This window comes from Macaca fascicularis, chromosome 17 (assembly GCF_037993035.2).
Source record: "Macaca fascicularis isolate 582-1 chromosome 17, T2T-MFA8v1.1".
NCBI lineage: Eukaryota > Metazoa > Chordata > Mammalia > Primates > Cercopithecidae > Macaca > Macaca fascicularis.
The window spans coordinates 31,063,155-31,306,947 of NC_088391.1; the positions used below are offsets into that span (position 1 = coordinate 31,063,155).

The 243,793-nt window shown below is 43.2% G+C and overlaps 6 protein-coding genes and 1 non-coding gene across 40 annotated transcripts; 4 read left to right on the forward strand and 3 right to left on the reverse strand.

Moving 5' to 3' along the window:
• Window positions 1-13,902: 13,902 nt before the first annotated feature.
• On the reverse strand, window positions 13,903-16,637 carry LOC141408997 (cTAGE family member 2-like). Its single transcript, XM_074022094.1, has one exon. The coding sequence runs from the start codon at window positions 16,452-16,454 to the stop codon at window positions 14,127-14,129; it is 2,328 nt and encodes a 775-aa protein (XP_073878195.1). The 5' UTR covers window positions 16,455-16,637; the 3' UTR covers window positions 13,903-14,126.
• A 21,809-nt stretch (window positions 16,638-38,446) lies between these two features.
• Window positions 38,447-120,110, reverse strand: ATP7B (ATPase copper transporting beta). 30 transcript variants are annotated; one of them, XR_012426986.1, is made up of 22 exons: window positions 99,726-100,145; window positions 79,305-80,538; window positions 75,829-76,086; window positions 73,747-73,910; window positions 70,547-70,708; window positions 67,475-67,551; window positions 65,794-65,968; window positions 63,968-64,201; window positions 63,174-63,265; window positions 55,979-56,106; window positions 55,714-55,868; window positions 55,369-55,503; window positions 51,943-52,137; window positions 49,780-49,962; window positions 48,071-48,239; window positions 46,777-46,920; window positions 44,770-44,912; window positions 43,216-43,419; window positions 43,016-43,133; window positions 41,331-41,433; window positions 40,026-40,765; window positions 38,447-39,095 (listed from the first exon to the last, which is right to left on the reverse strand). XR_012426986.1 is itself a non-coding variant. In XM_065533279.1 (22 exons), exons 2-22 carry the CDS (start codon window positions 119,290-119,292, stop codon window positions 40,492-40,494), a joined length of 4,398 nt encoding a protein of 1,465 aa, XP_065389351.1. In that variant the 5' UTR covers window positions 119,293-119,346; window positions 119,949-120,110; the 3' UTR covers window positions 38,447-40,491. The 30 variants fall into 30 exon arrangements, 26 of the variants coding, with proteins under 26 accessions (XP_065389351.1, XP_073878183.1, XP_065389347.1 ...); XR_012426985.1 differs by having other exon boundaries at window positions 73,747-74,018; XR_010582602.1 differs by having other exon boundaries at window positions 44,770-44,939; window positions 73,747-74,018.
• Window positions 120,111-120,324: 214 nt separating this feature from the next.
• Window positions 120,325-137,807, forward strand: ALG11 (ALG11 alpha-1,2-mannosyltransferase). Of its 4 annotated transcripts, none has more exons than XM_065533283.2 (4): window positions 120,325-120,500; window positions 126,834-127,064; window positions 132,289-133,220; window positions 136,567-137,807. In XM_065533283.2, exons 1-4 carry the CDS (start codon window positions 120,475-120,477, stop codon window positions 136,836-136,838), a joined length of 1,461 nt encoding a protein of 486 aa, XP_065389355.1. In that variant the 5' UTR covers window positions 120,325-120,474; the 3' UTR covers window positions 136,839-137,807. The 4 variants fall into 4 exon arrangements, with proteins under 4 accessions (XP_065389355.1, XP_005585958.1, XP_065389357.1 ...); XM_005585901.5 differs by having other exon boundaries at window positions 120,325-120,389; XM_065533285.2 differs by lacking the exon at window positions 136,567-137,807 and adding an exon at window positions 135,115-135,337 and having other exon boundaries at window positions 120,325-120,389.
• On the forward strand, window positions 136,791-142,008 carry UTP14C (UTP14C small subunit processome component). Of its 2 annotated transcripts, XM_015438984.4 has the most exons (2): window positions 137,069-137,228; window positions 137,294-142,008. In XM_015438984.4, exons 1-2 carry the CDS (start codon window positions 137,147-137,149, stop codon window positions 139,366-139,368), a joined length of 2,157 nt encoding a protein of 718 aa, XP_015294470.3. In that variant the 5' UTR covers window positions 137,069-137,146; the 3' UTR covers window positions 139,369-142,008. The 2 variants fall into 2 exon arrangements, with proteins under 2 accessions (XP_065389354.1, XP_015294470.3); XM_065533282.2 differs by having other exon boundaries at window positions 136,791-142,008.
• A 1,548-nt stretch (window positions 142,009-143,556) lies between these two features.
• Window positions 143,557-242,674, reverse strand: NEK5 (NIMA related kinase 5). The gene is made up of 24 exons (XM_045377172.3): window positions 242,620-242,674; window positions 241,172-241,242; window positions 240,943-241,081; window positions 232,185-232,281; window positions 225,364-225,461; window positions 223,576-223,659; window positions 223,422-223,492; window positions 220,962-221,048; window positions 216,827-216,881; window positions 214,081-214,281; window positions 213,922-214,003; window positions 212,029-212,162; window positions 205,366-205,547; window positions 201,555-201,621; window positions 199,036-199,152; window positions 197,993-198,079; window positions 195,305-195,397; window positions 189,817-189,897; window positions 189,513-189,581; window positions 185,755-185,881; window positions 179,265-179,390; window positions 177,823-177,960; window positions 167,102-167,219; window positions 143,557-145,366 (listed from the first exon to the last, which is right to left on the reverse strand). The coding sequence occupies exons 3-24, from the start codon at window positions 241,057-241,059 to the stop codon at window positions 145,096-145,098; spliced, it is 2,502 nt and encodes an 833-aa protein (XP_045233107.2). The 5' UTR covers window positions 241,060-241,081; window positions 241,172-241,242; window positions 242,620-242,674; the 3' UTR covers window positions 143,557-145,095.
• LOC102115702 (cyclin-dependent kinases regulatory subunit 1) lies at window positions 155,918-156,338 on the forward strand. Its single transcript, XR_006693617.3, has one exon. It is a non-coding gene; the product is annotated as a cyclin-dependent kinases regulatory subunit 1 (transcript).
• Window positions 222,243-222,688, forward strand: LOC102146981 (peptidyl-prolyl cis-trans isomerase NIMA-interacting 4). The gene has a single exon (XM_045377179.3). It carries the CDS (start codon window positions 222,267-222,269, stop codon window positions 222,660-222,662), a length of 396 nt encoding a protein of 131 aa, XP_045233114.2. The 5' UTR covers window positions 222,243-222,266; the 3' UTR covers window positions 222,663-222,688.
• Window positions 242,675-243,793: the final 1,119 nt, after the last annotated feature.

The following is a 243,793-nucleotide window of genomic DNA, read 5'->3' on the forward strand; positions in this document are numbered from 1 at the left end:
GGGACAGATAACTGTGAAAGGACAGGGCAGAAGTGGCTGCAGGCACAACTGGATTCAGGAACTAAAGCAAAGGCATGAGTGCTCTCCAGCTCTCCACACCTCATGTGTTGGGCTTGTTGTCTCGCCCCACAGACACTCTTTCTTTGTGAGTCAGGGCACTGGGACATCAGCACAGGAAACATCAGCTTTGTGCCCTCCCAGGTAATAAAAATCCAAGAGAGAAGAGCCCTACATGTGGAAGTTCAGTAAAAGGACTCTGATTGGCTGGGTTTGGGTGACGTATTCACCCTTGGAGCCAATCACTGCAGCTGGGGATGAGGCGATGGTGGTTGGCTGGGGTTTTGCTAGGGAGCTGAGTTCCCTAAATCTGAAAATTACAGCTGCAGGGTGAGAAGAAAATGCCCACTGGATGTTCAAAGAAAAGGCGTGAAAGGACTGAGAAGTTTGCAAAAGGGCAAACCCAAAAGTGCCAATGGAGCCTGCAGTGACTTAAAGCAGCGGTCCCCAACGTTTTTGGCACCAGGGACCAGTTTCGTGGAAGACAATTTTTCCATGGACCAGGTCAGGGGATGGTTTGGGGATGATTCAAGTACATTACATTTAGTGTGCACTTTATTTCTATTATTATTATATTGTAATATATAATGAAATAATTCTACAACTCACCATAATGTAGAATCAGTGGGAGCCCTGAGCTTGTTTACCTGCAACTAGATGGTCCCATCTGGGGGTCATGGGAGACAGTGACAGATCATCAGGCGTTAGATTCTCATAAGGAGTGGGGAACCTAGATTGCTGGCATGCACAGTTCACAACAGGGTTCATGCTCCTATGAGAATCTAATGCCACTGCTGATCTGACAGGAGGTGGAGCTCAGATGGTAATTCGAGTGATGGGGAGCAGCTGTATATACAGAGGAAGCTTCACTTGCTCACCTGCCACTGACCTCCTGCTGTGTGGCCCAGTTCCTAACAGGCCACAGACCGGTACTGGTCCACGGCCCAGGGGCTGGGGACCCCTGACTTAAAGGAAAAAGAAACCTGGATTGCCCTGGTTGAGATGCATGTGGTATTGGGCTGGTTTGTGGGGAGCTGCAGAGAACCCATAACCAGCATAGGCTCTGATAGCATTGCCCTCTTCAGCTGCCATCGTCAGGTGGGAGACTGCCTCTGAAGGTGGTTTTCTAAATATTCCTTTCAGATGGGGCTCGCACTCTGTAGAAACTGCAGGGAAATCGAGCCACAAGACAGCGGCTCAAGTCAGATTCTCTGTGCTTTAGGCAGGGGATGGATTCTGGCTGTCTCTTGGACGGCCCTGAAAGAACTCTGGTGGGAAGGTGCAGAGGGGTGTTTGCTATGGGCTCCACCTGGGACATTTACACATCTACCTGTGGGACAGGGCCCGAAGCTCGGGCTACCAAGACAGCAGAACAGGCATTTCCTCATCTTCAACCTCCTCTCCCCTCACCCCTCCCAGCTAGATCCTGACACCACTGCCCACATCCCCCCACCTTCTGCCCTGGGATGGGGTGAAAATAAAACAGCTGAGCATGCAGCTAATGATGGTATTTACAGTTACCAGTAGGGAGTGTTCCCAGTGCGCCAAATGCTTAACATCCATGATCTGACAGCTCCTGTGATGGTAAATATCCTCTCCACTTTTCAGATTCCAATACACAACCCCTGAGATTCAGGATGCTCTTGCCATGGTCTTTTTTTCGCTTTTAAAATGTTAAAAAAATTTCCCACATAACACCGACGTAACCACAAGCCTCTCTTAATGGCTGCCTGACCGTCCTCCTCTTAGCCCAAACACTTTATCTCTTTTCTGTGGACAATGCCTGCTTTCAAAAGCTCTTTTCTTCAGGGAGAACAAGAGTCTGCTAAATTCTATTAGCGTTCAGCAAACCCCAGGGCCCCAGTCTCAACTTTGGCACAGGAAAGTCCAACACTCCGCATCCCCTTCCCTGGAGGAGCCCATCTATGGGAAATTTAACTCTCAGCCTACAAGAAAGCTTCAGACTGACTTGTCTTTTTCTCCAGCTCCTTCTAGCTGTGCCATCGGGGACAGCTTGGTGAATATAAAAGATTTTCAAAGCCTATTAACAAGCCATACAGCTCTAGAGGGGTGTGTGTGTGTATGAGACAGAGAAACAGTTGTGTGTAACACAAATGTATGTTTTTAGAATAATTATTGAAGTGTTCTTATCATTTCAGAGACTCAGTTTGAAGCGAAGGAACTATGTGAGCAGCAGCAGCATGTCCAGGAGAGGGCACCCTCTCACAGCCTGGCTAAAACGCTCAGGGCAGGTCCTGGTTCTACAGTCACTGCCCTCTGCGGAAGGTTGTTCTCTAAGAAGTTGTGGGTGCACATGCCCTACACACCCAGCCGGATGCCCTGAGAGGGGGGATGCTGTGGTTATGAGACAAAGCCTGTTGCAACCAACAGAGGAGGCCCATCTCTTCCCATGAGGCACCCCTGCAGCTGCCTTCTTACAGTGTCTCCAGAACCTTGCTGAGTACTTCCAGCTGCGCACTGATCCCCGCCAGAAGCTTGGCCAGTTTGGTCGGCGTGGGGGCCTGACCGTTGTGAGAACAGTGGTCTCCAATGGTCATGTGCTCAGGACAATTCAGAGAACTTAGAGAAACCCAGGTACCTGGACTCCACTCCAGACCTACTGAATCTGAATCACTGGGGTAGGGCCCGGGCAGGTATGGATTTTTGAAACCGCACAGGTGATTTAGATGAGCACCTTGACAGGAGTTAAGTCTGCCACAGTTCCATGCACACTGGCAGAAGACACAAAACTCCTGAGTCAGCAACAAAGCACAGCAAGCAGCATAAACTTCATGTTCAGGTTGGTTCCCTTTGTTCTCTGGCACCAGAGGGTGATGCAGTGGCCCAGGTGAATTCAGAGCACATGTTGGGTTCATCACAGCAGAGGAGCCCCAAGTTTCAGAAACCCAAATCTTTTGAAAGGCTGAAAGGACTGCAGGTAAACCTGCCCAACTTCTACACCATAGTAAGACATTGTCTTCTTTTTTTTTTTTTTTGGAGACGGTCTTGCTCTGTCGCCCAGGCTGGAGTGCAGTGGTGCCATCGTGACTCACTGTAGCCCTGACCTAGGCTCAAACCACCATCCTGCCTCAGCCTCCAAAGTAGCTGGGACCACACACGCACGCCACCATGCCCGGCTAACTTTTTTTCCTGTAGAGATGGAGTTTCATTATGTTGTCCAGGCTGATCTTGAACTCCTGGGCTCAAGTGACCTGCCTGCCTCAGACTTCCAAAGTGCTGGGATTACAGGCATGAGCCACTGTGCCTGGCCAACATTATCTTTATTATCATACACAGTAAGCAAATCTCTCTTCCCTGGAGGGGGGACTCTTATTTTTGTCTGCCAAGATGATTTCCTTTATAATCTTCTTGAAAAAATAGTTGAAAAGATAACTAGAACTAGTCTGGGCGCAGTGGTTCACGCCTGTAATCCCAGTACTTTGGGAGGCCGAGGTGGGTATATCACCTGAGGTCAGGAGTTGGAGACCAGCCTGGTAAAACCAGGTAAACCCAACATGGTAAAACCCTTCTCTACTAAAAACACAAAAATTAGCTGGGCATGGTGGTGCACGCCTGTAATCCCAGCTACTCAGGAGGCCGAGGCAATAAAATTGCTTGAACCCAGGAGGTGGAGGTTGCAGTGAGCTGAGATCGCACCATTGCACTCCAGCCTGAGTGACAGGGTGAGACTCCATCTTAAAAAAAAAAGGGCAGGGGCTGCTGGGAGTGGTGGCTCAAGCCTGTAATCCCAGCACTTTGGGAGGCTGAGGTGGGTGGATCACGAGATCAAGAGATTGAAACCATCCTGGCCAACATGGTGAAACCCCGTCTCTACTAAAAATACAAAAATTAGCTGGGCGTGGTGGCGTGCACCTGTAGTCCCAGTTACTGGGAAGGTTGAGACAGGAGAATCGCTTGAATCTGGGAGGCAGAGGTTGCAGTGAGCAGAGATTGTGCCACTACACTGCAGCCTGGTGACAGAGCGAGACTCCATCTCAAAAAATAAACAAATAAAATAAAATAAATAAAAAGACAACTAGAACAAAAGTGCAGTGGCCCTGCTCATATATGCAGAAATACAAGAAACTACTGGGGAGTTTTCTCCTAACACACTCCTGGTTAAGAATCACTAATGCAGGATATTGTTCTAGATCTACATGCTTTTCAGTTTTCAAATAACTAATTGAGAAATAAGCTCCTTATAATAGAGAGGACGGCTGCCTCATGGATGGAGAAATGGGCAACTGACTTACGGTGTGATGGCAGCTACCACTACATAAATATCATGCATTTTCTGAATATTACACAAAAACACCAGATTCACATTTGCAAAAGTAGGAGTACTGTAAGGGTTAAACTAAACAATATATGCAAAATGTTGGCACATACTAGATGATAAATGTTAGTTCTCTCTCTTCTGCCCTTTGCCTACTTCACAACCTATCCTGGCTGTATAAAGTCAACAAGAATGGCTTAGACTTACATCTTTTTCCTGCTACGATGGCACTGCTAGAAGGAGTCCTTTGGATCCTTTAAATGTGTTCCAGGAGAGGCACCCAGCATGCTGAAAGGGTAATACAAATGACTGAGCCACCAGCACCTGTTGTCTAGGATTTCCTGATCTACCACTCACTCGATTCTACCTTGTACCTGCCTATCATTCCTCCTCACTTTCCCTGCCTCAACCCCACTCCAGTCTCAGAGTCCTAAACCTGTTCTCATCCACTGCTGATCACTGCTGGCCTTCTCAAGGCCACCTTCTAGAGACTGTCTAGACTGCATGTCTTACTCCCACAGCTCTTACTTATTGATTCATTTAGCAAGAATAATGGTTAGTAAATGAAACGATCTCTATTCACAGATGGTATGATCTCTTATCTGGAAAATCCGTAAAAAACGCTTTCAGAACCCATAAACAAGTACAGTAAAGTCGCAGGATACAAGGTCAATATACAAAAAATCAATTGTTTTTCTATATACTAGTGACGAATAATCTGAAGATGAAATCAAGGAAACAATTTACAATAGCATCTAGAAGAAAAAATACTTGAGATAAACAACATAGGTGCAAGGCTTCATAATCACACTGTATCCCATAAATATATACAGTTATTATGTGTCAATTAAAAACAGTAATAAAAGCCAGAAAAGGGTATAGCAACTGAAAGATGTTTCCAGCGTAATTCTAATCAGTAGCATTTGGCACTTGCAAAGAAAATGCAAGTCTTACACACTAAAAATTATAAGATATCATGAAAGAAATTAAAGAAGGCCTAAATAAGTGGAAAGACATGCCATCTTCATGAATCAGAAGACTTAAGTATTAAGATGGCAACATTTCCCAAATTGATGCACAGATTCAACACTATCCTCTCAAAAATGTCATCTGGCTTCTATGTAGAAATTGACAAACTGACCCTACAATTCATATAAAAATGCAAGGGATCCAGAATAGCCGAAACAATCTTACAACAAAATTGGAGGTCTCAAGTTTCCCAATTTCAGAACTTAATGCAAAGCTATAGTAATTAAGACTGCATGGCACTAGAAAAGGCTAGACACGTAGTTTAATGGAATAGAACTAAATTTTTATTAAATTATGAACAGAAATCCTTACTTTTATGGCCAATTGATTTAGACAAACCTAGACAATCACATGGGAGATGAATAGTCTTTTCAATAAGTGGTGCTGGGACAACTGGATATTCACCTGCAAAAGAATGAAGTTGGACTCCTATTTCAAACCACATACAAAAATTAACTCAATATGGGTCATAGTCTTACATGCAAGAGTTAAAACTATGGAACTCTTAGGAGAAAACCTGGGAATAAATCTTTATACCTTAAATTAGGCAATGGTTTCTTAGATAAATACTGAAATCACAGGCAATAAAAGAAAGAAATGTAACTTGCACATCTTCAAAATAAAAATCTTTTGTGCTTTAAAGCACACAATCAAGAAAGTGAAAAGACAGCCACAAAATGGGAGAAGATATTTGCAAGTCATAGATCTGATAAGGGACTGGAGTCCAGAATAAATAACTCTTACAAGTCAACAATAAAAGGACAACCCAATTTAAAAATAAGCAAATGATTTAAATAGACATTTCTCCAAAGAGGATACACAAATGACCGATACACACATGGAAAGATACTCAACACCATTAATCATTAAGGAAATACAAATCAAAACCACAATGACATACCGCTTCATATGCACTGAAATAAAAAAGACAGACAATAACAGTGTTGGTAAGGATGTGGAGAAATTGGAACTCTCATGCATCACTGATGGGATCAGAAAAAAGATGCAGCCCACGTGTCAGTTCTTCAATATTGGTTAATGTAAAGATACAGTTACCATAATAGCCTAGCAATTCCACTCCCAGGTGTCTCTCCAAGAGAAATAAAATATATATCCACACAAAGACTTGTATGCAAATGTTCATGCCAGCATTATTCATGATAGCCAAAAAAATGGAAACAACCCAAGTATCCATCAATGAATGAATGGACAAACAAAAAGTGATATATCCATAAAATGGATTATTCAGCAATCATAATGAATGATGTATTGCTGATACATGCTACAACACAGGTGAACTTTTAAATCATTATGCTAAGTATAAGAAGCCAGACACAAAAAGCCACATGTTTTATGGTTCCATTTATAGTAAATGCTCAGAATAGACAATTCTGTAGAGACAAAAAGTAGAAACAAGGTTGCCAGGAAAGAGTAAGGCATGACTTCTAATGAGTACAGAGTTCTGTGGGAGAGAAGGGAGAGAAGGGTGGTGAAAATGTTCTAAAAATTTGAAGTGCTGATGGTTGCACAATTCTATGAATATATCAAAAACCACTGAACCATAAACTTTAGAAGGGTGAAATCTATGATGTGAATTATATCTCAATAAAAATGCTTTTGTTTTTTTTAAGTGAGACCCAGCCTTCTCAGATACGTGATGTTAATGTCCAACCTCATTTGTACTCACAAAATTGTGAAGGAAGAGAACCTGGGTCCACACACACTTTAATGAAGTATGGTTCCTGAGTGTGGTTGCATCTGGCCCATCTAGAAAATTATGCCTGGCATTTGGCCTGCTAAAAACCAAGTTCCACATGGTCTAGAGTTCAATGCAGAAATATCCCTGGTACATATAAAGAAACCACTCCTGCTGGAGGGGTGGTGCCCAGTGAAGCTGCCTGTGCCCCACCCGCCCTCCCATGCCTCACAGCCCTCTCAGTTGTCAGTTGCCCCTGGAACAGGTACTTCTGGAAATTCATGTACCCAAGAAAAGTCAAAAACGAAGAAGAACTCAGCAAAAACACAAAAATACATCAGTTGACTTGGGTCAATGGCATTACTAACTACCCCCGGAGAAGCCTGGACACATCTTCAGTGCCTCTATTTTCCTTTCTGTCCTCCCCCAGTGCCCACTCCATCCAAAGTCCCTTTACAAAGCTCTGTGACAGTGGCTCTCCTAAGTATCTAGAATCTACCTGCTCTCTCCTAAGGCTCACTGCCTCCCCTGGTTCAGGCTCTATCAGCCTCCTCCCACCAACACGTAGCCTCCTCCCTGCTTTCCCTACCTCCAGCCCAGCCTAGCTACAATCTTCTGGGCAGAAGCCCCACTGGGTGTGTTTACATCCCAAATTTGTGCAGAAAATCCACATAGCTCCATTGGGTTACCCAGTCCAGAGCAAACATGCCAGGCCTTTCTCACTCTGTCATCCAAGTTCGAAATCCAAGAGAGAAGAGTTTCAAGAAGGAGGAGATTCAAGAAGGGAAGTTATTCACTGGGTGGGGTGAAGCTCCATGGAAAGGTCACGTAATAAAAAAACTGAAAAGAATCACTTGGGATGTAGTCTCAGGAGGTTACTGCAGACCTCTGGAAAAGCCGTTTCAGGGGTGAGGTCAGAAGCCAATGTGCATTGGATGAAAGAACAAATATAGGTGGAGTCTCAGTTTTATAAGATGTAAAAATCAAGAGAAGCAAAATGAAAAAAGCACTGATGTTGAAGATAGTTTCCCAGTTGCCTTGTTACATTTTCAAGCTGGGACTGAAGGGGTAGTGGGCATTGCTTCAACAGAATCACAACACTTTTTGCCCTTCTCATGGCCCGGTGCATGGAAAAGCTTTGGGAAATATTAGCTGCTGCTATTGACGCTGAGGGCACCCACATGCCTTCAGAACCAGAATCTAAAATGTTCAGCCTCTGAACGTCTAAAACGAACTGCTGAAATATTGCAGATTTCAAAATTAGAGGAAGGTTATTTTATGAAATATCTTTTAGAATATAGGTGTTAGAGAAAGTATATTATCATAAGCTACTCTAGAAGCTGAACTTGGGAGAGTCCCATGGTTAGAGGGACTGAGCATTCTGCCAGCACCCAGCCCCACCTTGCCAGTCAGGCCAGTGAGCCACCCCAGAGGCAGGGCCACCTGCCTCAGTCAAGCCTGCAGGTCACTTGCAGCCCTGATGGACAGTCTGTGGGCAACCTCCTGAGGAACCCAAACTGGAACCACTCTGCTAAGCTGCTCCCAAATCCCTGACCCACAAGGATTGTGAAATAACAAATATTCATTGTCCGTTTAAGGCACTAAGTTTTGGAGTAATTTATTTTGAGACACAGATAACGAACACAGCCCTGATGGCAATCAGTTATTGGCTATGGGATGCCGAGGGAGTGGATAACTTCCTAGCATGGTGGCTTCTGCTCTGCCAAGGGCAGTTCTTCAGGAAGCAGGCAGCTGCTGTGAGCAATACTCAAAGTTGGGAGATGAGTGCCTCCGCCTGGTAAAGGGGCCCTGGACAAGGAACCGATAACATCCACTGGGGGTGTTGATTATAATCTAGCTAAATTTAGTTTTGGTTTTGACAGGTCAGTTTGTACACCAACACAATTGTGGAAATATTTTGCATTTCTTTCGAAGGTCTCACCTCCTTAGTGTGTGTATCCAGTGGGTACACAACTAGAACGGCATACACGAGGCAGCAGCAGTGGGAAGCAGCAAGGTGATCTAGAGACACTTTATTTATTACTCACTAAGTCCCGAAAAGTGCTTGCAAATATAGAAAGTGCAGGTAGAGATGATCAATAATAACTAACTATAGTGTCTGCCCTTCATTGCTATTCAAGTCTTGCTTTCCAATAAGACACTTCATAACTCATTCCTAAGTGCACTGTTGGAAGTGGGAGGGAGGGAGAGGCGGCACAGGAACGAGGTCAGGGAGGGAAGAGAGACTCTACATCAGATGACAATGTCTCAGTTGTCACTTCAGGTTCTGGCTGCTCTCTCCACTGTACAGGGAAAGCCACCAAATAGACAGCAAACTGGTCCCCCCTGCTTTCCCCAGAACACTCCTTTTCCCAATCTCTAGGTGTAAGTGCAGGAAGCCCTGAGCATCTAATGGAGTCAGATGCTAAGTTAAACACCCAGAAGTCCCAGTTTCCATGGGGCCAGAGGAAAAGGCAGAGTGCTATTTCCAGACTTCAATGGCAATTGAAAAAGGAAAAAGACTCGTGTGGGTGTGGGGCAAAGGCTGCCCCAGAGTGCCCAAGCTTTAGCTTCAATAAACCTATCATAGCCATAATGAGGCAGTGGTGGGGCAGAAAAAAGAACCTATAGGGTCTTTTGTCTGGCAGAATCATACCTGGTTGAGCAACCAAAGTGTCTTCTCCCACCTGCCTCCTATGACACCATTTGGGTTTCTCCAACAGTCTTCCACGTGTGTGTGTTTGTGTGTGTGTGTTTAGAAAGAAGCACCTGGTCACCAGAAACTCAGATGCCAATAACTCTTAACAAAAATACATTCACACTGGACAAGTGAACACTCAACCTAACACAGAGCACCTGTGGCCCTGGGACGCTAGGAATGAGGTGGTTTTCTGCAGCGCTGCTTCTCATTCACCATCAGCATCAGAATCAGCATGAGCTTAATGACTGCTTGTTGCCTGGTTTGCAATGATGATGACAATGATGGTGGTGGTGGTGGTGGTGGTGGTGGTGATGATGATGATGATGATGTTAATGAGCCCATGGACCAGATTTAATGCTGCTGCCTATTTTGAAATTAAGAAATACATGATGACAGAAACTGAATTCAGGTAGCACTGGGCTAAAGGCAGATGACTGACGACTGCTTGGTGACTGGCTTATATGCAATTCTTATGATGACCCTAAGGTAATTGTTGATGAGGATGATGATCATGATCATGAGGAGTTAGATCTGGGAAAACATCACCTGGCCTTCAGTAGCTAATGCATAGCAGTAATGAATACTTTTCTCTGGGCTTGAATAGGAATTCACGGTATGGACGTGGAAAAGGAGGCTCTAGATCAAAAGAGGAAAGATAAGCACGGTCCGTTTTCAAGATACTGTGAAAAGTACAGGTTGAACAATCCAAAAATCTGAAATACTCCAAATTCTGCAACTTTTTGAGTATCAACATGATGCTCAAAGGTCATGCTCAAAGGAAATGCTCATTGGAGCATTTTTGATTTCAGATTTTCAGGTTGGGAATGCTCAACCAGTAAATATAATGAAAATTTTCCAAAATCCTAAATTTAAAACACTTCTGGCTCCAAGCATTTCAGTCAAGAAACATCCATTTTGTACTGATCTGGAGGCTGAGAACCTTGAATTTTATTTACCAGGTAGGGGAACATCATCATTAGCAGGGTTTCTTAACCTAATTAGTACTACATTTTGGAATAGAGAATTGCTGTGGGGGTGTGTGGGGATCTGTCCTGCGTGTTGTGGGGTGTTTAGCAGCATCCCTGGCCTCTACTCGATGCCAGTAGCACACCTCCAGTAGTTACTGTGTAAAATATCTCTGGACATTACCAAATGCCCCCGTGGGAGGTCAAAAGCACCCTCATTGAGAAGCACTGAGCTAAGAAAAACAGCAGACACCACGAAGCAGTCCACAGAGAACGGCCCTAAGCAGGAGAAGAAATGTCAGGCTGAAAGCAGTTCGTGCAGGGAGAGAGACTGTCCTCTTCCAGAGAAAAGAGCTGTCACGACACTGGACGAGGGCCCAGAGGCAGGACTTCAGAGCAACAACCTCAGAGAGCCATGATTCCGGAGCAGTCTCAGTGCCTGCTTTCGCCACCTCGGACACAGCAGGCCCCACTCACCTTGGCTAGAGCCGCACCTGACTCACCCAGTCAGGGAGGTGCCACTGCCCTCCTGAGGCCCTCTCATTTGGAAAGCACCTTCTTCAGAGCATCCTAAGGGAAGCTGGAGTTCCTCTGTGACAGGGCTTTGAGATGTTTTCTAGCAGGCCAGGTCCCTCCCTTCACAAAGGAAACACCCAGACAGCAGGGAGGCGAGGGGCAAGCCCTCCCTCGCAGCAGCGGGGTCGACCCAAGCAGGAAGTGGAATCCTGCAGGGAAGCTGCCCCAAGCCCCTCTGCCTGCCACAGGTCCCTGTAAAAATGGTAGAATAAGTGCTAGGAAATGCAAAATGTGATCGAGGGCCACGTGGCATTTAAAAAACTACACCTTGGTTTCCAAAGAAACAGAATGCTATTTTGAGAGGTTCTGCCTCATTAGCCTGGGTTCATATTAGTGTGTGTCTGAGGACAATGCCCCGTGGTTCTATGTTGGAGAGGAACTCAGCTGTGATGCCGCCTTCTCTTCCCCAGCCGGATTGAGAATGACGGCTTCACCTGGGGCTGTGAAGCAGACAGGTAGGCGTCTCACTGAGACACCTGTAGACGCAGAACTAATGACTCACCAGGATGAAGCTCCACCACTGCAGAGCAGAGGAGCGTGCACTGCACCCAGTGGTGACTTGGGGCTCGGGCTCTGGGAGCTGTGGCTCCTCAAAGGCTGTGTGTTCTGGAGGGACTGAAATCTTCTCCCAGCAAATAGTGGACCAGGCTGGGGTCCCTGGAGCAAAAAGCAGCATGCAGGGCTGGGCTGTACCTGGGGGTGTCAGTACCCCCTGCAAAGGTTAACTTAGCCCGCTCAGGGGACTCCCTGAGGCATCTAATTCAAAGGGTGAAATAATCTAATGAGTGCAGCCACACAGAATGAGCAGGTATGGGGGAGAGAAGGGATTCACTGAAGCGATGGCATGAAATGGGGCAGGCTTTGTAGGGCTCCCATAGCTCCACCCTTGGGCCCAGGGCAACTCCTAAGGCCCCAAGCCAATTTTGAGCCCCGCTAGAGCTTCAGTGTTCTCATATGAAAAACTAGGACAATGAGGCCTAACCACAGGTGACTGCAAGAACAAGGAAGAACATATGAGAAAGTGCTTCATGGGCCCTAAAGTGTGGAGCAAATGTTGGTTGTTACTGGCCTAATTCCATATGCTTTACAAACGGTACTTTCATGATAATAAAGCATCTGCATTTCTATGGGAGAAGTTCTAGAGTTATTTTAACTCCTGATAAGAAAATAATATGCCCATGAGAGACCCTGACCCTGAGGCATTCAAACAGTTTACAAACAGGCCTGGGCTCCCTGCCAGCCCAGGCAGGCACTCCCCGGGATCCCAGACCCTGGGGCAGTTTCGGAGACAGCAACCCAAAGCCATGCCAACCCTCCTCTAAAAGTACAAACAGTCCCTGCAGGCTCCCGGGCAAACACCCAACTGACCCTTGATGCTGGGGACCAACAGTGAAAGGGAAGCTATACCCTGACTCCACACTAGCAAAGACAAACGAGCTGGAACCCAGCTTCTTTCTGCTCTTCCTGTTGGATCTGGTCTGTTCAGAAAGGCCTTCGCAGTGCTCTGAAGCCACACTTTCTGTAGCAGGTTGTTTGCAAAAACAACTGTAATGACCCTCCCCTCCCACACGGTTAATGTTCCTCTCTCCTCTCGACGTGAGCAGGGATCTGGGGTGCATCTGTGACTTGCTTTGACCCAAGGGATGCAGCAGAAGTGCTGTTGCATAACTTCCAAGCTGAGGCTTTACGTGGCCTTGTGGCTTCTGCTGTCTTGAACAGCCTTTGACATCCCTTAAGGGAGCTCACTCTAGAGCCCTTCATGAGAGGCCACGTGAAGACAGAGGCTCTGATACCATATTAACCATGTCTTTTTATGTATTCTGACGCTTCAACATCTAGGGTCTTGGTGACCTTGGCAGGTCTGTCCCTCTCAGGGTTAGCCAATTCCTACAGACAGTAAACCTGCCCATGAGCGTGCTTTTCAAACACAAACTAACCAGTCCAGAGCTCATGCCCCCAGCTACCTACTTCATCAGCCTTCCACAGGACTCACACACTCTAGGCCACTGTTCCTCTGCCCCAAGCACCCCAGGGCCAGGTATCAGACAACTAGGGACAGCCCCTATACCCAGAGCCTGCTGAAATTACTCAAACTATAATAGCTAACCTTAACCCTGTTCACTTTGCCTCACTCACTCCTTCCCGTGGAAACCACCATAAAGGCTCTGCCCATGTTTTTCCATCACTCCTGCCTTCTCGCTGACCATAGTGCCTCCCTATTTGGTGCTGCATGGCACAGCACTTTCCCTTCTCTTGGGATCTGTGAGTAACAACCAATCTTTTCAGTGGCAATCGACACTTGATCTGTTGGTCTCTCTATACCTGAAGAATAATGCAACCTATATATATTTTTAAATCAACTAAAATTTATTTAATTAAGCATAAAGTTACTTTCACATTTGTCTACAACTACAGTAAATACAGTTCTTGGAATAAGGACAAAGCCTTTAGAATTTAAAACCTCCCCACCTGCAAGATTACATATATAAAACTCCCACTATTGTTTAGATAATAGTGGATTAATCAAGTTAAAATAGTTATACTATCTAGAATAAAATAAAATGGAAATAATTTACTCATAAGATTCATATTTAAATCATCCTTATTTACAAACTACTATCCTAAGAATTATAATTCCATTAAGTTTCAATTTGAGCAAAGTGTAATCATTGAAGTAACAGCAGTTACTTCAACTGAAAATGAGAACAGTCAAAATGACTTTTGAAGAGAGCAAAAATATTGTCAGTTTTCTTGCCGTGGTTCTGGATTTTCAGTAGCAGGCTCATTTGAAGGCAGACTCAACCCTGAAGGGAACTTGCTCTATCTTCAGAATGTGGGGGTGGGGGGGCAAAATCCAGGTCTTGGGGGAAGGTAAGGAGGAAAACCCCTCGGTGGATAGACATTTCTCATTGCAAATGGAGCACATGGTGGACCTGGGACATCCCTTGGTGGAAAATAATCTGGAGAAGCTCCAAACATGGTTCCTGGAGGAGGTGGAGGGAAAGGAGGTCCTCTTCTCATGAACGGGCCCCTCATATCCACTGGCAACAATGGATCTCTGATTGGAGCGAGAGCTGGAGGAACAAAGCCCGGGCCAGTTGCTTCATTTTCAGCGGGGAGAGATGAATCAGGCACATTTAAATTACCAAGATTATCTTTGGTATCATTTCTACTGGATTCCCTTTCTGAAGGCATTGACCCATCCATTTTATCCGAAGAAGGCATATTAAAACTTCCGAGTTCTGCTGGTCCAGAGCGTCTAGCAGAATTAGAATAAAATGTGTCTTGCCTTTGTGGAGGAAGAGCTGAATCAGGATATGATTGTCCTGGTGGAGGAAACATCATCCTACGGTCCTGTTCCCATGGAGGCGACAGGGGCCCAGTGTCAGAAGGAGCCCTATGAGGACTGGTTAACCTCTCACAGCTTGATTCTCCTCTTTCATTGGTAATCTGATGGTCCAGAGGATTCCCTGGGCCTCTTGGGCCTCTTCCTCCTCCCACTGGAAGCGAAGGTGAGAGTCTCAGTGGACCCTCCGACAAAGCTGGAGGATAGAGAAAAGCTCTCATTTCAGATGAAGGCCGACCCAGTGGAGAGGGACCATATGAGGAATGCTGTCTGCCAAATGCTGTATTTGGAACATCAAGTGCATAAGGATCTTTTTCTAAAAGTTTCATTTTAAACTCTGTTTCAGCTAATTTTTGTCTGTTGTGAGCATTTTCTTTCCTTAAATCATTGAGGTTTCTTTCAGCAATCCAAGCTGCAAAACAATTACCATCTACTTTTTTCTTATAGGAAATAATCTTCCCTTGATAAAAATGAAGAACTCTCTCAAATTGTTCTTCCAGATCTTTGGCTCGCTTTCTGCAGGTCTCCAGCTCTCCACTGCTATGGCTGATCGTTTCGTCTACTTTAGAAAGTTTCTCATTCTCTGACTGGTTATTTTCCTCTACTATTAATTTCCTGTAGAGTTTCATTGCATTTTCTTGATATAATTCAGTCATTACTTTAACTTTCTCTTGAAGTTTCTGATTCTCACTTTCAAAGTGTGTGTTTTCCGACTGCAAAGATGCTTGTTCCGTCTGAAGGTTTTTAATATGCCCTCTGAGCTCCTTCTTGGTTTCATCAACTTCAGATAACTGAATATAAATTTGGTTTCTTTCTCCTTCTAAGGTTGTTAAAGAAGTATTTAACTTAGCTGCATGAATCAGTTTCTTCAAAGCTCCTTTCGGAGGATTATCTAAGTAAGCACCACCTTCTGATTCACTGTTCATTTCGAATTCCAAGTTACCATCATCTGTTATGTCTTCTTCCAGCATAGCAGCCCAATCTTTGATCTGTAGCAAGTGTTCAGTTAGAGTCTCGATGTGATTTTCTTTATCATTTAGAACTTGTTCTGCATGTACTTTGGAGTCTTCAAATGTTATTTTCTGTTTATTAAGTTCACTCACTTGTTCTTTCCATACTTCAGCTTCTTGCAAAAGCTGTTTCTGGCTTTCCTGAAGTTGACAATTTTCATTCAAAGCATCTTGTATTGCTATCTTCAGTCGTTCTTCATTCATTTGAAATCTCTTCAAGGTCATTTTGGCTTCAGCTACTTGGGATTTGAGGAATTTTGACTCATCTTCTAGAGACTGTATCCTTTTGGAAATATCCGCCATCAATTCATCTTGTTCAGAATGTTTAGATTTCTCTTCTTTTAACTCTTTTTCTAGACAGAGTATTTCATGCTCAAGTTCAGAATTGGACCTGTTCAGCTTTTCACAGGTTGCCTCCAAATTTTGTTCTTCTGTTGCCTCCTTCTCAGAGCTGGCATCCTCTAAAGACGACTCTACTTCATAGGCTTCATACTCTTTTTGAACAAGGCTAAACTTTTCAAGTAATCTACATTTTTCTTCAATTAGTCCAGAAAGCGCGTCAGCAAGGTTTTTCTCTCTTCCCGCATAAAGCCGACTCCTAACCGATCTAAAACTTCTCCACAAGAAAAAGGGAACAGCAAAAAATCCAACGACAGCTGCACATATCACCAATTCCCATGGAAAACCATAAGCAGTTGAATCTGGTCTCCTGCCTTCAGGCAGTGCTGCCACAACCCTGCGTGGCTCCTCCAGGAGCAGCCCCCAGTAAGGCTGAGGGGTAGCCCCGGGCTCCTCCATAGTGCCAAGGCTGCTCTGGCGGTGGCCAAAGTAACCATAGCCTGTCGGGACCACAATAACGGGCAGAGAATCCGCAGCCTTCCGTTTGGAACGCAAATCTGCACCAGGCAACCGGAACGGACCACTGCGGAGTCGGCTGCGGGGGGGATCTGGAGGATGCGGGCACCTACAGGCCTCACAGGTCCACGCTGCTCACCCCAGTCCCCTTGGTACGCTCTATATCCTGAGGCAGGCTAAAACCTGTATTTTAAAACAATACCACATGCAGAGAAAGACTCAGGTAACCCAGCATCCCAGCTATGCCCATCCCCAAGCTGACACCCTAGCTAAATGTAGCCTTGTGCATGAGCCCAAGTGAGGCCAGCAGAAGAAACTCCCAGCTGACAGAATGATAAGCAATAACAAATCATTGTTTTAAGTCACTAAGCTTTGGGGTCATTTGTTATGCAGCAGTAGCTAACTGAAATACCTGCCACCTTATCACTTTGGTGTTTTCAGTTATCTGTGGTCTGAAATCATTAATTTGGGTGCTTGACTAAGATTATGCCCCATGGTAAACTGTGATAGGTAATTTTATAGCTAAAATATAAATTTTCTGATTGACCACTGCTTCATTTGAAGAGATATTTATTAAGCTCCTCCCAAATGAGGCAGATTATGCTTTTTAGATTAACTCCTTCCAGGAAAGGGCTCACCTCTGCCTAGCATGATCCTCAACTGTCCCACACACGAGTGAAAAACACAAATCTCATCCCCAGAAGACCCTGGGCACTTAAAACAGTGCAGGCACACAGAGAGTGCTCCGTTTACCCGTCCATCAAATGGACCTGCTCTGCATCCATTTCTGAAACACTGGCACTCCTTCAACACGGATGACACCCTGCCCTGCAGTGAGCCGTCACCTCCCGCGCATGCACATGTTTTCAACTCATCCGGAAAGCTCGCTCCTTCAGGAGAGGAACCAACTACCCAGGAATATGTCCTTCATGTACTGGATGTTCTATAAATATTTTTGCTTAATTGGTTTCTGGAGACTGTTATTTTGTTTTTTTGTTTTTTGTTTTTGTTAGGCACCAATTCGCTGCTCTAAGCCTGGGCCCACGCCGACCTGATAGTGGGTGTTCACATTGAAACAGGGGTCACATCTGCCACTCCCCAGTACGCAGCCTCCACTAGCTTCTAAAGTTACCCGAGATAGAGCCTCCCGGCCCTCCATGCACTGGCCCCAGCTCCCTCTCCTCCTCTCTGACCTGCTCCCTCCCACTACTCTGCTTCTGCCTTCCTTTCCTTGCCTTTCCCTGAACACAACAAGCCCACTGCTGCCTCAGGGCTTTCCCGCTTGTTTGCTCTGCCTGGACCATCCTTACTTCAGGTACCCACATGGCCACTCCCTCAAGGATTTGTTTGAATGTCACCTGTCAGCGTGGCACCTCCCACCCTCACCTTAGCCTTGCAGGCTCTATCTTATTTCCTTCCTTTGTCTTTCTTCACAGCTGTCTTCCTCCATCACGGTCTGACATACCACAGATTCATCTATTTGCTGATCATTATGTAAAGGTCCAAAAGGGCCAAGACGCGGCGGTTTTCCCTGTTTTCCCAGTCCCCAGGACGGTGCGTGCAGCAGGTATTCGGTAACTATTGAGAAGCGAATGGACACATGAGAGGGAGGCAGAGCTCCTGGGATCTGTTTCCCATTCACGCTTGTTCTTTGTGCTGCTACCTGTGGCTGTTCTGCAAACAGCCTTCTCCGTGTCACGTGGGGGCAGCAGCCTCAGGAGCACCCGAGCCATGCCTGGCACATCCTCCACAGAGCTCCCAGCCCACAGTACACTCTCGGGAAACTGATCTCTTACTAAAAGCTGTGGCGGACTGGAGAGAGGGTTACATGTACACCCTTTGGCCACATTTTCCCAATTTCCCTCGAAATGTCTTTCTCTTTCTTTCACTAAACTTCCTCCCTAATCATTGCCAACTTGTTTCTCTAGGACAACTCCAAAAAGCCTCGCCAGCCCCTAGACCCAGTAGGTGAATGCTCCACAGCTCCACATGCCCCAGACATGTGGGCTACCAGCGGCACTGACCTCGGTGTCTGCCCACTGACCCCTGCTCATCCGCCCATCACGGTCTTGGAAGCTCAAGGGCAGGGACAGTGGCCCCCATGTCCAGTGCAGTCCTGGCACACAGTTCACATTTAATGAAAGCTCACTGAATGGATGATGAATACAGACATGAATGAAGCAGAAAAATACTTAGGAATCTGAAAAGTTAGACAGCTGGAAATGGCAATAGAAGGAGCTTCAGAGTTAGAAAATTAACACTTGTGAACCCAGGATTCTGCCTGCCATTCAGGACTAATACGGGTCCACTAAACAAAGCTTTCCAAGGAAAGCAATTTCACAGCTTCACCACTTCCTCTTTCTGGACAAAGCCTGTTAATTCACACACCAAATTAATAAATAGATGAGTGGGCAAACTGCATTCTCAGGGTTTGGTCTGTGCTCATGCTGTCCTAAAGCTAATGCTTCATGTGGAATGCAGCTGAGGTCCTTGGGTTGAAGGTGAAAGCTCCTCCCCCTACTCTTGGACATCCCCTTCCCCCAAAGGGCAGGGTCAGGGGCTTCAATCCCTTCCATAAAAAAATTCTACTGAGATACACTGAATTTTAAACAAACAACCAAGGAGCTCAGTGAGGCAGTTTGCTTTTACCAGTGGCATTTTGAAATTTACCAGGAAGGTTTTAAAAAAAATAGTATTGGCACCAAAGGAATGGGAAGGGTGCTCCTGAAATGGGCAATGCAGCAGAATGAACCTCTTGGAATGACTGTAATTACATTGTCTTCCTGCTCTCTAAGCCAGTGACAACGTGTGCTTACCGAGCTCTTCCCTGATGAGCAGGCCCCTCAGTCCTCTTTTTCTGGATTTGCAGCTGCATTGCAGGGGCAGCTTAAAATAACCCAAACCCAGGCCAGGCTGCAACTGATGTCGGATGCTCTAGGTTACAGAGCTTGGGGCAGCACCACCTAGAGTCTGCAGCCACCGTGGTGCATGTCCTTCTGGGGGATGCCAATGACCAGGAAGTCTCCAGAGGATTGGGACAGCCAGGAAATACAGCCTGCCCTCATCTATTAGCCTTTTCTCCTGGAAGACATGTCTGCAGGACAAACATCTGATGCCTCTGGGAAAGAAATACTGCTACACATGCTCTAAAGATGACAAATAAAATCACCACAGCCTGTTGTCATCAGGCAGGCCTGTGGTGATCAAGCAGCATGGCTGGGATTTTGGGTGCATTTGGGAGGACCCAGGCAGAAAGAGAATGCCAGAGGCTGTCAGCCTGCTGCACAGCTGCAAACACGTTAAGAGAGACAGACAGGCAAAGCTGACATCTGTCAGGGAACAGTTAGCTGCCATCAAGCCCTTAGCCTCTGTTCAGCCCTCTGCAGGGTGTGAGATGTTTGCCGATGTCCTTCTATTCTAACACAGTCTCTTCTTCACACACATTGAGAAAAAAGGAAGCTGAGAGTACATGCTGCAAGAAGCAGTCACTTGATTCCCAAGGTCAGTTTAGCCCAGGAACAACAATCACCAGTTCCATGGGTGCTGTGGGCCAATGCACGCAGAGTCGGATCGTGTAACTTGTCATATTATCCATGAATAACTCATTTAATCCATGAATAACTCGATGAGGTGGGTCATATTAAGCTCGTTTCACGCACTGGGAAACTGATGCTTAGCGGGGCTGAGCAGCACTGTCACCAAGGTGGAGAAAGCCAGAGAAGTAGAGGTCAGCCAGGTACGTCTGTCACACTGGAAACGCCGGTGCTCTCCTGCTCACCTTGCAGGCCTGGAGACTGATTGCAGCATCTCAGGCCAATCCCAGGGAACAGGGGACAGGCAGCTCCCACCTGAGGTGTAGGGGGCTGGAAGGGACATTCCTCTTGGGGACCCAGAGCTGACTCCTGGGATTCCCCACTTAGCCCACCTGCCACCATGTAAGGCGCGCGATGGAGCTGTGAGTCTCTGACTCTGCTACTCTGCGCAAGTCCCACAACCTCCCTGAATGGCAATGGTTCCTTGCACTGTCTGAGAACTGGCCACAGAGCACATTAGCTGAGAGACCCCGGCTCCTCGGAGTGTGGCCCACAGAGTAGCAGCTTCACAGCACCTGAGCACCAGCCCACATCTACTGAGTCAGAGTCTGAACTTTAACAACATCCTGACTCCAGGGGCACAGATTAGAGTCCAAGACGCCCTTTTGAGGCCCACGTTTGAATTCCGGCTTCAAATCCCGGCTTGGCCATTTAGTGGCTGTGATTTCAGCTGTTACTTAATTACTCTGTCAAGAATCGATTCAGGTTTTGTGGGCCTAAATCTTATACAATCTGGAGTATTTTTCTTAAGAAAAGAAGGATATACAATTACAAATACGAAATTAGGTATAAAACTGATGTTCAGAATGTAAAGACTTCACGGCAAATTACAAATAATGAAGAGCTGGAAAGTACCGCAAAAACAGTAAACAATACAGAAAAATCATTTCATGTTTTTATCAACCAATATACGTCCACAATACTTTTATCCTGTACTTTGGGGCTCTGATTGACTCTTCATCTGGCTACGATTTTATAAAAGATAATTCAGCCTTTCCCCTAGCAAGGTTGATAGAAATGTTTCATTATCGATAGTTGGAATGTGTAGAATATGCCACTTCATGCATAGATATACTCATTAGATACAGCAATACTATTGATTTCTGCCCTAAAGATACAACAGCTACAGTGAATTGTATTTTTTGGAACTGCCATTGAAAAAGAAACCAATGCATGATGTGCTTAAAAGTATATAGGCCACATTAAGCATGCTCCTGACAAGAAAGACGTTTGCTGATGAGAATCGACTCTGCTAACAATTTTACATGTCAGATAATTGGGAGAAGTCTCCAGAGTAGCTTTGAACTCCACATGCTACAGATCTGGGGTTCCCCTCTACTGTTCATGTTCCTCTACATACACGCAGAGACACACCCCTGTCACCATGCCCCTGGGTGAGTCAGGAAGTGGACAATGGGAGTAGTCCTGGGTCCTGGAAGTCATTCCTAAACAGGGAACATCTGATACACAGAAGTGGTAGCAAATCATCTGATTAGATCTCACTCATTCAAACTAATCGTATCCCCAACTCAATGACCTTTTCCCCTTAAAATCACTGACGATAGGCCGGGCACGGTGGCTCACGCCTGTAATCCCAACACTTTGGGAGGCTGAGGCAGGCGGGTCATGAGGTCGAGATGGAGACCATCCTGGCCAACATGGTGAAACCCTGTCTCTACCAAAAATACAAAAATTAGCTGGGCGTGGTGGTGTGCACGTGTAGTCCCAGCTACTTGGGAGGCTGAGGCAGGAGAATCGCTTGAACCCGGGAGGTGGAGGTTGCAGTGAGCCGAGATCACACCACTGCAATCCAGCCTGGGTGACAGAGCGAGACCTCATCTCAAAAAGAAGAAAAAAAATCACCGACACTTGACACAGGGAACATGTATGTGCTGGAGGGGACATCGGCATGAAGAAACTGATCTTAACCAATTACAAGTGAAATATTAATAACTAACTTTGCAAACTTGCAAAACACATTACCAAGAGAACGAATGGCTGGGCCCCTTCCAGAGCCTGACAGGAGCCTGTGCATTACAGAAGCCTTGAGGGAGAAGCTTCAGTGAACCGGCCCAGTGAATGGCCCAGTGAATAGCCTCTGTACTCTGGTCTCAGAACTCTCTCCATGAAATAGTGGGACCGATAGTATTTTACATACAGGCTGTGTGAGAGCTGGGGAGAATAGATATGTAAAGGGTTTCTATGTACTTATCATGGTGCCTGGCATATATTTAAGGTTCAGGAAGTGGTAGCTATCATCAATGCATTCTTCCCTTGTTGAAAACATCTTATTTTAGTCTGCATTTTAGTTTAGAGAAAGGAGCCACATGGAGCCAGGCGCTGGCTTGGGCTTGGCCCTTCCAGCCATCCAAGCATGGACAAGCCCAGCCCTCCTTCCTAGGTTTGCATCCCAGGCAGGGCCTGGCTCCCTGGGGCGCCATTGGCCCAGAGCCCCTCAGGGTCACCTCAGGTTAGTTACCCAAGAAATCTTTAAGTTTCATCTTTTAAATCATCCACCTAAAATTTATTTTACCTCAGTGATTTCTCTTCTGAGAATCCTAAACACACTCCTTCCCCCTTCAATTAAACCAGCAAGAATTCAGTACCCTTCTATCCCTTCAACCCTTCCTTCACTCCGAGCATTCCTGTGCATCATTCTCCGGCATTATTCTCACCGCATCCTCAGGCTCTGGGAAGCTGCGTGAGCACCTGAGGTGATCCAAACTCGGGTCTGTCTCCCTCACCAGTGTTTTCTCCATTCTCTTACGCGGAGGAGGACAAGTAAGGCCCCATTAATGCTAACCTGTGGGCTTAAGCCCTAGTTCCCTGCCTGTTGACCAGGCAGATATTCACTAAAGAGCATGAATATGACTTACGGGTGGCAGCCCACCTCCCTCCTAGTCCCACACTGCACCTGCGAACATCACCATGGAGCTCCACAGGGCAACTGTTCCTTCCTCATCTAAGTGACTTGCCAGTGGACCAGCGACATCCCAGGTCTCTCTTTCTCAACAAATGGCAGCAGGTTGGTGGGGATGTGATGCTGCCAGGTGAAGGACAAGTTTTATTAAGCCTGGGTAAAAGACGGGGCAGCTGGGGACAAAGAGGAGTTTGCCCAGAGAGGGTGCACAGGGAAGGAAAGAGGGAGAGAGCAGAAGAGGAATTTCAGAGGAAATAATATAATTCAAGAACAAAGATGGACAGGTACCCCTAGGTCCCTGAATCCTCCATGTTCTGCCACCCCTGCCCTACTCACATATCCAGGTACCCTTACACACCCAAGCCAGTCCAGTGAACTGTTTTCTGGGAGACGCTAGGGAAACGCACACGCTGCTGAGGACTGCTGGAACCAGTGAGTCCTGCGGTTTAAGGACAGTGTTCCTCAGGGCTGTGCAGAAGGGCTCTGCGCTAAAAGCAATTCTGCTATTTACCAAGTATGTGTTGGGCAAGTTACTTAACATCTCTGAGTTCACGTTCCTGAGCTGTAAAACGTGTTGATGGGGCTTAAACAAGATGACAAAAATGCCTGCAGCAGCCACCCGATAAATCCTAATATCACAATCCTGGGTTGACCCCGGTCTCTGCCCGCAGGGAGTTCTGAATTCTTATGTCCCAAACTGCAAACTCAGTGTCCTCCGAGAACATCGCCCCTCTCCTCCCACCTCTAGATGTTTCAATAACTTCTTTCCTGTTTAATGAGAGATTTCACCCCAGTGTCTTCTCATTCCCTTCTGTCCCTCTGGGAATTTCTTCCATCAATTTTGCTGCCTTTTTCATACTTGTCACCTGAGCTTCCAAATATTGATCTCCCTCCATCCTAAAAATACTTCTGTGCCTCATCCCTGCATGCTCGAATGCGATCTTCCTTCTCCTCTTTACCATCACACTTCTCAAAATAACGATCGGCATTTCTTGAATGTTTCTCTCCAAGACCCTCTGTGAACTCCGAGTGCCAATTCCAGCTACGCCTCAGGGTCAGCACTTCCTCCTGCCACCTCTGCACCTTCAGCCGCTCTCCATCCTGGAGACAGCCCCTTGGTCCTCATCTCAAGTCCTCTGTAACACTTAATGCAACTGACACTTCCCTCTTTAAAAATCTTTCTCAATGTTTGAATATTTTAGAATTATACACTGCAGTATGAAGGAGTGGAAAAACATGGCATCTGGGATTTACTTTAAATTACTTCAGCAAATAAAAAAGAGAAAAAGAAAAGGAGGAATAGAAGAAGCAAAAAGGATATGGCAAAATCTTGACAATTATTTAATTCAAGATATTCAGGGTGGGCATATGGGGATTCACTCTTAAGTCTCTGTATTTCTACATACAAAGCAGTTGACATTTTCCATGTAATTTTTTAAACTTTTTATTTAGTTAGTTTTTGGAACAAGGTCTTGCTCTGTCATCCAGACTGGAGCACAGTGGTGCAATCACAGCTCAGTGAAGCCTGAACCTCCCCAGCTCAAGCAATCCTCCCACCTCAGCCTCCCGAGTAGCTGGGACCACAGGGACACGTCACCATACCTGGCTAATTTTTGAATTTTTTTTTTTTTTTGTAGAGACAGGGTTTTGCCATGTTGCCCAGGCTGGTCTCAAACTCTTGAGCTCAAGTGATCCACTCACCTTGGCCTCCCAAGGTGCCAGGATTACAGGTATGAGCCACCATACCTGGCCCATAATTAGAAATTATTTTTCTTTCCTGGACCTCCTTATCACACATCCCTCCTGGCTCTGCTCCTTTCTGAAACCTCCTCCTATTCCCACTGTTTCTTCTCTTTCTCTAACTGCTTTGTGAAAAATAAGTGCTTCCCAAGGCCCTTGCTCACCTCTGTGTGAGGTGCCGGTGGCCAGTGCCGAGGCCCGGGTGAAACTCCCCAGTCTACTGCTTCACCTGAGCCTGCTGTGAAGGTGAGCCAATGCGATAGCTTTAGTCCTGCCCTCTCGACAAACTCCAGACCCACAAGTATTTTTAAAAATTTACACATATTTTAAATACGTATATAAATACAGAGAATAATAAGACAAAATCCCTGACCCACTACCCAGATTTAACTAGTGCTGACATTTTGGTGTATTTGCTTCAGTTTTAGAAATAACAAGTTACAAATATAGCGAAGGCCCTGACACACCTCTCCCAGACCCCATTCTCCTCCCTTGCTCCCCATAGGAAACCACCGATCTAAACTTGGTGTATAGCCCTAGACCATGTTTGTACTTTGACCACAGAGGCTGATGTCTAGAACAACACATAAAGTGATTTTTTTAAATCTTCATGACTCTTTAGGTATGTCTGTAATTTTTTTCACTCAACACTGTGTTTTCCCCATATTGATACACAAAGATCCTGTTGGTTCATTCTGAACGCTGCAGAGTAAGTACTTTCTCTTACGACACACATTGCAGGTTGTCTGTCCACTTCCCTAAGCGGACCTCTCAGCTGTGTCCCAAGCGAATGGTGCCAAGGTGACCTGCCTTTGTGGGTCTCTTGCTGGGCACCTGTGTGAGCATGTTGCTCTCCTCACCTGCCAGCGTCCCTGTAACACTTCCTTGTGCTTGTTTGCTTTTCTGACTCCCCCACTCAAATGCAAGCAGAGAAGGCATTCATTTCATCTCTATGCTGTTAGCGCATCATGCCTAGCTCATAGTGGATTAATATGAAGGAGAAAAAGAAGGAAGGAAGGAAAGGAGGGAGGGGGACTTTCTATCATCAGGCTGAGGAGCTAAGGACTAGGCAGTACGTGGAATTATTTTGTGGAAGTCCAGGTATGACATTGTAGTGAGGAATCCAAGAGGCATTTTAATAGCAATGTATATGTCTGCAACCAAAGAACATACTCTCAGCCAGTGTTTTACCTCTCAGCAGAAAGATGTGAGCTGCTGTCTGTATTTTGCACGGCTCCTAAAACAGGCATCTGATAAAAGCTAGTTATAGACTATTTGGTGTCATTTTCCAGATGAAGGGAACTACATGGTCTCAAGGCAGCTAAGACTCAACAGAGAAAAGATAAGACTGACAGTAATTCAGCCAACATCTATTTCCACTCCTGCTCTGTGCCAGGCAGCCCAGTTGAGCCCTAAGGAGGGTCTGGGTAGGGCATGGCTTCTTCACTCCCCTACAATCCGCTCATGTCACGCCCCTCCTTCAAACCCTCCAATGTCTTCCAGCAGCTTTGCAATGAAGTGTCAACTTCTTGCTCTGCTGTTCTCTTTGAGATCTGGGCCTGTCCTTCCTGCCTCCCTTCATCCTACCCATGTGCACCAGTGCTGACCCTCCCAGCCGGGTCCCCTCAGGGCTTTCATGCTCACAGGGCAGCATCTTCCCACGGCAATCCTCCTCCCCACCTCTCATCACTGCCTCCTCTACCCTGCTGTCCTGCTACAGGGTCTGCATGGCACTTTCCACCGACAGAAATGACAGGATTTGCCTATTATTGCTGTCTCTTTGTTCCACTAGAATGTAAACTCACGAAGGGCAGGAGCCTTGTCGGAATGGTTTCTTGGCTGTAGCTCCCTCACCTACAACTGCGACAGTCACCTAATGAGTATTTGTTGCAAGTGGACTACTGGTGGCCTTCAGATTCTCTGCCCCACGGTGCCTGAGGCCCAGCTGTGAACCTGCAACACTGCTGTACCCCAATTATGGATTCCCCTTTGACTCAAACTCATTTCATTTTGTTTCTGATAACTGCAATTCACAGTTCTGCGACGCCTGGTGGGAGAGGAACTGGGCAGAGAGCTCGCTGGATCAGGAGGCAGCCACTGAGTGCTGACCCTGGTCAATACGCAGACATTGATCCAAGAACTGAGAAGCGGCTGCACATCTCTCAGGCTGTCAAGTACCTGCAGTGACCATGAGCAGTAAGGTGTGTGGCAAGAGATGGGGCAAGCCTGGGTTTTCCTTCAAGACCTGGTACAGAGCAGGTGTTCGGTATCTAGCAGGTTTGCCTCTCAATCCATAAACCTGGGTCTCTAGCGAATTGCTATTCCAGCTTCTAATCCCACTCGGCTGGAAATTACAGGTTGGTTGTTACTGGACTCCAGGAGGCTCCCAAAGTCTCACAGGAATCCGGGAGACTTAAATGATCCAAGGGCAGGAAAGAAGGCTGCTCATTCCAGCCCAGCTGCAGATTTGCTCCTCAGTCTTCAGTGTGTAAGCTCAGAGCAGTTCCTGCGAGTCTACTTCCAGGCAAGCGAATCTACCTGGGGGCTGTGCCTCTCTAAGGCACACCAGGTAGCCTCTGCCTCGGAGCTCTTGCTGTCGGAAGCCCACCTGAGCACACATCCAGGCAGCACCCGTCCTCTGCTCACCCAGACCACAGGGGAAGATCTGGGCAACTCCTCTTCCAGGACATTGCTGCAGCATATGGAGATAATGGTCTGCTCTACCTTCAAGCCGTCAGAACTTAAGGGGCTCAGGCATCTTTCTCTCACAGACATGTGCCTGCTGCTCTCCCCGCTCTTCCACTCAGCTGGGGAGCGGAGGTCCAAAGCATTTTCTCAGAAACTCAACTTGATGTAATCTTTCTCACATTTTTTCTCATCAGTGTTCCTCCCCACCGTGTGCGCGCGTGTGTGCGCGTGTGTGTGTGTGTGTTGGGGATATGTGTGTTGGGGATATGTGTGTTGGTTCAGCCTGATCATGCATTTTCTCCACTCCTTCTTTATACATGTGGGTTGTGCTTTTTAAAACATAACCGTCAAGGCTTAACGTCTTTGTTTTCTTGTTCCTCCCTCACACCTCTTTGCAGGCAGCCCTGGCCTCTGACGAGGGAGTGTCACAGGGTGGAGATGGCATATCAGTTCATCCTTTACAGACCATCCAACCGCAGGAGTTATCGCTTGAAAAAAGGTTTCACAGATCGTTGGGAAATGCTGGGCACATGCCCTTTTCTTCATGACTCACGGGGCAGATAAACACATAAGGGTCACCTCCAGGGAAGAGCCCTGTTTATACACTAGTGATTCCCAAATGCGCTCAGCTTCAGAGGCTGCTTTAGAGAAGTCTTGGGTGGGCGTGGCCCAGGCTTAGGCTCCTGTTCCCAGGACTGCTGTATTTCTATATACAAAGCAGTTAACATTTTTCACGACAATTTTTACAATTATTTTTATTTATTTAGTTCTGGGGACAGGGTCTCATCCTGTCACCCTGGCTTGAGCACAGTGGTGTGACCACAGCTCACTGCAGCCTAAACCTCCTAGGTGACAGCAGTGACTCCTGTGGGACAGGGATCACACCTGCAGAAGAGCTCAGGTGGGTGGATTCACTTCCTGTTGCAGCTGTAACAAACTACTGCAAACTTCACGGCTTAAAACAATGCAAATTTGTCCTCTTACTGTCCCAGAGGTTGGAAGTTTGAAATGGGTCTTATGTGCTAAAATCAAGATGTGGGCAAGGCTGGGTCCTTCTGGATGCTCTAGGGGAGGATCTATTCCTCGCCTCTTCCAGCTTCTGAGGCCACCACAGTCCTTGGCTTGTGGCCCTGCCTCCATCTCCAATTAACATCCCTCCAACCTCTGCCTCTATCATTGCCTCTCCTCTCTGATCCTACCTCCCTCTTAGAAACACCCTTGTGATTATCTGGGGCCACCCACATGGTCCAGGGTCCTCTTGCCATGTCAAGACCCTTAATCACATGTGCAGGGCTCCTTCTGCCCTTCACAGGCTCTGAGGATTCGGATGAGGATGTCTTGGGAGTCACTGTTCTGCCTGCCACAGGGTGTGGTGCTGGAGGCATGGAGTGGGCTGTCTGAATCCTCCATCAGAGTCAGGTGATAGCCATGTAACCTCACATGGAGCTGGCTGGATGATTCTTGGACAAGTCTCTGTTGGCAAATCCCGATGAGCCCCGGGCACTCTGCACTGCAGCCTGCCAACGCCAGCAGGGATGGGAGACTACACTTTTGACAAACCAAGTCCAGTCCTAGACACTGAGATCTGGGCTGCAACTCAGTCCTCCCTGCCCCATCCCTGTGATGGGACCTCTCCAGAGACAGAATGCAAATGGGCTGGTAAGGAGCTGCTCTGTGAGCTGACAGGCTTCACTGCCACCACCACAGCCACCTGGGGCGATGGAACGGGTGGCTCGTTAAGGCCAGGAAAAACAACAGTGTCAGTTGTGCCACACCCACACTGAGGTCGGGTGCCAGCCCACGGCCAAGCACCAGACCCTCAGGCAGCACATCTCACAGTGGAAAGTGCCGGCAGCCACCACTCAGATGCTTTGGGGCTGGGGCTGGGGACTTGAGAGCCACTGGTAGGACAAACAGCTCCAAAGTTGCCTGTTCAAAGAAGAAGAAGAGAGAAAAAGAAGGGAGGAGGGAAGGAAGGGAAGGAAGAAAAGGAAGATGGAAGGAGAGAAGGGGGTCGAAGAAGAAAGAGGAGAGGAGGGGAGGGAAGGGAAGGGGAGGGGAGGAGAGGGAGACAATCCCCCAAGCCCAGTTAGCCCTCAGCCACCCCTGCAGAGATGAGCAGCTGTCCTCCAAAGCTAGGAGGCGCTCTGATTTCATAGCAGGTGAACATCAACAGAAAATCTCACCCACTGGCAGCAGTTTGGTCCTATTTTCCCCAGGTGGGTACCTACCTTTTGGCACCCCTCAGATGAAGCCCCTTTGAGGGCTCTATGAATTATCTCGAGTTAACAATAAGCTTCAGGCACCCTCAGGGCTTGGGGCTGGGTAAAGAAGAGAAGGAACGACCTACTCCTGATCAGTTTTGAAAATCACCCCTTCCTCAACCTTTCAGCTACCCTCCCGCTTTGCAGCTGCTTCTCCCCGGTGCCCTGCCCTTTAGTCACTCCTGTCTGGGACTGGCCACCTGGTGGCCTTCTGGAGGGTGGCACCATACTCAGATGTCGTTTGGACTCTCCTCCCCCACTGTTTAAAACAAAACAACCAAAAAAACACCCCCTCAGGCCGGGCATAAGTGGCTCACATCTGTAATCCCAACTCATTGCGAGGCCAAGGCAGGAGGATCACCTGAGCCCATGGGTTCCAGACAAGCCTGGGCAACATGGCCATACCCCTTCTCTAAAACAAAAACAAAAAACCAAAAACCTCTTTTCCTCTTTCCCTCAGTCCCAGGAGAGGGGGTGCTGGGTCTGTTGAGGGTCTTCACAATAATGCCAGTGGGTTTGAGTCCAGGGATAGGGTCCCCATCTGCCCTGTTATTCTTCCTAGGACCCCCACTTCTGCATTTTTGGGGCCGCAGTTCAGATAAGGGGGCAGGGAGGGGATGGTGATGTCTCCTGAGTTGGGGGAAGAGAAAGAAGAAAGCACTGCCTGGCTGTGCCTGCTTCCTTCCCTCCTGCCTGAATTCTGCCTGTCCCCAAACAGTGTGGCCCCACTCAGCCTCCTCATCCCCTTTCCTGCTCTCCCCAGCAGCCAGGCTGCACCCCCCACTGCATACAACGATCACACACCACCTGGATCATAAGCCCTCTCCTCCCGTCCTGAGCAAATCCCTCCTGTGCTTGACCTTACTCAGTTCTCACCCTCTCTGAGCAGCATTCCCAGAAGATCTCAGAATTCTCTGTATCTGATATAAACTGTATTGCGGGAAGAGAGATTCTGTGGTCCCTCCAGTATGTTTGGAAAATGTGGATTCTATGCTGCAGGACTTCTCAGAACCTTTGATATAACAACATCTGCGGGCAGGGGGCGAGCCAGTACACGTAAGGACCTCAGGCCCTTGACACCTCTTCCTCTGGGAAGCCTTCCTGGCATTACTAGAGATTATTCCTTTCTAAATTTTCTTGCACTTAGAAGGAGTGCACCACTGTTTAGCTCTTTCTTAGTCGCTCACTTGTTTTCCCAAAACTCCACTGCCTTTGTCTAGGCCCCCGCTAGCAAAGCAGCTTGAGGACAGGGGTCCTGTTTCATACCAGGCTAAGCACCTGGCAGGAACATCACATTTCATCGACTGACTTCTAAAACTGATTTAAACTAGTAGAAAATAGGGTCAGCTTTCTGGTAATTTCTCCACTTAATTGTCCTCTTACATCATCAGCAAAAGTACTGCCTGTGAACACTTTCCATAGAAACTGAAAGAAACGAGGAAGTGATTCTTAGAACAGATGCTACCAAAGGTGGAATTAACTTTTTCTTTCCTTGTACTGATCTAGATGGTTTATCAACAGCAATACACACACCCCTACACATCACAGATGCACATACACATACACACACACCCCTACACATCACACACAAATACAGCCACACAGAGCTATCCCAGACAGCCCCTCAGTTCCAGTAGTTACAGAGATGCATAGAGATGTATACCAGAGCCTTCCTTGGTAACTCATGCCTCTTCCACACTTCCTCCCACAACTTGCCAAGGAGAGATGCTCTGCCCGTTCTGCCCTGACCACGTGGCTTTCCCCGAAACACCCCTTTCCCACCCAGGCCTCCACCTTCATACTCTTCCATGAAATCACACTTCAGTGCCAGCCCAGATGCCACCCTTCCTCCCCAAAGCTGAGACCAGACATGATTTTTTCTCCTCACCAAATCCCTCTCCTAAGACACAGGAGTTCCTTCTGTCATTAGCTGTGTGTAGCAGTCTGTTTATGTGTGCAGTGGTGTGTGGTGTGGTGCATATGTGTATGTAAATGTGTGTGGGGTATGTGTGTGGTGCATATGTGTCTATGTGTATGTGGTATGTGTGGCATATGTGTATGTGAGGTGTGTGTGGTGTGTATGTGACTGCTGTGTGTGTGGTATGTGGTGTGTGTAGTGACACATATGTGTGGCGTGTGTCTGAGTGTGTGGTATGTGCTGTGTGTGGCGTGTATGTGAGGTGTGTGTGTGGCGTGTCTATGCGTGTGTGGTATGTGGTGTGTGTGGCGTGTGTGTTGTGTCTATGCATGTGTGGTATGTGGTGTGTGTGGTGTACATGTGTGTGTCTTGTCTTCCCTGCACTGGTTGCTTGAGGTAGGCTCTGTGCCTTCCCTGAATCTTCCCAGGCTCAGTGTGGGCGCAGGACTCCCCTGGGGACCTGGAGATGGGAGCCCCTCCTGCAGTGACCCCCTTGCTGTGGCTTTTCTCTTCCTCACTCACAGTGGATGAAGCCACCTCCAGTTCCACAGCTCCTGCTCCCAGTCACCGGGAGAGGCCAAGCTAACCTGGGTCCCTCCAGGAGATCCATTTCACAGGCAGTGGACACAACTCACTAGTCCTCCCCACTGCCGAGGTGAGGGCGTAGTCAGAGCAAAGCCATGGATGACACAGGGGAAAACCCTGGAGAATTAGAGCAGGCTGAATGTTTAGGCTCAGAAGGGAAGAGCCCGTGAGAGGCAAAAAGGTTAAGGCCCCTTCAGGGTTGGGGTGTGTGTGTGTGTGTGTGTGTGTGTGTGTGTGCGGTGGGTGGGGACAGGGATGTCCTGGGAGCAGAAGGGACAGAATTATCCTCTGAATGCTCTAAGGTGGGACAGGGAGCAAGGATAATTGACGGTGATAGCACAAGTAACATTAAAATATTACTAGATCATTCTATGATGCATTTATACTTCTAAGCATCATGTTGCACATCATAGATATATACAATTTTATCTATCAATTTAAAAAATAAAATAATAAAGTAAACATATATAAAACACTGTTATTCAGAAAAACAAAGAATAACTAGAAACGGGTGGAGCTTTAAGGGAAAAACAAAGCCCCCAGCCTGAGGCGTCTAGTGCTTCATACTTGATAGGAAACCCCAATAAACCCAAATAAGTGTACCCTACGTCATAAACGGGCAATATCAGCTTCTTTGAGGCTCCCAAAAGTAACAAGTGTTAACATTTTTAGCTGGATCTAAACTTATGCAGATTTTGGCATTAATTCTGAACACTAAATAGGAAGGAGAAAATGGAAGTTTATAAAACACCCATATTCCTCCAAAATAAATAAATAAATAGACGATCCCATTACCGCTCCCCACCCCACCCTGGGAACTATTAATAGCAGGTTATTCTGTGATTAAAATCACACGATGCCACGGCCCACTCGTTGCTGTGATGGAAGTACCATACCACTGTGCTGGGTTTATATTTAGCCCCCAAAGCTGGGTCATCAGAAATAGCAGAGCAAGATTGTTCTATTTTAATAAAAAAATAGTACATTATTTAGGAATTCATATCTAAAGGTGATGTCATTCTGTCCTGGAGAAAACAGAAAGATATTTTAAAAGGTTGCTGAAAATGATCGAATTACTGAATATACGGCAGGTGGGCTGAATGAGACAAGGTCCCGTCTTCTAAACCCAGACTGAAATGCCACATTAAAACTCATCACTTTCCTCATCTCCACACTCTTGTTCACTAGCACCCTTTACACTCACATCCTCAATCCCCACTGTGCACCGGCATCACTCAGGCAGTCAATAAATATTTTCCAGGAGCCTGCATCCCATTCCAGGGCCATCCCAGATACTCCCCGAGAGCTTTTACTTCTCCAGTCCCTCCTTGGGGAGGCCACATCGGTGCCATTCTAACGATAACTGCCTTTTATGAGTGTCTGCCATGTGCCACGCACTGTGCTAGGCATTTTATATACGTAATTCCACTTAACCTTCACAAGCCACTGAGGCAGCAGTGAACTCATTTTACACCAATTCAGAAGCTCAGAATGGTGAATGACTTTCTTAAGGGGTACAGTCAGGTTTTGAACTCAGGTCTGCCCAACTCCAAGGCCAGTGCTGTTAACCTCCCCTACATTCTGTGGTCTTCCACTGGACTCAGGGCACACTGAGGTGGAGTACACACGCAAAGACCACCAAGAAACCAGAGAACTGGGCATCTGGCCTGGTGTCCAGTAACTGGACAAATGCAGCTCTTTTTAAAGGCAAACTCTTGTTATCAGTCCACTAAGTCTCAGCAGCAGACCCCAAAATAGGAACTTCTTCTGCCCCAACATAGAAAGATGGCTTTTACCTGCTCCCGGAACAAAGGCTGAGGTGGGCTTTTTCGTTTTGTTTTTTTTTATTTGTTTGTTTTCTATAATACAGACATCATCACTCTTAACAGTGACGATGACAACAGCCGCTAGCATTTTTTGAGCGCTCCGGATGTGCCAGGCACTATTCTAAGTGCTTTACTCAGACGACCTTAGCATACCCTCATGGCAGTGCTGTGAGACAGGAACTATTATTATCTCCATTCGTGTAGACGAGAAGGCTGAGGCCCTGATTGCACTTAATTGTGAAGAGGTAGGATGATCTGAGGGAGACTGCACGACACATTCACTACCTGTTGAGATCACGTGTGACCACTGTGTACCTTGCACTTGTGTGCAGGTTTCCTGTGGACTGCCCCTTCCATTCTCCTAGCTCAGGGCAGTAACGAGAGCAGTTCTTATCAAACAGATGAGAAAATAGAGGTCTGGAGCAGGTAAAGTGGCCCCCGGGGCTTTGGTGAGGATCTGTTTTCTAAGCTACCAGGGTACCAGCTTTGTAATCAACTGCTGAAGACAGATTTCTGTCCAGGGGTTTGAGGTGGAGTCCTGTAGACCCAAACACAGGAGGTAGAACAGGCAGCTTTGGAGCCATCAAAAGTACTGTGAGCCCTTTAAAAACCCTTTCTTTTAAAAAAATGTTCAAGCCTTAAAAAAAGTTATCCAGGCTGGGTGTGGTGGCTCACACGTGTAATCCCAGCACTTTGGGAGGCCAAGATGAGCAGATCATGAGGTCAGGAGATCGAGACCATCCTGACTAACATGGTTAAACCCCGTCTCTACTTAAAATACAAAAATTAGCTGGGTATGGTGGTATGCACCTGTAGTCCCAGCTACTCAGGAGGCTGAGGCAGGAGAATCACTTGAACCCAGGAGGCGGAGGTTGCAGTGAGCTGAGATCGCGCCACTGCACTCCTGCCTGGGGACGGAGCAAGACTCCATCTCAAAAAAAAAAAAAAATTATATAAACTTGCAAGAATATTTAACATGAAGCTCAGATGTACATGATGACAAAAAGAAATACGGTGACTGTCGAGTCATCCCAACATGTACTCTGCACTAAATGTATGTCTGAGGCTCTAAAACCCTGGGCTGCAAGTACAGGTGTGGCATATATCGTAGCATGGAGGTATCCAGCGACAGGGCTAACCTCCAGCCTCTCGCTCTTCCCCTTCTCCCATGTTTTCCTTCTGATACTTGCATTTCTAGATGCATAAAAAATGATTAATTTGGCTCCAGCTGCAGACTAGGAGGTTGTTTTGGTCAGACACCAGGTGGCTCTTGAGATAAGCCACACTGTCCTGCCAAAGGACACCTTTCTTGTCCACGTAAGGGGACCAAGGGATGCTGAGGAAGCAGATTCTCCTCCTAAGGAAAGCACCAGCATTCACCTTTGGGAGGAAGAGGGAGCTTTCCAGAGGGAGCATAACAGATTACAGGCTTTAGTGCCAGTGCCAAATGGATTTGAACACCCCTTCTGTGTCCTGGACAGTCAGCTGCACAACCTGAGGCTTGGTTCCCTGTCTGTGGAAATGGGGCAGTTATGCAAATAGCTCTCAGTGCCACTGTGAGGAGGGCCAGACAGGCAAGATGAGTGACAGAACCTGCCCAGGCACCCAGCACTCAGCAGCCTGGAGGTATTTGAGCATTGTCTGTCCCCTGACCTGACCGGAACCTGGATCTGCTCTCAACAGGCCTCTCTGAGGCCACTGCAGCACCTCTGTCTCAGATGGCTGCCACTTGGTCAGGTGCTGGTCAACAAGGAGAAGGAAGGCTTTGCTCCCTCCATGTCCCGATGTGGTCCATCCACAAAGGACATCCCTCCATGAAGTCATGTTCATGGGCTTTCCTTTTGGGGCTGGGAAGGGAGTATTTGCCTTTCCCCTCCCCACTTCCTGTATTTCTATATGCCTAATTTTTTGCTATAAGAAGTTATTATATTTCAATTGAGAAGAGTTAATAGCCACCTCCATTTCAAAGGGCAAAAATGTTAAAATTCCATTAATTCTTTTCATTTTAGCCCTTGGATGGTTTTAAATCTCTGTTTATTCATCTTCCTGAATAAAGGATATTCTGGAATTTCACAGCATTATTTAGCATTCTCATATTCTATCCTGTAATTTCAACCCCTGTCATTGTCTTCACACAAAGAAAAACAGCAAAGTAGACATCTCCCTCTGGAATGAAAGCCTGGACAATAGTGTTTACGTGCCTGCCCAAGGTGAGTTTGAAAATAAAGAAAATATAGCAGTTTGATTCCTCCTAGCTCCACAGTACTTTCCAACACCAAATCAGCTTCCTCACACATCAAGGTAATCTGCAAAGGGAAACTGACAGTCAGCATAAGTGGCTGCTTAAAGCATTTCTTTGCACATATGTTCCTTGTTGTTTTTAAAACAAAGATGCAATTAAGAAAAATATATGCAAATAAAAATTGTCTAACTCAATTGTATACACATTAGGAAATTTACCTACTAAAACACTGTCATAATTTTTAAGAGCAAAGAAAAAAATCCTGCAATTCAATAATCTCTTTCTAATTAAACTGTTTAATTGGCTGATTTTGGTCTATACTGGATTTATAAAAAATAAAAGTCACCTTTATTAATCTTGACTGCTTGGTAATCCAGCAGAATAATTTGAGAATCTATTTGCTAACATGTCAATTTCCAGATGTCATTTTTGAAAAAAAAAAAAAATGAGAATTACTGCATTTGTTTATTAAAAAGGTAATCCCATCACAATTCTTCACTAAGGTCTTAAAGACTAAAAGTTATTTGGAATGCTGTGATTTATTCTGCCTGAGGAATATATCAGGAAAATGTGATCAAGTTTTAGAAAGTATCCAAAGGATTATAAATGATTCTACTATAAAGACACATGCACACTATGCTTATTGCAGCACTGTTCACAATAGCAAAGGCTTGGAACCAACCCAAATGCCCATCAATGATAGACTGGATAAAGAAAATGTGGCACATATACACCATGGAATACTATGCAGCCATAAAAAAGGATGAGTTCATCTCAAAAAAAAAAAAAAGGATGACTTCATGTCCTTTGCAGGGAGGGAACATGGATGAAGCTGGAAACCATCATTCTCAGCAAATTAACACAAGAACAGAAAACCAAACACCACATATTCTCACTCATAAGTGGGAGGTGAACAATGAGAACACATGGACACAGGGAGGGGAACATCACACACCGGGGCCTGTTGAGGGGTGAGGTAAGATTAGGGGAGGGATAGCATTAGGAGAAATACCTAATGTAGATGATAGGTTGATGGGTGCCGCAAACCACCATGGTACATGTATACCTATGCAACAAACCTGCACACTCTGCACATGTACCTAGAACGTAAAGTATAACAACAACAAAAAAAAGACAAAAAAGAAAGAAAGTATCTATCTTCTAAAGAAAGGGGATCCCTTCCTAAGGTGGTATCACCCTCACTTTTCACAATGGGACATGCACACAACATGAAATTTCTGTACCCAGGCATCTGGAAAAATAGTCAAGCAGGCATGGCACGAAGTCATGGTGTGCTGGAGGGCGGGGCTGGCCATCTAGCTATGCAGTCACATTGAGCCATGAGATAATCACCTCAATGATTCCACAGAGAAGTGTAGGTACCAAGATGTGGATATGGGGGGAACCTTGAAATGTGATAAAGGACTATGCCACCAGCATGTCTCTGGAACCTATGATCGGGCAAAGTTCTAAAGTAGACAGTCTGTGTCAATGGAGACTTCACAATGTCTATTTCCCTTTGAAGGAAGGTGAGCGCCATGTCCCAGTTTGCCTGGATAGTCCCGGTATAGGCCAATTCTCCTGGCATAACTATTCATAGTGTCTCCTTCCGCTCTTCAAAGTGTCCTGGTGTGGGTGAAGATTACACTGTCAACTCCCTTCAGGTGTGGCTCACTTACACCTCCCGGCCACCCCAAGATGCCCACAGAGCTTTCCCAGCAGAGCCCACTAGTCAAGATTTTTCTGCTCCTCCTCCTGACCCACTCCCTCAAGACCAAGGAACCCCAAACATAACCCTCCTGATTAAGATGTGTTTGAGAACAGCCTTTTGCAGACACTCACCCTAGAACAGAGGGGTGCAAACGATGCAGTAATTCAAGCCCGCATCCAACCCAGGAGGGCAGGGACTTTGACAGGAGCTGCCTTTCAGCGTTCTCCCCACACGCCACTGAGGCAGGCCTGCATTAGAGAAATGGACTTACACCAGTGCTGGGGATGGCAGATCAAGGGGGCTCTGCCCACCCTCATGTCCCCTGCTGTTAAAATCCCATCCTTCTCTGCCCCCTAAAAAGACATCAAGCCAAGCCAGTGCCTCACAGAAGCCCTCATGACGACAGGATGGCACTGGCCTCTGACCACGCATCTCACTCACAGGCAGATTTTGAGAGGAATGACAAGAACTTTATTCTAATATTGCATGAAATGTTTTTGAAGTAGAAATGGTTAGCTGACAAAAAAATTCCTTACACTTTGACCATCTAAAAGGTTATTTTCTATAAAATTATATAAATATTTCCATGTCCATATAGGAACACAACGTTTATGGTCCTATAAGTTTTAAAAATCAACAGAATTAGATTCTTTAGATAATGATCAGCCTAGTCAGAAAACAACATTCCCCAAGCAAGCATAAAGAGAGGACACAGTTACTGACGGACAGCGGAAATGTGCTGCGGGCTGGAGTTGGGGGGCTGAAAACAATGAAAACACAATCACTGGGGAGCTTGGATTTTATAAAATAAAACCCCGCAAAAACTATATGTAAAAAGTGAAACTAACCATCCAAGGTGAAGGTCAGATGACCTCCTGAATGAATTGCATTCTGAGTTGAAACAATGAATAGATCACCTGGTAGATTCGTTCTTCCAGGAGGCAAGGACCTTTTCCTTGTTTATTCTTATCAGGAAAACTTCTATTCAAGGTAGAAGGACAATTAGAGTGAAGCCTTCACAGCTGACAGACACGGCTTGTCCACTGGCTATGTCATCCTGGGCAAAGTCCTCAGCCTCTTGGAGCCTGTTTCCTTGCCTGTAAAATGCGGACAGTAATAGCTACCTTGTTGGTTGGTTGGGAAGATTAGAGGTAATCTATCGAAAGTGCTGCTAAAACTGCCCCTGGCAAGTAATGGACACTGAAAAAAGTCACTAAAACTATTTTGTGTGGGAGAAAAGGGTTTCACCCAGAATTTAATCCAACATCTACTAGTTTGCTCCCAAGGGGTTCTGTCAATCACAACCAACTTCAGAGTCTAAAACTGGACCCCTTCTGCTGCTCTGAGAGCCACGGCCAGGTAAACAGATGCTCCCTTCGGGATGCTGTGGCCACTCCTTTCCTGAAGCCCCTGTGCGTGCAGAAGGCAGGCTCAAGGAGGCTGTGCTTTCCTCCTATTTGGGCAGTACCTAATCTCCAAGCCACACAAGGCCAGGTGCTAGTGACATGAATTCTCTATTGAACCCCATGAGGTGACAGTCACACAGAAGACTGAAAACGAAGCTCCTGGGGCCATGCAGGGAGGCTCCTGCACACACATGTCTCCCATGGGACAAACGTTTTGAGCACCACAGGCTGGGCAGGAATATGGAAGGACGTCCTGAATTGCGAGAACCTAGACCCCACAGGAAGCCAAGTCTGGACTCTCAGGTCAGCTGGTCAGCAACAACACTCTACTGAGAAGCCCCCACTCCATGGAGAAGGGGGCTTCAAACAAAAAAAGAACTCTCCTGGACCTGAAGAATGGTGTGGCAAGCTCCCTGGCTGGGGATGTGCGAGCCAGGAAGCAGGTTCAAGCTGAAATGCACACTCCAGAGCACTGGAGAAGCGCCTGAGAGCAGCAGCAAGGACCACAAAGACATTGGTCTCGCCCTCCTAGGAGACAGGCAGGGTTCCAAGGGGTCCCCACAGACAAGCACACAGAAGAGAAAAGGAACGGACTGTGCAGGAAGAAAGCAGCAGGCACACCTGAGGTAAACTGTGGTCTCAGAAACATGATGCACACAGACAGGCGTCATCAGAAAGAGCCTGACAGTGAGGTCTGCCGTTCTCTGGAAAGGCCCAGTGAGGTTTTTTGGTCCTGATGAAACTGTTCTCCATTTTATAGCAGTCATCCTAAATACTCCAAGCAGAGGTTTGTGAGGAGGGTGACTCGCCTCTCACCTTCTACAGTACAGCCAAGGACTAGAGTCCAAGACAAAGCCCATCCTGACGGTTCAGTGACGCCAAGAGGCAGGCCAGGCCGTCCTCTCTAGGGTAAGGCCAGTTGCACTCAGACAAGACCACGTGCTGCAGGGCAGGATGACTGGACATATCCAGGGAGTGGAAGTCCCCAAAGCTGGAGGCTAGCTCAGCCCATCCTGCTGCTGGCTGTCCTGCTCAGCTTGTGGCGAGTGGAGGCAAGGCCCTGCCCTGGCACGCCTGCCTGGTGCCATCAGATGTACTGCTCCTCATCCCTGTCATTCAGGAGCAGAGACCACTTGTCCCCACCATCGTCCGCTGCAGTGCTGTGCCGAGATGGCTTGTCGGATGTCAGGGAGGACAGCGACACCTGGCTGACATAGCTGACCTGGTCCCATGGTGTGGCCCTGGGGGAGTCCCGCCGCCTGTCATCCATGCCGATGTGCACACTGACCTGGGATGCTGTCAGGGGCTTCATGTGGCCATGCGCCTGTGCCTCATACCTCTCCAGGTCAGGCTTCTTATAGCTGGAAAGCAGGAAGGCAACAGCATCTGAGCCATTCTAGAAACAAGGCTCTTTTTTTTCTCAGCCTGGTGAAGGCCTCTCATCCATCTTTTAATAACATTTAGTACCAAAACCTCAAGAGATCCCAAGGAAAAGGATATTAAACTCCCTATGGTTCCAGGAAAGCTCACCTGATTTAGAAACTTCCTAAGCAAATGCCTTGCACATTGTAGGCTGCCACTCACTTTTGTTAAATGAATGCACTCATAAATAAGTGAACATCTTTTTTAAAGAAAAAAAATGATAGATAATACACAGGGACCCATGTCTGCTTGATGTTCACAGTAACAGCCCTTGAGCAGCAGAGTAAGGGCAGCCCAGCATGTGGATGGGCAGCAGTGAATTGCCTGCTCACGGTGCTGATAAGTTACACGCATGCACACCAGGCTCCACGTGGGCTGCCACTGCAGCGTTTGTCCCAGGTGAATGACTGGGGAATGAGAGGCAAGTTCCACTGTTCCCTGAGCATGCAGAATGACAGGGCCTCCTGGGAGGCTCCAACAGATGCTCCGCCTGAGGGGACTCACCACTTGAGCTGCAGGGATGACAGCACCACAGACACAGAGGAGGCGGCCATGGCCGCTGAGCCCATCCAGGGCTGCAGCACAATGCCGATGGGCATGAAGACACCTGGGGAAGAAAGAATTCGCACTCGCACCTAGGCCTGGGGAGAGGAGCCAGGAGAGGGCCTCAGGCACCGGGCTGGCCCCACCCTCAGTGGCCCCCAGTGAGGTCTCCACCTGGCATGCTCGGAAGCCCCTGCCAATGGATCTTGTTCACAGGCCCCCCAAAGTGAGGCTTCCTAGAAAGCTGGGTGTGGGGTGCTGTCAAGCGGTCCTGGCTCTCTTCCATTTGCCCTGACATTCCCAGAACCACCCACAGGTGGCATCCCATTTCAGGGAGAGCTCCAGGGTAGCGACGAACCAGAGAGTGGGAGGAGCGGGAGGAGAAAAGTGGCAGGAGGTGAGGGAGCCAGCTGCCCATCCTGCAGCCACAGTACCACAGAGGACAAACATGGCTGATGGCCACAGCCCTTGTCTAGCAGATGACCTCGCCTCCAGGGCTTCATGACATCTTTAAAAGAGGAATGAGAGCCAGGTCCCAGGGCAGGGTCAGGAGACAGGTATGGTCAACTTTGTGTGACAGAGGCACACACACTGGGGGAATTAAGCTCCTGAGCCGGCTCTGGGGACAGGAAGTAAACCTGCCTAACTCACTGGGCTCAGGAGGCCAACAGCCTGTTACACAAGTCACCACTAACCACTCAGACACAAGGGAGACTGAGGCAGGAATGCTGTGATTACAAACTTGATCTCTCCTCAGCCCATGGAGGGGCACTGCCTTACAGAAGGGTCTGGAACTTTTCACTGCCATGTTCCCAGGGGCAGGGAGCAGGTGGCAGGGGAGAGGCGTTTCTTGGGGAGGGGGAATGAGGGGGAATTACAAAGCAGAAAAATCTATTTCTTTTCTTTTTCTTTTTTCTGAGACAGGGTTTTACTCTTGCCCAGGCTAGAGTACAGTGGTACAATCATGGGTCACTGCCACCTCCAACTCCTGGGCTCAATAAATCCTCCTGCCCCAGCCTCTGTACTCCCAGATGGGACTAAGGTGTATGCTACCACGCCCAGCTAATTTTAAAATTTTTGTAGAGATGAAGTCTCACTATGTTGCCCAGGTGAGTCTTGAACCCCTGAGCTCAAATGGCCCTCCTGCCTCAGCCTCCCAAAGTGTTGGGATTACAGGCATGAGCTACCACGCCTGGCCAAAAAGCCATTTCTTTCCATGATCATTTGTGTAACTCAGAGTGAAACTTGGGCAGGACTAAAGTTCAGGATAAGGTTCTGAAACACCAATAATTGTGCCTAACATGTAGCAGATGCCCCATAATTCTTACTAGTGATTATTTCTCAGACTATATGTCTTAACAAATGGCTCTGAAAATAAGGCCACAGTAAAATAGGGCTCAGAAAATATAGCCAAGCATCTCCACTAGCTTTTTAGAAAGGAACAGAGTGAATGAAGTTTTCAGGTCCTCTTCACAGTTTCTCATTTACCTTTAAAGACATATAAAGCAGGGGACATAAAAAAAACCAGCCTTTCTAAAACATCTCTAGCCAGCCAGTGAGTGAGGCACTCACTAACCTCAGCAGAAACCTGGGAGACAGAAGCCTTTCTGGGCACAGCTGGAGTACAGTGGGTAAAAGCTGCCTACCTGCCGCAATGGGTATCCCAACCAGGTTATAAATCAGTGCCAGGACCAGGTTGATGCGTATCCTCCGGACAATCCTCTTGGAAAGGTGAATGCTAGCCACCACATCCAGCAAATCATTCTGATGGAGAGGAGCACACAGTGAGGAAGGTGTCTGCCCACCACCCTCCCAGTACCCACAGCCTGGCTGCAGCCGTGCTCACTCTGATGAGGACGACGTCGGCTGCCTCGATGGCCACATCCGTGCCGGTGCCAATGGCGACACCCATGTCTGCCTGAGCCAAGGCTGGGGAGTCATTGACCCCATCCCCCACCATGGCGACTCTCTTCCCTTCATTCTGGAGCTCCTGGACCTTGGCCACTTTGTGCGAAGGCAGCACCTCTGCAAAGACTTTGTTGATGCCAACCTAAGACAAAAGAAGAGCAATGCCTGGTGTTGGCAAAAGGTATCAGATAGCAGCAGAAGCCTCAAATTACCCTTGCCCCTCTGCCCTCAGCCTCTGGGTCCAGTCAGTGATGTTTGTCAGCCACACCCTGCAGGTTTGCTGTCACAGGGCCAGTTCATCCCTGGCTCCCGCCCCAACACCCTGTACTGGTTTAGGCCCTGTCCTTTTCTGGATGTGCAAACAACCCCCTTGCTGGTCTCCCTGTCCACAGCTCAGTACCCCAACTTTCTTCTCCATGTGCTGCCCCCATGGTCTTCCCAAAGCATCTGTACGGCCATGGGTCCCTACTCTCCTGTCTCCTGTCCTCCAGCAGACCCCATGCACCTCCCAGAGGAGGGCAGCTCAACTCTCAGGTCTGCTTCTGAGGTCCCCAGAGTCTCAGGGTCTGGCCGCTGGTGCCACACTTGACCACACCATTCAGCTCCCCGCAGTGTCTCCAAATCGCCGTGCTATTCTGTGCCCCTGGGAAATGCTCCTGCTGCCTGCTCTGTCCTGGAAAGGTGCAGTTTTCCTTTCCTAGCCCCTCTCCCGCTTCTCAGATATACACCGTCACTGGTCCGCCTTCTTGCAAGACTGTGAGCCGAGCCCCCTTCATTCCTCACAGAGCCTGGCCCCGCACCTGCCTGTCACATTCGTGGTGCTTCGTAAGTGCCTGCTGAATGGATGAACAAGTGTTAGCCAGAAAAGGGGGGAAGGACGCTAAATAGGTCCACCATTAGCAAGGAGGACCATGGAAAACAGGGGTATTGCTGCTTCCCTCAAGGAACACAATTAAGCTTTCAGAAGCCTAGAGCTCTGCACACATTTGGAGGTGCATAATTTCTAGGAATCCAAACTGGAGCCACTGCTGTGTGAGGAGTCAGGCAGCCATCCAGTGGTACTGTCCTCACAGGCCGAACAGCCTCAGGGGCTGCTGGAGAACTGCCCAGGACTGAGTCACTTATCTGAGCACCCGAGTGAGAAGAGCTGAGCTGGCAAAATCTTCCTTTAACATAAAGGTTAGAAAATGTCTATCTTAGCCCTTAAGCCACATACTTTTTTTCCATTGCCAAGACTGGGAAAAGGTTAGAGAACAATGGAACTCCTTTTTCGAGGATGCATGCACCCAAACCCCAGGAAGAGATCTTCGCACGGCACCACAGTGCTCACGTGTGACACTACGTGGCCACAGAATGAAGCACGTGGAGAGAAAAGCATCCAGAGAGGGGGAAAGAGCAGGAGTACAGTTCAGTGCTGGGCCAACTGGTGCTTACTTTTGTCTCTAACTGCTTTTATGAGCTTTACGCAGTTTGCAATATTAAAGGGCTGTACCTGGGTGGCAATGGCTCTGGCTGTCTTCCGGTTGTCCCCGGTGATCAGAACCACGTCCACACCCATGCTTTGCAGCGTGTGCACAGCCAGGGCGGCCTCCTGCTTGACAGCGTCTGCGATAGCAATCATCCCACAGAGCACACCTGGAGTGAACCAGCCGGCATCAGCAGCTACACAGGATGGGCACCCCGCATCAAGACACCACACTTGCAATGTTCTCATCATATAATGTTACGTGCAAAAACCAAAACGCCAAATTATATAACACAATGGGGTTTTTTTGCTTTTTAAAAAGTACATGCATTTACAGACATACAGAAAAGTCTGGAAGCAATATAATTAAAATCTTCACAGTGACTCCCCGAGGAATAGGATTATGAGTGATTTCATTTTCTCCTTTATAGCTGAATTTTCCAAACTTTCTGCAAGGAGCATGTATGACATTTTGCAAAGTGCCTGGCTTGTAATAAGAATTCAATACACGTTAGCAACTAAAATTCAAGAAATATAACAGATATCACTTAAAGTGATAAATGTCCAAACTAGAAAATCAATCCTTCTTTGTCTTTTCCTATAGAAAACATTTTGGCAGAATTTCTCTTTGAGTGAATCTTTAGCTATAGAAGCAGGAGGGTTTTTAGGGCTGAGGTGTGAATGAGAACACAGTGAGGGATGACATACGAGATGGCACGACTCCTTTACTTGTGCCAATTCTGGTTTGACAGCCGAGGGGAGGGTGGATTTACAAAGACTTACAAAAAGGGAAAAAAAGGAGAGAATGTGAGAGGAAGACATATTTGGCTGGAGCATTCAAAAGGTATCATAAATTTTATTTCTTGCTTGCATATACTGTTACTTCTATTAGCAGAAACTAACATTAACAAAGTAAAGACTCTAATCTCTCTGGCATGTAAAGCCCAGGATAGAATCTGAGCACTAAAACACATGCAGTCTTTTTTTTATTTGAGATGGAGTTTCATTCTCGTTGCCCAGGCTGGAGTGCAATGGCATGATCTCGGCTCACCACAACCTCCGACTCCCAGGTTCAAGCGATTCTCCTGCCTCAGCCTCCCCAGTAGCTGGGATTACAGGCGCCTGCCACCACGCCCGGCTAATATTTTTTTAGCAGAGACAGGGTTTCACCATGTTGGTCAGGCTGGTCTCGAACTCCCAACCTCAGGTGATCCAACCACCTCAGCCTCCCAAAGTGCTGGGATTATAGATGTAAGCCACCGCACCCAGCCAACACACACAGTCTTGAGACCTGTACTCTATGCAACACCAGTCTGTATAAAGCAGACAGAAGGGCAGGCGCGGTGGCTCACGCCTGTAATCCCAGCACTTTGGGAGGCCAAGGCAGGGGGATCACCTGAGATCAGGAGTTCGAGATCAGCCTGGTGAAAACCCATCTCTACTAAAAATACAAAATTTAGCTTGGCGTGGTGGTAGGGGCCTGTAATCCCAGCTACTCAGGAGTCTGAGGCAGGAGAATTATTTGAACCCGAAGGCAGAGGTTGCAGTGAGATGAGATCGCACCACTGCACTACAGCCTGGGTGACAAGAGGGAAACTTGATCTTAAAAAAAAAAACAAAAGTAATAACAAATAAATAAAGCAGACAGAGAAGAGTGGCATGGATCTCATTGTTTAAATGCGTCCTGTAGTTAAACCTGTTGGGAAGTGAATTCCTGCTTTGTCTGCAGGGATGAATGAGAAGGATGACTCTGAACTGCCCACCCGGACAAGAGCAACGATGATGACAAAGACAGTTTAGAATTCCAAGGTCAAGAAGACTGAGGCCAGACCGGAGCTGGCTATGGGGCCAAGATGGAGACAGTGGGAAAGAATGAAGAGAAAAGACAAAAAGGCAATCTTTTGGGAAACAGGCCTGAAATTAAGAGAGGAAGGTTTTCATTTGTTTTCTTTTTTAAAGGAGGACTCTTTTGCCTGATATCTGCAGAAAACTGCATTTCTGAGAGAGGAGAAGGAAGGCAGAAGCAGAAGATACCGTCAATAGCCACCAGGATGGCTGTCTGTCCTTTCATCTCGTGGTCTGTCATAGCGTCACTGACGTCACTGGAAATGGTTAAGCCGTTGCGCCTCAGCCATTCACGGTTTCCAATCAGCACAGAGAAGGTCTGGGGGGCTGCATCTATTCAAAAGAGGCTGTGGTTATTTCTAAATGGTCCAATTTTGCTGTTAACTAAAACCATGCAATCCTTTTAACAGCAAAATATCCTTTTAACCAATCTGAAAAACTTTAACCTTCCTCTTGTGACAGCATCCTTTAGCACAAGAAAAAAAAAGTAAAATTAATGTGTAGGACATGTGGGTATGAATTAAGATGAGGCATTAATAGTACATGCTGTATGGGTGGAAATGGTATAAACGTATTAAACATAAGGCAACGTCCGTCTTTGTCTTAGAAGTATCCACTGATTCTTTTTCTGCAGGGATTAGAAGCACTTAGCTATTTGGCCGGCACACAAAGCAAGTGTTGACTACATTCATTACTGCTTGGTATCAACGACCCCAGGTGAATCAACGAATAATCAGGCAAGTCTACATGAAATGTTTAAAACTGTAACTCCCGAGGCTAATGCACCTCTCACCTGTCACTTTCAAACAGCGTGTGCTGCTAACTGAGGTGTCACTGCGCGGCCAGGCTCTGGAAGCTCTCATCGAAAGGCCATCTGGGGTTTTAAAGGCTGGAAGGTGGTACGTGGCTTCTAACCACACAATCTAAGTCACAATTTCACTACCAACACTTAGGAAAAACACTAGTCACGGGTTTTGAGTGTTTTCCACCCTTTATTCTGGTGGCTGGCAAGCTACCTTGAGAATAAGAAAGGCCATTCTTCAAAAGCAGCTGTCCCTCCAAGCAGTGTCCCTTCCTGGCTTGGGCAGACATTTCCCTCTGCTTTCCTGACTTTTTCTGCCTGCTCGGTAAATACCAGAGTTCTACCACACGGGATGGAAACAGGAAGAACAAACATGGAATTCCCATCTGCCAACTCTGTGGCTTATGAGAAGCGAAACCGATTTGGGGTAAGAAAGAGACGAATCAAAATCACGGGTCAGCTAAACAATGCTCTACAAATTTAAGGCAGCCATAAGCAACAAAATTTACATGCACCCAAGAACATGCGAGAAACTTTCCTGGGGGTGGGGAGGCAGGCTTGGCTGCCTTAGCCATGAACCGTCCGCCGCACAGCAGAGGCCATCACTACTGGACGTGGTGCTCTCTGTGGTTTGGCCCACCTCTACTTTGAACCAGCTGCAGAGACAGAGGCCAGCAATACCTTTTTCTGCGGGAAGGTTGCCAGCCTCATTCAGGTGACTGGCAGGTGCACTCAAAGGGCGCGCACTGTGGGCCAGGATGCCTTCCACGTTGCTGACTTTGCACCCAATTCCACAGCCTGGCACCGCCTGGAAGTCCGTGCAGTATCCCAAAGTCTCTGTTCCAAGTTCCTGGGAAGGTGAAAAGAGAGGGAGAGGAACCTGTAAGCCAAGAGGGGTGATGTGAGAGGGAGGGGTAGGCAGGACAGGGACACAGGGTGAAGGTGGCAAGAGAACAGTGGAAAGCAGGAACTGAGAGAAAGGAGGAAAGGGAGGTGGAATGGATGGGAAAGGTTAAGATAGTGACTAGTAATTATTTCTCCCCCTTTGGTAAAGATACTATAGCTGTAAAGTTGAATGAGACTAAACAGCCTAAAATGTTTCCCTGGGTGGGTGCCTCATGACAGTGAACAGGTTACTGAATGGAAAGGAAAAAGGCAATTCATATCAAACACCTCAAATTAAAGAGGAGTGCAGGTGCCAAAGAGAGGGAGAAGTGAATTTTATGTTGCAAATAATTTCATAAAAACAATGGAATAAGTAGTGTTAACAAAGCTCTTCGAGGCTATCAAGAGATAATTGCCTGTATTATCAGACCCTGGAGGAGGAGGGGACAAGGTGGCAGGGGAAAGGAATGCCTGGGGTTTCTAGACTGCCTGTCCTCCCCCAGGCTGTGAGCTCCTGAAGGGCAGAGTTCACATTCCACTCCTGTTGTTCTCCTGAGTCTGGTGCCTGGTGAGGTTCAGCAAATGCCTGTGACACCGACCTCCCTTTATGATAACCTAGAACTGTGGCAAGGGCTGACTGTGAGTCCCTTATCTCCACTTGCTGCAGAGGAGCCTTCGAAGCGGTTTTCCAGACCATACAACAAATGAAGGATGACTGAGGGTGAGCGAGATTCTCCCTGAAATGTCAGAAGGGAGAGGTGTTAAACAGTGGGCTGTCTGACCCTACATGAAGGAAAAACTAGAAATGAGGTTTCTGGAAGAGCCTCTGACCACAAAGAGTTGTCAACTGTTTTTCAAGGCAACGATATCACCTTTCTACATTTACTGCTAACAGTATTGCTCAGGCTGTTTAAAAATTGTCAGGGCAATATTCTGTGTGACACGTTCTGCTGCCCCTATATTCAGACTGAAATTAAGAGAAAACAAAACAGAACATTTCATGTGGAGAGACCAAAAGAGGGCAATGCTTCTCTATGAAGTGCCAAGAACCTGCCGGGCGCTCTGGCTCACCTCAGCTGGTTCCTCTCTGTCCCAGATGCTCCCAGGGGAGTAGATTTCTCCCTCCCACCCCAATACTCCCATTTCATGTTTGTGTCCCCTTGCACTAAACACTGTCAAAGCACTGAGTTTCCAGACTGCCCGTACTCCCCAAGGCTGTGAGCTTCCAAAGGGTAGACTTCACATCCCACTCCTGTTGTTCTCCTGAGCCTGGTGCCTGGTGATGTTCAGTAAATGCCTGTGACACTGAACTCCCTTTGTGATAACCTGAAACTGTGGCAAGGGCTAACTGTGAGCCCTATCCCCGCCTGCTGCAGAGGGGCCTTCTAAGTGCTTTTCCAGACCACACAGAGAAGGCCTGCTCAAGGGCAGCTAGGAGAGAAGGATATGGTGAGGAGTAAAGGAGCACTGGTGGGGAGGGCAGGGCCATGCCCAGGTCCACGTACCTCTTTACAGTATTTGGTGACTGCCACGCCCAAGGGGTGTTCGCTGCTGGCCTCCGCAGTCCCCACCACAGCCAGAACCTTCCTGAGGGGCAGGGTGGCCACATCCCCCAGTAGGAGCACTCGCATGACCCTGGGGACCCCATGGGTAATGGTGCCAGTCTTGTCAAACATCACAGTCTTTATCTGCCAAAAACAACCACAACTCAGTGACCACAATACAGATGGAGGAGCTTCCATAGTCATAGTTCTGATGCAGAACCTCACCCAACCTGCCTCAGATAGGAAACAAGACAGCTTCCTAACATGATCCTCTGTCGTTCAATCTCAGGGTTCAACAACTCCCACTGCAAAGAAACTGTTTCCCTACGTATCCAGTCAAACCAGCCACACTGAGGCTTGACCTTGACCAGGCAAAGCCAGAAACCTTGGCTGTACAGGAGATGGCACAGCACTGTCCCCCCAATAGTGACACCATCCACAGACTTCCTCACGTCAGGTCAGGAGTCAGGACCCTGAGGGACACCTGCCTCCCTGTCCACTGCCATACGCCGAGCCCAACCACAGCTTCCTCTTGCCTGCCTAAGTGCAAAAGCTACTGGGAATAGAGTCCTCACACTCTGAGTTCAAGAAAGGAAAGGACTATTCTATGGCCATAATGACAAGCAAACCCCCGGAGCCAGTTTTAAGTTGGTTACACTTGGTCAATGGCAGTCTGCAGAGTTCCCACACCTCTGGGCTCAGATATGGGCAGCAGCTACAGGTACCTGCACTTCCATGACCAGGGCCAGCCGAGCCCTAAGCCCTGCTTCTGAAAGTCCAGTAATCCCTGAAGTGTATAATTCGAACCCATTTAAGGCCAGCAGGTTGTTCTTCTCAGACCATGTCCCACAGCAGGGTTCTATGCAGGGTTCTCCCTTACAATTGTGCAAACAATAATTCAGCTTTTTGTTTCTGATGCTGAGTGGTGGCCTTCCTTCAACACACTTAACTCATCTTCCTCCAGAGATTCTTGCCAGCTTTCAGTGCATCCTTCACTATGCAGCCAGAATGATCTTCCCAACACACGATCCGGTCACATCACGTGGGTATGCCATCCCCACACGGCTTCTAGGGTAACGTTCAGAACCCTTTACTAAATCTTCAGCCTTTGGATTCTGGCCCCTCCCTCAACAGTCTCATCTCCAGTTCCTCTCTCCCAGTGATTTTCTTCCAGTTCCTCATTTGCTCATTCAACAGATAACTTCTGAATGCACTCGATGTCTCAGGCTAGATGCTGGGGATACTGCGGGGAGGGGAAGTTCTACCTCCACAGGTCCTGTCCACCTGCTGTCCCCATGTTGGAACACTCTTCCCCAGCTCCGTTGTCTAGCTCTCACTCAACAGTAAGGTCTCAGATGAACATTCGCATTCGCTTCCCTAACCACCTGCAGCACCCTCGTCCCTGAGTCCAGCACCCCAAGTCTAGGATTGGTCCCTGTTCAAGTGTCCCCAGGGCATCAAGCACCACCGGTCAATACTCAGTATCTCGTAATACTCACTCAGCTTTGCTGTTTACTTTTTCACTGTCTTTCCCCCTAACCTGGTGGGCTCCTTGGCAGCTGGAAACTACGACCATTGCCAGAACCCAGTGTGGGGCCCACATGCAGTGAGTGCCCAGCAAATGCTGATTAAATAGGTGCAAGTGTGAAAGGCCAGAGGTAAGTTAGGCAAAAGGAAGACACTTCACAAACACCGTCACTCACTCTTTACTCCCCGGGGTCACAGGACCTATCACTAATCCCACAGATGTCACGGTGGGGTTTTGTCCTGGAGCCTGGCTACCTGGGTGTGAATCCCAGCTCTGCCTCTGTTTAGCTGCAGGCCTTTGGGCGAGTAACCTAATCTCTTCCTGCTGCAGTTTCCTCATCTGTAAAATGGGAATGATAAGCACCTACCACACAGAGTTGTTAATGCAATTAAATCAAGTAATGTTGATAGTGTTGCATTATATGACTGGTGGCTATTCTGTTGCTACTGTCGTTATTCCTAGTTATACTTGACTTACTATTCTATGTAATTAACACTGCTGTCTTGAGTGGCTCTCAGGCTTTTCTCTCAATGTGAAATAGTAAACAGATACTACTTTCATCTCTCAAGATGGGGAAAGCCGTGGTACAGGCTGACCTTGTGCGCCATCTCCAGGGGCTTGCCTCCCTTGATGAGGATGCCATTCTGCGCGGCCACCCCAGTGCCCACCATGACGGCCGTGGGCGTGGCCAGCCCCAGGGAGCAGGGGCAGGCAATGCACAGCACCGTGATGGACGTCTGGAATGCAAACCGGATGATCACCTCTGTCTGGGAGATGTGCTTGTTGGGGTTCTGAAAACAGGACAGAGTCAGAGGCAGGTTGAGAGTTCAATAAGGAAGCTCCCGGAACTCTAATGACATAAGGGCATTTCAGGGGGGCACTGGGCACAGCGTGACAAACTTGGGGTTAGGAAACAGATGGTATTCTGCACTGCTCTGCCATCATAGAGAACACATTACTGCTCTCCACATCCCAGCTATCCAACTTCATCCTACAGGTTTCCCTCAAAGAGGCATTACAGGAGCAGAGTCAAATAAAAGCCCTTGACAGGGGAAAGCAGACTCTGGAGATGGACCACACAGACCCAGATCCTGGTTTCCTCATACACAAAATGGAGATGATAATGCATAGCTCATAAATTGTGGTAAGGATTGAATGAGGCAATACACATATAAACATATACATATACACAGTACATAACACCGGGCATAGGAGCAGCATCTAAGAAACAGTAACTATTACTGTTATTTTTTTCATCATTAGGAAGGCTTTAAAAATGTTATTCTAAGGTGATAATCATATAAATGAGAAAAGATGCAAGAATATTTACCACAGTGTTTTGCTTTTGTAATGACAAAAAATGGAAACAATAGGAGATTGGTTAATTAAATTGTAGGTGTGGTGTATATAATAGGATACGAGGCAACTGTTGGAATGATGATGTATATCTACATTTACTGATATGGAAAGGTACCAGCAGCATTGCAAAATTAAAAAGCAAGTACAAAATGGCATGTGCTGGATTTATTCATGCAAAAATCTCTGCCTATATCTGAATATAGCATTTCAACAATACTGGAAAGGTATCCACTAATGTGCAAAAAAATTACTTCTAGGGATATGATTTGGAGGTATCTTTACTTTCTTCTCTGCATTTTTCACTATTTTTTCTTTGTAACCCAAAACAAACAAAATATGAGTCTACTTTCCAGACACTTGGTATTATTTATATTCTGAGAGCTTGAATTATCTCGGTTTATTTTTTAAAATGGCTGGTGGCTATGGAGTATAATCAAGAGATACTATGTTCGCTTACTTATTGTAAAAAGCACAGTTGTCTAGGGTAAGGCTACGGACCACAACCTCGTTAGCTTCCATCTATATTTTATTATTTCACTCTGAAAGGCAGGATTCTAAAATAAGATATATTACTAAAGGGGTCTTTTAATTTTCATAGAAACAGTTATATTTAGGTAGAGGGATATATTGTTTAAGATTTTTAGAGATAAAGATTATATAATCTTTTTTAAAAACACACTAATTCTTGTCAAAATCACACCTGGCATTCTGACAGGACTGGGGGGACTTCTGAAAGTTACCACGAGCCCTTCCCTACAATGACTTTCGTACAGCAGAGAGATGATAGTATCTTAAAGGAACATGCAGTACCTCGTTTGCCAGCATCCTCCCTGATATTGCAGATAAAAACAAAAGAAGCCAAAGTAAGATGGAAAGGCATGGAACAGCAGAAAGCCACAGATTCCAACTTGTTTAGGACTGAGTCTTCCCATGGCCACATGCCAAGGCACTGCTCTCCCGAAAAAGCCGAAATTGTAGGCGGTCAGGTACCATGGATAGCCACTGGCACATTCTACCAATATATCTGTAAGTTACTTTTAAGAGCACTGAGTTTCCTTAGATGTCAGAAAGTGTTTAACTTGAACATTTTTCAATTTAAGATGGAAAATTTGAGGGAGAAAATGACATCCTAGTAAACGACATGTGTCCTGAGAATATTTGATATACTTTTAATTATGTGCAGAATTGTTTTTAAAAGAAAAAAATTATCCATTCCATATTTGTACTTTTTGCTGTGTTACCCAGGCTGGAGTGCAGTGGCTATTCACAGGCACCGTCACAGCACACTACAGCCTCAAACTTCTGGACTCAAAGGATCCTCTGCCTTAGCCTCCCGAGTAGCTGAGTCTACAGGTGCTTCGCCACACCCAGTTTGGTTTCTTATTCTATGGCTCTGTGGTATAACAAGCATTAGACTGGACTAGGAATAAGATAAGGTAAAAACATTGTTCCACTCATGGTGATGTTACCACTCATTGTTCTGCTCATTGTGCCGTTAACAGTACCAAATACTGTTCTAAGTGTGCCATTAGTTTTTTAAGTACATTATCAAGGTTTCAACCTCAGTGCTACTGACATTTGGGGCCAGATAATTCTTTGTCGTAGGGGCCTGTGATGTGCCTTGTAGGATGTTTAGCAGCATCTCCTCAGTCACAAAAACCAAAAATGTCATAGCTCCCAACTGAGAATCACAGATGTAATATAGATTTTATTCCTCAAGAAAATACGTTTTTTGAGGGGTGGCCTGTATTTTCCTTTCTTTTTCTGAGGTTTAATAAAACCATATTTCCTAAGATAGTGTTCTTCAACCACTTTTTTAAACTAAAAAATGTATATGCCATTGCCTAAACATACAATGTTTAGAAAACATTTACTATAAAAGGCTATTCACGTCTGGGTGCAGTGGCTCATGCCTGAAATCCCAGCACTTTAGGAGGCCGAGACAGGCAGACCACCTGAGGTCAGAAGTTCGAGACCAGCCTGACTAACATGGTGAAACCCCATCTCTACTAAAAATACAAAAATTAGCTGGGCGTGGTGGCGTGCACCTGCAGTCCCAGATACTCGGGAGGCTGAGACAGGAGAATTGCTTGAACCTGGGAGGCGGAGGTTGCAGTGAGCCAAGATTAATCCACTGCACTCCAGCCTGGGCAACAGAGGGAGACTCCATCTCAAATGAATAAATAAATAAATAAATAAATAAGAAAACATAAAAAGCTATTCACATTACTTGGGAAGCTGGGAGGTCAAAGATGGTACTGGTAAATATATACATCAAAACATATTTTTCTTAAAATGTGTTAAATAATATTATCATGCCATTGACATTTAAAGTGAGCTATTTTCTATGACGTATGCCTCATAAACTCAAAAGGGACCAATAATACATATTGTAAATGCTTCAAGCATTACAACTGAGCACCAATTGGTGTCTGTGAAAATCATCTAAGTAGAATGCAAAGGAGAACTTTAATAGAAACCTGCAGAAGGAGAGTGACTGTTTATCCCGCTCTGGCTTAAATTTTGCTGTCAATAAGAGAAGCAAGCAAATAAAATGCAATGAATAATTAAAGCCCAGTGAATCTAAGAGATGAAAGAATAGGATCAGTGTCAGTAGATTATTTAAAACACAACCACCATACAGCCCAAGGCATTCAACTTACAGGAAAGTACTTCTGAACAACACCAAAATCGATAAAACCGATTACAATCCATACCACCAACGTCAAAGTTGACATGATGATGATAAGTGGGACAAAATATCCACTAAACCGGTCAGCCAGTTGCTGAATGGGGGCCTATGAAAAGAAAACACCAAGACCGTGGGAAATTACAACCTATGAAGAAATAAACCACCACAAGCATTGATAAGGACTGGGATAATCTCCCTCATTTAACCACATTTACTAATCAATCTCTACTCAATAAAACTGTCTGATTTCCCAGAACTCTTGACATAATTTCTAAAATGAGAAAGATGAAGTTCGTTTTAAAAATGTCTTCATTACCTTTGACATCTGAGCCTCTTCCACCAGTTTCACAATCTGAGCCAAAGTGGTGTCATTGCCTACATGGGTGGCTTTAATGAGCACAGAGCCATGTGCATTTATAGACCCCGCAATTACAGTGCTTCCGGGTTTCTTAGTGACTGGCATGGCTTCTCCTAGAAGTAGGAAAGAGACAACCGTCATTTGCTCAGCCCCATCCAGCACTCATGTGACCTGAAAGCTGCTATGATACCTGCCTGAGGGAACATAAAACAAGCCGCCTCACCTGTGATGAGGGACTCATCAGCCATGGTATTGCCTTCCAGGACTTTCCCGTCCACTGGGAACTTTCCCCCAGGGACCACCTTGACGATATCGCCCCGCTGCACCAGCTCCATGGGGACTTGCTCCTCCCTGCAACAGACGCCACTCATCACTCATATGGCCACTCATTCGGTCACCAGGTCAGGTTCTAGGCCAGTTGTCACACTAGTTATACTACGCTTGCTTATACTGAGCAACAGTATTCATTTGATCTGTTCATTTACAGATATTTATCGTGCAGCTGCTGAATGCCAGGCATTGTTCTAGGCACTGGTGACACAGCTGTGAATGGCACAGCAAAGGCCCTACCATCTCATGAAGACAAGTTCTGTGGTGGAAATGGACAACAAGCAAGATAGAATCAGGTATTAAATATTAATAAGTGCTGTGATGAAAATAAACCAGGATAACGTGACTGGAGGGCTTCTTAGAGTGGCAGAGGGAGGAGGAGACTGGAAGGGCTTCTCTGGGAAGGTAACGTTTAAGCTGAGACCTGCATGCCAAGAAGGTCCAACACACAGGGAAAGGAAGTTCATGGAGAGAAAACAACTGACACAAAGGTTTAAGGCAGGCAGGAAGGGTACGTCTGAGAAACAGCAAGAAAGCAAGCATGGCTGGCAGGAAGTAAGTGACGTGCAAGTTGAGGTCAGAGAAGCAGGCAGAGTCCAGATCATGCCGGGTCTCCTGAAGCAGAGCATGGGTTTTCAATGTAAGGCTTTAGCAGGAAAGTGACACGATCTGATTCACATTTAAGTGATCTCTTTGGCTGGTGCATGAGAATGGGCTGTAGGGGTGATCACAGGAGTAAGGGGGACAGTCAGGCTGTTGCAGTAGCCCAAGCAGAAGATGGAAGTAACCTGGACGACAGAGCAAGGGAGAAGAAATACACAGCATATTCTTAGATCATGTGTCAACAAGATGTGAAAAAGCACTAAATGTGAGGGTAAAGAAAGGAATCAAAGATGAGCTCCAAATTTTCATTTTTGAGCAACTGGGTGGATACAGAAACCATTTAATGAGATGGAGATGATTATGGAGAAGCAGCTAAGGGAAGGTGAGGGAAGAGAAGGGGAAGAGATGGAGAGAAATGGTTCATTTTGACATGTCGGGTTTGAGATGCCTATTTGACTTCCACGTAGAAATATCAACTAGGGAGCTGAAAATAAGAGTCTGAAGTGGAAAGAAGAGGTCAGAGGTAGAGAACAAACCTGAGAGCTGTCACATGTAGATGGCATTTAAAGCCATGAAATCACATGAGCGTCCCTAGGAGTGAACGGAGAAACAGAGAAGGGGTCCTAGAATTCATCCCTGAGACACTCCACCATTCGAAGGCTGAGCAGAAGCTGAAGGACCAGTCAGTGACACAGGAGGAAAATGAGAATGGGAATGAGGAGGAGGAGGCGGAGGAGGAGGGAGCACCCATCCAACAGCACCAAACGCTGCACAAGTAGTTCCACAGGGGCAAATATACATAAAATTCATCACACTCTACACATAGGGTTTGTGTGCTGCAGTGAATGTGAGTTACACATTGAAAAAAGAAAAAAAATCAAACAGACAAGGGGGAAATACTTGTGAGAGACTGAAATGAGGACTGAACACAAGCAATGCTGGATTAGGATATACAGAAATTATTTGATGGCTGTGGCCAAACCAAGTTCAGAAACTGGTAAGGGCAGAGGCTCAACTAGAATGGGCTAAGAGAGCATGGGGTGAGAAGGCAAAGACAACAGCAAAAGTCCCGTTTTTAAAGAAGGCTTGTTGTGAAGGAACAGAAAAACAGAGCACTAGAAGGGAGGGTGGATTAAAGTGGGGATTGTGTCTTGTACATACTGTGCGCTGGTGGGACACACCCTGCAGAGACAGAGATTCTGTGGGCGAGAGAGGAGAAGACGGCAGGAACAGAGACAAAGCCAGAGGGAGGGCACCCATGACCCAGGGCCAGCTTCAGCAGCAGCTCACTAAAAGCATGGCATGGGCCTAACAGAATTAATTGTAGAGGTAACACTGGCTCATGAGCAAATGGTGAACAAGCCAGAAGAGCGTACATGGAAAGCAAGCAGGGCCCTGAGGTTATTTTACACTTTCCTTTCATTCTATGACGACTACATTTAAACTACCACAGGGACAAAAGTCATCTCATTTACTTGAGAAGGAGAAATAGACATTTACTGTGGGCTAGGAACTGTGCTAGATTTTTACATGTTTTATCTCACTGAATCTTCCCAGAAACATACAAGGTGAGTCTTATTACCCCTATTTGAGCAAAACCTGAAGATGTCTTAGAAAGGCACAAAATTGAACATACATGCCCATTTATTAAAATGGTGCTACGTGCAAATATATAAAACTTAGTAACTACCATATGCAGGTAGGTATGTTAAATATTTGCACCAATATTTTCCTTTGTAAAAACTGTTCAGGAACAGTCTCTGTGCTATGAGGATTCAAGGCTAGTCTGGCTACTTCCCAGGATTATGTGAGATGCTTAGTATGGCACCTGTACACAGTAAGTGCCCAGTGAATGCTGGTGATTTTTATTATCTCTTAATTGACATTTTCATATTGATTGGCCTCTTGTGTACCAGGCACCAGAGTAGCCTGGGGTTACAAACAGGACACAGTACAGCCTTCCTCTCAGGAGATTTATAGCCTCACAACTAAAAGCAGACACACAGATGGACAATTAAGACACACACAGTAAGTTCAATCATGGCAATCAAAATAAATGGAGCACTGAAAAGGAGACTTTCAAAGACTGAAGTCTTTAGTGCTGGGAGTATACCTGTGTTAATCTGTTTGGTGGCTGAGTGAGCCAGGAGAAGGGAAGGATCTCGACAACCCAAGAATATTCTATGCCTATTTTTAAAGTCCTCCAGGGATGGAGAAGTCCAGGCTCAACAATGCCCTTGAGGCCTCCTCTGTACAAACTGGAGGATTTATCATCCCACAGAGGTCTCCACATGGCCTGAGAAGCCCAAGTCAGGAGGAGGAGCTCCCTGCATTCAATTCAGAAATGAAAGACCCTAAGAACTAAAGGTCAGACCCTCTTCCAGCAGAACCTAATCACTAAGTTTTAAAATGTCCACTTCTGTAAGGAGACTTAAAAGTGGCACAAATGTACAATTGGGTGTCTAAGAAATCTTTAGTAATGCTAATCTCTTAAATCTAACTTTGAATTTCTCCTTTGATCTAAATTAACCACATATTTCTAACTTAAGCAGCTTAAGAAGAATAGTCCTTTATGGGAGTTAATGTGGCTCCTTCTGGTGAATCTCAATAGCATTTATTCTTCAGAATCTACTATTCCTCTCCAAGTACTGAGGGATAGGAGCCCTCTTAATTAAAAGACAGTGGTTTGTTTCACAGCACTTCTTCATCTTTAAGAGTTTCTGACAGCAATCTGTTTACTTCACTTGTCTCCTCTCTTCTACTCCCCTTCCTCATTAAACACAAGTTAAGAAAACAAAGAAAAAACTTACAGCATTATGGTCACTGGTCTACATATGATATGTAATTTGTTTCCCCATCAATTATTAAAAACAAAAAACAAAAAACACAATTTCAACGTGGGAGATTGGGGATGGGGATGTGCAAGCCTTTTAATATCAAGCACACCCATGTGTGCAATGTTTCTTTAACATCTGACAGCAGTTACATTCCACTAGTGAGTATCTCAGCACCTGCCGTGTTTACATCCCCGGGCGGCTGAGGCACAGAGTGCTCTGAGAGAACTGAGGAGCCACAGCTGAGTCAGGCCTGGGGAATCAGGAAAGGCGTCTGGAGGATGCAACTTCCATGCTGAGCCCTGAAGGCAAGGAGCCAGGCAAAGGATGAGGAAGAAGGGAGTTCAAGGGGAAGGAAGAATGTGTGCAGAGGTCTGCAGAGAGAGGCAGCCCCTTCCTGGGACCTGCCAGTGGTGCAGGGCAGCTGGAGCACAAGGCAGGGGATGGCAAGACAGGCTTGGCTCAACAGGCATGCAGGCAGACGCCGGGCCTCACTGCCACGTTAGGAAGGTGGTGTTGATCCTAAGGACAGCAGGCAGCCGTTGAAGGATTTTCCAATACAGAGTCATACGATCAATTTGTGCTTTCAGAAAGATCACTGGTTTGAATGTGGAAAAATACTGGATGGATACCTGACTGCAAGCAGTATAAGGAGACAGCTGCGGTGCTTTAAGGGCAAGGCCACGGTGGCCTGGACCAGCATGATGCCAGTAGATGACGCCCCTAGAGACGGAGGTGCTAGAACCATGAGAATGGAGTGCAGATGTGTGAATGAGGGCAGGGAGGCATTGTAGAGGACACACTGGGAGCTGGCATGAGGGTGCCTTTCCCTGAGACAGACAGGCACCAAGGAAGGGGACTATTTTTGGGGAAAAAGTGGGGGAAGGTGAAGAAAAATACAGACAGGCCGAGTCTGAGACTTTACCAGCCACCCAAGAAAAATGTTCCCACTGGCAGGTTGTCTCTGGGATCTAGATGTAGGTTTAAGAATGAGTTTTCTACAGCTGTTAACCAAAGACATGGGAGAGTCAGACGTCCCAGTGACGGTGTGTCACACACAAAGATAGAGGCATCACCACCGGAACCGCAAGGACCATTCACAAGGGATAAGGAGAGTTGAAAGCCCATGGAGACTAAGCAACAGCAGCAGCAAGGAAAGAAACTACAGGGCGCCAGATGGATAGCACCTGGAAACGCTGCCAGCACCCAAGACTTGGAGTAAAGAGAAAGCACAAGTGTCCCCAGCAAAGGGATAGTCAGAGGAAGAGGCCCAAGCCTCAATGAAAGAAGGCAGTTATGCGAGAAACTCTGGGGGCCTTCAGATGGTGCCATGAACCAAAAGCACAGGCAGAGGCCCAGATGCGGGAGGGCCCTGTGGGAGGCAGAGTCACTGGGAGACCAGTGCCCAGTGCACCTCAAAGCACAGAATGGTTGAACTCAGGAAAGGCCTAGACTGTGGCAATCCAGGCAGCAGTGGGTGCAGCCTTGGCCTGGGAGAGAGGGGTGGGCCCGGGGTGTGCTGTCAGGAGGCAAGTAGGAATGACCACACCCAAACTGTGAGCCAAAGGCAGACTGAACTCTGGTCTTCTGGCCCCAGCTTAATAATGTCCTATCATGTTGCATGGTAGTAGTCAGGCCATGTGTCCACAGCCAAAAACATGAATCGGCATTCTTGGAAAAGAACTGAGTTATGACAGGTGCTGCACGCACTCTGTGGGCACTTCGGCCGGCAGATGCCTTCTCCTCCTGTTCAGATCCCTGAAATAGTTCCAAGCAACTGCAGTCAGTGCCATCAGAGGCGCCTCAAACTGTACCGAAGACCCTAGCAAGGCGAGTCACAGGAAACGTGAGTCAAAACCAACACAGCTGCCAGCGGCCTGGCTCCCCGTCTAAATGTTTTCACTTCTCAGAAACTTCCATGCAATTAATTTATAAGAGAGAAAAAAAGCAGCCCAGGCATGTGACTGCTGCAGACCCATGGCACACCAGAGCCCAGCATGCCAGGTGCTGTCACACAGGGTCCTGTATGGGGGCAGCACAGCAGAGTGGCTGAGGGGGCTCGGTGCCTCCAGGGGACCAATCCCAGCTCTGTTGCCTGCCTGCCATGGACTCTGGGGATATTACTCCACCTCACTGCACTTGGCTCTTCCTGAGGAAAGCTGCAATGATGACAGTGCTGCCTCATGGAACAGCTATAGAGTGGAACTAGACGATCTGTGGCAAGTGCTGGGGAGTGAGCCTGGAACACCAGAAGGACTCAAATCTCAGTTGCCATTCCTACAACTGCAATGATCATTTAAAAGCCAGCATCCAGAACAAAACCAGTGCCACCGCGCGGCAGCCAGCCTGTGCCTCATGAACACTCATGCATCCGTGTGGCCCCAGTCAGTTCCTCTACTCACCTAGGGCGCGCCCAGGGCCAGGTGCACCAGCCCTGCAGACCCCATGGGGAAGCAAGGGGTCTGTCTCAGCCTTCACACCCAGGGCTCCAGGACACAGCTAGGGCAGGCGGGCTCCAGCAACAGTGTGATACATGGACAAGGGCATGCAGGGGAGGGGCAAGGCACCATGCCTCTGACAATGGGAGTGGTTAGAGTCTGCATGACGTCGGAGGATAAGAATCAGAGACACCAAAAACCACTGAGAAAACCAACAGAGACAGATTCCCTGGTAGAGGCATAGGAGGAGACACCTCTCCCACCAACGGGGCAGGAGTGGGAGGTGCCACGGAGGACGCTAGCTGTGTAGGCTGAGGGACAGGGAACTGGAGGGTTTCCATCTGAACGCTTCTCCTTCCAGCAGTCCAAAGCGAGACCACAGGCTAACAGAAAATGTGGTGGGACCAGGGAGAGATTTTAGGAATATGAAGGAGGGCTGAAATAACCATCGCCTAGAATATAAAAAAGAAGCTAACCCCAAGAAGCCTTAATTAGCAAAAATTTCCATATTATTAAATATGCATTAAGAGTTAGTGTGTATAAAGGTTAAGAAAATGGACTCTGGATCCACCAGCCTGGGTTACATCTCAATTCCATTAATGAATACCTGTGCGACCTTGGGCCAGTTGCTTAGCCTCTCTGAACCTCATTTTCCTCATCTGTAAATTAAGAGTATTAATAGTACCTTCCTCAGAAAGTTTCCATCTTTGGTTAGATTAAATACAAACAGATTAGAATAGAGTCTAGCAAATAATAAATGCAACAAGAGTTTCCAGGAATAATAATAATTATTATTTTTAATATCAGGCAACCTTATGAGGACGATAAATTTCTCCTTCAATTTTTATTCTTTAGCAAGTTGAAGTCCTTATCCCTCCGCCTGTCTGAATCTGTATCTTACTAGGAAGGCCTAGTTCATACTCTATGTTCTCTATGAAGTTTCCCTTGACCACCACTAGCCTTCCTCTTCTTAATTCCTGGAATACTAATCATCTACACCTCCCATGTGCCATTTGACACACACACACCGCCTACAAATCTTGTTTTATAGTTCAATGCCTTGCTTTTGTAACTGGATTGAGAGGGCGGATCTTACTGTGTCTCTGCCCACACTGACAAGGTCTACTGCAATGTCAATACAACATGGGCATCTGACGCAGCTCATACAGGTTGATAGATACCAACCCCAAAGACGTTTGATAACATAACCCACCTGATGATTAAATTGTCCTCACCAAGGGTCACAACGGTGGCTTCTGTGGCTTGGAGAGACATGAGTTTGGCCAGGGCTTCTGAGGTTTTGCTCTAGGAAATAACCAGAATGTGAAATGAGAGCTATTGAAAGCAGACCTGTCCAAACCCAGCCTGAGAGTCACAAGCGTGGTGTTAGAGACAGCTGGTGTGAGAGAAACAGTCTTACAGCATGATAAAAGATTCTGCAGGTGGGCATTACTTGCCATCCACCACCCATGGCCACGCGTGTCACTTCCACACTGATGTACAGTGCCCGTGCCACCAAGGTCTGGGAATTACATTTCAGCCTGGAAACAAACAGTCTTCCCACTGACCATTTTTTTTGCGGTTCAATCTAATTTCTTTTAGGGCCTGAGTTCCATTCTCTTATAAGATACGTTTCAGTGTTGGGGACAATGGAGGGTGTTAAAAATGGCATGACCTTGAGGAGGATGTAGAGATTTCTAGACCAACTATATACTCAGTTGTGCACTAAGAGACAATGTAGGCTCTGACCTGAAGGTCAGGGTTCTTTAGTTTACACAATACACCTGAACGATGGTTTTAATAATTAACCAGATTAGCTGGGATTTCAGAAGTAGTAACCAATCTGGAGATTAGTGACTAGAGCACCTTAATTATATGGAGGTTTCTTATTTCTTTAAGTATGTCTCTATACTGTGTATAATTAGTAATTCTAAACATGGTGTTCAGAAGAAGTGAGATTTGTTTACTGAAGCGGCAGCTCTTTTCTGAACCCGAAGCTGCTGTTACCTTTGCCAAGTGTTCCAGCCACCGCCCCAGGGCAATGAACACGAAGAGCATGGGGGGCGTGTCGAAGAATGTCACAGGGCTCCTCTCCGCCTTCTCAGCCACAGCAACCACCAGGATGACCAGAGAATAGACGTAAGCAATGCTCGTGGCCAGGACGATGAGCACGTCCATGTTGGCTGACCTGTGTCTCAGAGATTTGTAGGCCTGAACGTAGAAGTACCACCCGCCGAGGACCTGAAAGACAAGGACAGTGAAGGCTGCCAGCACGTAGGGAGGAGAGTTCAAGGAGCGACACAGGGCCGAGTGCCCTTGGGATGGCAAAGCCTCTAGCTTTGTGCACAGTCTTGACATTACTTCTTCCTCTGTGATGTGCGTTTATGAAATATACTTTCCCATTCAGAGGACTACTGTCCACAGGAATGGATGACCAAGAGCATGTGAGACCCTGAAAGCCCAGTGCATACAACACAAATGTCTGCTAATAAGAGAATGGTGAAACATTGGGGGGAAAAAATCACGACTCATTTATAGTGTACACAGTACAAGGCATTCCACTCCCTAAAGAGAATGGGCTCTATCTATAAGCCACTGGCATAAAAGATGTCTAATACATGGTTAAGTGAAAAAGCCAGTTGCACATCAGTCTATCTCATATGATCCCATTTCAGTTAAAAAAGTCTGTATCTGTATTACATGAACATACACATACACACAAGTGTGCATTTTCTCAATATAAAGATTTGGAGAGATTCATGCCCAAATGCCCAACTATTAATATTACCATAGCAACACTGGGGAATAAGATTGGGCGGGAGGCAGAATGTGATTAGTGAAAGGGCATCTTCCCCTTTTCTTCTTATACTTCAGTATGGTTTGACTTGTTAATAATAGTGTACATTACACTTATAATCAAACAAAATATAGAAAACCACAAATTCAGGTGGGGGACAGTGGCTCACACCCGTCATCTCAGTGCTTTGGGAGACTGAGGCTGGAGGACTGCTGGAGGCCAGGAGTTTGAGACCAACCTGGGCACATAGCAAGATCCTGTCTAGCCAGGCATGGTGGCAGGCGCCTGTGGTCCTAGCTACTCAGGAGGCTGAGGTGGGAGGATCGCTTGAGCCCAGAAGTTCAAGACTACAGTGAGCAATGATCATATCACTGAACTCCAGCCTGGGTGACAGGGTGAGATTCTCTTGAAAAAAAAAAAATCCAGCCTACCAATGCTTGCCCCCAAATAGCCCCTGAACATTCCAATATTAGGACAGGGATTTAGTTTTATATTCCAAAATATATGCATAGAGGCACACTTCCCACCAGACACACAGCTAGTTCCTTAATATCACCACCAAAGCAGATGTTTCATGTCTTTCTCTTTAAATTATAACCTCCTCAAAGATTAAGGACCATATCTCCACCTTTTAAGATAGAACACTCAAGAGCAGCATGGGCTCAAGGGTGATCCAGTTGTTGCTTCCAACAACAAATGTAAATTAACCTAAACAATATGCAAATTGGAGACAGAGTTCACCACACCTTGCAGCAAGGAGGTTGCTATTCCAGGGACAGTTCTGATCACTTGAAAGCAACTGAAATTGACAGTGAAACCAGGCCCTTAGTAGTCCCCCACATTGGAGGGTCCCCAAGCCCCACCTACTAGTCATAAGAGAGAAAAAAAGCAGCAACTGCCTGGGTGGGGCATGAAAGCTGCAATAAAGTGCCATTTAAACCAAGCTAAAGGGCTATGTTTGTGCTTAGCAGGCAGAACATCTGAGGGCCACACACAACATGGAGGGGAGAGGTCTGCCCACCTTTCTAATACATACCTGGACAAAGGTGCACAAGATAAAGAAGATGAGATTTAGAATGGACAGTCCTGGAATGATGTTGCGGTCCAGGACCATAGACTGGTGGGGCTGGTTGCTGGGTATCAGCATATAGATCATTAAAGCCATGACAGGGATGCCAAACACCAGGCTGCACAGGAAAGACTTCTTCCACCTGGAAAACAAATGCAGCAACACAGATATATCAGACACTGCTTGTCACCTGGGTTACAAGCCACTCCCCTCCTGAGGACTCAGTTTAAGACCTGCCTTTGTCACATGCCTGGAACAGACCAAGGGTTAAAATGAAAGTAAGACCCTCTCTTTCTGACACTGGCCATCTGAGGGAGCATCTAGAGGTCTAAACATCACTACAAGGAGGTTCCAGAGATGTTGAGGCCCAGCCCCTGCCTTCATACACCGTGGTTACCTTCAATTTATGGGTGAGGCAACTGAGGCCCCAAAGCTGAGAATCTAGCCCCAAAGAAGACTACCATCCTCGGCCTTTGGTTGCCTTAGCTCTCTTTTCAAAGTGCAATCTTATACAGACCCCCAAAGAAAAAACAGATAAAAGCAGTCTTTTATTGATATAAACTTATATATTCAATTTTTAAACAATTATTTAAAATAGAGTCCATGAGAACAGTGACCACTGGCTGTCTCAATGAACACCATAGTTTGGAATCGGGGGTCATGGCCAACAGCTGTGGTCTCATGTTAGCTGCAGCATCCATGAAATTCCAACTGAGTGGTTGTGGAACCTCAAATGCACCTAAAACATGACATGAAAACCACCGGCCTGTGAGGCTGAAGTCTTAGGCTGTTGGACTGCTACTCAAGAACCAGACCACCAACTGGCTGTCCAGATGCCTCTCCTGTCAGCTCCTCCTGTGCCCCGGGCATGCCTACTGAACCAAGCCACAGCAGTCCCCGAGGGTACCCCCGACCAATTCGTCCAGTCAAGCAAACTTCCACTCATTCTTTGAGGCTCAGATCTTATGTCCCCTGCTTGGAGTTTTCCTAGACCTTCCAGAATCTGCCAGCGCCACTGATTTCATTGCTCACTCACTCTTTCTCAGCCAGACTATGGGCCCCTCCAAGACAGGGAAGATATTTATCCCCGCACCTAGCACATTGCCCTGAACACAACAGCAGCCTTTATGGTGCTGAATGAGTAAGTGGCCATCTGAAACAATGAATGATCTCAGGTCTTCCGCTCCTGGGCCATTTTCTTTCCACTCAGCCATTATGCCTGTCCTCAAATTCTAGTTCTAGAACCCATGCAAATAAAGTCTGAAAACAATACCAAAGGAAAAAAATCTACACTCTCTCCCTCCCTCCCAACTTAAGTGCTGTCCAATCTGTTAGCCAAAGGTAGCTAAATTGAAATTCCTTAAAAATTAAAAATTAATTTCCACAGTCACACTAGCTGCATTTGAAGTGCTCACTAGCTCCATGTGACTAGCGGCTATCACACCGGGCAGTGCAGACACAGAACACTGCCATCATTCCAGAACTTCTTTCGGACAGCACTGTTTTAGAGGGTTCATATTACAAGGGTAAAGGCAGCTAATCCAGGAGGAAGGCACCATGGGAAGACAGGACCAGCAGGCAGAGTTGGGCCCAGGTAGAAGATGGCACTTAGATGAGAGCTAGAGTTTATATTTTGTGTTCTACCTACTGCTTTATTTCCATCTTGTGGTCCAAGTGATGAGCGTTGGGGATTCTCTGGGCCAGGGATGCATGAAAGCCAATTTCCTTGTCATTAAAAAGAGAGGGGTGGGGGAAAAGGAGGAAGGTACTTGGTTAAAACATGCATTGGTAGAAAGCACTTTTCAGCTTTGGAAATTAGAAAGTTAATCTAAAAGTGCCTCAGAAGACTTTGGGCTTTCTGCTCACAACTTCTTTACCCAATAGCCCTACAAACCCTGTGCAGAAGTTTAGCACTTCTGGGAAGACAGTTTCCCCCAACCCCAAAGCTGAGCAGTGCTGACTTATAATTTATACTCAGCATTTCTGAGCGAAGGAATCCCAAATACCTAATGGCCAGAAACCTTCATTCCATGTATGAGGAAACAGAAGGTTGGAGAGGATAAATACCTTGCCCAAAACCCCAGCCTTCTCAGAAGAGCTGGACCCAGAGCTCCAGCCTCCAGCTTCCAGCCCAGGCTTCTTGCCACTGTGGCAGAACTTGGCTTCTTCAGCAACTGGAAGCACAGCTTCCGCTGTGCCCCAACAGAGTCTACACCGCAATCTTGTGCTTTGCTCACAGTTTAACTCAAGCGCTTTGTTACCACGTTCATCTGACCACTATATCTTTGATACTCTTTATGAATAACACACAGGAAAAAGTGCCAGGAATGCTCTTGTCTGGCAGCACAATTAAGAGAAGGGCCCCAGAACTCTGGTGCTGCGACTTTTACACAAAAATTAAAAGTTGGGGTGGGAGAAAGAGCAGCTGAGACTGTCTAAAGACAAATCCTTTTACAACTAACACCAGCCTAATCATATTAGGGAAAAAATGGCCCAGAGATGCAAGAATGGAGAACAGACATTAGCAATATTCCCCAAATAAGGTCAGCATGGATGCCGCACTACACTTACCAGGTTGGGTAGGGTAGAAGCAAGCGAGATATCAGAAATCAGAAAGGGTTGGCCAGGCGCGGTGGCTCATACCTGTAATCCCAGCATTTTGGGAGGCCAAAGCAGGTGGATCACCTGAGGTCAGGAGTTTGAGACCAGCCTGACAAACATGGCGAAACCCCGTCTCTACTAAAAATACAAAAATTAGCTGGGCGTGGTGGTGCATACCTGTAATCCCAGCTACTTGGGAGGCTGAGACAGGAGAATCACTTGAACCCGGGAGGCAGAGCTTGCAGTGAGCTGAGACCATGCCACTGCACTCCAGCCTGAGCAACAAGAGCAAAACTCTATCTCAAAAAAAAAAAAAAGAAAAGAAAAGAAAAAAATCAGAAATGGTGACAAAGACATGTTCAAAGGCACCACGTTGGACTCTCCTTGCTGTTGACTGCATCAGTCTGATGTCTGAGCCTCATCGATGCCATATCACTACTGTTCTTTAAGATTTGTGGTGTACTAGACTCACAAAGGCCACTAAGCTCGAAAGCACAAGACCTGGGTTTGAGCACCAGTTCTGTTGTCCGTGAGCTGGATACTGTGAGTAAAGTTACTTAACCTCTCTGAGCATCTTTCCTCAGCTGATAAAAAAGCTGTGTTGTCTGCCTTCAAGGGTGGAGCCCTGGACCATCAGCAGCAGGATCATTTCCACGTCAAAAAGCACTCCCGGGGCTGGGCACAGTGGCTCACACCTGTAATCCCACCACTTTGGGAGGCCAAGGCTGGTGAATTACCTGACGTCAGGAGTTCTAGACCAGCCTGGAAAACATGGTGAAACCCCGTCTCTACTAAAAATACAAAAATTAGCCGGGCATGGTGGCAGGCACCTGTAATCCCAGCTACCTGGGGGACCGAGGCAGGAGAATCACTTGAACCCGGGAGGCGAAGGTTGCAGCGAGGCAAGATCGCGCCATCGCACTCCAGCCTGGGGGACAAGAGCAAGACTTTGTCTCAAAAAAAAAAAAAAAAAAAAAAAAAAACCAAAACAAAACAAAAACTCTCCCAGGCCAGGTGCAGTGGCTCACGCCTGTAATCCCAGAACTTTGGGAGACTAAGACAGGCAGATCACCTGAGGTCAGGAGTTTGAGACCAGCCTGGCCAACATGGTGAAACCCCATCTCTAGTAAAAATACAAAAATTAGCCAGGCATGACGGCACATGCCTGTAGTCCCAGCTACTTGGGAGGCTGAGGTAGGAGAATTGCTTGAACTTGGGAGGCAGAGGTTGCAGTGAGCCGAAATCATGCCACTGCACTCCAGCCTGGACAACAGAGGGAGACTGTCTCAAAAAAAAAAAAAAAAAACCTCTCCCAGGCCATATAACAGACAGCATCTCTCTGTAAACACACACACACACACACACAGAGAAGAGAAAATTCAGGATACTACATTAATCCTGCTATAATAGGTTTCATTTCATAGGCAATTTTATAACATGTAGTTCCCACTAAACTTAATTTATCCTTACTAGCTGTTACAATTTAGTCTTGTTCAGTTTTGACGGCCTTAACCCATTCAGATCACCACTGATGCTCATTCTCTTATAGTCTAGTATTGTATAAACTGTAAAAAGGAAATGGCATGTCTATGGACAAACTGGGAAGGGAGTAAGAGGCAGGGCATGCATGAAAATTCTCACTGATTTTCCAAAGCAGAAGCGGCCAAGCTCTCCACCACAAGACTGGCCGACTGGCCGACTGGCCTGGCATAGTGGCAAAATGTGGTATCATTTTTCCCAAGGCCAACATTCCTTTGCTCTACAGATACTTGGTTTGGGCACAGATCACATTTAAAAATTACAATTAGGCACTTTAACCCTATGTACAGAGTATCTTGACAATATTGATGTTTCTTAGGGAATATTTAAAATTAAAACAATAATAATAATGTCTTTTCCTCATCTTTCTCTTACCCATTCACTGATACCCTCTCTCAGATTATTTACTATTTACTTACCTTCAGCTTATTTTAAAATGACTGAGCTTATTTCCATGGGAAAAGTCAAAGAATTTTAGGTTATTTTCATTTTTTCTCAGCTATATTTTCTCATTTCTCTTCACTGACTATATATTACTGTTTTTAAAAAGGTGAGTACAATTTTTTAATGAATGACTTACCTCAATAATTTTGATAATATCCCGTGGACCGATAATTTCCGGGTCAAACTTAACAAGGGCTTTGCTGGTGGCAAGGGCAACGGAGGCATAAGTGATGCCATTCGTCCTCGTGAGTTTGGACTCTATGTTGTGGACACAGGACGCGCAGGTCATCCCTGTGATCTGCAACAAAGGATGGCAAGAATCCCACAGACCCAGGATCAAGGTGGCCTGTGAAAGACAGTCTGGGGAGTCTGGGTAACAGGCAGCCATGAGCCTTTCCCTCCTCAGCACTGCTCTCGAGACCCTGGACTACACCTCCAAACCCCGCGTGTGAGATTCTCAACGTTCCTCCAGCGGCTTCAGGGACTAAACAGTAGCTCTTTCCCAAAACAGGTACAGAAGACAGCCAATCACGAAGCAGATGGCAACAGACCAAGGCTTGACTTCCGGCTCTGATACGGATGGGTTTTTATAAGCCCCTCTCCACTGTCTGTTACCTCACTGCAAAGCCGGGATACTAATGCCTGTATGGGGAAGTGAACTTCTGTGAAACTCGCTGCACTCCTGAAATACTCTCGGTAATCCCAAGTGTTGCTGGCATGCGGTCTGCAGCTGCTGCTAGCATCCTCCCTATTTTAGAGCTCTGCTGGCTCCAAGGGTGATGATGTTAATACCTCTTATTAATAGGAGAAAAGTGGCTGATGCAGGAGATGTAATCAAAGGTGGTCCCAAGGTACAAACAGGGTGTTGACAGGTGAAGGGAAGGATGCTACCAGAAGGAGAAGCTCGAAAAAGACAAAAGGCAGGATAGCATGAGGTGTTCAGGCAAACATCAAAAGCCAGGCTTATCTGGGCACAGGATGCACAAGGGAGAGGAAGGAAGGCTGCAGGGCTAGCTGGGTCCACAGCCTGAAGGCTTTTGAGCAGCCAGCTGAAGTGCTGCTAAGCTAGCACCTGATGTGAAGTCACTGAGGGGTAATGAGCAATGGAATGACGTGATTGGAGCTGCATGCTGAAATTCACATCGGTGATCCCAGATTAAAGAGCCAAGGGTCCCATCTGGAATTAGGGAGGAGGAAGAGGGGAGCTCATCTGTAATCAGAATGCATTCAACTTGGCCCAAGACCCAAGGTAAAAATGGGAATGCAAGGACCACCAGGCAAACTTAGGAGTTTACCTGTTGGCAGGTGACTGCCAACAGAATTTTAAAAATCAAGTCTCCAAATATTTCTGTGGTACTTCTCTGCTCTCTGCTTGTTTTTATAACAACAGTAATAATAAGTAGCATTTATTGTGCACTTGCAAAGTGACTGGTGCTGTCCTAGGCCTTGTGCTGCTCACACCAAACCTAAGAGGTAGGTCTCAAAACTGCAGTACTGAGAGGTTTAGGAACTTGTCCAAAGTCGCACAACCAGTGACGGGTAGAGCTGAAGCACGTCCCCAGATGGGCTGGCTCCAGAATCTGCTCTGAGCCACTGCCATCTGCAGCATGAGGTGAGTCTTCTCAGACCAGGTTCAGAAGTATCCCTGCAGCGACAGGGCCAAAACTCAAACCCAGTTTTTAAAGCCTACACTGCTTGTGCCATACCATGCTGTGCGTCCTGACATGGGAAACGGAAGTCTTAAGTGTGACGTGCTATTCCTGGGATATATATTAGGCAAATATGAAGTAAAGAGACAATTCACTCTTCTGAGGATCAGTGGTCAGCATTTCCTAGAAGACCAGTTAAATACAGAAGTTCACATAAAATCTGAATATGTGATGACAATGTAACTATTAATACAGCATGGTTTTTAAAAAAGAACACTGCAATAAAAAAAAAAACTGTTTAAAAGAAATGTACACCTTACGGCCGGGCGCGGTGGCTCAAGCCTGTAATCCCAGCACTTTGGGAGGCGGAGACGGGCGGATCACGAGGTCAGGAGATCGAGACCATCCTGGCGAACACAGTGAAACCCCGTCTCTACTAAAAAATACAAAAAAAAAAAAACTAGCCGGGCGAGGTGGCGGGCGCCTGTAGTCCCAACTACTCGGGAGGCTGAGGCAGGAGAATGGCGTAAACCCGGGAGGCGGAGCTTGCAGTGAGCTGAGATCTGGCCACTGCACTCCAGCCCGGGCGACAGAGCCAGACTGCATCTCAAAAAAAAAAAAAAAAAAGAAATGTACACCTTTTCCAATAATCCTCTTGCTTTAGATTTTCCACATAGAAGTCTGAGCAGGCAGAGATGTCCCCATGCAGATCCCGAGGTTTGCAGCAGAGACCCTGCCCCTCTTGTTGGGCACCTCTTGTGGGGCTGACCAAAGCTGTGACGTAGCAAGTATTAGCTGTGCCCTCCAGACACACAGAGGCCCTACCAGAGCAAAGGGTTTGCTCCACAAAGAACACGGCTGCTCAGGAGCTCACGGGCCTCTGTGTCCTCAATGCTTTCCCCTCAAACATCCAGTTACCACTAATGACTGACAAAACACACAAGGAAGTAGAAACCCTCTGATGACCTGGGTAAAGCAGCATCGTTCAATTCTCTGTGAGTTATTCTAAGTCTCCCTCTGCTTACACAAAAAGAGCTATACAAAAAGTACAGAAGTGCTTTCAAACATAGTATGTTCTACGCATCAGATACACCCATTGTTTTTGATAATGTGTTGGCATGTAGACAGATGGGAAACAATACCTCCCCACCCAAAACACTGGCAACAATCACCACCTGGAACATTCCCCTCAGACTGAGTGTTGTGGAGCACTTTGGCCCTCTAGACACCCATGCACCTATCATAAGTCCTTTTCTCTTAGAACAGCACTTGCTACCACATGGACTTCCCTCTACTGCCTTGAGATAGTTGCAGGCATGCTAGTTTCTTTTTAGGCTTGAAGGACTGTGTTCATGTTCAACTCCCCCTAACCACCCAGCTCAGGGCAGTCCACCGTCTTTAATTCCTCTTTCTTCTATACTCCTGCAGCTCATCATCTCTTCCTCCTAACACCCCTAATACTCTCAGTGGGATCCTCCCCATGACTCTTTAACGTAACTGACCTTTCTCAAAATGAACAAGTCATTGTTGTCGGCTTCAAAGGAAGGTGAAACAAACAAAATACCCAACAACAACAAACCAGACATGTCCAAGATGGGGAAATTTACTAATCACAAAGATGGATGCTGTCCAAAATGCAAATTGTCAGAAGAAGCCTGTAACCCCAAAACGCACCCACCGTACTTACTGTCAGCTCAATGTTGCCATCGGAGCCTGCGGAGTCCTCCATGACTGCTGCCTCAAAGCCCAGGTCCTGGATCAACTGAGCTATCTCGAGCGGCTGAATGACCTCCGGGTCATATTTGACCTCTGCCTTTCCTGCCATCAAGGCAACCAACACGGAGAGAACACCTGGAACCATCAGGTCACGGCTGTAACACTCTGGGTGGGCAGGACCTCCAGGGTGACACATAACCTGTAACACTCTGGGTGGGCAGGACCTCCAGGGTGACACAGGACCTCCAGGGTGACACATAACCAACAAAGTCAACATAACCGAACAAAGAAACACATCTTCCCAGAATCCTCTAGAACAGCAGTTTTCAAACACGGCTGCACATGAGGATTGCTTGGAGAGCCTTTAACAATCACGATGTCTGGTCTCTAACCCAGACCAACCTAATCAGAGTCTCTCAGGGTAGGTGGCAGGCATCTTTCTTTCTTTCTTTTTTTTTTTTTGAGATGGAGTCTCATTCTGTCACCCAGGCTGGAGTGCACTGGCATGATCTCAGTTCACTGCAACCTCTACCTCCAGGGTTCAAGCAATTCTCCTGCCTCAGCCTTCTGAGTAGTTGGGATTAGAGGCATGTGCCACCATGCCTGGCTAATTTTTGTATTTTTAGTAGAGATGGGGTTTCACCATGTTGGTCAGGCTGGTCTTGAACTCCTGACCTCGTGATCTGCCCACCTCGGCCTCCCAAGGCGTCATATTTTAAGAAAAGTTCCCCAGGTGATCCTAATGTACAGGGAAGTTTGACAGCCACTATTCTAGAAGAACAATGCTTCTCAAACTTTAATGGACATATGAATCACCCAAGGACCCTGTTAAAATAGAGCTTCTGACTAGTCGGTCTAGGAGGAGGTTTGAGTTCTGCAGGTCCATCCAGCCCCAAGGTGATGCTCATGCTGCCAGCATATGGACACATTCTCACTCAGGCTTTAGAAGACACCAATGGAGTAAGTAGTGTGGTCTGCAGTTATTGACTGCTGTTACAGAAAGGATATCTTTTTTTTTTTTTCCTCCAGACACTTTCATACAAGGAAAAAATAAAGAATTTTCAAAAGTGGTTTTCCTTACTATTTTATAGTTTCTAATGACTTTCAGGTATGAAAAAGAAATCCCACAATCTTGCTAACACTATTGTGTTAGTTTAACATGGGGAAAAAAGCCTCATGCAAATAAATGAAAGGAATGAAGTGCTTCAGAAAGGATGCCACATGGGATAAAAATGAGGATTCAAGTCAGGAACAGAAACATAGGCTACAGGAGATTATAGGCTAATTTTATGAGCAGTCAGACCATGGATAACAAATGATCTCCTATTAACACCTCTATCTGCTAACAGTCACTCTAGAGCTGCAGGAAGCTATAATGCATAGTGAACAAGAGGCTGGAAAAACATGTCATCTGAATTCAGGGTTGATTCTAAGGGCCAAGGAGTTCAAGTAAAAAGACACATCACTGGGGTAAGAAAAGAGAAAGTGATTCTGGTGGCAAGGTAGAGTCATGGTTAAATTTTCCAAACAAATGGGACAGAATTTTGTTCTACTTTCAAGTTTAAAAGTATTGGAAATGCATTCTGGAGGACAAAACTTTGACATTTCCACACATTTCTGTCCTGTTGTTTCTGCAAACACTCTCTGGTTTACAGGAACAACAAGAAAGAATATTTGAAATTGGAACTTCTATACAAAATGCAGGTTATTTATTCATTTTATAGTAAGGGGTTGATGGGATGGGAGGGAACAAAATATGGAATAATACTAGCACAATCTAATTGAGAAGTCTATCCATAGAAGGTACCATGACCTTTAAACTGGATTTTCAATGGCTAACTTACTCAGAGATATATTTTATCTCAAACTAAATACTTCCTAAAGAACAGACTACCAGTTATACGAGGACATTAGACAAACATCTATGCTATATAATGAACTTGCTACCTGGTTATCAGGGCTACTGATAAACACAGTTGCTGGATATTCTGAAGGGAGAATATGAGGTCTATAAGCAGCATTCCTAAGTTCAAGATGGGCGTTCACCTCTTACCAGCTTCCTTCTGCAGATTCCTTTCTATGTTGGACACACAGGACGCACAGGTCATGCCTTTGATCTGTAAGAAGCACTTCTGCGGTGCCACTGCTCTGGTTGATTGTGGGGACTTTGCCCAGATGTCCGGGAGATGGTTTGTAGGGAGACTCCCAGCGTGGAGAGCCACTTCCTGCACAGATGTAGGTGTACCACCTGTAGTTTGCACCATGGAATTCCCAGCACTGTGGTTTCCAAGAGGGCTAGTAGAACAGTTTTCTAGGATAAAATGTCAGAAAATATTCAAATCAGAAGAACAAATAATATGTTTTTCAGAACAAGAGGTTTCAGGGCTCTTGGTGAGGGTTCATGGTCCCGGCTCCCACCAAGCAGCCTCAGCCCCTGGGCTCCAGTAACTACCTTGTCCCTCAGCCACCATGGACGAGGGGGCTTCCTGCTGTTGTTAATCTGTGGGGTTCTTCCCATTGCGTATTTGGATTTCCAGCTCTCTAACACCTTTGTAAATAGTTCTCTGTATTAAATCCCTCCACTGAGCTACCCTGTAACTTCACCTTAACTTTCATTTCCTTCAGGAATACCTACTGCATGCGGGGTGCTATTGAGTCCAAGGAGAAACAAATCACGCTGACCGCAAGGCTGTCCTCAAGGAGCTCCCAATCAATCGAGAACGGCTCTTCAAATACAAACTGGCACACTAATGGTTTATTCTAAATTAAAGTTGCCAGGTAAAATACAAGACATCCAGTTAAATTTGATTTTCAGACAAACAATAAATAATTTTTACTATACATATGTCATGAATATTGAGCGGGACATGTTTATACTAAAACATCATTCATTGTTTATGAAAAATTAAAATTTAAGTAGATGTCCTATATTTTTATTTGCTAAGTCTGATACCCTAAATACCTCTTGGCAAGCTAAACATAATTCTCATAATCCTGCCCAATCAAAAAAAAAATCACTATTCTTTTCTTTCTAGGTTTATTTAATCAAATCCAGTTATTCTGTAATATGTAGCTTAACACTAATTTCTTTTTACCACTTCATGCTAACTTCTTTTTACCTGATTGCATGGTTGAAAGACTTTAAACATCACACAAAAACAGGCAGATGTTTACCTTATACTATATTTCTCACCTTTTGTGTACAGGATTTACTGTTCTACTGTGTTTTCCTTATTGATTTTTGTTTTAAAGAAACTCCTTCCTGAAACTTGGTACAAAAGACAAAGCACAACACAGGGCCAGGCCGCTTCACACGAATGCCCGCTCCCTTCAGCAGTGGGTGTGTGCTGTGGGCACAGAGGGGAGGCAGAAAACACTCACAGCTGAGGGAACTTTTCAAGGAACAAACTTTATCTCAGTGACCACAAGAAAAGATGTGGGAAACCAAAGTCCAGCCATCCCTGAGCACTGAGCTGCTGGTGGGCTTGCCTGTGCCGTCCAAGGCAGCTCTTTCTAGTGCTGGGCCCGCTGCTCCCTACAGTACCGAGCTCCAGGCAAAAGGCCGAGGAAGCCAGCCATGTCCTGGTCCAGTCCACAAGACACGCACGTGCAGGGCCCATGTCTGGGACCTAATCGGTTACAACACACCACCCACAAGCTGCCCCTCACAACATGTGCCCCTTCCCTCCTTACCTTCAGCATTTCTCTCAACCATCTCCACTCACCTATCACCCTCTTTATCCCTAATTTAAGCTACTAGTGGTCTCCACCCTTACCACCAGCCAGGCTGGGCTCCCACCTTCCCAGGGTCCTGAAGCAGCTGCCGAGGTCTCCAACGGCCTCCCCTAGTTAACCCGGGAAGATACGACTCAGACTTTGGCCTCTGCAGCTTGCATTATGTCCAGGGTGACTAGGAGACCCCTCCCCCTCCCTCTGCTTCTTTCCCATTCCACAGTCACTCTTCCTAGGTCTCTGTCATCTTCCCACACTCAATTCTGCATTTCCAGCCTGACACTCTCCCTCAAAATTCAAGGCCCTTCTATTCCACTGTCCTCCAGCATCTCAGCTAGGGGCTCATCCCAGTTACCCCTTTCCTCCACGGCCCTCCCCATTACACACCCCTCTTGGTGACACCAAGCCTGGTGGAGCTGCCCTCCTGAATGTCTTTCAAACCCACCTCTTTCTCACCTGTCCTCCTATGTGGTCTCACTGCCTCAACGGACACTGTACCGTGACACCACACTGGTCTTCTAAAATATAATCTGACCTCGTGCTTCCTCTGATTAAAACCCATGATGGTGGCTGAGCATAGTGGCTCATGCCTGGAATCCCAGCACTTTGGGAGGCTGAGGCAGGAGGACTGCTAGAGGCTAGGAGTTCAAGACCAGCCTGGGGAACATAGCAATACCGCGTCTCTACAAAAACATAAAAATAAAAAAATGAACCAGGTGTGGTGGTGCACACCTGTAGTCCCAGCTACTCAGGAGGCTGAGGTGCGAGGATGGCCTGAGCCCAGCGGTTCAAGGCTGTGGTGACCTATGATCATGTCACTATCCTCCATCCTGGACAACAGGGCAAGACCGTGTCTCTAAAACAATTTTTTTTAAATTTTTAATTAAAAAATAAAAAAGCCTGATGCCTCCCTCACCTTTACTTCTTCTCTTATATTCATCAAATGGGGAGAGAAACATCATTGATAAATCCTTTCCTTAACTCTCATTTTTAACAGCATAGCCTCTAGGTTATGACACTAAGGTTCTGTTGTCTAGCAATAAAATATTTTGGGAAGGTGATAATAGTTCTCTTGGTAAGAAAAGGGCCTGGATGGTCCCATAGTGTTCTATTTCAGGATATAGAATCAGAATTCTCTCTAGGAAAGAAGCCCAAATCCAAGGAGTTTAGCATTCCAGTCAGCCATAGTTTGAATGTGTCCCCCAAATTTCATATACTGGAAACATAATCCTCAACGTGGCAGTGTTAAAAGGTGAGGGCTTTAAGAGGTGACCGGATCATGAGGGTTCTACCCTCATGAATGGACTAATCCACTCATGGATTAATGGGTTATCAGAAGAATGGCATCGAGGCTTTCTAAAAAGAAGAAGAGCCACCTGAGCAACCATGTGAGCATGCTCAGCAGCCCTGCCATGTGATACCCTGTGACACCAGAGTCCCCACTGGCAGCAGGCTCTCACCAGATGTGGCCCTCAATCTTAGACTTCTCAGTAACTATAAGAAATAAATTCAGTATCTTTATAAATTACCCAAATTCAGCCATTCTGTTATAAGCAACACAAAACAGACTAATACAAAATCCCAACTATATGAAAAGCAAAATCTAGATGCTTGGAGATTGTATTTCCTCTATCTTAACAAATTTAACATGCAAGGAAAGTTTGCAGGATTTTGTTCAACTGCTGACATGCGAGGCGGGGAGCAGGGCTCACCTACGCCACCATCCAGGAGCTATTAGACACAAAGAGAAAAGGAGACAAGCTCAGGATATACCTCAAACACACATCAACTACGTACCAGAAACGACTGAAGCCTCAAATCCCATGTCTTCTATAGCAGCTCTGAGTTCTTCTGGGCTAATTACAGAGGGATTATAAAGAACTGTTCCAATCCCTTCGGCCAAAGACACCGATATTTGCTGCACCCCTTCCAGTTGGGAGATCATGCCTTCAATGGTATGGACACAGGATGCACAGGTCATGCCGGCAATGGCAATCAGAGTGGTACTGCATGTGCTCTGCACCTGGTTTCTTGGGGAGGAGCCAGGGGAATGAGAACTGGAAGACCTGTGATCTGTCCCACTCCCTTCGGCTCCATCAGGAAGAGAAACTTTAAAGTTCCCAGGTGGAAGTGCCTCGATAGCCGTCTGCAGAGCCACTGGGCTGGTACGAGAAGGGTCATACTGTACTTGGGCAGTTTTGTTCTCTAAGGACACTTGAATACTTTGAACCCCTAGGAGTTGGCCAATATTTTCTTCAATATTCAAGACACAAGACTTACAGTGCATTCCATCTATTCTCAGTTGGAGGGTGACCACATTCCTTCCTTGGTGTCCCAAGGTCTCAGAATTATTAAAATTCTGGTTAGCAGAAGATAAAGGTCTCTTTGGGTTAGTGCTTTCTAACCGCTCAATATCAATTGGTCCCAGGCTTAAGGGAGCCACTTTGTTCTTGATGGCAGCTTCAAATCCCATGTCATTTACATGGTCCCTGAGGTCTTCAGGCTGAATGAGATAAGGCTGATAAGTGATGACAGCCTCTTGGTTGCTGAGTGAGACTTTGACTCTCACTACTCCTTGCAGTTTCCGGACCTTGCCTTCAATGGAGCCGACACAGGACTGGCAGGTCATGCCCTCCACCCGGAGCTTGACCACAGCCTCCTGGGCAGGCAAGGACCTTGAGGGCCAGGAGGCTGCCTTTCCTTCTGCAATGCTGGCCTCGAAGCCCATGTCCCCAATTTGATGGCAAACCTGTTGCAGGCTCACAACTGATGGCACATATTTCACAGTGGCACTGCCTTGTTCCAGGGAAACCTTCATGCTCACGATGCCTTTCAAACTGGAAATTCTGTTCTCAATGGACTTCACACATGACTGGCAAGTCATGCCCAAGATCCTGATTGTGCTGGTGTCCACCTGAGAAGAAGGGCCCAGGCCATCCAGACCACCTTCGTAGCCAACATTGTCAAAAGCAAAACTCTTCTTCATTGCTGGTTCCCAGGCACGGGTAGGCAAAGAAAGCTTAGATAAGATCTAAAACGAAAAGAAATAACATTTTTTATCCTTTAAATATTTTCTACAACATCCCAGCTTCTCCGGCACTGAGAAAATGGAAAACAATGCCACTGGTGTCAAAACATCCCAAGGGCAGAAGAACATAAAATACACAGAAAGCAAGCTAAAGGCATCATCTATAAAATGAAGAGCTCTGACATTCTTCTCTGACAGAAGCTAACTGTCTGTCCTCCTTAGTGAAATGTCATTCTCACACAACAGACGTGGAGGATCCTGATGGAAAGAAGGAAAGCACGACACGGTTTTACACATGGAACGCAGCACGGCCGGCCTGCAGCAGAGGCAGAGGGCACAGCGGCTCACAGTGGGAAGGCACAGGTATCCCCAAAGAGGCCCCCACCTCTGGCTGATACCTCTCCATAGAACTTAGTCCCTTCAACTCAAACTTTGGGGGTCCTGAGGAAATACAAACCCCAGAAGAGGCAACACCTTACTTCTATATCTCTTTCTAGGGGTGTCTGTCTGATTATCATAGCAGAGGTTAAATGTGCTTAACACCCTTCAGGTACACGCTCCAAATGCAGACTTTCCAGGCCCACACGGTCGGAATCCAAAGGTGGGCCACAAGCCTGTGAAAAAGCTTTAGAGGTATGCTCCCTGGGCGAGGTTTAATGAGCACCTGTGGCTGAGCCGAGGGGCAGGAGGGGAAAGGCTGGAAGAACAGGAAGTTGAGTTTCACGAGGAACTTCATAGTTCTGCCTGTGACTCAGTGTCACCGTCCTCCTGGGTGTTCAGGAGAGCTGTAGCCATTACCTGAAATTTCAGGTGCGTCACTTAATTAAAGAACCTGTTTTCTTAACACAACACAGTACAAGTGTTATTTCCTGGTTTCTACACGGGATGATGTAGTCTCAGTCATTCTATTAACAAGCAAAATCTTCCTTTCACAGGCTCCCAGCCTACAGCTGTCTTAACTAGATATACTTTTTACACCAGAACTTCTATGTGCTTCAGAAATTTGGAAACAGACCTTTATATACGACACATCACAAAAAAGCAGATTTCTCCCTATTTGTACACAATCCTGCTTGTCTTCAGGTGAATCTCCTTTACATGGAATGATCTCCTTTTTCCTGTGCATAAAATGCAGACCTTGCCAACTGGCTTTTGAGCAACTTAACAACACAAATGTTTAACTTCTAAAATGCAGACTATATAAATGTTGATTTCTATATCCACAAAGGTTTGGGATTAATAATTACATGGAATTGTGAATATTCACTGTAGCATTTCCTAAGAGAAAAGAGGAATAATTAAGTAATTTGAGGGACAGCAGTTTAAAAGATATTGCTGAATTCAGTAAATACGTGAATGTTTAACAATGTTGTTTAAGGATGGTGATACACTCTGAGAAATGAGTCATCCTTGTGACTTCATCCTTGTGTGACCATCATGGAGTCACTTACACGCACCTAGATGATGTAGCCTGCTACACACACCTGAGCTGTATGGGATAGCCTGTTGCTCCTAGGCCACACATCTATACAGCATGTTACTGTACTGAATACTGCATGCAATCGTAACACAATGGTAAGTACTTGTGTATCTAAACATAGCTGAACATAGAAAAGGTACAGTAAAAACACAATATAAAAGATTTTAAAAATGGTGCACCTGTATGGGGCACTTATCATGAATGGAGGTTGCAGGACTGGAAGTTGCTCTGAGTGAGTCAGTGAATGAGTGGTGAGTAGATGTGAAGATTTAGGACACTGCACTACTGTCGATTTTATAAACACTGTATACTTAGGCTCACTAAATTTATAAAAAATATTTTTCTGGCCGGGCGCGGTGGCTCAAGCCTGTAATCCCAGCTCTTTGGGAGGCCGAGACGGGCGGATCACGAGGTCAGGAGATCGAGACCATCCTGGTGAACACGGTGAAACCCCGTCTCTACTAAAAAAATACAAAAAACTAGCCGGGCGAGGTGGCGGGCGCCTGTAGTCCCAGCTACACAGGAGGCTGAGGCAGGAGAATGGCGTAAACCCGGGAGGCGGAGCTTGCAGTGAGCTGAGATCCGGCCACTGCGCTCCAGCCCCGGCGACAGAGCGAGACTCCATCTCAAAAAAAAAAAAAAATATTTTTCTTTCTTCAGCAATAAATTAACATAGCCAGACACAGTGGCTCATCGTAATCTCAATGCTTTGGGAGGCCGAGGCAGGAGGACTGCTTGAGCCCAGGAGTTCAAGGTTACAGTGAGCTATGATTGCACCACTATACTCTAGCCTGGGAGACAAAACAAGACCCTGTCTCTGAAAAAATAATAATAATTTATTAATTAACCTCAGCTTGCTGTAACTTTACTTCATAAACGTTTAATTTTTTTTTTTTTTTTTACTTTCGACTCTTTTGTAATAACACTTAGCTTAAAGCACAAACACACTGGACAGCTGTATAAAATTTTCTTTCTTTATATACTTATCCTATAAGTGTTAAAATTTTTTATTTTTAAACTAAGCCTTTTTGTTAAAAACTAAGACACAAACACATACATTAGCCTCGGCCTACACATGGTCGGGATCATCAATATAACTGTCTTCCATCTCTACATCTTCTCCCACTGGAAGGTCTTCGGGGTGATAACAGGCATGGGGCTGTCATCTCCTATAATAACAACACCTTCTTCTGGATACCTCCTAGGACCTGCCTAAGGCTATTATACAGTTAACTTTTTCTTTTTATAAGTAGAAGGAGTACACTCTAAAATAACAATGAAGAGTATAGTAAATACATAAACCAGTAATACATTTATTATCATTATCAAGTACTATGTACGGTACAGAATTATACGTGCTCTATTTTTATATGACTGGCAGTACAGTAGATTGATTTACACCAGCCCACCAAAAATACATGAGTAATGCATTACTATGACATTATAACAGCTGTGAGATCACTAGGCAATAGGAATTTTTCAGTTTCATTGTAATATCACGGGACCAGGGTCATATGTGCAGTCCATCATTGACTAAAACATCATTATGAGGCACATGACTGTATAATAAGGATGACATGGTGTAACAATATTAACAGACAACTGACTAGCCACCTCAGACACCTATCTGGAAACCTATATGTCAAAAGACATTTCAGGCAGATCAAAGATTAAGATGTAAAAAAGAAATAACAAAAACACTAGAAGAAAACATAGGAGAATATCTACAATAATCTCAAATTGAGAAAAGCCTAAATATGACAAACAAACCAGAATAAAACCAAGAAAATATATAAAAGCTATAAAAAATTTTTTATATAAAAGCTATAAAAAATTTGACATAACTAAATACAATAAGGACAAAAAATTACTCAAATGAAGTCAAAAGATAAATAACTGGGGGACAAAAGATTTGCTTCATATAGCATAGATTAAGAGCCAATTTCTTTAATACACACAGAATTCCTCCAAAAAAGCAAAAGGCCAACAATCCAAACAAAAAAGAAGACAGTTCATCAAAAAGGAAATGCATGTGGTTTTTAAAATACATGAGAAAACATTAAAGAGAAATGTAACATTCCAACCACACTGTGGCACAGTGCTCACCATTTGCTGCAGTGCACAGTCCTCCTACATTGCTAGCGGGAGTGTAACCTCTCTGGAGGGCAATTTGCAATACCTATTAAAATTACAAATTTACGTACTCTTTTACTCAGCAACTCTACTTCTAAGAATTTACCCAATAAATATATTTGTTCATGGGCAAAAGGAAGCATGCCATGGAGATAGTAAATGCTGCGAAAGATTAGAAACATCAACATCCGTCAATAAGAGGCTAGTTAATTATTGTTCAGCCATAAATGGAATATTATTCAGCCTTAAAATGAATGATGTGGCTCTGTATGTACTGAAATAAGCTGATATCTAATATACTGCTCAGCAACAAAAGCAAGGCACAGAAAATACCATATATATAGTATGTGTTTGTTATCTGTTGCTACATGACAAACCAAATTTAGTAGCTTACTAGCAACAGCTCACAATTTTTCAATTCGTACAGGGCTTGGCAGGGAAAGCTTGTGTCTTCTCCACATAGCACCACTGGAGGTGGCCTGAATGGGGTTGGCAGTTCCACTTCCAAGAAGATGGTTCATTCATGACATGGCTGCCAAGTGGATGCTTGCTGCTGTCTAGGGGCCCAGCTAAGGTTGTTGGCAGGGACCCAGTTCTCTTCCATGTGGCTTCTCTTTATGACTAGGTGGGGACCTCACAGCTGGGGGCTTCTGGGTACTGACAGGGGGTGTCACAATAGCAAGCACTCCTCTAGAACACATTTCAAAGTGCTAGGTCTTATCAAGCCTCTGTTTGCATAACACTTGTTAACTCCCATTGGCCAAAACCAGTCACACAGCCAAGCACAGTCAATATGGGCAGGAATTACACGGAGCTTGAATAAAAGGGCGTGTAGTTCACTACAACTCTATCACGGTGCTACCTGTGTGAAACAAGAGAATATCATACAAATGGATGCTTGTATAGGCATGGATTATATCTGGGACAATGCAGAAGCTAGTAAAGAATTTGAGGAAGATTAGGCAGCTGAAGGGGACCAGGTGGCTGGGATACAGAGAAGAATTACTTTCACTGTATATCTTACTGTACAATACACACATTACCAAAACCTAAATATTAATTTAAAATTAAAATAACATGAGCACAAAGAACACTCAGAACAGTGACTTGATTGTAGTTGGTGTTAATTAAATACTTGTTTAATTAAAAAGGAACCAAGGATAAAAGAAAAACTAAGAAGATAGTCAAAGACATTCATTTTCATATACTACCTTATTAAGCAAAACCTCTTCCTCATAATAAGACATAACCCTCAACCACCTAGTTTGTAGGAAAAACAAATCCCTCATGATATACTACCCAATTTACATTTTTGGTCCTCGTTCCAACCACACAACTTAACAAACCCCAAACCACAACAGTGGCTCTTAATTTCTAGACTGTTGATTCTACGTTTCTGCCAAAATGGTTTGGAGAAGTACTGAAAGCAATTTCTTATTATCAAACACTACTCAGAGGCCCCCCTTTCTAGACAGGCAGGTTTTTAAAGCCAAGCAGTTACAGAAGACAAAGCCTTGCAAACAACATATCTCTACAAAACACTAGAGTATCTGTTGGTCTAGGAACAACCTCATTAAACAACATCAGTGTTTGGATAGTTTTAAGTGTAGACACAGGGCATATGTATGCTTTTAACTCAGTTCTTCAATTAAGATCATCTTTGGGGGAAAAAACTCTCCTGATGAGTTTTAAAAAACAAACAAAGGTTTAGATTTAAGGGTTTATCAAAGAGTCATAGAAACGGACAGCAGGCCAGGGTTCTACATGGGTATCCCAGAAAGCCTTGTGAAAGCCTGGTTTATCTAAATCCCACTAGATTCTGCACTCCTTGCAGACAGACATTCGGGACATTTTCTGCAGACCCAACACCAGGCTTCAGAATGACTTTTTCTAGCTTTTGAATTTTTGATAAACGACGGTAGACATCAGGATGAGAAAGGACTGGAAGCACAGGAGGCCACAGAAGGGAGTCCAAAAGTGAATTTCAATTCTCTCTCTAGGTACCCAAGTCACATGGAATTTGCTGAGAGTGCCAGGGCTTGTAAAATAAAATATAGGTTAAAAAAATAACTATTGATTCACCAAGACGAAGCCAGAAAGGAAAACAAAATCTCTGGAGAAGCCATTCTGATATGAAGAAATCAGAAACTGGGTGACATGTTTTGATGAAGAAACGGTTTCAAAGCCAATCTGATAGTGAAAAAGGAGAAACAACATGCCTTATTAGAAAGTGGCTGTGATCACAAATCAAAAAATACTAACCCATGCACAAGTGAAGGACCACTAGCCACTTCGGAGGTCTCCTGATCACTCTTGGATTCCCATCAACCTTAAATAGGATATCACTCAATCCCCTGCCGCCTATCCACAAGAATTGTTTCACTTTGAAAGATGTGTAACACCCATAACAACTTATGAGGCAAACATGTTATACGTGCATGCAACTTTTCCAATACATCACCTCCCCCGATACAACTTAATACATCTGAACTTTCATGGGATTCAAAATACAAAAAAGTCCGGATTCTTTCATATGCACACAGATCGAATAATAACAAATAATTAATGATTCTGAGTGTTATTTTATGAGGATGGCATTTTATATCCCTCATGCTTAGGACAATTCTAGAAGGAGGTATTATCACCATTTCACTGTTGAAACTGACTCAGAAGCTTATCCAAGAGCACAAATCAACGTAAGTAACAGCTGGGATTCAAATGCTGCTCAGAAATCCGGGAGGCTCTATATTTTTTAAAAACAACTTTTAGAGTAACCTTTTCTTTTTAGCCATGTTAATTATAGGAAGAGACTACAATGCAGAAAAGTGAAATGAAAATAAACAGCCATACCTGCAAGCAGCAAGCCAGACTAACATGCAAGAGAGCTGAGCTGCCTGAGCCCTGGCTTCACCCACCAGTACCTGTCACCTCAGAAAAACTACAGCAGAATATCTACACTTGCTCCACTTTCCTTGATATCCCTAATAAGGCAACCACACTTACAGGAGAAGGCTGGACACAAGTCAGAGGAGACAACAGCTCTGGACCACGTACATCCTGAATATCTGGAATGAGTACTGCCTTGCTCGGCCTTATCTAAGAATTCTCTGGATGCCACAAATTCACAGGGGAAGGCACAGGTCAAAAATAATGCCTGACTCAAGAAAGGATCTCACCGAAACCACCCCAGGCATCCAGGCCAGTGGGGGTTGGTCTCTAAAACCCCCACTGAGGAAGAATCAATGTCCCATATTAACCTCTATGAACATAAGTACACAGGGGATATACTTAAATATTAGCAGAGAAAATTCAGGTTACCTTTGGGTGAGTTATGAAATACTGATTTTTAAAAATATCTGTACATATTTCCTAATTTTTCAAACTTAAATTTAAAAAAAAGTATTACTTTCATAAGCAGAAAATAAATGTGATTTTTCAGGCATCTCTGAAAAAAAGGCAGCAGCCCCCAGTCAGGGGCTTATAGATAAAACCACCCTCTCCCTGGGACAGAGCACCCAGGGGAAAGAGCAGCTGTGGGTGCAGCTTCAGCAGTCTTTTTTTTTTTTTTTTTTTTTGAGACGGAGTCTCGCTCTGTCGCCCAGGCTGGAGTGCAGTGGCCGGATCTCAGCTCACTGCAAGCTCTGCCTCTCGGGTTCACGCCACTCTCCTGCCTCAGCCTCCCGAGTAGCTGGGACTACAGGTGCCCGCCGCCTCGCCCAGCTAGTTTTTTGTATTTTTTAGTAGAGACGGGGTTTCACCAGGTTAGCCAGGATGGTCTCGATCTCCTGACCTCGTGACCCGCCCGTCTCGGCCTCCCAAAGTGCTGGGATTACAGGCGTGAGCCACCGCGCCCGGCCTTCAGCAGTCTTAAAGGTCCCCGCATGCCAGTTCTGAAGAGAGCAGTGGATCTCCCAGCACAGTGCTCGAGCTCTGCTAAGAGTGCCTTCTCAAGTGGGTCCCTGACCCCTGTGTCTCCTGACTAGGAGACACCTCGTAGCAGGGGCCAAAAGATACCTCATACAAGAGAGCTCCGGCTGGCATCTGGCAGGTGCCCCTCTGGGACGATGCTTCCAGGAAGGAACAGGCAGCAATCTTTGCTGTTTTGCAGCCTCTCCTGGTGATACTCAGGCAAACAGGGTCTGGAGTGGACCTCCAGCAAACTCTAGCAGACCTGCAGCAGAGTGCCTGACTGTTAGAAGGAAAACTAACAAACAGAAAGGAATAGTATCGATATCAACAAAAAGGACGTCCACTCAGAAACCTCATCCGAAGGTCACCAACATCAAAAAGTGAAGGTAGATAAATCCATGAAGATGCAGAGAAACCAGCACAAAAAGCCTGAAAATTCCAAAAACCAGAATGCCTCTTCTCCTCCAAAGGATCACAACTTCCTCGCCAGTAAGGGAACAAAACTGGACAGAGAATGAGTTTGACAAATTGACAGAAGTAGGCTTCAGAAGGTGGGTAATAAAAAATTCTGCCAAGCTAAAGGAGCATGTTCTAACCCAATGCAAGGAAGCTAAGAACCTTGAAAAAAGGTTAGAGGAATTGCTAATGAGAATAATCAGTTCAGAGAAGAACATAAATGACCTGATGGAGCTGAAAAACACAGCACAAGAACTTCGTGAAGCATACCCGAGTATCAACAGCTGAACTGATCAAGCAGAAGAAAGAATATCAGAGACTGAAGATCAACTTAATGAAATAAAGCATGAAGACAAGATTAGAGAAAAAAGAATGAAAAGGAACAAACAAAGCCTCCAAGAAATATGGGACTATGTGAAAAGACTAAACCTACATTTGATTGGTGTGCCTAAAAGTGACGGGGATAATGGAACCAAGTTGGAAAACACTCTTCAGGATATTAGCCAGGAGAACTTCCTCAACCTAGCAAGGCAGGCCAACATTCAAATTCAGGAAATACAGAGAACGCCACAAAGATACTCCTCAAGAAGAGCAACCCCAAGACATATAGTTGTCAGATTCACCAAGGTTGAAATGAAGGAAAAAATGTTAAGGGCAGCCAGAGAGAAAGGTCGGGTTACCCACAAAGAGAAGCTCATCAGACTTAACAGCAGATCTCCCTGTAGAAACCCTACAAGCCAGAAGAGAATAGGGGCCAATACTCAACATTCTTAAAGAAAAGAATTTTCAACCCAGAATATCATATCCAGCCAAATTAAGCTTCATAAGTGAAGGAGAAATAAAATCATTTACAGACAAGCAAATGCTAAGAGATTTTGTCACCACTAGGCCTGCCTTACAAGAGTTCCTGAAGGAAGCACTAAACATGGAAAGGAACAACTGGTATCAGCCACTGCAAAAACATACCAAATTGTAAAGACCATAGACACTATGAAGAAACTGCATCAACTAACCGGCAAAATAACCAGCTAGCATCATAATGACAGGCTCAAACTCACACATAACAGTACTAACCTTCAACGTAAACAGGCTAAATGCCCCAATTAAAAGACACAGACTGGCAAATTGGATAAAGAGTAAAGACTCATCGATGTGCTGTATTCAGGAGACCCATCTAATGTGCAAACACACACATAGGCTCAAAATAAGGGGATGGACGAAGATTTACCAAGCAAATGGAAAACAAAAAAAAGTAGGGGTGGCAATCCTAGTCTCAGATAAAAGAGATCAAAAAGATCAAAAGAGACAAAGAAGGACATTACATAATGGTAAAGGGATCGATGCAACAACAAGAGCTAACTATCCTAAATATATATGCACCCAATACAGGAGCACCCAGATTCATAAAGCAAGTTCTTAGAGACCTACAAAAAGACTTAGACTCCCACACAATAACAGTGGGAGACTTTAACACCCCACTGTCAATACTATACAGATCAATGAGGCAGAAAATTAAAGAGGATATTCAGGGCTTGAACTCAGCTCTGGACCAAACAGACTTAATAGACATCTACAGAACTCTCCACCCCAAATCAACAGAATATTCATTCTTCTAAGCACCACATCGCACTTACTCTAAAATTGACCACATAACTGGAAGTGAAACACTCCTCAGCAAATGCAAAAGAACAGAAATCATAACAAAGAGTCTCTCAGATCACAGTGCAATCAAATTAGAACTCAGGATTAAGAAACTCACTCAAAACTGCAAAACTACATGGAAACTGAACAACCTGCTCCTGAATGACTACTGGGTAAATAACGAAATTAAGGCAGAATAAATAAGTTCTTTGAAGCCAATGAGAACAAAGATACAGCATGCCAGAACCTCTGGGACACAGTTAAAGCAGTGTTTAAAGGGAAATTTCTAGGACTAAATGCCCACAAAAGAAAGCAGGAAAGCTCTAAAATCAACACCCTAACATCACAATTAAAAGAACTAAAGAAGCAAGAGCAAACAAATTCAAAAGCTAGCAGAAGGCAAGAAATAACTAAGATCAGAACAGAACTGAAGGAGACAGACACACGAAAAACCCTTCAAAAAAAATCAATGAATCCAGGAGCTGGTTTTTTGAAAAGATCAACAAAATAGATAGACTGCTAGCCAGACTAATAAAGAAAAAAGAGAGAAGAATCAAATAGATGCAATAAAAAATGATAAAGGAGATACCACCACCGATCCCACAGAAGTACAAACTACCATCAGAGAATACTATAAACACCTCTATGCAAATGAACTAGAAAATCTAGAAGAAATTGACAAATTCCTGGACACATACACCCTCCAAAGTCTAAACCAGGAAGAAGTCAAATCCCTGAATAGACAAATAACAAGTTCTGAAATTGAGGGAGTAATTAATAGCCTACCAACCAAAAAAAGTCCACGATCAGGTGGATACACAGCCGAATTCTACCAGAGGTACAGAGGAGCTCACACCATTCCTTCTAAAACTATTCCAAACAATAGAAAAAGAAGGACTCTTCCCTAACTCATTTTATGATGTCAGCATCATCCTGACACCAAAACCTGGCAGAGACAGAACAAAAAAAGAAAATTTCAGGCCAATATCCCTGATGGAACATTAATGCAAAAAACCTCAATAAAATACTGGCAAACCGAATCCAGCAGCACATCAAAAAGCTTATCCACCATGATCAAGTCGGCTTCATCCCCGGGATGCAAGGCTGTTCAACATACACAAATCAATAAACGTAATCCATCACATAAACAGAACCAATGACAAAAACCACATGATTATCTCAATAGATGCAGAGAAGGCCTTCGCCAAAATTCAACACCCCTTCACGATAAAAACTCTCAATAAACTAGATACTGATGGAATGTATCTCAAAATAATAACAGCTATTTATGACAAACCCAGAGCCAATATCACAGTGAATGGGCAAAAACTGGAAGCATTCCCTTTGAAAACTGACACAAGACAAGGATGCCCTCTCTCACCACTCCTATTCAACATAGTATTGGGAGTTCTGGCCAGAGCAATCAGGCAAGAGAAATAAATAAATAAAGGGTATTCAAATAGGAAGAGAGGAAGTCAAATTGTCTCTGTTTGCATATGACATGATCGTATATTTAGAAAACCCCATTATCTCAGCCAGAAATCTCCTTAAGCTGATAAGCAACTTTAGCAAAGTCTCAGGATACAAAATCAATGTGCAAAACTCACAAGCATTCCTATATACCAATAATAGACAGCCAAATCATGAGTGAACTCCCATTCACAATTGCTACAAAGAGAATAAAATACCTAGGAATACAACTTACAAAGGATGTGAAGGACCTCTTCAAGGAGAACTACAAACCACTGCTCAAGGAAATAAGAGAGGACACAAACAAATGGAAAAACATTACATGCTCATGGATAAGAAGACTCAGTATCGTGAAAATGGCCATACTGCCCAAAGTAATTTACAGATTCAATGCTATCCCCATCAAACTACCACTGACTTTCTTCACAGAATTGGAAAAAACTACTTTAAATTTCATATGGAACCAAAAAAGAGCCCGTATAGCCAAGACAATCCTAAGCAAAAAGAACAAAGCTGGAGGCATCACACTACCTAATTTCAAACTATACTACATGGCTACAGTAACCAAAACAGCATGGTACTGGTACCAAAACGGACACATAGACCAATGGAACAGAACAGAGGCCTCAGAAATAACACCACACATCTACGACCATCTGATCTTTGACAAATCTGACAAAAACAAGCAATGGGGAAAGGATTCCCTATTTAATAAATGGTCTTGGGAAAACTGGCTAGCCATATGCAGAAAACTGAAACTAGACCCTTTCCTTACACCTTACACAAAAATTAACTCAAGATGGATTAAAACTTAAACGTAAGACCTAAAACCATAAGTACCATTCAGGACATAGACATGGGCAACGACTTCATGACTAAAACACAAAAAGCAAGGGCAACAAAAGCCAAAATTGACAAATGGGATCTAATTAAACTAAAGAGCTTCTGCAGAGCAAAAGAAACTATCATCAGAGTGAACAGGCAACTGACAGAATGCAAGAAAATTTCTGCAATCTATCCATCTGACAAAGGGCTAACATCCAGAATCTACAAAGAACTTAAACAAATTTACAAGAAAAAAAACAAACCCCCTCAAATAGTGGGCGAAGATTATGAACAGACATTTCTCAAAAGAAGACATTTATGCAGCCAGCAAACATGAAAAAGGCTCATCGTCACTGGTTATTATAGACATGCAAATCAAAACCACAATGAGATACCATCTCATGACATTTAGGATGGCAATCATTAAAAAGTCAGGAAACAACAGATGCTGAAGAGGATGTGGAGAAATAGGAACGCTTTTACACTGTTGGTGGGAGTGTAAATTAGTTCAACCATTGTGGAAGATAGTGTGGTGATTCCTCAAGGATCTAGAACCAGAAATACCATTTGACCCAGCAATCCCATTACTGGGTATATACCCAGAAGATTATAAATTATTCTATGATAAAGACACATGCACACATATGTTTACTGTGGCACTATTCACAATAGCAAAGACTTGGAACCAACTCAAATGCCCATTAACGACAGACTGGATAAAGAAAATGTGGCACATATACACCATGGAATACTATGCAGCCATAAAAAAGGATGAGTTCACATCCTTTGCAGGCACATGCATCAAGGTGGAAACCATCATTCTCAGCAAACTAACACAAGAACAGAAAACCAAACACTGCATGTTCTCACTCGTAAGTGGGAGCTGAACAATGAGAACACATGGACACAGGGAGAGGAACATCACACACTGGGGCCTGTTGCGGGTAGGGTGCTAGGGGAAGGATACCATTAGGAGAACCACCTAATGTAGATGACGGTTTGATGGGTGCAGCAAACCACCATGACACGTGTATACCTATGTAACAAACCTACACATTCTGCACATGTACCCCAGAACTTAAAGTATAATTTAAAAAAAAAAAAAAAGATGAACATCATACATGTTTGAAAACGAATGACTATGAGGACAAACATCACCTCATTTGATCTTCAAACATGACCCAGGATGGTTCTAGTACTTTACATAGTTTTCTCCATTTTACTGATAAGGCAAACTAATCATTAAAACTAGTGTACATATTCCCCCAAGCCCTTCACTCTGTCCTTGAACCCTGTTTCACAATGGTCCAGAAAGACTTTCCACTGTCAATTATTTAAATTGTATCTACTTTAAAAATGAAGGCATTCATTCAAACACATAGGAGGGCCTACTATGTGCCAGGGCTGTGTGTGCATTAGCCCCATCTCTGCCCTTCTGAGGACAGACTGTAAATTTTTGGGGTAATTCTGTGCAAATGACTATTCATTGCCTATTTGCTTCTCTCAAGCACAGCAAGGGAAAATATTAACCCTTACTGAGAAACAAAATGTAACATATCTGATACTTGCCTAAAAAAAAAAGTGAGTAAAATTAAAAACAAAATTAACAAACCTCACTACATATGTACATACAAATATGTTATTTTCAATATACAACAAAATGAAATTTAGAAATTCACAAACTATAAGACGGGGTAACTTCTCCAAGGAGCACTTCACAATATTATCTCAGAAAACCCATTCACAATCTCGTGCTACACAGGTTTATAATCAACTGTTTCAGAGAATGTGCTGCTTTCAAATTATGTCTATTGTAACAATTATTCCATCTAACTTTTATCAATTAACAGCACTTCCCTGCTCCAGAATCTTCTCTACTAACATTCCGTATTTCAAGCCTCTCCCAACAAAGAGGTTTTATTTTTTTTTTTTTTTTACTCTGTACTCCAAGGAGTATTGGTTTCTGCCTAGAATTATAGGTATGACACATAAAACAAATTTATTCCTTTAAGACATATACAAACCTAATGTTTATAAATTAGCACTACTCTATAAACGCATGATGTGAAATGCTACTTCAAGTAATCCTTAGAAAAAGAAATATTAAGTATCTAATAAATCTTTTTTATAAAATAAATGTTATTTTATTAATTTTAAAAGCCTGATGATACAGTAAACAAGAGTATAAGGAAAAACAGTTTTTAACCACTGTTTGTAGAAAGGTAAATTTTGCCTAATTGCTCTTCAAAAAGTATTACTGCTTTTGTCCTAGGAATTCCACTTCTGGGAATTTTACCATATAGATATACAATTACATATTAATGTTCGCTGCTACATTCGAATAGTGAAAAACTGGAAACCAACTCAATATTCTTCTATAGAGAACTGGCTGCATAAAATATAGTCCACCAAATAGAAATCTATGTCATGATTTTTTAAAAATAGGTGAATTTACATGTATTGACGTGGAAAGACTTCCATGATGTTAAAAAGAAAAAAAAGTTGCAGAACTGTATTAAGACGGTCCTCTTTATCTAAGAGAGGAAAAGAACTACACTTCTATACTTTGCTACTAATGCTTGTATCCAGCAGATACTACTTTTAGGAATAACTAAATTCAAGAATCCACCTGAAATGTTCTCTACAAAAGCAAATAAAATAATAGTGATGCTGACCATTCCATAATGATAGGTAACTTCTTTAAATGACTAGATCACACCACTTCATTTATTGTTTTTCCTTTATTTTAGAAAGGATATATCTGTGCCAGCCAGGTCATCCTGATTTCAACTAGGCAAAAATAAACCCGAACCCGGCCAGGCACCATGGCTCACACCTGTAATCCCAGCACTTTGGGAGGCTGAGGCAGGCGGATCACGAGGTCAAAAGATTGAGACCGTCCTGGACAACACGGTGAAACCTCATCTCTACTAAAAATACAAATATTAGTTGGGCAAGGTGACATGTGCCTGTAGTCCCAGCTACTCGGGAGCCTGAGGCAGAAGAATCGATTGAGTTGAGCACAGGAGGCAGAGCTTGCAGTGAGCCAAGATCGCACCACTGCACTCTAGCCTGGCGACAGAGCAAGACTCATCTCATATTTAAAGAAAAAAAAAAAGAACCTAACTACCACTTACCTAAGAACAAAATGCCGTATTCTGGTCTCTCAAAATGCTAAGTCCACTATATAACAACCTTATAGTCACCATTAGTTCAACGTGTCTAACATCAATCCCCCCTGCTGCAGTACAAATCTACTTCTAGTTCATTCATTTGTTCACTCAGTCAATAGCTTGATACCATGGACTGAACTCTGTCAGATACAGGATACGATGACAAATTAAAACAGCAGCCAATGTGCACCTGCAGTCCCAGCTACTCAGGAGGCTAGGGTGGGAGGATCACTGATGGGAGGATCCCTTGAGCTCAGGAGGTGGAGGTCGCAGTGCAGCAAAGCAAAGATCTGCGGCAACTGCACTCCAACCTGGGTGACACAATAAGACCCTGTCAGAAAAAAAAAAAAAAAAACAGCAGCCAAGCTTGGCCAAAGAAGTCAACAGAGTCATGAGTAAGAAGGCATAAGCAGTTATTTCTGGAAACAAAGGGGAATTCTGTATACAGCTGGAATAAGTTTTTAGTAACCTCCAACCATTTCCCACCTGCCAAGGCAGATAGAGGAGAGAGGTAAGGAGGGGCTAGAGAAGGGAGAGCCTCAGAGGCAGGCATCCACTCCTCTCCAGCTCACCATCCTGGGCCTGAAAGGTTATCTGTGGAACCTTTGATAGGAACACCCGGGCCAAAGCACTGAGCCCCTGCCTTCTACTCTGGTTAGCGTGCTCTCCTGGAGGGGATTTGTGGGGAAGGCCCTCCTCCCTATTTCCCCCTTTTCATAATTAATTCCTAGGAACCTCACCAGGCTTAGCCCTGCTCACATCAGCAAATGGAAACTTTCTAACGTGGGAGGGGAGTTGGGGGAAATGCGCCCTCCAGACTTTGAGTTTTTACCAGTTATGCCTTTTAAAAAAGATCTTTTTCCCCTCTCTGCCTGTCTGAAACATAGAAGAATCCAAGAAACAGGTTTCCCAAAGTCATGATTTCATTCTATATTGTACAGAATGTACTCTGCATTGTATAAGAAATGCAAAATACAAGCAAACAAATCCGCTGGACATAAACAGCAATTTTTAAATGTTTTATTCATAGCAGCTGCCTGTGTCCTTTCTGAACAATGTGCCACCTAAAAGCTAACTTTCCATTCACTATGAATTAGCAGTTTTCCAATACTATCGAAACTCTATTTCGCCCAGTGTATTAAATAATACTTCAGTGTTCCAATGGAAAAGCAAGGACTTGTCATCAGACCGACCTGGGATTAAATCTTTCAGGAAACCTAAGCTCTCATTTCTCATATGTTAAAGGTGGACTGATGATGCCTACTAAAGTTGTTAAAATGATTAAGTGACAAGAGCAAGATTTCTACCATATACCAAGTGCTAAATGTTAGTTCTCAAGGTGCCAAAGTTGATTTATAATAGACTTTGAGTCACAACTGAAATTCACTTTTGGGTTGGTTTTTATAATCATAAACCAGCTACTGCAAATTTCTTCTATTTAAGGATAATTAAATTCTTTCTAAAAATTAATCCTAAATTTAAAAGTGGAACTGCAATAAAAAATAATATAGGCCAGGCAGTGTGGTTCACACAAGTAATCCCAGCACTTTGGGAGGCCATGGTGAGTGGATCACTTGAGGTCAGGAGTTTGAGACCAGTCTGGGCAACATGGTAAAACCTCATCTCTACTAAAAATAGAAAAATTAGCTAGGTATGGTGGCAGGTTCCTGTAGTCCCAGCTACTCTGGAGGCTTAGGCAGGAGAATCACTTGAACCCAGGAGGTGGAGGTTGCAGTGAGCCAAGATTATGCCACTGCATTCTATAGCCTGGGTGACAGAGCAAGACTCTGTCTCAAAATAACAATAATAATAATAACAATACAGATGTACATATACATTGACATATAGAAATGTCTACAAAATATTCAGTAAGAAATGCAAAGTATAAGATAGTATGTAAAATTTGATCCCATATTTATTTTAAAAACATACATTATGTACACATAAACATACTCACATATACACATACACATTCATATTTGTTGGGAGAATGATTGCTTTGGTTTTCTTCTTTATACTTTTTTGTATTCTCCTCGTTCCATCATAAATTTGTTTTTTATAGAGAGTATATGTTACTTTTATAATCAGAGCTTTAGAAAAAATAGAGCTGCCAGGCCCGGTGGCTCACATCTATAACCCTAGTACTTTGGGAGGGCCAGGCAGGAGGATCATTTGAGCCCAGGAGTTTGAGACCAGCCTGGGCAACATAGGGAGACCACATCTTTATAAATAAAAAGAGAAATTGGACACGGTGGCTTGCACCTGTAGTGACAGCTATTCAGGGGGCTAAGGCAGAAAGATCACTTGAACCTGGGAGGTCAAGGGTGCTATGAGCCATGATCATGCCACTGCACTCCAGCCTCAGCATCAGCAAGAGACCATGTCCCAAAATAAAAAATTTAGAAAAAAAAAACAAAGGAAAAACAGAGTTGCAACTGTGATCAGATAGATTACTGGGTTATCACAGTCCTATCCTGACATTCAGACAACACATCAAACATATCTCAGAGTTGGAAATACTTCTGGAAAAGCATAATTTTGGCAGAAGTAACACTATTTTGCGTTTGTATGATAATCTACAAAGTGCTTTCACAATCGTATGAGGCAGGATTTATCATCCGCTTTGCAATGAAGAATCTAAAGAAGAGTGTCCAAGACTCACCTGCCCAGGTCCCACAACCTGAAATGGGTCTGCACTCAGATCCCCTCCACCAAGGCCTCTTCCCCAGCCCTCCTTTCTGAAGAGGCTCCCCTACTCAGCTTCAGGTTGCCCTGCTAGTCACAGATTGGTGCTGACCTTAAAAATCACTAGCATATGTCATATCTCAAAACTTCAGATATAGGCTGGAAATGGTAAAGTAACAGTTTGGACATTTTTAAAAATGCCTCAAGCATTTGCACCCCAAAATATTTAATATTTCATTATTTTAAACAACATGGGTAAAAGTATAAATGTTCACCATATATTGTATAACCTGGCAACATATGAAAAGACTGATTAAAAGATTAAATGCTCTGTCACTCTTTAAAATTCTAAGTGATGTAACACATTAGTTTAGCTACTGGCTTAGTACAGTTTAAAGAGATATGAAATGAAAATTATAAAACTACTTTAGAAAACAAAGTAATTAAAATTGTATCTATCACCTTACTTCCCCCCCCACAAAACCACTCGAACCTCTGTGGAGAAGCTACCCAAACTGGCAGCCACTGAACAATTCTACATTTCCTATATTTGAATTTGCCTGGAAAGAAACTTTGAAAGAGTCTCTTAGAAATTTCCACAAATTCAGAGCACCAAAAACCACTTTTAAATTTTAAAATAAATACATCTGAGCATAGTTACATCCTTGGTTAAAAACCTGATAGCAAAATGCAGAATCTTTAAATACTCAAAAGGAGTTTCTGTCTTTAATATCCAAGTACCCTGTGATTTCAACATATGTAAATCTCTTGCACAGTACATTCAAAAGTTATTTTCACAAAATGTCCTTTAGTCTTTGGGACTTTAACCAATGAACAACATAAAAATAAGTCTTAGAGGAAGCAAGTACTTATGAAACCTTCCTTTGTATCTAACTAGTAAATGCCTTCAAAAGTCATTTTTTATTTTCGTCTGACTAGGTCAATGAAAAAGACCCTGTACACACCACCAGTTGCTCAGAAATGCTACTAAAAGGCACATTTTTACAAAATGTTATAGTACCTTACTTTTGGACATGACCTAACCTTTGGAGTAACAAAACTTTAATTTGCTTAAGAAAAGGAACTTCATTTTGCAACATTTTCAAAATGTTTAATTAAAATGTACAGATTAACAAAATAAAGTATACACTATAAAACACATTAGTAAAAAGAAGGAAGGATTCATTTTTGTTTGACTTGCATTGTGGAAAACTTTTGTTTCATAGAGGCTTACAAAATATTCTGAAAACAAACAGCAACAAAACCCAAACTTCCAAGCCAGGTGCTACATTCACACTCTCATTCCACTCCCCAGACCTCCCCCAATACCCCACACAAGAGATATGGAGAGAAACCTTCATCTTTAAACTGGGTCCAAGCCCTTCCAGGCTTTTTAGCCCATCTGCAATTGCACTGACCTGATTGGAACTCATTTCCCAGGTTCCATTCAAAACTCTCTGTGGAAATTCTCCTTCCTCTGACAGTGAAGTGCCTTCCTCCATGGTAGACACTGGCCTGGCTGAGTGCCTAACCCCAGGGCTCTTCCTAAAGGACCACTGCTTGTGGACAGACAGCAGGGTCACATGTGGGTCACTCAGAGTTGCCAGGAAGGACTGCTCGGGGCTCTGGGGCACATCACCCCTGGCTTTCTCCATCGCTGAGTCCATGGTCACGCCTTCCCTCCTCACTAAAGCAGTTCACCTTCAGCAGACCATTTTGTTGTGTTAGAGAGAAACGCTTTAGAAGTGCCCTCCTAATTAGCAAGGGGAAGACACCCTTCTACTCCCGACCCAGCCCAGGAGAGGCTGCCGGCAGTCTTCAGTCTGGCAGCAAGCTTTGAGAACTTGGGCAGGCTGCACAGTACTGCACCTATTTGCTTTTGTTTATCTACACCCGTCCCAGCACTTGGCACCCTCTCGCTCAACACACTGCGTGCAGCACTGTAGATCTTTGCACATGGTCCGTGTACACCCTCACCCAGCGCAGACTGGACACCCGGCCAAGGTGTCCATGAGGACAGCATGTAATCACCTGCCAGAGTGCAGCACAGCTGCCTTTTGGCCATGTGCACTTCTAGAAACCCAGTCTAGAGGCAGGAGAGATATGCCACTTCCTTTTATTACCAAACTGCTAGCACTTTCTTGGAATAGCTTCAGCTGCCTCTTCCACAGTTCCAATGTTGGCAGGGTGCAGAATACTTGGTGAGAGAAGTATTTCCTAGGCAACATGACTTGCATTTTCAAGAAGGTGCAAGAAAGTTCCATGTTTCCTGTAGCTTTGTTTTCCCTTGGACCAAAGGCTTGACTTCAGTAAGAACTGACTGCACAAACTCACTGGCTAACAAGGCTCGTCTGTTTAAGCAGCACCACAGCCAGGAACTAAGGCACAATTCAGGCTTCTCAAGCTACCCGCTGTTCCACATGGGGATTAATAGGAGGAGACACACGACACTGTGGTAATTCCAGCAGCAGCCTCCTCTGTCGGGCAGCACTGCCTCCAGTCCTACCCTCCCCCCGACTCTACCCCACTCCACCCTACCCCACCACTCAAAGATCAGAAGGAGGGACCTCATCCCCCATGGCAGGAACAGGTCCACCACAGCCCCTAATCCCAGCCATACCTCCTGCCACCAAGTGTGTGTGGAATTGAGATCAGGGTAAAATGGTCTCTCTGTCTCTCCGTGGTATTCTTCACAGCAGAATGTACCAGCAAGGGGTCACTAAGGTGTGCACCCAGTGAGGGCACTCAGAACACACACCCAAGGTCACTGACGGCTGCCTCTTCATAGGTTGCCCACAATGACGCTTCCTCCCCCATTAACACTGTCATCCCTGCCCCAACAACTCCCGACTGAGAGATCTGTTCTCTTTGAGGAAAGGCAACCCCAAGGCTGGTCCATGCACCAAAGCCCCTTCGTGCCTGCTTTATCCTGCTGCTTCTTACTGCACTCCGTGGGGGTTGCTATCACTTCTAAAGCACACGCTGAGCAACCAACTCCTCCAAAATGTGTCTGGGTTTGTTTCTTATCTTCTAAGTGCTGAGCCAAAAAACAAAGAACTTACCTCAATTTCCAAGAAATATCATTCAAACCCATTTTCATCAAAGGAAAGGTATATTTGATGTTAAAGGCCTTGGGCCCCAACCCTAGCCTCCCTGCCAGACAGAGGCTAGCACCGCGGGGCTGTGCAGCTGCCTCTATGGGAGCCCATGTAAACACGTCAGGTGCATCTGCGATTGCTTTCTAGTGATTCTTCAGGTCTTGCTTATCTACGTCTCTCCCTTCCTGATAGGATCTATCAGGAGCTCCACATGCCCTGCTGACCACCTGACATTTCATTTATGGGGCATCAGAAGTAGGTTTTCCAGGTAACTGAGGCTTATCTCTTTAAGCATTAGATTTTTAAAAAATTAGTCATTCCGGGTGAAAATCTTCCCCAAAGGTAACATCTATTTTTCTGCTGCCTTTTAAAGCAAGTTATTGAACATATTTTAACTTTTCCTTGGTGACATGAGATCATTATAAATATAAATGCTTCTTCTGTGCTGTGCCTATGAATAGCTAATAAGGAAAATATATAGGGATCATATGTGCCACATGCTTTTAAATAGTCTATCCTGTTAGCTCCATGAAATTGAAATACTTCACCATTCAAACCGCTTCTAGATGGTGGCTCAGATCCAGAAGACAGCCAGAAAAAGGGGCTGGGGCCAGGTTAGAAAGAGCAGAGTCTAGACTTCGTCCTGTGGCTGGTGTAGAATCACCAGGAGTTTCTGAGCACAGAACTCACAGAATCATATTTGTGATCTGGAAACAGTTTGGGCAGAAACAAGAATGAAGACTCAGGAGAGGGGGGATTACAAGGGGCAGGAAATTTAATAGTAGAATACGATTAAACAAACGAGGAGGCCTCCCAACTCAGTGACTGCTGGATCATAGCAGGTGACAAAAAGTGTGGGCCTGAGGATGACAATGCCATTTCTAGTTTCGCAGATTGGGCACATGGTGATAAGTACACCAAGATGAGAGGGGAGGGTAGGAAGAAGGCAAGTCTGGGGTAAACACAGTGGCTTCTCCTTTGCTCCCATAGAATCTAAGGGACCTGTGGAACAGCCAAGGCATGGGCCACCTTCCCAGGCTACAGCATTAAGTCCAAACTCCTCTTTCTAGCACCTTCCCCTTTCCTTACACCTGACCCTGCCTTCCCTGCTCCTCCCCTTCCCAGCACCATCTAATCCTTCTTATCCTTCAAGTCCTGCCTCTCTGTGGAATCCAGCCAGCGGCTCTCTCCCTTATCTGAATGCCAACATCACTAATGTCAACATCAGGGTGCCAGCAGGGGGTCAGCCTGTAACACTGCTGGAGGACAAGTCTTCTCTGTCCACTGAGGCTGCAGTCAGCTCAGTCCACACTTGTTACTGATGCCTATGGGCATGTGCTCACTTTGGGAAACATGGTCAGATCCTACGAGGATCTCATATCTTAGCTGCCCACACACCTAACATGGTGATGAACAATATCAGACATTAAATAAGTATATTTAAGCAGTTATTTACATACTTACATTTTAATAAGTATATTTAACCATATTTTAAAAATGAGTTGAATTATATACTGCTCAGAATGTGCTTTCTACCTAGAATTTCATGGCACTTTTTGCCCCCCTTACCACAACGCAAGGGCAAACTCTATCAGTCCCTCATATATTCCTTCTAGAACAGGTCTTCAAGGGTTTCCTTGTACTAGATTATTCTGTCTTCCACATGTACAAATTTCACGAGCCATTTTCCAGAAGAAAATTCATCTTCTTTACCTCCTACTCACCTTCACAGTCTGTGGATCTTTCCTGTATAAAAATAAATATCTCTTTGGTGTCCTAAACAATCTTGTTGCAACCTGAGAAGCCTGGGCCCAAAGGCAGATGGACAGCTCATGTTTCCATGAACCTCCAGGACAAAGGGCTCTTTGGAGGAGGGACATCTGGTTAAAATATTTCAGCACTCACAAACATTACCTGCTCAGTCCACCTAGAGGCTCACATTGGGCAGGGCTTCCCAGATGAAATCCCCAGGCCAGCCCTCCCAAGATGGGGAGAGGAGTCCCAGATCCTATGACAGGCTAGGAGGGCAGAGCCTGACATTAAAGCTGCATGCTCGGTTCTCAACCAGAGAACGTGAGCACTGCAAACAGCACAGCCACCAACAGTCAGGGCTCCAGCAGCCCAGCCTTCAGAACAGAGGGGAGTGTTAACCAATGCAGATTATTTACAGCCTGAGAGCCAAGTATTTAAGTGTATGCACAACAGAAGACCAGAAGAGGAGCACAAGACACATACTGCTCTTGGAAGTTTACTGGCAAGTTAGGAGAGTATTCAATTCTGAATTCCTCAATCACTAGGTGCTGGGAGCGGGGGAGGGAAGGATGGTGGGCTTTAACATCGGCTTGGCTTCTCCTCCCCATACCACTGCTGATCTCCAAGACTGAAACAACTAGTTCAGCAGGACTTTCATACCAGCTTATTAACAGGAGACAGGCACAAACAAACACATACCTAAGTAAGCTCACTGAAGGAGTACTCTTAAAGAAACTGCACTTGGCTGAACAGTCTTGAGTGAAAAATGATTATGATAGTTCTAAATTATGAAGAGACGGGATGCCAAAAAGAGAAATAACGGGATTATCAAAAAGTAAAAGCCAGTGTTTCCATTTCACAGTTCATTCCACGTACCTTCGACTTCACTGGCTGCCCTCATCATCTGGCACCTACCTGCAAAACTTCAACACTGCTTTGCTCTCAGTTCCACTTGGCTTCACGCCTGTCCTCCAGCAGCTCAACAAGAGTGAGACAGAACGCACATCCAGGCTGGCTGGCCGCACTCTGGTTCAGCATCACTAACTGCGGGAGGACCCGTGCTGCCACCTGGCAGTCCAACTACCCCCTAGTCCTCTCACCCTTCGATCTCCGAGACAGTGGTCCTATCCCCTCTCCGGCTCCTCAGGTCCCCACTGCCCACCCCCATCCTTACTCTCAGTCAGTGACACTCGCACTGCCCAAGGTGACCAGTCCTTGTCTCCAAGCTCAGCCTCCAAGTTGCCCCACCCTCCTGATTTTCCTCCTGTACTTCCCACCAACAGCTCCTACTCAAGAGTCTTTCACCAGAGCCTCCAAGCCCCCAAACCTGCAAGTGCTTTCGGCCCTTGGAGCTCTTTTCCATCTCTGTTCATTCCTTGTGCACTCATCCAGGCCAGGAGAAGTATACCTTTCTTAGCTCACTCAGGCTGCTATCACAAAATACCTTAGACTGGATAATTTATAAACAACAAAAATTTATTGCTCACAGTTCAGGAGCCTGGGAAGTTCCAGATCAAGGAGCCAGCAGATTCGGTGTCTGCTGAAGGCCGTTCTGCTTCATAGATGGTGCCTTGCTGCTGCATCCTCAAATGGCAGAAGAGCAAAGTGGCTCCCTCAAGCCTCTTTTATGAAGGCACTAACCTCATTCGAGATGGCAGAGCCCTCATGGCCAAATCACCTCCTAAAGTCCTCACCTCCTAATATCATCACCTTCAGGGTTACATTCCAACATATGAATTTGACAGGGATATTAACATTCAGACTATATCACCACCTACAGCCTACAATTCCCAAACGCTACACTTACAGACCCAAATGTCTCATCACCATCTCCTCGGTGTTTCTTACACATCTCAAACTTAACTTGTCTACAACAGAGCTCCCAATATTCTGCCCTTCCCCTGCTGCTCCTACAGTCTTCCCCACCTTAGTGAATACAACTGTTTCCTTCCACTTGCCCAGGAAAAAAATCTGGATTCCTCTTTGATAAGAATCATTTCATCCAGGCACAGTAGCTCATGCCTGTAATCCCAGCACTTTGGAAGGCCAAGGCAGGAGGACCGCTTGAGCCCAGAAGTTTCAGACCAGCTTGGGCAACACAGTGAGAAACCATCTCTTCAAAAAATAAAAAACTAGCTGGGCATGGTGGTGCACACTTGTAGTCCCAGGTACTCAGAAGGCTGAGGTAGGAGGATCACTTAAGCCCAGGAGGTGGATGGAGGTTGCAGTGATCTGTGATTGGACCACTGCACTCTAGCCTGGATGACAGTGTGAGATTCTGTCTCAAAAATAATAATTAAAATTAATTTAAAATTAAAAAGTAAAAAAGAATCATCTCCTTCTTTCAAACCCACATGTAAATGTTTAGCAAATTCTGTTAGTTCCACCATCAAAATGCATCCAGCATCCAATGACTTCAACACATCCACAAGAACCCTGGTCCAAGCCACCAGCTCATCTCACCTGCACTATTGCTTAGAATCTCCTAACTGACCTCCTGGCTTCTGCTCTTAGCCCCTAAAGTCTATTCTCAACACAGAAGTCAGACGAATGCCTTTAAGAGGAAGTCACAAGATGTCATTCCCCGAAAATGCCTCCAGGGGGTTCCCATGTGCTTGATAAAACCTAAAATCCTTACAAGGACGATCTGTAAGACTATACAGTTGCAGCCCTCCCATTCATTACCTTCCAACTTATCCTCACACTCCTGGCCCCTTACTCACTCTGAAACAATCATTCTAATATTGCTGTTCCTTAGGTAAGCAAGGCGTAAACCTGCCTCCGGAACTTTCTACTAGCTTAGAAATACTTCCCTCCAACCTCCCATATCCAGAGGGCTCACCTCCTCACCTCCATGAGATTTTTGCTCAAATGTCAACTTCTCAGTGATTTCCCCAAAATGACCCTATATAAATTTCATGCACTCCCAATTCCCTATCATCCTTCCCTGTCTTATTTTTCTCGAGAATTCTCAATCACCACCAAATGCAATAATATATCTTTTACTTACTCTTTTTTAACAACCATCTCCCCAGTTAGAATCTAAGTTTCACAAGTGCAGGAATCCTTCACTTTTTTTTTTTTAAAGGACAGGGTCTCACTCTGTCACCCAAGCTGGAGTGCACTGCTGTGATCTTGGCTCACTGCAGCCTCTGCCTCCCTGGCTCAAGTGATCCTCCCACCTCAGCCTCCCAAGTACCTGGGGCTACAGGTGCGTGCCATCATGCCCAGCTTGCTTGCTTATTTATTTATTTATTTATTTACTTTTTGTTTAGTAGAGACAAGGGTTTCACTATGTTATCCAGGCTGGCCTCAAACTGCTGAGCTCAAGCAATCCGCCTACTTTGGCCTCCCAAAGTGCTGGGATAACAGGTCTGAACCACCACACACAAGCCTCTTCACATCTATTTTGTTCAGTCACTGCTGTATTCCAAGGTCTAAAACACTGCTTGACACTTACAGACTTTCTCAATAAATATTTGTTGAATGAATGACAAAGAATGCCAAGGCAAAACAACTTACAAATGTGCTTGCTGTAAAAAGACTGCTAAACTTTCAGACAATACTCAACATTCAGGGCCGGGTGTGGGGGCTCATGCCTGTAATCCTAGCACTTTGAGAGGCTCAAATGGGAGGATCACTTGAGCCCAGGAGTTTTAAACCAGCCTGGGCAAAATGGTGAAACGCTGTCTCTACAAAAAAAAAAAAATTTTTTTAATTAGCTGGGCATGGTGGCACATGCCTGCAGTCCCATCTACTCAAGAAGCCGAGGTGGTAGGATCACCTGAGCCCAAGGAGAACCAGGCTGCAGTGAGCCTGCCACTGCATTCCAGCCTGGGCAACAGAGAACCTGTTAAAGAAGAGGGGAGGGGAGGGGAGGGGAAGGGAGCAGATGGGAGGGGAGGGGGAGGGGAGGGGGAGGGGAGGGAGGGAGGGAAGGAAGAAAGGGAGGGAAGGAGGCAGCAAGTGAGCCTCATGCAAAAGCTGACTCCCTCCTCCCTCACTTACTCATTCCTTTATCCCTTCAAGCCAGGGATCTAAGCTCAAATACAGGGATCTCTCAGAGATATCATGGGTTTGGTTCTAGATCATCACAATAAAGCAAATATCCTAATAATGTGAGTGACACAAAGGTTTTGGTTTCCTTGTGCATATAAACGTTATGTTTATACTATAGTCTATTAAGTGTGCAATAGCCTTATGTCTAAAAAAATACATATACCTTAATTTTAAAATATGTTATGGCAAAAAAATGCTAACAATCATCTGAGCTGTCAGTAAGTCATGGTCTTTCTGCTAGTAGAAGGCCTTGCTTCAATGTTGAGGACCGTGCTCTGGACGAGGCTTTGGCTTAAGAGAATGTTGTGTCTGGTTTGATCTTACGTCCAAATCACTAAAACTTTTTCCATATCAGCAGTAAGGCTGTTTTGCTTTCTTATCATTCATGTGTTCACTGGAGTAGTACTTACTTTCCTTCAAGGACTTTACCTTTGCATTCACAACTTTGCTAACTGTTTGGCACCAGAGTCCTAGGTTTCAGCCTATCTCAGCTTTTGACAAGCCTTCCTCACTAAGCTTAATCATTTCTAGCTTTTGATTTAAAGGGAGTGGACTCTTTCACTTGAACACTTAGAATCCATTGTAGGGTTATTAATTGGCCTAATTTTAATACTGTTGTGTCTTAGGAAACAGGGAGACCTGAGAGGGAGGGAGAGACAGAGACAGGAACTGCTGGGAGTCAGTGCAGCAGTCAGAATGCACACATTTATAGATTAACTTTGCCATCTTATACGGGCCCCAAGATGATTATAATGGTAGCATCAAACAGCACTAATCACAGATCACCATAACAGATATAATAATAATGAAAAATCTGAAATATTGTGAGAATTACCAAAATGTGGCATGAAGTGAGTACATGCTGTTACACAAATGGCATCAGTAGACTTGCTCAGTGCAGGGTTGCCAGAAACCTTCAACTGGGTAAAAAAAAAAAAAAAAAAAAAAATACAGCATCTGCAAAAGGGCAATAAAGCAAAGGTGTGCCTGTACTGTCACAAGTAGGCAGTGACTTAAATGAGCAGAACAGGCCATGTGGGGCTTGCGGCCACAGGAGGAGCTCATGCCCCACCTGGAGGAGGCAGCTGTTCCTCAGCTCCAGCCAACTGTTGTCAAAAGGCCTGGTGTCACCAGAGCTTCCAAGAGAAGGTGGATAGCTGGAGTTTTATACAGTAAAATCTTTCCATTTTAAGATGTTGAAAACCAGCCAAAGTTCTAGCCAATGGAATATAAGGCAAAGTTGTTTGTCAGGGCTCCTAAGCAGGCTCCTTAAAAGACAGCGGGACTGGCTGGGCGTGGTGGCTCACGCCTGTAATCCCAGCACTTTGGGAGGCCGAGGCAGGCAGATTACCTGAGGTCAGGAGTTCAAGACCAGCCTGGCCAACATGGTGAAACCCCATCTCTACTAAAAAAATATATAAAAATTAGCCGGGTGTGGTGGCACATGCCTGTAAACCCAGCTACTCGGCAGGCTGAGGCAGGAGAACTGCTTGAGCCCAGGAGAGGGAGGTTGCAGTGAGCCGAGATCGTGCCACTGTACTCCAGCCTGGCTGACAGAGCAAGACTCTGTCTCAAAAAAAAAAAAAAAAAAAAAGAGAGAGCAGAATTATCCTTGTCTTTCCCTTATTTCAGTGGTGTGCAAACTTGAAATACACAGCTGCAGCCCCAACAGCTGTCTTAGGCCATGAGGTATCAGGAAGATGGAGTTGCATCCTAACTTGTGTTAAAAAATCATTAATCAGGAAACAATTAGGCTGAGAAGACTCCAGCACTTCAGGTTCCTATGTAAGCAAACCAAATCCAACTCAATACAAACAGTAAAACAAAGCTTAAGCGTAACCAGGCAGAATCCATCAACTACCTCTAACTAGAGGCTTCATCAATCAGGAACCGCCAACTAAACTCTAACTAGGGTCTTTTTTATTCCTTATTTTTTATTTTTTCTCCAATCTCACAACAGCTTATAACTAGGCCTTTCTACTTTAACCAATCAATTATTCTCTTTGTTTTGCTTCCCTGAACACTTTATAGTCTTTCCCTCATTCCCCCTAGATGGAGCCCTGAACTGTGTAGTCTGGCACTGCCCAATTCATGACTCTGATGGTGCCGCCCTAGTGGGGGCGCTCTGTGACAGCTCTTCCCCATAGACGTTTTCTGCCTGGGCCCTGGGTCCTCCAAGACATCCTCTGAAATCTAGATGAAAGTAGCCACACTCTACAGCTCTTGAACTCTGCTCAGCTGCAGTTAGCACCACATGGACACCAAGGTTTACAGCCTGCACCTTCCAGAGCAGCAGCCCAAGCCACACCTGAGCCACAGCTGGGGTGGCCAAGGAGCACTGCAGAATGCAGGAAGCAGAGATTCGAGGTGGCCCTGGGCAACTAGACCCATGGCCCCACTGGCGGGGCATGGTCCTCTCCCTCCTGCCCTCGTGGTCCAGGCACTCAGGGCCTGTGACAGGAGTAGCAGTCCCAAAGACCTCCCAAATCCCTTTAAGGTCATTCTTCCCAGCAGCCTTTTTATTCTTTATGATCTAGCCAGGCTGAACATTTTCCAAATCTTTGTAAGTTCTGCTTCCCTTTTGATTTTAATTTGTCTTTAATTTGTTTTCTTCTTGCATTTTCTTACAAGCAATTAAGAGAAGCCATGCAGCACCCCGCACTCTCTGCTTAGAGATTTCTTCCACCAAATATCCTAGTTCATCACTCTTCATCTAGTTCATCATCTATCCTCCACAAAGCATTAGGGCACAGACACAACTGACCCACGTTCTCTGCCATTTTATAAATAAAAACAGAATGGGCTTTTCTCTAGTTCCCAATAAAATATTCCTCATTTCTATCTAAGACCTCATCAAAATGACCTTTGCTGTCCATACTTCCACCAACATTCTGATCATGACCACTTAAGTAAACTCTAAGATGATTCGGGTTCTGTCTACAGCTCTGTTCTTCTGGGCCCTCACTAAAATAATCCTTAATGCTTAGTTCATACTATCTAGGCTTTTTCCAGCATGTACCTCCAAACTCTTCCAGCCCCCTACCCTTTACCCAGTTCCAAAGCCAACTCTCCGTTTTCAGGGATCTGTTATAGCAACACTCCACTTCTTGGTACCAATTTGTATCTTAGTCCTTTTGTGCCTCTGTTGGGAGCAGGCCCCCCAAAACTGGCCATAAACAAAATCTCTGCAGCACTGTGACATGTTCATGACGGCCATAACACCCACGTTGGAAGGTTGTGGGTTTACTGGAATGAGGGCAAGGAACACCTGGCCCGCCCAGGGCAGAAAACCGCTTAAAGATGTTCTTAAACCACAAATAACACCATGAGCGACCTGTGCCTAAAGGGCATGTTCCTGCTGCAGATAACTAGCCAGACCCACCCCTTTATTTCGGCCCATCCCTTACTTTTAGTTAATCGAATATCTAGAGAAACAATGCTAATGACTGGCTTGCTGTTAATAAATTTGTGGGTAAATCTCTGTTCGGAACTCTCAGCTCTGAAGGCTGTGAGACCCCTGATTTCCCACTTTACATCTCTATATTTCTGTGTGTGTGTCTTTAATTCTTCTAATGCCGCTAGGTTAGGGTCTCCCAACTGAGCTGGTCTCGGCATGCCTCTATAACAAACTACCACAGACTAGGTAGTTATAAACAATACAACTCTATTTCTCATAGTTCTGGAGGCTGGACAGTCCAAGATTAAGGCTCTGGCGAGTTAGTCAGTGTCTGGTGGGGGCTGCCCTGTTTTAAAATGGAGCCATGTTTTTGTGTCCTCCAGAGGAGAGAAACATTGTGTCCTCCCTCATGTGGCTGAAGAGGTGAAAAGGGGTAAACTCCCTCCATCCAGACCTTTCATAAGGGGACCTAGTCCCACTCATGAGGGCTTCAATCACCTCCTATAGGATTCACTTTTTAATACTGTTACTCTGGGGATTAACATTCAACATGAAATATGGGATGACAACACTCAAACCATAGCAGAGGCCATTCAAATAAGAACTGGGGAGGACCTGCCTTTGGTATTCATGGAAACCTAAACAAGAGAAGATTCAGGACAGCAGTGAAGGAAAAGCCAGAGGGCAATGGGAAAAGCAGTGGACAGACTGCCTTTGTGTATCAGGAGACACAAACAAAAATGTTCACAACAGAGCTGCTCATAAAGTGCAAAAACCCACAGACCTCCAAGCACTCTTCAAGGAAACTGGATAAACTGTGCTGTATACCCCCCGACCTCATTTAACACAGCCATGAATCTTAGAAATGCAATATCTAGTTAGAAAAGCTGGTCCTTTAAGACTAAACATACTATAATACCATATTTATGAGGCTCAGAAAGGAAGAAAACTAAATAATATATTATTCAAGCATTCATATATATGTAACAAAGCTTAATAGAAAATAGAAAGCTGGGTTACAATGAACACAATATCGAGCATGGTGGTCACCTCTGTGGTGGGCACTCCTATGGGTGATGCGAAAAGATAAGGAAGGAGCAGCTGGGAGGGTGCCATGGTGGTGATCACGCTCTTGTTCGTGAGTCAGGTGGGGTTCCTAGGCACTTTCTGTAAACAAGCAAGTGCAGACTATTCTTTCTAGGAAACTGAGGGAAAAAGGGAGAAGAGAAATAGTGTAATAGCTAGTGACAGAAACAAAGTAATGGGAGAGATTTTAGAATAAAAGCAAATTGCACAGTGTCACAGGCAGAAAGAGAGAAATCAGCAGAAAAGGGGAAAGTGGAGAGAAGACATGGTCAATAACCAGTAGGCTCCAGAACAAGCAGAGAGGAAGGCGTCAAGGACACTGGTAGAGGGGATGACCTTAAAAAGAAGACAGGCCTGTCCTCCGATTCTAGAGATGAGACAAACATAGGTTGTCGGTCTAAATAAAATTTGGAATAGAATAAACAGACAACCTACAGAAGGGGAGAAAATATTTACAAAATATGCATCAGACAAAGGTCTAAAATCCTGAATCTATAACAAACTTAAACAAATCAACAAGCAAAAAAGAACCCATTGAAAAATGGGCAAAGGACATAAATAGACACTTCTCAAAGAAAGACATACACGATACATGTGGCCAACAAGCATGTGAAAAAATGCTCAACATTACAAATCACCAGGGAAATGCAAATCAAAACCACAGTGAGATACCATCTCACACCAGTCAGGATGACTATTGCTAAAAAGTCAAAAATAGCAGATGCTGGCAAGGTGGTGGAGAAAAGAAAATGCATACACAAAACTGCTGGGAATGTAAATTAGTTCAGCTATTGTGGAAAGCAACCTGGAGATTTCTCAAAGAATTTAAAAATAGAACTATCATTTGGCCAGGCACAGTGGCTCTTGCCTGTAATCCCAGCGCTTTAGGAGGCCAAGGAGGGAAGATGGCTTGAGACCAGGAGTTTCAGACCAGCCCAACTGGGCAACATGGCAAAACCCGTCCCCTAGAGAAAAAAAAAAAATTAGCTGGACGTGATGACATGTGACTGTAGTTGCAGCTACTTGGGAGGCTGAGATGGGAGGATCACTTGACCCCAAGGAGGTTGAGGCTGCAGTGAGCCGTCATCATGCCACTGTACTCCAGAGCCTAGGGGACAGAGTGAGACCTTGTCAAAAAACAAAAAGTAGTACCATTTGACCCCACAATCCCATTATTGAGTGTATACCTAAGGGAATATAAATCTTTCTACCATAAAGACAAATGCATGCATATGCTCATTTCAACACTATCCACAAAATAGCAAAAACAGAATCAACCTGGATGAGCATCAAAGGCAGAGCAGATAAAGAAAATGTGATACATATGCACCATGGAATACTACATAGCCATAAAAAAGAATGAGATCATGTCCTTTGCAGCAACATGGATAGAGCTGGAGGTCATTATCCTAAGCAAATTAACACCAGAACCAAAAACCAAATACTGCATGTTGTCACTTAGAAGTGGGAGCTAACCACTGAGTACACATGGACACTAAGAAAGAACAACAGACACTGGGGCCTACTTGGGGGTGGAGGGTGGGAGGAGGGTGAGGATTAAAAAACTACCTATGGGGTATCTGTACACCTACCCCCCACAACACGCAATTTACCCATGTAACAAATCTACCTCTTGAAACAAAAAGAAAAGTTGGAAAGGAAAAGAAAAATTGAGGGAGAAGGTGGGTAGAGCTAGGCAGAAAGTTGAAGAAAAACATACTCAATGATGTCAATTTCCTTGAGTAAGAAGTGAAGTTACCTGTTGAAAATAAGGGACAGCAGAAATTGTGCAGAGGACTCACTCCAAATGGCAAAGGCTTGCCAAGAATCACACAAAGTTGATAAGGACAAGTAAAAGGCATCAGAAGGCATAACTGAGATTAGAAACAAGAAACTGCTAGCAGCACCATCCATGTGGTTGCCTGAATTTCTGCCTCCAACAAAGCTGCTATGTTCAGAAATGAAAGATTTCACAATTACTAGTGTTTTAAAAGTTGTATTTGTGGCCGGGCATGGTGGCTTATGTCCATAATCTCAGCACTTTGGTAGGCCAAGGAGGGCGGATCACCTGAGGTAAGGAGTTCGAGACCAGCCTGGCCAACATGGTGAAACCCAGTCTCTATTCAAAATACAAAAATTAGCCAGGCTTGGGGGCGGATCCTGTAATCCCAGCTACTCGGGAGGCTGAAGCAGGAGAATTGCTTCAACCCAGGAGGCAGAGGTTGAAGTGAGCCAAGATCAAGCCATTGCACTCCAGCCAGGCGACATAGCGAAACTCTGTCTAAAAAAAAAAAAATACACACACAAAACACAACACAAAAACAAAAACAAAAATCAAAAAAGCTGTATTTACTATGTTAGTTACATCGCAATAAAAAAGTCATTCTCTGCTTTGCCCCCTATCTCACTGACCTTTGATCTGCTCAGATTTTCTCCTTTAACTTAGCTAAAAAAAAAAAAAAGAAAAAAGAAAAATCTATATAAGAAAAAAAAAGCTATGGACATTTCAGAACAACACTCATCACTATGCAATGATTCCAATTTTCTCCTATAGATAAAAATGATACTAAAGTCACCTGAACATGGATACTTCCTTGATACCTGTGCTATGACATCAGTGAGCAGTGTTCATGTTACTGGACCATCTCCATCCCTCCCATTGAGAGGAAAATGTATGTCAGGTAAAGAAGCACTTAAAATCCATCTCTGTCACTTGCTTAGTTTATTTTACCCTGCTCTGTAGTTACCAACTGCACTCTGTTGCTGCTAAAACGACCACTGGCCTCTAATATTCAGGAAAGTTGAGTTTAGACAGCCTAGTTTCTCTACCAAGAAGACAATTCCATAGAGAGTAAGGGTAGAAGACCTAACTTACAGTTCTTTTTCAGGTTTTTCAGCCACCTTTGGTCTGGATGGGAATGATCATTTCCAACAGTCTCTAGCTGGTCTCCCGCAGTTTCCTGCCCAGTTCACCCTTGCAGGAGTGACTTAGGCTGTTATCCTGTAGGGTAAAGTCCAAACTTCTAGCCTGATAAACAGGGTCTTCCACGGACCTTCCAGCCTTCCACTCTTCCAGCCTTGCCACACCCTTCACAGTCCCCTAACTGCCTCTTTCCATTTCCAGTCCTCTGGACCTTTACACATGCTGGTCTCTGCCTCCAACGCCTTTCTCTCCGTGCTCCCATGTGCCTAGTCAACGCCCTTCTCTCCGTGCTCCCATGTGTCAACGCCTGCTCTTCCTGAAAGACCCACTGGAGCACCACTTCCTACTGAAGGAATTTTTGTACCCCTTCTGTGGGTGTTGTACTGTGTAGACAGCTCTGTTCCAGCACGCATCCAGCACAGGGGCTGACCTCTCTTCATCTCTGCCTCCCCCTGCTTGGCCCAGTACCAGGCACACAGAAAGTGCTCCACAATGTTTGTGGACTGAAGGCTGAATGACCAGGTCACTGCTGCCCCACAGAAAGGCCTCTGAAGATAAAACAATGTGGAGAAATCATGTCGAGAATTCACTCATTCAAGAACAACTGTAGTGCACCTATACGTGCTATGGGAAATAGTTTTTTAAAGGGTACAAACCCGGTTCCCATTTCAAGAAGCACAGAGTTGCAAATAAAAGCTATATTCATTAAATAATCATACCAGGTGGTATGACCAAGTGTCAAGTAAGTTTCGACAATAAAAAATAACTGAGAAAGTCAGCCAGGCCTGGCTAGGACTCAATCCTAGGTCTGCCCCAGCCACTCTGGCTTTCTTATTGTTCCCCAAACTCTAACATTATGTCTTCTGTACTGTTTCCACTCATGACACTTCTGACACCAAATGTGTGGGGTTTTTTCCCACACCAACCAATGCTCACTCTCCAGACACTAACTGGGGGCCCTACGATTCAATTCAATTCTGACACCAACCATCTGGAGTTAGCACAGACCCCACAGGTAAAGGCTCAGGCCCACAAGAGTGCCCACACTTCACATGCCAGTCGCCGGGTCTGGGCCATCTGGACTCCTGACCAATTGTGAAGTCAGGAGTTTCCTACAACTGCCTCCTCAGGTTGGGTAATTTGCTAGAGCAGCTCGCAGAACTTAGGAAAGCACTTTATTTACTATCACCAGTTTATTATAAAAAATACAGCTAAGAAACCACCACATGGAAAAGATATGGCAAAATATGGGAATGGAGGTTTCCAGGAGCTTCCATGTCCTTTCCAGGCACCACCTTCCCAACACCTTGATGCGTTCACCAGCAGGAAGCTCTCCAAAACCCATCATTTAGGATTTTTAAGAAAGCTCTATTTGTGATCCACAGCGCTGGTTAAAAAAAAAAAACGCCAGGTGCAGTGGCTCACGCCTGTAATCCCAACACTTTGGGTGGGCGGATTACGAGGTCAAGAAATAGAGATCATCCTGGCCAACATGGTGAAACCCCGTCTCTACTAAAAATACAAAAATTAGCTGGGTGTGGTGGTGGGTGCCTATAAGCCCTGCTACTCAGGAAGCTGAGGCAGGAGAATCGCTTGCGCCCAGGAGGCATAGGTTGCAGTGAGCTGAGATCCCGCCACTGCACTCCAGCCTGGCGACAAAGACTACATCTCAAAATAAATAAATAAATAAAAATAAATAAAAATTTAAAGAAAGCTCTATTCTGCAGGCATGACTGATGAGATCATTGTCCACTGGTTACTGGCACAATCTCCAGAGGCTGGAGTACCGGGCTGAACACTCGAATCCCCTAATCACATGGTTGGTTCTTCTGGCAATCAGCCTCCATCCTGAAGCTATCTAGGGGCCTATCAAGAGCCCTCTCATTAACAGAAACTCAGGTAGGGGTGAAAGAGATTTGTTATGAATAACAACAGATGCTCTTATCACCTTCCTTCAGGAAATTACAATGGTTTGAGAAGCTCTACGTCAGGATCAGGAACGTGGGACAAGACCAAGTATATATTTCTTCTTATCACACGACTGCCTTAGGACTCTCACACTAGATGGTTTCTGAACCTAGGATACTTCTCCGAAATCTGAATCATTCAAGGCTCTACTCAAATCCTACCTTCCCAGAGAAATCATTCCCTGACCACCTACTTAAAACCGCATCTTCCTCTCCACCCAAGTCATTCCCTTACTCTGCTTTTTTTTTTTTTTTTTTTTTTGTAGACAGGATCTTGCTTTGTCACTCAGGCTGAAGTGCAGTGGTAGGATCACAGCTCACTGCAGCCTCAAACTCCTGGGCTCAAGCCATCCTCCTGCCTCAGCCTTCAGAGTAGTCGGTTCAACAGGCACACATCACTATGCCCAGCCTTTTTTTTTTTTTTTTTTTTTTTTTTTTTTTTGGTAGAAACGATGTCTTGATATGCTGCCCAGGTTGGTCTTGAACTCCTGGACCCAAACTGCTTTATTTTCTTCACAGTACTAACTAGTACCTGAAATAAAGCTACTGAAGGAAACCAAAACATTTCACCTCAAAATAGACTTATTTGAAATATTTTGAGATGGCCGTTCAGAGGGCCTACAGACAAAAGTAGTCCTACTGTGAGGGAGATGAGCATCTGTAGAGACTCTCCATTGATGCAGCCAGTTTTTCTCAGAGGGCCCTTCCTTGTCTGGATCTGGGTGAGATCAGCTGAGTTTGGCACCTTCAAGGTCTGAAACATTTCTTCTCCCTGAGGGCTGCTACCTGTGAGGTTTCATCTACATAAGACCACCTTTGCTAGCCAGGTCTCCTCTTCTCTCCCTCCTATAACCTGATTTACAAACACAACCTGTTTTTGGCCAAGCTTAGAGCCCCCACTCTTTCTGTAACCTCAAGATAGTATAAAAGTGGCAACCATCTTGCCTTCCTTTGAGATTGTATTTTGTAAGACTCTCACGGCACGTTAGTAAATGTGTATGCCTTCTCTCCTATTAATCTGCCATCTGTCAGCTGATTTTTCAGTGACGCTTCACGGGACACAGAAGAAGTTTTCCCTTAACTTCTACACTATATATTTGTTTACGCCCTTTTTTTTCCTATCTCCGACTAGGAAGTAAATTCATAAGGGCAAGGTCTTGGTGCTACCTAAATCCCCAGTGTCTAAAACGCCTGGCATATAGCACTCAAAAAAATATTTGTTGAATAAATGTTGATAACAAGATATAATATCTACATCAAAGGGTTTTTGTGAGGATTAAACACAAGAGTGCACATAGAGGGATATGAGTGCCTAACGCAATGCCCAGCACACAGTAAGCTCAATAACGTTGGTCAACGCTATTATCAGAGGATTCCAGAAGACAGGTCAACATGGGCAGGAGCAGTTACAGAACGTTTCAAGGAGGTGGCAGGTCTTGATCTTGATTTGAAGGATCAGGATTTTTTTCTCTAGGTGGGGACATTGTAGGAAGTTGAAATCTCCGCTGCACAAGCCACCGCTCCCAATATTTCTTCATACCCCTATCAAATGCATAGTCATCATACCGTACAAACCACCTACCAACCAGCCTCTCTCTGTCCATCCACTAATCCATTAGTTTTCATTTCTGTATCACTGGAGCCTAGATGAATTCACTACTAAACGGCACCCAGCAATGTTGCTGAATTAGTTTCAGAAATCTGTGGAAAAGAAACAGCCTACTGTTCTGTCCAGCAATCCAGGCCTAAGTATCTATTCTAAAGAAACAGCGTCAGCATTAAAAATCATGTACAAAGACGTTCACTTCTAAGAGAGAGAGAGGGGAAAAAAGTAGCAAACAGAATGTCCACCACTAGGAAACCATGAATAAACTATGATGCGTTCAAACTGTGCAGAGGTTGCACTGAATTAGACAGCTAGTGAAACAATCTCTAAGATATATTGTTAAACTGAAAAAAGTTAGAGAATACACATACGGTGATCTCATTTAGGTAAAACAAAAATTTTAACACCTCACACAAACGAAACCTAAAGATTTCTCTGGAGTGTGTGCATATTACATATAGATACATGTATCAACTCTTCAACATTGTGCCTGAAACATAGTTCTCAATAAATATCTGCCAAATGAAGACATACGTACATGAATAGAAAAATACTGAAAAATAGATCTGCTTTTCGTGCAAAATATTTCTGTGCTATTTGCATTTCTAAAAGGTTGTTTTAATGTATTACTTGTACAATTAAAATGAACTTAAAACAGTTATAAAAGTTCCAGGGCCTCGATATACCATATCTGGTCCAAGCACCAGGCTCTGAGTAACTTCTCCAGGTAACTAACGTCATCGTTTTGAGCCATTAGGGCTCTAGCACAGCAACTCGATGCTCACTTTACCTCTCCAGCATCAGATCCCTTAAAAGCATAAAGATGCATTTTGAGGTGTGGGGTTTTCCATCGTTCCCAAACATCAGTTGACCGCACGCTTTTTCTAAAGTGTCCTTTTCTCCCACGCCACGACGCCCCTGGAGCTGGGGGTCTGGCTCGGCCTTGCCTGTGCACCCCCTGGGGTCGAGTAAGCGTAGGACACGGGGAGGGAAGTCCTCCTGGTGGGAGTGAGCTCGCTGCGCGGGAGCGGGGTAACGAAACTCACTTTCCGACTGGCCCCCTCTCTGGCAGTGATCTGTCTCTCCTGCTCAGGCATCGTCCCGCGCGGACACCGAATTCTTCTCTGATCCGGCTCAGAGCCAAAGGTCACCTGGTCGGCAGAGGACAGTGCGGTGTTAAAATCCGGGGAGGGGATGCGCGGAGCGCGAGGGCATCGGCGCGGCTCGGCTCTAATGCCAAGAGGGGTCCGGGAACCGCCCCTTAATTAGGGACCGGGGAAGCTGCAGCCCTCGCCACACGGACGATTCAAAGTTGCGCGCCGCCGTCCTCCCGACCTGGGGGCGTGCGGATGAGAGCGCGAGGGGAGAGTGGGCCTCGGACCCTCGCCCACTCCCCAGGGGGCTGGGAGTGCCCGCCCTGGAACTGCCGGCCCCGCCGGTGCCTAAGTGTCCTCTGCCGTGCCGGCGCCCCAGGGCGGAGGCCCGTCCTCCTCCGCAGTCTCAGTCACCTCGCGCTGGTGCGCTCCGACACTGTACTGGGATCTCAGGCGTGTGCGGGAAGGGGAGGGCAGGTGAGCGGCGCAGAGCCGGGCCGCAGACGCAGCTCCCAAGGCTCACCCACCGTCTGCGGGGAAGGTGCCGGGTGGCGCCACGTCGGGTCCGGTCTGCGCTGCCCGCTCCTCGGACTCTGCGACTGACTGCCGGGCGCCGCGGGTCCCAAAGGAAGCAACCGCGGCGACAGTGAACTCCGCACCTGGAAAATCGATCCGCGGTGCGCAAAGGCCAGCCAATGGCCTCCAACGGGCGACGGGCTCTGGGCAGCAGACGGGGGCGCAGGCGCCCAGGCGGGGGCTTCCAGTTGGGGAGAGGGGCAAGGGAAGGAGCGACGGCTGTCAATCACAGGCCACGCCCTCCTGAGCCCAACCCCCGCTGCTGTCCCGCCCAAGGGGGCGGTGCCGTGTGCGCCAGGCCGAACACTAGTCTACGTCTCGGCATATTCTATTGGCTGGAAGGCCGTGGGAAGCGGCTACCAGCAACCAATTGTAACGCGAAATTGGCCCGTGAGGGCGGAGCGAGCATGGCTCGCTTTCTCAGGAGCCAATAGAGAAGAGGAAAGTGAAGCGTTTCCTGAGTTCGGGGGTCGGCGGAAGATGGCGGACGGCGAAAGGAGCTGGTACCTGTGCAAGTTGTTGAGGTGAGGAGCCGGTCGTGGGGCTCACAGACGTTTTCTCTTCTGTAGTGGTACTTGCCCGTCCAGTGCGGCTAAATTTTGCGAGTAAATGGCCTTCCTTGTCATGAATCTAAGGTAATTTCTCAGGCCAATGAGCAGTCTTCCTTTTTCTTGGGGGTGTTCTATATAGACTGGAACAGACTAGGTCTTAAAAACTCAATTTACCGCGTTTTCTTCTGTTTCACTGTTGGCTGAGTGGTCGAGTTACCTTTCCTGCTTCAGCTTTTTCTTTCTCTTTCACACTCCAGTTAGTCTGTCATAAATTATTCATATTCATTCCTCATTTTTCTTTACGATTGAGCTACGAGACATTTTCCAATCTATCATGTCTCTCTTCAGTAAAGAAGAAACCGGATCTTCCTTCTCATCTCTTAGTTTCTCCTCTTAAACTCACCAAAAGTGCCATTGTTAACACGTCACTTCAATATAAAGCTTATGTTGAATCCTCTGCTTTTTGATAATCTGTTATTTTAATTTTTATGATTGATGTAAGAAGTTGCATAAAATATTATTTTAATTGTATTACGTGTATACGCTGTTTCTTCTAGAAAAAGAATCTAGCAAATAGATGAGTAAAAGGAAAACCCCCCCGGAGTGCTACCATCCGGAGATAGCCACTGTTAACATTTTGGTGAAAAAACTCCCATACTTTTTTCCACCTTTGTTGTTGTAGTACTACTGAATTTTAAATGCCTTGCCCTCCACTAATAAAACAGAAGGCCTAGTATATTCTACCTACCTAGCTTTTTTTACCACCTACATATTTTTGTTCAGGCTGAAAATTTATAATTAACACCATAGCTTTCTGAATAGCAGTATGTACCTAACTCTCTCAAAAGTTCAGGCACTTCTTCATTTTTGTCCCCTCTACTTCAAATTCTGTAATCATTACTTTAAACATTTTGAATGAGAAAGTCTATTATCAGAGCCTTTTGGTTCTTCCCTGCCATAGGGAATATTCCTCAGTGCTTTACATTATAATGGCTAAATAAACTCACTAACCAGACTTAAAGGACAGGTTTAACTTTAGTCATTATTCAGCTTTTAAGTTAAATGTTTAATAGTTCAGTTTGAAAAGCCTATCACATTAATTTTCCCACCTAAATTATTTGAAGGAATTGCCAGAAACGTCTTTTCATTATGGGGTAGCTGCATTTTAAATAAGCTTTTGAAAGCTTGTCCTGAGAAAACAAACTGTCCTCTGTAGTGTTGCTTTTATGAATTCATACATTCCAAATGTTAAATAAATGGTAAATCTTACCACTTTTGTCAGACTGTGTTCGTCCTTTAAGGCAGTGGTTCTTAATTGTGTTCCATGAACCATGCAGGTCCCGAGGCCCTTCAATGGGTCCTCAACAAATCTGTTTTTGTAATAACATTAAGGTAATATTTGCCTATTTTACTGTGTTGAGAAGTGCAAAAGTGATAGCAGATAAAACTAAGTGATAGTAGATTTTAATTAACAGTGTGAAAAGGTCATTAATAGGATTTCAGAGTCTGCATTGCAACTGACATTAAGAAATTGCATAACTTGTCAAATGTGGCCTAGCATCAAAGAACAATATCTGTAACTAGGTGAAAAATTAAAAATATTTTAAATGTAAGCTCAATATGTATTAAAATATACTCCCTTTTCCTACTACATATCTAAGTTAGCCTGAATTTTCTTCATATACTTCAACAAAAACAACTTATCACTACAGATTGAATGCAGAAACAGAAAAGAGGAGCCACTGTCTGGTTTCACATCAAGCCAGACATTAAAAAGGTTTGCAAAAAATGTAAATCATTGGCACCCTTCTTGCTAAATTTCTTTTTTTGCTTTGGAAAATATTGTTTTTTAATAAAAACATTCACTTAATGTGTTATGAAAGAATTTTTATTTTCAAATGAATTCATAAAAATTTTAAAGTTCTTTAGTTTTCATTTCTTATATGCTAAATATTGGTAGATATAAACAGTGTAAACCACTGGTTCTCAATCGGGGTGATTTTTGCCCTTCACAAGGCATATGGCATTTGGCAATATCTGGAGGGGTTTTTTGTTTATTTTTTAATTACATTGTTTTAGAGATAGAGTCTTGCTCTGTTGCCCAGGCTGGAGTGCAGTGGCACGATCATAGCTTACTACAGCCTGGAACTCCTGGGCTCGAGCAATCCTCCCATCTCATTCTCCCAAAGTATTGGGATTACAGGCATGAGCCACCATGCCCAACTGATAATTTTGATTGGGAGGGTGCTACTGGCATCTAGTGGGTCAAGACCAAAGATGCTACTAAATATAATACATAGTACAACCTCCCCAACAAAGAATTATTTAGTCCAAAATGTCAGTAGTGTCAAGGATGAGAAACTCTGATGTAAACAAAAGATTGGATCTTCAGTAAAATTTTTAAGGGTATAAAGGTGTGTAAAGACTATAAAGACCAAATTATTTTAGACCAATTATTTTAGCTTTGAAATAAAGTGCTCGTGTGGGATTTCAAATAAAGTCAAATACCTCTTCAAGTACACAATAGGAAATCCCACATGAGATTTGTTCACAATAGGAACAAATGAGGATTTGTTCACAGTAGGAAATCCCACATGAGAACTTCATTTCAAAACTAAATATCAATAAAATACTTACTTCCGGCCAGGTGCAGCAGCTCATGCCTGTAATCTCAATGCTTTGGAAGGCCAAGGCAGGAGGATTACTTGAGGCCAAGAGTTTGAGACCAGCCTGGGCAACATAGAAAAACCCCATTTCTACAAAAAAAAATTTTTAATTAGCTGGGTGTGGTAGCATGCACCTGTAGTCCCAGCTTCTCAGGAGCCTGAGGCAGGAGATCGCTTGAGCCAAGGAGTTTGGGGCTGCAGTGATTGCTATGATTGCGCCACTGCACTCCAGCCTGGGTGACAGAGTGAGACCCTGTATCTAAAAAAAGCAAAATTTACTTTTCTGATGAATTCGTATGTTTTCATGTGGGCAGTGAAAACTATGTGATATGGTTTGGCCATGACCCCACCCAAACCTCAAGTTGAATTTTATCTCCCAGAATTCCCATGTGTTGTGGGAGGGACCCAGGAGGAGGTAATTGAGTCATGGGGGCCAGTCATTTCCGTGCTATTCTCGTGATAGTGAATAAGTCTCACGAGATCTGATGGGGTTTATCAAGGGTTTCTGCTTTTGCTTCTTTCTCATTTTTCTCTTGCTGCCACCATGTAAGAAGTGCCTTACACCTCCCGCTTTGATTCTGAGGCCTCACAGCCATGTGGAACTGTAAGTCCAGTTAAACCTATTTTTATTCCCAGTTTCGAGTATGTCTTTATCAGCAGCATGAAAACGAACTAATATAGTAAATTGGTACCAGTAGAGTGGTGTACTGCTGAAGAGATATCCAAAAATGTGGAAGCGACTTTGGAACTGGGCAACAGGCAGAGGCTGGAACAGTTTGGAGGGCTCAGAAGAAGAAGGAAAATGTGGGAAAGTTTGGAACTTCCTAGAGACTTGTTGAATGGCTTTGAACAAAATGCGGATAGTAATATGAACAGTGAAATCCAGGCTGAGGTGGTCTCAGATGGAGATGAAGAACTTGTTGGGAACTGGAGAAAGGTGACTTTTCTTATGTTTTAACAAAGGGATTGGAGGCATTTTGCCCCTGCCCTAGAGATTTGTGGAACTTTGAACTTGAAAGAGATGATTTAGGGTATCTGGTGTAAGAAATTTCTAAGCAGCAAAGCATTCAAGAAGTGACTTGGATGCTGTTAAAAAGCATTCCATTTTAATAGGGGAACAGAGCATAAAAGTTCAGAAAATTTGCAGCCTGACAATGCAGTAGAAAAGAAAGACCCATTTTTTTGAGGAGAAATTCAAGTTGGCTGCGGAAATTTGCATAAGTAGCAAGGCGCCTAATGTTACTCCCCAAGACCATGGGGAAAAATGTCTCTAGGCCATGTCAGAGACCTTCACGGCAGCCTCTTCCATCGCAGGCCTGGAGGCCCAGGAGGGAAAAGTGGTTTTGTGGGCCGGGCCCAGGGTCCCTGTGCTGTGTGCAGCGTAAGGACTTGGCGCCCTGTGTCCCAGCTGCTCCAGTTATGGCTGAAAGGGGCCAACATAGAGCTAGTGCTGTGGCTTCAGAGGGTGAAAGCCCCAAGTCTTGGTAGCTTCACATGATGTTGAGCCTGCAAGTGCACAGAAGTCAAGAATTGAGGTTTGGGAACCTCTGCCTAGATTTCAGAAGATGTGTAGAAATGCCTGGATGCCCAGGCAAAAGCTTGCCACCGGGGCGGGACCCTCATGGAGAACCTCTGCCAGGGCAGTGCAGAAGGGAAATGTGGGGTTGGAGCCCCCACGCAGAGTCCCTACTGGGACACTGCCTAGTGGAGCTGTAAGAAGAGGGCCACCATCCTGTAGACCCCAGAGTGGTAGATCCACCAACAGCTTGCACCGTGTGCCTGGAAAAGCCTCAGACACTCAACACCAGCCCATGAAAGCAGCCAGGAGGTTGGCTGTACCCTGCAAATCCACAGGGGCGGAGCTGCTCAAGACCATGGGAACCCAGCTCTTTCTTCACTCTTTCATCACCGTGACCTGGATGTGAGACCTGGAGTCAAAGAAGATCATTTTGGAGCTTTAAAAATTTGACTGCCCTGCTGGATTTCGGACTTGCGTGGGCCCTGTAACCCCTGTTTTGGCCAATTTCTCCCTTTTGGAACAGCTGTACTTACCTAATATTGTATCTGGGAAGTAACTGACTTACTTTTGATTTTACAGGCTCATAGGCGGAAGGGACTTGCCTTGTCTCAGACGAGACTTTGGACTGTGAACTTTTGGGTTAATGCTGAAATCAGTTAAGACTTTGGGGGACTGTTGGGAAGGCATAATTAGTTTTGAAATGTGAGGACGTGAGATTTTGAGGGGCCGGGGCAGAATGATATGGCCATGTCCCCCGCAAATCTCAGTTTGAATTGTGTCTCCCAAAATTCCCATGTGTTGTGGAAGGGACCCAGGGGAAGGTAATTGAATCATGGGGGCTGGTCTTTCCCATGCTATTCTCATGATAATGAATAAGTCTCATGAGATCTGATGGGTTTATCAGGGGTTTCCGCTTTTGCTTATTCCTCATTTTTCTCTTGCCCACTGCCATGTAAGAAGTGCCTTACACCTCTTGCCATGATTCTGATGTCTCCCTAGTCATGTGGAACTGTAAGTCCAATTAAATCTCTTTTTGTTCCCCATTTTGGGTATGTCTTTATCAGCAGTGTGAAAACGAAATAATAAACTATGTAACTACACAAAACATCTCCCTATTTGCCTAGGCTAGTAAGCAGCCCAGAGCCCAATCTGGTGTTCACTACTATGTATGTAAATATAGCCTGCATACCTGTATCTGTCAGCAGCCACCATCCCAACATACACACCATCTTTATTCTATTTCCCTGGTCCTGACTTTTTGTTATTTAACTTTTGGCATTTTATTGTTTTTAAATCCTATAAACCCTCCTCAAATCCTTTATAAAGGATAGGCAGAGTATGAAAAATATTAAGTTAGGTTCCAACTGTATTGGCAACCCTAAAAGAAAAGCACCTTGACATTTTATTTTAACATATTTTAAGCAACATCTGAAGAGATAATAAACTTTTGCATCTGTCATATATTCATTGGATGCCTTCTCTGTGCCAGGCATAATACTTGGCATTGGGGATATGATACGAGCAAGCTTGGGCCCTTGCTTTTGTAGAGCTTCAATCAGCCTGACAGTAATAGAGAACCTTTTAACAGTCACTTTGTGAATGAGTTTACTAATGAGTATTAAGCAGAACATCAGTGGGTTTTTGGCAGCTCATTCAGAGGCACATAAGGGAAGGTAGTAGTATTAGGTCATGTAAATAGAGCAAATACAGAACTTGAAATGGAAGTGAAGAAATCTAAGTTCCATTCCTTTATCCCAAAAATTGTTCTTCCTGAGGTGAAGCGACAGAATGAAAAAGATTTACTGTCTTACCAGACTTTAATGGAATATTGATCATTCAAAAGACATATTTTTTTTGGCATCTGACCCTCAAAATGACAGTATATAACACATTCTTAATCATGTCTGGTTTAGATTAATAGTTAAATTTGTTTTAATCCCATAACATATATACTAAGTTAGGAGAAAGGGGATTCAATGTTGATTTTTACTGCTGATTAAAGTATGTTCATTTGGTAACATGCTATAGGAATTGGAATTAAAGGGGACTTATCCTTTCAATATTGGATTAGAATTAGAATTTTCATACTTGAGTATTTTGTTAGCAGACTTGTTAAAGACAATTCTCTCTTTGTTACTAATATATAAAGTAGATATGTAAAAGCAGACTTTAATTTGTAATTTTTTAAATGTATATATCACATTGATTCTCAACTTTGTCCTCTTATTTCAGGTTTTTTTATTCATTATTCTTCCCTGGGCTAATTGTATGTGGAACTTTATGTGTGTGTTTGGTCATTGTCCTTTGGGGAATCAGACTGCTGCTACAGAGAAAGAAAAAATTAGTGTCAACTAGCAAAAATGGGAAAAATCAAATGGTGATTGCATTTTTTCATCCATACTGCAATGCTGGTGGAGGAGGAGAAAGAGTTTTATGGTGTGCTTTAAGAGCCCTGCAGAAAAAGTAGGTATCCATCTTTCTTAGCTAATTTGCTATATTGTTCCATTTCTTAAAAATTATTGCCCAGAAATTCATCTTTCTTTTTTTTTTTTTGAAACAGAGTCTCACTCTGTCACCCAGGCTGGAGTGCAGTGGCACGATCTCGGCTCACTGCAAGCTCCATCTCCCAGGTTCATGCCATTCTCCTGCCTCAGCCTCCCAAGTAGCTGGGACTACAGGCACCCACCACCACGCCCGGCTAAGTTTTTGTATTTTTAGTAGAGACAGGGTTTCACCATGTTAGCCAGGATGGTCTTGATCTCTTGACCTTGTGATCCGCCTGCCTCAGCCTCCCAAAGTGCTGGGATTACAGGCGTGAGCCACCATGCCCAGCCTCATCTTTCTAAAGTACCTAAAGTAAAAAATGAATTCCTTTTTAAACTGTTCTTCAATAAGAAAATATTTCTTTCATGTGCCTGCATGCCTTATCTTATTTGATTTTAGTTACTATGATAAAGAAATAGACAAACCCGGGCATGGTGGCTCACACCTGTAATCCCGGTATTTTGTGAAGCCATGGCAGGTGAATCACTTGAGCCCAAGAGTTTGAGACCAGCCTGGGCACCATGGTGAAACCCTGTCTCTACAAAAAATTATCTGGGCACGGTGATGCGCACCAGCTACTCCAGAGGCTGAGGTGGAAAGACTGACTGAGCCTGGGAGGTCAATGCTACAGTGAGCCGTGATTGTGCACTCACTGCACTTCAGCCTGGGTGACAGAGTGAGAACCCATCTGAAGGAAAAAAATAAATAAATAAATAAATGGACAGTGGATGGGGAAAACATCTGCCCCTTTATGGCATAATTTAATGGGAATAACTGGTCTTGGGAGTGTATACAGAAGACTTAATAAATAATAAACAGAAATATACCAAGTACCTCAGAGCACTTTGAGCCTGAATACTTTCAGGCAGTTGTGGCACACAAGAGTAATCTTTATGAAAGTATCTATTTGACTCAAATTTTTGTATCATTACCAGCTGGATAGTCTCAAGTTACCATGTTAGAAGGAATATGGTGTTATACATCTTTTAAGATTTGAGGCTTCCTCATCTTCACCCCCCATGCCCCAAAAATATTTATGATTCCCTTTTAGAAAGGAAAAAGCATAGTAGGTTCCATTATTTTATCATATGAGGAAAACTGTTATTCTTCATGGTTACCCTACTTCCTGGTACGCACCCTTCATTCAGTGCCAAGGCCTTCACACAGAATTCGCTCAGCTATACTTTTCTGTAATCTTGGCCCATCCTAGCTTCCAGCCCCTACCCCTGTATTTGCTCTGCCATCTTCTGTAACTGCCTAAATACAAAGAATTCTCATAATTCCCAACTCTGTGACGCTTTTCCTACTCTCATTGATACTACTTTTTTCTTCTCTAACCAGATTATCTACCTCTTGAGGGCAGCAGTAAAGTTTCATATCTGTACACATAGTCCCCAGCAGCCTGTATTACTCCTAACCCATCTACAAGGATAAAAAAACCAAATCATTAATATGACTTGGAAGATACTTTTTCATCTTGCTCTGGCCACATCATGTTTCTCATCCCTCCCCATTCCTACACACATACTCTGGTCCAACATGCAGAACAAGGAGCAGCTTCCCAAACACATCATGCTGTCTCTAGAGTCATTCCCTTTCTATATAGTGTTCTTTTCTTCTGAAATAACCTTTTTCTCCCCAGTTAATTTCTACAAGTCTTTCCTAACTCAACACATACTACAGTCCACTTTTCTTTTTTTTTTTTTTTTGAGATGGAGTCTCTCTCTGTTGCCCAGGCTGGAGTGCAGTGGCGCGATCTCGGCTCACTGCGAGCTCCACCTCCCAGGTTCATGCCATTCTCCTGCCTCAGCCTCCAAGTAGCTGGGACTACAGGCGCGCACCACCACGCCCGGCTAATTTTTTTTTTTTTTGTATTTTTAGTAGAGATGGGGTTTCACCGTGTTAGCCAGGATGGTCTCGATCTCCTGACCTCGTGATCCGCCCGCCTCGGCTTCCCAAAGTGCTGGGATTACAGGCGTGAGCCACCGCGCCCGGCTACAGTGCACTTTTCATTCAACCTAGCAGTATTTACTGGGGACCTGGCTACATGTCAGGCACTGTTCTAGAGGTTGAGATTAAGGGAACAAGATCAATCAACTCCTTCTGTCCTGGACATTTGATTTTAGTTGAGAGAGACAAGATAATAAACAAAGAAGAAAAATATCAAATAGTGAGAAGTGCTATATAAAAAGTTAAAATAGGGTAATATAGGAGTGTCTTGATACTTTAGATTGAGTGATCAGGGAAATCTCTGATAACACTTAACCAAAATCTGAATGACAAAAACAGCTGCATTCATGGCGTGATGATTGTATGTCAGGTATTGTTTGAAGTGCTTTACATGTGTTAGCTCGCTTGATCCTCAGAACAGCCTTATGTAGTTGTTACCATTATCCTCATTTGACAAAGAAGAAAACTGGGGCACTAGAGCCTATGTTCTGAACCACATGCTAAACTGCCTGCCTTATGAAAAGACCGAGTGAAAATGACAAGAGAATTCAGAGTAGGGAGAACCACCACTGCAAGTTCCCTAAGGCTCGTTGGAGCTTGGCATGTTCAAAGAAAAGGATGCCAGTTTGGCTGCACCCTGGAGGGCAAAGGAGAGCATGGGAAGGGAGGTAACGGAGGCAGGTTCCAGATCACACAGGACTTGAGTGATCAGGGAAAGTAGTTTAGATTTTATTCTAAGGGCTATAGTAAACCAGTTTTGGGGTTACTGTTCTGTGACGTAGTTTAGGGGCTGCCGTGTTTGGTCTCTGTCATACTGTTGCAATTAGATGGCAGCTGGGGCTGGAGCCATCTGAAGCCTTTTTCACTCACATTCTGGTTCTTGGGCTGGGATAACTGGAACTGCTGGGGGCTGTCGGGCATTTCTCTCACTGAGGAGCTTCTTCATGTGACTTAGTTGGGCTTGCATACAACATAGCAGTCTCGGGCTGGTTGGACTCCGTACATGACAGCTGTCTTCTCCTAGCATGAGCATTCCAAGAGACAGGAAGTCGGAGCTGCCAGTCCCTTAGAGTCTATGTTGGGAAACTGGCACAATGTCACTTTTGCCATATTCTGTTGGTCAAAATAGTCACAGAGCCCAGTGTTATTCCAGGGGAGGGGACTTAGATGTCACCTCTCAATGGGAAAAGTATCAAAGAATTTGTGGCCTAGCCAGGCACAGTGGCTCACACCTGTAATCCCAACACCTTTGGAGGCCAAGTCTGGCAGATCACTTGAGGCCAGGAGTTTGAGACCAGCCTGGTTAACATGGCAAAACCCCATCTCTACTGAAAAAATACAAAAATTAGCTGGGCATGGTGGCACACACCTGTAATCCCAGCTACTCAGGAGGCTGAGGCATGAAAATCACTTGAACCTGAGAGGTGGAGGCTACGATATGCCAAGATCGTGCCACTGTACTCCCGCCTGGGCAACAGACAGAGCGAGACCCTGTCTTAAAAAAAAGAAGGAAAAAAGCAAATGGAATTTGTGGGCATTTTTAGGCTACCAGAGATCACAATCTTTTTTTACATTTTAAAAGGCTCATTCTTGCTGCTGGGTAAAGAGTGACTGGGAAGGGGCCAGAGAGGAGCAGTTAGATTGTCATCCTTTAGGCTTCCACAGCATCCTGTGGGTGTCTTTATCAATGCATAGCACACAGTTTTGCAGTTATTTGTTTTGCATGTCTGTTTTCTCCACTGGACTGAGCCTCTGAAATAAAGATTCTCTCTCATCTCCATACCCCCAAAACCTGGCATACTAGATGCCTAATAAATGGGTTTTTTGTTTTCTTTTTCTTTTTCTTTTTTTTTTTTTTTTTGAGATGGAGTTTCACTCTTGTTGCCCAGGTTAGAGTGCAATGGCATCATCTTGGCTCACCACAACCTCCGCCTACTGGGTTCAAGGGATTCTCCTGCCTTGGCCCCCCACGTAGCTGGGATTATAGGCATGTGCCACCACGCCCGGCTAATTTTGCATTTTTAGTAGAGACAGAGTTTCTCCATGTTGGTCAGGCTGGTCTTGAACTCCCGACCTCAGGTGATCCGCCCACCTTGGCCTCCCAAAGTGCTGGGATTACAGGCGTGAGCCATTGCACCTGGCCAATAAATGTTTTATGACTCAAAGAATAATTATAAACAGAGGGAGACCAAAGCATTACAAGTCATAAGAATATACTTTTAGATATTTTCATACTAATTATATCTAATTGTGATATAGGCACAAGATCTAGCTTTTAAAGCCTTTTTGCATTTTTCAGATAAAAACCCTGAGTATTGCTTTAGTACTGTGATCCTCTCTGAAGACAGGTTTGTTGAATCTTAACGCTTGTTTATGGTATTTTTTACTAAGAATACTGTCAAAATTTTTTAGTATTTCTTTAGAACATCTCATTCATAAATCAACACTTATTGTTGATGCCTATTCTGTGTGAAACCCTCAGTGGAGGAAATGGCAAAGAACTAGATGTCACAGTCTCATTTGAAGGACTATACTTCTAATTCAATAAAAAATGTAGAAAACATCATTTTTAGTATGACCAACATGGAGAAACCCCATCTCTACTGAAAATACCAAATTAGCCAGGCGTGGTGGTACACGTCTATAATTCCAGCTACTCGGGAGGCTAAGGCAGGAGAAGTACTTGAACCCAGGAGGCAGAGGTTGTGAGCCAAGATCGCGCCATTGCACTCCAGCCTGCACAACAAGAGTGAAACTCTGTCTCAAAAAAAAAAAAAAAAAAAAACAAATCTTCTTTATGACTGTAAAAAAATAGTTATCTACAACTTTTTGCTTGATTTTAACCTAATATATTCTTTCTTATTTATTTATTTATTTTTTTTTTTTTTGAGACGGAATTTTGCTCTTGTTGCCCAGGCAGGAGTGCAATGGCGTGATCTTCACTCTCAGTCTCTCAGGGTAGGTAGCAGGCATCTTTTTTTTTTTTTTTTTTTTTTTTTTGAGATGGAGTCTCACTCTGTCGCCCAGGATGGAGTTCAGTGGCACAGTCTTGGCTCACTGCAACCTCCGCCTCCTGGGTTCAAGCGATTCTCCTGCCTCAGCCTCCTGAGTAGCTGGGATTACAGGCATGTGCCCCCATGTCTGGCTAATTTTTGTAACTTAATACATTCTTAACCATTACATTCTATTTTAGGTATCCTGAAGCAGTTTATGTTGTTTATACCGGCGATGTTAATGTCAGCGGTCAACAGATACTAGAAGGTGCTTTCAGAAGATTTAACATCAGATTAATTCACCCAGTGCAGTTTGTTTTTTTAAGGAAACGCTATCTTGTGGAAGATTCACTGTATCCTCACTTCACACTGCTGGGCCAAAGTCTAGGATCCATTTTTCTCGGCTGGGAAGCTCTAATGCAGTGTGTTCCTGATGTTTACATCGATTCAATGGGATATGCTTTTACACTTCCTCTGTTTAAGTATATAGGGGGTTGCCAAGTTGGAAGCTATGTTCATTATCCCACTATCAGCACCGACATGCTCTCTGTAGTGAAGAATCAAAATATTGGATTTAATAATCCAGCCTTCATTACCAGGAATCCTTTTCTCAGCAAAGTAAAGCTCATCTACTACTATTTATTTGCTTTTATTTATGGACTTGTTGGTTCTTGCAGTGATGTAGTCATGGTCAATTCTTCTTGGACACTAAACCATATTCTCTCACTATGGAAAGTTGGGAATTGCACTAACATTGTTTATCCACCTTGTGATGTGCAGACATTTCTGGATATTCCCTTACATGAGAAAAAGATGACTCCAGGACATTTGCTGGTTTCTGTTGGCCAGTTTAGGCCGGAAAAGAATCATCCATTGCAGATCAGAGCCTTTGCTAAATTGCTGAATAAGAAGATGGTTGAGTCATCTCCTTCTCTTAAACTTGTCCTCATTGGAGGTTGTCGTAACAAAGATGATGAACTTAGGGTAAACCAACTGAGAAGGCTCTCTGAGGATTTAGGAGTTCAAGAATATGTGGAATTTAAAATAAACATTCCATTTGATGAATTAAAGAATTATTTGTCTGAAGCAACAATTGGTCTGCATACCATGTGGAACGAGCATTTTGGGATTGGTGAGTTTGGCCTTTAAACAACTTGTTTGGTGCCATGAGATACACATTTTAGGTTCTTTTGATAAAATGATGAAATTCTGGAAGTCTGCATCATGCCCTAATTCTCTTCCCCTCGTCCACCAAATACACTTTCCTCATTTGAGACTAAGTAGTTAACAATAGCAGCTAGTATTTATTGACCAATTCCTGTGTGCAGGCCACTGTGTTGAGATTTTTACGTGTATTATCTAATTTAAGCCCCTCTAAACCCCTATTTGATAGGTGTTATTGTTATTCCTATTTTATAAATAAGGAAACTCAGGCACAGGAAGGTTTAGAAATTGCTCAAGTTCAGTTACACAGTAAGTAAATGGTAGAGCCCGGATTCTAACCCAGATAGTCCCTGCTCTTAACAGCAACATTTTCTCTCCCCATCTAACCCCACTACGTACTTACTGGTATAGATTCCTGGGCCTACCCTAGTCCTACAGAATGGCCAAATGAGAATCTCTGGACAAAGCCCAGGTAGATGTATTTTGATAATGCTGCTTAAGTGATTCTGTTATGCATCAAAAGTTGAGAACCGCTGTTTGCATAGGGACTTCTCACAGTAACTCTTTTAGTCTTTTATTGATTCTACCCTCACCATGGACTGGCCCTCCTCTTTGTGCCAGATCGCATCATAAGTCTTCAACTTAAATCTCCTTGCCTTTTAGCCTCTCTTGTTTATTCTGGCACAAACTACTATCTCCATTCTGACCTGTTAAGCATACATTTTGCTGTAAAACCAAGTACTACTTTGTGTTTAATTTGGGTCCACGTATATTTCTCAAGCGCTTTGTGCCTCACACTGTTAGTTGTTAGAGGAAATGAGGATAACATAAAAGTGACACTTTCTAAACTAAGACTACAATTTCTCTTATACTTTTTTCACTCCTAGTTAGTAGTATAGTACTAGACCCAGGTTGACCCAACCTTTTGCCTGGGATCTGACCTACTCTGCTTCCTTGCATAGAAACTTACTAAACATTCAGTCTGCTGAGCACTTGGGTGGATGCTAGAGATGTGGTGGAGACGGGAGCTGCTTGGCCTGTCAGAGGCTTCCTGCCCTCTGGTGGAACCAACAGGCTACACAGGCAAGTGCTGTGTGCCAGGTGCTATGCTAAGGAAGTGCAGGGTGATGTGAAAGTGCCAAAGAGAAACCTAACACAGACTTGTGCGGGCAGAGAACGGTTGCCCAAGGAAGTGATGTGACACTTGAGCAGAACCCGAACAATAATTAGAGGTTAGCCAGGAGAGACGGGAGAGTCTCCAGCAGAGGGAACAGCACTATGACAGGAGTGACAACAGATGCATCAATAGGAACATTAAGCAGGAAGACAACAGAGAGGTGATATGGGCCAGGTTAAGCCAGTGGAAAAGAACAGCAGGATTTTAAGTATTGTATGCAAAAGCTTTCTGATTTCTGCAGTCCATTCTGGCCACATGGGGAGTGGATCAGTGAAGAGCCGGGAGAGCAAGATTGGAAAGGCAGTAAGATGCGAGCCGGCCTACTGTAGCAGCCCAGGTGGAGGTACTAGTGAGCTGAACTTGGTAGGTGAACATGCTTGAGAGACATTCTGCAGTGTATTGACCAGGACTTGGTGATTAACTGGATGTGTTAAATGAGGGAGGAAGAGAAGACCACCTAGGGTTTTGGGAGCTGGGCAACTCTGAGAATGGTGTTGGCTTTCTCCCAGAGGGGAAATCCAAGAGCAGATACCATTGATGAGCCAAGTTTTGAACCTGCAGAGTCTGAGTTAATCTGTGGGACATGTGAGGGCATGCGTCCAGGAGGTAGTTTTGTATATAGGAGTCTGAAGTTGAGGAGAGGAATCTGGTCTGGAAATACAAAATGCGGATTGTCCTTGTGCAGGTAGTTATCAAAGCTCCCATGGATGTGGATAAGATCGCCTGGGGAATATGTACAGAGTGAGAAGAGGCTCTCAGTACAAAATGCAGAGAACAGAAACAGCTGAGAAATGGGGAGAAGAAGGGGGAGAGCCAGCCAAGTGCAGTGTCTTAGAAACCAAGGAAGAGAGTGTTTGGAGAAGAATGAAGAGGGCACAGATTCCGATGCTGCCCTGATGCTGGGGAAGGTAAGGCAGTCACTGGTGACCTGGGCAAGAGCAATCTTAAGGGAGAAGTAGAAGCAAAAGTCAGACTATGAGCAAAAATCAAAAGTTGAGCACTCAGAAGTGAACAAGTAGAGTTGGTAAGTGCAAACCACACTTTCAGTAAGTTTGTGAAGTACGGAGCGGGAAGAAGAGACAATGGCTAGGGGTGGGTATTGCAGGACCTGAGGAGAGGCATGTGGCACCCTAGCTTCAATGCTGATAGGAAGGAGCCAGTAGAGAGGGAAAGGGTAAAACTGATTAGATGAAGGTCTCTGAGAAAGTACAGGATGCTCTCCAACCTCAAGCAGAATACGATATGAGCTACTGAATTCTATTCTGCAGGGATTTCACCACTGGTTTAGAAACATTTGGAATTATTTAATTTCTCTCCTATACATCCAGGATGATACCAGCTCTGTACCATCCTTCAGATAATTGGGAAAGCAGTCACTTAAATCATTCTCTGAAGGGCTTAATTCTCCTAGGAATACAGCTAAGAAAGGCTGGCTACATTAATTTATATTTCATGTGTATCATTTGGCAGAAACTAACCACAACTTTCATTTAGTTCAGCACTGTTGTTGGGCACGCAGTAGTCTCAAATATGCCAGAAATCCAGGCAGTAACATAAGCACTGCAATAGTATGCTTCACTTAGGTGATTCGCATTTTTTATTTTTTCTGCTAATGTAATTTGAACTATTAAAATTGTTTTTGATATCTTTTTACTCCTTTTGTTTTTCTAATACCTGTTAATATTCTACCATCTTGCTAACATTCTCTAGTCTTTTTTAATTATCTGCAATATATCTTTTTTAATAGGTTAGTCTTCCATCTACTTGTCTATTTTAACTAAGAATAAAGCAGCAGGCTGGGTGTGGTAGCTCACGCTGGTAAATCCCAGCACTTTGGGAGGCCAAGATGGGAGGACCACTTGAGGCTAGGAGTTAGAGGCCAGCCTGGGCAACATAGTGAGACCCTCTCTCTCCAAAAAAAAAAAAAATTGTATTATTATGAAGCTATGAAAACTAAAAAACTTAAAATTATTTTATTTTGTACTATAGAAGTTAAATAAGCAAATGTCTAGACATATAGACATTTAATTAAGTTTCTCATAAGTCCCTTAAAATTTTTGAAGATTTCTGTTCATCCTCATTCTTATGAACACACTCAAAAACTTAAAATACTACATGATTTTTGTTTTTTTCTCAGGAGTTGTGGAGTGTATGGCAGCTGGCACAATTATCCTTGCACACAATTCAGGGGGCCCAAAGCTTGACATTGTCGTTCCTCACGAAGGAGATATAACTGGCTTTCTGGCTGAGAGTGAAGAAGACTATGCTGAAACTATCGCTCACATTCTTTCCATGTCTGCAGAAAAGAGACTCCAAATCAGAAAAAGTGCTCGTGCATCTGTAAGCAGATTCTCTGATCAGGAATTTGAAGTGACATTCCTATCATCTGTGGAAAAGTTATTTAAGTAATGCCATATCTGGAAAATTAAAGATATTTTATATAAACTGGTTAAACACCTTCATATGTAAATATTTTTCTAAATTCAATCTCATTTGTCAAATCATTTTACTTTAGAAAACAGACAAGAAAATTTCCTTTTAGAATAAAAGGAAGTGTTGAAAAGAAAATGGATGACTAGCCTTCAGCTTCCATTCTTGGTACACATGAGAGAAGCTGGCTGCTGAGATGAATGTGAACCGGGTTGTGGAGAGCCTTCTGGCTTTGAGCCAACAGGAAGAATTAATGGATTTGCCAAAAAACTGCCCCTTGAGTGAGAATGAAGATGAGGGGGACAGTGATGGAGAGAGAAAGCATCAAAAGCTTCTGGAAGCAATCAGTTCCCTTGATGGAAAGAATAGGCGGAAATTGGCTGAGAGGTCTGAGGCTAGTCTGAAAGTGTCAGAGTTCAATGTCAGTTCTGAAGGATCAGGAGAAAAGCTGGTCCTTGCAGATCTCCTTGAGCCTGTTAAAACTACTTCTTCTTTGGCCACTGTGAAAAAGCAACTGAATAGAGTCAAATCAAAGAAGGTGGTGGAGTTACCTCTTAACAAAGAAAAGATTGAACAGATCCACAGAGAAGCAGCATTCGGTAAAACCTCACAAGTCCTCTCTAAATGGGACCCTATCGTCCTGAAGAACCAGCAGGCAGAGCAGCTGGCTTTTCCCCTGGGGAAGGAGCAGCCAGCCATTGCTCCCATTGAACATGCACTCAGTGGCTGGAAGGCAGGAACTCCCCTGGAGCAGGAAATTTTTAACCTCCTCCATAAGAACAAGCAGCCAGTAACAGACCCTTTACTGACTCCCATGGAAAAGGCCTCTCTCCAAGCCATGAGTCTGGAAGAGGCAAAGATGCACCGAGCAGAGCTTCAAAGGGCTCGGGCTCTGCAGTCCTACTATGAGGCCAAGGCTCGAAGAGAGAAGAAAATCAAAAGTAAAAAGTATCACAAAGTCGTGAAGAAAGGAAAGGCCAGGAAAGCCTCAAAAGAGTTGGAGCAGCTGCAGAAGGTTAATCCAACTGTGGCATTGGAAGAACTGGAAAAATTTGAAAATGCCAGAATGATGGAAAGAATGAGCCTTAAGCACCAAAACAGTGGGAAATGGGCCAAGTCAAAGGCAATTATGGCAAAATATGACCTGGAGGCTCGCCAAGCTATGCAGGAACAGTTGGCCAAGAACAAAGAACTGACACAGAAACTCCAGGTAGCCTCTGAGATTGAGGAAGAGGAGGGAGGCACAGAAGAAGTGGAAGAACTCCTTGTCCCCCATGTAGTGAATGAAGTCCAGATGAATGTGGACGGACCAAATCCCTGGATGCTCAGAAGCTGCACCAGTGACACCAGAGAGGCTGCAACCCAGGAGGACCCTGAGCAACTGCCAGAGCCTGCCACCCATGAGGTTTCTGAAAGTGAGGGAGAAAGACCAGTGGCAGAGGAAGAAATTTTGTTGAGAGACTTTGAGGAGAGGCGATCCCTTAGAAAAAGATCTGAGCTCAACCAGGATGCTGAGCCAGCAGGCATTCAAGAAACAAAAGATTCTAGCAGCCAGGAGGTGCTGTCTGAATTGAGGGCACTATCTCAGAAATTGAAGGAAAACCATCAGTCCAGGAAGCAAAAAGCAAGTTCAGAGGGGACTGTTCCCCAGGTCCAGAGAGAGGAACCTGCCCCAGAAGAAGAGGCGCCCCTGTTGCTACAGAGGCCAGAGAGAGTACAAACTGTGGAAGAGCTAGAAGAGCTGGGAAAAGAAGATTGTTTTCAAAATAAGGAGCTTCCCAGACCTGTGTTAGAAGGGCAGCAGTCAGAGAGGACCCCAAATAATCGGCCTGATGCCCCTAAGGAGAAGAAAGAGAAGGAGCAACTGATCGACGTACAGAACCTCCTAACTACACAGTCTCCTTCCGTGAGGTCTTTGGCAGTTCCCACAACAATAGAGGAGCTGGAAGATGAAGAGGAGAGAGACCAAAGGCAGATGATAAAGGAAGCTTTTGCTGGGGATGATGTCATCAGAAATTTCTTGAAAGAGAAGAGAGAAGCTGTGGAGGCGAGTACGCCAAAGGACGTGGACCTGACACTACCTGGCTGGGGCGAGTGGGGTGGTGTGGGCCTAAAGCCTAGTACCAAGAAAAGACGCCAGTTTCTCAAAGCCCCTGAGGGTCCTCCAAGAAAAGATAAGAATTTGCCAAATGTGATTATCAGTGAGAAGCGCAACATCCACGCAGCAGCTCATCAGGTACAAGTGCTTCCATATCCATTTACCCACCATCGGCAATTTGAAAGGACCATCCAGACCCCTGTAGGATCCACATGGAACACCCAGAGGGCTTTCCAAAAGCTGACTACTCCCAAGGTCATCACCAAGCCAGGTCATATCATTAAGCCCATAAAAGCAGAGGATGTGGGCTACCGGTCTTCCTCAAGGTCAGACCTGTCTGTCATACAGTGGAATCCAAAACAAATCACCACACGTCACAGTAAAGAGTTGAAGAAAAACTCTGTAGGTTGAGTAGCTGGAAAAGTGACAGCTAGGAGTTCTGATTCCACTTCCTTTGGTCCAGTTTTACTCTGCTACAGGGTGGATTCCAGAACTGGCTCAGCACATTGCATGTAGTTGAGCCACATTTTTAAAAAAAGAAAATGGATGACCATTAATTGACTAGCATTTTAGAATTGATCAGACATTAGAACACAGAAAAATGCTGGTACATTTACATTCTAAACAATACAGTGGATGACCCTTTTGAATATACCTAATGATTTCCTTTAAAAAGAAATTTTAAACAGACTTGTGTAATCATGTTCTCAAAGCATACAGTCAAGAGGTGGGACTGACTGATGCTTTATAGGTGTGTGTAGGGCAGTAGAGGCCAAGGTGCTGCCAACAGTCCTTTCCATACTAGGTACTGGTGAAAATTGTTTTTGTTTAGTGCTATCAGCACATTTGTGTGGGTCTCATTATCGCTTGACAGTACCGCATCTCAGCCTGGAAGTCAGGTTTAAGTCATTCAAGAGAACCTCAAGTTGTTTTTCTGACAGTGATGATGTGGTATACAGATACATCCACAGGGTATTTATTATCTATTACCAGCATAATGCATTGTCAGATGGCAAGGTGGCATTTTGAAAAGAGCACTGGGCAAGCAGTTAGCATATCTGGGCCTACCTTCAGCTTCATCATTTACAAACTTCTGACCTTTTGACACTAAAACTGCTCCTTTATCTTTCTGAGTCTCAGATTCTTCATCTGTAATCTGGAGTTGTTAATTCCAGTCCTTACTACCTTTTGGAGTTGGAATAATGAGATGGAAAGTGGATGAAAGTACTTTGAAAATTATGACAGTTAAGGGCCGGGAGCAGTGGCTCACGCCTGTAATCCCAACACCTTGGGAGGCCAAGGCAGGTAGATCATGAGGTCAGCAGTTAGAGACCAGCCTGAACAACATGGTGAAACCCTGTATGTACTAAAAATACAAAAAAAATAGCTGGATCTGGTGGCGGGTGCCTGTAATCCCAGCTACTTGAGAGGCTGAGGCAAGAGAATCACTTGAAACCAGGAGGCAGAGGTTGCAGTAAGCCAAGATTGTGCCACTGCACTCTAGCCTGGGCAATAAGCAAAACTCTGTCTCAAAAAAAAAAAAAAAAAAAAAATTATGACAGTTACTTAAAGGGAGCATTACATACTAAATGTCTTCTATAATCCAATCTTTATTAATGCATTACAACTCTATGTAGATTCTTAGTTACTCGGCCAGTAGCTAGGAATTGGTATAAATTTAATGCACCTTCTATCCTGAATAACTAGCATGGAAAATTGAATATATGTGTGAGCAGATACGGCTGTAAAAACCTATAGCTTTTGCATTTTCTGCTTATATAATCCTTTCTAGTTCAGTGAATTGACCCCATCCATAGCCTGATTCATCTTTGTGTTAAGGGGCAAATGAAAGGGTACATTATTCCTTTGCACTCTTCTCTCAGTCACTTATCAATGTGGCCAGCTTATCTACTCCCAGTTATGTTATTCATACGTCTCCAGGCCATCTGTCATCAGATCAAAAAGCAAACAGAGGACCAGTCACAGGATGTTCTGACACACCATTGTAACTTTGTGTTAGAGATGATTCCATTTAGAAAAAGACGGGTAGAAATTGGAGTGAAAGGAACCCTACGGATTAGCCCAGTTCTCTCTTATTTTCAGCTTTACAGACCAGAACAATTTAAATCTAAAGAATTTAGTAGACTCCTTCAGTGCCACAAAGCTGTTCCATGAAAGAATCAAGATTATAACCTGGATATTCTGACTCCTGGCCCAGTGCTTTTTCTTACTTTGTAGCTACACTTTGAAGTAAGATTCAAACTGTTACCCACTTAACTGCCTTATTCCTGAGGAGGTAGTGAAGGAAGAAAAAGTTTTCTGGGATTCCATAAACTATAAGCTTATTTCTTTAAAATTATTTTCATACATCACAGATATGTCATTGGAAGATATAATTTACATATGATGATTATCAGTGTTCGTAATGTGGTATATGTCTTCTATTTTTTTCTGAATGATAGCATGAAAAGTGTCAAAATGGCTTGTCTGCTAGCGTCTGTCTGCAGAACTTTCAGAATGACTGTTCCTCTCAGACATCATTTTTGAGTGGTCCAAGCCTGCTATGTTTTGAACCCACAGCAGTGGAGGTTTGTATTCTTATTTACACTTGTGTACTATAAAGTATGTGTTACATAGGTTTTGTGTAATTATTATTCGTAAATATGATTTAATTTGTATTAAGACATGATTTAGATCTAATAGATACAAAGTCTGTGTCTAAATATTATTTAAAGAAGTGATTTTTCATTCTCTTGGATTCTTTCCTTTTATATGCCTCACATAGTCTCCTTGTTCTACTAATATTCCCAAGCTCCATAGCCAATTAAAGAAGAAAGAAAAATAAAAGTTTGTCTTGCTTGTGAAACATTAAGAAGAGGCTGTCAGGTTTAATAAACTTTTTAATGAATATTTTGGACATAAACTGCAGAGCTTCGTACACTTGATTTAAATAATTCTCGAGGGATTTTATAAGGTCATCTTATACGCAAAATTGTGAGATAGAGACCAGTGTGATTATCAATAAAGAATATTTGTGTTTATGTAAATAAACCCCAGACTCTAGAACTGATATATTCATATATATTCACAATGAGAGTATGTGTGTGCCAAATCTATCAGTACATTAGAAAAGTTAATTATATAACTACAACATGTTACACAAATTTTTAGAAGCAAATTATGTCCTGTAATTTACCTCCCCTCCCCCGCTGCTCTTCTGCTAACTCATTTTCCTCTTTTCCCACTCTAAATGTAAGGCAACACTTGGCTTTGGAGCTGCATCTGTTCCAATATTCTGGTGCTGTGTGCTCACTTGGACTATATGCAAATGTTAGTAGACACGCAGGAGGTCAAAGTGTTGATACACTTATTGCTACTATTTACAGAATGATCAATTTGATAGCTATCATACATGGCTAGCAAGAGGCTGATTTTTCTAATAAAAAAATTTTTTTAATGCATACAGGTCTGATAAAAAGTTTCAGTTTAACAGATGAGGCCAAGGCTAAAGCCAGAGCAAAGCAATCAGAGCCATGCTCAGGAACATGATTTAGCTAATCGTGTGTGTAAAATGGGTAAGGTCTAGAATTAGGGACTAAAACCAGTTGAAAATATTGCAGATATGTATACTTATCACAGTGAATACTTCCAATTTACAGCAAAGAATTCAAAATTGCTGAGTAAAGCTTGGTGACTATTACCTAAAATAGACTTTAGCCAAGCATCTTGTCATGGGAGCAAACCCAGTAACCTGACATGCTTAACTTTTTTTTTTTTTGAGACAGGGTCTTACTCTGTCACTCAAGGTGGAGTGCAGTGATGCGATCACGGATTATGGCTCACTAGCCTCAACCTCTGAGGCTGAAGCTAAAGTGATTCTCCCACCTCAGCCTCCTGAATAGTTGGGACCAGAGGTGCACACCAACACATCAGCTTTTTTTTTTTTTTTTTTTTTTGATGAGGGGCGGTTAAAGATGGGTGTTTCCCTATCTTGCCCAAGCTGGTCTTGAACTCCTGGGCTCAAGCGATTCTCCTGCCTCAGCCTTTCGAAGTGTTGGGATTACAGGCATGAGCCACCACACCTGGCCTGTTCATTTACCAACCTTAAACATTTTTTTTTTTTTGCACTTAATTGACTTGTTTGGACGTTTGAGGTTTTTAGGGATCATGTTTCATTTCCCTTGCTTTCAAATACTGTTCAGAATAAGGATTACATGAAGTCACTAGCAGTTTTACTATGTCTGAACTAGTCCTGAAAGTAAATAAACATATGCACACCCTGAGCACTAAAACAGTTGGAGAATTAATGATACTCCAATCTCTCAGGCCATGTGTCAGTTGGAAACTAACACAGTGGTGAGAACATTTTAAATATTTACAGCCTCATGATGTGAACAAACAGCATTCTCCCTAAAAGAGTAGACTGTAACTCTACATCAGGTTAAAAGAACAGTCTGTCAGACATCAGGAAATAGTCACAAAAAACTGAACATATCTCAGGTGACTCCTACAATGTGCATTCTCCACATTTAATGAAAATTATATGAAATGTAAATAGTAAACAGACCTTAGAAATCATCTGACCAACCTTACCTCATCTTTGTTTTCTCAGTTTAACAGTGTATCAGTGAGACATTTTACTTTTATTGTAGAGCACATATTTCAAGCAGAATTCTACCACCCTGAAGTATAACCACCCTCTCCTTCCTAAGCCCAGACATACTCCTTAGTATTTAAATAAACATCTGTTAAGCTCCAGGCCATGTTCAACGTTGGAATTGTTATGATCAATAAAAAAAAAAGTTAGTTTTCCTACACCAAACAGCTTACAGTCCTAATGAGGAAATGTTTTAGCATTTATTAATTCAAGAAAGATTTCTGGTACTGTGCTAATAACTGTATATAAAAAGATCATTGTAAGATATAAAGCCTATACACTTGAAACTATTAGAAACTAATCCAATAAGACAAAATGGTCATGGTCATTTAGTGCATAATTAACACACCATGCCTTATTCTTCTTGCTCAATTGCCTTATTCCTGTGTCAACATCAGCTTCAAAAAAGTGTATTCAACAAATTTCAAAATCACAGTTTTATAAAATGGCAGATTGATTATGTTAAATGAATGAACCTGTATATTGTATTTGTTTTCTATTGCTGTCCTAACAAATTATCACAAACTTAGTTAACACAAATTTATTATCTTAACAGTTCTGCAGGTCAGAAGTGTGAAATTGATCTCACTAGGCTAAAATTAACTGTATTCCTTCTGGAGGCTCTAGGGAAGATCCATTTCTTTGCCTTTTCCAGATTCCAGAGGCTGTCTGAATTCTTAGTTTTCCATCTTCAAAGCCAGCAACATCAGGCTGAGTCCTTTTCATGCTGCCATATCTCTGGTTTTCTCTTTCGCCTTCCTCTTCCACTTGTAAGGACCCTTCTGATTACACTGCACCCACGTGGATAAACCAAGATAACCTCCCTATTTTAAGGTCAGCTGATGACCAAACAATTTCACTTGCAACCTTTAATTCTCCTTTGCCGTATTCACAAACTGGGGATTAGGACAGGACATGTTTTGGAGGGGGTGTTGAGCCACATTACTCTGCCTACCACATACATTAGCTGAAATATATATATATGGTTTTTGTTTTTGTTTTTGTTTTTTGGAGACAGAGTTTTGCTCTTGTTGCCCAGGCTGGAGTGCAATGGTGCAATCTCAGCTCACGTGTAACTTCCATCTCCTGGGTTCAAGTGATTCTCTTGCCTCAGCCTCCCAAGTAACTGGGATTACAGGCACGTGCCACCATGCCCGGCTAATTTTGTATTTTTAGTAGAGACGGGGTTTCACCATGTTAGTTGAGCTGGTCTCAAACTCCTGACCTCATGATCTGCCCGCCTTGGCCTCCCAAAGTGATGGGATTGCCTGGCCTAAGATTTCTTAATAGAAACTTTAAAGTAAAAATATTAATGTCTATATCCAAAAGTTAGTTCTACTTCCTAAATTGAAAGAAAAATAAATCCTTGAGATTACTAGAAAACCCTTAAAGTAAATGAACATTTATGACTTGTACCCAAATAAATACTATAGGTAATAGACACTAGACACTAACTTATTACTTAAGAAAAAGTACAATAATCACACTTGTATATTTTGACTAGTTGTTGATGTTCCTTGGTCTTCATCTGTAATACAAATGTGTTCATTAGATGTAGTAGAAATATTCTCCAAGCCTTCACTTAATTCTTCAGATTTCTGCATACTTATCCCCTCTCTTTCACTTGACTTTCCAGAGTCCTTAGAGGCACTGGAGGCCTCTGCTGTTTTATCTTCCTCTTTGAAAGTAGCAAGTTTTTTTAAGGATTCTACTACTTCATCTCTCAACTCATCTTCAGATTCCTCAAAATTTCTGAAATAATAAGCACTAAAAATCAGCGTTATGATATGAAAGCACTGAAGAATACATATAAAAACTCATTCCCCTTTTCTCCATTCCCAGTTGAGCAATATAAAAGTTGCATTTTCACCCAGGTTTTTCTAAGCATGATAAACAACTAATGTTGGGAGAATCCATCTTCTGTTGAGTTGTACATTGTGTTAAACACCCTTTATTATATTTATTAACTTCCATCATCTAGTGTTTAAGAGGAGAGGAAGAGAGAATTAAAAAAAAAAAAATTGCCATACATCGGGCCCTTACTATATGCCCATCACTATCCTAGGGCACTTATACCATATTTCACTTAATACTAACAACATTTTGAGGTAGACATTATCATCAAATTGTAAGTAAAGAAGCTGAGGCTCAGAGAGGTTAAAAAAATGTGTTGAGGCCAGGCGCGGTGGCTCAAGCCTGTAATCCCAGCACTTTGGGAGGCCGAGACGGGCGGATCACAAGGTCAGGAGATCGAGACCATCCTGGCTAATCTGGTGAAACCCCGTCTCTACTAAAAAATACAAAAAACTAGCCGGGCGAAGTGGCGGGCGCCTGTAGTCCCAGCTACTCGGGAGGCTGAGGCAGGAGAATGGCATAAACCCGGGAGGTGGAGCTTGCAGTGAGCTGAGATCTGGCCACTGCACTCCAGCCTGGGCAGCAGAGCGAGACTCCATCTCAAAAAAAAAAAAAAAAAAAATGTGTTGAGGGTCTCACCACTACTGATTCATAGAACAACGAATTAAAATTGTGTCTAAGACTACAACATTGATATTTTTAGAAAGGAAAGGGAATAGATCAATAAGACAATCTGCACCAACCTAAATTAAACCTAAAAGTAACTGCACCAACCTAATATTTAAGTAGCAAGTGTGAGGTCAGGAGTTTGAGACCAGCCTGGCCAACATGGCAAAACTGCCTCTCTACTAAAAATACAAAAAATTAGGCATGGCAGTGCACACTTGTAGTTCCAGCTACTCAGGAGGCTGAGGCAGGAGAATCACTTGAACACAGGAGGCGGAAGTTGCAGTGAGCCAAAATCGAACCACTGCACTCCAGCCTGGGAGACAGAGCGAGACTCCATCTCAAAACAAAACAAAACAAAACAAAAAAAGTGGCAAGTGGAGGCGATTGAGAAAGAGCTGGTAAGAGCCAAGAAGATGTGTATCGTGGAAGCCAAGGGAGTAGCCAAATAGATGAGGACTGAGAAATGATTATTTGACTTGCCAATTTCAAAGTAATAGATGACTGTTGAAAGAATATTTCAGAGGAGTGCCACACAGCAGGAACCAACGTACAGTGGGTCAAGAAAGCAATGGAGGTTAACAAAGTGGTGACAGGTGGGGACTACAGGCGAGCACCACCATGCCCAGGTTTTTGATTTTTAGCAGTTAGGAGGTCTCACTGTGTTGCCCAAGCTGGTCATAAACTCCTGTGTCCAAACAATCCTCCCTCCTCAGCCTCTCAAAGTGCTGGGAGAGCTACTCAGGAGGCTGATGCAGGAGGATTGCTTGAGCCCAGGAGTTTACGGTTGTAATGAGCTATGATCATGCCACTGCACTCCAGCCTGGGCATCAAGCAAGACACTCGTCTGAAGAAAAAAAAAAAAGGTGGTGACAATGAGTTTAAACTCCTCTTTCAGTGAGCCTGGCTCTGAAAGGAATGGTGTTATTTAGAGAACATGGGGGCAATGGTTTTTGGTGGTTGTTTTTAATGGGAGAGAGTTGGGCAGTTTATATGCTGAGGGAAACGAGCATATGATATTGAAAACAGGAGGCAGGTGGAATAACCAATAGGAGCCAGGTCACTGAAAAGAGGCTGGGTTTTAGAGCACCTGCAGAGCATGGGCTTTCAGCAGGAAGAGGGACAGTTTTTCCTCGGAAAAAGAAGATAGGGAGAGAAAAGGAGAGAAGCACTCGTGGATATAGAGAAGTTATGGAGCTAGGAAACTGAGATGATTCCTTCTGCAGAACGCATACTATCTCTGTGAAGGAGGAGGCACAGTCACACGATGAGTGTGTGCTGGACGGGTGTGAGCTGAGGGATGAGGGTTTGGAATCACTGATACACTGGGAAGGAAGCGGACCAGGCTTCGGATTGCCAGTCATCACGGAGGACCCCACTAAAACTGGAGACCATAAATTTGGGTGGACCAGTAAGTGCAGCTTGCACTTACTGTTACCATTCCTGAGACATGTGCTTTACACACTTTCCTTTGTCTTTGTTCCTCTACTAAACTATGCTGTGTCCAGGTATAAATTTCTTTTCATTGTTGCTGCTTGATAATTGTCTTATTTCCCAGATATGAGGATTCCTGGCTTTGTATAATTATAGAAAGTTCACAGCTGAATTGATTTGCATATTGTTTTCTCATATTCTTTTCTTCTGGAACTCCTTTTCATATACATTTGACTTCATGCCTCTTAACTTCTCCATCACATTTTCCATCATGTTTTTCCTTAGACCTATCTTCCAGTTACTAACTCCTTCATTACCTGTATCTATTCTGTTTTTTAAACCATCAGTTGAATTTTAATTTCTATTCACAGATTTTTTTTCAACTTCCAGAAGTTCTAGTTAATTATAAAAATTTTTGCTATGGTCTGAATGTTTGTGCCCCTGTTCCCAATTCAGGTATTGAAACCTAATCCTCAAAGTGATAGTATTAAGGGGTGGAGCTTTTAGGTGATTAGGTCATGAGAGCCCAGCCCTCATGAGTGGGATGAGTGCCCTTATAAAAAAGGCCCAAGGAAGCTTGTTCACTCCTTCCACCAAGTGAGGACACAGCTAGCAGGTGCTGTGTATGGAGCCGAAAGCTAGCCCTTACCAGACACCAAATCTACTGGTACTTTTTTTTCAAGAGAAGTCTCGCTTTTGTCCCCCAGGCTTGAGTGCAATGGCTGGATCTCGGCTCACTGCAACCTCCGCCTGCCAGGTTCAAACGATTCTCCTGCCTCTGCCTCCCAAGTAGCTGGGATTAAGACACCTGCCACCATGCCCAGCTAATTTTTGTATTTTTTAGTAGAGACAGGGTTTCATCATGTTGGCCAGGCTGGTCTCAAACTCCTGACCTCAGGTGATCCACCCGTCTCGGCCTCCCAAAGTGCTGGGATTACAGGCGTGAGCTACCGCACCCAACCTCTACTAGCACCTTGATCTTGGACTTCCTAGCCTCTAGAACTAGAAGAAGTGTATTTCTGACATTTTTGTTAACTCGTCTAAGGTACTGTGTTAGAGTAGCCCAAACAGGCTAAGAGAATCTTCCTGCTCTTTACTGAGGGACTATATTTTTCTTATGTTTGGATTCCTCAATTTAATTAAATTAAATAATTTTAAATATACAATATTATAGTCTTTCTAAGATAATTATATTATCTGAAATTCTTTATGGTCTAATCAGCATTTGTTCTATTTGCAATCTCTCATAGTGGTGTCTGTTTTTAAATGTTCAATTGTAAGTTCATCTTCACCAGTGCTTTAGTGAAAAAATCCAACATTTATCCCTCCAGAGTGTCTTATATTTACTTTTAAAAATCCCAGGAGTATTACCACCCCTTCTTGTTAATTTTAGTGTTAATTTCTCAACACAGATGTTTCCAGCCCATACGAGTATTGTAATTCAAGCTCCAAACACAAGTGAAGTCAAATCTCTGGTTATAAATGTCTTAGGGGGAATTTTTCTTCCAGAGATTGGGCTAAAACATACCAGCCACATTACTGGTCTTTTTTTTCGAGACTACACTTGCTCTTCGAGGGTTCCAGCTAGCAAGAATGGAGGGGACCCAAGGAAGAAGACCCTGCTAGATATTTAGGAGGTACACAGAAGAGGAAGGAAATGAAGAAAAAGCAATTTTCAACCCTCCAAAACAAAAGGAGCCCACAAACTAAAATTCTTAACACCTGAATAAATCTAATGGTAAGACAGATGGCATAAAATTAATAAAAGAAAAAAATTGGACCATGAACTAACTCCAGAGGAAATTATTTTTTAAGGAGGATTTTGATAAGTCTCCTAAAGTAAGTATGCCCAAAAAGATAAACTAAAGCAAAGCATTTAAATTTTTTAATTATGAGAAATCATTATGCATTAATGAAACAAGACTATATAAATATAAGAAAAAATAATTATCTTGGGCATGAAATGTATAATCATTTAAATTAAAAACTCAATAGATGGTACCCAGAATAGGCTTAGAAAACAGTATTCAAGGATTCATCCACGCCTGTAATCCCAGTACTTTGGGAGGCTGAGGCAGGTGGATCGCCTGAGGTCAGGAGTTCGAGACCAGCCTGGTCAACACGGTGAAACCCCGTCTCTGCTAAAAATACAAAAATTAGCTGGTTGTGGTGGCACATGCCTGTAATCCCAGTTACTCGGGAGGCTGAGGCAGGAGAATCACTTGAACCCAGGAGACAGAGGTTGCAGTGAGCCAAGATCACACCACTGCACAGCAGCCTGGGTGACAAGAGCAAAACTGTCTCAAAAAAAAAAATTCACCTGGAAAGGAACAAAGAAGAGAATAAAAAATATGAAAGTACAATTAGGTACTATTGGAGATAATTGAGAAGATAAAAAATACACCTAATATCTAATTGGAGGATCAAAATGGAGGCAATAAGAAAAGCAAATATTAACATTTTCCAGGACTAAAGAAAGTCATGTATTCTCAAAAGAAAGTGAAGCAAACAGGATAAAAGACATTTTTAGACCTAGACACACCATAGTGAAACATAAGAATGTAAGGAATTAAAAAAAATTATAAAAGTATCAGGGAGAAAGTTAGCATCCCTATAAAGGAAAAACAATGAGATGATAATTGATTTGTCATCAACAATAATAGAAGCCAGGAGAAAAAACAGTTGTCAACCTAAAATTATATGCCCAGCAAAATTACTGCTAAAGACTGAAGGCAAAACAAAAACAATCTTTGATAGGAAAATAAGAAAGTTTACTACTCACTGACATATCATAAATAATTATAGAGAATATACATCAACAAGAAAAAAACTGAAATCAGAGGGAAAGCATGGGATAGAAAAAAAATGGCAAGTTCAGAAAAATGATAAACTAAATTGGCAAAGTGAGTTACATTTGAGAATATGTATATATTAATGCATGTAATAATATAATATTTTTGTTTCAAAAAAGGTAAAATTGGATGAAATGATTTGATGTCTGAGACTTAAAAGTATTCCACATTTACAAAAAAAAGTGGGGGGGGGACATAAAGACAGAAAAGAAACAATGTTGATAATTGTTGAAGCTAGATGATGGGTACATGAGGGTTCATTATGCTGTTCTCTACTTGGACTATAAATATTTGAAATTTTTAATAATAAAAAAGCTTTTTAAGTAAAATTATATATAAAAAATATCAGAATAAAAGGGTTTTGTGGTTATTTAAATTGTGCTTTTCATATTTGGGAGGAAGGAAGGAATACTGAGCAACTTTTGAATTTGTTAGATCAATTTGTAGGTAGTGTATAAAAGCTAACCATTAAAAGATTAGAAATATAATCTGTATCTTCAAAATTATTATAGAGGGGAAAAAGTAATATAGAAAAGTTTGTCAACCAACAAAAGGCTAGGAAAGAACGGTAAAAAAGAAATGAGAAAAGATAAGGAATAGAAAACCAAAATGGTATGGTAGAGTGAAATCCAAATTTGTCAACAATTATAATAAATTTTACTAAATTAACATTAAAAGACATTTTCACATGGCAAGGAGCACATAAACCGACTACATGCACTTTATAAGAAATACAGCATAACAAAATCCACAAAGAAATGATGAAAATAAAAGAATAGTAAAATACATATTATAAAAGTACTTAAAAAAATAAGGAAGTTGGAATAATAATATCTGTATCAGGCCAAATAGAATTTAATGCAAATAGCATTAATAGGAACAAAAAGTGACAATGTAGAAAAGGGACACTTTACCAAATTGATATAACAATCATAAATTAGAACACAGCTTCTACATATTTAAAGTATAATGAAAAGGAGACCAAATGATGAGAAATCACCAAAACCACAAACACAGTTGAAGATTTCAATGTATCTCTATTAGGAGGTGATGTTTTGTTTTAAAAAGGCTACAGAACATGTTAACAAAAAATGTTTAAGTTTGATATAATAATTACATATAACATATATACTCCCCAAATAGTAAGAATATGCATTTGTAACAGGCATAAAATTGACCCTGTGCTCAATAGTAAAAGAAGTACAATAAACCTTTAAAATCACTAAAATTCAGATGATAGTCCCTGTCCGAAGTACAAATACATTAGAAATCCAGATTTTTTTTAAAAAGTGATTAAGGCCGGGTGCAGTGGCTCATGCCAATAATCCCAGCACTTTGGGAGGCTGAGGTGGGTGAATCACAAGGTCAGGAGTTCAAGCCCAGCCTGGCCAAGATAGTGAAACCCCGTCTCTACTAAAAATACAAAAAGTAGTCCGGTATGGTGGCAGGTGCCTGTAATCCCAGCTACTCGGGAGGCCGAGGCAGAGAATCGGCTTGAACCCCGGAGGCAGCGGTAGCAGTGAGCCAAGATCACACTGCTGCACTCCAGCCTGGGTGACAGAGCAAGATTCCATCTCAAAAAAAAAAGAAAGAGCCGGGCGCGGTGGCTCACGCCTGTAATCCCAGCACTTTGGGAGGCCGGGGCGGGCGGATCACAAGGTCAGGAGATCGAGACCACGGTGAAACCCCGTCTCTACTAAAAATACAAACAAAAAATTAGCCGGGCGCGGTTGTGGGCGCCTGTAGTCCCAGCTACTCGGGAGGCTGAGGCAGGAGAATGGCGTGAACCCGGGAGGCGGAGCTTGCAGTGAGCCGAGATCGCGCCACTGCACTCCAGCCTGGGCGACAGAGCGAGACTCCGTCTCAAAAAAAAAAAAAAAAAAAGAAAGAAAATGAACACAAATACCCCAACGGTGAGAAAATGTTAGCAAAGCAGATATCTGACAAAGGACTAGTAGCAAAGATATATAAACAATTTTAAAATTATAAAGACACCACTTCACACGTAGTAGATGGGTTATAAATGTTAAAACTGACCATACCAAGTGTTGGTAAGGATGTTGAACAACTGGAACTCTTACACACTGTTCGCAGGAATGTGAAATAGAATAACCACTTTGGAAAACAGTTTGGTAATTTTTTAAAAAGTTAAACATTTACCAACTGTGATGGTTAATACTGAGTGTCAACTTGATTGGATTGAAGGATTCAAAGTATTGATCCTGGGTGTGTCTGTGAGGGTGTTGCCAAAGGAGATTAACATTTGAATCAGTGGGCTGGGAAAGGCAGACCCACTCTTAATCTGTGTGGGCAAAATCTATTCAGCTGCCAGCACGGCTAGAATATAAGCAGGCAGAAAAATGTGAAAAGAGAGACTGGCCTAGCTTCCCAGCCTACAGCTTTCTCCCATGCTGGATGCTTCCTGCCCTTGAACATCGGACTCCAAGTTCTTCGGTTTTGAACTCGGACTGGCTCTCCTTTCTCCTCAGCCTGCAGATGGCCTATTGTGGGACCCTGTGACTGTGTCAGTTATACTTTAATAAACTCCCCTTAATATTACATTAATTCGGCTGGGCGCGGTGGCTCACGCCTGTAATCCCAGCACTTTGGGAGGCTGAGGCGGGCGGATCACAAGGTCAGGAGATCGAGACCACGGTGAAATCCCGTCTCTACTAAAAATACAAAAAAATTAGCCAGGCGCGGTGGTGGGCGCCTGTAGTCCCAGCTACTTGGGAGGCTGAGGCAGGAGAATGGCATGATCCCAGGAGGCGGAGCTTGCAGTGAGCCAAGATTGCGCCACTGCACTCCAGCCTGGGGGACAGAGCGAGACTCCCTCTCAAAAAAAAAAAAAAAAAAAAAAAAAAAATTACATTAATTCTGTCCCTCTAGAGAAGTATATTCCATTACTTCTGTCCCTCTAGAGAACCCTAATACACCAACCATACAACTCCGCCATTCCACTCCTAGGTATTTGCTCACAAGAAATGAAAACTTATGTTCACATAAAGACATATACACAAATATTCATAGCCAAAATCTGGAAACAACATAAATGTCCACCAACAGGTGAATCTACAAACAAGTTGTGGTATATCTACACAATGGGATACTACTTAGCAATAAAAAGGAAATGAACTATCAATATATACAACAACATGAATGAGTCTCAAAATTATTCTCAAACAGTAGGGTTTCTAGGCAATTTAAGGGTATTGTTCCTCAGTAGTCTAAGTCAAAGCCCAAAAGAGAGAAGGGCCTATATCAAAGGGTCTGGCTTTTATCTAACGAAGTGACTCCCAATAAGATTTGCAGAGATCTGTAAGATTTCTGAAAGAAATATATATAGAGAAGCATAACCAGGTTGGACAGAAAGGGCCACAGACAGTATGAAATGAAAAGAGGCCTTTGGGTTCCAAAATTCTGCTAGCAAGGAGGCTAAGAAAAACTCCTTCTTTTCCTCTTTTCTTTGCTAGACAAGGTGATTCTAATGTTCATATGGAAAAATAAGCAAAACAAGCCTGAAAATTCTGAAAAAGAGTATTTAGGGGATGTAGCCCCCCAAAATAAACTATATCATAAACAATGTGTTTATAAATCAATAATTAGACTAGAAAGAATAGGAATTGAATGCAAATACATATAAAAATATACCATAACAGCAGCATTTCAAATTAGAATCAAAAATCTTTTTTTTTTTTTTGAGATGGAGTCTCTCTGTCCCCTAGGCTGGAGTGCAGTCGTGCGATCTTGGCTCACTGCAAGCTCCACCTCCCGGGTTCAGGTCATTCTCCTGCCTCAGCCTCTCGAGTAGCAGGAACTACAGGCGCCCACCACCACACCCGGCTAATGTTTTTGTATTTTTAGTAGAGATGGGGTTTCACCGTGTTAGCCAGGATGCTCTCGATCTCCTGACCTTGTGATCCACCCTCCTTGGCTTCCCAAAGTGCTGGGATTACAGGCGTGAGCCACTGCGCCCAGCCAGAATCAAAAACCTTTTTAAGCAAATGGTGCTGGAGTAAGTGAGGAGTTATTTGGGGGAAAAAAAAGTTGGGGGGTTGGGCGCGGTGGCTCACGCCTATAATCCCAGCACTTTGGGAGGCTGAGGCGGGCGGATCACGAGGTCAGGAGATCAAGACCATCCTGGCTAACACAGTGAAACCCCGTCTCTACTAAAAATACAAAAAATTATTTTTTGTATTTCCAGGCATGGTGGCAGGCGCCTGTAGTCCCAGCTACTCAGGAGGCTGAGGCAGGAGAGTGGCGTGAACCTGGGAGGCAGAGCTTGCAGTGAGCCGAGATCGTGCCACTGCACTCCAGCCTGGGCAACAGAGCAAGACTCTGTCTCAAAAAAAAAAAAAAAAAAAAAAAGTTGGGGCCTGCATGGTGGCTCAAGCCTGTAATCCCAGCACTTTGGGAGGCTGAGGCGGGTGGATCACAAGGTCAGGGGTTCGAGACCAGCCTGACCAACATGGTGCTACTCCGTCTCTACTAAAAATACAAAAATTAGCCAGCCATGGTGGCGTGCACCTGTAATCCCAGCTCTTCAGGAGGCTAAGACAGGAGAATTGCTTGAACCCAGGAGGCGGAGGTTGCAGTGAGTCAATATCATGCCACTGCGCTCCACTCTGGGCGGCAGAGCGAGACTCCATCTCAAAAAAAAAAATTGGATCCACACTTTGTAGTGTAATATGAATAAAGTTAAAGAGGAATAACATATTTTACTATCGAGAAAAGTAAATAATAAATATACTTTTAAAATCCTGGGATTGACAAGGCACAGTGGCTCATGCCTGTAATCGCAACCCCTTGGGGGGCCAAGGCATGAAAATCACTTGAGTCTAGGAGTTCAAGACCAGCCTGGGCAACACAGCAAGACCCTGTCTCTACAAAAAAAACAAAAAAATTAGCTGGGCAGGGTGGTGCATGCTTATAGTCCCAGCCACTTAGGAGGCTGAGGTAGGAGGATCACTTGAGCCCAGGAATTCAAGGTTACAGTGAGCCATAATCGGGCCACTGCATTCCAGCCTGGGGAACAAAGTAAGATCCTGTATGTTAAAAAAGAAGAAAGAAAAGAAAGAAAAGAAAAAAAATAAAGAAAGAAAGAAAGAGAAAAAGAGAGTTCAAGACCAGTCTGGGCAATATGGTGAAACATCATCTCTACAAAAAATAAAAAATAAAATAATTAGCCAGCCATAGTGAAACATGCCTGTAGTCCCAGCTACGCAGCAGGCTGAAGTGGGAAGTTAGATTGAGTCCAGGGAGTCGAGGCTGCAGTAAGGTGCGATCACGCCACTGCACTCCAACCTGGATAATAGAGGGACACCCTGTCTCACAAAACAAACAAACAAACAAAAAACCCTAGATTCTTTGTTTTATAAAATAATTGATAAATCTAACTAAATAAAAATAACATGGCACAAGTCACCATAAACAACATAAAAGGCAAAAACTAAGCAAAATATTTTTGAATCATGGTACAGATAAAAGACTAATTTCCGGGAGGTTGGCGGCGCGGGGCTGAAGGCTAGCAAACCGAGCGATCATGTCGCACAAACAGATTTACTATTCGGACAAATACGACGACGAGGAGTTTGAGTATCGACATGTCATGCTGCCCAAGGACATAGCCAAGCTGGTCCCTAAAACTCATTTGATGTCTGAATCTGAATGGAGGAATCTTGGCGTTCAGCAGAGTCAGGGATGGGTCCATTATATGATCCAGGAACCAGAACCTCACATCTTGCTCTTCCGGCGCCCACTACCCAAGAAGCCAAAGAAATGAAGCTGGCAAGCTACTTTTCAGCCTCAAGCTTTACACAGCTGTCCTTACTTCCTAACATCTTTCTGATAATATTATTATGTTGCCTTCTTGTTTCTCACTTTGATATTTAAAAGATGTTCAATACACTGTTTGAATGTGCTGGTAACTGCTTTGCTTCTTGAGTAGAGCCACCACCACCATAGCCTAGTCAGATGAGTGCTCTGTGGACCCACAGCCTCAGCTGAGTGTGACCCCAGAAGCCACGATGTGCTCTGTATCCAGAACACACTTGGCAGATGGAGAATCTGAGTTTGAGACCATGGCTGTTAACAGAGATCATGTAAACTTGCTGTTTTTGTTTTTTTCCTGCCGGGTGTTGTATGTATGGTGACTTGTGGATTTATGTTTCAGTGTACTGGAAACTTTCCATTTTATTCAAGAAATCTGTTCATGTTAAAAGCCTTGATTAAAGAGGAAGTTTTTATAATCTTAAAAAAAAAAAAAAAAAAAAAAGACTAATTTCCCTAAAGTGCTGAAAGTTCTCAAATCAATACAGTGTTAATACCCAAATTTTTAAAATGGCCCATGAACGAATTTTCCTGAAAGAAGAAATAAAGATGGCTCTTTAGCATATGGAAAGATAACCTCACTCATAAAAGAAATGCTAATTAAAACTGTCATGAACTGACTTTTTTTAACCTATCAATTATCCAATAATCCAAAAATCTAATAACACACTGAGCAAGAGAATGGGGAAATAGGCACTTCTATACACTGATGTTAATAGGTGTAAACTCTGTGAAGGACAATTTTATGATATCCAGTTTACAAGTGTACATGCTCTTTGGCCCAATACTTTTTGTTCTGGAAATTTAAACTATACATATGCTAGTTTTTGAAACAATAATATGTATTAAACATAATACTGTTAAATGGAGAAAAAAGCAAATTACAGGACAGTGCACTATGGAACCATTTATATAAAAAGATACATTTACATTTATATTTTTGCTTATATTTGTATGGAATTCCTCTGGAGAAGTATACACAAGAAGCAGATTAGATTGGTTGACTGTAGGGAAGAGGACTATGTAGCTGATATAAAGAGGTAGGTAGTAGGAAGACTGAAAAGGGTCTACTTAAAAAATTTGGGATGTATTTTAAAAGTAAATTATGGGCCAAGTGCAGTGGCTCATGATGTAATCCCAGCATTTGGCTCACAGTTTACTTCATGGGAGGCCCAAGTGGGAGGATCACTTGAGGCCAGGAGTTCAAGATGAGCCTGGGCAACATAGCAAGACCCCATCTCTACAAAAAACAAAAAAATTAGTTGGCCATGGTGGCATGCTACACCTGTAGTCCCAGCTATTCTGGAGGCTGAGGCAAGAGGATCACTTGAGCCCAGGAGTTCAAGGCTGCAGTGAATATGATCATGCTGCCACACTCCAGCCTGGGCAACAGAGAAAGACCCTGTCTCAAAACAAATGTTAAGTAAATTATAATAAAATTTTAAAAATTCAAAGGACTCCAAAATTTAGAACTAATAAGAGAGTTTAGTGAAGTTACAGGATACATCAGTAGTGTTCTATACATTAGCAGTAGTGAATCTGAAAACACAAGAGGAAAAAAGGGAGAGATTTTTTAAAGGACAGAAAATTACAGCTAGATAAGAGGAATAAATTCTAGTGTTTTACACCACTGTAGGATGACTATAGTTAATAGTAATATGGTATATAGTTTTAAATCACTAGAAGGAGGATATTAAATGCTCCTGACACAAAGAAACAATAAATGTTTGAGATGATGGATATGCTAATTACCCTGAACTGACTACTATACTTCATATGTATTGAAACATCACTGTGTACCCTATGAATATGTAAAATCATCATTTTTCAATTAAAAAAAAAATTAGGCAGGCACAGTGGCTCACGCCTATAATCCTAGCATTCTGGGAGGCTGAGATGGGAGGATCACTGGAGCCCAGGAGTTCAAGACCAGCCAGGGCAACACTGTGAGACCCCATCTCTATAAAAAATAAATAAAATTAAAATACAAAAAAATCCCATTTAAAATACCAACAACAACAAAATTAAGTGGTACCTATGCCATAAAGAAAATTATAAAAATATTTAAAAATACAAAGAAAAGAGAGACATAAATAGAGAGCTATACTATATTTATGGATGTTAAGATTCATAATCACATCAATGCATGAATGGATAAAGAAAATGTGGTATATATACAGGATGGAATACTATTCAGCCTTTAAAAAGAAGGAAATTCTGGCATTTGTGACAACATGGATGAACCTGGAGGGCATTCTGCCAAGTGAAATAAGTCAGACACAGAAAGACAAATGCCATATGAGCTCACTAACATGTGGAATCAAAAACAATTGAACTCATAGAAGCAGAGAGTAGAATGGTGGTTTCTAGGACTGGGGGTGGGAGAAGGTGGAAGGGAAAGCCAGGAGATGTGTTGGTCAAAGAGTACGGAATTTCACTTAGACAGGTGGAATAATTTCAGAAGATCTATGGTACAGCATGGTGACCATAGTTAATAACAATTTATTGTATACTTGAAAATTGCTGAGAGTAGATTTTAAGTGCTGTCACCACAAATAAACGATAAGCATGTGAGGCAATGCATATATTTATTAGCTTGATTTAGCTATTCCACAATGTGTACATATTTCAAAACATCATGTTGTATACCATAAGTATATATTAATACAATTTTTATTTGCCAATTAAAAATAATTTTTAGGCCAAGTGCAGTGGCTCACACCTGTAATCCTAGCACTTTTGGTGGCCAAGGTGTGAGGACAACTTGAAGCTGGAGTTCGAGACCAGCCTGCACAACATAACAAGACCTCATCTCTGGCCGGGCACGGTGGCTCAAGCCTGTAATCCCAGCACTTTGGGAGGCTGAGACGGGTGGATCACGAGGTCAGGAGATCGAGACCATCCTGGCTAACACAGTGAAACCCTGTCTCTACTAAAAAAATACAAAAAAACTAGCTGGGCGAGGTGGCAGGCACCTGTAGTCCCAGCTACTCGGGAGGCTGAGGCAGGAGAATGGCGTGAACCTGAAAGGAATGAGGCACATCCTCCATATATCTCCCAACTTCCTGAGCCCAGCACAAACACATTCCTCCATATTTCTCTCAAACTTCAGAAAAACACCACCTAGGAAATCCCCGATAAGGACACAGCGGGAACCAATAAAAAATGCTAAATGTGCTGTAACTGAGAGAATTACCTTGTTCCCCTGTAACTTTACATATCCTGTTTACATCGGGCTATAAAAAGCAAGCACTCGCATTGTTCGGGGCCCTCTTGTATGCTGTGGAATGGAGGGACCAAGTTCGAACTTGCAATAAAGATCCTTGCCACTTGGCTTTGACTCTGGACTCTGGTGGTCTTCTTTGGGGAACAAACGGTCTGGGCATAACATCTGGGGGCTCGTCCGGGATTCCCCAAGCCCACCAGACCCCTGGTCAACGGATCTACCAAGATCGATCTACTGATAAGTGAGCCGGCTCGTCTCCGTTTGTCTGTCTGTGTCTGTTCTGAATCTGAATCTGTGACTGGCGAGGTCTGAAACTGGAACTGGCGCAGTCCTGGTGGACGCGCTATAGGACAGCCAGCGGAGACCGGTGGGAGACGTCCCCTGGCTCTCGTCTGATCTAGATTGTGATCCGAGCTGCCGGAGCGCAATCGCGATCCCAGCGGCTAACTCTGACCTGGGCTTCTGGTGCGCGCTTGCGATCTGAGCTGCCGGAGCGCAATCGCGATCCAGGCAGCTAACTCTGACCCAGGCTTCCGGTGCGCGCTTGCGATCTGAGCTGCCAGAGCGCAATCGCGATCCAGGCAGCTAACTCTGACCCAGGCTTCCGGTGCGCGCTTGCGATCTGAGCTGCCGGAGCGCAATCGCGATCCAGGCAGCTAACTCTGACCCGGGCTTCCGGTGCGCGCTTGCAATCTGAACTGCCCTGGTTTGGCGGGCAGCGGCTATCTCTGATCTGGGCTGCCCGGGCGGGATCGCGATCCAGGCAGCTAACTCTGACCCAGGCTTCCGGTGCGCACTTGCAATCTGAACTGCCCTGGGTTGGCGGGCAGCAGCTATCTCTGATCTGGGCTGCCCGAGCGCGATGGCGATCCAGGCAGCTAACTCTGACCCGGGCTTCCGGTGCACGCTTGCGATCTGAGCTGCCGGAGCGCGATCGCGATCCAGGCAGCTAACTCTGACCCGGGCTTCCGGTGGGCGCTTGCAATCTGAACTGCCCCGGTTTGGCAGGCAGCGGCTATCTCTGATCTGGGCTGCCCGAGCGCGATCACGATCCAGGCAGCTAACTCTGACCAGGGCTGCCAAAGTGCGCCTGCTACTAGATATCATTAATAAGTCAGATCAGATTTCCTTTACAGGGATTCTAACCCACATTCCTTTACAGGAAGAGAGTACAAATTATTACAGGATGGGTAATACCCAGAGCACTCCTCTATCTCTCCTTACAAGTAATTTCAAAGAAGTTAGAGCAAGGGGCCATGATCTTGGTATAGAAATCAGGAAAGGAAAGCTAATTACTCTGTGTCGCTCCGAATGGCCTGCCTTTGATGTGGGGTGGCCACCCGAAGGGACCTTCCGACTTGCTGTCATCACTAGGGTAAAGTCCAAGATTTTCCTACTTGGGCATGCGGGCCACTTCGATCAAATCCCATATATCCTCATATGGCAGGACCTTGTTGAGAACCCGCCTCCTTGGCTGTCCCCTTTCCAATTAGCCTCTGAACCCTGTAAGGCACTGGTTGCTCGACCACTAAAATCCAAGCAACCAACTGCCCCTCCCCATCCTGTTCTACCTGACAGCGGGGACCCACTGTTCACAGAACCCCCTCCGTACCCCTCCGGGCCCCAGGCCCCAGCCCCCCGGGCTGAGCCGGCGGAAAGAGCAGGCGGATGGGAGGCGGCCGGCACACAGGGACCTGCTGAGAGTGAAAGTAACTTTGAAGGGCCGGCGGGGCGGACGCGAGGGTGCACTTCGCAGGCTAGCCCCCCCCAGCCGCCTGACTCCACAGTGGCTCTACCCCTTCGGGAAATAGGACCCCCAGATGACACGGGAATCCCCAGGCTCCAGTACTGGCCATTCTCTACCAGTGATCTGTATAACTGGAAGACCCAGAGTGCTCGGTTTTCAGACAACCCCAAAGATTTAATGGCTTTACTGGATAGTGTCATGTTCACCCACCAGCCCATTTGGGATGATTGTTAGCAGCTCCTCCGAATCTTGTTCACAATGGAAGAGCGAGAAAGAATACAGGTAGAAGCTAGAAAGCTGGTCCTGGGGGACGACGGTCAACCGACTGCCAACCCCGACCTCATAAATGCGACTTTTCCTCTGACCAGGCTGGCATGGGACTACAACACGGCAGAAGGTAGGGGACGGCTACGCTTTTATCGCCAGACTCTAATAGCGGGTCTCTGGGCAGCTGCTCACAAGCCCACTAATTTGGCTAAAGTATACTCTGTTCTGCAGGGAAAGACAGAGAGCCCAGCTACCTACTTAGAAAGGTTAATGGAAGCTTTTAGACAGTACACCCCCATAGACCCAGAGGCTCCAGGAAGTCAGGCAGCTGTTGTAATGTCTTTCGGAAATCAGGCAGCCCCAGACATTAAAAGGAAACTCCAGAAATTAGAAGACTTAGAGGATTGTGGACATACACCCAACTGTGCCAAACCCATATACCCTCCTGAGTACCCCAAACCCTAAACATCAATGGTAACACTGTTTTAGATTTGAAAGATGCTTTCTTCAGTTTGCCTTTAGCCCCTCAGAGCCAAAAGCTCTTCGCCTTCGAGTGGAATGACCCTGGAAGGGGCATAAGTGGCCAACTGACATGGACCAGGCTGCCGCAGGGATTCAAAAACTCTCCTACCCTGATCGATGAGGCCCTCCATGAAGACCTGGGTGAGTACCGAAGCAAACACCCTGAGGTAACTTTACTACAAAATGTTGATGACCTCCTGATTGCTGCTGAGACCCAAGAAGCTTGTATTCAAGGGACCAAGAGTCTCTTACAAGCGCTGGGAAATCTAGGCTACCGAGCCTTGGCAAAGAAAGCTCAAATCTGTAAGCCAGAAGTAACATATCTGGGGTACCTGCTAAAAAGAGGGCAGCGCTGGTTAACAGACGCCCAGAAGCAGACTGTTCTGCAGATTCCCAGGCCACAATCCACCGGACAAGTGAGGAAATTCCTGGGGTCAGCGGGATTTTATAGACTATGGATACCTGGGTTCGCAGAACTGGCTAAACCCTTGTATCAGGCAACACGGGGGCAGCAGCCATTTAATTGGACAGGCGAAGCCGAGTCAGCTTTCCAACAGATCAAAACCGCTCTACTCTCTGCGCCTGCACTGAGACTACCTGATGTCACCAAGCCCTTCCACTTATACGTGGACGAGAGTAAAGGTGTCACCAAGGCGGTAATAACTCAGAATTTAGGCCCCTGGCGGAGGCCAGTTGCCTACCTGTCAAAGAAGTTAGACCCAGTGGCTGCCAGGTGGCCCCCTTGTCTCCGAATGATTACGGCCATGGCTCTGATGGTACAAGATGCTGATAAACTTGTCATGGGTCAAGAATTGCGGGTCGTTACCCCACATGCCATCGAAGGTGTACTCAAACAGCCACCTAATCGATGGATAAGTAACGCCCGGCTCACCCACTACCAAGGACTACTACTAAATCCTATCAGGATAACCTTCCTGCCCCCAGCGACCTTAAACCCTGCCTCGCTGCTGCCCAACCCGGACCTGGACACGCCGCTCCATGATTGCACCGAGATACTAGCTCAGGTGCACGGAGTTGGAGAGGACCTGCAGGACCGCCCACTCCCTGACGCTAACCTCGTCTGGTTCACTGATGGGAGCAGCTTCATGCATCAAGGCCAGAGGTACGCTGGAGCGGCAGTGACTTCAGAGACTGAGGTAATCTGGGCGGGACCCCTGCCCCCGGGGACATCGGCCCAGAAGGCTGAACTGATAGCGCTCACCCAAGCTCTTACCTTAGGGGCAGGGAAGAAGCTGACAGTATATACAGACAGCCGATATGCTTTTGCTACGGCGCACATACACGGGGCCATCTACAGGGAGCAAGGGTTACTAACGGCTGAAGGAAAAGAGATTTAAAAAAAAAAAAAAAAACAAGCAAGAGATCCTAGCCCTGTTAACAGCGCTATGGAAGCCAGAAAAGTTAGCCATTGTGCATTGCCCAGGGCATCAGAAATCAACCACTCCAACTGCTCAAGGCAACTTTCTGGCAGGCCAAACTGCAAAAAATGTGGCAAAGGCTCCCAGCCAACTCCTTGCACTCCAGCTCCCTGACCCGGGCCCCCGGAACTTGCCACATTTCCCTGATTATTCAGAACAAGATCTCCAGTGGATTGACAAGCTTCCCCTGAAACAGATCCAGAATAGGTGGTGGACTGATACTAATGACCAAACCATCCTACCAGAAAAATTAGGACAACAAGTGTTAGAACACATCCACCGAACCACCCACCTGGGTGCTCGGCGGATAATAGACCTAATCAGACGCTCTAAGCTCAAATTCAGACATACAGCCGAGATGGCCAGCAGCATCGTGGCAAGTTGCAAAGTCTGCCAGCTTAACAACGCCTACCCCCAGTCCCAGGCTGCAGCGGGAACAAGGCTTAGAGGAACCAGGCCCGGTATCTACTGGGAAGTAAATTTTACTGAAATAAAGCCAGGAAAGTACGGGTATCAGTACTTACTTGTCTTTGTAGATACTTTTTCAGGGTGGACTGAAGCATTTCCAACCAAAAGAGAAACTGCTCAGGTTATAGCAAAGAAAATTCTGGAAGATATCCTCCCCAGGTATGGCTTCCCCGTCCAGATAGGGTCAGATAATGGGCCGGCCTTCATCGCTAAGGTAAGTCAGGATTTGGCTTCCATCCTTGGGGCAAATTGGAAATTACATTGCGCTTACAGGCCCCAGAGTTCAGGACAGGTAGAGAGGATAAATCGGACCTTAAAAGAGACCTTAACTAAATTGACTATGGAGACTGGCGCTAATTGGGTGGTCCTTCTCCCCTATGCTCTGTTCCGGGCCCGTAATACCCCTTACAGACTGGGCCTTACCCCTTACGAAATCATGTATGGCAGACCCCCACCCCTGGTTCCCAGTCTAAAAGATGATCTGCTCAAATCTGAAACAGAAAATGTCTCTGAACTCTTATTTTCCCTACAAGCCTTGCAGAAAATTCATCAAGAAATCTGGCCCAAGCTAAAGGAACTATATGAGACCGGTCCCCCACCGACACCCCATCCGTACCAGCCGGGAGACTAGGTCCTGGTTAAGCGACACCAACAAGAGACCCTAGAACCCAGGTGAAAGGGACCACTCCAGGTACTCCTGACCACACCCAACGCCCTGAAGGTAAAAGGCATCACGTTATGGATCCACTACACCCACGTCAAGCCAGTGGACCCAACCCCCCACCTTCTAGGACCAATCACGGCAGCGGCTGAAGCACCGGCCACGTGGACTGTGGACAGAGCTAAGAACAACCCCTTAAAACTCACCCTGCGCTGGCAATATAGCTCACTGCAAACATGCAGTTAGGTAGTCTAGCCCTAACGTTAGCCGCCCTAGTGGCCGCTGGGGAAAACACCAAACCAGCACCTAAACCCCAGTCAGGAAAAGTTTCCCTACTGTTTCTCAGGAACCAATTCCAGCCTCTGCAGCATCACTGCAGTGCCCCCTAATATCACCCTAAGGGCTCTGCCGGGCATATTCTTCTGGTGTAATGGGACATTATCTAAGGACCTATCTAGTCCCTCTGTTACCAACCTACTGTGTCTTCCTGTCCCATTAGTTCCCCGGTTGACTCTACTAACTGCTGGCGAGTTCCTAGGGTACACCGGTAACTGGACTAGTACTGCTATTCACCCAGTCCCTAGACCGAGACCTGCACGAGCCATATTTCTCCCCCTCATTGCAGGAATCTCCCTCACCGCATCCCTCATTGCGGCCGGGATGGCGGGGGGGAAGCCCTAGGTCACACCCTCATAGAAAGCAACAAGTTGTACCAACAATTTGCCATTGCTATGAAGGAATCAGCTGAGTCCCTTGCCTCCCTTCAGCGGCAACTCACGTCCCTAGCCCAGGTAACCTTGCAGAACCGGAGGGCCCTAGACCTACTCACTGCTGAAAAAGGTGGTACATGTATGTTTCTGAAAGAGGACTGTTGTTTCTACATAAATGAATCAGGGCTTGTAGAAGACCGGGTCCAACAGTTACGCAAGTTAAGCACTGAAGTAAAAACACGGCAGTTTGCTTCAGCTGCAGACCAACGGTGGAATTCCTCTATGTTTTCTCTGTTAGCCCCTTTCCTTGGACCCCTGCTAAGTCTACTATTTCTGCTAACCATAGGACCTTGTGTTGTTAACAGAATTTTGCAGCTTGTCAGAGAAAGGTTTAACACCGTTCAGCTCATGGTCCTCAGAGCCCAATACCAACCTGTAAATGCTGAAACAGAATCAGACTTATAAGACCCAAGATTGGCTCTAGAGTTACCTGAAAAGAAGGGGGGAATGAAAGGAATGAGGCACATCCCCCATATATCTCCCAACTTCCTGAGCCCAGCACAAACACATTCCTCCATATTTCTCTCAAACTTCAGAAAAACACCACCTAGGAAATCCCCGATAAGGACACAGCGGGAACCAATAAAAAATGCTAAATGTGCTGTAACTGAGAGAATTACCTTGTTCCCCTGTAACTTTACATATCCTGTTTACATCGGGCTATAAAAAGCAAGCACTCGCATTATTCGGGGCCCTCTTGTATGCTGTGGAATGGAGGGACCAAGTTCGAACTTGCAGTAAAGATCCTTGCCGCTTGGCTTTGACTCTGGACTCTGGTGGTCTTCTTTGGGGAACAAACGGTCTGGGCATAACAAACCCAGGAGGCGGAGCTTGCAGTGAGCTGAGATCCAGCCACTGCACTCCAGCCTGGGCGACAGAGCAAGACTCCATCTCAAAAAAAAAAAAAAAAAAAGACCTCATCTCTACAAAAAATAAAAAAGATTAGCTGGGCATGGTGGCATGTGCCTGTGGTCCCAGCTACTCAGGAAGCTGAGGTGGGAGGATTGCTTTGAGCCCAGGAGTTTGAGGCTGCAGTAAGCTGTGATTGTGCCACCACACTCCAGCCTGGGCAACAGAGTGAGACTGTCTCAAATAATAATAATTTTAAAAGATTCATAATCCCAAATATGCCAATTCCTATAATTTAATCAATAAATAAAATGTCATTCCCACTAAAATCCCAACAAAGTTTCTCATACTTTGTAAGAGAATGCAAAGCTGTACAGCAGGGGTGTCCAATCTTTTGGCTTCTCTGGCACATTGGAAGAACTGTCTTGGGCCACACATAAAATACACTAACACTAATGATAGCTGATGAGCTAAAAAGAAAACATTGCAAAAAAATCTCATAATGTTTTAAGAAAGTTTACAAACTTGTGTTGGGCTGCATTCAAAGCTGTCCTGGGCTGTGGCTTGGACAACCTTGATATACGGTGTATGATGAGGAATGGGCAACAATAGTTAAGATAATTTTGAAGAAAAAGCTGTGAAGACTAGCACAAGGTGTGAGGACTAGCCCCACCAGGTATCAGGAGCTACGATGGAAGCCATGGAAGTTAAGACAGAATATCACTGATGCCAATGTAGAAAATGATGCCGTTGGAGAAGAATGGGGAGCCCAGAACTAAACCCATGCATTGTAAAACTTGATCTTTGTAGCTAGGTTTCAGTTGGCTATTTTGAATGTCTCAGCAGCAGCATTTTCACTTTGTACCAGTGCTTGACTTAGGTATCGGCAAATGATCTACTTACGTATCATCATCATCAGATCTTGGTTCTAGTTGTTCCTCATCTACTTCAATGCCAGAGACCATTTCTACCTTCCCTTCATCTTCTTCTTTGGGTAGCCATTGTTTTAATGTTCCCATTGCTAAAGAAATGACAGAGAAAGATATGAAAGCATCCCAGCCTATATACCCAATGAGGGCCATATACCAAAAACCTGATAGTGAACATCAATATAATGGTAAACCTTTTAGCCATTGCCATCAAAACAGAGAATAAGAAAGGGATGATAACACAAGCAGACAAGAAAAAGTGACAGGAATAAGGGTCAGATAGGAAGAGATAAAACACCTCCACTTTTGGGGTAGATAATTTCACTGTATTAGAAAAATTTTAAAAATCTTTGTGTTAAAAAAAAAGATTTACCACAGTTGAACCACTCTTATTATCCACTGTTTCTATAATCTGAGTATCCCACCATGGTTAGGCTTCATCATGAATGCCTGTAGGGAAAACCCAAAGCACACACACACCTTCATCTTTTTGTTTTGTTTTGTTTTGTATTGCAGGTTTTTTTTTTTTTTTTTTTTTTTTTTTTTTTACTTAAAATGTGCTTTTCTTTCTCTCTTGGGAAAAGGACTAGACTGAAGATAGTACAATATTTCTTTTTTTTTTTTTTTTTTTTTTTGAGACAGAGTCTCACTCTGTCACCCAGGCTGGAGTGCAGTGGTACGATCAGCTCACTGCAACCTCCACCTCCCTGGTTCAAGCCATTCTCCTGCCTAAGCCTCCTGAGTAGCTGGGATTACAGGCACATGCCACCACGCCCAGCTAATTTTGGTATTTTTAGTAGAGATAGGGTTTCACCATGTTGGTGAGGCTGATCAATATTTCTTTATAGCAATGCAGCACCCCCTCAACTATCCTAAGATTCTACAATTGCTTTTATTTCATATATCATATGCTTTTATTTCATATTGCTTTTATTTCATATATCAATCACAAATAAAATGTTCCCAATGAAATGACATGTTTTCTTAGCCTTTAGAATTTATATTCCCTAAATATAAATCATTGATTTATATTTTATTAATATAAATTAGTATAAGAATGCTTTTAGACTCTTCTCAGTATACATTCTTAATCCTACATCACTCTTGCACATTTATAAGAAAAATATAAGTGAAATAAACTGGATACAATATAACTAAAATTCTTCATATCCAGTCTAACTCCTCTTTTTTTGGACATATCAAACTTTTTTGGATCCTGATTCAAACAAAAACACCATAATGAATGTCAGGCCTCTGAGCCCAAGCCAAGCCATCGCATCCCCTGTGACTTGCACATATATGCCCAGATGGCCTGAAGTAACTGAAGAATCACAAAAGATGTGCAAATGCCCTGCCCCGCCTTAACTGATGACATTCCACCACAAAAGAAGTGAAAATGGCCAGTCCTTTCCTTAAGCGATGACATTATCTTGTGAAATTCCTTTTCCTGGCTCATCCTGGCTCAAAAAGCTCCCCCACTGAGCACCTTGTGACCCCCACTCCTGCCCGCCAGAGAACCCCCCTTTGACTGTAATTTTCGTTCACCTACCCAAATCCTATAAAACGGCCCCACCCTTATCTCCCTTTGCTGACTCTCTTTTCGGACTCAGCCCGCCTGCACCCACGTGAAATAAACAGCCATGTTGCTCACACAAAGCCTGTTCGGTGATCTCTTCACATGGACGCGCATGACAGTGAAACAATTCATGAGACAATCAGGGACTCTTGAATTACTTTTTGAGTCCCTGATGTCCATTTTAAATTTAAATTTTATTTTTTCTGTATCTGAACTGTTTTCACTTACAACACTTCTGACACTAAATATGTACACATTTTTTCCCCCATGATACAAGAGATAAAAAGAAATTATTTAGACTGATAGTAAGGGCAACAGAGTCCTCAGCGGAATGTCTCTTTTAACAAAAAGCAGCCCCCAAATCATTTCTTCTCTAACAAAGAGCAGCCTGAAAAATTGAGCTGCAGACATGGATAAGCAAGCTGGAAGCTTGCACAGGCGAATGCTAGCAGTTGTGCCAATGGAAAAGGGCTACCTTAAAGCCAGATATGTTCAACATGGAGGCTCCATCTTCCCTTTTCTTTGTCACCACATGTACAGTGAAAAACCAGGCAACATGGTACCCAGCCAGGCAGAGAACCCATCTGCATAATAAAAGATTAGGCTGGGGTGGCCAGCTTCTTCAAGTGCTATGCAAATGGTACACCTGGTTCAACTAATCTTTCATGCCCTACGTAAATCAGACAGACGCTGCCCCCTGAAGCTCATCTATAAAAATACATTTCACTGTGGAAGCAGCAACCCATGTTCTCCGGGACCCCTCTCTGTAGCAGAGAGCTTTTCTCTTTCTTTTGAGGGAAGAGAGAGACCCTCTCATATTGTTTTATATTGTTTTATACTCAGAAAAGGAAAAAGAAGCAAAACTAAAGGCAGGTAGCCCAGCGCCTAGGAACCAGACCCAAAACCAGGCCTGGGCCTGCCTGACCTAAGCCTGGTAGTTAAAATTCAACCCCTGACCTAGCAACTGATGTTATCTATAGATTCCAGACATTGTATGGAAAGACATTGTGAAACCTCCCGTTCTGTTCTGTTTCACTCTGACCACCGGTGCTTGCAGCCCCTGTCATGTACCCCCTGGCTTGCTCAATCGATCACGACCCTCTCACGCGGACCCCCTTAGAGTTGTGAGCCCTTAAAAGGGACAGAAGTTGAGCACCTGAAGAGCTCGGATATAAGACGTTAGCCTGCTGATGCTCCCAGCTGATTAAAGCCACTCCCTTCACTATCTCAGTGTCTGAGGGGTTTTGTCCGTGGCTCATCCTGCCACACTTTCACCTAGTAAACTTCTGCTTTTAACCTCACTGTGGGGTCTGTCCACGTCCTAGTTTTCCATGGCCGTGAGACAATGAATCTCGGGTATTTACCCTAGACAATAGTGCTGCTTCACCCACATCAACCAATTCTCTGACACCAACTGGGTGTCCTACAATTCAATTGAATTCCAGCACTAACTACCCAGAACTCCAAGGGTTAAAGGTTAAAGAAGGGATCAGTCTCAGAAGACTGCTCTCACTTCAGAGGCCAGTCTCAAGTAGCAAGTCTCCAAGTTACCCACACTTCTGTCTGCATTGGCTGCATGGTTGGGGATTTCCACAACCTCCTCAGGTTAACAGTCTACTAGGATGGTTTACAGAACCCTGGAAAATACTATCACTGGTTTATTATTAAAAATACAAATGAAAAGCCAGATGGAAAAGTACATTGGGCAAAGGGTCCAAAGCACAGGGGCTTCTGTCCCTGTGGAGTTTGTGGTACGCCACCTTCCCACCACATGATGTGCACACCAACCCAGAAGCTCTCCAAACTTTGCCATATAGGGGTTTTTATAGAGGTTTCATTACCAGGGAATGGTTGGTCAAATCATTGGCCATTGGTGATTGAACTCAGTCTCCAGCCCCTCTGTCCCCCTGGAGATAGGGGGAAGGAGGCTGAAAGTTCCAATCTTAATCCTGCCTTGGTCTTTCTCATGACCAGCCCCCATCCTGAAACCGTCAAGGGGCCCCCAACCACCAGTCATCCCATGGGCCTGCAAAAGACACTCTTACTACTTCAAGGATTCTAAGGGCTTTAGGAGCTGTATCCTAGGAAAAAGAAACAGAGACCAAATATGTATTCATCACATGATAAAAAACAGATAACATAAATTTACCCTCTACATTTTTTTTTTTTTTGAAACGGAGTCTCACTCCATTGCCCAGGCTGAAGTGCAGTGGCACAATCTTGGCTCACTGCAACCTCTGCCTCTCAGGTTCAAGCGATCCTCCCACCTCAGCCTCCCAAGTAGCTGAAAGTACAGGTGTACATCACCACGCCCAGGTAATTTTTGTCTTTTTATTACAGACAGGGTTTCGCCATGTTGGCCAGGCTGGTCTCGAAGTCCTGGTGATCGGACTGCCCTGGCCTCCCAAAGTGCTGGGATTACAGGCATGAGCCACCACGCCCAGCCTCTGCTTCCCTTTTAAATATAAATTCCAGTTTCAGATCATTTATTTGCTCACACATATGAGCATAGGCTGTTAGAAGCAGCCAGGTCACATCTTGAACACTTTGCTGCTTAGAAATTTCTTCCACCAGATACCCTAAATCATCTCTCTCAATTTAACAGTTCCACAAATCCCTAGGGAAAGGGCACTATCCAACCTCTTTGTTAAAGCATAACTAAAGTGATCTTTACTCCAGTTCCCAGTAAGTTCCTCATTTCTATCTGAGACCTCCTCAGCCTGGACCTCGTTGTCCATATCCCCATCAGTGTTTTGGCCACAATTTAACAAGTCTCTAGGAAGTTCCAAACTTTCCCTCATCTTCCTGTATTCTTCTGAGCCCTCCAAACTGTTCCAACCTCCACCTGTTACCCAGTTCCAAAGCTGCTTCCACATTTCTGTATCAGGACGAGCGGCAGACAAAACTCCTCAGACACCCAATTAAAGAAGGAAGGGATTTATTCGGCCAGGGGCATCGGCAAGACTTCTGTCTCAAGAGCTGAGCTCCACGAGTGAGCAAGTAAAACACCAGCTGGACTTATGTATAACATTTATGGGGTGTCCTCTTGTAAATATCTAGGAAACAGAACTCACCTAACCCAGGATGGTCAAAAGCAGCAGTAGCCAAAATGAGATCCTTTCAAATGTCTAAATTAATTCATTTTGTGTGCACAATTGGGAAAAAAAAGAGCTAGTTTCAGAACTAGACAAACTGAATGGGACACCTATTTTATTTTTGTCCTGGTTGAAATCCAGTAAGAGATTTGGAAAGTTTTGTTTTTTATTTGTTTGGTTGGTTGGGTTGCTTTTTTTTTTTTTTTTTTTTTGAGATGGAGTCTCGCTCTGTTGCCCAGACTGGAGTGCAGTGGCGCAATCTCGGCTCACTACAACCTCTGTCTCCCAGGTTCAAGCGATTCTCCTGCCTCAGCCTCCTGAGTAGCTGGGATTACAAGCATGTGCCACCATGCCCGGCTAATTTTTATATTTTTAGTAGAGATGGGGTTTTACCATGTTGGTCAGGCTGGTCTCGAACTCCTGACCTCCTGATCCGCCCGCCTCGGCCTCCCAAAGTGCTGGGATTACAGACGTGAGTCACCATGCCTGGCCCTAGTGTTCGTTTTTTAATCATACCACAAAGAATTATAAGACAGAGGCTTTTTTTTTTTTTTTTAGAACTCTGTGGTCAGAAGGCAGGTTAATTAAAAGTTTAATATTTAGGCTATAAACATTTTTTAAAGGCCTTTTCTGCTTTTTCTTCTTTTGGATGCTGTTTCCAGAAATTTCTTTTTCAGTTGCTTCCTATCTTTTTGGCATGACTTCTACTGAGAAAAATGTACAACTTCTCATTGGCCTTTTAGGTAGCTTAAAAAACTCCCCAAATTGACTCCTGTACAACTTGTTCTTCTATTTCCTTCCACTTCTGGCTCCTCCTTCCTTTTGCCATTTTCAATAACACGTGGAGGAATCTGCAGGAGACTTCTAATGACTCTAAGACCCCCCGAGGAATGCAGAAAAGGTGCCACTCATCCCTTCTTAGGTTGGTCTGTTTTCCTAGTGAAGTCACGGGCAGGTTCCTCTCAGATCTAAAGCTCTACTGTCTTTTGCAGTAAGTTACTTCATCAATCTGACTTTGGGGTACCAGAGATTACATTGTACTGTGAGAGAGAATTGATTTTTGTGTGTGCAATGGCTGACAAGTCACTGATAAAAGCTATGGTTTTTGGAAGTGGCTGACAGCGGCTGCAGTTGTGAAAGGAAAATAAATCTCGGGACCGATTTATCACTAAGGCAAGAGAAAAGTTAAAGACTACATCAGGCAAACCTGCCTCCGGTCTTATTCCTAAATGAGATAGCTACAATCATGATAAAGCTACATACCTTCCTCACAATTTGCCCACAAGGAAGTTCCTTGTAGGCCTCAGGATCTTTTTTTTTTTTTTTCAATTTGATTAAATTTATTATTAATATATTTATGTTTTTATGAAAAAAAGAATATATACTCTACATTTGGATAAGGTTAACATTTGAAGCTATAGATATAAGTATAAATATAGCTATAAATATATTCATGAAATCAAGCTCACTAATTTGGATGTCTGATTAATCTTTTTGCTAATTTTTGTTGTATACGAATGAGTACTGAAGAATTGTGTTTACTGTATTTGTTGTGTCGGCCTCAGGATCTTTACCCTAAAACTCTTCTGTTGAATTTCACCTGGGCAATGTAAACTGATAGCTGATCTCCACAGGTGCAGGACAGAAAGTCATCCCTCTGCTCACCTGAGACAAATGTATATCTGATTGCTTCTGTCCTATTGTTTATGTAAAAATGCAGATTCACTGAGCCAGACTAAATTGTGTATTCAGTGAAAGGCTGATCAAGGACTCAAAAGAATGCAAACTTTTGTCTCTTACCTACCTATGACCTGGAAGCCCTCCCCCCACCCCGCCCCCATCTTGCTTCAATTGTCCCTCTTTTCTGGACCAAACCAATGTACAATTTACACGTAGTAATTGATGTCTCATGTCTTGCTAAAATGTATAAAAGCAAACTGTACCCTGACCACCCTGGACACATGTCATCAGGACCTCCTGAGGTTGTGTCATGGATGCATCTGTAACCTTGGCAAAATAAACTTTCTAAATTGATTGAGACCTATCTCAGATATTCTGGGTACACACAGTGAATGGTTATTACTGGATGGGGCTACTTACTTCTTTGTGCATTTAGATTAAAAGACAGGTTTGAACACCTGGAGGTTATGGGAACACTCATCACCAAGCTATAAGACTCCTGTTGGGGACGGGCTGCCCGCAGAGTAGCCTGACTGGCATTAGGTTACCCACCAGCCTCAGCGGAATGTATCTGCAGGAAGGAGCACAGTCTCCTGGTGTTTCCCTCTTTGTGGGGGACCCAGGATTCAATATAGAAGTGAGATCCTTGATTTTGAAAGATGTAGGTACACTGCCTTCCAGTTTTGCCTGCTTTTCACATATTAAATATTAGGCCCTGTTTTAAAACTCTTTGTAAAAAAAAAAAAAAATTATATCTATAAAGGAAATTTTCATTTGTAAGGCCTCCCCCTACCCCAAGCCACCAGAAATGTTTAAGATGGGAAAGGCATTGGTTTAAAGTTCACATAACAAACCTTACCTTTGTTCCAGACACCTTTCTTGGCAATCTTGTCTTGACTAAACCTTGACTGTGCCCTTTTTTGGTCAGCAAGTAATAGTGTTTAGATTTAAGTTCTGGGCCCTTAAAAGTCATCCTTTCAGAAGTACAAATTGAGGGTTGGCTTGCTAACAATTGTTTAGGGCAATGGAACAGGTAATCAAGAGACTGATAGTCCAAAGTTGGAGGACGTGGTGGCTAAGGCCGGGTGCGGTGGCTCACGCCTGTAATCCCAGCACTTTGGGAGGCTAAGGCAGGTGGATCACTTGAGGTCAGGAGTTCGAAACCAGCCTGGCCAACATGGTGAACGTGTGTACTAAAAATAGGAAAATTAGCTGGGCATAGTGGCACACGACTGTAATCCCAGCTGCTCCAGAGGCTGAGGCAGGAAAATCGCTTGAACCTGGCAGGTAGAGGGTGCAGTGAGCCAAAACTCCAACCTGGGTGACAAAGTGAGACTCTGTCTCAAAAAAAATAAAAAAAATAAAAAATAAAATCAAGTTGGAGGAAAAATTATTTGAAAACTGGCAAATGAAAGCCTTATGAAGCTATAAAATCTGCTGCGTGTATGTTTATATGTATCATGTGTATGTGATTTTGTAACTGAGTGCCCTATTTTTAATTTTTTTCCTCCTGCAGCCCTCTGTATTAACTTTTTAGTAATGAAATAATAATCTTGACTTTCTTTCCACCAAGCACTCCTTGCATTGCTGGCTTATCTAATTATGTTTGCTTAGAAGTTTGAGACTGAATCTTGAGACAATCCAGATGCCTATGAAATTCTACCCCACCAGGAGATTACAAGGCCGCAGCTAATTTACAGCCCAGACAAGCCTGAGATGGTACCAGCCCATTCACCAGATGAGGCAATAACTCAAGTCATTGGAACAAGTCTCGTAGACTTGCACCATCTTGCCCCTCCATACCAAACTTCCCCTTCTTAAGCCCTAGCATTTCGCCTGAGAATTCTGAAGTGGTTTTATTAAGGCAGGAGCCAGAACCATCTCCCCACTGCTAGCACTGAAAAATAAAGGCACTTTCCTTCTACTGCACCTTGTCCTTGTTATTCAATTTTGCAAGCGGAGGGCAGCTGAACCTGTGTTTGATTGATATTTCACTACCAAAATATATGAAAGAGCTGTAGTTAATTGGCTTAAAGAAAAAGTAGGTGCTTAAATGAAATATTTTATTAGAAAAGTAGAAATGAACTCAAATGCCTTTTAATTATTGTAACTTGGGTAAATTTTTGGTAAATAAGACTACTTTGTTGGTTTAATGAAAGCAGCAGTGTAATTTGATCAGCAAAACATCCATGTATTAACCTTAGGGCTTTTGCTTTGGTGGTGACGGCCTAACATTCACAAACTGTAGAAATGATTAATAAAGAAATAAGATGATGGCTAGATTTGTCCAATGTTTCCTGAAAATTTCCAAACATAGTTGTTAAGAAGGAATAAATAAATGTAACGAAATAAGAGGTTTTTGTTTGTTTGTTTAGAGTTGGAATCTCACTCTGTCACACTAACTGGAGTGCAGTGGCATGATTATGGCTCACGGCAGCCTTGAACTCGTGGGCTCAAGTGATCCTCCCGCCTCAGCCTCCCAAAGGACTGGGATTACAGGCATGAGCCTGGTCAGGTAGAAGTTTTAATAATAATTAGGTTTTATAATGTGTTTACTTAAAAAAGGTTTTTTAAATCCTTTTGGTAACTTTTTCTCCTCGAGTTTTGCTAAGCTAAGTTAAATGATAGGTATTCATTAACTATCTAGATCATCTCCAAATAACATATAATGCTGAGACATTAATGACTAATTATGAGTTTATAATCTTAAACTTTTGGCTTCGTACTTCAGAGAAACAAAGATATTTAGATGTGTTAGTATAATGTCCTGTTCCACATAAAAAAATTCCATTAGAAAGCCTCTTTCAAGCTATTATAAAATGTGTATTCATTAATTGTTGGGACTCAACTGACAGTTTAAAATTACTTTGTTTTTGTAGTGGTAATTAGCTTTGTAAACTTTTTTTTTTTTTTTTTTTTGAGACGAAATCTCACTCTTGTCCCCCAGGCTGGAGTGCAATGGCCGATCTCGGCTCACTGCAACTTCTGCCTCCCAGGTTCAAGCATTTCTCCTGCCTCAACCTCCCAAGTAGCTGGGATTATAGGCACCTGCCACCATGCCCAGCTAATTTTTGTATTTTTAGTAGAGATGGGGTTTCACCACGTTGGCCAGGCTGGTCTTGAACTCCTGACCTCAGGTGATCTGCCCGCCTTGGCCTCCCAAAGTGCTGGGATTATAGGCGTGAGCCACCATGCCTGGCCTAACTCTGTAAACATTTATCAGCCTCCAAGAGTATCTAGTACCTTAGTTTTTCTACTTGTTGCTCAACCCCACTTCACCACAATACCAGGTCCCAGACCTCACACTCGTGGAGATGCTCCTGGGATCCCTGCTTGCCTGCAGTAGCTTTTCTTGTAGCACTTCACACTTGAATACCTAATATAAGATCAAACCCTCATTATGATGTGATTTCCCTCAAACTTTATTTTTAGAGACAAGTTCTTGCTCTGTCAGCCAGGCTGAAGAGCAGTGATCATAGTTCACAGCATCTTCCAACTCCTAGCCTCAAGAGATCCTCCTGCCTTGGCCTCCCAAAGTCCTGGAATTATAGGTGTGAGCCATTACATCCAGGCCCCTCAAATTTTAGAAAATGATGGTTGGCTTCCCTTAAAGCAGCAGTCCCCAACCTTTTTGGCACCAGGGACTAGTTTCATGGAAGACAATTTTTTGATGGGGGCAGGGAAGGGGGGTGGTTTCAGGTACCTCAGATCATCAGGCATTAGATTCTCATAAGGAGCACACAGCATAGATCTCTCACATGCACAGTTCACAACAGAGTTCATGCACCTATGAGAACTGAATGCAGCTGCTGATCTGACAGGAGGCAGAGCTCAGGCAGTAATGCCCACCTGCCCGCCACTCACCTGGTTCCTAACAGGCCACAGACTGGTACTGGTCTGCAGCCCGAGGGTTGGGGACTCCTGCCTTAAAGTAAACAAAAGCAGAATCTTGCTAAAAGTTGGAGGAAAAAAACAAATGATATTATGGTGTATTTTTATTGTCCATGGGATAGTTCACTGAATAGCTATCAGAAATAAACTAACTCAGGTAGAGCAAAACAATACTAGATCATCAGCTGCAAAGCCACTAGCCCTACTTAAACTTTTCACCAGTTGTCAGCTGATTGCATTAAAGAAAATTACACCACTCTCCTGGAAAGCTCATGTCTTTTGTTAGTAGCATTTGGAATAGGATTGGATAGAGCAAAATCAGCTTCTGAAAAGGCTAGACACCCTCCCAATTCTCTCTCCCAGCTGAAGATATTTTTATCCCCTTTCAGCATTTGCAAATCTTGACAAAATTCCTCTGGGGACTGGTTATGTTGTTAAAAATAAACTACATACCAAATTCTCCTTCATCGGCAGAAAATGAGCTACTCGTTAGATGTGCTGCTGCCAAAACACTCATTAAAGTTCCTGGAGCTTCATGCCGCCACTGTTTCCGGTTTTCTGGAATGCCTTCAATCACAATAACTTGACCATCTGAAGAGGAAAGTGTTATTAAAAATAAAAATGCTTCTTCACTTGCATTTGTATAAGATCACAGAATGTTAAAACTTTGGAGGTAACCTAATCCCACCTCTCATTTTACTAATAAAGAAGCCGAGGTACAGAAAAGCTTAGTGACTTCTTGTCACATAGCTGATGGGGGGAAGAGTCACTCATTGCTTTGTAAACTGGCTTTATCGGTATGATAAAATTTTTATTCTATTTGCCTATTTTAAATTGATTTATAACTTAATAAGACAATTGAGGGGAAATTCAATTTATACACATAATTGTTCATTTCAGTGATATACTTACGTATTTCATCTCACAGCACATGTACAAATTTTAGCTCCCTCTCAGCCCATGTTATCAAGAACATAGGAAACGAGTAATAAAAATCTTTACCACCTGTGAAGATAACATCCAGAGGTTGGAGGCTGTTATGGCTTTTTTTTATTTGTTTCTTTGGAGACACAGTCTCGCTCTGTCAGCCAGGCTGGAGTGCAGTAGCACAATCTTGGCTCACTGCAACCTCCGCCTCCCAGGTTCAAGCAATTCTCCTGCCTCAGCCTCCCGAGTAGCTGGGATTACAGGTGTGTGCCATCATGCCCGGCTAATTTTTCTATTTTTAGTAGAGATGGGGTTTCACCATGTTGGCCAGGCTGATCTTGAACTCCTGACCTCATGATCTGCCCACCTCAGCCTCCCAAAGTGCAGGGATTGCAGGCATGAGCCACCGCGCCCAGCCTGCTATGATCCTCTTCTTAGGAAAGGCTATGTGAGAGGTTCAAATGTAAACGGAGGAATTTAGGTAGAAAACATCATCATATCCTAAACACTTCTAACATTTAAATAGCACATTGGCTTCAAAGCAATTTATATGTATCTTTGAACTATTAACTTTCTAAATCTTGTAGAGATAGCTACTCTTTTAATTCTAATTTTACTGGTAGAAAAAAAATGACCCTATGAAATCCCAAAAAAAGTTGCTGAGCTGGCCTTGGAAAGTAAATCAAGTCAGCTGCCCTTCCTCATGCATTTTCCCTCACTCCGAGGAAGGTGGCATCCTGGATTTTTCCTCCTTTATATGTACATGTCTAGAGTGGTCGTCTGTCCGGGATAATTAGCAGGCAAGTCTCTTTTGGAGTAGGGAGATATCAAAACAACATATTTGAAAGTGTCTGATACAAGTCTATAGGGGTTGTACTGAGAAGTAGACTATCACATCAGGATGAGCACCGGGCTGTACGGGTCCTTGGTCTTCCCTTCCTGACGACTGACACTAAGCACAGACTCACCGTCAGGCCCCGTGGGGCAGGTGGAGGTGATGTCGGCCACTGCCATCATCTGCAGCAGAGCCTGAGGCGCTCCTCCATCCCACTGCCTCCTGTTTCCCACAGCAGCTACAGTCTGCGTGGAAAACCCTGGGTGTAAGAAAACAACTCGTTAATTCAAAAGCAGTCAAAGTGTGACTAATTGCCCCAAACAGTTCTTAGGAACTCAGAGGTAGTTTATCAGCAGGTACGTTCAAAACCAGAAAAATGACTACCCTTGTTCTAACAGAAATAAGATTGAAATGACAAAAGGTGTCAACACTGTTTTACTTTTACTCTTAGTGTTTGATTGACTAGCCAATATTGCTAAATGCTAAGGAAGTATCAGTGACACAAATGGACAAATTCCTTGAGGCATCTATGAGAACTTTCACTCTAGTCTTTTTCCACAGAAACACAATCTGTTCCATTTTCTTAATTTAAAAAATAACTTGTTCTGTCTTTTTCCTTATTACTGTTTTCACTATAGAAAATCTGAAAATAGCCGGGCACGGTGGCTCACGCCTCTAATCCCAGCACTTTGGGAGGCTGAGGCAGGTGGATCACCAGGTCAGGAGATTGAGACCATCCTGGCTAACACAGTGAAACCCCATCTCTGCTAAAAATACAAAAAATTAGCTGGGCGTGGTGGCAGGCGCCTATAGTCCCAGCTACTCGGGAGGCTGAAGCAGGAGAATGGCGTGAACCCTGGAGGCGGAGCTTGCAGTGAGCCGAGATCACGCCACTGCACTCCAGCCTGGGCGACACAGCGAGACTCCGTCTCAAAAAAATATATAATAATTTAAAAAAAAAAAAAGAAAGAAAATCTGAAAATCAGGTAAGAAAAAAAAAAAAAAATCACCCATAATCTCACTGTCCAGAGACTATAACAATTTCAATTTTTCCCTTCTGCATATGGTTTTTGCTCCGTTTTGAAACAAAAAATTGGACCACATCCTAGATGTCCTCTCAGAGCTTGCTTTTTTCAATCACCTACAGATCATATCCAGGTTATTAAATATTCTTCTATACAGCTATTTTAAAGCAAACATAATATTCCGCTTTATGAATGTAATATAACTAATCATTTCCTGCCAGATTTTTAGGTTACTAGTGATTTTTCACTATTAAAAATAATACCATTATATAATGACCTCATTTGTAACTAAATTTTTGTGGACATTTATGATTATTTAATCATAATGTATAATTCAATAGATACATTATTGAAAATGACATTTCTAGGGATTAGATATTATTTGCTTTACTACACAGCTTTTTGTTGTTAAAGTTGAATTATTACTAATTCTGTGATTTTTTTTCTATGTATTTTGAACAGCTAGATCTTCCCTGTTAAAAAAAAATTACCTATATTCCTTTATTTCATTTTTGAATGTACAACTTTTTTACATATAACCTCTATGATTTTTTAAATTTATTTTGTTGTATCATATTATATAGGGTCTGATTTCACAATCTTCTCCAAACTGTTAACCAATTGGCCCAGCAGCATTTATTTGAATAATCCTTTCTTTTCACACTGACTTGTGATGTTACTTTTCATTTGTGCTGAATTATGATACATACTAGGATTTATTTCTAGCTTTCTCTTCTCACTGTTGTAACTATTTGGGTGCTACTATCATATTGTTTGAATGACCATAATTTCTATAATATATTTTGACGTTTGGAAAGGTAAGTACCACTTCACTGTTCTTCTTTTTCAAAATTTTTGGCTACTTAAGAAGCTCCAGGATTCTCCAACCTGCTGAGATCTCCCTATACCATAAAAATAAAAAATAAAAAATAAAATCCTACTGTGGTTTTGATTGAAATAGCCATAAATCCACATATTGAGGGAGGAGAAAGAAAGAACCAGTGAGGCAGGCAGTTAGGGCAGGTCCTCAGAATTCTTTCAAACAAAAGAACAGTCTGAAAAATCAAGCTGCAGACACGGATAAGGGAACTAGCACAGGAAGCTTGCCTAAAACATGCCCACAGCTGCACAGATAAGGGAGCAAGCCCAACACAGAAATGCCTTTGTCCTTTGTGCAATCAGTGGGCCTCCAGCAAACAGTTCCTTCTCCTTTTGTGGGCATGTACATGGTGGCCTCCAATGAGCACATTCCTTTCCTTTTGGGGGCATACTTTGGACTGTGAGCCAAGCCTCTGTGAACCATCACTCTGACACTTAGCTGGTTGTGGGCCAAGGCTCCAATTGGTCTTTACACCATGTTTTTTTTTTTGTTTTTTTTTGTTTTTTTTTTTTGAGATGGAGTCTTGCTTGTTCTGTCATGTGGCTGGAGTGACTGGAGTATGGTTGCACAATCTTGGCTCACTGCAACCTTCACCTCCCAGTCTAAGTGATTCTTGTGCTGCAGCTTCCCAAGTAGCTGAGATTACAGGTGTGCACCACCACACCTGGCTAATTTTTTTTTTTTTTTTTTTTTTTTCTTTTTTTAGAGTAGAGATGGGCTTTTGCCATATTGGCCAGGCTAGTCTTGAATTCCTGGCCTTGAGAGATCTGCCCACCTTGGCCTCCCAAAGTGCTAGGATTACAGGCATGAGCTATCATGCCTGGTCAACCATCATGTCATTTTCTGAGTGGTGCCTTTTCCAAAAACAACTCCCAGCCAGTCAGCATACTAGGAGAACGGGGTGGAGCTGCCAGAAATTCACGCCTTATGCAAGTGAAACACCCAGCCCTATCAGGTTCCTCATAAAAGCCTTTGTACTCAGCTGTGAAATGGCAACTCTCTTGGGTCCCCTCTCCACAGTGAAGAGCTTTCCTCTTTCGTTTATTAAACTTTTAGTCCAAACTCACCCTTAGTGTCCACGCTCCTTATTCTTCTGGTCATGAGACAAAGAGTTCTGGGTAATACCTTAGACAATGATACTGCAATATTTATTTGGAAAAAATATTTCCAATATATAGCACTGCTATTTCTCTCCATTTATTCAAGTGGTCTGTAAATACCTCAGCAAGGTTTTACAGTTTTCTTTCTATATGCCACACAATTCTCATAAAGTTTATTCCTAAGTGAATGAATACACATACACACTTATATATATATTTGCTGTTATTACTATAAATGAGATCTGACAACCAACTGAGGAAAACATTTGCAATACATATTACAGGCAAAGGTTTGATTTAAATCAGTCTTATAAAGAAAAAAACAAACATGTCATTTTCAGTAGAAAAAAGGATGAAAGGCATGAGTACATAATTCATAAGAGAAATATGAAGGGTTGGCCAGGCGTGGTGGATCATGCTTGTAATCCCAGCACTTTGGGAGGCAGAGGTGGGTGGATCACCTGAGATCAAGAGTTCGAATACCAGCCTGGCCAACATGGTGAAACCTCGTCTCTACTAAAAATATTTTAAAAATTAGCTAGGTGTGGTGGTGTGCACCTATCCCAGCTACTCAGGGAGGCTGAGGCAGGAGAATTGCTTGAACCCAGGAGGCGGAGGTTGCAGTGAGCCAAGATTGTGCCACTGCACTACAGCCTGGGTGACAGAGAGAGACTCCATCTCAAAAAGAAAAGAAAAGAAAAGAAATATGAATGGTCAACAAACATATGGAAAAATTCTTCAGCCTGAATAATTATTACAGGAATACAGATTAAAATGAGAGACAGTTTTCAGTATACTACTAATGAAGGGCTTTTTTTCCTCTCATCTAAAAAACAGCCAACCTCCTCTGCTTTTCCCAGCAAACTGATGCAAAGATAACAGTTGAATTTACCCCTCACACAGTTGACTGCTTTCCCAACGGCTCCTGAAGGGCCAAATCCCACTCACCTCATCTGGCCTTTCTCCTCCAGTTTATGCTGCCAATTCCTGTGCCTCCTCCATGACCTGTCTCTCCTCCTTTGGCTTTACTCTCTCCTGATTCTCCAAAGTTTGTCTATATAGTGGTAGGGATATGTCCTAAGTCCCATTTCCCTCTCACTCCAGTCCTTCTGCATAGGTATTCTGACCATCACGAAGGTTAAGAACCATGGATATGCTAATGGCCACCAAGCTATATCTTTATCCCTGATATGCCCCAGGCCTTCAGTCTTATATAGCATCTGCAATTGATGCTATATAGATCTAAATCTCAACATGTTCCAAATTTAGATCACTACCTTGTCTCTCTCGACCCCATTACCCTCCATGTGATATATTTTTGGTTGATGAAAGCTTCATGCATTTGAATTAGCAAACTGGGAATATCCTTGAGCCCCTTCTCTTCCTCAGGTCCCACACTCAGTATCTATTCTTCCTGAACCACTCTGGTTCATGCACTTGGACTCTTCTCCTGCCTTCATTCTTGCCCTCCATGCCATCCTTTGCTCTGCAGCCAGCATGATCCTTCTCAATCACAAATATGATGGCATGCCAAGCCCTGGAGGAGTGCAGACCTCCCTGACTCTCTACCCAGCTCGCACTTCAACAGTGATTAACATTTCAGGCTCAGGAAACATGTTCTGTGCTTCTTTTGCTCATAACACTTCTGTGATATTGAGAACAGGGTCCAGATTTTATTCATCTTTGAGCTCCCTACCACCGAGCAGTCTTTGGCACAAGGGAGATGCCTGATGAATGGAGATTTTTCCAGAAGGAAATAAGGCAGAGAGTACTCCAGGAAGAGGAAACTGAGCCAAGTCAGGTCTGTAAATGCTATAGGAAAAAATGGGCATTCCAGCTCTAGTAGAAAATGGGCATTCCAGCAGGCTGTATGGATCCCATTTTCCATGGAAGGAACGAGGCAGTGCTGGGATGAGAAAAGTGGGTCACAACAGAATTAGGCCATGTAGTGTAAAATGTGATAATATGTGGAATGGACCTTATTCTGCAGGTATTATCCAGAAAAAAATCTGAGCAGATTAATAATATGCCAAGATAACTTTAGCAACTGATATGGTTTGGCTGTGTCCCCACCCAAATCTCATCTTGAATTCCTGTGTGTTGTGGTGGGGGGGCCCAGTGGGAGGTGGTTGAATCATGGGGGCGGATCTTTCCCATGCTGTTCTCGTGATGGTGAATGAATCTCATGAGATAAGACGGTTTTAAAAAGAGGAGTTCCTCTGCACAAGTTCTTTCTCTTTGCCTGCTGCCATCCATGTAAGATGTGATTTGCTTTTCCTTGCCTTCCACCATGATTATGAGGCTTCCCCATCTGTGCAGAACTGTAAGTCCAATTAAACCTCTTTCTTTTGTAAATTGCTCAGTCTCAGGTATGTCTTTATCAGCAGCATGAAAATGGACTAAAATAGTAACCATTTAGAGAATGAAGGGGAAATACTAGAGAAAAGGATGTCACATAAGCGAATAAGGCAACACAGTGAGGGGAAGGCAAAGGGAAAATGAAAAGACAGCACTTATATTAGGTACTAGGTGCCAGGTCGTTTATACATCAAAACTCACTTTGGTCCTCACAATAACCCTGTGTGGTTATTCCTACTACTATTACCCCCTGTTTCTAAGATGAAACTGAGATTCAGAGTGTTGGAATAACTTGTGAAAGAAAGGTCACATAACCAGAAAGTGGCAGCAACAGCTGAGATTCAAACTCCCATCTGTCTCTGAAGCCTACACTACACTACTGAGAGATGACAGACCTCTAAACTAGTAACAGAGGGAAGGAAGGAAGAGGAAGACTCCAGAGACATCTCAGAGTAGACACTATGCTGAGGGTGCACCCTGGTGACAGCACTGACTGTGAAGTTCTCATAAGATAAGTAAACAACAACAAGGGAGGGGTCCCAGGTGGGGGTTAGGGGTGGGGGAACAACTGTTCTGAGAGATGACTAATCACAGATAAGCTGCTGGCACATCCTGTTCCCAAATACCTCATTCCTTCCACATGTAGCCCCAGCAGCAAAACCTTACCTGCACACCTTACCAGCATGTAGCTCCTCCAATAGGACCCTATAAAACTTCCTTCTAGCCCCTGCCTCTTGGCAGACAGCCCCTTCTCTGCTGTGCTGCCCACTGCACTCTTGCAACGTATCTTTGTACCTTAATAAATTTGCCTTTCTTTACCCACAATTGTGTTCATAAATTCTTTTACTGCCCACAACACTGGCCCCAGCCAGTTGCACCTGTGACACTGACCAAAATAAAGGGTCACTGGAAAGGAAGAGCACAGAAGAGCTTGACTTTACACAGCTGAGTTTCAGATACTGGCAACACTTGTCCATGGAGGTTCCCAGAAGATAATGAGAAAGACTGGTAAGTCTGGAGCTCCCAGGAGAAGCTGAAGCTGCAGGAGGGAGTGGGTGTGGAGCAGGAGAGGAGGGCTGGATCTCAGGGAGTGTGGTCACTGCATGGGTGGCAGGAGAATAGGAAGTGTGTTTCTGCCTTGCTTAGAGCAGAGAAGGGTCAAGTAACAGTGGAGCCGAGGCAGATGCATGGGGACAGAGTTCAAGATGGGTTGCTAATAAAACAGTTCCTTCTCATTTACAGCTTTCAAGAGACACGTACCTGCTTCTGGGCAGTGAAGTTTCTCAAATGCTTTGTCTGTATAATCTCCATGCTCCTTTACACATTTATATTCCTTAAACTTCAGGCCATCCTCAAAGGTCAAAGTTTCATTTAGTATATCCATTGCCTAAATCAATTCCACAGTGTTTCATGATAAATTAGCCATATTTTGAAAGAAAGAAAAACCATATTTTTGTGTTCCTAGTAAAACTAATTAGCAAGGTATATGGTAAACATTCAACATATGTTTACTAAACAAATAAATTCATAGAGTTTTAAAACTAGAGCTATGTTAGAATAAGATAAAAACAGAAATGTTTTTATTTCTTCTCCATGTTAACAGTGTCAAGCACTGGTCAGAAGGCAACTTAATTTTATCTAGACTTTCTGACTTCAATATTATTCCACTTCAGTTCCATTCTACAGTACTCTCAAGCTTTTGTCATTCATGCCCTGTTTTAAGTGTACAACATTCTTAAACCAGCTCCCTAAATCTGCTCCTAGTATTTTGTAGCCAATACCAAAATGACTACTTCAGTTTCAAGCAGATCACAGCAAAGAATAAGAAAGAGTGGCAGTTAAAACTTTTTGGACTCCATTCTTTCATTTCAGTAGGGCAACGTCAGCACCTCACTTCACAGAAGCTCTGTGAGAGTACCACTTCTCAAGTTCCCACCCAGAAGCAGGTCCCCAGATCTGCTCCACTCTGATGTCACAGTTCTGAGGCATTTAGGAACTTACGGTTGAACAGAGGTGAATGCTATCACCACTCTAATGAAGTCTTTGTGTAGTAAATGCTCATAAAAATAAGAAATGCTAACATGAAAATGTTTTAAGCTAATAAAAAACATTAAATAGATTGAGCATCAGCTATAATTATTCATACTTATATTGACTTAAAAGGTGAATTCAGAAAAGGTAAAATGGAAAAATAAACCAGTTAATTTTGACATTTGTTACAGGTCTGATAAAACCAGGATAAAAAAAGATTTTAAAATCAACTAATAAAATGAAATTTGGATTTGCCATATTGGATTTACTCTATTTCCTCCTTGCTGTGGCAAGGAGAGCCCAAATGCATGAATGAGATTTACTCAAAGTTATCAATAACTAATTAAGACCTAAAATAAATGTGCCTGGTTTCGGGGTACCTGTTCAATTTTTCAGGTCAGTATATTAGTTGTTGACAATGTATCAGATCTTCTATTTTAATTTGGCTATGATAAAAATTAATATTACGAGTAAAATAGCTCCTTTAAAGAAAAGTACATTAAAATGTAACAATTTATCTAAAGAAATACCCCAATAAAGTAAAATGGGAGAATAAAAAGTATTTGGAAGACTCATTTGAACACCAAACATTTTTCTTTCTTTCTTTTTTTTTTTTTAGACGGAGTCTCACTCTGTCGCCCAGGCTGGAGTGCAGGCGATCTCAGCTCACTGCAACCTCCGCCTCCTGGATTCAAGTGATTCTCCTGCCTCAGCCTCCTAAGTAGCTGAGACTACAGGCAGGAGACACCACGCCCAGCTAATTTTTTGTATTTTTAGTAGAGACAGGGTTTCACCATGTTAGCTGACCTCGTGATCCATCTCGGCCACCCAAAGTGCTGGGATTACAGCCATGAGACGCTATGCCCCGGCCTTGAGCACCAAACATTTTTCTAGAAATATTTTTTAAAATTCTAAACATCCAAATAAGAAAAGAAGAAGCCAAACCATCTCTTCACAGATATGATACTATACCTTGAAAACCCTGAAGACTCCACCCAAAAGTTGCAGGAACTGATGAACAACTTCAACAAAGTTTCAGGATACAATATCAAAGTACAATAATCAATAGCATTCCTATACACCAATAACATTCAAGCACAGCACCAAATCAAGAATGTAATCCCATTTACAATAGCCACCAAAAAATAAAATAAAATACCTAGGAGTACATCTAACCAAGGAGGTGAAAGATCTCTACAAGAAGAACTACACAACACAGAAAGAAATTCTAGATGACACAAATGGAAAAACATTCTACAATATCAATATCATTAAAATGGCCATACTGCCCAAAGTAATCTATAGATTCAACACTACTCCTGTCAAACTACCAATGTCACTTTTCACAGGATTGGAAGGAAAAAAAACTATTCTAAAATTCATATGTAAATAAAAAAGGGCCCAAATAGCCAAAGTAATTCTAAGCAAAAAGAACAAAGCCAGAGTCATCACATTACCCAACTTCAAACTACACCATAAGACTACAGTAATCAAAACAGTATGGTACAGGTTCAAAAACAAACACATAAACCAAGGAACAGAATAGAGAACCCAGAAATAAAGCCACCCATCTACAGCCATCTACTCTTTGACAAAATCAACAAAAATAAACAATGGGGAAAGGACTTCCTATTCAATAAAAGGTGCTGGGATAGCTGGTTAGCTATATGCAGAACAATGAAATTGGACCCCACCTTTCACTGTATACAAAAATTAACTCAAGATGACTTAACGATTTAAATATAAGACCTCAAACTATAAGAATCCTAGAAGAAAACCTAGGAAACACCATTCTGAACATGGGCCTTTGGAAAGAATTTGTGTGTGATTAAGTCCTCAAAAGCAACTGCAACAAAAACAAAATTGACAAGTGGGACCTAATTAAACTAAAGAGTTTCTGCACAGCAAAAGAAACTATCATCAGAGTGAACAGGCAACCTACAGAATGGGAGAAAATATTTGCAAACTATGCATCCAACAAAGGTTTAATATCTAGACTTTATAAGGAACTTAACTGAACAAGAAAAAACAACCCAAATTTTAAAGTGGACAAAAGACAGAAACAGACACTTCTCAAAAGAAGACATACAAGCAGCCAACAACTATATAAAAGAATACTCATCATCCCTAATTATCAAAGAAATACAAATCAAAACCACAATGAAATACCATCTCACATGAGTCAGAATGGCTATTACTAAAAAGTCAAAAAACAAATATTGGCGAGGCTGCAGAGAAAAGGGAATGTTTATGTAGTGTTGGTGGAAATGTAACGTAAATTAGTTCAACCACTGTAGGAAGCAGTTTGGATATTTCTCAAAGAACTTAAAACAGAACTGTTCAACCCAGCAATCCCATTACTGGGTACATATCCAAAAGAAAACAAATCATTCTACCAAAAAGACACATATACTCACATGTTCATCCCAGCACTATTCACAATAACAAAGTCATGGAATAAACCTAGGTGCCCATCAGTGGTGGTCGGGATAAAGAAAATGTGGTACATATACACCATGGAATACTATGCAGCCATAAAAAAGAAAGAAATCATGCCCTTTGCAGCAACATGGATGCAGATAGAGGCCACTATCCTAAGCAAATTACATAGGGATAGAAAACCAAATTCTGCATGTTCTCACTTATAAGTGGGAGCTAAACATTGAGTACTCATGGACATAAAGATGGCAACAATAGATACTGGGAGCTACTACAGTGGGGGTAAGAAAGGAGGGAAGCAAGGCTTGAAAAACTAACTACTGGGTATCATGCTCAGTACCTGGGTAACAGGATCATTCATATCTCAAACCTCAACATCACACAATATATCCAGGTAACAAATGTACACATGTACCACCTGAATCTAAGATAAAAGTTGAAAAATATTATCTCTACAGCCTGTGAAATAATTTCATGAAACATGCTATTAAGTAAGATATATGCATTTTCTCATACCTACTAATGGAAATTTAGATTTAATGGCATACCTCTTCCTCTTGGAGGATGTTTTCATCAGAAATACATTTGTCTAAATTAATTTCAAACTTTACCCCCTTCTAGGAGAAAGCAAAAAAAAAAATCAGTTTAGCAATTCAATAAAAGCCTTAAAATTACAACTCCCTAGGTCAATTTTGTTTGACATTATAGATTCTTAAAACCATTAGTCTCACATCACAAAATAGAGCAATTCTATAAAATAGTTGGGGGAAAATCATGTAGGCAACCCAGATCACAAGGTGGTTCCCCAGCCAGTTATTTAATATGAAACCCAAAGACAAAAGTATTTCTTACCTTAGGTTTATATTTCTGTTCTGGATTTTTACTTTCCTTTGTGTTCTGAAGCCTCCTTTGTTTCAAGTCTCTTTCAATGTCCTGAAAATTCAGAGAAAAATACAATTTTATCAGCTCATGTATGTTTACATGAGTTGATTTCCGGGTTAAATCTGATGATTGATTTAAGAACAAAAACAAGCTTTTATAATGGAAAGTTAATAATAATTCACTAAAAACTTGGGCACAGTATCCATTCTACATTTAACACTGGCACTTCAGTGGGTGAAATTCTATAATGTGACAATACTTATCACTCTAGTCCGCTCCAGTCCAACCCAATTCAATTCAAGAATGTAATTTTGACTACAGGATCTTTCCTTTAAGAGGCTTATGATCTTAATCCAAAAAATAAGCAAAGTGCGCAACTCATGATGGTAGAAAGGAAGGAGAGGGCTCTGAAAATTGGCAGGCAATTTCAAGGAGGAAGAGAAGAAAACTAAAACTGGATAACAAGAATTTCAAAGGCACAATTGAGATGTGAACTCCATATTCGGAGGTTTCTTAGCGTCCTATCTTGGGCCGTCTGCTCTTCTCTTCCCTAACACAAGGGGTTTCACTCATTCCTATGGATTTAAACGCCACCGTTAAGCAGTGACTCTTAAATGGGTATCTTCAGGCTTCACTTTTCCTCTCCTCTGAGCTCCAGACTCACATATCCAACTACCTACTTAGCATCATCTTCATCTTAATATTCACTTCACAAATTCACACTGAGCACTCCCTAGGGGCCAGACACCCTCAAAATGGGTCAGCACAGTGGACATGACCAGAAAGGTCCCTGCTGACATGGAGCTTACATTTTACTGCAGTAGGCTAGGTAATAAATGAGTTAATAAACGACATAATTTCAGAAAGTGTTAGTGCTATCAAGAGAACAAAATAGGATAACAGGACGGAAAACGAGTAGGGAGTGAGAGTAACACAGGCAAAGTTTACCTGACAATTGATTTAAGCCCTGGAATGATATTGGACCTTGGCATATGCAGGTCTAGGGAGAGCATTTTCCATGCAGAGGGAACAGTGGGGTAAAGGCTCCAGAGCAGGTATGTAAACTCTCACAACCTCTCTAACTCAATGTCCAAATGGAACTTGAGTGCCCTCCACCCCTCCCCAGCAGAGGGCACTGAAATCGTATGCTTTCAGCCAAGAAGACAGAGTATCAGAAACCAGATTTAATTCCTCACCTGAAACAACCAAAGAGCCAGACCAAATATATACTTGATAAATGGTTTTTAATACATTAGACATCCAGCAATGAAAGACAGTAATCCCTGAGAAACAGAAAACCAATGAGACAAGCCCTGCAACTGCCTCAGCCTCCTGTCTTGAGAGTGTTTGCAGGCCATGGTGCGGGGATGGGGAACTGAAGAGGTGCAGGGATGGGGAACCGAAGATGATTGTGGCCGACTCCCTGAGTTGATAAGACAAGGCTTGGGGGTATTAAGGTGCTACAGTCTGAAAGGCAAAGACCCAAAGAGGAGAGAGCTGCATAAAGAGAACTGAAACACTCATACAATGTCAAGGGGAGTATAACACAGTGCGACCATTCGGGAACACCATTTGGTAGTTCTTTGAAAGTTAAATATACACCTACTATATGATCCATCCATCCCAGTTCAATGTATTTACCCAAAAGAAAGAAAAGAGGCATATGACCACATAAAGATTTGTACATGATAGCCAGGCACGGTGGCTCACACCTGTAATCGCAGCACTTTGGGAGGCTCAGGTGGGTGGATTACCTCAGGTCGGGAGTTTGAGACCAGCCTGACCAACATGGTGAAACCCCGTCTCTAAGAAAAATACAAAATTAGCCGGGCGTGGTGGCGCATGCCTGTAGTCTCAGCTACTTGGGAGGTTGAGTCAGAAGAATCACTTGAACCCAGAAGGCGGAGGTTGCGGTGAACTGAGATCGCACCATTGCACTCCAGCCTGGGCAACAAGCGTGAAGCTTGTCTAAAAAAAAAAAAAAAAAAAAAAAGATTTGTATATGAATGTTCCTAGCAGCTTTATTTATAACAGCCAAAAGCTGGAGACAATCCAAATATCCATCTACAGTGAATGGATCAATACATTTTGATATATTCATACAATAGAATATACTCGGCAATAAAGAATAATGAACTATTAATATGTGCAACATGGATAAATCTCAACATTATTATGTGAATGAAAGTAGCCAGAAAAAAGACTCCATTTATGTAATGGAGTCTCCATTTATGGAGTCAGCACAACTCCATTTATGTAATCCAAACAAATCTAGAAAATGCAAACCAACCTACAGCGACAGAAAGCAGATCTGTGGTTGCATGGGGATGAGATGGGACGAGAGGCAGGGAGAATGAGAGAGAGGAGTTTACAAAAGGGCGCAACAAACTTCTGCAAGTGATGGCTACGCTCACTATATTGATCGTGGTGATGGTTTAATGGGTGTGTATGTCAATCATATAAAGCATATACATTAAATATGTGTGGTTTATTATGATCAATTATATCTCAATAAAACTGTTTTTTTAAAAAAGAGATGGGGGACTCAAGTCCTAATCTGTGGCAGTACATTGGAGAAGTGAGCAAGAGACTGCACACCAGCCTGGAGTTCCTGCCTCAAGATCCCAGACCCCATGGCTGCAAGGTTATCAGTCTTCACAGGGCCAAGAGGGCCTTTCAGATGACATGACCCTGGAGAGCTTGACAGCAGACTAAGATTGAATGTCCCACCCACTGGTGTAGACTGGGGTTGGAATCTGAGATCGTTGTATTTTAAGAAAAGTAAAGTAATGGAGCACTTATTATACAATTGAGACAACCAGACTATCCAAGCATATCAGACAACCAACTTCACAAGTATAAGTAAGATACATAAGCCAGAGTCCTGATTTCAGACTTCATACTATTGCAAGGCAGAAAAACACCCGTCCCAAGGTTGCAGGGCAAATAGCTAATAATGCTTCAAACTGACACAGGCTGGTATATGAGGTATTTGGAAATGCTGTGGACATAGAGGTGAGGCGGTTATTAATTCTAAGGGACAAAGAGAAAAAAGCTGTGCTAGAAACTTCGCCAGGAGGTCTGATACAATGTGTTCTGCAAGAAAAGAAGAGAGGGAAAGGAAATTTCGCAGAGGAATGAACATTTTACAAATGCCTGGAGGTTAAAAGGAAGATGTCTTTTTAAATAAGTAGGGCTTTAAAAAGCAATTTGAAAAGTTTAGAGCTTCGGGTATGTTTGGGGGAAATGTGAGCGATGATGCTGGAACATTCTGTTAGGAACAACTCACAAAAGTCTAGCATGCCATGCTAAGGAAAATGGCAGTCACCATTGATTGTCATGTAGAGAAATAATGTGTTCAAATCAGTATTTTGGAAAGATAACTTTACAAGTAGAGACTTTTTAAAAGTGTCTTATTATATAGCTGCATATTTCCTTCAAAAAAGATAATTAAAACCTAAATTCAAAAATTAGACAAATTAAGTGATGATTATTTCCTTTACGAAAGTTTGCAAAGGGATCTGCTGCTGGATTGCTCTGGAGGACAGCCTTCAGGAAATATCAGATGCCTTTTGTTTGTTTGTTTTAGAGATGGAGTCTCGCTATATTACCCAGGCTGGTCTCAAACTCCTCAGCCTCCCAATAGCTGGAACTACAGTCTCGTGCCACCATTCCTGTCTTTCAGATGGCTTTTTTGTTTGAAGCTATTGATTAGAATGCTGACAGAACTAAGGAACGGACACTTTATTATACATATTTGTAGTAAAAGTTCTGTAACCTTCTTATAAAAAAATCTAAAAAGTAGAGAGACAATAATCACCCCTACTCATACCAATCCAGGTACCATCAATTACCACCACTGGCATTTTGGTGTACTTTCTTTCAAAGTTACTCCTCTTGCATAAAATATACAAAATTTTATTCACCCAATTCCTGATATAAACTTTTTGAGGGAAGGTACCATCATTTATTTGTGTTCTTCCAGTGGTTTATGTTTAATTACCTGACTTTAAAAAACTTTAAGGCACTGGATTTACTCTAACCAGGTTAAAAACATGTGAGAGAAAAATATGTCTGTAATATCTGAGCCATGTTTTCATGGAATTTGGCTGTGACTCTACTGGCACCTTTGAATGACAAGTTTATAATACCTTGAGGATTTTCCATTTCTAGTTGACGCTGGACCAAGCTCTAACAATAAATATAATTTAAAACACAGAGAATTACTCTAATTATAAAGATAATAAAAATTAGGCCGGGCGAGGTGGCTCACACCTGTAATCCCAGCACTTTGGGAGGCCGAGGAGGGTGGATCACCCGAGGTCAGGAGTTCAAGACTAGCCTGGCCAACACGGCAAGACCCTATCTCTACTAAAATACAAAAAGTAGCTGGGCGTGGTGGCAGGAGCCTGTAATCCCAGCTACTTGGGAGGCTGAGGCAGGAGAATTGCTTGAACCCAGGAGGCGGAGGTTGCGGTGAGCCGAGATCGTGCCATTGCACTCCAGCCTGGGCAACAAGAGCAAAACTCCGTCTAAAAAAAAAAAAGAATAAAAGAAAAAAGATAATAACTCTCAGTATGGGCCAAATCATTGAGAATCTTCTTATTAAGCAAAAATAAAAGCACGCTTGGGCTTCTTATTCACAAAATCAATATAACTCCTTGAAAAGTAAAACATTTTATGATTTATGTAATGTTGAATAATTCTCAGAATTGGTTGAAATCAACAGATTCATCTTGCATTATAATTGTATAATCTTTTCTTAGAAGGGAAAAAACTCTCTTGAGATTTATTTGTTATTTCAACTCTGCCCAGTCGCTTACCTCCACCAAAAACATAAGGTTGAAATGGAAGAGAAGTTGACTGTCAGATTTCCTGACCAATGTGTCTGAGACACTGACTTAGACCCTCCAAAGAGTGGAAAGTTCTTATGCTAAATAGCAGCAGTTCTCAAATTTGGCTGCATACTAAATCATCCAGCAAGCTTCTGCAGACAGAATGCCTGAGCCCCATCCCAGACCATCTGGGGCAGAGAGAGGCATCCAAGTTTTTAAAAAGTTCTGATAAAAAGGTGGTGGCTCATGCCTGTAATCCCAGCACTTTAGGAGGCTGAGGCTGGTGGATCACGAGGTCAAGAGATCAAGACCATCCTGGCCAACATGGTGAAACCTTGTCTCTACTAAAAACACAAAAATTAGCTGGGCATGGTGGCGCATGCCTGTAGTCCCAGCTACTCGGGAGCCTGAGACAGGAAATCACTTGAACCCAGGAGGCAGAGGTTGCAGTGAGCCAAGATCATGCCACTGCACTCCAGCCTGGCAACAGAGTGAGACTCTGTCTCAAAAAAAAAAAGAAAAAAGTTCCCTACATGGTTCTGCTGCACAGAGAAGGGTAAGAGCCACTTGGGTAGAGCACACACACCGCAAGCACACACATGTCTAATCACAGCCATCATTACCTGCACAGGTGCTTCTCCCTCAGATGCATCTTGATGGACAGGCAGGTTGCTCTTCTTCACCAAATAGGTTTTATGACTTATTTTTGAGTTCTCCTTTAACACAATTATACACAGTCAACAAGATTGGTTCTGAGTGAGCTCTGAAGGCTACTTGGCTGATGCATGATCAATGATGGAATGGCTGGACAGAACCCTTTTGATGGCTCCTTTCCCCCCCCCCCCACCCCCCGCAGCCTCTGTATTTCCCAAATCCTTCTTCCATAGTCTCTGTAGAAATGTCTGCTATCCATTTTTGCAGGGCTCAGGCTGCCCATCCCAGATCAGCTTCAGACATAAGGCTGATGATGGCTCCAGGCTGCCCACCATGAGCCAGGCCTCTGCTCTGGAGAGAACAACCTCCAGGCTGCCCCTCCCAGCACATGCAGTCCTCTATCCCAACCTTCGCATGGCTCTTTCAGAATGCCCACCCTCCTCCCTTAACTCTGCCTCTCCATATTCCACTCTTCTTCTCAGACACAGTTTAGGCCCCACCCACTTCTTCCATAAACACCCGCTTCCTGCTCATTCTGCTCATCTTGGCTCCTGTGCACCTACAGGGCTTACTCTATGATTGTTTTATACATGTGTCTCATCATTCCAACCATTTACAAGTAGAATTGCATATGCCAGAAAGAATAGTGGTTATAATTGTATTTTTTTATTTTTTGAGACAGGGCCTCCCTCTGTTGCCCAGACTGGAGTGCAGTGGAACAACCTCAGCCTCCCACCTCAGCCTCCTGAGTAGCTGGGACTAGAAGCATTTACCACCATGCCCCACTAATTTTTTTAATTTTTTGTACAGATGGGAGTCTCATTATGTTGCCCAGACTGGTCTCAAACTCCCGGGCTCAAGCAATCCTTCTGCCTTGGCCTCCCAAAGTGCTAGGATTACAGGCATGAATGTGAGTAGGGGTTTTAGAGTCAGATTTTTGTTTTATTTTACTTTATTTTATTTTTTTGAGACAGAATCTTGCTCTGTATCCTAGGCTGGGGCACAGTGGCACAATCATGGCTCACTGCAGCCTTTAGCTCCCAGCTCAAGCAATCCTCCTGCTTTAGCCTCCCAAGTAGCTAGGACTATAGGTGCAAACCACCATGCTCAGCTAATTTAAAATTTTTTTGTCTATATCTGTGTATATACACAGATATATACACACATATATATGTTTAGAGCTAGGGTTTCCCTATGTTGCCCAGGCTGGTCTCAAATTCCTGGGCTCAAGCGATCCTCCCACCTCAGCCTTTCAAATTGCTGGGATTACAGTCATGAGCTACCATGCCCAGCCTAGAGTCAGATATTGAAATATTTAGTCTGCCTTGTAATAGCTACGTGACTTTGGATGAACTACTCAACTTCTCTGTATGGGGTAAATAAAAGAAAGTATGTATGTGATATGGTTTGGCTGTGTCCCCACCCAAATCTCACCATGAACTGTAATAATCCCCATGTGTCAAGGGTGGGGCCAGGTGGAGATAACTGAATCATGGGGGCAGTTTCCCCCATACTGTTTCCATGGTAGTAAGACTCAGAAGATCTGATGGTTTTGTAAATGAGAGTTCCCCTGCACAAACTCTCTTGCCTGCCTTCATGTAAGGCATGACTTTGCTCCACCTTTGCCTTCTGCCATGATTGTGAGGCCTCCCTAGCCATGTGAAACTGTGAGTCTATTAAACCTCTTTTTCTTTATAAATTACCCAGTCTCGGGTATGTCTTTATTAGCAGTATGAGAACAGACTAATACAGTATGTGAAAGCTCTGGTTCACAGCCTGGCAAAAACAACTGAATTGCACCATACATTCATTTGACTTATATGAATTTATCTGTATGCACTGCGGTAGAAGAGAAAGAGAGAGCGATCAATTTCAGCAGCATGGTGGCTCTACTCAATGAGTGTGTGGCCAAGTCCATGTGGGATGCGAGACAGCCATCTCAGTGCCTGCAAGCTTCTCCTAAGAGAGCATTCCAGGGCACTGAGTGTGTTCCTAGTGTTTCAATAGCCATGTGTCTTTCTTACAACATGGTTTCCAAACACAGGCTGGCTATTTCATCTGCAGCTCTTCTGAAGAAGCAGTGATCTGTGCCAACTCTAGAGACCTTCTTGGGAGATGGAAGGATGAATTTCCAATGTGGCGCCTTTAAGAAATTTTTAAGAAGCAGTTCAACTGCACTCAGATTTTGCCTTAAATAGCCTTTAGAACCTTACCCTGCAGAGAGTTGAAAAAATGCTAGTGTGTTGCTGTTGTTGTTGTTGTTGTTGTTGTTGTTGTTGTTGTTGTTTTGCTCCTTCTGGGCATGAACTTACACTCATTTTGTACTTTCTGCATCTAATCCAGTTCTGGTCTAAAGTTGCTGCTCAGTAAATACATATTGAGTGATTCATAAGAAAAACAATCAATAAGTACTCTTAATAATAGCCATTCCTGAGAATCTCAGATATCCTTATTATCTTGTGGAGTCTCTCGTAAACCATAATAAACTGAAGCTCCAATGAGGTCTGACAGCTTTCCTATTAAAAAAGAATTCTGCATGATTATCTCTATGATAAAACTTTATCTTTTCTATGAGAAAATCATTACTTTTAATACCAGCTCAATTTAGTTAGCTCTAAATCGATAGAACAATGTTTCCCCTAGAAGAATGAATTTACCTCTGGTTCTCTCCCCATCTTCTTCCTAATTTCTTTCATGTCATTGTGGTACTGTTGGCGTATTTCCTCTAACTGCTTCCAATATTCCTGGAAAGCAAACCCAATCCAGAAACTTTAAATGTTTATGAACACCATAACCAAAATAATATTTATGCAGCCTACAATTTCAAAAGTGTGTAATATAAAATAAGGTTAGAAAAATATGTTGCTCCTAAGATGATGATCTGTCTTATGTTTTGGCTATGGTACTTCACACCCTGTGAGACAGTAGCTTCAGCTACAAAGCTCAATTTTATATACAACCCAAATGTGTTCATGACGTACACTGACTTTATAAATCCCACTTTTATATATAACCCTCTTACGCACTGAACTTTGTCCCTCCCCAAAAAGAGATATGTTGAAGTCCTAACCCCCAGTGCCTAAGAATGTGATCTCATTTGAAAACGGGGTCACTGCAGATGAGACTAGTTAAGGTGAGATCATACTGGTGGGTCCTTAGTTCAATATGACTGGTGTCCTTGCAAGTAGATGGCCATGTGAAGAAGAACAGTATGTGATACAGGCAGAGAATGGAGTGATGTGACTGCAAGTAAAGGAATGCCAAAGACTGCCAGCGACACACCAGAAGCTGGGAAGAGGCAAGGAAGGATTCCCCTACAGGTTTCAGAGGGCACTTGGTACTGCTGACACCTTGATTTTGGATTTCCACTCTCCCAGAATTATGAGACAATACATTTCTATTGTGTTAAGCCACCTAGTTTGTTGAACTCTCTTACGGCAGCCCAGGAAACTAATACAAATCCCAAATCTGTTAATGAGGGACAGTTACTCTATGAATCACAAGGTGAAAAGCTGTATGAACTTAGCCATATTGCATTATCTGAAAAAGTGAAATACCTAACTCTGTATCCCCTGTAACACTCAGCATGGTGTTGACATATTCAGGGGCACTGTAGGAAACAGAAGTAACTTCCTATTACAGTACAAAAGACAGTAATACAAAGAAATACAAGGATAGCCCTAGAATTAAAGTTTTTAACCTGTTCCTTCATTTCGTTTTTCCTAAATGGCCACTCCTGGAATCTAGGCTCTTCTCCATTACTTCTTAGCTCTTGTCTCTGGTTGTAATTTGGCTCGGCAGAAGATGGACGAAGACCCTATTTATTGAATGAAATAATTTATAAAGCATACTTTGATTTCAGAAACATCTTCATCTTCTGATTTGACCTTGACTTTTTCCTATAAATAAGAATTATATCACTAAGCAAACTCAGTATTTGGGAGTTTTTTGTAGTAAGTAGTAGAATTTTCTTAAGTATAAAACATTAAAACATATATATGTATTTTTCTGTTTGAAAGAGTCTCACTCTGTCACCCAGGCTGGAGTACAGGGGCATGATCTTGCCTCACTGCAGCCTCCAACTCCTGGGCTCATGCAATTGTCCTGCGTCAGCCTGAGTAGCTGCGACAACAAGCACATGCTGCCACGACTGGCTAATTTTAAAATTTTTGGTAGAGATAAGGTCTCACTATGCTGCCAGGCTGGTTTTGAATTCCTGAGCTCAAGTGATCCTCCTGCCTCAGCCTTCCAAAGTGATTGGATTACAGGTGTGAGCCACTGTGCCACGCACATAGTAAACAATTTTTAAAAATTAATTTAATCATTTATATAATTTATTCTAAATGATCCATATGTTATGCTACCATTTGAGATATGTAGATTTATTTTTGGAATTGGTAACATAACTGTGATATCAAAGGTTTGTAAAGGGTTAGCAACCCCAGAGCATGAATTATGTAGGGGAATAGAACTATAGGTTTTCAACGGTTCAAAACAAGAGTGATATAAATAGGGTGCAAATCCCGCCTCTCTCAGCCCCAGAATTCTGACAGTATTTAAGGGTAAAGGTTAACTTTCATTTCAAATAAAGTACAACAGTCACCTTTTTTTTTTTTTTTTTTTTTTTGAGATGGAGTCTCGCTCTGTCACCCAGGCTGGAGTGCAGTGGCCCGATCTCGGCTCACTGCAAGCTCCACCTCCCAGGTTCACGCCATTCTCCTGCCTCAAGCCTCCCAAGTAGCTGGGACGACAGGCACCTGCCACCATGCCCGGCTAATTTTTTTGTATTTTCAGTAGAGACGAGGTTTCACCGTGTTAGCCAGGATGGTCTCAATCTCCTGACCTCATGATCCGCCCACCCCTGCCTCCCAAAGTGCTGGGATTACAGGTGTGAGCCACCAAGCTGAGTCTTTTTTTTTTTAAGACACAGTCTCACTCTGTCACCCAGGCTGGAATACAGTGGCACAATCTTAGTTCACTGTAACCTTTGCCTCCCGAGCTTAAGCAATCCTCCTGCCTCAGCCCCCTGAGTACCTGGGACAACAGGCACATGCCACAACACCCAGGTAATCTTTTTTTTTCTTTTTGTAGAGATAAGATCTCACTATGTTGCCCAGGCTAGTCTCGAACTCCTGGGCTGAAGCGATCTGCCCACCTCAGCCTCCCAAAGTGCTGGGATTACAGGCATGAGTCATCATATCTGGCCTAATCACTTTTTTGTTGCTGTTGTTGTTGTTGTTTGTTGTTTTTTTGTTTTTTTGAGACAGAGTCTTGCTCTGTCGCCCAGGCTGGAGTGCAGTAGCACGATCTCGGCTCATTGCAACCTCCTCCTCCTGGGTTCAAGCAATTCTCCTGCCTCAGCCTCCTGAGTAGCTGGGATTACAGGCATGCACCACCACACCCAGCTAATTTTTGTATTTTTAATAGAGATAGGCTTTCACCATGTTGGTCAGGCTGGTCTCGAACTCCTGACCTCGTGATCTGCCTGCCTTGGCCTCCCAAAGTGCTGGGATTACAGGCGTGAGCCACCGCGCCCGGCCCCTTGTCACTTTTTTTTAATGTGCAGAAGAATCTTTAACAAAATAGAACGAAAGCACTAGAGCACTGTAATTTGAAGCTCACCTACTCTAAAAATTGTCATTTATAGAAAAGGAAATTAAGGCTCAGATAGGTTGAATGAACTGTCCAAGGTCCCACAGAAGAGATAAAGCCAAGAAAGAAGCCAGACTGCTAAGACTCTAATTCAACCCTTTCCCATTATTTTCTTTAGCTATTAAAAACTGGGGACTCGGGCCAGGTGCAGTGGCTCACACTTGTAATCCCAGCATTTTGGGAGGCCTAGGTGGGTGGATCACCTGAGGTCAGGAGTTCAAGACCAGCCTGGACAACATGGTGAAACCCCGTCTCTACCAAAAATACAAAAGTTAGCCGGGCGTGGTGGTGGGAGCCTGTAATCCCAGCTACTTGGGAGGCTGGGGAAGGAGAACTGCTTGAACCTGGGAGGCAGAGGTTGCAGTGAGCCAAGATCACGCCACTGCACTCCAACCTGGTGACAGAGCGAGACTCTGTCTCAGAAAAAAACAAAAAACAAAAAAAAACTGGGGACTAGTAGAGAGTAGTCTTGACCTTCTGATGGAATGAACTTTGACTTGAAAATCTGTGAACAGAAAAACTATTAGGAAATTCCTAATTGCTTCCCATATTTGGTATTTTACTTACCAATTGCTTCTCTACTTTCAGCTTATATTGTTGAGCTTCAAATTTTCTCTGAAGGTACTCAGCAGGCCTTAGAAAATAAGAATGTTCAGCTTAAGTAGAAACTTTAACAAATCTTATGCACCAATTTGACAAGTAGATTTTCAGTTTAGTAATGAGATTCACAATTCACTGGTGGCTTGAAGTTTCAAGTTCAAGAAGTAGTTCACAGTTACAGAATCTTTACATTGGAAAATAAAATTTTGGAATCAAGAGGAAAAAAGGATAAAGAGTAACAAGTGGGGATACAGGAGAGGATTAAACAGAAAAATATTCTTATCCAGTAATTTTTCTTCAGGGCAAGAAATCGTCCTTCCATTGTTGTGGGGAGGAAAACAGACCCACACCCAGAAATTCTCATGCTTTGTGTAGGTGTCTAATGTACAGGTTGTTTCTCCTGATTTAACAATGGCAGCTGGATGTGGTGTCTCACACCTGTAATCCCAGCACTTTGGGAGGCCGAGGTGGGTGGATTGCCTGAGGTCAGGAGTTCGAGACCAGCCTGACCAACATGGTGAAACCCCGTCTCTGCTAAAAAAATATTAGCTGGGTGTGGTAGCAGGCGCCTGTAATCCCAGCTACTGGGGAGGATGAGGCAGGAGAATCGCTTGAACCTGGGAGGCAGAGGTAGCAGTGAGCCGAGATCACGTCACTGCACTCCAGCCTGAGTGACAGAGCAAGACTCCGTCTCGAAAAAAAAGAAAAAAAAGAATGGCTGCATATCTGTTTCCTGCACCACATACTGAGCTCCCTGAGAGCAGAATGTGTCCCTCCATCCATCCCTTTATCTCTGCACATAAATGGTTAATGAGAAAAGAAATCATGGGTTAGCTGTCTCTCCAAATGTTTAAGGTATTTTTCCAGCACAATTTTAGTCAATTCCAGTCAAACAATTTTCAAGTTTATACTCACATTTTACATATCATCTTTTTTTTTTTTTTTTTTTTTTTGTAGAATTTCCTGTAAAACATTTCTGTAACTACTGGTTGCTAATAAAAACCACATTTCAGATCATAAGTTTTTTGGAATATGAGTAACTTCTAAGGCTCCAAAGACAGAACTGTCATTTCAGAAACACCTCCTTTAGGAAGGAACATCATGATAAGCATCCCCAGTTTACAAAGAGGCAAGTTAATAATCAGGGGTTTAGAGACAGGATGAAATGACAAGCTAAAGTCTTTGAGTCTTAGTTCCTCAGCTGTAAAGTGGGCATGGTGCCATTTCACAGGAATTGATACAAGGATTAGAAGAGATTAGGGCTGTGAAGTGCCTGACACACAGATAGTTCCTGAATCAAATGAGGGTAAATTGTAAGCACTCATCTGTCTCAAAAGCCTAATTGGCACATATATCAATATCTTCATGAGAAAAATGATTCCGACACCCAGGGGCTATCCAAAAGACATTCTCTATTTCTCTGTCTACCTACTCCCTTTCCACCCCCACAATTCTATACAAATTCCTCTTCCTCAGCTGGGCACGGTGGCTCACTCCTATAATCCCAGCACTTTGGGAGGCCGAGACAGGCAGATCACAAGGTCAGGAGATCGAGACCATCCTGGCTAACATGGTGAAACCCCATCTCTACTAAAAATAAAAAAAATTAGCCGGGCATGGTGGTGGGCGCCTGTAGTCCCAGCTACTTGGGAGGCTGAGGCAGGAGAATGATGTGAATCCGGGAGGCAGAGCTTGCAGTGAGCCGAGATGGGGCCACCACACTCCAGCCTGGGTGACAGAGTGAGATTGTCTCAAAAAAAAAAAAATTCCTCTTCCTCCATCCCATGGCCTGTAATTAGACCTCCAGCAGAGAGAAAGTTGGGGACGGGGGAGTATACAAAGAGGAGGGGTTACCAGGCATCAAAGGGGCATCCAGGAAAGAGAAGGACCCTTTCTATTGTTTCATGTGAGAGCTTGGGAGATAAAAACACACGTGGTCAAAATAATTGATAGCTTGACAGTTCTCAAATCTAGACAAAGAGTGGAGGATATATTTTCCCAGTGGTTGAGAAAAGGGAAAGGGAGTTTTGTGGCTGCTCCCAGTTCATTTGTAAAATCTACATCCCTCACTAATTGAGTCCAATATGGGTATTACAATTTGAATAAATGGAAGATGCAACTTTTGATAATTGTGGAGATAATTAAAAATGTGTTATGAAGATAGATAAAAACCACAACAGTGCCCAATATCTTTAAAGATAAAACATCTGCTTTTCCCAATATATGTTTCTGAAGAAATTATTTTCTTATCATTCTTGCTTATCTCATTTTCACTATTAATGAGATTACCATCACATAATCTCTTGTATTTTTCATAATTCATCCAAAATTTCAACAATAAATAACCACAGTTGCCAAAGTAACAAATTTCTAACTCTGAACAAAAAAATTTGATGACAAACATTTTTTAAAAAGAACTCTTAGACTTAAGTCTTCAGGCCTGTGTTAGGTGTCAATTACTCTGGACACAGGAATATCGACATCAGTGTGAAAAAATTTTGAAAATATTGTAGATCTGCAGAAATCTATTATGGAGTAAAATTTTTGAAAATCTACCATAAGACCAATTTAAGAATACTATTTTCTTTCTAATATGTCCACATTTTGAAGATCCCTAGAACATAAATGCTGAATGAAATGTATCTTATTTCTCAAAATGTCTCAAATGATCATTTGATTTTAATGATTCAATTATTGATTCATATTAGTAACCTCTCTGAGAAATGAAATATACACAACTATTTTTTCACCTGCCATATAGTGGAATTTAGCAGGAGGAAGAAAGAATATTAAAAGGGCAGGGGTATGGGTCTGTGCCTACAGTTAAGCAGCTCTATGAATAAGAAAATAAGCTAGATCAGACTTGAGATGAAAAAGGGTTAAGGGGAAAAGAAGATAATTTATCAATTACTTATCAATTGTGATAATCTATCAATACATTTATTGCTTTATTTAATTACGAGACTTTGTTACTTCGATAGGCTAAATTATAATACACATTACACAATAATTACAACACTTCTCACAGTGTATGTAATTCCCACATAATTTATAAGAACATGTAATTGTTATATGCTTGAGATGTCAACAGATTTGATTTGTGTAATATATATGACATTCTGATGGAAATAAAAACAAAATCTTTCTAACAGAAAAAAAAAAAAAAGGCTGGGCATAGTGGCTCACGCCTGTAGTCCCAGCACTTTAGGAGGCCAAGGCAGGTGGATCACATGAGCTCAGTGGCTGCCTGGTGAGAGGGTACCTGAGAATTTGAAGAACCAACTAACGAGCAGGTGTAGGGCTGACATAGAAAGAGAGACTAACACGGCCAGGCACGGTGGCTCATGCCTGTAATCCCAGCATTTTGAGAGGCCAAGGCGGGCAGATCACCTGAGGTCAGGAGTTCGAGATCAGGTTGGCCAACATGGTGAAACCCTGTCTCTACTAAAGATACAAAAATTAGCCGGGCATGGTGGTGCACGCTTGTAGTCCCAGCTACTGGGGAGGCTGAGGCACGAGAATCGCTTGAACTCGGAAGGCGGAGGTTACGGTGAACTGAGATAGCGCCACTGCGCTCCAGCCTAGGCAACAGAGCGAGACTCTGTCTACAAAAGCAAACAAAAGAAAAAGGTCAAGGGAACTATGTGTTTAAAATGAAGATTTGGAAAGTTCTTCTTGGATTATTTGTGTTAGGAGAATTTGGATTTCAGAATAATTAATGTTAATATATAAAGATATTTTCAGATTAATCAAAGCTTAAGCTAGACCACAATATTACCATTGACTTGGGGATGGACCATGCCTGTCTTCCTGACTGTAATCCTCAACTCCAGTATTTTCTTGAGGAATAGGGTGATAACTTGGTTCCTGGGCTCTCCTCCTCAGCATATCAAGTTGAGCATAATAATCATCATAATGTCCACACACAGCAGCAAGTTTGGGCCTTTCTATCATTTTTATCTGAAGAAAAGAAGAGGGGATGTTTTTAAAAACCATAATACAGGCCGGGTGCAGTGGCTGACATCTGTAACCCGAGCACTTTGGGAGGCCAAGGCAGGTGGATCAGGAGTTCAAGAGGTCTGAACTCAAGAGATCAGGAGTTCAAGACCAGCCTGGCCAACATGGCAAAACCTTGTCTCTACTAAAAATACAAAAATTAGTTAGGTGTGGTGGTGCACACCTGTAATCCCAGCTACCCGGGAGGCTGAGGAAGGAGAATCGCTTGAATCCGGGAGGTGGAGGTTGCAGTGAGCTGAGATCGTACCACTGCACTCCAGCCTGCGCAACGTGAGTGAGACTCCATCTCAAAAAAAAAAAAAATAATACAAATTTATAATACTTGACAACATGACAGTGACCATAGCTAAGACAAGGCACTGAAGGTGTATTTTTGCTGTTTTTCTACTACACTTGTTTTTCAGAATAAAATAATCTTAGAGTTCCCAAACCCTAGAGTACAAAAAGACCTAAGTACTATATAGTATAGTGGTTTACAATTTTGCTAAGGTATAGATATGAATCATGCATACTTCATGGCTAGTATGTAAAATGTACTTAGCTAGTGAGTATGCCCAGCCAATCCAAGATCCAAAACTAAACTCAGAATTATTGTTTTCTATTTTTCTTAAACTCATTTATACCTTACCATACTTTACAGGAAAATAAAAAGTATCGTGAAACTCACACATATGGGGATTTGCAACATTTTTAGTTTCTGATGCATTTGACTAAACGCAAAATGGCATCATGACTTAAAGAAAATAAGATGCTGAATCAGAGTCATTCTTCCAGAGAAAATATTTAAAAAGGTCATATAACAGCTGTGATGGACATATTAGCATCCCAGCCCTCACCACCCAACCAGAACAGAATGAGAACAGGAGAACCAGAAATGACAGTTTATCTTAGAACTGAGTAGAAGCCACTGAGCTAGAAGATGAGAAATGGATCAAATTAAGATATAAAAGCCAGTCAAGACCTTCTTGCTAAAGAGCAAAGTGGGGTCAATTTAACCTGAAGTGTGGCAACTCTGTTAGTTGACAGTTCACAGTTAATAATAAAAAGAGAAAAATAGATGAAACTACTGCAAAGACTTAGAAATTAATAGTTGGGAATATGAATAACGAAAACAATTAAAACCAAAATGTCCTCATATAAAGAGGTAATATGTTATATCCTTTGTTCTTTTTACTGCTATATGGTTCATATATATGTTAGATCGGACCATATGAAATTACACATAATTGGCCGGGCGCGGTGGCTCACGCCTGTAATCCCAGAACTTTGGGAGGCTGAGGCAGGCGGATCGCGAGGTCAGGAGATAGAGACCATCCTGGCCAACATGGTGAAACCCCGTCTCTACTAAAAATACAAAAACAAAATTAGCCGGGGTGTGACGGAGGGCGCCTGGAGTCCCAGCTGTTCGGGAGGCTGAGGCAGGAGAATGACGTGAACCTGGGAGACGGAGATTGCAGTGAGCCGAGATAGCACCACTGCACTCCAGCCTGAGTGACAGAGACTCCATCTCAAAAAAAAAAAAAAAAAAAAAGACATTGCACAGAATTGACCATCATTAATCTAGGAAAATGGCACTTTCATATAGTTCTATTTAAATATTTAAGTAAATGTATAAAATTTAGTTTATTAATCTAAATACAAATTATATGTTTATTTTAAAAATATTTTCTTTCCTTTATAAATTCTGAGACAGGATCTCACTCTGTCACCCAGTCTGGAGGGTTGTGGTGTGATCATAGCTCATTGCAGCTTCAAACTCCTGGGCTCCAGGGATCCCCTGCCTCATCCTCCCAAGTAACTGGGACTACGGGCACATGCCACCGTGTCCAGCTAATTTTCTTTTAATTTTACTTTTTGTAGAGGTGGGGTCTCAATGTGTTGACCAGACTGGTCTCGAACTCCTGGGCTGAAACGATCCTCCTACCTCAGCCTCCCAAAATGTTGGATTACAGTCATGAGCCACTGCACCAGCCTATTTTTAAAATCTTTTAAAGTAAGAAGTAGTTTTCTTTGATTTACAATTTCACCTGTATACAACCTAGAAAAAAATACTACCAATTACTTGTTGAAAAGTGGTTAGAAAGAGAAAAGTATTGAAAGGCAATAGACAGTTTCTTTAAAATTTTTTCTAATATCCCAACAGTAATAGGAATATCAGAGGTAGTTCCTGTGGAAATCAATTTTACCTTTTCAAGGAACTGGAAAAAATGTCAACGTGTTCAACAGTTCTCATAATTTAATTCATCCTCAAATCTTTTAGATGTGTTTTGTCTTCTACAGGTCTGATAAAGAGTCCTCTGAATCACAACATACTTTTCTTATTTCTTTAATAAAATTAAGCCCTTAGGCTGGGCACAGTGGCTCACGCCTATAATTCCAGCACTTTGGGAGGCTGAGGCAGGTACATCACTTGAGCCAGGGAGTTCGAGAACAGCCTGGGCAACACAGTGAGACCCTGACTCTACAAAAAATAAAAACTAGCTGGGCATCATGGCGCATACCGGTAGTACTAGCTATTCAGGAGGCTGAGGTCGGAGGATCACTTCAGCCTGGAGGTCGAGTGATGTGGTTTGGATTTGTGTCTCTGCCCAATCTCATGTTGAATTGTAATCCCCAATGTTGGGAGAGGAAGCCTGGTAAACAGATCATGGGGGCAGATTTCCCCCTTGCTGTTCTTGTGATAGTGAGTGAGTTTTCATGAGATCTGGTTGTTCAAAAGTTTGTAGCAGCTATCCCTTCACTCTTTCCCTCCTGCGTGTAAGATGAGCCTGCTTCCCCTTCTGCCGTGATTATAAATTTCCTGAGGCCTCCCAGCCATGCTTCCTGTACAGGCTGCAGAACTGTGAGCCAATCAAACGTCTTTTCTTTTTAAATTACCCAGTCTCAGGTGTTCTTTATAGCAGTATGAGAACGGACTGACACAATACATTGGTACTAGGAGTGGGGAATTGTATAAAGATACCTGAAAATGTGGAAGTGACTTTGGAACTGGGTAACAGGCAGAGGTTGGAAGAGTGTGGAGGGCTCAGAAGAAGACAGGAAGATGATGGAAAGTTTGGAATGTCCTAGAGACTTGTTAAAATCATAGTGACCAAATTCTGATAGGGATATGGTCAATGAAGTCCAGGCTAAGGACGTCTCAGATGGAGATGAGGAACTTATTGGGAAATGGAGCAAAGCTCACTTTTGTTATGCATTAGCAAAGAGGTTGGAGGCATTGTGCCACTACCCTAGCAATCTGTGGAACTTTGAACTTGAGAATGATGATTTAGGGCATCTGGCAGAAGAAATTTCTAAGCAGCAAAGTATTCAAGATGTGGCCTGGCTTCTCTAGCACCCTATGTTCGTATTTGTGAGCAAATAAATGATGTAAAACTGGAGCTTATACTTAAAAGAGAAGCAGAGTATAAAAGTTAGGAAAGTTTGCAGCCTGGAAAGAAAAACCCATTTTCTGGGGAGCAATTCAAACCAGCTGCAGAAATTTTCAAAAATAAAGAGAAGTCAAATGTTGCTAGCCAAGATAATGGGGGAAATGCCTTGAAGGCATTTCAGAGACCTTTGAGGCAGCACCTCTCATCACAGGCCCAGAGGCCTAGGAGGAAAGAATGGCTTTGAGGACCAAGCCCAGGGCCCCACTGCTCTGTGCAGCCTTAGGACATGGTGTCTTGCATTGTGGCTGCTCCAGCTCCAGCCATGGTTAAAAGGGCCTAAGGTACAGCTCAGGCCATTGCTTCAGAGAGTGCAAGCCGTAAGTCTCGGTGGCTTCCACGTGGTGTTAAGTCTGCAGGTGCACAGAGTGCAAGAGTTGAGGCGTGGGAGCCTCCATCAAGATCTCAGAAGACATACAGAAAAGCCTAGACGTCCAGGCAGAAGCCTGTTTCAGGGAGACCCTCCACTAGGGCAGTGCAGAGGGGAAATGTGGCATTGGAGCCTCCACACAGAGTCCCGGCTGGGGCACTGCCTAGTAGAGCTGTGAGAAGAGGACCACCATTCTCCTGACTCCAAAACGGTAGCCTGAACGACAGTTTGCACCTTGCACCTGGAAAAGCCGCAGGCACTAAACAGTAGCCTGTGAGAGCAGTCGCAGGGGCTGTAGCCTGCAAAGCCTCAGGAGCAGAGCTGCCCAAGGCCTTGGGAGCCCACTCCTTGCACCAGTATGCCCTGGATGTGAGATATGGGGTCAAAGGAATTTGGAGTTTTAAGATTTAATGACTGCCCTGCTAGGTTTTGAATTTGCATGGGGTCTATAAACCCTTTGTTTTGGCTGATTTCTCCCTTTTGAAATGGGTGTATTTACCAATGCCTGTACCCTCATTGTATTTTGGAAGTAACTAACTTGTTTTTTATTTTACAGACTCACAGGTGGAAAGGACTTGACTTGTCTCAGATGAGACTTTGAACTGTGGACTTTTGAGTTCAATGCTGAAATGAGTTAAGCCTTGGGGGACTGTTGAGAAGGGAAAATTGTATTTTGCAATGTGAGGAGGACATGGGAATTGGGACGGGCCAGAGGTGGAATGATATGGTTTGGATTTGTGTCCCTGTCCAAATTTCATGCTGAATTGTAATCCCTGATGTTGGAGGAGGGGTCTGGTGGAAGGTGATTAGATCATGCGGGCAGATTTCCCTCTTACTGTTCTTGTGATAGTGAGTATGTTCTCATGAGATCTGGTTGTTTACAAGTGTGTAGCACCTCCTCGTTCGCTCTCTTCCTCCTGCTCTGGCCATTTAAGATGAGCCTGCTTCCTCTTCTGCCATGATTGTAAGTTTCCTGAGGCTCCTCAGCAATGCGTCCTGTACAGCCTGCAGAACTGTAAGCCAATTCAACCTCTTTTCTTTATAAACTACCCAGTCTCAAGTAGTTATTTATAGCAGTATGAGAACAGACTAATACATCAAGGTTGCAGTGAGCTGAGACATGCCACTGCACTCTAGCCTGGGTGGCAGAGCAGGACCCACTTTCAAACAAATAAATAAATAAATAAACAAACAAGTTAAGCCCTTTATCAAATGAAGGGCAATAACTTAAACAATCAGTTTTTTAAAAAAAATGTTTACATACCAATATATTTTCTAAAATGTCTATCTATCAAGTAAACACTTAGTAAATATACTTCCAAATGGTTCTCTAATTTTACCATGAGCCTTCCTTAAAAATATAATTCTTTAATTAAAAGACAATAGCCATTTTATCATTTACATACCAGAAGCATTTCACTAGTATGACCTGAAAGATTCAACACTGTGCTGAAGTGAATTCAAATAACTAAACACAAAGAATCACTAGGGAAATATCAATTATTATATCATACAAACTTCTCAATCCTATACATGTTAGAATTAAGAATATTAAATGCAGACTGTTTTCTGTTGCTATGTTACTCACTTTTCCTATACAGGAAAACCTTACTTACTAGAAATAAGAAGAATTTCAATTAAAAAAAGAAAATTAAACCTAAAGTATACTTGTAAGGGCATACAACATCGTTTTATAAAATATAAAAACTAGAAGTTGTCCAAAAAAATACCATTAAAATGCTCAGTACAGAATACTTTATTGTAAGTACAAAATTTGTGGACTCCAGACAATGAGCTTGTACCTCATGAACATGTGCAGATAGGTCTGTCAGAATATACCATAGCTTAATGGGTTAAAAAAAATAGAATAAGACCTACTATTTGATAGCACAATAGACTGCCTATAGTCAATAGTAACTTAATTGTACATTTTTAAATAACTTAAAGAGTATAACTGGGTTGTTTGTAACTCAAAGGATAAATACTTGAGGGGACAGACACCCCATTCTCCATAATGTGCTTATTTCACATTGCATGCCTGTATCAAAACATCTCATGTACCCCATAAATACATACACTTAATATGTACCCACAAAAATTTTTTTAACTAAAAAATTAAAGAAAAAGAATATAACAGCTGGTTGCAGTGGTTTATGCCTGTAATACCAGCACTTTGGGAGGCTGAGGCAGGTGGATCACAAGGTCAGGAGTTCGAGACCAGTCTGACCAACATGGTGAAACCCTGTCTCTACTAAAAGTACAAAAATTAGCTGGGGCCGGGTGCGGTGGCTCACACCTGTAATCCCAGCACTTTGGGAGGCCCAGGCAGGCGGATCACAAGGTCAAGAGATCAAGACCATCCTGGCCAAAATGGTGAAACCCCATCTCTACTAAAACACAAACATTAGCTGGACATGGTGGCACACGTCTGTAGTCATAGCTACTCAGGAGGCTGGGGCAGAAGAATCGCTTGAACCCGGGAGGCGGAGTTTGCAGTGAGTTGAGATCACACCACTGCACTCCAGCCTGGCGACAAAGCAAGACTTCATCTCAAAAAAAAAAAAAAGAAAAGAAAAGAATACACCATAGTTAAAAAAAACACAAAGGAGGGTTTAGAATGACTTACGGATCTGGCCTTCTGGGCTCCAGTTGGTGGTCTCCATTCATTTCTATGCAATATAGCATTCCTTTTAATTGGCACAGATATCCTTGATCTTGGTGGGCACTTTCCCTGGAATTTCACTTTTTGTATTTTACACTCTTAATTAACCAAAACAAAACAGCTTTAATTTTTGAAAAATTGTACATCTTTACTACTGATACTTGTAAGAGTATAAACATAAGCTACATTTCATAACACAGTAAGTTTACTTTTTAGCCAGAGATATGTTACAGTGAGAGAAGTACTGATGAAAAATTAATATGCATTTTCTTTAAATGAAAAAAACCTTTTTTCAGAGTCTCTTTGCATATTTCTAGTATATATAACATCATTTTTTTCAGAAAAATAGAAATTAATATTAACCTTTACAGAAACAATATGTATGGGATAATAATAAAAGTTATTAAATTTGGTCATTAGAGCTTGGGTTATCAGGCCACTCCATTCATGCCACATTGTTTGGAATTTATGAGTAGATCTTCTCTTTTTTTTTTTTTGTTGGGACAGTCTCCCTTTGTCACCCAGGCTATGTTACAGTGGCAGGGTCTCAGCTCACTGCAACCTTCACCTCCCAAGTTCATGCAAATCTTGTGCCTCAGCCACCCAAGTAACTGGGATTACAGGCATGGGCCACTAGGTCCAGCTAATTTTTGTATTTCTAGTAGAGATGTGGTTTGGCCACGTTGGCCAGACTGGCATCAAACTCCTGGCCTCCAGTGATCTGCCCACCTTGGCCTCCCAAAGTGCTGAGATTGAGGTATGAGTAGATCTCTAATGCTTGTCTTTATCTCCATCAAAATTTGTTCTTGGGCTGGGTAAAGTGGCTCACACCTGTAATCCCAGCAATTTGGGAGGCCAAGGTGGGAGGATTGTTTGAGCTCAGGAGTTTGAGACCAGCCTGGGCAACACAGTGAGACCCCATCTCAATAAGAAAAAATTGTTCTTGTTCTCCTGTCTTACCTATATTAGAAATATGGACAATACACTGTCCCATACTTTGTACTTATCTACTTTCTAAACATTCTCAGTCTAGACTGATATACAACAATGTCAGCCAAATTAAATGGCAAAGAGGCTCATTCATTTTCTCCTTAACTTTCCTCGATTTTAGAATCTGTCTCTCAATGGATAACATTTCCCTCTCATGAATTCCTTTGGGAGGTTTTCTGCTTCTCCTAATATTGTAAGTCCAGGCATTCAGTTATGGCTAAATCCTGGGGCTTTGACTTTCACAGCATCAAATGAGTTAGTAATTTTCTCTTTCTTAATGCACCCCTCCCTCTGACACACAGCTGAGCTGATTCCTGACACCAGGACTAAAATAGTTTTCTCCAATTATTACTACCATAAAGTATCTCCTGCCTTCTTTGGGAACCACAAAGTAACAGTTCTCACTGTTACCAATTAGGCCCCAAGATTTCAGCTCCAATGGTCCTTTGCAACAGAATTCTTAACTGCCAGTCTATCCTATTTTAGAAAAATAAGTTTCATCTCATCATCCATGTCTATCTGCAACCTTCTCCCACTCTATCCCTTCACTACACAAAAGTTAAGTTTGGGCTCAACCTCTTCAAGCATCTCTATCAGCATGTCCTCTGCTTCATGAAGGTTTCCTGACTAATGAGAAGAAACCCTGCAGGTCATGCATGAGCTAAATATACAACTTTCAGGCACACTCACTAGTTGCCATTTGACAAGATGATTGTTCTCCTGCTTATACGGCTTGTATTTCTTAAATGTCCACTTTCCAAATGTTTGGTGAAATTTCCTAAATGTTTGGTGAAATTTCCTTGCATTACTCTCTGTGTGAGACATGTGTAAAAAATGCTTTTGATTGCACAGCAAAGTCACACTTACTCTGGACCACCTTCCCAGCCTGTCGAGAAGCTGGCGCTCCTGCTCTGCATATAAGCATGTGATTAAATTCTTCCTGAATGACCTAAAACCGAACACACGTGTCAAGGACCTACAAACCAAAATCTCTGCCAAAATCCAAACAGTCACCTCAAAACTCACCTCAGGAGTCAAATATTTGGGAATAAGATTCTCTAAAAAGGGCCTTTTCAAAATGGAATTTATGGATGGTCGGTCTCGAGGAGATACTTGAAAGAGCTGAGATATCAAGGAATGTAGCTCACGCGAAAACCTTGGAGATATTGGGGCAAAATGTGCTTGACAAATCTTCAGAACCAGCTGCTGTAAGTTGTTACCCTCAAACTGAAAGGGCAAGGAGCAATCATACTAAATCAGAGAAAAGTTACTAAAGTAACAAATAATAAAAGTGTTAAAGTAACAAACATACCAAGAAGCAAAACAATGTTTTTAAATTGTAGTTAGAAGCAGTAGACCTGTAATCCCAGCAATTTGGGAGGCCAAGGCAGGAGGATCACTGGAGCCCAGGAGTTCAAGACTAGCCTGGGAAACATAGTATTAGACCTCATCTCTCCAAATCATGGTTTTTAAAAATTTGCTGGGCTTGGTGGCATGAGCCTGTGGTCCCAGCTACTTGGGAGGCTGAGGCAAGAGGATTGTCTAAGCCCAGGAGGTCAAAGCTGCAGTGAGCCGTGATCACGTCACTGCACTCCAGCCTGGGTGACAAAGAGTGAGACCCGGTCTCAATCAAAAAATAAAAAAGAAGCACTATAGTCCACCCTAAATTGTTTTCAACAACTAATCTTTCGTTTCTCAACGAGATGCCATGTTATTTAAAACAAGTTTTTTTGTTTTGTCTTATTATTGAAATAATGTTTACTCATAATAAAAAACTGGAAGGTACAGGAAGTTATAAAGACAGGGGAAAATATGTATAATTTTACCCACTCAGAGGTATAGCTCCTTCTGATCTTTTTTTAAAATGATGTTTATTTTACAAAGTTGAGGTCACATTGATATGAAATTTTATCTCTTGCTTTTTAAAATTCACATAAACATTGTTTAACTTCCTCTAAAATGCTTCACAGACCAGAAAATCTTCTATTGTATGAAATCAATAGTTATTTATACATAATAATATTCAACACCATGGTGTAGCAATAAAGGTACACATTGGCCGGGCATGGTGGCTCACACCTGTAATCCCAGCACTCTGGGAGCCCGAGATGGGGAGATCACCCAAGGTCAGGAGTTCAAGACCAACCTGGCCAACATGGTGAAACCCCAACTCTACTAAAAATACAAAAAAATTAGCCAAGCGTGGTGGTGGGCACCTGTAATCCCAGCTCCTCGGGAGGCTGAGGCAAGAGAATTGCTTGAACCCAGAAGTCAGAGGTTGCAGTGAGCTGAGATCATGCCACTACACCCCAGTCTGGGCGACAGAGCAGGACTCCATCTCAAAAAAAAAAAAAAAAAAAAAAAGAAGTACACATTTTCGTCAGAAATTGGCTGTGCAATCCTTGACAATAATTAATAATAACAATAATGACAGCTGTGGAGAAGAGTTGATGTAGCAGGTTATCCTCAGAAAGGCCTGCTTACAATGTTGGCCTGTGGCTGGTGTCTGGAAACTAAGATTTCAGAAGAATTCCCACCATTCCCTGAATGTTAAGAGCGGCTCTCTTTGCCTCAGCTATTTATGTGAACAATATGGTTTACGTCGAACACCTGCTTTCTTTCCAGGAGTCTGAAAGTTTGGCATATGCCAGGTAGAGGCTACCTATGTGACCAGTTCCCAGTAAAAATCCTGGGCACTGGGTATATCCAATGAGCTTTCTTATGGATCGCATTTCACAGGTGACGTGGGTAACAATGCTGGAGGATTTGGCACATCCCATGTGACCTCTGGGAGAAGACTCTTAAACACTTGTGCCTGGTTTCCTATGACCTTTGCCCACGTACATTTTTCTTTTGCTGAACGTATCTATTCACACACTATTTATTTATTTATTTATTTATTTATTTATTTATTTTTATTTTTATTTTTATTTTTTATTTTTTTTTTTGAGATGGAGTCTCGCTCTTTCACCCAGGCTGGAGTACAGTGGTGCAATCTCAGGTCACTGCAAGCTCCACGTCCTGGGTTCACAACATTTTCCTGCCTCAGCCTCCCGAGTAGCTGGGACTACAGGCGCCTGCTACCACGCCCAACTTTTTAAAAAATATTTTTAGTAGAGACGGGGTTTCACTGTGTTAGCCAGGATGGTCTCGATCTCCTGACCTTGTGATCCACCCGCCTGGGCCTCCCAAAGTGCTGGGATTACAGGCGTGAGCCACTGCGCCCGGCACTATTCATTTATTTTTTATTTTTTTGAGATGGAGTCTCGCTGTCACCCAGGCTGGAGTACAACGGCGCGATCTCAGCTGATTGCAGCCTCCACCTCCATGGTTCAAGCAATTCTCGTGCCTCAGCCTCCCAACTAGCTGGGGCTACAGGCACGTGCCACCATGCCTGGCTAATTTTTGTATTTTTAGTAGAGACAGGGTGTTACCATCATGTTGACCAGGCTGGTCTCCAACTCCTGACCTCAAGTGATCTACCCACCTCAGATTCCCAAAGTGCTGGGATTACAGGCATGAGCCACCATGCCAAGCCCACACAATTTATTTTTAATGGAAATATGCTACACGTACTAGTCTCCAACTTGGACTTTTTACTTTACAATATTGTTTGGACATCTTTCCATGTCATCTTCATTATTTTAAGTAGCTCATCCATATAATTTTTAACAATCTAATAAAACCAAACATTAACCTTTTTCTCCTATAAGTTAACTTCTTTTCTACAATTCCAATAATTCAAGATTAGTCTGACAACGAGCATACTTACAGGATGTTTGAGTGTGCAGAGCTCATATAAGACACAGCCAAGAGACCAAATATCCCTAAAGAAGATAAGAGTTTACATGCCAAGAAAATATCCATAATTCTTAATAAAAGCTTTTATCCTTACGGTGCCTTAAATTTGTGTCACTTTACAATTTTATATAAGTTGATCAGTTTTTACAAATGCTTTCAGATGTATCATCAATTCTTATTAGAAGATAAGAGGTAAAATGAAAATCATTTGTAGTTTGTCAGATTTCTAGTTGAAGAAAGGCATACAAACTTTGCTACAAGCTGGTGGTTTAATATTTAGTTCAGCTTCCTGCTCAAAAACAGTGTATGTATGATGAAATGTTGAGCAATTTGGAGGAGGCAGGCAGAACTCAAACATGGATTTGTTTTGACTCAAAAGGTAATATTTGGTTGATTTGGAAAGATATATCCTACTCAAGGCTTTTGAGAGAATCAAAGTTATATTATGTGATAAACATAGTATCTGATTCTCAATAAACATTTTAAAATATATTTAAAATATATATCATGAGTTTTACTCTTTACAGATTTAGTACTTCATAAATATTTATATGTGATTGGTTTAATTGAGGAGTTACTTTTTAGAACAAAAAGCACAATTAAATCTAAAAGATCAAAAAATGTATAATAAGAAGTCAAGGAGTCAAAGCAAGAAGGAATCATTAAAGTGAGGACTGAGGTAAATGGCTCCTCTAGCAGCAACACTTTGTGCGTGAGTGTGTATGTGTGTGTGTGTGTGTTTCAGACAGAAGGAGAGAAAGATAGACTTATACTAAGGTTTTGAGTACAAAAGATGGTAAGTACAACAGACGGTAAGATTGGTGGGAAACAAATTTGTGGGGTTTTTTAATGATTTTTTTTTTTTTTTTTTTCAGAAACAAGGTTTCGCCATGTTGCTCAGGCTGGTCTCAAACTCTTGAGCTCAAGCAATACTCCCTCCTTGGCCTCCCAAAGTGCTGGGATTACAGGTGTGGGCCACCTGCACCTGACCCAAGAAGCAAACATGAACTTTCTAGACCTTCTAGAAATTCACTGACCATTTCACATCACACAGACTTTTGTCTTTACTAGGGCTTCCACAGACCCAAACTTCTCTTCTGTTCCCAGAGCACCCTCTGTAGCCAGGGTAGAGGATTCATATGCCCCCAGGGCTCAGGCCAGTACTGCAGCCACCTGGGGGTGAGGTGGGGCCAGTTGCAGGCCTGAGACCACTCTGCATAGTGAAGACTGTGGTGAACCAGTCCTCTAATGGAGCCAGCGGCTACCCACCTGATTATTGCTAATATCTTCCAATTTTCAGAGGCACCAACTATGCATATTTTAAAGTCTTTCAATATTTAATTTTTTTTAATGTAGTGACAGGGTCCCACAATGTTGTCCAGGTTGGTCTTGAACCCCTGGACTCAAGTGATCATCACCCTCAGCCTCCCAAAGTGCTGGGATTATAGGCATGAGCCACCACATCCAGCAGTATTTAAATGCTGATTCAAATTCTTTTTTTTTTTTTTTTGAGACAGAGTCTTGCTCTGTCACCCCGGCTGGAGTGCCGTGGCCGGATCTCAGCTCACTGCAAGCTCCGCCTCCCAGGTTTACGCCATTCTTCTGCCTCAGCCTCCTGAGTAGCTGGGACTACAGGCACCCGCCACCTCGCCCAGCTAGTTTTTTGTATTTTTTAAGTAGAGACGGGATTTCACTGTGTTAGCCAGGATGGTCTCGATCTCCTCACCTCATGATCCGCCTGTCTCGGCCTCCCAAAGTGCTAGGATTACAGGCTTGAGCCACCACGCCCGGCCTGATTCAAATTCTTGAAAATCAGTACAAGGAAACAAAACAACACAGCTGACCCAAGGCTATCTGTGGCATGCCCTGCTCTGAACAGCCTACTTTCTGTCCAACACACCCTACCTGCATTCCTGCACAACTAACTTGAGGCCAAACTCCTTGGTGCCAGGGGATGTCTCAAAAAAAAAAAAAAAAAAACCCTGTTATTTTATTAGGCAGAGAAATTCTTACTATTCTTTTTGTAAATCTCTACCACCTGAACTTTGCCTTTCATTTATCTCCTTCAAAGTCCAATAGCCAAGTATCTCTCGGGCATTTTTTCCTACACAAAAGGACAACTAACTTCCAAAGGGAACTCAGTCTTCTTTATCGCCAACTTGTTCAATGGCAGCCAGCTTTGAAAAATGAAAGTTTTTTCCTTCTCCTTATAGGAAGCAAAAGCTCCTCTTCACCTTTTCTTGTGGTATACATTAACATTACTGCTGAGCGCCAGGTGCAGTGGCTCACACCTGTAATCCCAGCACTTTGAGAGGCTGAGGCAGGCAGATCACCTGAGGTCAGGAATTCAAGACCAGCCTGGCCAATATGGTGAAACCCCGTTTCTACTAAAAGTACAAAATATTAGCGGGGCATGGTGGCACGTGCCTGCAGTTCCAGGTACTTGGGAGGCTGAGGCAAGAGAATTGCTTGAACCTGGGAGGCAGAGGTTGCAGTCAGCTGAGATCACGCCACTGCACTCCAGCCTGGGTGACAGAGCCAGACTCCATCTCAAAAAAAAAAGAAAAAAAAATTACTGCTGAGAATCAGACTCTGATATCACATACATAAAAACTAACTGGGTTTTAAAGCTGGAAGATACCTTGAAGATTACCTAGTCAATACTTTCATTGTTATGAGTTAGGAACCTGAGGCCCACAGAGGTCAAGACTTGGTCAAGTTAGCCAAGACTAGGATTCCTAGCTCCTAATCCAGTGAGCGGTCACCAGATCACACTGTCTTCTACTTCATCCTCTTCAATCTTTTCTTGCAATAGACTAAACAGTGCTTCAAAGGTATGAACATATAATACAAAAATGGACGTCACAGTGACTGCAATTTGCAATGTTATTTTTTATACCACTTGTATCTTTAAATGAAGAGAAATGGCTTTCTTCTAAACAAGTTCGAAACCTTCAGGTAACACTGCTCAGAGATAGTCACTGGGATCCCCATTGTGTGGCAGGCCAGGTCTTACTAATGCAGGCCTCCATCATAACTGTTTCTGTACTGACTGAGTGGTGAAGTTAAATATTAAAAGCTAAAAAAGCCAGTGCCCGGCCAGGCACAGTGGCTCACACCTGTAATCTCAACACTTTGGGAGGCTGAGGCGGGCAGATCACAAGGTCAGGAATTTGAGACCAGCCTGGACAACATGGTGAAATCCCGTCTCTACTAAAAATACAAAACTTTAGCCAGGCATGGTGGCAGGCGCCTGTAATCCCAGATACTCAGGAGGCTGAGGCAGGAGAATTGCTTGAACCTGGGAGGCGGAGGTTGTAGTGAGCCGAGATCATGCCATTGCACTCTAGCCTGGGTGACAAGAGCAAGACTCTGTCTCAAAAAAAAAAAAAAAAAAAAAAAGCCAGTGCCCTTATACAAAGGCTGTAATGTAAAAAAGCCCATCAAGAGTTTTGCCTAGGCCTTTCCTGGGCCTTAAAGCATGATAAAATAACAAAGGAATTCTTAACAGGAACCATTTAAGATTAAACAAGTTTTATTGGGGGTCTGAAGAAACTCCCCAGGCCTCCACAAACAAGTTTATTGGAGGTCTGAAAGAACTGCCTAAACCTCCATGATTTAGCAGCAGACAAAATAAGGGTAATCACCCCAGTACCTAGACCCATTTAGATTAAGTAAGCTTACTGAGGCTCTAGAAGAAAGTCTTCAGGACTCAGACCTTAGTTACAGACTAAAAGGAGTTAATCACTATGTCTTTAAATGAATGCACACTTACACATAGACATATAGCTTAGAAGGTGTATAAGCTCTGAAAAACTTTGTAATTTTGAGCTGGTCTGGCGATAATTTCCAGGCCTTCTCCCTGTACCAGTTACAGAAATGAAAACTCGGTTCCTCCCCAGTTCATCTGCATCTCGTTATTGGACCATGAGAAATAGCAGCCCAACCCTGTTTGGTCCGGGAACAATTTCACACATGAAGAAAATGAAATTACAAAAGTACCATGAGAAAGAAAGAAGAGATTTGAATTTTAGTTTCTGGAATCTTCATTCAGTGTCATCCATCGGATTTTACTGACACTTTCAAACTAAGAGTCAGCAACTTACGTTTTATTGTTGTAGGGTTTATTCTGACAGATCTCTGGGGACAGGTAGTAAGGTGTTCCAATACAAGTTCGAGCAAGTTCCATGGAACTAGTAAATTATATTAAATAATAAATCAGTATGAATTTTTATTGGAGTAAGAAAAGCCTTAAGACATGGACATGCAAGAAAAAATGTGAAAATGGATAACACAAGATTTGATGCATACATGTGTTAGAAGAAAGCAAAACACTGTATGTTGATAGAGTAACTAAATCAGCTGATTTTTAAACTTACAATTCACCTCCCAAAAATTTACACATTAAAATATATTTTTTATGGCTTAAAGACTCCACAAAGAGATGCAATTGTCATGTTATAAAAATCTCTCAGATGTAGAGATTATCAAATTGCAACTTCATGATTTAAAACTTGGAAAATACAAAAATGAATAAGGGAGAAAAAAGTTACCCAGAATCTTAGCACCTAAAACAACTATTGTTAAAATTCTGATATATTTCCTTCCTGTCTTTTTTCCACACATATTTTTCATGTAACTGTGATTACAATGTATTTAAAATTCAGAATTCCATTTTATTTACGTAGTATAACAAAGTTATCAAGAAGTCTTCAAAACCATAAATGTTTATGATATATTCAGGTACATGGTCAGGCCAAGCTTCATTAAATTTAACCATTTCCCAATTATTTAGGCATTTACATTATTCCAAATTTCAAATTATTCCCTTGGAACAAATGAAATAGAATATTTAAAAATCTCTTGATATATATTGCCACCAAATTGTCTTCCAAACAGGTGCACCAATTTAATCTGCTAGAAAGTGTGTAAACCAAAAATAAAATTCTGAGCCCCCCAACCAACTCATAAACCCTCCCTTTGGCCAAGGACATTCCAAAGTTAACGCGAAAAACCGGTTCAGGCCATGATGGGGAGCAGGGTTGGACATGCCTCATTATTTCCTCCTCCCCTTTGGAATTCAGGCACAGCTGACTGGCGTTAACACTAAAACAGACCTTAAGACTGACAAAGCAGACTCCTTGTAGCAATAAGATACCAAAGTCCAGCCTGACTCTAGTATAACATCATATGACAGATAGCAGGCCTGAAAGAAATCAAAATATTTTACCCCACATCATGTTTCTTTGTCCATATATTGAAATAGTCCTGCAAAGGTATCTCTTGTGGGGGAAACTCTACATTCTGAAGAAAATTCCCTTCTGTTTCCAAGTCTTTTTCCTGATCCAGGAAAAAATTAACTAAGAGTCTTTTTAAATCTGATAAGAAGAGTTCAACAACAAGCTTCCAAGATGCCGCCAAAAGGAAAAAGTGGTTCTGGAAAAGCAGGGAAAGGGGGAGCAGCCTCTGGGAGTGACAGTGCTGACAAGAAGGCTCAAGGTCCCAAAGGTGGTGGCAATGCAGTAAAGGTCAGACACATTCTATGTGAAAAACATGGCAAAATCATGGAAGCCATGGAAAAGTTAAAGTCTGGGATGAGATTCAATGAAGTGGCCTCACAGTATAGTGAAGATAAAGCCAGGCAAGGGGGCGACTTGGGTTGGATGACCAGAGGGTCCATGGTGGGACCATTTCAAGAAGCAGCATTTGCCTTGCCTGTAAGTGGGATGGAGAAGCCTGTGTTTACAGACCCACCGGTTAAGACAAAATTTGGATATCATATTATTATGGTTGAAGGAAGAAAATAAAATCATATGAAAGACTGAAAAAAAAATATCTGATAAGAAACATTTACAATCTATTCTCTCCGAGGCCTGCTACTTGGAGATTTCATCTGCATAATAAAAACCTTCATTTCCACAACCCCTTACCTTAACCCAGACACTCCCTTCCATTAATTCCAGGTCTTTAGATAGACTCTTTCAACCAACTGCCAATCAGAAAAGTTTTTAATCCACCTATGACCTGGAAGCTCCCTCCCACGCCTCCCAGCTTTGAGTTGTCCTGCTTTTCTGGACCAAACCCATGTACATCCTATTGGTGTCTTGTGTCTCCCTAAAATGTGCAAAACCAAGCTGTAGACCAGCCACTTTGGGTACATGTTCTTAGGATCTCCTGAGGGCTATGTCACAGGCATGGGCCTTTGGTCACTCGTATTTGGCTCAGAATAAATCTCTTCAAATATTTTACAGAGTTTGACTTTTTTCATTAAGAAGTGTAAACCTGCCTATTTCACTAAATTCTCTCTAGCTTTATGCATATTATAGTCACATCCATATTTGATAAACTGGAATTACACTACAGAACATTAGCAACATCATTCTATTACACCACAATTTATCTTGAGAATTTTAATCTCAAAGTACCATCTGATTTAATGCATTTACATAAAGCTACTTAAATTATTTAGACAACCAAGATTTTAATATCTTCTTAATCCATGATACCTAAAAATACATATTTGGGCTATTTTGAATAGAAAGAAAAATTATTTTCAAAGTACTTACTTATTCAGGACTCTTGCTATACCAAAGTCCCCAAGCTTTGCAACCATTCCATTCTTGCTAAGAAAAATGTTCTATAAAGGGAGAAAATGTCATGTTGTTTGAGGTACTTCAAGAAAAGATCAATTCTGTGTTAGTCTTCTCTCTGAGCTGTTACCTGAGCTTTTATGTCCCTGTGTAATATCTTCCTGTCATGAATATGTTTTAGTCCTAGAGAAATCTGTACAAACCATCCGAGGATCTATAGAGAGAACACAAAACAAAGCCACTGAATAGCCTGGTAGTCACTGAAATGTCTTCATGGTAACATGCAAAAAGAAAGAAAGAAATTATACACACACACACACACACACACACACACACACACACACACACATATAGTGTATGTGTATTTATAGGAATGAAGTTAATAGGTATACTTTATCATATTATTATTTTCATTTTACAACTAAAACAATGGAGGCACAGAAAAGTAATCCAAATATCACTGGTATCAGATGAATTCCACACGCAGAAAAAGATAAGTAGGGGCAAGGGAAAGACACATGCGTTCATGATTTTCTTTTTTTCTTACTTAACCCTGGGGTGCTAACTGCATTGTAAATAGTACACAAGTAGCCCTGTTTCCTGATAACCTGGGAGCCATTGGTTCTTCCTTTACGGTGGAAGGAGGGTGCCAAGGGTGGGGAGAGAAAGAGGAAGAAATGAGGGATCTGTGAGGTTGTTAGGAATTGTAATAAAATATCAATATATCTAATATAAACCAACAAATACTTTACTTTTAAAGTTTAATTTTATTTCTAAGTCATGATTTTATTTTATCTTTGTTGACCATGAGCCTCTTTCTGAAAATGTGTTCTATGCCTACAGAAATTTATTTAAACTATTCTAAAATTTCACTGGTTCTTTGTCTGCCAAATTATACAGAAAGAGGAAAATAATAGGAATAAAGCCATATTCCAGACATTAATATTCGGTTGTAATTTTAGTTCATTCCCAACAAAAAGAAATGTAACTCAAAATTTTGTCAAGAGAAGCATTTTTATAAAATGTGGCAAAATAATACCTAGATAAGAAAAAAGAGTTTCTATGAATATGGAATTTAATATATAATATAAATGAGCATACAAAAAATGCTTGATTAATCTTACAGAAGTTAGAAATATTGATTCTTCAATCCTTCATATATTCAAAATATTAAACTTTAGGAGGAAATTATATGGGCATGAGGCTCCCAAATGCTAAAATAGAACAAAGAAACAAATGGCCAAAGGAAAAATGGTGGGCCTTTCCTGTCTGCTTCCTGAGGCAATGGCCTTACCAGCAATCACATAGGCGCTAATTCAGATTCCTCTCCACACACACAAACCTGTCTCCTTCATGAGTACCACTCCCAAGAGGGTTCCAAGGAGGCTTGGAGTATAGAAGAGAAATACATTTGTGCAAAGAGAAAGTGGGAGAGGCCATTATTCTTCATCTTTTATCTCCCCCTCTTAGTAACTAATAAAACTAAACAGGCATTGCCAAGAGAAGCTTCTATCCTCCCTAGCAAAGTGGGATATCTACTTTAAAACACAGCACCAAATGGTGAAAGAGAAAACAGTGAAGCTATAAACACGTCACATGTTAAATGGCTAAGGAACACTCACATTCAGGTTTTTATTTAACCATGAAGATTTATCTCAGAGGCATCCTACACGAGATTGTCCAAACAGACTATCTTTTCTCAAGAAAATCTCACTCTAAAAAACAATTCAGTTTAAGTTCAATTGCAAACTTGTTCTACTGAATCTACCAAGAATATTGATCCACTATTTTATGGTTTGAATTTCTCTACCAAAACACATGCTTTATATCAACATAGTCTACTACTTATGACACTATAAATTGAATTCTCTCCCGACCACACATACATAAAATTAAAAGGCAAATTAGAAGTTTTTACCTGATCTTCACTAAATAACACACCCCGTTGTCTATTGATCCTTTTCATGAGATCCCCTCCATCACAATATTCCATTACAATAAACAGCCTGCCGTTCTCTGTAAGAAAAGGAATCATTTGGTGCTGGAAGGATTTCAGATATTTATCAGTCATGTTCTGGCTGTGGAATCAAAATGGACTGGGTTCTAATTCCACTATACCATTTATATTTCTTAGCTCTGTGACTCTGGGCAAGTCACTTTAACTTCTCTGTGCCTCATTACCTCATCTGTAAAATGGAAATAATATTATAGAAATTTGTTCTTCAGATTGTTGGAAAGATTAAATGAGTTAATCCCTGTCAGATGCTTAGAATAATGCCTGTAGATAATAAGAGTTTAAGAAATGTTGGCTATTTTTATTAATACATTCCTTTGAGAGATTAGAAATCTGCTATAAAAATAGCAGCTGTAACTCTTTCCTAACACCCCAGGAAGAATTAATAGCCCCTTCTTGAATTTGGGCATAAAGCCATATTTATACGGCACTTATTCATCTACGTTGTTGAATACAATAGAAACTCTTATAACTGACCTCTGCCTAAACCACTCACTAGATTACAGGACACTCTCCATTACTATTGTCCCATCAAGGTTACCACTAGTTACTACTAGGTTCTCTAGTATGTCCAAGTACCTCTGCTCCTACCAATTGAACTGAATCTTACCAAGATCATTGTGTTTCTTCCCAGATATGTTTATTCCATTTACTCTTGTCTTTATAACAGACACTGATGAAATACGAATAGAAAATGAAAGATGTGATATTTTCCAAAAGCTATGCTGAATATTTTGGAGGACTCAGTAAAAGTGAGCAGTTTTTAAAAAAATAGCTATTGACCTAAATGTTGATGGGATGAATGAAATATAACTGGAAAACTTCTAAAAGGATTATATACAGACTATCCACAAATTCTTGCTCCGCATTAAAGAAAAGAAACTAAAAGTTCTAAATAAGAAGCATACCTTACGTAAGAAAGAAAATTCAGAACGATATCAGTGGACTCATAATCTACCAACTATAGTTCTGAATTTTCTTGAACTGTAGTGAGTTATTCTTGTCTTTACATAAACTGATGAAATATGAATAGAAAATGAAAGATGTGATTATTTCTCCAAAAGCTATCCTGAATATTTTGGAGGACTCAGTAAAAGTGAGTTTAATAAATAAATAAATAAATAAATAACCATTGACCTAAACGTTGAATGAAATGAATGAAATACAACTAGAAAATTTCTAAAAGGATTGTGGACAGATTATCCACAAACACTGGCTCCATATTAAAGAAAAGAAGCTATCCTTTGACAAATGCTTGTAATTTCCTTAAAATTTTTTTCTTTTTTTTTTTTCTGGCCATTTCCACTCAAAGGATGATTATGTCTTCTTATGTTAAAATATGTTTGCATAACTGCTAGGATCTAAATATCTTTGTCTTCCCCAAATGTATATGTTGAAATTCTAGCCCCCACGGTGATGGTATTAGGAGGTATAGGGCTTTTGGAAGGTGACTAGGTCATGAGGGTGAAGCCCACATGAATGGACTGCTGTCCAAGAGAGAACCCTCTCCGCTTCCACCATGTGAAGTCACAATGAGGCGAACCATCTATGAACCAGAAAGTGAACCCTCAGCAGACAGTGAATCTGCCTGCACCTTGATCTTGTACTTCTCAGCCTCCAGAACTGTGAGAAATAAATTTCTGCTGTTTATAAGCCACTCAGTTTATGGTATTTTGTTATAGCTGCTGGAATAGACTTATAGCTGCTAGAATAGACTAAAACAGGTGATTTTCCGCTTTAACCAGCTTTCTTAATTAGCCCACCAACTACCAGCTGGGATCTTGTTAGAAAAGAAGGATTTCTACTCACTTGGTTGTCTACACTTCATTCTTTTGTATCTAAAACAGTAGCTAGCACATCAAAGGGGCTTAAATGTTTGTTGAGTGGATTCATTAAAAACAAACAAACAAACAACAATAACAAAAACAAACAAACAAAAAAAACCCCGAAGGAACACAAAACATACAAAAACATACATGCCAAAATCAGGCTTATAAGCAATTGTTAACATTTTCCCCTGTAGTCCCTACTAAATGCCAAACTCTCTTGCCAAATCTTTTGCTCTTCTACTCTTTAAAGTACCCTAACCAACTTACTGTGGATATCAGTAACCTGGCAGTGTCTACCCTTGGTTGCTTCTAATTCACAAACCATGCATCTTCTTTCATATATTTCAATTTTTCCACCTCTCTTCTTTAAGAGACAGATCCATTCATTTATTAACAAACTTCTATTGAGGACATGCAAAAGCAAGGAATGCTGTGTAGGAATAAAAAACAAATAAGCCATCCATTCTACTGTTAAAGAGGCAAAGTCTAGTTGGGGGGTCCCTCAGCATTGGGTGAGAAGTGCTGTGAAGAAGACTGTAGGCTGGAGGGTGAGGAGAAAGTGCCTGCAAGTCAAACTGGAGATCCAGGAAGGGTTCTGAGAAGATGCTTCCTGATATGCCCTAATATCTAGAGATCAGTTATTTTCAGGAATGTGTTACTTTTAGGAGAATTGATGTTTCTTATCATTGAAGCTCAGTCATTAAAAGGTCTGCCACAGCAATGAAGGGATGGCAATTTCAAAACCATGGAAGAATCAGAATAATGAAACAGAGGAGAAAAGATTTCATCTCACTTCCTTTTCACCAACCTCCAACTCACTCAACCTTTCACTGGCTTTTGGTGAAAGAAACTGACTGACTCAAAATTCATCATGACAGAGGTATCTTAAAGAAACTACTGGCCGGGTGCAGTGGCTTATGCCTGTAACCCCAGCACTTTGGGAGGCCGAGGTGGGTGGATCACCTGAGGTCAGGAATTTGAGACCAGCCTGGCCAACATAGTGAAACCCCATCTCTACTAAAAATACAAAAATTAGCCAGGTGTGGTGGCGGGCACCTGTAATCCCAGCTACTCAGGAGACTGAGGCAGGAGAATTGCTTGAACCCAGGAGGTGGAAGTGCAGTGAGCCAAGATTGCGCCATTGCACTCCAGCCTGGGTGACAGAGTGAGACTCCGTCTCAAAAAAAAAAAAAAAAGAAAAAAAAGAAACTACTTAACGTCAATTAGCATTATCTCTGACTGTAAAATAAGGATTTTCCCCATTAGCCACTGTTAATTTTATATTTATTGGAAATGTGTGGAAAAATCATTTATGCTCTCAAATTTTCCATCTGCTGTAAAGCTCATGGATCACCGACACTTCAAAACAATTGGGGGGCACTAAATAACCTTTTTATTTGTCAAGTTCCAACATTTATTAAACAATTATTCTAATTCATTCTAAAATGCACTTTTAAAAAATCAAGGGCTTGGCACAGTGGCTCTCGCCTGTAATCCCAGCATTTTGGGAGGCCAAGGCTGACGCAGGTGGATTGCTTGAACTCAGGTGTTTGAGACCAGCCTGGGCAACATGGCAAAACTCTGGCTCTATAAAGAAAAAAAAATACAAAAATTAGCCAGGTGTGGGGGTGCATGCCTGTAATCCCAGTACGCAGGAGACTGAGGTGGGAAGGCCACTTAAGCCCAGAAGGTCAAGGCTGCAGTGAGCTGTAATGGTACCACTGCACTCCAGCCTGGGCAACAGAATGAGACTCTGTCTCAAAAATAAAATAAAATCAAGTTTGTTTCTTACAGACCTTGGCGTCTTCCAATCACTTGCTGTAGACCTGGCAGGCTTAACGTTTTCACTGCCTAAATAATTTTTAGAATACCTTAACCAACTTTGTTTGCTCATATTTTCTTTTTTATGTGTGCATAAGAGTAATATAAAATAAAACTCTGTGTTTAAATAAATGTAAAAGATCTCTTTCTGGCCAGGCACAGTGCTCACAGCACTTTTGGAAGCCATGGCAGAAGGATCACTGGAGCCCAGGAGTTCAAGGCTGCAGTGAGCCATGATCCAATTACCCCAATTGCAAGTAAATGAAATCTGTAACAACCTAAATAAGCTTGGAAGAAGACCATGAGCCACAGATAACGGTCCCAACTGATACCTTGATTTCAACTAGCTGAGACTGTGGGCAGAGAATCCAGCTAAGCCAACCTCAGGCTTCTAACCTACAGAAATCAAGAGATAATAAATATGTGTTGTTGTTAAGCCACTAAATTTGTGTTCATTTGCTATGTAGTAATAGAAAACAAATACAACAGCATGGGAATTTTTGCCTATTTTGTCTGCTGATATATCTCCAAGACTTAGAACATGACTGGCATATAACAGACACTTAATGAATGTTTATTGATGGAATTCACATGGAATTAATTTAGTCTTAGGAAAATATCACTACATTCTCATTATTTCTCTTATGTTGCTTCAAATCAATAAAAACATCCTATTTTCTTTTTTTTGAGACAGAGTTTCATTCTTGTTGCCCAGGCTGGAGTGCAGTGGCACAATCTCAGCTCACTGCAACCTTCGCCTCCCAGGTTCAAACGATTCTCCTACCTCAGCCTCCCAAGCAGCTGGGATGACAGGCACGCACCAGCACACCTAGCTAATTTTTTTTTGTATTTTCAGTAGAGACGGGGTTTCACCATGGCCAGGGTAGTCTTGAACTCCTGACCTCAGGTGATCTGCCTGCCTGGGCCTCCCAGGGTGCTGGGTTTACAGGCGTGAGCAACCGCGCCCGGCCGAAAACATCCTATTTTCTATAGACAAACACTAGAGCCATGGTTCTTATGATCAGAGATAAGCCATTTGAAGGAAAGCAAGCCTTTACCTACACTCTCTAAAAGACAGAGGCTACAAGGCCCTCTGAGGCTTTTAGATAAGCTCAGTAGTTCAAGTCCCAGCAATCTGCCAAGAAAACTCAAAGGCATCACAATAGCTGTAGCTTTCCTGAACACGGGGGTGCTCTACTTAAAAAGAGTCAGAAGAAAATGTAAACTTACAGTATCAACAAACACAGCAGAGGTTATTTACACTGTAAAAATGACCCTAGTTTTGCAAAAGCTTCCAGCGGTAAACTGTCCTCAAAAATCACTCTCACATGGTATAAGGAAATACTCCAGTCTCTAAAAGTGGTCCAGTCCATTTGCTCATTCAGTAAATAGGTATTGAGCAGCCAGTGTGTGCTAGATGCCAAGGATCAAGTGGTGAGCAAAACAGATGGAGCCCCAAAATTCATTAAGTTTACTACGTAAAGGATGACAAATATGAAACAAATTCATAATCATATAAATAGACATATGTAAGTACAACAGTTGTGGAAGAGAACCAAAGGGAGCTGTAATTTGAATTGTGAGTTCAGAAAAGGCCTGAGGATGAGCAGGAGTTAGCCAGAGAGTCACAGTAATAACCTCAGATAAAATAAAGAAGAGAAAGATCATCTTACAGCATTACCAGTAGCCAATGGACAGGAATGCAAGGCACTTTATTCAGTGGCTCCCCTTGAAAGTTATTCCATGCAACCCAATTCCAGACCACGTGTACTGTTCTGCTCCCAGGAAGACCTCAGAAGAGTCCCAAGAGCTCTTTTAAATACCCAGAAGCCAAAGAAGGGCCATACACACAGAAGTACTTTGAATGTAGTGGTTTTAATCAGGAAGGAACACAGTGCCCTGCACAGTGCACATGCTCGAGACACAGTGGCTGTATTTATTTATTGACTGACTTTAACCCAACTGATGATGCTTGAAGATACCGAGGTTAACACTTCTGCTCCATGAACTACTTATCACTCTTAAAACAGCCCAGTGCTGGGGGCTGGGCTGGGGAATGACCCGTCATAAAACTGTCAGCACATACAGCCCTGTCACAACTTAAGACACACCTGACATACTGTAGATTTGTTTATTGTCTATCTCTTCCCACTAGAATATAAATTTCATGAAAACACGGATTTTCATCTGCTTTGTTCACTCTTATATTCCTGACACCTAGAACAATGTCTGGCATATAGTAAGCACTCAATAAGTATCAGTTCAGTGAATGAATGCTGTCTGACAGATGCCCCTTCATTTACTATTTAGTTTTTACCTTTGGACTACAGTGACAGGCGGAGGCAGAATTGTATTCAGGTGTACAGAGGAAGGGAATTCCTTCCCTAAAGTTCTTCTCCTCTACATGGCAGTGTGCTAGGCTATGGTGTGTGGTTGTTTGCTGGCTCTCTGTAAGAGGATTACATCAGCCCCATCTGTTGCCTAAGGATATGCGGGATCTCATGTAAGCAGAGTACGGCCCCAACACACACACACAAACACACACATCCCAGCAGGACTTTGAGAGCGATAGTGTGGTGGGCTCTGTGTTTTCCTCTCTTGTTTTGCTTATGAGAACAGCTGGCTCCTTATCTGAGCTGCTCCTTCAGCCTGGGCCCCAGACTCAAGACCCCAGCCTACCACAGCTAGCATGTAATGTAAGTGAGAAATAGATGTGTATTATTGTAAGTCACTTAAATTTGGGGGTTGTTACTAGAGCAAAGAAACTAATAAGCCACTCATTAATTCTTTGGGAGAGTGAGAATTAAGGAGAGGCAGAAAATAAGCCAGTCATTAATTTTTTGGGAGAGTGAGAATTAAGGAGAAGCAGAAAAACAAGAAAACATAAGAAAGCTGTCTACAAAAACTTACTAGAGAGGAAATGACAAAGAGGTCTCAAGCTGCAATTTAAGTAAATGGGGAAATGACCCATCTACAAAAATTAATTTATACACAGTCCTTAGGAACAAATCTTTTTACCTATGTCAACATGCCTATACTTTATAAAAATAGTTAAAGAATATTAGGAAATCAAACCTTGAAATGAATTGAAGAAGGCTACAATGTTGGGATGTTTCATCTTTGCCAGAAGAATGACTTCTTCCTTTGAAGCTTCTTTTTCTTGTATGGGCATCTAAATTACATGAAGAGACACAGAAGTCTATAAAGGTAACTTGGTTTCAAGAACATGCTTTCTGCTCGTTTCCATCTCAAATTCTCTAGGATTTCAGTGGCTTTTAATGTCACTTTGAAACCGATCTTTCAATGGCAGGAAACATTTCTAGAATTAGCAGAGTACCCTACATCACATCAATGGTTGGTCGACAATCATCATCAAGAAAATAAATATTTCTGGTGAAGTTTTGCTACATTAAAAGCTGGACTGGTGGTACTGTGTTCATTATCTAGCCATATGGAACCATATTTTAATATCTATCTTTCAGTAGCAAAGGAATTCTTTATAAAAATGCAGCATTCCAGGAGCAATCACTGCTGAGAAGAAACAAATGCAATCTAAAAAAAGAAAATGTGTCATATCCTACAGAAATCAGGCCAATAAAATTTTGTATTAAGATGACTACATTTTTCATTTTCAAATAAAAATTGTCTTGCATGACTTCATTTTGGAAGTATTTGGGTGTACTTCTTGTTCTACTTATCATCTACAGACAATACTTTCCAAGGGGTTTGGTGCCAGTATCAGTGGCCACACCTCGTTTCTACATTTCTTCCTCACTCTTGATACTTTGCTGACTTGTCATTTTTACCCTGACTTCCAGCCCCTGACTGCCCCGCCTTTCTGATGTCCATGGGGCCTCCACCCATTAGAAGTCTTCAACATTGGCCAAATTTTTCATTCTCATTTAAGACTTAAGAATGTTTAAAAAATTAATATTCTCAATTCTAGTTTCCCTACATCTCAGCTGAAGGATCCTTCAGTAAGGATCTTTCTAAGCTTCAGTGTTTCCTGCCCCAATTTAAATTGTATAGTCAGTACATAGGCGTTTCAAAACAAAAACAGCTGAATTACTCCTATCAGCTGGATAGATTTAGCAACTTAAAAAAGTCCTAACTACTATTTATTCAAAAGAATATTATAGGCCGGGCGCGGTGGCTCAAGCCTGTAATCCTAGCACTTTGGGAGGCCGAGACGGGCGGATCACGAGGTCAGGAGATCGAGACCATCCTGGCTAACACGGTGAAACCCCGTCTCTACTAAAAATACAAGAAAATTAGCCGGGCGAGGTGGCGGGCGCCTGTAGTCCCAGCTACTCGGGAGGCTGAGGCAGGAGAATGGCGTGAACCCGGGGGGGCGGAGCTTGCAGTGAGCCGAGATCGCGCCACTGCACTCCAGCCTGGGGCACAGAGCAAGACTCCGTCTCAAAAAAAAAAAAAAAAAAAAAAAAAAAAAAAAAGAATATTATAAACAAAATTAAAAGGCAAACAAAAGGTTAGGTTACAATATTTGTACAATATATGACAAATATATTTATAATAATACAAAAATTGATGGCAAATAATTTTTAAAAAGGCAAACACCCCAACAGAAAAATAGCAAAGTACAAGAATAGTCAACTCAAACAAAAAAAACAAGAGAAATAAAAATGGCTGATAGAAAAAATATTCAATCTCATGCAGTAATCAAAGGAATAAAAACTAAAGCAAAATTTGGCTGGATGTGTGGTAGCTCACGCCTGTAATCCCAGCACTTTGGGAAGCCAAGGCAGGCAGATCATTTGAGGCCAGGAGTTCAAGACCAGCCTGGCCAACACAGCAAAACCCTGTCTCTACTAAAAATACAAAAAAGCAGTCAGGCGTGGTGGCACACACCTGTGGTCCCAGTTACTTGGGAGGCTGAGGCAGGAGAATGTCTTGAACCTGGGAGGTGGAGGCTGCAGTAAGCCAAAATCATGCCACTGTACTCCAGCCTGGGTGACAAAGTAAGACTCCATCTCAAAAAAAAAAAAAAGGAATAAAAACTAAAATGTAATATAGCATGTCATGTACGAAATTGGCAAAGATGAAAAGAATGTCAATAACCACTATTGACCAGAAAGCAGCAAAATGGACACTCATTTATTTCTGGTAAAAGAACACAAATTCATAAAATCCTTCTGGGAAGGCAGTTTTACAATATAATATGAATCTTTAAAATGTTCATTTTTGGGGGGTGTCTGTATCCTGATGAAGAAATGTTCCTTTTTATTAATTTTCTTAAGACAAAGTATTGCTCTATCACCCAAGCTGTAATGCAGTGGCATTGCACCGATCTTGGCTCACTGCAGCCTCTGCCCACTGAGCCCAAGTGATCCTCCCACCTCAGCCTCCTGAGTAGCTGGGACCACAGGCAAGCACCACCATGCCCGGCTAATTTTTTGTATTTTTAGTAGAGATGGGGGGGGTCTCACCATGTTACCCAGGCTGGTCTCGAACTCCTGTCCTCAAGTGATCCAGCTGCCTCAGCCTCCCAAAGTGCTGGGATTACAGGCATGAGGGAAATGTTCCTATTTTTGACTTACTAATTCTTCTAGAAATTTATCCAAAGAAGATAAGAAAAGTGTACAGAAGAGTTCTCATACAAAAGACTTTGTTACAGTGTTTTATTGCTAGTTTTTTGTTGTTGTTGTTACTCTAATAATGCATGCTTGTTTTAAGTCAAATAGAAGTGAATAAGGTAAAAGTGAAACTTCCCTCTTTCTTTCTCATCTAGCCCACAGATGAAAGCCTACAGGTGGTAACTTTACTCTTAATGGCAAAAACGCAATTACTTTTGCGCCAACCTAATACTATGTTCCCTAGGGATAACTGTTGTTAATAGAGCTTTTAAATTCATGCACATATAGGTAAGCATATATACATAGTTTTGCTTAATAAAAATGAATTATACTTTACATATTAAATATTATTGAATCGTAGCCAAAAAACCAACCAAACAATTTAATTATCTGAAAACAGAAAAAGAGTTAAATAAATTACAGGGGCTGTTTTGCTAGGTTTTTCTTTTTCTTTTTTTTTTTTTTTAAAGACAGAGTTCTGCTATGTTGTCTAAGCTGGATTTTAACTCCTGGGGTCAAGGGATCCTCCCAACTCATTCTCCAGAATAGCTGGGACTACAGGCACCATGCCCAGCTAAATTATGTTATTTTTAACCTGCTACCACTTTAATGCTATGCAGTCATTAAAAATAAAGGGAGGCAACGTATTATCATGGAAAGAGCAGAGAAAGACTTCGATGGATCTGCTGAGTACTGTGCATCCTGAAGCTAACTGCTTAACCTCTTTAGCCTCAGCTCTTTCACTTGTACAGTGAGAATAATGGGAGCTACCTTTCAGAGTGGTTGTGAAGATTAAATTGAGTTGATATATATAATAAAACACTTACAATGGTGTGACATACAATGGACACCCTGTAGGTAGTCCCTTTATCATTAGTGTGAACATTTAATATCATTATATGATAACGTTATATAAAAATATTGAATGAGACGACGAAATATTCAAAATATATTACTAATAAAAAAACTGTTATAAAAGAGTATATCCGGGCCGGGCACGGTGGCTCACACCTGTAATCCCAGCACTTTGGGAGGCTGAGGCGGGCAGATCACGAGGTCAGGAGTTCCAGACCAGCCTGGCCAACATAGTGAAACCCTGTCTCTACTAAAAATACAAAAATTAGCTAGACACAGTGCCATGTGCCTGTAGTCCCAGCTACTCAGGAGGCTGAGGCAGGAGAATCGTTTGAACCTGGGAGGCAGAAGCTGCAGTGAGCCAAGACTACGCCACTGCACTCCAGTCTGGGCAACAGAGCGAGACTCCATCTCAAAAAAAAAAGAGTATATCCACCATGACACCAATCATTCTAATAACTTACATATTTATATATTAAAAATAGTCTAGAGAGAAATTCAGCAAAATGTTCATAGTGATTAAGAAAGAGGTTATATGCTATTTTTATTTTCCTCTAAATGGTCTTATTTTCCCCTTTGGTTCCTTTCAAAATTTCTACAATGAACATTTTTATTTTCATAATTGAGGAAAGATAAAACACTTCTATTTGAGCACAGAAGGAAAAGAACATGCTTTATAATGGTAGGATGATAACAGAAAATATTAGCTTTTTGGTACCTGTAAGAAAATAAGCAATTTACTTCTGGGGTCTAGTGTAGGGAGTAGGGAGGCATTAGAGAGAAGAAATAGAAATTTCTCTAGATAAGAAGTAATGAAAAACTACATGAGAGTAGATAGGAAGAAAGAAGTAATAAATGTTAGTATTGTGACAGATGTTACAGGTAAATTCGACAACATAAAGAGATATCGGAAAACAAGAATAATGAGGTCTAATATAAGATTCTACTTATTTATGGCATGGTGACAAGGGTAGTTCATGAGTAAAGTGATGAAAAAATTGGTGCTCTATTACAAAACTATAGTCAATTTTTGATTATACTAAAGAATGGGAGAGATGCTCTGAAATGAAGTAATGTACATTTTTATAGAGATTCACCTCTCAAGTATTTTCTCCTTACATAGAATTAAAATGGTTTTATAATTCCTAAGTATATACCAGCTTTGCAATAGAGCAAGAGGGCCGGAAAGCATCTGTCCAGTGAATCATCTATCCAATAAGAAGTTACTGAATATCTCCTGGCACCAAGCATTATTATTAGGTGCTGTGTGGAATGCCAGCACGAAATTCACATGGACTCAGTCCTCACAGAACATGTTACAGCTAAATAAGGAGGAGAAGGCACAAAATAAACAGCCAAAGCATGTCCAGAAAGAAAGCAGTCAGTACTATAACAGAGGTTCCAATAAAAGTTACGCAAGTTTACAGAGAAAGAGAAATTCTTTAAAGTGGGAGGATTCTGGAGGTATGGTGGAACTCAGCCTTGAACAAGTGGGATCCTGATGCTGGGAGATCAGCAGGCAAGGACCTTGGGAGAAGCAAGCCTGTAACCAAATGCAGAGGCTGGAGTGGGAAAAAAAAAAGTAGGGTATGTGATAGGAGCCGTAATTTTGGAGCAAATCAGAGAGGGTCTCAAAACTTCTCTGAAGAGTGAAACAGTATAAAAACACAAGGCAGACCAGGCACAGTGGCTCACACCTGTAATCCCAGCACTTTGGGAGGCCAAAGCGGGAGGATCACTTGAGGCCAGCCTGGGCAACATAACAAGATCCTGTCTCTAAAAAAAATTCAAAATTACCTGGGTGTGGTGGCGCATGCTTGCAGTCCTAGCTACTCAGGAGGCTGAGGCAGGAGGATGGCTTGTTCGAGGTTACAGTGAGCTATGATGATGCCACTGCACTCCTGCCTGGGCAACAGAATGAAACCCTGTCTCAAAAAAAAAAAAAGAAGAAAGAAAGAAAGAAAAAATGCACAAGGCAGGCCAGGCGCAGTGGCTCACGCCTGTAATCCCAGCACTTTGGGAGGCTGAGATGGGCGGATCACGAGGTCAGGAAATTGAGACCATCCTGGCTAACACAATGAAACCCCATCTCTACTGAAAATACAGAAAATTAGCCAGACGTGATGGGAGGTGCCTGTAGTCCCAGCTACTCAGGAGGCTGAGGCAGGAGAATGGTGTGAACCTGGGAGGCAGATCTTACAGTGAGCCAAGATTGCGCCACTGCACTCCAGCCTGGGCGACAGAGCGAGACTCCGTCTCAAAAGAAAAAAAAAAAAAATGCACCAGGCAAACCCCACTTTCTACCTCAATAATAACAATCTGTGTCTCTTTTTCTTTGTACATATATGAACATATTTGTAGGTATACATATATATGGAGAATATATATATTTTTACAAAGATTATATCATTCTACACTTACTATTTTCTCAAACATTGCGAACATTGAAATTTTCCCCATGTCAATGCTTTACCTACAACATGATTTCTAATAGCCACCTAGTTTTTTATAAATTACTTAACAAATTACCTACAGTTGGACATTTGTTTTCTAACTTTATCTGTGGGGTTTTTCTTTGAATAAACTCCTAATTTCTTAGTTTTCTAATGAGTTTCAAATTTTTGTATGATGACTTCATACATGGATTTTAACTTTTTATTGACTTAATAAAAGGTTAACACCATTAAGTCAATACTTGCAAATATTTTTGGCACCTTTTCAGTTTTCTTTGAATTTATTTATAGTGTTTGTTTTGACATACAAACGTTTTCTATTTTTATGTAGTCAAACCTAGGCAACTCTTTCTTTACAGCCTCTGTCCCAGTGAAGGTTTAGGGGCATGGCTGGAGCACTATCAAAATTGGGCTGGAGCCACTTGAAGGATCCAAGTGATCCAGGCCCTCGACAAAAGGACTGAAGCAAATTCAAGGAAGGGGAAGAGTCAACAGTATTCACCAAATAATTGAATGTGGAGAAGGAATAAGCTCACAAATGATCCCAAGGTTTTGAGGCTGGCAGCCATAAGGACATTGATGACATTAATACAGCGCAGCACATAGGAGGTGAAGTGGGTCTGCTTACAACAAGGAAGAATTGCTATTAATACTTGTTTTTGGGTACAATTGTGATACCTAGCCTCCAAGGTGGTCTCAATGATCATCATCCTAAATTCTTGATGCACAGGATCTCCAAGATAATAAATGTTTATTCTTTAAGCCACTAAGTTTGGGATAATATGTTACACAGCAATAGATTAATAACACAGATATTGGCCAGGCGAGGTGGCTCACGCCTGTAATCCCAGCACTTTGGGAGGCTGAGACAGGTGGATCATGAGGTCGGGAGATGGAGACCATCCTGGCTAACATGGTGAAATCCTGTCTCTACTAAAAATACAAAAAAATTAGCCAGGCGTGGTGGCGAGCACCTATAGTCCCAGCTACTTGGGAGGCTGAGGCAGGAGAATGGCGTGAACCTGGGAGGTGGAGCTTGCAGTGAGCCAAGATCGCACCACTGCACTCCAGCCTGGGCGACACAGCGAGACTCCATCTCAAAATAATAATAATAATAATAATAATAATAATAATAATAACACAGATATTACCTGAAGTTATCTAGCTGGCAGAAGAAATGCAGAACTAGGGTACTGAATGATGTCAGGGGTAGAGACAGAGATTTAAGAGTGATCTACTTAGTGGTAAACACTGAAGTGGGGCAGTTTAGGTGACAATGGACAGAAAGAGAAGGTCAGAAAAGGACACATGGTTGAGGACATATAGAGGGTGAAGAGAGAGATAAGCCTGAGGGAGAGCAGTCAGATAAACAAAAGAGAGTGAGCAGAATAATGTCACGGAAGGAAGCTAGACTAGAATAAGAGGACATTATTATGAATATGCCATGGATTCACAAAAGAGACCTATATTGGGAAATAAATCATTATCCCTGGAAGCCAGTTATCTACTCTTGAGCTTTAAGTTTGGGTAGGTTTTCTTGAAATTTTTTTGTGGTAAAATAAAATTTATATCATTTTAACCAAATTTTTAAGTATACAATTCAATGGCATTAAGTATATTCACATGGTGTAACTTGGGTAGTGCATTTTGCACACGATTTGTATGGAACTTTTTATGCTACTCTCATTTATAAATTCTCTAGAAGCTGACCAACAAGACTTGCCTTAAAATTAATTCTAGCAAACAATGGACATTATTGTCCCAATATATTTCGAAATGAACGTATCACTAAAGAGGGTGACATAAACACTAAGGTGGATTTAGCAAAAATGATTAATTTTTAATTAACTATATTTATTTTCCAAAATCATTAGACCAACAATTACACATGGTTTTCCTCTATTCATTCAGTGCACTCAATAAATTTGTTTAGCATCTATTATGTGTCAGGAACTGTTCTGCATACTGAGGAAGACAAGCAATAAACAAATGAATAATTAAGACAGCAAAGTAATTACAGAGCATTATGCTAGTAAGAAAATAAGCCAGGCCAGGAGCAGTGGCTCACGCCTGTAATCTCAGCACTTTGGGAGGCTGAGGCAGGCAGATCACTTGAGTTCAGGAATTCAAGACCAGCCTGGGCAACATGGTGAAACTCCATCTCTACTAAAAATACAAAAAATTAGCCAGGCGTGGTGGCATGCACCTGTAGTCCAGCTACTCGGGAGGCTGAGGTGGGAGAATTGCTTGAACCCTGGAGGTGGAGGCTACAGTGAGCTGAGATCATGCCACTGTACTCTAGCCTAAGTGACAGAGCGAGATTCCCCCTACAAAAAAAAAAAAAAAGAAAAAGAAAAGAAAGAAAAACAAACAAAAAAGAAACCAGAAACCAGGGTGGTGTGATAAGGTGATAAGCTGTGATTGTGGCTGGGGAGCTACATTAGCTAGGATGTTTGCAGAAAACCCCTTGTTGAGGACCTGAATAAGGAGAGAGGAAGTGCACCACAGAGAAAAGTCAGGGCAACACAGGAGGCTGGCATCTCATAGGGTCTTTCAGGGCACCCTAAGGAGGGCCATAGGAGCCACAGAGAGGTGATCTTATTTCTTTTCTATTTTCATTAAAAAAAAATTTTTTTTTGTAGGCAACTATGTTGCCCAGGCTATCTTGAACTCCTGGCTTCACACAATCCTTCCACTTTGGCCGTCAAAAGTGCTGCGATTATAGGGGTGAGCCACTGTGTCCAGCCTCTTTTTAAAAACAAGATCATTGGTTGTGTTTGAACAACGGACTTAGAAGGTTGAATTAACAAAAATCAATTATGGCTTAAAATTCGTAATTATAAAAAATAAAAATTTCCTTTTTATGTTGGATTAAAAGCCAGCTGAATATCCCACTGAAAATTAACAGATATTTGAACTTCTTAACTTTACCTTTTCAAAATTGATCTCTTTTATGACACAGTGCTTGCTATCTGATTTCCCTTTAGCTAAGTATGCTTTCCCAAAGGCACCTTGCCCAATGGCCTTAATCACATCGTACTTATCCATGGTCTCCAATGGGGTGAGGTTCCTGGAATTAGAGTAATGTAAATTTATCATACATGTCTCATAAAGACTAACAAAGTCAGAAAATTGATGACTAAAGTGTAAAAGAACTCACTTTGATAAAACTTTCCTCCCAGCCTTGCCAAGACAGAGACAAATAACTTTCCTTGTGGCCACAGATAACAACTGAAATGAGACAGAGTTTCTTGGTCAGACATGGGTCGTAGCTCAGCTTTGATACAATTTTGCCCTGTGTTCCTGGGTAAGTCACTTAACCTGGCAAAACTGCACTTTCCTAATTTCTAAAATGGAATAACAATATCTGTTTTGCAAGTTTGTTCTGAGAATGAAGGATACTATATAGCCAGTGCTTGGCACCTTTATAAAGCAGGAATGTCCTTAGGCTTGTGTACTTTTCACAGTCCAGCCTTTCTTAATGGGGACGTACTGCCCCCTAGGGGGAATTTTGGAAATATATGGGGGTGGGGAAGCTGTTTCCCCGAGATTCAGAGGCAAGAGATTGACAGGTGGTTGGGGCCTGAGATGCTAGGATTCTGCGATCCGAGAGACAGTCCCGCACAATAAAGGATTACCCTACGGCCCTACAATCTTGTAGAGTCTTCCTATACACTCATGTGTGCGGAAAAATCCGTTTGTAATTATCTGTGGCTAGAATCAAACTCTATTTTACATCGAAATGCTAAGTATTTTTGCAGTTTTAATGAACACTGATTTTTTTTTTTTTCCCGAGGAATGCAACTACATGTAAATCAAGGCTTGATTGCACTTTGTTTGGTTTGGAGGTTTACCAAGAATTGTTCACCATTTGGGAAAATCACGCCCTTCACTGGCCACGCTGCCCCTGGTCCCGGAGACCTAACAATCTGCATTTGCTGCCGTCACGTTCAGGCGACTGCCCAGGCGCGGCTACTGGCGCTTCTCTACTTTTGCCAAGGGTAGTAGTGTCAAGCATTTTCAGATTGAAATATGTACTTTCTTACTTATTGCTTTCCTTCTGTTTCCTCTTTATGCTACAGTTAGGGCATAATACAGTTTTGTTGCTGTTGTTGCTGTTGTTGTTAATGGGGTGAGCGGGGGGTTGTTTTCGAATAATTTCATGTCAGGGTAGGAAGTGGGTACAATTAGATTGCAGTGGGCTGGGAACCAGCTCCGCAGCCAGGAGAGGCTGCAGACACCGGAGGACCGGGTTCTGAGAGAAACGCATACAGACTAGGGGCCGGGGGTGACCAGCTGGGAACTGAGGGCCCGCGACCCGCCCGCCCAAGTGGCACCAGAGGGTGGAAGCCCCCAAGTTAGGAAAATTCCTTCTCGCCTAGGGCCGCCCCTGGAGGCGGCCGCGGGTGGGTGGCAAGACGCTTACCGCGACCCGCGCTCAGCGTGCGGAGCGTTGCCATAGAGACCGACGCGCCCAGGACGCTAGGCCTTTTCTGGGCCGCCCCCGCCGCCCCAGGCAGAGACTCTATCCCTTTCCCCCACCCTGCCCGGTTCCTGAAGCCCTGTGGCGGCTCCAGGCAAGGACTAAGGGCGGCCTCTGCAGCATACCTGCTCCGCCGGCTCCGCGGGGCCAACTAAGCGTCTCAGAAGGATCCGGGTTCCCGGGGCCGCTGCGCCTCCCCGCGGCCGGGCGGAGCCGCGCAAGGAAACGCGGGCGGGGCGCAAGGCTGGAATGGCCTGGGGACCCGTCCACACAGTCCACCGCGAGGCAGGGTCAGGCGCCAGGGAGTTTGGAGACCCGACAGAGCCAGCCCCACACCGTCCCGTTGCCTTGGGTCGGGATTGCTTTGCGTTGCACTCTACAGTAGCGCTCCCCGCTCTTGCTTACGGTGCACCAGACGCTTCGCAAACGTTCTCTTTTCTTTACAACCCCGCAAGGCAGTAGTCTCCTAGTTTTACAAATAAGCTAAACTAAGACAGGAAGAGTGTTTCTTGTACAAGATCTCAAATATTGCCAAGAGGTGGACGTGAGACTGGAACCGCTTCCTACTCTTTGGGCCACAGCGGCGGCCTGCCAAAGACTTTCTAACGCAACCGGCGCTGCCCAAGCGTCTGCACGCACGCCCCCTCCCTATCCCACCCTGCCCCATTCTGGATTCGCACATCAAGCAGCTAAAACGTTTAAGTAGTTGAAAAAAATGTATTTTCCAGCAATTGTAAATAGTGACGCAAGTAAAATATATCCAATTGAATCTAAACACTACAGTGATATGGTACCCTCCATCGTCCATCACACACATGCAAAAGCCCACAAAAAAGCTATTTAAAAAATCATAAGTTTACATCACTACTTTTCCTTCTTAAAATCATCTCTCCGCCATCCCCTCCCCGTCCCTGCCACAAAAAATTTCCTCTTCTTATAAGCACTATAGTCAAATTGGATTAGGACTGAACCAAAGGCCTCATTTTGATCTCATTGCATCTTTAAAGTCTCTATCTCCGAATACAGTCTCATTGTGAGTTACTGGTGTTAGATTTCAATATGTGAATTGGGAGTGACCGGGGCAGGGGCGAATGCAGCCCATAACAGGAGTCCAAAAGTTGTTTAGGAGTTGGAACAGCCAATGTTAGTTTCTTTGGCAGTGAAATTCCCTCAAAATATTAGCAAGTATATGATCTACTTGTTTTTGTTTAATTTCATGTGTCAGTGACCACACCCACATTTCTTCCCTAGAATTCTTAGACATGCTTTATTAAATCATATCTTCATTCTACTTTCCTC

Coding starts and splice junctions, on each gene's coding strand:
- LOC141408997 (XM_074022094.1), bottom strand. CDS start 16,454: ATGGAGGAGCCCGGGGCTACCCCTCAGCCTTACTGGGGGCTGCTCCTG.
- LOC102146981 (XM_045377179.3), top strand. CDS start 222,267: ATGCCGCCAAAAGGAAAAAGTGGTTCTGGAAAAGCAGGGAAAGGGGGA.
- ATP7B (XM_065533268.1), bottom strand. CDS start 99,974: ATGGACTCAGCGATGGAGAAAGCCAGGGGTGATGTGCCCCAGAGCCCC. Junction 74,019..75,828: donor GAATCTGCAGAAGGAAGCTG/GTAAGAGGTGAA, acceptor GTCACCCTGGAG/GTCCTGTGTCACCCTGGAGG. Junction 43,134..43,215: donor CCGACGTCGTCCTCATCAGA/GTGAGCACGGCT, acceptor CCTCTCCATCAG/AATGATTTGCTGGATGTGGT.
- UTP14C (XM_065533282.2), top strand. CDS start 137,056: ATGAATGTGAACCGGGTTGTGGAGAGCCTTCTGGCTTTGAGCCAACAG.
- ALG11 (XM_005585901.5), top strand. CDS start 120,346: ATGGCGGACGGCGAAAGGAGCTGGTACCTGTGCAAGTTGTTGAG. Junction 127,065..132,288: donor TTAAGAGCCCTGCAGAAAAA/GTAGGTATCCAT, acceptor ATTCTATTTTAG/GTATCCTGAAGCAGTTTATG. Junction 133,221..136,566: donor GAACGAGCATTTTGGGATTG/GTGAGTTTGGCC, acceptor TTTTTTTCTCAG/GAGTTGTGGAGTGTATGGCA.
- NEK5 (XM_045377172.3), bottom strand. CDS start 241,059: ATGGATAAGTACGATGTGATTAAGGCCATTGGGCAAGGTGCCTTTGGG. Junction 216,882..220,961: donor AAACCCTACAACAATAAAAC/GTAAGTTGCTGA, acceptor TATCTTCTTTAG/GGATATTTGGTCTCTTGGCT. Junction 179,391..185,754: donor ACTTCACTGCCCAGAAGCAG/GTACGTGTCTCT, acceptor TCTTACACCCAG/GGTTTTCCACGCAGACTGTA.